The 280,629-nt window shown below is 46.4% G+C and overlaps 1 protein-coding gene, 3 long non-coding RNA genes and 1 pseudogene across 19 annotated transcripts, besides 39 other annotated features; 3 read left to right on the top strand and 2 right to left on the bottom strand.

The window, feature by feature from the left end:
* Nucleotides 1-11,636: 11,636 nt before the first annotated feature.
* LOC105373937 (uncharacterized) lies at nt 11,637-25,678 on the top strand. Its single transcript, XR_924000.3, has 4 exons — nt 11,637-11,737; nt 19,428-19,558; nt 24,641-24,725; nt 25,280-25,678. It is a non-coding gene; the product is annotated as an uncharacterized LOC105373937 (long non-coding RNA).
* Nucleotides 12,831-13,394: an enhancer, noted in NCBI's record as "H3K27ac-H3K4me1 hESC enhancer chr2:235810653-235811216 (GRCh37/hg19 assembly coordinates)". NCBI's record gives its function as "activates a minimal SCP1, AML or CMV promoter by ChIP-STARR-seq in primed H9 embryonic stem cells {active_cell/tissue: H9 hESC(primed)}" and the evidence as "EXISTENCE:reporter gene assay evidence [ECO:0000049][PMID:30033119]".
* Nucleotides 43,051-43,596: an enhancer, noted in NCBI's record as "NANOG-H3K27ac-H3K4me1 hESC enhancer chr2:235840873-235841418 (GRCh37/hg19 assembly coordinates)". NCBI's record gives its function as "activates a minimal SCP1, AML or CMV promoter by ChIP-STARR-seq in primed H9 embryonic stem cells {active_cell/tissue: H9 hESC(primed)}" and the evidence as "EXISTENCE:reporter gene assay evidence [ECO:0000049][PMID:30033119]".
* Nucleotides 43,511-62,621, top strand: LOC105373938 (uncharacterized). 5 transcript variants are annotated; one of them, XR_007088131.1, is made up of 7 exons: nt 43,511-43,700; nt 56,465-56,524; nt 59,686-59,945; nt 60,408-60,607; nt 60,689-60,792; nt 61,420-62,173; nt 62,261-62,621. It is a non-coding gene; the product is annotated as an uncharacterized LOC105373938 (long non-coding RNA). The 5 variants fall into 5 exon arrangements; XR_007088132.1 differs by having other exon boundaries at nt 60,689-60,757; XR_007088129.1 differs by having other exon boundaries at nt 60,689-61,757; nt 62,045-62,173; nt 62,261-62,402.
* Nucleotides 45,782-46,282: an enhancer, noted in NCBI's record as "H3K4me1 hESC enhancer chr2:235843604-235844104 (GRCh37/hg19 assembly coordinates)". NCBI's record gives its function as "activates a minimal SCP1, AML or CMV promoter by ChIP-STARR-seq in naive H9 embryonic stem cells {active_cell/tissue: H9 hESC(naive)}" and the evidence as "EXISTENCE:reporter gene assay evidence [ECO:0000049][PMID:30033119]".
* Nucleotides 62,839-166,536, top strand: SH3BP4 (SH3 domain binding protein 4). Of its 11 annotated transcripts, none has more exons than XM_047443849.1 (7): nt 62,839-62,992; nt 63,537-76,595; nt 106,125-106,198; nt 145,693-145,942; nt 151,710-154,069; nt 163,384-163,572; nt 164,414-166,536. In XM_047443849.1, the coding sequence occupies exons 4-7, from the start codon at nt 145,825-145,827 to the stop codon at nt 164,636-164,638; spliced, it is 2,892 nt and encodes a 963-aa protein (XP_047299805.1). In that variant the 5' UTR covers nt 62,839-62,992; nt 63,537-76,595; nt 106,125-106,198; nt 145,693-145,824; the 3' UTR covers nt 164,639-166,536. The 11 variants fall into 11 exon arrangements, with proteins under 11 accessions (XP_047299805.1, NP_055336.1, NP_001358231.1 ...); XM_047443851.1 differs by lacking the exons at nt 62,839-62,992; nt 63,537-76,595 and adding exons at nt 89,525-89,722; nt 90,284-92,549; NM_014521.3 differs by lacking the exon at nt 63,537-76,595.
* Nucleotides 63,292-63,941: an enhancer, noted in NCBI's record as "H3K27ac hESC enhancer chr2:235861114-235861763 (GRCh37/hg19 assembly coordinates)". NCBI's record gives its function as "activates a minimal SCP1, AML or CMV promoter by ChIP-STARR-seq in naive and primed H9 embryonic stem cells {active_cell/tissue: H9 hESC(naive and primed)}" and the evidence as "EXISTENCE:reporter gene assay evidence [ECO:0000049][PMID:30033119]".
* Nucleotides 75,637-76,199: an enhancer, noted in NCBI's record as "H3K4me1 hESC enhancer chr2:235873459-235874021 (GRCh37/hg19 assembly coordinates)". NCBI's record gives its function as "activates a minimal SCP1, AML or CMV promoter by ChIP-STARR-seq in naive H9 embryonic stem cells {active_cell/tissue: H9 hESC(naive)}" and the evidence as "EXISTENCE:reporter gene assay evidence [ECO:0000049][PMID:30033119]".
* Nucleotides 84,959-85,526: an enhancer, noted in NCBI's record as "H3K27ac-H3K4me1 hESC enhancer chr2:235882781-235883348 (GRCh37/hg19 assembly coordinates)". NCBI's record gives its function as "activates a minimal SCP1, AML or CMV promoter by ChIP-STARR-seq in primed H9 embryonic stem cells {active_cell/tissue: H9 hESC(primed)}" and the evidence as "EXISTENCE:reporter gene assay evidence [ECO:0000049][PMID:30033119]".
* Nucleotides 85,527-86,094: an enhancer, noted in NCBI's record as "H3K27ac-H3K4me1 hESC enhancer chr2:235883349-235883916 (GRCh37/hg19 assembly coordinates)". NCBI's record gives its function as "activates a minimal SCP1, AML or CMV promoter by ChIP-STARR-seq in naive and primed H9 embryonic stem cells {active_cell/tissue: H9 hESC(naive and primed)}" and the evidence as "EXISTENCE:reporter gene assay evidence [ECO:0000049][PMID:30033119]".
* Nucleotides 86,095-86,662: an enhancer, noted in NCBI's record as "H3K27ac-H3K4me1 hESC enhancer chr2:235883917-235884484 (GRCh37/hg19 assembly coordinates)". NCBI's record gives its function as "activates a minimal SCP1, AML or CMV promoter by ChIP-STARR-seq in naive H9 embryonic stem cells {active_cell/tissue: H9 hESC(naive)}" and the evidence as "EXISTENCE:reporter gene assay evidence [ECO:0000049][PMID:30033119]".
* Nucleotides 87,748-88,300: an enhancer, noted in NCBI's record as "H3K27ac-H3K4me1 hESC enhancer chr2:235885570-235886122 (GRCh37/hg19 assembly coordinates)". NCBI's record gives its function as "activates a minimal SCP1, AML or CMV promoter by ChIP-STARR-seq in primed H9 embryonic stem cells {active_cell/tissue: H9 hESC(primed)}" and the evidence as "EXISTENCE:reporter gene assay evidence [ECO:0000049][PMID:30033119]".
* Nucleotides 87,762-89,600, bottom strand: LOC105373939 (uncharacterized). Of its 2 annotated transcripts, none has more exons than XR_924008.1 (3): nt 89,509-89,600; nt 89,166-89,387; nt 87,762-88,312 (listed from the first exon to the last, which is right to left on the bottom strand). It is a non-coding gene; the product is annotated as an uncharacterized LOC105373939 (long non-coding RNA). The 2 variants fall into 2 exon arrangements; XR_924007.3 differs by lacking the exon at nt 89,509-89,600 and having other exon boundaries at nt 87,762-87,932; nt 88,117-88,312; nt 89,166-89,380.
* Nucleotides 91,160-91,897: an enhancer, noted in NCBI's record as "H3K27ac-H3K4me1 hESC enhancer chr2:235888982-235889719 (GRCh37/hg19 assembly coordinates)". NCBI's record gives its function as "activates a minimal SCP1, AML or CMV promoter by ChIP-STARR-seq in primed H9 embryonic stem cells {active_cell/tissue: H9 hESC(primed)}" and the evidence as "EXISTENCE:reporter gene assay evidence [ECO:0000049][PMID:30033119]".
* Nucleotides 94,282-94,996: an enhancer, noted in NCBI's record as "H3K27ac-H3K4me1 hESC enhancer chr2:235892104-235892818 (GRCh37/hg19 assembly coordinates)". NCBI's record gives its function as "activates a minimal SCP1, AML or CMV promoter by ChIP-STARR-seq in naive and primed H9 embryonic stem cells {active_cell/tissue: H9 hESC(naive and primed)}" and the evidence as "EXISTENCE:reporter gene assay evidence [ECO:0000049][PMID:30033119]".
* Nucleotides 94,282-95,710: a biological region, named in NCBI's record as "H3K27ac-H3K4me1 hESC enhancers GRCh37_chr2:235892104-235892818 and GRCh37_chr2:235892819-235893532".
* Nucleotides 94,727-95,021: an enhancer, noted in NCBI's record as "tiled region #10474; HepG2 Activating DNase matched - State 5:Enh". NCBI's record gives its function as "activates a minimal TATA promoter and a strong SV40 promoter by Sharpr-MPRA in HepG2 cells {active_cell/tissue: HepG2}" and the evidence as "EXISTENCE:reporter gene assay evidence [ECO:0000049][PMID:27701403]".
* Nucleotides 94,997-95,710: an enhancer, noted in NCBI's record as "H3K27ac-H3K4me1 hESC enhancer chr2:235892819-235893532 (GRCh37/hg19 assembly coordinates)". NCBI's record gives its function as "activates a minimal SCP1, AML or CMV promoter by ChIP-STARR-seq in naive H9 embryonic stem cells {active_cell/tissue: H9 hESC(naive)}" and the evidence as "EXISTENCE:reporter gene assay evidence [ECO:0000049][PMID:30033119]".
* Nucleotides 102,067-102,838: an enhancer, noted in NCBI's record as "H3K27ac-H3K4me1 hESC enhancer chr2:235899889-235900660 (GRCh37/hg19 assembly coordinates)". NCBI's record gives its function as "activates a minimal SCP1, AML or CMV promoter by ChIP-STARR-seq in primed H9 embryonic stem cells {active_cell/tissue: H9 hESC(primed)}" and the evidence as "EXISTENCE:reporter gene assay evidence [ECO:0000049][PMID:30033119]".
* Nucleotides 107,287-107,581: a silencer, noted in NCBI's record as "tiled region #6611; K562 Repressive non-DNase unmatched - State 22:ReprW". NCBI's record gives its function as "represses a minimal TATA promoter and a strong SV40 promoter by Sharpr-MPRA in K562 cells {active_cell/tissue: K562}" and the evidence as "EXISTENCE:reporter gene assay evidence [ECO:0000049][PMID:27701403]".
* Nucleotides 108,207-108,501: a silencer, noted in NCBI's record as "tiled region #6657; K562 Repressive non-DNase unmatched - State 21:Repr". NCBI's record gives its function as "represses a minimal TATA promoter and a strong SV40 promoter by Sharpr-MPRA in K562 cells {active_cell/tissue: K562}" and the evidence as "EXISTENCE:reporter gene assay evidence [ECO:0000049][PMID:27701403]".
* Nucleotides 109,601-110,230: an enhancer, noted in NCBI's record as "H3K27ac-H3K4me1 hESC enhancer chr2:235907423-235908052 (GRCh37/hg19 assembly coordinates)". NCBI's record gives its function as "activates a minimal SCP1, AML or CMV promoter by ChIP-STARR-seq in naive H9 embryonic stem cells {active_cell/tissue: H9 hESC(naive)}" and the evidence as "EXISTENCE:reporter gene assay evidence [ECO:0000049][PMID:30033119]".
* Nucleotides 110,346-111,022: an enhancer, noted in NCBI's record as "H3K4me1 hESC enhancer chr2:235908168-235908844 (GRCh37/hg19 assembly coordinates)". NCBI's record gives its function as "activates a minimal SCP1, AML or CMV promoter by ChIP-STARR-seq in naive H9 embryonic stem cells {active_cell/tissue: H9 hESC(naive)}" and the evidence as "EXISTENCE:reporter gene assay evidence [ECO:0000049][PMID:30033119]".
* Nucleotides 113,476-114,314: an enhancer, noted in NCBI's record as "H3K27ac-H3K4me1 hESC enhancer chr2:235911298-235912136 (GRCh37/hg19 assembly coordinates)". NCBI's record gives its function as "activates a minimal SCP1, AML or CMV promoter by ChIP-STARR-seq in naive H9 embryonic stem cells {active_cell/tissue: H9 hESC(naive)}" and the evidence as "EXISTENCE:reporter gene assay evidence [ECO:0000049][PMID:30033119]".
* Nucleotides 115,603-116,192: an enhancer, noted in NCBI's record as "H3K27ac-H3K4me1 hESC enhancer chr2:235913425-235914014 (GRCh37/hg19 assembly coordinates)". NCBI's record gives its function as "activates a minimal SCP1, AML or CMV promoter by ChIP-STARR-seq in primed H9 embryonic stem cells {active_cell/tissue: H9 hESC(primed)}" and the evidence as "EXISTENCE:reporter gene assay evidence [ECO:0000049][PMID:30033119]".
* Nucleotides 116,193-116,780: an enhancer, noted in NCBI's record as "H3K27ac-H3K4me1 hESC enhancer chr2:235914015-235914602 (GRCh37/hg19 assembly coordinates)". NCBI's record gives its function as "activates a minimal SCP1, AML or CMV promoter by ChIP-STARR-seq in primed H9 embryonic stem cells {active_cell/tissue: H9 hESC(primed)}" and the evidence as "EXISTENCE:reporter gene assay evidence [ECO:0000049][PMID:30033119]".
* Nucleotides 116,781-117,370: an enhancer, noted in NCBI's record as "H3K27ac-H3K4me1 hESC enhancer chr2:235914603-235915192 (GRCh37/hg19 assembly coordinates)". NCBI's record gives its function as "activates a minimal SCP1, AML or CMV promoter by ChIP-STARR-seq in naive H9 embryonic stem cells {active_cell/tissue: H9 hESC(naive)}" and the evidence as "EXISTENCE:reporter gene assay evidence [ECO:0000049][PMID:30033119]".
* Nucleotides 118,728-119,364: an enhancer, noted in NCBI's record as "H3K4me1 hESC enhancer chr2:235916550-235917186 (GRCh37/hg19 assembly coordinates)". NCBI's record gives its function as "activates a minimal SCP1, AML or CMV promoter by ChIP-STARR-seq in primed H9 embryonic stem cells {active_cell/tissue: H9 hESC(primed)}" and the evidence as "EXISTENCE:reporter gene assay evidence [ECO:0000049][PMID:30033119]".
* Nucleotides 122,324-122,900: an enhancer, noted in NCBI's record as "NANOG-H3K27ac-H3K4me1 hESC enhancer chr2:235920146-235920722 (GRCh37/hg19 assembly coordinates)". NCBI's record gives its function as "activates a minimal SCP1, AML or CMV promoter by ChIP-STARR-seq in primed H9 embryonic stem cells {active_cell/tissue: H9 hESC(primed)}" and the evidence as "EXISTENCE:reporter gene assay evidence [ECO:0000049][PMID:30033119]".
* Nucleotides 122,901-123,476: an enhancer, noted in NCBI's record as "H3K27ac-H3K4me1 hESC enhancer chr2:235920723-235921298 (GRCh37/hg19 assembly coordinates)". NCBI's record gives its function as "activates a minimal SCP1, AML or CMV promoter by ChIP-STARR-seq in naive and primed H9 embryonic stem cells {active_cell/tissue: H9 hESC(naive and primed)}" and the evidence as "EXISTENCE:reporter gene assay evidence [ECO:0000049][PMID:30033119]".
* Nucleotides 123,477-124,053: an enhancer, noted in NCBI's record as "H3K27ac-H3K4me1 hESC enhancer chr2:235921299-235921875 (GRCh37/hg19 assembly coordinates)". NCBI's record gives its function as "activates a minimal SCP1, AML or CMV promoter by ChIP-STARR-seq in naive H9 embryonic stem cells {active_cell/tissue: H9 hESC(naive)}" and the evidence as "EXISTENCE:reporter gene assay evidence [ECO:0000049][PMID:30033119]".
* Nucleotides 141,982-142,610: an enhancer, noted in NCBI's record as "H3K4me1 hESC enhancer chr2:235939804-235940432 (GRCh37/hg19 assembly coordinates)". NCBI's record gives its function as "activates a minimal SCP1, AML or CMV promoter by ChIP-STARR-seq in naive H9 embryonic stem cells {active_cell/tissue: H9 hESC(naive)}" and the evidence as "EXISTENCE:reporter gene assay evidence [ECO:0000049][PMID:30033119]".
* Nucleotides 154,285-154,786: an enhancer, noted in NCBI's record as "OCT4 hESC enhancer chr2:235952107-235952608 (GRCh37/hg19 assembly coordinates)". NCBI's record gives its function as "activates a minimal SCP1, AML or CMV promoter by ChIP-STARR-seq in primed H9 embryonic stem cells {active_cell/tissue: H9 hESC(primed)}" and the evidence as "EXISTENCE:reporter gene assay evidence [ECO:0000049][PMID:30033119]".
* Nucleotides 163,097-164,058: an enhancer, noted in NCBI's record as "H3K4me1 hESC enhancer chr2:235960919-235961880 (GRCh37/hg19 assembly coordinates)". NCBI's record gives its function as "activates a minimal SCP1, AML or CMV promoter by ChIP-STARR-seq in naive H9 embryonic stem cells {active_cell/tissue: H9 hESC(naive)}" and the evidence as "EXISTENCE:reporter gene assay evidence [ECO:0000049][PMID:30033119]".
* Nucleotides 166,687-166,981: a silencer, noted in NCBI's record as "tiled region #15714; K562 Repressive non-DNase unmatched - State 13:Ctcf". NCBI's record gives its function as "represses a minimal TATA promoter and a strong SV40 promoter by Sharpr-MPRA in K562 cells {active_cell/tissue: K562}" and the evidence as "EXISTENCE:reporter gene assay evidence [ECO:0000049][PMID:27701403]".
* Nucleotides 172,801-173,301: an enhancer, noted in NCBI's record as "H3K4me1 hESC enhancer chr2:235970623-235971123 (GRCh37/hg19 assembly coordinates)". NCBI's record gives its function as "activates a minimal SCP1, AML or CMV promoter by ChIP-STARR-seq in primed H9 embryonic stem cells {active_cell/tissue: H9 hESC(primed)}" and the evidence as "EXISTENCE:reporter gene assay evidence [ECO:0000049][PMID:30033119]".
* Nucleotides 181,147-181,441: a silencer, noted in NCBI's record as "tiled region #6954; K562 Repressive non-DNase unmatched - State 24:Quies". NCBI's record gives its function as "represses a minimal TATA promoter and a strong SV40 promoter by Sharpr-MPRA in K562 cells {active_cell/tissue: K562}" and the evidence as "EXISTENCE:reporter gene assay evidence [ECO:0000049][PMID:27701403]".
* Nucleotides 194,173-195,372: an enhancer, noted in NCBI's record as "BRD4-independent group 4 enhancer chr2:235991995-235993194 (GRCh37/hg19 assembly coordinates)". NCBI's record gives its function as "activates an origin of replication core promoter dependent on BRD2, P300/CBP, MED14 and CDK7 cofactors, and independent of BRD4, by STARR-seq in HCT116 cells {active_cell/tissue: HCT116}" and the evidence as "EXISTENCE:reporter gene assay evidence [ECO:0000049][PMID:35650434]".
* Nucleotides 198,278-198,778: an enhancer, noted in NCBI's record as "H3K4me1 hESC enhancer chr2:235996100-235996600 (GRCh37/hg19 assembly coordinates)". NCBI's record gives its function as "activates a minimal SCP1, AML or CMV promoter by ChIP-STARR-seq in naive H9 embryonic stem cells {active_cell/tissue: H9 hESC(naive)}" and the evidence as "EXISTENCE:reporter gene assay evidence [ECO:0000049][PMID:30033119]".
* Nucleotides 224,853-225,400: an enhancer, noted in NCBI's record as "H3K4me1 hESC enhancer chr2:236022675-236023222 (GRCh37/hg19 assembly coordinates)". NCBI's record gives its function as "activates a minimal SCP1, AML or CMV promoter by ChIP-STARR-seq in primed H9 embryonic stem cells {active_cell/tissue: H9 hESC(primed)}" and the evidence as "EXISTENCE:reporter gene assay evidence [ECO:0000049][PMID:30033119]".
* Nucleotides 237,489-238,084: an enhancer, noted in NCBI's record as "OCT4-NANOG hESC enhancer chr2:236035311-236035906 (GRCh37/hg19 assembly coordinates)". NCBI's record gives its function as "activates a minimal SCP1, AML or CMV promoter by ChIP-STARR-seq in naive H9 embryonic stem cells {active_cell/tissue: H9 hESC(naive)}" and the evidence as "EXISTENCE:reporter gene assay evidence [ECO:0000049][PMID:30033119]".
* Nucleotides 247,926-248,140: a silencer, noted in NCBI's record as "fragment chr2:236045748-236045962 (GRCh37/hg19 assembly coordinates)". NCBI's record gives its function as "represses an EF-1alpha promoter that drives an FKBP-Casp9 reporter gene in an ReSE screen in K562 erythroleukemia cells {active_cell/tissue: K562}" and the evidence as "EXISTENCE:reporter gene assay evidence [ECO:0000049][PMID:32094911]".
* CEP19P1 (CEP19 pseudogene 1) lies at nt 257,656-258,522 on the bottom strand (annotated as a pseudogene).
* Nucleotides 268,486-269,068: an enhancer, noted in NCBI's record as "OCT4-NANOG hESC enhancer chr2:236066308-236066890 (GRCh37/hg19 assembly coordinates)". NCBI's record gives its function as "activates a minimal SCP1, AML or CMV promoter by ChIP-STARR-seq in naive H9 embryonic stem cells {active_cell/tissue: H9 hESC(naive)}" and the evidence as "EXISTENCE:reporter gene assay evidence [ECO:0000049][PMID:30033119]".

Here is a 280,629-nt window from a genome sequence, read left to right on the forward strand (position 1 = left end):
GCAGCTGAGGGTCCTCTCTGTTAGAAGGAAAACTAACAAACAGAAAGGACATCCACACCAAAAACCCATCTGTACATCACCATCATCAAAGACCAAAAGTAGATAAAACCACAAAGATGGGGAAAAAACAGAACAGAAAAACTGGAAACTCTAAAAAGCAGAGCGCCTCTCCTCCTCCAAAGGAACACAATTCCTCACCAGCAACGGAACAAAGCTGGATGGAGAATGACTTTGACGAGCTGAGAGAAGAAGGCTTCAGATGATCAAATTACTCTGAGCTATGGGAGGACATTCAAACCAAAGGCAAAGAAGTTGAAAACTTTGAAAAAAATTTAGAAGAATGTATAACTAGAATAACCAATACAGAGAAGTGCTTAAAGGAGCTGATGGAGCTGAAAACCAAGGCTCGAGAACTACGTGAAGAATGCAGAAGCCTCAGGATCCGATGCGATCAACTGGAAGAAAGGGTATCAGCGATGGAAGATGAAATGAATGAAATGAAGCGAGAAGGGAAGTTTAGAGAAAAAAGAATAAAAAGAAATGAGCAAAGCCTCCAAGAAATATGGGACTATGTGAAAAGACCAAATCTACATCTGATTGGTGTACCTGAAAGTGATGGGGAGAATGGAACCAAGTTGGAAAACACTCTGCAGGATATTATCCAGGAGAACTTCCCCAATCTAGCAAGGCAGGCCAACGTTCAGATTCAGGAAATACAGAGAACGCCACGAAGATACTCCTCGAGAAGAGCAACTCCAAGACACATAATTGTCAGATTCACCAAAGTTGAAATGAAGGAAAAAATGTTAAGGGCAGCCAGAGAGAAAGGTCGGGTTACCCTCAAAGGAAAGCCCATCAGACTAACAGTGGATCTCTCGGCAGAAACCCTACAAGCCAGAAGAGAGTGGGGGCCAATATTCAACATTCTTAAAGAAAAGAATTTTCAACCCAGAATTTCATATCCAGCCAAACTAAGCTTCATAAGCGAAGGAGAAATAAAATCCTTTACAGACAAGCAAATGCTGAGAGATTTTGTCACCACCAGGCCTGCCCTAAAAGAGCTCCTGAAGGAAGCGCTAAACATGGAAAGGAACAACCGGTACCACCCACTGCAAAACCATGCCAAAATGTAAAGATCATCAAGACTAGGAAGAAACTGCATCAACTAACGAGCAAAATAACCAGCTAACATCATAATGACAGGATCAAATTCACACATAACAATATTAACTTTAAATGTAAATGGACTAAATGCTCCAATTAAAAGACACAGACTGGCAAATTGGATAAAGTGTCAAGACCCATCAGTGTGCTGTATTCAGGAAACCCATCTCACATGCAGAGACACACATAGGCTCAAAATAAAAGGATGGAGGAAGATCTACCAAGCAAATGGAAAACAAAAAAAGGCAGGGGTTGCAATCCTAGTCTCTGATAAAACAGACTTTAAACCAACAAAGATCAAAAGAGACAAGGCCATTACATAATGGTAAAGGGATCAATTCAACAAGAAGAGCTAACTATCCTAAATATATATGCACCCAATACAGGAGCACCCAGATTCATAAAGCAAGTCCTGAGTGACCTACAAAGAGACTTAGACTCCCACACATTAATAATGGGAGTCTTTAACACCCCACTGTCAACATTAGACAGATCAACGAGACAGAAAGTCAACAAGGATACCCAGGAATTGAACTCAGCTCTGCACCAAGCGGACCTAATAGACATCTACAGAACTCTCCACCCCAAATCAACAGAATATACATTTTTTTCAGCACCACACCACACCTATTCCAAAACTGACCACATACTGGGAAGTAAAGCTCTCCTCAGCAAACGTAAAAGAACAGAAATTATAACAAACTATCTCTCAGACCACAGTGCAATCAAACTAGAACTCAGGATTAAGAATCTCACTCAAAACCGCTCAACTACATGGAAACTGAACAACCTGCTCCTGAATGACTACTGGGTACATAACGAAATGAAGGCAGAAATAAAGATGTTCTTTGAAACCAACGAGAACAAAGACACAACATACCAGAATCTCTGGGACGCATTCAAAGCAGTGTGTAGAGGGAAATTTATAGCACTAAATGCCCACAAGAGAAAGCAGGAAAGATCCAAAATTGACACCCTAACATCACAATTAAAAGAACTAGAAAAGCAAGAGCAAACACATTCAAAAGCTAGCAGAAGGCAAGAAATAACTAAAATCAGGGCAGAACTGAAGGAAATAGAGACACAAAAAACCCTTCAAAAAATTAATGAATCCAGGAGCTGGTTTTTTGAAAGGATCAACAAAATTGATAGACTGCTAGCAAGACTAATAAAGAAAAAAAGAGAGAAGAATCTAATAGACGCAATAAAAAATGATAAAGGGGATATCACCACTGATCCCACAGAAATACAAACTACCATCAGAGAATACTACAAACACCTCTATGCAAATAAACTAGAAAATCTAGAAGAAATGGATAAATTCCTTGACACATACACTCTCCCAAGACTAAATCAGGAAGAAGTTGAATCTCTGAATAGACCAATAACAGGATCTGAAATTGTGGCAATAATCAATAGCTTACCAACCAAAAAGAGTCCAGGACCAGATGGATTCACAGCCGAATTCTACCAGAGGTACAAGGAGGAACTGGTACCATTCCTTCTGAAACTATTCCAATCAATAGAAAAAGAGGGAATCCTCCCTAACTCATTTTATGAGGCCAGCATCATTCTGATACCAAAGCCGGGCAGAGACACAACAAAAAAAGAGAATTTTAGACCAATATCCTTGATGAACATTGATGCAAAAATCCTCAATAAAATACTGGCAAAACGAATCCAGCAGCACATCAAAAAGCTTATCCACCATGATCAAGTGGGCTTCATCCCTGGGATGCAAGGCTGGTTCAATATACGCAAATCAATAAATGTAATCCAGCATATAAACAGAACCAAAGACAAAAACCACATGATTATCTCAATAGATGCAGAAAAAGCCTTTGACAAAATTCAACAACCCTACATGCTAAAAACTCTCAATAAATTAGGTATTGATGGGACGTATCTCAAAATAATAAGAGCTATCTATGACAAACCCACAGCCAATATCATACTGAATGGGCAAAAACTGGAAGCATTCCCTTTGAAAACTGGCACAAGACAGGGATGCCCTCTCTCACCACTCCTTTTCAACATAGTGTTGGAAGTTCTGGGCAGGGCAATCAGGCAGGAAAAGGAAATAAAGGGTATTCAATTAGGAAAAGAGGAAGTCAAATTGTACCTGTTTGCAGATGACATGATTGTATATCTAGAAAACCCCATTGTCTCAGCCCAAAATCTTCTTAAGCTGATAAGCAACTTCAGCAAAGTCTCAGGATACAAAATCAATGTACAAAAATCACAAGCATTCTTATACACCAGCAACAGACAAACAGAGAGCCAAATCATGAGTGAACTCCCATTCACAATTGCTCCAAAGAGAATAAAATACCTAGGAATCCAACTTACAAGGGATGTGAAGGACCTCTTCAAGGAGAACTACAAACCACTGCTCAACGAAATAAAAGAGGATACAAACAAATGGAAGAACATTCCATGCTCATGGGTAGGAAGAATCAATATCGTGAAAATGGCCATACTGCCCAAGGTAATTTACAGATTCAATGCCATCCCCATCAAGCTACCAATGCCTTTCTTCACAGAATTGGAAAAAAACTACTTTAAAGTTCATATGGAACCAAAAAAGAGCCCGCATCGCCAAGTCAATCCTAAGCCAAAAGAACAAAGCTGGAGGCATCACACTACCTGACTTCAAACTATACTACAAGGCTACAGTAACCAAAACAGCATGGTACTGGTACCAAAACAGAGATATAGATCAATGGAACAGAACAGAGCCCTCAGAAATAACGCCGCATATCTACAACTATCTGATCTTTGACAAACCTGAGAAAAACAAGCAATGGGGAAAGGATTCCCTATTTAATAAATGGTGCTGGGAAAACTGGCTAGCCATATGTAGAGAGCTGAAACTGGATCCCTTCCTTACACTTTATACAAAAATCAATTCAAGATGGATTAAAGACTTAAACATTAGACCTAAAACCATAAAAACCCTAGAAGAAAACCTAGGCATTACCATTCAGGACATAGGCATGGGCAAGGACTTCATGTCTAAAACACCAAAAGCAATGGCAACAAAAGCCAAAATTGACAAATGGGATCTAATTAAACTAAAGAGCTTCTGCACAGCAAAAGAAACTACCATCAGAGTGAACAGTCAACCTACAAAATGGGAGAAAATTTTCGCAACCTACTCATCTGACAAAAGGCTAATATCCAGAATCTACAATGAACTCAAACAAATTTACAAGAAAAAAACAAACAACCCCATCAAAAAGTGGGCGAAGGACATGAACAGACACTTCTCAAAAGAAGACATATATGCAGCCAAAAAACACATGAAAAAATGCTCATCATCACTGGCCATCAGAGAAATGCAAATCAAAACCACAATGAGATACCACCTCACACCAGTTAGAATGGCAATCATTAAAAAGTCAGGAAACAACAGGTGCTGAAGAGGATGTGGAGAAATAGGAACACTTTTACACTGTTGGTGGGACTGTAAACTGGTTCAACCATTGTGGAAGTCAGTGTGGCGATTCCTCAGGGATCTAGAACTGGAAATACCATTTGACCCAGCCATCCCATTACTGGGTATATACCCAAAGGACTATAAATCATGCTGCTATAAAGACACATGCACACGTATGTTTATTGCAGCATTATTCACAATAGCAAAGACTTGGAACCAACCCAAATGTCCAACAATGATAGACTGGATTAAGAAAATGTGGCACATATACACCATGGAATACTATGCAGCCATAAAAAATGATGAGTTCATGTCCTTTGTAGGGACATGGATGAAATTGGAAAACATCATTCTCAGTAAACTATTGCAAGAACAAAAAACCAAACACCGCATATTCTCACTCATAGGTGGGAATTGAACAATGAGATCACATGGACACAGGAAGGGGAATATCACACTCTGGGGACTGTTGTGGGGTGGGGGGAGGGGGGAGGGATAGCATTGGGAGATATACCTAATGCTAGATGACGAGTTAGTGGGTGCAGTGCACCAGCATGGCACATGTATACATATGTAACTAACCTGCACAATGTGCACATGTACCCTAAAACTTAAAGTATAATAAAAAAAATTAAAAAAAAAAGAACTGAAAAAAAATAAATAAATAAATAAAAATTTAAAAATAAATAAAAATAATTTAAAATAATAAAAATAAGTGAAAAATAATTTATTGTAACTGATTAGTTGATTCTCAAGTTCATACAGAAAAGAAAATATGCAAAAATAGCAATAAAATTTTAAAAACAAAAATAATGAGAAGGAAATTACCTTATCAAGTATCAAAACACAGTATAAAGTAATAATTAAAATACTGTAAAATTGGAACAAGAAAGGACATGTATTAATAGAACTAAATAGAGATTTCAGAGGTAGATAGATGTATATATGAAAATCTGGATTATATATACTATATAGAGAGAGCTAGCATTTCAAACCTTTCCCTTTCTGATTTGGGACAAGTTCAGTTTTCTATGTGGAAAAAATATACTTACATATATGTATTTTTATGTCAATATACTTATTTACCAATATATCTATGTTTGTATATCCTACTTCCATGTTTATATCGTTAGGCAAAATTACATGTTTATCTTAATATGCTTATATTTTCATACATTTTTATTTGAAAAATATGTAATTAATATTTGTTTATATATTCCATATAGATAAATCCTACCAGACTAAATAAGGTGAACAAAACAACATTTTCACCTGCCTGGAGCTCACAGTACATGTATATAAATGTAGACATATATACATGCATGCATATGTGTATATATTTGCTTACATATGTACGTAAATACACATTTTGTATGGATGTGTGCCATGATTCAGATGTATGTGTCCCTCCAAAATTCGTATGTTGGATCTTAAAGCGCAGGATGATGGTATTAAGAAGTGGGACCATTGGAAGATGATTAGTGTATTAGTCCATTCTCATGCTGCTATAAAGACATACCTGAGACTAGGTAATTTATAAAGGAAAGAGATTTAATGGACTCACAGTTCCACATGGCTGGGGAGGCCTTGCAATCATGGCAGAAGGTGAAGGAGGAGCAAAGACACATCTTACGTGGCAGCAGGCAAGAGAGCTGGTGCAGGGAACTGCCCTTTATAAAACCATCAAATCTCACGAGACTTATTCACTATCACAAGAACAGCACTGGAAAGACCTGTCCCCATGATTCAATGACCTCATACTGGGTTTCTCCCACAACACATGAGGATTATGGGAGCTACAATTCAAGATGAGATTTGGGTGGGGACACAGCCAAACCATACCAATTAGGCACTGCCTTCCTGGATGAGATTAGGGCCTTCTAAAAGGGCTCAAGGAGTGAGTTCATCTCTTCATCCTTTTTGCCTTTCCACTTTACACCATGTGAGGATGCAGCAATGAGGCGCCATCTTTGACGTAGAGAGCAGCCCTCACCAGACGTGGAACCTGCCAGTGCCCTGATCTTGGATTTCCCAGATTCCAGAACTGTGAGAAATAAATTTCTATTTCTTATAAGTTGCCCAACCTAATTGTTGTAACAGCCTGACCTGAGTCAACATGGGTATTTTAGCGAGGAAGGCATTTAGTTTTGAACTAAATATGCATGTATTTTTATGCATAATGGCAACTTGAACAGAGCCGTATAGATACAAGAAGGTGAGTAGGGCAGGCTGAGGAAGGTTTCACAGAGAAAGACATCTGACTCCAGCTGCCTCAGCAAGGGAAGGACAGTACAACCCAGGCAGAGCAGCCCTGGGAGAGAGGCACAGAGGCCTGAGGCCCCCCAGGGTTAACATGTGGTCACGGCATTCTGTGGCAGCACAAGGTGGCCCATGGTGGGAGAGGCCAGCAGTGAAGGTGGAAAGAAATGGCAGAGTTGAGTCATGAATGTCAGGTATGTCTCACCCTAAGCTTAATGGGGAGCCAGCAAGGTTGTAGAAAGTGGGATGGCAGGGGGACATGACTAGGTGGGTGCTAGAAGGACCTCTCCATGGGACATCTTGAAGACATGGTCACCAGAGACAAGAAGATGCATCTGGAAGCCAAAGGAGTGGGCCTGAAAGTCCAGGTGAGATGCCCGGCCTGCCACCTGGAAGGGTGGAATCTGCCAGTGCCTTGATCTTTGGACTTCCCAGCCTCCAGAACTGTGAGAAATTAATTTCTATTATTTATAAATTGCCCAGCCTAATTGTTGTAACAGCCTGAACTAAGATAACATATGTATATTAGCTAAGAATGCATTTAATTTTGAACTAAATATGCATGTATTTGTATGCATAATGGCAACCTGAAGAGAGCCAGGAATTGCCTATCCCCTGTCCAGGCCAGGATCACCTGGACGGGGGTTCACAACACTTTAACCCGTGAGAGCATCTTTATGGTGGTAGACACATTAGCCTGAAGACAGCTTTGCTTGCTCAGCCTTGGACATCCAGGCCTGGCCTATGAGGGGCTGAGGAGCCAATTGCCCACAGGTTCCATCTGATCAGGAGGTGGTGGCTGGGGAGGCTCTTGCAGGGTGTATGTATGATATTGGCCTTTCTGTTGTCCACCTCCACCAGACCACGAATGGATGGGAGGAGAATCTCCGTGACACGTGTCTCACCAGGGGAATAAAGAACACGCTTGTATTTCCTTAAAGCCAAGAAACAGCAATTGCACCTCACTTCTGTGGAGTGCTTCCTGTGTATCAGGCACAGAAGCCCGATGTATTCTCATTTCATCCTCACATCAGCCAATATGCAATAGGTTGATAGTCGTTACCTTTGTTTCTGAAGATGCAAAACAGGTTTGGTGCAGGAGTGTGACCTGCTAAGGGTCACTCAGCTGGGCAATGGGAATGCCAGGCTTTGACCAAGTCCTGTCTATCTCCAGAGCCCGTGACTTTGACTTTCACACCTGATTGCTTCTTTTCAAGGTGATTTCAACTAATCGTTTACCTAGAAACATTTCTAATTCTTTTATAACTAAAAGTGTTCTTAGGGAAATGCCATATCACTTAACCGTTCTTAGGCCAAAGTTTTCAAACCATTTCTTATCCCTGTGACTCCAAACGCCATTTGTGGACTTGACTCTTGGGGGCAGCCCCATGTGGGCATTCTTTGGGCATCCACACAGCATGGGCATTGACAGGCTCTGCAGCCAGCCCCAGCAATGAGATAGAGAAGGAGAGGGGAGCCGAAGGGGCCAGAGGTGATATGGAAAAGAGATGACAATGACTAGACAGTTATTGACTGAGGAAACGTTATTTCAAATATAATTATTTTCTGAATATCTTCTTCCTGTCTCCAGTGTGCAATAAGATGGACATCACCAGGTATCTTTGGAAATCATCTATGAGTTGGAAACATTTGGGTATTGGAGAAAATTAGATAAATTCACTGGGGGAAAAATTATCTTACTTTTATATATTTCCCAAAGAGGACAAGTACACTCAAAATAAATTTTCTTTCAGTGGCTGCCACAAGAAGCCATAAAAAATGTTGGCACCATCATAACAGAAATAAATTTACTTTTAAGGATAAAAAATATGAGTTAGAAGGAAAATCCTGATTGCTTAACAGATATGTCAATCTAAAATAACAGAGTGGCCCTCCAAAGAAATGAGTTTGTTCAGGATCAGACAGAAGGGTTATAATCCAGATGTGCATGCTATGACTACTCATAGGCATATCTGGAGAGGCTGAGGCAAAGGCAAACCTTTAAAGGCAAAAAGGAGAAGTATGTGCAGGTTTTGAAACAAAAGTTTATTGGTTACAGGGCTTATCACAGGTGGCAAAGTGTGCACTGGCCAGTACTAGGAGAGGGTCTTCACAGGAGCGGCACTGACTGCAAGCTTGCAGTTTCGTAAGGCTACTTGCAAGGTTGCAGTTAGAACTGGCTGTTATTGGAAAGCTGTCCTCATAGAAGTGGGCTTAACTTCAGGGTTGTGGCTTGGGAGAGTCTCTTGTGGTAGTTCTTCTCATAAGGCAAATATACATGAGGGCTTTCCCTTCACGGCCTCCTGACTTCATTTTATTAGGATTTGACATAAGTGACTCTATATTGATTCTGACAACTTTCACAGATCCACACCCAGCCCACCCCCAACTGACATCACCTAGGGGTCTTTGCGGCCTGTTATCCCCGAGGACTTTCCCTGGCCAGCCTGTAAAAGTGTGGTCAAGCCCAAGAGTGGTTTCCAGCGGGCAGATGGGCCGGGTGAGAGAAGGATTCAAAAGCAGGTGTAGTCACTCTCTCCCCAATTTGAGCAGGGGGTGTGGGAATGGAGGGAGAAGTGCACACAGGTTCATCATAAATTACTTCCGGACCTGCCTCTAGTTAGAGAACACACAGCTTTCCAAATGGTATAGGTGACTAAGACGTACAATAGATGCTGTAAATTTGTATAAACACCAGCTATTTTGCATTTCAAATATTCTAGCAGGACAAAAAGGGACAGCTTTCCTCTTTATTCATTCAAATGTATTCTAGTCCTTTTGTTTGATAATGAATTTCTTACTCCTTCTGTGCTGGCTCCCTCTGCCCCTGGAGTGTTCCTTACTTCTCCTTCTGAAAGGACCCAGTGAGAGCCTGAAATTGGAGATGGTGTGGAGGAGAAGGGACCAGAGAGATCAAAGAGGTCTAGAAGGGCTATGGATTCACAAGGTTCCATGGCCCAGAAATGTCAGAAATCCATCATTTCTCACCCTGTTCCCACTCTGTTCTCCCTCTCCCTTCTCTCAAAACCACAGCTCCCTCTAATTGCCTTCCCATGTCTGCCATTAACAAGAGTTCCTTCAGTCTCAACCACAAGCCAATGTCTTCTCTGCCATTAACAAGAGTTCCTTCAGTCTCAACCACAAGCCAATGTCTTCTCTGCCATTAACAAGAGTTCCTTCAGTCTCAACCACAAGCCAATGTACTTCTCTGCAAGTACTGTTGCACCAGTACACTGGGTCTCCAGCCACCCACAGGGCCTTTGTAACATGAGGTCCCACCCTCTGTCCTGCACCACACTTGTCCTTGAGCCACCTTTGGTACAGCATCTCTAATATTTGAAAGTTTGAGATGGTGAGATGAAGAATAATTAACCAAGACTAAATGTTTAGAGTTTCCCTAGTTGAAGCCACTCAGGTGGAACGTATCACAGTGGTCACAAGGAGACGGCCCCCACTGTGCAGGGAAGAGCTGTCATTCACACCAGGTGAGGTCAGGAATAGACTGGGGCTGCTATAAATAATCGGTATGTTTGACATCATTTTAACTGCTCCAGGTAGGAACGACCGATGTTTCAGTTGAGAACCTGTGATGTGTTGGTGAGAAGTCCATTAGAAAGTAATTATTGGCCAGGCGCAGTGGCTTACACCTGTAATCCCAACACTTTGGAGGCCAAGGCGGGTGGATCACAAGGTCAAGAGATGGAGACCATCCTGGCCAACATGGTGAAACCCACTGTCAACTAGAAATACAAAAATAAGCTGGGTGTGGTGGCGGGCACCTGTAGTCCCAGCTACTCGGGAGGCTGAGGCAGGAGAACTGCTTGAAACTGGGAGGTAGAGGTTGCAGTCAGCCGAGATCTCACCACTGCACTCCAGCCTGGTGACAGAGCAAGACTCTGTCTCAAAAAAAAAAAGATTATTTTTAATAAGGGGTATTATTAAAATAATAATATAATTATAATATTAATATTATATTAATAACTTTATATTATTATTAATTGTCCCCATAGCACAAATGAGAAAAAGAAGTGAGAAGGTTTGGAACTTTCTGGAAAGAAGTCACTTAGGTATGTGATATTGTGATATACTAAGAAACATATATTTGGTCTTTGTCCCCAGTTTCTGGTATGGAGCTCCTAAAACCGTCGGGAATTTCCCAAGTGATGGGGGTTAGAGGAGTATCTTTCGCTATCAGAATCAGCCCTTTCCGCTGGGTGCGGTGGCTCATGCCTGTAATCCCAGCACTTTGGGAGGCCAAGGCAGGTGGATCACTTGAGGTCAGGAATTCGAGACCAGCCTGGCCAGCATGGCGAAACTCCATCTCTACTAAAAATACAAAAATTAGCCAGGCATTGTGGTGGGAGCCTGTAATCCCAGCTACTAAGGAGGCTGAGACAAGAAGATCGCTTGAACCCAGGACGCAGAGGTTTCAGTGAGCTGGGATCGCGCCATTGCACTCCAGCCTGGGTGACAGAGCAAGACCCCATCTCAAAGGAAAAAAAAAAAATCAGCTCTTTCAACCTTACCTGGGTTTACGCTAATGAAATGACACTGATGCCCCCTAAATAGCTTCAAGACCGGAGGAACCACCCATGCAATGAGAAGCTAGGAACCTGGGGTCCCACTCCCCACCCTCCAGGGAGGGAAGAGAGGCTGGGGATTGAGCTAATCGCCAGTGGCCAATGATTTAATCAGTCATGAGTACATAATGGAACCTCCATAGAAACCCTAAACCCTGGGGTTCTGAGGGCTTCTGGGTTGTCGAATTGCTTCAGGGCTGGGACATAGAAGCTCCACGCCCCTGCCCACCCTCGCCCTGGGCAGCTCTTCCGTTGACCATTTATGAGCTGTATCCTCTATAATGAACCAGTAATGGTAAGGAAAGCACTTTCCAGAGTTCTATAAGCCCTTCTAACAAATTATCAAACTAAGGAGGGGGTCTTGGGAATCCCTGACTTAGAGCTGACGGGCCAGAAGTGCAAGAGGCTGAGATTTGTGACTGATTGGCGTCTGAGGTGAAGAGGGTGTGTTAACTTGTGCGAGCTGCGTGTTAGAATTGAAGCGAATTGAACTGAATTGAAGGGCACCGGCCAGTGTTGGAGAAGTGGTTGGTGTGGAAAAACGCCCCTCAACATTTGGTGTCAAAAGTGTTGTAGGAAATGGTTCAGAGGCCGGAAGAGCAGCAGCTGGAATGTGGACTCAGCCTCTCCCCGCACATTCACTGCCTCACCCAGCCCCTGCGGCTGGTGGGTGTTCACTACTTACATTAATCAATAATACTGAGAAAATTGCAATCGGTATTTTTTTTTAAGCACCTCACTTGGTCCCAGTGCTTGAGTCACTCCCAAGGAAACTAAAAGGTGAAAGGAATTCAGATCTTTTCTTCAGTGTCTCAAAAAATGCCACAGAGAAAATAGACAAGCACAGAGAAGCAAGCTTTAATAACCTTTTTCCCCTTCTCTTTCTTAGTATCTCCCTAAAACCAACCACTGCTTCTCACAACACCATTCTCCCCCCACCATATAAGCCCCTTAAAAAGAAACCTCATCAGGCCAGGGGCAGTGGCTCACACCTGTAATCCCAGCATTTAGGGAGGCTGAGCTGGGCGGATCACCTGAGCTCAGGAGTTTGAGACCATCCTGGCCAACATGGTGAAACCCTGTCTCAACTAAAAATACAAAAATTAACCAGGCACGGTGGTGGGCACCTGTAGGCCCAGCTACTCGGGAGGCTGAGGCAGGAGAATCACTTGAACCCGGGAGGCAGAGGTTGCAGTGAGCCAAGATGGTGCCATTGCACTCTAGCCTGGGTGACAGAGGAAGACTACATCTCCAAAAAAAAAAGAAAGAAAGAAGGAAAGAAGGAAAGCAAAAGAAAGAAAGAAAGAAAGAAAGAAAGAAAGAAAGAAAGAAAGAGAGAGAAAGAGAGAGAGAGAAAGAAAGAAAGAAAGAAAGAAAGAAAGAAAGAAAGAAAGAAAGAAAAGAAAGAGAAAGAAAGAAAAGAAGGAAGGAAGGAAGGAAGGAAGGAAAAAGAAAGAAAGACGGAAGGAAGGAAGGAAGGAAGGAAGGAAGGAAGGAAGGAAGGAAGGAAGGAAGGAAGGAAGGAAAGAAATTCCCCAGAAGAACTCCTGGCCTTCTCTTCTCCTTCCTGCAAGTCTAGCAGAACTGGTAAATCCTCTCCTGCAGAGCCAAGCAGGCATTCTCTTTCAGGGTACATCTTGACTACTTTGTATATGTGCCAGTTTGTGAAAACACATATATGCACCAGGCACGCATGCACACAGGAACACACACACACACACACACACACACACACACACACACACACACACACACACACTAGCCAAGTTGGAAGGAGAGAACCAGCAGAGTTGGCAAGAATTTCCCAGGCAGAATGATGGGGGACAGATTGTGGACGGTATGCCATCATGGGGCTTGATTATATTATTTTGTCCCTGGCACACAATCTAAAAAGAAACAAGGAGAGGGCCCCATGCCTGGCAGGTGATGGTGGACTGTCAGGTGTGTGCCGGTCAGTCTTGAGAAGTCAGCCTCTGACCTGGAGAGGGAGGAGGGAGGAGGCCCCAGGTGTCTAGGTTGACCCACCCCCTCTTGATTTTCTGCCCTGAGGATAAAACTCCCTGGGGTCTCAGCCCAAAGAAGCTGCCACACCGTGTCAAAGACACTCACTGTCTTAATCATTTGTTTGTATTGCTCTGGTTATATTTTCCATAAGGTTTTGGTTCTTGTTATTTTGTTCACGTAAAAGATTTGTTTAGTATCCTACTTTTTTTTTTTTTTTTTGAGAGGGAGTCTCACTCTGTCGCCCAGGCAGGAGTGCAGTGGCGCAATCTCGGCTCACTGCAAGCTCCGCCTCCCAGGCTCACGCCATTTTCCTGCCTCAGCCTCCCGAGTACCTAATTTTTAAAATTTCATAATTGCCTGTTATGGCGTAGTGATATTTATGGAATATAGCTCTCAGTGTTTTCTTCTAAATTATCTCTTTACTGTCCTGGTTTTATCTTTCTCTTGTTTATCATTGCTATAGATTGAATTGTGCCCTCCCAGCCAAATTTGTCTATTAAAGTCCTTATCCTCAATATCTCAGAATGTGGCCTGGTTTGAAAACAGGGTCGTTGCCAACACAATTCGTTAACATGAAGTCCTCCTGGAGTAGGGTGGGCACCCGATTCAATATGACTGATGTCCTTGTAAAAGGGAACATTCTGACACGGAGACACACAGGTAGAATGCCATGTGAACATGAAGGCTGAGGTTGGGGTGATGCTTCTACAAGTCAGAGAACCCTGAACATTGCAGGCAATCCACCAGAAGCTGGGAGGGAGCCCTCAGAACCCTGGGAAGAAACGAGCCCCCTGACACATTGATCTCGGACTTCCAGCTTCCAGAACTGTTAGAGAATAAGTTTCTGTGTTGAAGCCCCCAGCTTGTGGTACTTTATCAAGGGTGCCCTGGAAAACTGACACAATCATTTAAAAATCATTTATGTTGTTCTTTCACTTTTTACTTTCTTTTTCTCCTTATATTTCAGTCTTGTCATTCCTACTTCATTTCTGTTTTTTAAAGTCTGCTTTGGCCGGGCGCGGTGGCTCACGCCTGTAATCCCAGCACTTTGGGAGGCCGAGGCGGGTGGATCATGAGGTCAGGAGATCGAGACCATCCTGGCTAACAAGGTGAAACCCCGTCTCTACTAAAAATACAAAAAAAATTAGCCGGGCGCGGTGGCGGGTGCCTGTAGTCCCAGCTACTCGGGAGGCTGAGGCAGGAGAATGGCGTGAACCCGGGAAGCGGAGCTTGCAGTGAGCCGAGATTGCGCCACTGCACTCCAGCCTGGGCGACAGAGTGAGACTCCGTCTCAAAAAAAAAAAAAAAAAAAGTCTGCTTTATCTCTGTGAATATTTGAATCTTTTCTTTCATTATTTTCAAACTTTATTTCTCTTGCTCCCTTGATTTTATTTTATTCTTTGTACCATGTAGCATATTTTGCCTCTGGTCCTCTCAATAGTTTACCAGGTTGGTGCTACTAGTGTTTGTCAATATCATCGCCTCTCTCCTTGCTGGGGCTTGGGTTACAGGGAAGAAGTGGGCCGGGCACGGTGGCTCACGCCTATAATCCCAGCACTTTGGGAAGCTGAGGCGGGCGGATCATGAGGTCAGGAGTTCAAGACCAGCTTGGCCAACATGGTGAAACCCCATCTCTACTAAAAATACAAAAATTAGCTGGGCGTGGTGGTGCACGTCTGTAATCCCAGCTACTCAGGAGGCGGAGGCAGGAGAATTGCTTGAACCCGAGAGGCAAAGGTTGCAGTGAGCCAAGATCGTGCCACTGCACTCCAGCCTGGGCGACAAAGTAAGACTCTGTCTCAAAAAATAAAAATAAAAATAAATGAGGCTCTCGCAGTGTGCACCCCACAAGCACCCAGGGTATTCGGTCTCTTTTTCCTTTCTCTCCACCTCCAATTTCCTGCAGCGAATCTCCTGTCTCCCTCAATGCTGATCTCTAAAAATTCCCCACGTGTTTATCTTGAGACTCCCAATCCAAACAGTTTCTCCGAAGACCATTATGATTCTTCAGGTATGGGTTAAACGTTTGACTATTGGAACATCTATTTTGTACATCATACACCATTGGGTCACAGCTGCCTCATGAGCATGGGCTCAGACAGCTTGGGTCAGGTTTAATGTTCTGCCCTCACCGTCTCAAACTCCTTAACAGCTTCTGCACTAGGCCCTGCAAATTGGGTAACTGCTTCTGTTCAGCATTTTGAAAAATCCCTCCTCTCATGTCTTTAACCACCAGATGCTGAGAAGTCACACAAACTTTGTGCTGTACATGAGCAGGTCCACCAAGAAAGGACCATTGTGCAAGGCTCAGGCAGGATGTCCCTGAACTCCCGCCGGTCTCCATGGACAGAAGCTGAGGAGAGGCTCTGCAGCCAGGCTCTTGAAAGCCTTTCTAGCCAGCCTACCTCAAAAGTAGTATGTTTCCAGTAGGGCTGGAATGCATCAATTTGCAAAAATGTACTTTTATAATCTCCAATACCTAAAAGAGAAGGTTGGAAAAAGAAAATAATTCTGTGATAGGTTGATGGTTGTTGGATGACATTTCAGCTCTCACTGGGGACTCAGAGAGAGCCAATAGGGGCTGGACATAGTGGCTCACACCTGTAATCTCAGCACTTTGGGAGGCTGAGGCAGGAGAATCACTTGAGGTCAGGAGTTCAAGGCCAGCTGGGCAACATAGTGAGACCCCATCTCTACAAAAAATCAAAAATTAGCCAGGTGTGGCAGAGCATGCCTGTTGTACTAGCTACCAGGGAGGCTGAGGTGGGAGGATCACTTGAGACCAGGAGGTTGAGGCTACAGTGGGCTATGATTACACCATTGCACTCCAGCCTGGGTGACAGAGTGAGACCCTCTCAAAAGAAAAAAGAAAGGAAGAAAGGAAGGAAGAGGAAGAGAGAGAGAAAGGAAGGGGGGAAGGGAGGGAGGGAGGGAGGGAAGGAAGGAAGGAAGGACGGAAGGAAGGAAGGAAGGGAGGAAGAGAAAAGAAGAGAAAGAAGGGAGAGAAGGAGGGAGGAGGAAGGAAGGAAGGGAAAGGGAAGGAAGGAAGGGAGGGAGGGAAAGGGAAAAGAGAAAGGAAGAAGGGAGGAATGGAGGGAGGAAGCGAGAGAGAAAGAAAGAAAAATAAACAAAGGAAGGAAGGGAAAGGAAGAAGAAAGAAAGGTCTACAGGCCTTGGTAAGCCCCAAACTTGGGATCCCAGCACCTGCAGCAGCCCCGAGCTCCCTGTGTACCCCAGTTCTGCAGTGTTTTCCCCCCAGCTCCATCCATAGACCCCATCTTGGCCTCAATCACCAGTCTACAGTTCACTCTGGCTTCCTTCCCACCCGATCTCCCTCCCAGGACTGAGACCCACCTTGACCCTCCAGGTACGAGCCTGCTTCCCTCCCTAGCAGCAGCCATCCTCGGAAACACGGCATCATCGCATTCCCATTAGTGGTTTCCTCAAAGAATCTCTCCTTGCTCAGCTGGGCCTGGCACACTTCCCAGCACCCTTCTTGCCTGGATTTCTCCCCACTGAACCTCGGGCCTTCGAAGCCCAGCTGCATTGCTAAGGCCAGCCTCACTGCCTGATTAGAGTCCCTCAGCCTCGTTGGCAGGTCCAGATCCTGGACGTAGATTCCCAGCTTGCCTGAGCAGGTTCTCCTTAGAAAGCAAAGCAGAACAGAACTCATGAATATGCAAAAAAAAGTATTTTCATAATCTCCAAAGCCCAAAAGAAGACATTTTTTGAAAATGATGGTACACTAGGCAGGTGAGTTGTTGCATGGCATTCTCTTTTTTCTCCAAAGTTTCATAAACATTTTCTGCTCGTTTAACAAAGAAGAAAATTTTATTTACCTTGCCAAACATTCTAAAGTATATCTGGACAGTATATTCTCAAGAATACCTGATCAATTTTTTAAAAATAAAGATAATGAGGTAAGACATACCCTAAGGGTTATCATAAAGCAAAACAAAACAACGACTGAAAAAACAACAGCAATAAAAACAGTACAATTGGCCCTGAAACAAACAAAATTAAAACCACACAGACACACAATGTGATAAATAAATGTAACGTGTTATAAAGGCAAAATTACAAACTAGTTAGAAAATGAGAGATTTTCCAGCAAATCATGTTTGCATAATTGGCTGAGTTTCAGACACAGAGTTAAGTTTGTTTTTTTTTTTTATCTTGAATGAAAATGGGTTCCAGATGGATTAATGATTTTAATATATAAAACAAAGTCATGAAAATAATAGGAAAGAAAACAACAGAAAGATTTGTATTAAATCAAGGCCAAATAGGGACTTCTAAGTACAACACAAAAGACACGCATGTCAACAGGAGAGTTTTGACCAGGGCAGCCAGACAGGGACAAGGCCAGCAACCTAGGGTGGAAACGGTAGCTCATATAACACGTGTGTAAGGATCTGAAATTATAAATCAAGCTAACAGATTGTTAAATTAAAGATGTTTTATCCTTCTCTATACTGTCATAAAACAAAAACATGAAATTCATAGAAAGCTATGCTTTTTAAGATTGGAAGTTAGCAAAATATCAAAGACTGCATGTCATAATGATTGTGTTGTGTTTGGGTATTCTGTTGCTGAGCCATCAATATGTGGGCAAGTCGTAAAACAAGCATAAATAACAAATAAAATGTTATATTTCATTCATACAAATTACTTTCGGGTTGGGTGCGGTGGCTCATGCCTGTAATCCCAGCACTTTGGGAGGCTGAGGTGGATGGATCACGAGGTCAGGAGATGGAGACCATCCTGGTTAACATGGTGAAATCCCGCCTCTACTAAAAATACAAAAAATTAGCTGGGTGTAGTGGCGCTTACCTGTAGTCCCGGCTACTCGGGAGGCTGAGGCAGGAGAATCGTTTGAACCTGGGAGGTGGAGGTTGCAGTGAGCCGAGCTGGCGACATTGCACTCCAGCCTGGATGACAGAGCAAGACTCTGTTTCAAAAAAAAAAAAAAATTATTTTCTTGCCTTCACTTCAGTAAAAATCACTACATTATTTTAAATTTTTTAACATAATTTATATATTCCATTGACTCTAACAATCCAAAGGATTATAAAGCAAAACTTAATGGCATTTTAAGTGTACAAAATTTGAATTTTCTTCTTCAAAAATATACATTGAATGAATATTAAAATCTAAAATTATTGTAAGAGAATGGCGTGAACCCGGGAGGCAGAGCTTGCAGTGAGCCAAGATCATGCCACCGCACTCCAGCCTGGGCAACAGAGCAAGACTCTGTCAAAAAAAAAAAAAATCTAAAATTATTTTAATTAGTTTTTGAAAAATATTTTTCTTCTAAAATATCTGTGATAACTTATTACAATTAAAAGGCAAAGTTTTAATTAGTGGCTATCAGAATTTTCAATCAAAATTTTTTGTGCAAAGATAAAATTTTAAATTTATTTTTGTTAATTAAATCTTACTAAATAATAAAAATGATACTATTTCCAATCCTAGCAATCACAGTCCTTGTTGCCAATATGAAGAAAGGGAATCTCATGCTTCACACCTGTTGTGTTTAGATATATATGTGTACAAAATACTATATATATAGAAATGGTATTAATCTTTTTTTTTTTTTTAGATGTAATTTAGCTCTTGTCACCCAGGCTGCAGTGCAGTTGTGTGACCTTGGCTCACTGCAACCTCCACCTACCAGGTTCAAGCAATTCTTCCACCTTGGCCTGCCCAGTAGCTGGGATTACAAGCGTGTGCCACCATGCCGGGCTAATTTTTGTATTTTTAGTGGAGAAGGGGTTTCGCCATGTTTGCCAGGCTGGTCTCAAACTCCTGACCTCAGGTGATCCACCAGCCTTGGCCTCCCAAAGTTCTGGGATTACAGGCTTGACACCGCACCTGGCCATGGTATAAATCTTATAGAGAGAATAATGTATGTGTGTATATATAAAATATTGTTTGTACAGAAATTATTTTAATCCTTATAAATATTCCTATCTAAAAAGATCTCCGGATTCAAGAATTTGAATCCAGGCAAAGAAGCAAGAAAACAGACATGCAACCCAACCAAGAGATTGTGCTTGAGCATGCAAGAACTGATTGAACGCGTACCTGCCATGAGACAGGGATTGACCAGGTAATCAATGTCTTTCTTCTCATCGAAGCACCTCTGTCTCCCGGTTCTCCACCCCAGAGCCACGTACCCCTTTAGCCTCGGCCGCAGCACAGCATATACACTGCCCTAGTGTTGGGACATGATCACCTTTTGTTTTGAGGATGTCGAGCAAGAGGTGAGGATTTTTTTTCCAGGAAGCCAAATAGTTTCAGTCACAACAGTTGTTGTTTAGGATACAGATCCCACTGTACCAGGGCCAGGCACACCCAATCCCCAAGTGAGCATTGGCTTTGACAACATTCAAAAATCACTTATTTATAAAGCAAACAAAACAAAACAAAAATTCCATGAATAAAATTTAAAAGCAAAAATACATCTGCAACAGACATGACAAACCAAAGATTCAAACCATAGTGCCACTACTGTGTGAAAACAAAACAAAACAAAACAAAAACAAAAAAAAATAAGGTTTTTAGAATTATCCCTAAAGGAAAATTGAAAGATAATGACACCAAGCAACTGACAAAAGAAAAACGATAGATGGCCCCAAAAAAGTCATTCAAACTTATTAGTAGCACTTGGCTTCCAGGGAAAGGGCCTGGATGGATTTCCTGGCAGGTGGCAGGCCTAGTGTTTGCAAGTTTAGGAGAAACAGGAATGGGAGTCCATGAGGGAGGGGGATTGGGAGGAGAGCCAAGGCCCCGAAGATCCACTTTCAGGAAGCCATGTGGGGTCATCACCGTCGCTGTCACAGAGAGATCCAGGAGGTGATGGACTTGCAGATTCACCTTGGGAGTCAGGAGATGCAGGAAAAGAGAGGCTGTGCTTTGCTTTGGACGAGGGCATTTTGTTACGTGAGAGGAGGACAGAGGATAACTATTACCCCTGTTGCTCTGTGGGCCCATTTTGTGCCAACCTCTGTGCAGGGCACCTTCAGGGGCACTTGTCTGAAACCCGACAGTCTTTTTTCTCATTTGCCAGTGACCTCTGAAAGAGCTGACTCTGTAAAATGATGGCTTTGCCAAATGCAGATTCCATGATCATTCAATAATCAGGGATTTGAAGCTGTTTTAAGTAACCATTTCTTCTACTAGCACAAAAATTAAAATCACCAGCTTTTGCTTAGATGTATTAAACTGGATGTCTAAAACATCATTTCTTCTTTCATAAAATACATAGCTAAAAATTTTCTGTTACCATGATTAACAAACTAGCAGTAAGCATTTAACTAGAAGTTCAGGACCAATGGCCAGTGAGGCTAAAATTAACTTGTTTTTATTTGCCATTAACTGTGCGAAACATCTTTCTATTTAACAATAGACTTCATAAGTCATTATTGGGAGTAAATATGACAAGAGCCAAGCCTTGGAAGCCACCCAAGGCTGCGGTAGGCTTGCCACCATATTGTAGGTTTATGTATTAAATGATAGAAGCCCAGATACAAGTTATAACACTTCTCTAATCCATCCTTTCCATAGCCACGTTCTCATTAGAATACTATGCTAAAGTAAGTGGCACTAATTTTATTCTAGATTTAACTAAACTGAAATAATTGCAATGCTCCATTTTTTTTTTAATAAAGAGACTATTCTCCATCAATCCAGTGGATTCTTGCACTCTGCTACTCTCCTGGGTCTCCCACCCATGAATAACCATCTACTTCCTGGATGAGCTCACCCAAGGTGTTAACCACCAGCTGCCTTGAAGAGTTTCTCCAAAGCATAATTTCTGCATCTGAAAATGTATCTGATTTTGCTAAATAAGCACTATCTAAAAGCACCAGGAAGAGTGCAAATTTGTATCCTTCTTGAGTCTGGAATAGCAGCCCCTGGAGAGACTTGATTCTAAAATACCTCAGGGGACACCTAACTCCTGCCAAGGTCATTGTCCTCTGCCTCCTGTGAGCTTCACAGATAGAGTGTCAGCGTCCTTTGGCCGTTCTAAGACATGCAGACACTAAGGCCTTAGGAAAGCCAACTTTCATCTGTTTCTTGATCTTCTCTAACGACCCATCCCAAGGTTTTGTCGCTAATATCATTGTTGCCGTTTTGCACTGTGCTTTCTGCCACTGAACTAGAATGACCAAAGCATTTTCATGAAAAAGTTGACACAGTATACATAGCCAGACCACTAATACACCTGGATAAACCAATAACTTTAAATTTATAAATTTTATTAAAATTTTATTTGAAAACAACCAGGAGATGCTGCTTCACCTTGGGTCACCCTGCTGGTGCTCATGCATGGCTGTACTTACACAGTTAGTCTAAATTCACACCATACCTAACACTTCCATGTTCTAAGGGTTAAAGATAATAAACCTAAGCATGCTGGGACATAGTCGGTGCTTGCCAAGTGTCTGTTTAGTGTTAATTATTGTGTTCACCTAGACTATTTGGGGTTTTTCATTTGTTTGTTTGTTTTTTATTACCAAGTCTCGCTCTGTCGCCCAGGCTGGAGTGCAGTGGCACGATGTCGGCCTCCCTAGTAGCTGGGATTACAGGTGCGTGCCACCACCCCCAGCTAATTTGTGTATTTTTAGTAGAGATGGGGTTTCATCACATTGGCCAGGCTGGTCTTGAACTCCTGACAAGTGATCCACCTGCCTCAGCCTCCCTAAGTGCTGGGATTACAGGCGTGAGCCACTGTGCCTAGCCAACCACTTGGTTTTTATGATGCTGTCTGAAGCAGAATACATTTGTGAGCTCTTAAAATGCTAACTGATCTTCCACATTATCCCATGACTCACTCCCAGCCTCAGGCTTCTGGCAGGAAGGGCCGGTTTGGCTGGAGAGAGGACTTGGCTTTGGCACTAGACTCTGCACTGGGGCAAGGCAGATGCTGGGGGAACTTACAGAGATGCTGAGTCCAGTGGGAGCCCCCATGTTCAAGGGATGCACAAAAACACCCAGACATGGCTCAGGAATTCCAAGGCCAGATGGTGCAGGGGGCACTGATGTGGGACGGAAATGGTCAGACATCAGGCAGGAAGTTAACACTGGTCTGGGTGGAGGGAGGACAGCACAGAGATTTGTTAGATTTGGGTCCCTGGGATGGAGACACCAAGCCCCAGTGAGACAGGGCCACTGGACCCATTGCAGGGATGGAAACAAGGACAAAGGCCAAGGTCTAGGCAGAATTACCTGTACCTGCTCAAAGGCTCAGAAACAAGAGGAGATTTATTTCTAATGAACCACCTAGTCAGAGTTGGGCTGGTTGCAGAGGGGAAACCTTGCCAAGCCTTTCGGGGTTGGGCTGGTTTAAGCATTTGTCCAAGAAGGAAGGGGAGAAATAAATGTCCTTGTGGCCCCACCTAAAGGAAGAAGAGGGCCTTTAAGGCTGGGCTACATTTGAGGTGAGAACTGACATAGAGAATTACCATTAAGGCCAGGTGCAGTGACTTACCTCTGTAATCCTAGCACTCTGGGAGGCCGAGGTGGGCAGATCACGAGGTCAGGAGTTCGAGACCAGCCTGACTAACATGGTGAAACACTATCTCTACTAAAAATACAAAAATTAGCCAGACGTGGTGGTGCACGCCTGTAATCCCAGCTACTCAGGAGGCTAAGGCAGGAGAATTGCATGAACCAAAGAGGCAGAGGTTGCAGTGAGCCAAGATCACACCACTGCACTCCAGCCTGGGTGACAGAGAGAGACTCCATCTCAAAAAAAAAAAGAAAAAGAAAAAGAAAATTACGATTAATAGAAAGGCATTCCACCCAGGCTATAAAATCATTTAATTTGAACCAACGTGATTGTAAAAACCACTATTGTAAAAACTGGGATAAAGATGTAACATTAAACACTGGATTTCTCTCCAAACTGGATGGCTTTTGAAATCAGATTTCTAGACATGTGAATAAGTACATACAGCAAGAGAATATAACCACAAGGAGACTTTTGTTTAAAAAACTCTTACTTCAGATTCTCACTTCTTAAATCATGGCTAACAGTTCCTACTACTGTTAGAAAAAGCTGTAAGCCTTTGAAATTCGTCAAAATAGAAAACAAAGGATTACTGTGTGTTCTTTCTGGGGATGGCCATTAACAATCTCTGAGCTATTTTACAACTCTTTAATTAGAAAACGGATACAAATTAGTTTTGCCCAGATAGATGCAAATTTGTTGTATCTGGTGGAATGCAATTATTAGCCACCCATTTTGCATCTACAGTTCACTACTGAACAACCTGGGGTTAGGGACGCCGACCCTCTCCCCAGTTGAAAAATCCATGTATAACTTTTGACTCCCACAAAGCTTAACTACTAATAGTCTAACTGTTGACTGGAAGCCTTACCAAGAGCATAAACAGTTGATTAACACATATTTTGTATTTTACATGTATTATGTACTGGATTCTTCCAATAAGGTAAGCTGGAGAAAAGAAAAGGCATTATTAAGAAAATTGTATGGAAGAGAAAATACATTTACAGTGCCGTACTGTGTGTATTGATACCATAAGCTTCCTTTGTCTGTTTACAAGGTAAATCAGCTGTCTGAAACAGCAGGCAGCTGCAGCTGCAGACCTCAGTCTATGGTACATACCGAGCAATTCAACTTCTTCTTGTAAAGTCATGACTGATCTCTGCTTCTTGGGAGCACTTCCAGCATTCCTAGTGGCCCTTCATATGGGTCCCATGGTGTTATTCAAGGTTTATGGTATTGCACTAACCACAGTGTAAACTCCACGAGCACCACGAGAGATCGCTTTTTACTGTGATGTGCAATTTACTGCAGAAACGAACTGCTCACAGGGAGATAAGTGTCATATGGCATTTTAAGCAGATACTGGCAACACTTGAGCTCACCTCAATAGCAACAGGAGGTGGCTACAAGCCTGTCACAGTGGTACAGCAAGGGTTGCAGTTAATTTCATGCAGTTATGACTTCATGCTGCATCATTACATTTGTTCACCTTTTTCTCAACTGTGAATGGTGCCATATACAATCTGTGCTTGTGTGTATGTTTTGATAAATTTTAACTTTCTGTAAAGGATTTGTGTATACTTTATGGTAGTAAATGGTATAATAGACTAGTATCTACATATGCTTTATGTATTCATGACATACCTAACTTTTTCTTAATTTTTTCTATATTTGTAGGCTATGCCATTCATCTACAAGTTTTTCAAATTATCAAAAATCTCCAAAAAATGTTTCCAACATGTTTACTGGAAAAAAATTACGTGTAAGTGGACCTGTGCAGTTTAAATCCATGTCGTTCAAGGGTCAACTGTATCTGGAGAATCATCGCTTTTTTTTTTTTCTTTTTTTGAGACAGAGTCTCGCTCTGTCACCCAGGCTGGAGTGCAGTGGCATGATCTCGGCTCACTGCAACCTTTGACTCTCTAATCAAGTGATTCTCCTGCCTTAGCCTTTCAAGTAGCTGGGACTCCAGGCATGTGCCACCAGGCTTGGCTAATTTTTGTATTTTTAGAAGAGACGGGGTTTCACCGTATTGGCCAGGCTGGTCTCAAACTCCTGGCCTCAAGTGATCCTCCCACCTCAGCCTCCCAAAGTGCTGAGATTACAGGCGTGAGCCACGGCACCCAGCTGGAGAATCATTTCTGCATCTCTTTTCTGCCTTTATGCCTGTGGTACTTTGAATTCTCCTTGGAGCAAGTTGTGACATCTTACTGGTTCCCTTATTCGTTAATGGGTTAAAGAAAATCCTTGACATGTGTTTATTTTATATTAGCCTGAGAATTATGATTAAACTCTCTTTTAAATATTCTCTTTTAGCACAACAGAGCATTCAATCCATTGAAAAGATGCAAGGCACTGTGTATGTGTCCTAGAACATAAACAAAGTCAAAAGAGGCAGCCTTTGTGACAGAAGAACTGAACTGTTGATTGAAGACTGGGCTCCCGTCCCGGGGCTGGCAGTGGCCGTGCAGGCAGCCGTGGGCAAGTCTGCGCCCCTCTCTGACTCTGTTACCCCTCTGGGGGGATGAAGGTGAATTATTGTAGCCCTGATTCCTGTGGTTCCACACCATCAAATCCAACTAGATTTATCTTTGAATGTGTGGCTTACAATCTAATACAAATGTAACATCCTGTCTTATCCTAAAGGATGAATCCAAAACATCAAAATTGAGTTAAAATACAGTTTCCTAAATAAAGAGCAAAAATATCTGTTTACCCATGACTAAACATGAGTGCAGGGCACTCCCCAACAGCCAGATTCTGGTCTTGTCCCTCTTTGAGGGACAGCTACTCCAGCAGCTGAGGACTGCCAGGAACTTTAGTGGGACTTTGATCACTTATGAAGGGAATGTAAGGAGGAGAGGCATGGCTGCGGGACTGCACAGGCAGAGCCTGGCTGCAACTGAAGTCAGGTACAATGTAGTCCCCAGAGAGATTTTTATTTTGTTTATTTTTATTTTTTATTTTTGAGACGGAGTCTAGCTCTGTCGCCAGGCTGGAGTGCGATCTTGGCTCACTGCAACCTCCGCCTCCCAGGTTTAAGTGATTCTCCTGCCTCAGCCTCCCAAGTAGCTGGGATTACTGGCATGCGGCTCCATGCCCAGCTAATTTGTATTTTTAGTAGAGGTGGGATTTCACCATGTTGGCCAGGATGGTCTTGATCTCCTGACCTCGTGATCCGCCCATCTCAGCCTCCCAAACCCAAAGAGATTTTAATGAAATTATCCTACAGTAGAAAGAACAATCATCCCTACCCCAGAATTATCATTAGTCAATCAAATAATCAACAAATGTGACAGTTCTTGCAAATTTTAATTTGAAAAAAAGGAGAGATCACTAAATTGACAAGCTAAAGTCCATCAGTTTTGAATTTATGCATATGTATATATGAGTAGATAAACATATATTCAGATATATATATATATTTCTGTACTGCAGTGAAATGTTCTAAATGTCTATGAAATTTTAAAAAGTTATTCATTTGCAAATCTTTGTTGAGTATTTATAGGCCTAGATTTAACTGAGCAAGGAGGGGACTGGGTGAAAAAGCAAAGGACATGAACAGACACTTCTCTAAAGAAGACATACCATGTGGCCAACAAACAGATGAAAAAAAGCTCAACATCACTGATCTTTAGAGAAATGCAAACAAAACCACAGTGAGATACCACCTCACACCAGTCAGAATGACTATTATTAAAAAGTCAAAAAACAACAGATGCCGGTGAGGTTATATAATGGGGAAAAAATGAACGCTTTTACACTGTTGGTGGGAGAGTAAATTAGTTCAACCATCGTGGAAGACAGTGTGGTGATTCCTCAAGGAATCAGAAATATAATTTGACCCAGCAATCCCATTACTGGGTATATACTCAAAGGAATATAAATCATTCTATTATAAAGATATATGCACACATATATTCGTTGCAGCACTATTCACAATAGCAAAGACATGGAATCAACCTAAATGCCCATCAGTGATAGACTGGATAAAGAAAATGTGGTACATATACACCATGGAATACTATGCAGCCATAAAAAAGAACGAGATCATGTCCTTTGCAGGAACATGAATGGAGCTAGAAGCTGTTATCCTCAGCAAACTAACACAGGGACAGAAAACCAAACACCACATGTTCTTACTTATAAGTGGGTGCTGAACGACCAGAACACGGACACATGTGGGGAACAACACACTCTGGGGCCTGTCAGAGGTGGAGCAGTTTCAGGGAAGAGAGAGCATCAGGAAGAACAGCCAATGGATGCTGGCTTAATACCTGGGTGTTGGGTTGACCTGTGCAGCAAACCGCCATGGCACACATTTTCCTATGTAAGAAACATTCACATCCTGTACATGTACCCTGAACTTAAAATAAAAATTGAAGAAAAAAATAAATAAATAATATCCTTTAAAAAAAGTTATTCATGTGCAAATCTTTATTGAGTATTTATAGGCCTAGATTTAACTGGGCAAGGAGGAGAGTGGGTGAAAGAGCCATCATCGCGGCCCACAGCTTCAGAACAAGTTGACTGCTGTCTCTCAGACAGGTTTAGAGAGACTTAAAGAAGTATCTGCAAGTCCAACCGCCCTCCCCGAGAGTGGAATGGAGAAGAACGGATGTTCCAGCTTCCCTCCTCTGTTGGTCAAAGCTCACTCACCAGAGCCTTGATGCCCCAGAATTTTGGGACTGGGGATGCACGGCACTGGTGGGGTGTCACCACTAGGTGACAACAGGGAGGCCCAGAGGCAAGAGACAAGAAATATGAGGCATGAGTGTGAGATGGGGAGGGCATGTGAGGCAGGGCACTGCCAGGTCCTGTCCTGGAGCCACACGAAGGACTAAACAGTCACCACAGTGGGTCCCTGATAGCAAGGGGCACAGCAGCCACCTGGTCCCCTCATTGCCAGGGCCACAGTGCTCAGAAAGCCAGGCAAGCGCTCAGCTGTGGGAGGTGCATAAACCAGTCCCAAACACACAGTAAAGTGCCTGTGACCTTTACATATAATTCTATCTTGGCGTCATCATTTGCTATCTTCCTTTTTTCTCCAAGAGAAAAATGTCCAATCATTTGCATATTTATGGTTCAAATAAGATGATTAGATTTTTTTATTCCTCTCACTTTGCTTCATGAATCAACATGAAATACATTTTGAAACAGCTCTTTAAGGAAAGTCACACTTGCAGGAGATTAACTAAGTTAGGAAAAATCACTTTATCTTGGAAAGTTCACTGTCATAAGTTTCAATTGCCCCTAAGGCCATTAAAATCCTGGTCCTAGAACCTGTGTATTTTATGGCCTGCTTCCTGTTAATGGGTGCTAAGGCTTCCATAAAGAAGAAGTCTCTAACTAAAGGAATGCTAACCAGCAGATAAGGCTCATTTTAGTGTCTGGGGGAGCGCATATTTCCATTTCAATGGCTGTAAGATCCGGAGTTCTCTTTCCAAGTTATTTTTGACATGAATCTACAGCTGTAGCCAGGGGAAGTCTGGCCTTGACTTTGAAGACAGTCCCCTTTAGCAACATTTTCCCACTTCTTTTGATGCTGTTTTGGTCCTTTATTGCAGGTGTCATACTTAAAATTCTCTTCGTTGACTCCAAAATATGTTGAAGGGCAAACGTTAGGTTTCTGGCACATGTTCATTATTATTCCCATGACAAACAAAAAGTGCTTTGTACCCAGCAGTGCTCTGTTTGATAATTACCCAAAGGAAATGAAATCAGTATGTGTAAAGATGTCTGCACCCCCATGTGCATTGCAGCATTATTCACAATAGCCAAGACGTGGAAACCACGTAAGTGTCATCAACAGACAAATGGATAAAGAATAAAGAAATTGTTTTTTTGTTGTGGGTTTTTTTTTTTTTTTTTTTGAGATGGAACCTCGCTCTGTCGCCCAGGCTGGAGTGCAGTGGCACTATCTCTGCTCACTGCAACCTCTGCCTCCCAGATTCAACTGATTCTTCTGCCTCAGCCTCCCAAGTACCTGGGATTACAGGCATAAGCCACCACACCTGGCTAATTTTTTTGTTTTTTTAATAGAGTCGGGGTTTTGCTGGTCTTGAACTCCTGACCTCGTGATCAGTCTGCCTCAGTCTCCTAAAGTGCTGGGATTACAGGCATGAGCCACCATGCCCGGCCATGAAATTGTTATTCAGTGTTGCACTGCATAACGGTGTTTGGGTCAACAACAAACTACATATCCAACGGAGGTCCCTTAAGATTATAATACGGTATTTTTATTGTACCTTTTCTATGTTTAGTTGCATAAATACATAGGATTGTGTCACAATTGCCTACAGTATTGAGACAGTCACACACTGCACAGGTGTCTACCAGGTGTACACCAGTGTATACCATCTAGGTTTGCGTAAGGGCACCCTATGATGCTCCCACGACAAAATTTCCTAAGGATGCATTTCTCAGAACATATCCCATTTGTTAAGTGATGGATGAGTGTGCAATAGAATATTACTCAGCCCTTAAAAAGAAGATCCTTCTATTTTTGGCAATATGGATGAACCTGAAAGACATTATGCTAAGTGAAATAAATCAGAGAAAGAAAAATACTACATGATCTCACTTACATGTAAACTTTTTAAAAGTAGAATACATAGAGAATAAATCAGGTAGGAGGAAGAGAAAAGGAAATGAGGAGATGCAGGTCAAAGATTTTGAAGGTACAGATAGGTAGAATCAATTAGTCGAGAAAGCTAAGGTATAACATAAACACTATAGTTACGGTATTGTATTGTATACTGATGTTTACTTGAGGTGCTCTTATCACCCACACACACAAAAAAATGGGTAACTAGGAGGGATGATAGATACGTTAATTTGCTTGACTACAGTAATTATTTCACTATGTATATCAAAAATCTTGTTGTACACTCTCCCCTCCAATGCACACACACATATATATATATACACACACACACAACAAAAATGAAAATTTTAAAAGTACTTTGTTCATTTTTTTTTCAGACAGCTTCTCTCTGTCACCCAGGCTGGAGTGCAGTGGCACCATCATAGCTCACTGCAGCCTCAAACTCCTAAGCTCACGTGATCCTCCCACCTCAGCCTCCTGAGTAGTTAGGACTACCGGCACATGCCACAATGCCCGACTAGTGTTTTTTTTTGCAGAGATGTGGTCTTGCTATGTTGCCCAGGTTGATCTTGAATTATTAAAGAGCTATACAAGGTAAATGGTCTAAGGTAACACCACCCTGGAAGCAAAATTATGAGCACAGTAATGATCTTTTACAGAATTTTTCATTTTGTTTTGACCACCATTCGCTACATCAGCTGCCAAGGCTTCCTCCCACACACTTCATTCCCAGTCATTGCTGGGGTTCCCCAGGGAAGCCTCCTGGAGACCATGCTCAGATTCTAGTTTCCCATGGTGATTTGCAACTAAGTGTGCAGTGGGCAAATGATGCCTAGATTCAAGCTGAAGCTCCATGTTTCCATCCCCAAGTAAAACTACAGTCTTTGCACATTTTTCTTTCCTTGCCCTAAGATCCTTTTTTGCATGAAGGGGTGGGAAATGTACATCTTTACAATGGATTCTCAGCGGCTCTCCCGGCATTGGCTGCCAGGCTTGCTGACTCTTGACCAAGGTCTGGGTGGGTTGTGATTCCTTTGAGACATCCCAGCAGCTGGGGAGTCCCCTTGCATAGGCCACAGTCCAAACAGAAGGTAGGCTCCTTGTCACAGAGCTCAGCTCCACCCTATTGGAAAGGGACTCATGCTTGGAGTGGCCTGAGTCACACTGTTGTGGTCAACAGATCTGAGGCTCCCTGGGAGAGGACTGAGTCTCAGGAGAACAAGTAGGTTCAGCCCCCAGCCTTTGTCTGCACCTGGAGTGACCAACTCAGATATAGATGGCTTCATTGGAGTATTAGTTCATTTTCATGCTGTTGATAAAGACATACCCGTGACTGGGTGATTTATACATTAAAAGAGGTTTAATGAACTCACAGTTCCACGTGGCTGGGAAGGCCTCACAATTATGGTGGAAGGCAAAAGACACGTCTTACATGGCAGCAGACAAGAAAGAATGAGAATCAAGTGAAAGGGGTTTCCCCTCATAAAACCATCAGATCTCATGAGACTTATTCAGTACCTCAAGAACAGTATGGAGGAAACTGACCCCGTGATTCCGTTATCTCCCACTGAGTCCCTCCCACAACATGTGGGAATTATAAGAGCTACAATTCAGGATGAGATTTGGGTGGGGACACAGACAAATCATATTAATTGGTGACTGCTAGCGCAGCTTTAAGAAATAATATCAATTCTACACACTCTTTTGGAAAATAGAAAAAAAGGAAACATTCTCCAACTCATTTTATGAGGCCTGTATTACCAAAACCAGACAAATATATTATGAGAAATGGAAACTATAGACATATATCCTACATGAACATAGGCATAATTTTTTTAAGCAAATCATATCAAGGGATAAATAACCAGAAAACTACATAAGAAAACCCAATGATTGGGCTTATCCCAAAAATGCAAGGTTGGGTTAACATTTTAAAATCAATCAATATAACGTACCATTAACAGAATAAAGGAGCACAACCATATGACAATTTGAATAGATGCAAAAAGCACTTAATAAAATTCATAATTTTTTAAAAACCCTCTTTACAAATTAGGAATGGAAGAGTCCCTCTCCAAGCTGAAAAAAGGGCATCTATGAAAAAAATACAGCTAGTGTTATAATTCCTGCGAAAGACTGGATCTTTTCCCCTTACACAGTGGGATTGAGGCAAGAACTTTCCCTTCTGTCACTTCTGTTGAACATGGTACTAGAATTTCTAACCAATGCAATAATTTAAAAAAGGAAATAAAAGTATATGGCTTGGAAAGGAAGAAGTTAAACTTTTGTTTGCAGATCATGCATGGAGAAATTCCAAAGAATCAAATAACAAAGGTACTAGAATGACTAAGTGAATTTAGCAAGATCATTGGATAAAAGACCGCTATATGAAAATAAATTATATTTCTATATGCTAGTAAATAACTGGAAAATACATTTAAAACATTTTTTTTTCTCTTTTTTTAAAGACAGGTTCTCACTGTGTCACCCAGCCTAGAGCGCAGTGGCTTGATCTTGGCTCACTGCAACCTCCACCTTCCAGGCTCAAGCTATTCTCCTACCTCAGCCTTCTGAGTAGCTGGGACTACAGGCACGCATCACCATGCCTAGCTATGAAAAATAAAGTTTTAAACAAAAACAACACCATTACAGCACCAAAAAAAAAAAAACACGAAATATGTGGGATAAATTTAACAAACTGTAAGATTTTTCTAATGTTCTTTGTTGAAAATTACAAAATTTAAAATTTATAAAATGACAAAATGGGAGTAATTAAAAAAGACTTAAATAAATAGATATGTAAAGTTAATGGATTAGGTAATTTGATATGGGTAAAATGTCAATTTTTCCCAAATTAATCTATAGACTCAGTGCAATCCCAGTCAAAATTCTAACCGGCATTTTTATAGAAATGTACAAGCTGATTCTACAAAGTATTTGAAACTGCAAAGGGCGTAGAATGATACTGAAAAAGAGGAACACGGTGCAGGAAAACACTGACTGATTTCAACAGCTGTACTCATCAACGGTGTGGCATTGGCATAAGGTTAGACATATGGATAAACGGAATGGAATAGAGCTCCCAGATATAGACCAATACATATGTGGTGAATTGGTTTTCAACAAAGGTGCTGGGATAACCCAATGGGGGAAAGATAGTCTTTTCAACATATGGTACTTGAACAACTGTGTATTGATTTGGGGGGAGGAAAGTGGACCTCAACTCAGGCCACACGAACACTGGACCACAAAACATACAAACCATAAAAGAAAATGTTAATAAACTAGCCTCCATCAACATTAAAATTTTCTGCTCTGAGAAAAAGATACTTTTAAGAAAATTAAAAGGGAAACTGCAGAGTAAAAGAAAATAATTACTAAACATTTCTGACTAGAGATTTGTATTGAAAGATAAAGTCTTACAAATCAGTGATAAAATAAGACACCTATTTTTAATGGGAAAAATATCTGAATAGACTGGGACCTCAGAAAGAAAATATATGAATGGATTCAAAATTTATGAAGTTGCTTATTATCATTATTCACCAGGAAAATGTGAATTAAAACCACCATAAAATACCACTCCACATCCGCTGAAATACCTAAAAATTCAAAAGACTGGTAATACCAAATCTCGGAGAGGAAGTAGAGCACGGGTAGGGTTGTAAAATGACTAATCTCTTTGGAAAACTGTTCAGCAATTTCTTACGAAGTCAAACATATACCTACCTTATGCCCCCACAATTATACTCCTAGATATTTAACCAAGATAAATGAAAGCATATATTCCCAAAAAGACATATACAAGACTGTTTAGAGTACTGTTTGTTTGTTTGTTTGTTTTGAGACAGAGTCTAGTTCTGTTGCCCAGGCTGGAGTGCAGTGGTGCAATCTCGGCTCACTGCAACCTCTGCCTCCCAAGTTCAAGCTATTCTCGTGCCTCAGCCTCTTGAGTAGCTGGGATTACAGGCACACACCACCATGCCTGGCTAATTTTTTGTAATTTTAATAGAGATGGGGTTTCGCCATGTTGCCCAGGCTGGTCTCGAACTCCTAAGCTCAGGCAATCTGCCCTCCTTGGCCTCCCAAAGTGCTAGGATTAGAGGCGTGAGGCACCCAAACTTGGCCTGTTTATAGTACTTTTATTCATAATAGCCAAAACGGAAAAACAGAAAACAATCCAAATATCCATTACCAAGAGAACTGGGGGAAAAAAGGAGCTGTAATGCATTCATATGATGAACGCTACATAGCAATAAAGAAAGACAAACTGCCGATTCATGCAACAACATGGATAAATCTGAGAAACGTGTAGAACCCAGACACAAAAGGTACATATGGTATGATTCATTTACATGCAGTTGGAGAACTGACATCGCATCCAGTTACAGAAATCGGAGCCATAGTGACCTCAAACTGGTGGAGGATTGACCAGGAGGGAACAGGAGGAGACCTTCTGGGGTGACTAAAATATTTTACATCTTGATTTGGGTATTGGTTTTACATTTGTCCAAACTCATCAAACTGAACACATAGGATCTGAGCATTACGATACATGTAAATTTTTCCAGAAGATACTAAGCTATATTTTGGAGGATGCAAAAGTCAAAATGAGGAAAAGAATTCATCACAAAATGAGGGCAGTGGGTGTGCTGGAAAGGTGGTTGGAGCTGTGACCCAGAAAGGACACAGCTGGAGTCCCAGACCATTCTCATTCTCAATCTTGGACAGGATTGTTGGTTTCATAGTTATTAGTTAAAACATGTACTCATGCTTTATGCTGTTTTCTGTATGTGTGTTATATTTCATAATTTTAAAATAATTTTAAAAATATAACAGCAAGATTCTGGTTCTTAGAAGATTTCTTTCTATCCCGACAACTCAGACTGTAGCTAGATTGCTCTACATCCTTCATCTTTCCTTATTCCTTTCATCCATTCTCCTATACATTTCCTTTTTTTTATTTTTAACTTTTACTTTAGGTTCAGGTGTACACGTGAAGGTTTGTTACATAGGCAAATAAATGTCACTGGGGTTTTTTGTACAGATTGTTTCATCACCCAGGTATTAACTCCAATACCCAATAGTTACCTTTTTTGCTCCTCACCCTCCTCCCACCCTCCACCCTCAAGTAGACATTGGTGTCTGTTGTTCCCTTCTTTGTGTTCATTAGTTTTCATCATTTAGTTCCCACTTATAAGTGAGAACATGCAGTATTTGGTTTTCTGTTCCTGCGTTAGTTTGCTAAAGATAATGGCCTCCAAGCTCCATCCATGTTCCCACAAAAAGCATAATCTCATTCTTTTTTTATGGTTGCATAGTATTCCATGGTGTATATGTACTACATTTTCTTTATCCAATCTGTCATTGATGCGCATTTAGGTTGATTCTATGTCTTTGCTATTGTGAATACTGCTGCAACGAACATTCGTGTGCATGTGTCGTAATGGCAGAATGTTTATATTCCTCTGGGTATATACCCAGTAATGAGACCACTGGGTCGAATAGTAGTTTTAGCTCTTTGAGGAATCATCATACTGCTTTCCACAATGGTTGAATTAATTTACACTCCCACCAACAGTGTATAAGTGTTTCCTTTTCTCTGCAACCTCACCAACACCTGGTATTTGACTTTTTAGTACTAGCCATTCTGACTGGTGTGAGATGATATCTCATTGTGGTTTTGATTTGCATTTCTCCAAAGATCAGTGCTATTGAGCTTTTTTTCATATGCTTGTTGGCCGCATGTATGCCTTCTTAGGAAAAGTGTTTGTTCATGTCCTTTGCCCACTTTTTAATGGGGTTGCTTGTTTTTCTCTTGTAAATTTAAGTTCCTTTATAGATGCTGGATATTAGACCTTTGTGTCAGATGCAGTTTGCAAATATTTTCTCCTGTTATGTAGATTGTCTGTTTACTCTATTGATGGTGTCTTTTGCTGTCTAGAAGCTCTGAATTAGATCCTATTTGTCAGTTTTTGCATTTGTCGTGATTGCTTTTGGTGTCTTCGTCATGGGATCTTTGCCCATTTCTATGTCTAGGATGGTATTGCCTAGGTTGTCTTCCAGGGTTTTTATAGTTTTAGGTTTTACATTTAAGTCTTTAATCTATCTCGAGTTAATTGTTGTATATAATGTAAGACAAAGGTCCAGCTTCAATCTTCTGCATATTGCTAGCCGGTTATCCCAGCACTATTTAGTGAATAGGGAGTCTTTCCCCTTTGCTTGTTTTTGTCAGCTTTGCCAAAGATCAGATGGTCGTAGGTGTGCAGCCTTATTTCTGGGCTCTCTATTCTGCTCCATTGGTCTATGTGTTTGTTTTTGTACCAATACCATGCTGCTTTGGTTACTGTAGCCTTGTAGTATACTTTGAAGTCAGGTAATGTGATGCTTCTAGCTTTGTTCTTTCTCCTTAGGATTGCCTTGGCTATTCAGGCTCTTTATTTTGGTTCCATATGAGTTTTAAAATAGTTTTTTCTAGTTCTGTGAAGAATGTTAGTTTGATAGGAATAGCATTGAATCTGTAAATTGTTTGGGGCAATATGGCCATTTTAATGATATTGATTCTTTCTATCCATGAGCATGGGATGCTTTTCCATTTGTGTCTTCTCTGATTTCTTTGAGCAGTGTTTTGTAATTTTCATTGTAGAGATCCTTCTCCTCCCTGGTTAACTGTATTCCTAGGTATTTTCTTCTTTATGTGGCAATTGTGAATGGGACTGCCTTCCTGATTTGGGTCTCAGCTTGGCTGTTGTCAATGTATAGAAATGCTAGTGACTTTTGTACATTGATTTGTATCCTGAAACTGTGCTGAAGTTGTTTAACAGCTGAAGGAGCTTTTGGGCCCATCCTGTAGATTTCTTTACAATATGGCGGGTTAGCTCTTTTTGTATCTTACTATCCAACACCCTTAAGGTTTTAGATTTTCATCAAAGAGTTTATCACAGTATTTTTTCTTTTTCTTTTTCTTTTCTTTTTTCCAAGATGGAGTTTCGCTCTTGTTGCCCAGGCTGGAGTGCAATGGCATGATCTCAGCTCACCGCAACCTCTACCTCCAGGGTTCAAGTGATTCTCCTGCCTCAGGCTCACAAGTAACTGGGACTACAGGCATGTAGTGGCACCATGCCTGGCTAATTTTGTATTTTTTAGTAGAGACAAGGTTTCTCCATGTTGGTCAGACTGGTCTTGAACTCCTGACCTCAGGTGATCTGCCCACCTCTGCTTCCCAAAGTGCTGAGATTACAGGCGTGAGCCACTGTGCCCAGCCACAGTATTTTCTTAAACAAAGACAGATCCCTTCCTAAGAATAATTTTGGTACTAGTCATAAGCTAATAAAATTTACACCTCCTTATATACACAGAGGACGATAGATAGATAGACAGACAGACAGACAGACAGACAGACAGACAGACAGATAGATAGATAGATGATAGAGAGATACATTCCTTAAGCACATTGCATGTTCAGGATTTCAAAATAATAGGATCCTAATCATTTTACTTTCTGTGAGCCAGAAGCTTCCAGTTTCTGTGGGGATGTACAACCTTCAGCCATACCTGACTTGTTCTGAGATCCCTTATAACTGGACTATGACATTTGATTTCAAATCCCCCATACACAGCCAAGCGAATAGCCCATCATTTTGACAATGCATTTTCTGAGGAAACTCAAAGGGCTATGCATTTGGATTGCATATCAAACACATTCAAGGGATGTTAAATATTTAGAAAATGGGAGTGCAACTTAGCCTGCTTCAGAGCTCACTCAGGGTGGGTGCCGGCATCAGCAGCATTCATCTGAGTCCATTTAGAGGGCAGATGCCTGGAAATCCCAGAAGGACCCAGGTTTAAAACTCGCTTCTGAACATAATCCCACATCATAAAGCCTGTTACTGAAACAGCGAGACTCCAATATACTTAGTTTTATATTTAGCCTGTTTTAGGAAGCAAAGTATGAGGAATCATGAGCACCGGGTCTACTGAGGTGCCTTCCATTTCTGTAGAAAATGTGTTCATCTGTATGACTTTGTCACTGGGGGATTAAAACAAAGATAAGAGAAAGCACACAGCTCAGGTCTGAGGCACCTGCAGTAGGCATCTGCAAGGCCTCCCAAGGCTGTGCTGGACCTGCTGAGGAATGTGCGCAGGAGCTCCATGCCCGATTTCAGGAGTCATTCTGGCACAGAAGACCTTCCTGGTGTTAATCTGCCATTCCCTACAGACCTTTCTCTAAAGCTCAGGGAAGGGTGAAGCCCCATAAGGACCAACTCAGGAGAAATCAGTTTTGCCATCAGCGCACATGGCTGAAAGCTGTTGCAGTGGTTTGTCCTGTCCACGTGGGAACCCAGCTGGATACACAGCAGATTGAATGCCCGTCGTTTCAACAATGCATTTTACAATGGACCTCTGGGGCTTCCAGTTGTTCAGAGACACCAACAAAGAGAACGAACGGAGCTGCTCTGTCTCATCCTTAAGGATGGAGCCAACAAGGAACCAAGCTCTAGAACCACATCAAGGAGGGCATCGTGATGGTGTTCAATCTCCCGTTTATTTGTGAGACTCGAACCGTCAATGCACCTGGTTCTTTTGCAATATCCTCAACGTGGCCAAAGCTAAAAACAGTAATAATAACAGCAGCAACAACATACTTCCTTCAACCAGGCACAGTCCTCCATGACTGTCCCATCCCGCAGGTGAGAGGCGGCTTTCAAAAACCTAGTTCTGAGGGGTGAGTCCTGCCTATATAAAGAGCAATGCTGCTTCTGGCATGTCAGGCTCCATGCCATGCTCCTCACATGTATTATGACCTTTGCCATGGGCAGAATAGTTTCCCCTCAAAATTCCTAATCCCCAGGACCTCAGAATGCAGCTGTATTTGGAGACAGGTCCTTTAAAGAGGTAACCAAGTTAAAATGAGGTCATAGGGGTGGGCCCTAGTCCAATATGATTGGCGTACTTATAAAAAGAGAAGCTTAGGATGAAAAGACAGTGGGGGTTGTGTGAAGACATTGGAACAAGATGGCTATCTAGGCGGGGGGCAGTGGCTCATTCCTGTAATTCCAGCACTTTTGGAGGCTGAGGCAGGTGGATCACTTGCACCCATGAGCTCGAGACCAGCCTGGGCAACATAGTAAAACGCTGTCTCTATAAAAAAATACAAAAATTAGTTGAGCATGATGGCACCTCTGTAGTCCCAGCTACTTGGGAGGCTGAGGCAGGAGGATCAATTGAGCCTGCAAGGTGGAGGCTGTCATGAGCCGAGATCACATTACTGCACTCCAGCCTGGGGTGACAGAGTGAGATCCTGTCCCCTGCTAAAAAAAAATGAAGGCCATCTATAGTATAAGCCAAGGAGTGAAGCCTTAGAAGAAAGCAGCCTGCCAACACCTTGATCTCAGACTCCTAGTTATGAACTAGATTTTGTTATAAAATAAATTTCTGTTGTTTAGGCCACCTAGTCTGTAGTACTTTGTTACGGCAGCCCTAACAAACTAATACAATGTTTAATTATTTAATGAATGTATTTAATTATTGGATGGGAAATCCTATGAAGGTAGGATTACTATTATTATCCCATTTTCCCAAAGAGGATGTTAATACCCATAGCCACAGAGGTGGGGAATCAGGTGATGGGGAACCCCAAAGTCAGCCTCCACCCCAGAACTCTTAACCACCATGCCATACCGTGTACAATCAGACAAGGTTTTTGGCTGCCCGAAACAGACATGGACACTGGCTGATTTAAGCAGAAAAGCCATTTATAGAAGAGCACTGGGAAGTGCTGGGAGAGCTGGAGAGGAGCAGCTGGTGGGCAGACCTGCAACCGACAGCCAGAATCTTCCTGATAGGATGGGCCTGCCACCGCCACGGAGCCTAGGACCCTGAACATCATCAAGAGCGCCACCCTCACTGCCTGGGAAAAGCATCCACATGGTCCTTCTGCATCTCAACTCAAAGCCCAGCCTGGTCCTTCTGGTTGGAGGAGCCTTCATCACAACACCAAGTACTGGCTCCAAGGGGAAGAGAAAGCAGGCATGGGTTCGGGTGGTTGAAAGCCACCCCATTTGCTGGGGTTCAGCTTCTCTAGTGGGAGGTGGGTTTGTTCTCCCAAAAATACTCATAAGATGGGATATTCTGCAAATATAGGGTGGAGACTCCAATGCTGGAGAGTCAAAGGAAACCAGCCTTGGATACCTTCTGCATGCTGCAGCCATAGAGCGAGCTGATTCGGAACGACTTCAATCAGGACGGGCAAGGAAACTTAGTCTTTGGTAAGCCCAGGACAGACGGGAAATGGGGAGGCTATGAGGGCTCCCTTCCATCCTGAAATGGGCTCTCAGAAGAAGAAGGTCATGGTTGTGTATTCCCAGGAGCCAGACAGCCCTGATGCCGGAAGTCTCAGGAAGGCAGATTCCAGTCACACATGGCGACCGCTGCCTCTTACGTGCCCAGGCCGACAGCGATTGCGAGACCTCTTGCTTCTGCAGGGCTGAACGCAGAGGCTGGTCAGGAAGGTGGGAAAAGGGAATCAACATCAGATGGCGCTGGCCACAGGGGACCTCCAAGAATTCTACGAACATGTGATCTTAAAAGCTATCCTTTCTTTCTGAGAGAAGAGCAGGAAACTGAATTACAATGTGCTGGAACCCTACTCTGTGTAGACACCGTTTTGAGCAAAGTAAAGGGTTCCAGATAGTAAAAGGCATAGTCCCTATAATTGAAAAGATGACAAACACACATACCAAAAGTTGAATAATTAAAATTCTCAGGAACAGTTACAGGTAATAACTGGGTGCATGCCACAGAGCAGCTCAGGAATAGTTGCTAGGTAAGTCTTAAAGACAAAATTGCTATTTAAAGGATACTGAATTGTAGACAAACTCCCACAGACATCTTGAAAACATATTTTCCAGCATATGAGTAATTAGGACCAATTTGTAAGGTGGTGAGTTTTGCTAAATCTTGGTGACATCACTTGTTATTAATACCTTAATAAATTATTACATTTATGTTTACTTGGACCCAGTGTTGGGCTTGTTTGTTTATTTATTTTTTTTAAGACAGAGGCTCGCTCTGTCCCCAGGCTGGAGTGCAGTGGCACCATCTCAGTTCACTGCAACCTCTGCTTCCCGGGCTTAAGCGATTCTCCTGCCTCAGCCTCCCAAGTAGCTAGGACTACAGGTGTGCACCACCATGCCCAGCTAATGTTTTTGTATTTTTTGGTACAGATGGGGTTTCACCGTGTTGGCCAGGATGGTCTTGATCTCTTGACCTCGTGATCCATCCGCCTCGGCCTACCAAAGTGCTGTGATTACAGGTGTGATTCACTGCATCTGCCCTTTTTGTTTATTTTTAACCTACACTGCACAAAGGGCATATAGATTATCCAATTTGTGTATTGCAACAATAAAAACTAAGTTCTAGGTTTTCTTTTTAGCTTTTTAGGAGACATTTCCTGTGCTTAGCTGGTACTACTCACCACAGATGAGCATGCATGCACAGGGTAATATTGACCTAAGAAAATAGAATTGGGCAGCACGATTTGTTGGGAACACACAGAGACACAAGTCTAAAAATAAAGACCATTAGGTTGTGAGCTCATTTCGCATTATCTTCTCATTACTTTCTCTATCAGCACTAAATAATTTAGTTTTATAAAGTACATTGAAACTATTATACAAATATAAATCTTGTCATAAGCTACTTCCTTTATCTCTGCTTAAAGGTTTCCATTTCCAATCAGACCTCAAGTGCCTTTCCCAGAACTGCCTCTTTCACTTTATAGAGAAAGGAAAGAGCTAGAAGTGTTTTTAGAAAACAAGTGACATCATGCAGGAGCTCCCCTGAGTCACACGTGACCAGATGATGCACACAGGTGTGACACAGGCCCAAGGGGGCTGCCTGGGCACAGGAGAAAAAAGCCCCTGGCTGCTGGCTGTTGCTCTAACCCTTCTCCCCCATCCAATAAAGTCAAACGAATGCAAGTGAGCAAGGATTCCATCGAGGACATAGCAGCTTGAATCGTTTTAAGGTAAATTATTCACCAACTTTGGTGCTTCACGTTTTGCCAATAACAAATTACTTGGACTTGGAGTACTACACCAACCATGTAGAAAACACCGTGCATAGCAACACTCAACTGAGCAGAGCTGGCACAAACTGTACAATAAAATAACCCCATCGTTTTAAGTAACACAACTCCACCCACCCCCAAAAAAGATGTTGGCATTTATTTTGCACGCCGACGACATACCCAAAATTTAAGTCCCCCTCTCCTAGGAGATTTGTTGAGAAAACTCATTCTTTCTTACCAAGTAAAGTGCTGAAAAGCACTCAGTTGTGTTGGATCACGTTTTCCTAGCCAAAAACTGGGATTAATTTGCTACATGCAGTCAAAAACTGACTAAATATTTAAATTCAAGATGGTCCTGTAAATTTCAGGAGCTATAGCACAGAGGCCATGCTGCGCAGCCGAAGGCGGGGCCAAAGTGGACAATTAGGAAAGGGAAAAGTTCTGCAAAGGGGAAGAGGAACTCAAGGGGTCGTCCTATATGTGTGTTCGTATGCGTCTTGGTGCCTAGTGAGTCAGCCATTGGATGCATCCATCAGCCTTCACTTGCTATGAACTAATAACAGGCATCCCTCTCCTCATTCTCAGGTTTCACTCATCTATTTGGGTCTATTATAGCTAGATCCTCTCTTGCAGAAAATTCATATGCATCTATTCTTGGATACGTGTTTTAAACATTGGAACCACACAAAACACAACAGAACTGAACCTATTATTCTGTAGCAAAGCCAACAACCAAACAACCTTTCACCCAAGTTACCCTAGTCCTGCGAAGTAAGAGGGACTCTCACCACTTTCTCCTAGCAATTTATAAACAGAACTTTGCAAAAGCATTGCTAAGAAGTAAATATTTGGAAGGCATGTTTGGAGATAAAAATATTTCATTAATAAATATTTGGGGAATAGAAAGTGTTTCTGTAAATGATACCAAGATGAGCAATTTCTACATCAAGGGGAAAAACATTTTTAGTTAGTAATAAATGGCCACTCTATTTTAATTCTGTTTTTTTTTGTTTTGTTTTGTTTTCTTTTTTTTTTTTTTTTTGAAATCCAAACTTACTCAGCAAAGTTGAAGAAATTCCAAAATCTTAGGAAACTAAAATATCTTGCAAAAGTTGAACTTCTGTGAAGCAAAACAAGTGGATGCGGACAAATGAAAGACTGAGGAGAGTTCAAGAAGATGGAGGTATTTCTGAATGATCTCTGTAGAGAAGGTGGCCAAAGGAAACATCACACACGCACACACACACACACATACAAATGTGGTTATGTTTGTTTGTTTGTTTGTTTGTTAAGACGGGGTCTCGCTCTGTCACCCAGGCTGGAGTGCAGTGGCTCAATCTCAGCTCACCGCAACCTCCGCCTCCCAGATTCAAGGGATTCTGCTGCCTCAGCCTCCCGAGTAGCTGGGATTATAGGCTTGCGCCACCACACCTGGCTACTGGCTACTAATCGTTGCTTTGTTTGTTTGTTTGTTTGTTTTGGAGAGACGGGTTTTTTGCCATGTTGGCCAGGCTGGTCTCGAGCTCCTGACCTCAAGTGATCCACCTGCCTCGGCCTCCCAAAGTACTGGGATTACAGGCATGAGCCACCGTGCCTGATGCCCATGTTTTGTTTTATACTTTTAAAAAATGTGTTTAAATGTTTAAATGAGCAAATTATTTGGAAGTTGCCTTGTGCTTTCTGATGCTGCTTTGCGGCACATTAAGAGTCTTGACATTAGGCCATCATTCATTTCCTCTTTCATTCCGCCAACATTGATTCCGTGTCAGGCATGTGGGAGACGGCGCAGACACAAAGGCAAACAATCCCAAACACAGGCTTTGCCCTCCTTGTACGTTGAGACAAAGGAAGCAGAAATGAGCCTGGGATCACAGTCTGCGCTGAGCAGCATGGAGCAAACAGGGCGTCCCCTTCTCAGTGACAGAGGGACTTGGGCTGACCAACCGTCTTGGCTTCCCTGGGACTGTCCCAGCTCAGCACTGAAAATCTCATGCCGATGAAAACCCCCGCAGGCCTGGGCAGATGGGAACCTTGGTCACTCTTGCAGAAACTTGAGTCAGGTAAGGGTGGTAAACAGACAAATGGAAGTGGGGTATGGAGGTGGGTGACAGATTGGATCTGGGCCTGAGATGTGAATCAAGGATCATTAGCATATAGATGATCATTAACTGTGGGCGTGTGGATGAGGTCCCCTAGGGAGACAGTGTTGATTTCCTCCCTTATCATGCAGAGCAAGCAGACCTCCCCTTTCCCAGGGAGGATTTTCGCTTTGAATCCCGGCTGATGCTAATATATCCCCGCTCACTTCCTTTCTGGTTCTCATGTACCTGGTACTATATGTTTGCCTTTAATTCTTTCCCTCTGTCATCATGTCATGGGTCTGATTTGTAAGCAGCCTATTATTGGATTTTTGTTTTTAAATTCAATTTGCTTCCTTTTACTTATTGAATTAACCCATTTATACCCATCAACATTGTTTCTCTTCAGTTTTGCTTCTGTAATTGTTTCCTCTCTGCTGTGTTTGGTTTTGTTTGAGTGAGGTCTTTTTCTCCCCCTTTTATTTTCCTGTATAGACTTTCGTACTGATTTGTGAGGTAAATATTCTTTTAATCTAACAATTATTACACGAAAAAAATTGTTTTGAAACAGGGTCTGATTCTATTGCCCAGGCTGGAGTGCGGTGGCGTGATCTCAGCTCACTGCAGACTTGCCTCCCAGGCTCAGGCGATCCTCCCACCTCAGCCTTCTGAGTAGCTGGGACTGCAGGCACACATCGCCATGCCCACCTAATTTTTGTATTTTTTAGAGAGACAGGGTTTTGCTACGTTGCTCAAACTGGTCTCAAACTCCTGAGCTCAAGTGATCCTCTTGCCACGGCCACCCAAAGTGTGCTGGGATTACAGGCATGAGCCACTGTGCTTGGCCTACATGAAAATATTTTAAAATGTACTTTTTTTTTTTTTTTTTTGAGGAAGAGTCTCACTCTGTCACCCAGGCTGGAGTGCAGTGGCGTGACCTTGGCTCACTGCAGCCTCTGCCTCCTGGATTCAAGCAATTCTCCTGCCTCAGCCTCCCGAGTATCTGGGACTACAGGCACGTGCCACCATGCCTGGCTAATTTTTTGTATTTTTAGTAGAGACGGAGTTTCACCGTGTTAGCCAGGATGATCTCGATCTCCTGATCTCGTGATCCGCCCGCCTCGGCCTCCCTAAGTGTTGAGATCACAGGCGTGAGCCACCGCACCCAGCCTAAAAATGTATTCTTAAACTTAATGGAAACTAACTGTCAAAGTCAATAAGGAAAGGAGCCTTGTAATAACCTTATAAGGAAAACAGTAGATTTCGAAGTTTTCTTCCTTACCTCCCCACCCCTACCCAAATTAATCTGCATCTGTAAACATCATCATTTTCATATTTCTCTGCAAATCATTTCTTTCAACAATGACAACAAAGTACTTTTAAAAATCGTGTCTTAAAAGTTGCATGGCTTTATCTCCATATGTTCAACTCGGGTCACTGCCTGCCCTCTCCAGCCATGATTTCCTCATGTTGGAATTCTATTTTCGGTCTGATTTGTATTTCATTCTACAAATCTTTTTTTTTTTTTTTTTTTTTTTTTTTTTTTTTGAGATGGACTCTTGCTCTGTCGCACAGGCTGGAGTGCAATGGCATGATCTGGGTTCACTGCAGCCTCTGCCTCCCAGGTTCAAGCAGTTCTCCTGCCTCAGCCTCCCAAGGAGCTGGGATTACAGGCACCCGCCACCATGCCTGGCTAATTTTTGTATTTTTAGTAGAATTAGGGTTTCGTGATGTTGGCCAGGCTGGTCTCGAACTCCTGACCTGAAGTGATCCACCCGCCTCAGCCTCCCAAAGTGCTGGGATTACAGGCGTGAGCCACTGCGCCCGGCTCATTCTACAAATCTTTTGATTATTGGTTTTGCCCCGTCTCCATTCTGGACTCTCTGAAATGTTATCATCATATTTTTCAGAGCTGTCCTGGCGATAGTGTTGTCTCTCTGACCATCTACGTCTGGTTGTCCCTTTATAACACAACCATCTGTGGCCCTTCCATCTGCTCCCAAACCTCAGTTTTCCAGCCTGAGGACTGCATTCCCACTTCACTTCCTGGGCACACATCAACTTCCTGTTTCTGTGTTCTGCAGAGATGCTGAGAAAACTCGGGAGCATGGGAACCTCCTCCAAGGCTCCACCACTGCCTTGTCTGGAAGTCTCCTTCACAAATGGGAAGGGGTTGGATATCCTGGTCTTCTTCCTTCCAAACTGATTCTTTTTTTGTGTGTGTGTGACACGGAATCTCACTCTGTCACCAGGCTGTAGTGCAGTGGCCCGATCTCGGCTCACTGCAACCTCCGCCTCTTGAGTTCAAGTGATTCTCCTGCCTCAGCCTCCCAAGGAGCTGTGACTGACTACAGGTGTGCACCACCATGCCCGGCTAATTTTTTTGTATTTTTAGTAGAGACGAGGTTTCACCACGTTGGCCAGGATGGTCTCAATCTCTTGACCTTGTGATCCACCCACCTGAGCCTCCCAGAGTGCTGGGATTACAGGCGTAAGCCACTGTGCCTGGCCCCAAACTGACTCTTTACCTCCAGTGGCCGGGTTTGCCTGGAGAGCAGGTTTCCTGGTGGGGAACAGGAAGGGCTGCCTCTGTGTTGACAGCCTGACAAGTGGAGAGCAGAGGCAGCCGAGGGAAAGGCGAAGCCCAGGTCCACAGGCCAAGGTAGGGACTTCAGACAGCACAACACTGTAATAAGAGGCACCCCTGACTCTCACCAGCCTCAGTCACACTAGCAAGTGCAACATACAATGTGTGAAAATCCATACTTATGGAGGCCAGCTTTATCAGAGCCTACTTATGGGGAGAGGGGAGCAGTAGAGGGGCTGAGGCAGAGAGAGACTGACCCGGCGGTGCACCGCTGCCTCCACAGAGAGGGCACAGGCCCTGCCTGCTTCCTGCCCCCACTGCCACCTCTAGACTCTGGCGACCATCTCAGATGCTTCTGCCTCTGAAAAGGCACCTCCAGGTGCCCATTCAGACTGTGCCCTGTCATTTATCTGGCTGTTGCACCTCAAAACCAATAAACAATGATTTGGAGGGGGAAAAAAAGGAAAATATCTTGGTCTCCTTCTAGCTCCTCCCTTATCTTGATCCACTCATAGCCAGTTTCTTCTCTTTTTTAAAAATCTTAATAGCTTTGAGAGTACAAGTTGTTTCTGGTTACACGGATGAATTCTGTAGTGGTGAAGTCTGGGACTGAGAACACCCATCACTTGAGCGGTGTACACTGTACCCGATGTGTACTCTTTTGTCCCTCACCTGCCTCCCACCTGCCCCGGAGTCCACAAAGTCCATTAAATCACTCTGTATGTCTTTATGCATAACAAATTTCTTAAAAACATCCTGACCCCTAGTCACCCACTCTCACCTCCCAGTCTGCCCTCCGCCCTCTGCCCCTCTGTCATGGCTAAAGCAGCCCATGCTCTTCCTGTTGCCAAACCAACAGGGGTCCTTTGCTTTTCTCTTTTTTGCCATCCCACTCACATCTGACATGGCTGACCCATCTCTCCTACTTGAAATCTGTTCTCTCCTGGCCTTTGGAGGCTGGGCTACCTTGACTTCCCTTCTGTTTCCCCAAGGGTACCTTCTGAGTCTTCCCTTGACTCCCTCTGGACACTCACTCATTCCCTCCACAAATATTTCTGGGGCACCAACTTGTTCCCAGGGAGTGTTTAGGCCCAGTGGATATGGCAATCGCCTCTCCTCTGGAAGAACTTACATTTCAATGCAGAGCGAGGGCGGAGAGCAAGGAACAAGTGACAAATAAATGAATGCTTAAGTATGTACCACAAAGACAGGTGATGATAAACACTGGGCAGCAAAAGAAAAGGAGGCGAAGCTGATGGAGAGTAACAGTTAGGAGAGGGCTCTACCTGGATTAGGGTGATCAGAGAGGGAGGCTGCTGATCAGAGATGGAATGACACAGGAAGGTGGCCAACATGAAGTCCTGGGGAGCGTGCACTTGGCAAACAGAACAGCAAGTCCAGAGACCCTCAGGCAGGTCCCTGCTGCATGTGCTCGAGGAGCATCAGGGGAGATACAGTGAGAGAGGAACGAGTGGAGGGAGAGCATGCGCCAAGGTGTCCAGGAGTGAATGACAGTTTCCATCACTGTCCCGATGAATCTACAACGTCAGCCCACACCTCTTGGTTAAGAATCAGACCCCCATCATTAGGACATCTCTATTTGGATGTCCCAGAAATATCTCAGACTCAACATGTCCAAACCTAAGTTCTTCATTCCCCTCAGAACTGCTTCCTCTCTGGGATTCCCCATCCTGTGAAGGGAGACTTTGTCTGCTAAGTCAACTGGCCGAACGGAGGCATCGTGCTAGTCTTCTCCTTCGTTCCCTCCACACAGCCACAAACCAGACAGTGCCTGCCGTCCTCACATCGAGCATCTCTGCTTACCACACTGCCACTGCCCCCGTTCCAACCCTCATCACTTCTTGCCCCGGTTTCTGAAACAACCATTTAACTGTCCTTCATGACCCAAGTCTCATCCCCTTCTGGTCCACCTTCCACACTGCAGATAGGAGGAACTTCTGAGGAACAGATGTCCTCACGGCCCTCCTCTGCTTTTCAGTCTAGAGTATTCTGTTAACATCACTTGGAAAAGCGACCTGTCCTTCATCTGACTCTCAAGTCACATTCTCTCCAACACACACGCACAGACACATGTACTACAATCTCATCCTGGCCACCCATGCCCAGTTCTTGCAATGTCCCAGGCTATCTCACATCCCACATCTTCCCACCGACTTGCTCCTCTACCTGTGATGCCCAGAGCCCCCTCTCAGTTAGTGGATGCCCGTCATCCTTCAGAACCACCCCAACGTGGTGAATAAAGTCTGGCACAGCCATGCAATGAAACACTGTATGTCCATTAAAGAGAAGGAGGCAACACTCTGTCCTCTGCTTTGACACCATTTCCAGGATATTCTGTTTGGGCAGAAGGTAAGGTGCAGAATAGTGTTGGTGGGAGGCTAATATTTGTGTTTAAAAAAAATAGACTATTAGAAGTATAATGGCAAAGATTTTGGAATTCAGTAGAAAATTTGGAAAATAAAATGAAGCCAGTATCTAAAAAGAGCTGAGCAAATGGACACAGAGATAGGGAATACATGAGGAAAAAAATAAAGAACACAGGGTCAAACATCCAAAAAAATCAGAGTCCCAGAGAGAGAAAAAAATCAGAGTTCCAGAGACAGAAAATGGAGGGGCTCATTTTTTTTTTTTTTTTTTTTGAGACAGAGTCTCACTGTGTCACCTAGGCTGGAGTACAGTGGCGCAATCTCAGCTCACTGCAACCTCTGCCTCCTGGGTTCAAGTGATTCTTCAGCCTTAGCCTCCCAAGTAGCTGAGATTACAGGCATGCGCCACCACGCCTGGCTGATTTTTGTATTTTCAGTAGGGACAGGGTTTCACCATGTTGGCCAAGCTGGTCTCGAACTCCTGACCTCAAGTGATCCACCCCCGCTCAGCCTCCCAAAGAGCTGGGATTATAGGCATGAGCCACTGCGCCAGGCCGGGTTCAAATTATTAAAGAAAAAAATTCAGGAAAATCTCCCACAATTTAAACACAAGAAGCACGTGTGTTTCCAGATTGAAAGGCTGTTAAATTGTTCATCACAAATCACAATAGATGAAAATAGAACACAAAGTGACATCTCAAGAAATTTCACAACCCTGGGAACAGAAAGAAATTTGTAAGAACACCGAGGGAAGAAATACATATCCATCAGGTGCGCTGTGCGCATTAGAGGTGAAAAACTCTGGTCTCTCTGGATAAGTGATAAAATTATTGTTAGTGGATAATTAGTGTATTCATAACTTCCTGTGTGTTCCATTTTCTTTAGTTACCTGGGAGCTCGGTGTTAAATCTTATGCTCCGTTGCAGGCATACACCTCAGCCAAGTTTTGCTGGGATAAAAAAAAAACACAACTCCTTCCATCTTTAGTCCATATTACAAGGCTCCTAAACATTTCCTTTCTTTTTAATGGCTTTATGGACTTTGTATTATTTATCACGAACTGTCTAAATCCCCTTGGAGCACACAGGGGCATGAAAAATAAGCCTGAAGAAACAGTCTGCCTTTATCCCATTCCACCCCAGAGATGTCAGACTCTAGCCTGTGCTCGGGGCACACTGCAACCCTGGGAGCCTCTGTGTGTGGGAATAGCCCCCTCTCCTTCTGAACGGCCCTTTTTTCCCTTGGAGTTCTTGATGATCTTCCTTGGCAGTGATTCTCAAGTCTAGGGAAAGGAGAAAGGAAAACGCATCCCCTAGACTTTTTTATGTTGTCATTTATTGCCTGTTACCCCTACCTGATTTTAATTCTGTGACAGCATGTGCATTGCAATATTCCCTGTGACTCCAACAATGCCTGGCCCACAGTAGGCTCTTACACGTTTATTCAATGAACACATGGACCTGGCCTGTCAAGGGTTGAGGGGACTTCAGAGATGATCTAGTTCATCTGCTTATTTGATCCAACTGTAGAGAAGAAAAGTGACCTATTCAAGGTCACACAGGCAGCAATGGGCACACCTAGGACTGTACAGCCCTCACCTGTGGGGAAGCATCAGTAGGCACAAGAGTTGCAGGTGAAAAACATATGCTGTTAGGGAGACCTGGGTTCGAGCCTGTCATGTGCCACTTCCCAGCTATCTATCTGTGATCTTGGGCAAAGTATTTAATCACTGAGAATGAGTTTGTAAAAATGAAAATAATAGGAGGCAATGTGTGCAGCATAGTATCTGGCTCAGAAGAAGCACTCAAGAGCTATTAGTTCAATTTGACTCGGTGCTTATTGGGGAATTTGCTAACCTGGAAAGTATGCAGAGAGGTCTGAAGATGACAATCTATGCCTTTGCCTGACTCTTTCCACAGACTCGGTGCTTATTGGGGAACTTGCTAACCTGGAAAGTATGCAGAGAGATCTGAAGATGACAATCTATGCCTTTGCCTGACTCTTTCCACAGCTGCCTGAGACGCTAGACCCAAAGGCCAGGGCATCAGAGAGTACCCCAGCCCAGGCAGGGTGGTCCACCTGCAAGGTGCGGAGCAGAATAAATGTCAGGAAGAACTTCCCATGTAAACAACTGATAAAGAATTGGAATCCAAAGGTGGCATTTGGAACAACTGCATAAACAGAGACAATTGCCAGGCCTGGGAGTCCTCCCCTGAGAGATACGGGTGGCCGGTTCTTGTGAAGATGAAATAGATCAGGTTTATACAGGACTAAGAAGCAGCCCAGAAACCAGTGTCCCATTGCCTAGATTCCATACCCTGCCTCTATGAGGAGAAGGAACTAGAAATTGACATCAGAAACAGACGTAGGAGGGCTGGTGGGAGGGCGGTGGTGCTTTTAGCCTGCAGCATAGAATTAGACATTTTTAATATGTGACAGTTTTTGAGACCCAGTCCTTTAGTTGCTGTCTAAAAGAACTTCTCACATATTAGACTCCAGAAATAGACGAGTTCCTTCCTGCCCTCATCTATGATAATTTAGATTCGGATGCTCAGAGGAGAAAATCAGGAAGCCCCCTCCCTGTTCTTTCCAAGTGTGTGTAGACAGTGAGCCTGTGAGATTACTGCCCCCACAGTGGCCCTCTCTGACCATGCCCGTTACCTGGGGAGGGAGCAGAGCCACCTGCCCTCCACTCTCTGCCCTCCCAGAACCCCTAGGGAGACAGGCTGATACACAAAACTACCAGCTCAAGGGGAGGTCCTTAGGGAGAGATCACCCCAAAGCTGAGCCCGCAGCGGGCCCTCGCCCTACACAGCCTCTCTTCAGTGACAGCTCCAAGTGCTGCCCTGCTCTGCACTGACCAGAGGCGCAGGGCACCTGGCAGCCTCCAAATTCCTCTCCAGGGCCAGTACCTGCTTTCAGGCCAGCATGCCGCTGGGGAAGAATGAACTGTGAGGTCCAGGCTCAGATGTCTTAGAGTCCCAGCAAGCGTGAGCTCTCTTCATCACCTACTGGGCTGCAGAAATGGGGCCCCGCACAAAACAAGCACCCCACCAGGGCACTTCTTGTTTTCTTTTTTTCTTTTTCAAACTATCTCTCAAAAGCACCTGATGCACAAGCAAGCATAAAGAAGCAAATCATTTCCCTCCTCTGCCCTTTATAACCAAAACAAAATGGAAATAAGAAATGGACATGGCTTCTTTGCAGCTTCTCTCCCGCATGCTTCCAGCAAAAGCCCCGGGTTTCTGTCCCCTTGGCCTGACCTGGCTCAGGTGTCTGCCCCTGAGGTTTGGAGGTTCCGATTGGCTGGTCCTGGAGTCAGGAGCTGTGGGTGCCACCAGAAGCACACATCTGAGTGTGACTCCCTAAAGGAAGATGGGGGTACAGTTCATGAACAAGGTGGTAGAGTGGCAGGCAGGCAACCCAAAATGCACCAGAGGCCAGGAATACAAAGGTTTGCTATTGACTTTCCAGATGTTAAGAGCCACATGTTCACCAGACCTTTACCTCTCCCCAGTGAGAAATGTGCTATCTAAACAGCAATCTCAAATCTGTGCTTCTCTCTGGCCCTCAAAAGGTCAACGAGAACAGAAATGTGGCTAAGGTAGCTAAGCGGTAAAGCTCCTTATAATGCAGGAGAAAAGGGGGAAGGAAAGAAGAGAGGGAGGGAGAGGAGAGGAGGGTGGAGGAGAGAAAGAAAAAAGAAGAGGGAGAGTGGGAGACAGGGAGGAAGACGGAGGGAAGAAGAGAGAATGCCTTCTCTAACATCTTACACACAGAGAGAAAAGTCCACCCACCAGTAGACACAACAGCAAAAGAGAAGAAAAATTTGCAGGTTTTGCTATGGAATCTGTGTCCACATCCCCCTCACTTTCTTGAAAACAGCAATTTTTTTCTGATTATATCAAATTATCATTTTTATTATAAATTAACAAGCTATAGTTGTATATACTTATGGGATACAAAGTGATACTTTGATTCATGAATACAATGTGAAGTCATTAGATCAAGCCAACAAATACATCCATCACCTCAAATATTCATCAGTTTTTAGGGTGAGAACACTTAAAATTTACTCTATTAGCAATTTTGAAACATACAATACACTATTATTTACTATATTTACCATGCTATGCAACAGATTTCAAAGAAAAAAACTACTATTCCTCCTGTCTAACTGAGGCTTTGTACCCTTTGACTGTCATCTCCTCATGCTCCCAACCCCCAGCCTCTGTTACCGCCATTCTACTCTTCATTTCAATGAGTTTGACTGTTTTAGATTTCCCATATAAGTAAGAACATGTGGTATTTGTCTTTCTGTGCCTGGGCATAATGTTTTTCTCTTCCATCTACGTTACTGAAAATTACAAAATTTCTTTCTTTTTAAAGGCTGAATAGTATTCTACCGTGTATATATACAACATTATCTTTCTCCATTCATCTGTTGATGGACACTTAGGTTGATTTCATATTTTGGCTATTGTGGATAGTGCTGCAATGAACATGGAAGTGCAAATTTCTCTTCAACATACTTATTTCAAATCTTTTGGGTAAATACCCAGAAGTGGGATTGCTGGATCATACGGTAATTCTACTTTTAGTTTTTAGAGGAACTTCCATACTCTCTTCCATAATGGCTGTACTAATTGACATTCCCACCAACAGCCTACAAGGGTTCCCCTTTCTCCACACCCTCACCAACACTGCTACATTTTGTCATTTTGATAATAGCCATTCTGACAGGTGTGAGTTGATGTCTCATTGTGGTTTTAATTTGCACTTTCCTAATGATTAATGATGTTGAACATTTTTTCATATATCTGTGGGCCATTTATATGTCTTCTTTTGGGAAATATCTATTCAGGTCTCTTGCTATTTTAAAATCAGATTTTTTTTTTTCTCCTAATAGAGTTGTTTGAGTACCTTATATATTTTGGATATTAACCCCTTATTAGATATATGGCTTGCAAATATTTCCTCCCAATCTGTGGGATGCCTTTTCATTGTTAATTGTTTCCTTTATCGTACAGAAGCTTTTTTAGTTTGATGTAATCCCCTTCGTTTATTTGTGCTTTTCTTACCTGTACTTTTGGAATCAAATCTAAAAACATCATTATGTAGACTAATGTAATTTTTCCCCAATATTCTCCTTCAGTAGTTTTATAGTCTCAAGTCTTGAGACATGGCTATTTTTTTTAATATTTTATGTTTAAATATTTAATCCATTTTGAGTTGATTTTTGTATATGGGGTGAGATAAGGATCCAATTTTATTCTTCTGCATATGAATGTCCAATTTTCCCAGTACCATTTAGTGAACAGACTGTCCTTTTCCCATTGTCTATTCTTAGCACCTTTGTCAAAAACCTATTGACTGTACAGATGTGCATTCATTTTTGGGCTCTCTATTCTGTTCCATTGGTTAATGTGTCTATTTTTATGTCTGTGTCATGCTGTTTTAATTACTATCACTTTGTAGTATAGTTTGAATTCAAGTAGTGTCATGCCTCCAGCTTTGCTCTTTTTGTGTGTGATTTCCTTGGCTATTTGGATTTCTTTTGTGGTTTTGTATGAATTTTAGGATCATTGTTTCTATTTTATGTAAAATTACATTGGAGATTTTATAGAGATTTCATTAATTCTGTAGATTGTTTTGGGTAGCACAGATACTTTAACAATATTACTTCTTCCAATCTGTGAACATAGGATATCTTTCTGTTTATGTGTGTTTTCTTCAATTTCTTTCATCAACATTTTATGGTTTTCAGTATACAGGTTTTCACCTACTTGGCTACATTTATTCTTAAGTTGTTTTTGTTTTTGAAGCCATTGTAAATGAGATTGCTCTTTTAATTTGTTTTTTGGAAAGTCTGCAGTGTCAACAAATCAATGGAAACTACTGATTTTTATGTGTTGCTTTTGTAATCCTCAACTTTACGTATTAATTTCTAAGTCCTAACAGTTTTTTGGTGAAATCTTTAAGGTTTCCTCTGTATGGGATAACAGACAGCAACAATTTCACTTCTTCCTTTCCCATTTGGATGCTTTTTATTTCTTTCTCTTGCCTAATTGCAAGGACTTCCAACATGATGTTAAATAGAAGTGGTGAGAGTAGGTTTCCTTGTCTTGTTCTGAATTTTAGAGGAAAGGGTTTCAGTTTTTCACCATTGAGTACAAGGCTAACTGTGTGCTTACCATATATATATGTTCTTTATTGTGTTGAGGTACATTCCTTCTATACCTAATTTGTTGAGAGTTTTTATCATGAAAGGATGTCAAGTTTTGTCAAATGCTTTTTCTGTGTCTGATGAGATGATCACAGGGTTTTTGTCCCTCATTCTGTTAATGTGGTGTATTGCATTTGTAGATTTACATTTGTTGAACCATCCTCCTATCCTGTGATAAATCCCACTTAATCATGGTGAATGATCCTTTTAATGTGTTGCTGAATTCAGCTTGCTAGTATTTTTTTGAGGATTTTTGTATCTATGTTCAACAGGGATCCTGGCCTGTAGTTTTACTTACCTATTTATGTATTGATTTATTTTTTGTAGTGTCTTTTTCTGGTTTTGGTGTCAGAGTAATGCTGGCCTCATAAAAAGAGTTTGAAGTATTTCCTCCTCTTTAATTTTTGGAAGAGTTTGTGAAAGATTGGTATTAGTTATTCTTTAAATGTTTGGTAAAATTCAGCAGTGAAACCATGAGGTTTCTTAGGATCCTTTATATTTCTGTAGTATCACGTTGTATTATTTCCTCTTGTATTTCTGACTTTATTTATTTGTCCTCTCGTTTTTTCTTAGTTTAGCTAAAGGTCTGTCAGTTTTGTTTATCTTTTCTTTTTCTTTCTTTATTTTTTTTTTTATTTTTTGAGACAGAGTCGTGCTCTGTCACCCAAGCTGGAGAGCAGTGATGAGATCTTGGCTCACTGCAACCTCCACCTCCTAGGTTCAAGCAATTCTCATGCCTCAGCCTCCCGAGTATCTGGGACTACAGGTACACGCCACCACACCTGGCTAATTTTTGTATTTTCAGTAGAGACAGGGTTTTACTATGTTGGCCAGGCTGGTCTCGAACTCCTGGCCTCAAGTGATTCACCTCCCCTTGGCCTCCTTAAGTGCTAAGATTATAGGCATAAGCCACCATACCTGGCCATTTATCTTTTCAAAAAACCAACTCTTGGTTTTATTAATCTTTTGTATTTTTTTTTTAGTCTCTTTCATTTATTTCTCCTCTGATCTTTATTATTTTTTTCCTTCTACTAACAATGGGCTTAGTTTATTCTTCTTTCTGTATTTCCTTGAGGCATGATGTTAAGTTGTTTGAGATCTTTCTCCTTTTTTGATGTAAATGGAAAACACCAATTTAAATCCCTATTTAAATCCAATTGATATCCATGTTGACATGACTAGTAGTTACTGATTTTTTTTTATTTATTTATTTATTTATTTATTTATTTTTGACAGGGTCTTGCTCTGTTGCCCAGCCTGGAGTGTAGTGGTGCCGTCTCGGCTCACTGCAACCTCCGCCTCCAGGATTCAAGCAATTCTCCTGCCTCAGTCTCCCGAGTAGCTGGGATTACAGGCGCTCGCCACCACACCCATCTAATTTTTGCATTTTTTAGTAGAGACAGGGTTTCGCCATGTTGGCTAGGTCTGTCTCAAGCTCCTGACCTCATGTGATCCGCCCGCCTCGGCCTCCCAGAATGCTGGGATTACAGGCATGAGCCACCGCGCCCATCCCTGATTTTTTTTTTTTTTTTTTTTTTTTTTTAAGAAATAAAGCAACTTCTCCCAGGCCATGTGGAAAAGCCATGTGTGAACCAGAGGAACAAGTGTGAGTAAATCTCAGCCCTCTGGGCAGAATGTTCTGCTGTTCGTGCTATTTCTTAATCACAAGACTGGCTGTGGATTGCAAACCTGTCACCTCTTTTTTACATTCCCAAACTCACCAAAATGCCTTTGTTAAATTTTCATAGTTTGACATTGAAATATTAACGTGCAGACAACTGGCCTTGTACAGTTTTGATTCTATGCTTTGCAGGACTTTCTGGGATTTGAGGTAACCTGCATGTCTGGCCTGGTGTTCCTTGGCCTCGCAGAAATATCCCACTCTCCTTGCCAGACACAGAAAGCCCTTTGCTCCTTCCCTGGAACTTCCTCAAACCTCCAAACTTTGCACTTGCAGATTCTGCCTGGGATGTCTGTCCCCTAGTTCTGTTTCTCTTTTTTTTTTTCTGAGACGGAGTCTCGCTCTGTCGCCCAGGCTGGAGTACAGTGGTGCGATCTTGGTTCACTGCAACCTCTGCCTCCCCAGTTCAAGCAATTCTCCTGCCTCAGCCTCCCAAGTAGCTGGGATTACAGGCACACGCCACCACAGCCAGCTAATTTTTGTATTTTTAGTAGAGACAGGGCTTCACCATGTTGGCCAGGCTGGTCCCAAACTCCTGACCTCAAGTGATCTGCCCGCTCGGCCTCCCAAAGTGCTGGGATTACAGGCGTGAGCCACGGCGCCCGGCCCCCCAGCTCTGTTTCTAAGCCTACTAACAAATCGTATTCACCCTTCATCATCCATCCCTGAGGATACCCATGCCCACCTACATCCAGGATGGGTCCAGGTGGCCTTCCTCTGTGTACCCTGACACTTATCCAACTATCGTTCTATAGACTAACTATATAGAATGATAGCAACTGTGTACTCCTTAAGTAGAAGAATCTAGAACATACCTATCTTCCTATCCTCAGCTCCTAGCACACTGCCTGACACACAGTAAGCATTCCACACATATTTGTTGAATGGATAAGTGAGTAAATGAGCAAGGTAATGAATATTTGTTTAGAAGTATTTCTGGAAGTTTCCTTAAAGCCACAGAACTCTTTTCAGCAGATCATTTTGTCTCTGCATCCCTTCTGGATTCTGTATGCTCCTGGGATGCCTGGGTTATGTCCCACTGCATATGAATTTTTTTTTTCTTGAGACAGATTCTTGCTCTGTCGCCCAGGTTGGAGTGCAGTGGTTCGATCTCGGGTCACTGCAACCTCCGCCTCCTAGGTTCAAGCGATTCTTCTGCCTCAGCCTCCTGAGTAGCTATAACTACAGGCATGTGATACCACACCTGCTATTTTTTTTTTTTTTTTTTTAAGTAGAGATGAGGTTTCACTATGTTGGCCAGACTGGTCTCAAACTCCTGACCTCAGATGATCCACCCACATTGGCCTCCCAAAGTGCTGGGATTACAGGCGTGAGCCGCAGTGCCCAGGCCCAGTGCATATACATTTATTAAGGACAGTCAGCCATGTGGTGGGGCTCCCTGTCACAGCTTTTTAGAACTGGAAGGATAGAGGCTTCTCAGAATGGCAAACAGATCACCCAACATTTTCTGGCAAAACCGAAGTCTTGCTCTCTCTTATAGCTAGTGTCTCACTGAATTCTTGGCAAAGTAACGTTCTCCAAGCTGCTGGGGAAGTTACAGAGGATGGGCAGCATCTAGATGCCCCATGAGCCCCCATTTCCCAACACGGTCCCCTTGGAATCTCTCTCTTTCCCTCTTTCCATTCACTTCATTCTTTTCTCTCCAGCCTCACTGGTGTCATTTCAGTTCCCTGAGGGTGTGAAGCGCTTTCAAGCCTCAGGGTCTTTGCACATGCTGTTCCCTCTGCCCAGCACGCCCCTCTCCACTCCTTTCCCTTCGGGTCCAATGTCACCTCCCCTAGGGCCTTCTCCAGCCCTCCCACATAAAGCAGGTCTCACCTCATCCTAGTTCACAGCCCACTGTGCTTTCTTTTAGGATGCTTATCACCACCTGTAGGCTTTGTGGTTCCCCTTCTGCCTGGGTCCACTCTGGAATCTCAGCTGCCTCTGTCTCACCAGGGCTCTCACTCCCTGGGGCCACGCTCGGGGCTGGCATGCAGCAGATGTCCAATAAGTATTTCTTGAACAAATGAATGTCATTCTGTAGGCTTGTGAATCATGTAAGCAGCATTTTCTCCCTCAACTTAAATCCACTGTATTAGGCTGTTCTTGTGTTGCTATAAAGGAATACCTGAGACTGGGTAATTTATACAGAAAAGAGATATATTTGGCTCACAGTTCTGTGGGCTGTACAAGCATGGCTCTGGCATCTGCTCAGTTTCTGATGAGGCCTCAGGGAGCTTTTACTTATGGTGGAAAGCGAAGTGGGAGCAAGAGAAAGAGGGGGAGGTGCCACATACTTTCAAAGGCCAGATCTCCCCAGTACTCAGTCACTATTGGGGGGACAGCACCAAGCCATGAGGGGTCTGTCACCATGACCCAGACACCTCCCACCAGGTCCCACCTCCAACATTGGGAGTCATATTTCAACATGAGATTTTGAAGGAACAAATATCCAAATTTTATCACCAACAGAGGGTATGTATCTAGGCTTGCATTTTGATAACAGGTCCTCTCTCTGCATTCTGAGTCAGAGGCAACTAATTTAAAAATCCATTCACCCACATTGACGATTAAATTTCTACTCTTACAGATTCCATTTGAAAAATATCCTATGCCTTGTGCTCTTCTTTGCCCTTTAGCTGTGTTTTGTACATTTGTATTCTATTTTCCCTGTGACATGGGCATTTTGATCATTAATGATTTCACTTCACCAGAAGAACATTATTCTTTTTATTTCATTGCTGAGAATGTTTTTGTCCATAGAGAGATATTTTCATTATGGGCCACATGCAATTTCTGAGTAGTTATTTCCTAATATGAAGTGTATTTTATAGGTGGTCAGAATGTTATAACATATTAGAGAGCTTATGTAGAGTTTGGGATAGTGTATATTACTTGGGAGTTATTCTTGCCCGGGCTGCTTTTTCTGGGAGTGTTGTATCTATTCTGAGAAGTCCTTGGAATGAATTGGTGGTGCTTGGTGTGATTGAACTGTTGCTGGTGTTAGTAACAGATGCAGCACATTGACTGTCAAACCTACCCCAATCTTTCCCTGCTCATCTGTGTGCATCTTACTTTCCTAGACAACAGAGCCGCTGAGTACACCCCAACACAGAGGAGCCAGCGCTCACCGAGAGATTTGCCAAGTGGAGTCCTTTTGAGACATCCAAATTTCACTGTCTTCAACTTATTAATGTGAAACAAAGAATAACGTATATGTGTGTGTAAACACGAATAGTAACAGCTTATATTTGTAAACAATGTGCCGTGCGCCCAGCACTACATTAAGCAGTCTCCATGCAGCACCTCCATTAATCCTGGGGAGCACTGTACCCACTTCAAGGTGAGAACACTGGTACTGAGTGGCCCTGCTTTATGTCACCCAGCAGGTGAGTGGTGGGTCTGGCATTCAAAGCTGGGCAGCCTGATTTTAGAACCTACCACACTGTCTTTATACATAGATGCATGTCCACGTATATATACCCACACACATCACGCACATATGTATCATCTACACATGCACGCACCCAACGCGTGCAAACGCTTGGGGAAAACCTCTGGTAGAGTATAATTCACTGTGAACTATGGAATCTGGGAAAGGGTAGGAACTTAGGATCGATGCTTACTTTTTACTCTACACATTTCTCTAATCATTTTAATCCTTTGAAACAAATGTGTTATCTCTGTACTAAAAAAAAATAAAAACCCAAGTTATTGATTTTGCTGTATGTGTTCCCACTGGAAAGGCTTATTGAATAATTGAATGTTATGAATGAATAGCTCATTTTTTTTTCTTTTGATCCAGAGGCCTTTAGAAGAGCAAGTAACAAAAACTGGTGGAAAAAAAGCACACATTCAACAGGAAGCAACATCTAGAGACCTTTCTGCCTTCCAGGATACAAAAAGAAAACAGTTCATAAACAACTTACATCTAAACCAGTAATGTTGTCTCCCTGGCTCATAGGAGCTGAAGAAGAATTCCAGTTACTGTAGTAAGAATATAAGGTAATGTGTTCTTGTTTTTTTTTTCTTTTTTTTTTTAACCACTTTGTTTAAACATTCTGACCTCTGTTAATTCCTCTCTAGGATGTGGACTGGTTTGAGGATGCTTGAGGCATGACTATAGCAAGTACTGCGCATACATATGTGGACATCGTAAGACACACTCTCTGCTTCCCCAGGCGAAATCTGTAATGCTTTGTTTATTCATGTTCTATTCTGCGTTTCCATGGCACTTTGTTCTTTGTGGTTTTTAGGGTATCTTTCTCCCTCTCTGCTCAGTGAACTGAGCTGCCTGGACAGGCCTTGAGTTTTCTTATTCGATTGTTTTTTGTGTGTGTATGTTTTGCCTTAGCTCCCTCACTAGTATAGTCAAGGAGCTTTTCATGCTTTGAGCCATTTGTGGCATTTCAGGAATTACCTTCATAGCTTTTGTCCATTTTCTACTGGCTTGTCTTTTTCAATGTTTTTATAGGCATTTTTTAAAAAACACAGTGTGGATGTCATTTGGGATAGCAGTACTAATAGTAGCTAAAACTTACTGAAAGCTACTGTGTGCCAGGCAGTCTGCTGAGCACTTTACATGCTGCCTTTCATTTTTACACTCATTTAGGAAACTGAGTCACAGAGAGGCGAGATAACTTGCCAGAGATTCAAGCACACTCCAGACACATCCCTACACCAATCAGACCTCCTAGCCACCCAGAAACTCTCCTCTGCTCGGAGGCTTCTCTGCTTCCTCCACCTGCCCCTTCGCCTCACTGCCTCCTTTCAAAATCTGCGGCATGTATTTTAGGGATACTCGTATCCATTTTCAGGAATTCCATGATCTACACACAGATGACACCAAAATCGGAACAGCAATGTCCACCCTTCTCCCGAGCCCTAGGTCGGTGCCTCTGTCCACCTGTGTCTCCTGAAACTTCAACACAGACTTCAAATGGAGTGGCAGAAAACCAGATTCCTTAGGGAAAGGAAGGTCTCCCAGACGGCAGGAGCGGCAGGCCTTAGGGGCAGCCGCAGGGGCTCGGGAGTCTGAACATACCCGGTTTGAATTCAGACTCTGGCACGCCCCATGCGATCATAACATAGTGCTGCACGTCTCAAGCCACCTATAAAAACGGGGACAATAACAATATCTGCCTCGGGGTTAATGGTGAGGACTGACTGTGTGTGTCTCGCTCAGGACCAGGAGCAACAAATGTTGGCTTCTTCCCCGGCAAAGACCCGCGCTTTCTCCTGGGCTCCGGGTTCCCGGGGTGGGGGTGGGCGCAGTCCCGAGGGCCCCAGGCAGTGGCGCAGTGGTTAGACCCCAGCCTCTGGAGTCGGCCTCGGTTCAGATTCTGGTTCTACCCTTCTCCTCTGTGGCGAACCAACCCTCCGAGCTCTAGTTTACTCGTGTGAAATGGACTAGCCAAAATTGGGATTTTTTTTTTTTTTTAGGATTAGATGTGTCGGTCCATAGACGTTGCTGGCCACATAGTTAAGTGGTGCGTTCACTCACTGGGCATTGATGGAGCGCCTACTACGTGCCAGGCCTGTTTTACGCGCCGGGGGCCCAGAGGCGCCCAGGTCAGACAAAGTGTAAACGATTCCGACCAGAGCCCTTCAATCTGCATTCCGCTTCGCAGGAAACTCTCCTCCTTTTATGATTTTCAGCCGGACTGCCTTCCCTGTTGTTAGTTTGTAACTTTCGCTCCGGCCCCCGCAGCCTCGCGCCTGCCTTCCCTCCACTGTCCTCAGCCAAGGTGTAGTAAAGCGTCTCCGAACGCGGCGCGACCCTCGCCCACGCCCGCTCGCGGGGGGACCGCACCGCCCCAGGGGTCCTCGCTAGGGGTTCCCGGAGAAGGGGTGGGAGATGGGGGTGCGGGGGGGCACAGGAGCGCGGGCCAGCACCCAGACCTGCTCGGTACCGGGGACCCAGACCCGAGGATGCCGGGCGGCCAAGGCCCCGCTACCCTGGCCGGCTCCGGGCGGAGGAAGAAGAGGAGGCGCCCAGACTGGATACCCGCCTGGACCCGGAGCCGCGGCACCACCCCCAGCCCGCCCCACGCTCGCCAGCCTCAGACGGCCGCGCCCCGCCCCGCCCCTCTCCCGAAGCCCCGCCCCGGCGCGGGACCACCCCCTCCGCGGCCTCAGCTCCGGTCCTGGCCCCGCCCCCCGCGCCCCCGCCCCCGCCCCCGCCCCCGCCCCCGCCCAGGCGCGGGACCACCCTCCGCCCGCCGAGGCGGGGGCCCAGCGCGCCCGGCACTCTCGGCGGTCCGGGCCCCTCGCCACTACCGCCGCCGCCGCCGCCGTGAGTCCCGCGGAGCCGCGCGCGCCCCCGGCTGGGCCGAGCCGCTGGCCGACGAGCGGAGCCTCAGGAGCCGGCGGGGACGCCATGCGAGCCAGGTAGGCAGGCGGCGGCGGGGAGCGCCTCGGGCGGCAGGGCCCTGGGGGCCGGCGGGGGCGCGGGGTCGTGCTCGGGGGCTTTGCACTCCCTTGCGGGCGCAGATCGTGCCGCGGGCGCCGATCGTGCCACCGCCGCCTGAGTTCGGGGCTGCGCGGGTGCCTGGGCGTGGGGCGGCTTCGGGGAAGCCTCGCGCGCCCCTCGCCGCTCCCCCGGGCGCTCGGGTCTCCCTGGTGCTGGTGGGCAGGGACCCGGCCCGGGGTTCCGGGCGCCGAGCCGCAGCCCTCCGCGTGCGCTCGGGCCGCCCCCCAACCCCGGCTCTGGCCACTTCCCGGCGGGCGGCCCTGCGGGGTGGCCTCCCTGGGCAACCGGACGCGTCCTCGGGCGCAAATCGGGGGGCGCGCTCGGCTCACGGGGGCCGTGGGGGCCACGGGAGGGCGTGGAGGGGTCGGGGCGCCCCCCTCGAGCGGCGCTGGGGAGGAGGGAAGGACGCGCGGTCTCCGGTTAAACTTGTTGGTGACAATGCATATTTCAACTTCTTCGGAGATCCCTCCTGTGAGGATGAAATTGAAAACTCCGGTTTCTGGCTTGGCGATCGGGTGACCGAGCAGCCGCGAGGTGACAGCGCCGGCGGCCCGCGGGCGGGGACCGGCTGGGATAGAGGCGCGTTGTTCTCTGAGCGATGTTTACCGAGAAGCCCGCTCCGCGGCACGGGCGGGTGTCAGTTGGGACCCCAACCCTGGGTCCCGCGGCTCCTAGCCCGGGGCCTGCGGTGTAGACGGGGGTTGGGGACAGGCCCAGCTGGCCCTGACCGGGTGTCGGGCGCCCAGAGATGCCGCGCGGGAGGAGCCGCGGGAGAGCCGCCGGACTCAGCGAGCAGAGGGTCGTGGAGCCTGATGGATCGATGAGATCTGAAAAAGAACACTGTGCGAGATTGTATTCCTGCTTATTCTTTCCAAGTTAGTAGGCAGATTGGAACTATAGAATTTATCCGTGATAATAATAAAGTTCGCATAACTTTTGTTCTGATTACAGAAACAATGTATGCTCAGGACAGAAAGCTAGAGATAAAGAGAAATATAAACAGCAAACAGGAAACCATCCCCAATCCCACATTTTTTACCAGCCTTGTCACAGCCTGGCAGATTTGAACATTAAGTTAGAACTGGAGCCATTCTTGCCTAAACCAGAGAATCCCTGAATGCAGCCGCCCCTTCTCACCCTTGTGACCGTCTCTGAGCTCCAAAGTTTGGGTTTTTTCCTTGCTCCCTACCCGGGCAGAATCTCTGCTGGCCACGAGTCCCCTTCCCAGTGGGCTGGGGGCTTTCCTTGAGATCCGTGGCCCAGATGAAATGATGGGAGAGGCCTGGATCCTCACCGCCCTCTGTGGTTTTGGTTCCTTGCCTTGTAAAAATGAAGGTAATGATTCTCAATCTGCTTCTCAAGCCACCATAAAAATTAATGGGTGGTTTGCAGAGCGTTTTGACATCCGTGGATGGACAGCGGCTGTACTTTAAGGCGCTGGGGAACATTCTACTGTTCCTCATTGCAGTGGTCATGCAGTGTAATAGGCTGCCTCTCACCTGGCCGTCCTGCCCAGGAAACAGACTCCAGGAATGTCCAGTGGAGCCCTGAGGACAATATTCCTGGTTCCTTGCTCAGTGCCCTCGGGACTCGGCCAAATCCCTCAGAGTGGGAAGCTTGGGAAGAGGCAGCGCTCTCCAATCCCCCTCCTCCACCTCTGCTTTCTGCTTGTAGGCGGATTTCTTAAAGTAAGGGGGCAGTGATATTTAGGCGGGACCCCAGATTGCCCACTGCCTGATGTTTGTGGGTCTGTGGAATGCCCGGGCCGTGCTTATCCAAAAGAACAGTTAGTTCTGGGAGGACGCATAAACTGAACAAACCTGGCTTCCTAGAGATTTGTATGGCTCACTTGTTTACTAAATGAACAATGACCGGCTGCGGAGAAGCCCAGGACACTTCTGTGAGCTTTATTATTATTTTTTTCCTGTTGTCCCAAGACTACATTTTAGTGATCTTATAAAACAATAAATAAGAACCCATGCCATTTGTTAATTCTGGGTACCAAAGGCCCAGGTGGGGAGAGGTACTTCACAGCATGCCTTTTGTCCCCAAGCACCCATGCCACCCCCACAACAACAAAGTAATCAGGGTAGAAGATCCTCTTTCTGTAACCGTCTGTCGTTTGATAGTTTCATTTTTTAAATTGTCCTTTCCACCAGCACGTGGATCTGATCAGGGTCTGTCTAGTTGCAGATCACAGCTCAAGAGGGGGTTTTGGAAAGACCCAGAAAGTGGGCTGAAAAAAATGCTGATAAAGTATCCTTCACCGGGTGCCTTGTCTGTTCATGTATTGTGCTCTTACTTTTCTCTGTGGAGGGAGGACCTTCCTGGCTTTTCTCCCTTGCTCTTGTTTGCTAATCCGGCAGCCTGGAATTATTTCCCTCTGGGCTGCTTGAATAGACTTTCTTCTTATTCTAATGCTGGATTCTAGTCTGATCATAAGATATGCGAATGGTGAATGTGGTTTACGCCCTTGAATCCTGGGAGGTGTTCCTGGTTTTAAATCCTGGGATCCTGGCCAGTTAAGAGCCCCTGGCTCCCCTGAAATTGCGTGGGAGGTGTGTGTGCTTTCTTTTCCTGGGGAGCTTCTTACAGAGCCCTTGACCCAAACAAGGTTGAGAGCTCCAGAGTGCGGCCCTGGCAGACCTCGTCCCTGGACCCTGGCTCCAGGCAGACCTCCCAGTTCCAGCCTCGTTTCAGGTACCAGCCTTGTTTTGACCGAGTAGGAGCTGCTGTTTACAACTGGCCAGCCATGTGGATTTCCCTTAGCTTTATTATTTTCAAATTGCACACCTAAATTGGGCTGTGTTGTGATTTTTCTTCTGCAAATTGGACTCAGGCCCCTGGGACATTTCCCAAGGCCCTGGAGGTGGGCATCAGGTCTTCTCTGTTGCGAGGTAGCCGCCTGACAACCAGGAATCCGAAAAGGTCACCGATCACTAAATAGAGTTCTCAGAGCACTCTCAGTGCGCGGGTCAGCTTTGCTCCTGGCCAGGAGCGAGCCTCAGGCCAAGCAACGTTTACACTCAGCTTCTGGGGAGCTGGGCTAGGTCTCTGGGCTCCCCAGCTATTTGCACGAAAGAAGCCTCACATTCTGCCACCACCCTGTGGAGCAGTGACAGAAAAACAATTCATCTAGCCCCCAAATACCCAGGGAACAATCCAGCTACTTGATTCAGTATCCTCCAGGAAGCCGAAACCAGCTCCTCGGTGGGCCCTGAGGGCGTCCACGTGTTACATAACCCAGCACCTGATCCCACCGTGACCTCGCTAAAGGGAAAAAGTCTCAATAATCAGTCTTCAGAGGGCGAGGGAGTGCAGAATATGCTTTAGAAAGAGGCTGTGTGCCGTGTTTTAAGAAGGGTAAAATCCCATGTAGAACATCACAGCCTCCCATCTTCCAGGTGAACAGTGCCTCCTGAAGTCATCAGGAAGCATATGGATTTGAGGAAGTAGAATTGCTGTATGGAATTCCTCTAATTTAAGGTTTGGGGTATTTTGAGGGATGGAAATAGGTACCACTCGTTGAGGGCTTACCATATGCTAGGCTGCATGTGTGCCCTTTTGAATCCTCACGAAAACTACCAGGGGTTTCATTTTACAGGGAAGCTACGAGAATTTAAGAAACTCCTCCAACCTTAGACTTTAATGAGTGCTTGAGTTGGGATTTGAACCTGGATCTGTCCAAGTCCAGAGCTCGTCATCACATCTCCCGGGGTGCTGAAATTAAAGAAACAAACGGCTCTCAGTCACACATTGGAGCCTGAAGATACAGGCATGCAAATAGCGGAGTGCCAGCCTCCCTCACACAATTAGAAAATAGCTTGTACTCTGAAGGTGATGAAATCTTTAAAACATGTGACGCTTTCTCAGCCTAAATGGAAGGCAGCCATTTTGCACCTTTGTTCGTGAAACCCTCACCCCGTCACCAGGGCGAAGCAAGGTTTATTTGGAAGATTGTGACTTTGAAGTTGGGATAACCCAGGATTTGGTACGATGTCTTTCCTTGTCCCGTGAAAAGAGGGTGTTTGGGCACATGGGGTCACTAGAATGAGATTAAGATTATAGGAAGGCGGTTAAGTAAATGTACAATAAGGGTTCCACCTTCCTCTTTACAATCAAATAAATGACATACTAATGAGATTATTCTTATCTGCGCAATAAAAGCTTATCTCAGGGGAGCTCTCTTTGCTGAAGCCTGTTAGCCCAACTCTTCTGTAGAGATTGAGAAGAATACTTCCTTTGAAAGGATTTTATGGTTCCAAGTTTTTATTAAATCTGCATAACTGAGGACAACCCTGCCTCTTTTTTTTTTTTTTTTGAGTTGAGATTTCTCTGTTGCCCAGGCTGGAGTGCAGTGGCTCAATCATAGCTCACTGCAGCCTTCAACTCCTGGGCTCAAGCAATCCTTCTTCCTCAGCCTCCTGAGTAGCTGGAACTACAGGTGCACACCAGCACGCCCGGGTAGTTTTTTTTTTTAAATTCTTGTAGAAATGGGGTTTCGCTATGTTGTCCAGGCTGGTCTTGAACTCCTGGTTTCAAGTGATCCTCCAGCCTTGGTCTCCCAAAGCACTGGGCTTACAGGTGTGAGGTATGTTGCCCTGCCCTTGCCCCATTTTTATGAGCAGGCAGGAAGCTTTTCTAGCCCCTCCAATGTAGGAGGTCCCTGAGCTCATAGTGTGCCGGTAAACCTGCTCTCTGAGGAGAAAGCAGAGCTTCGATTGCAGTATCTGCCAATTTCTGTGACGTAAATATTCCCACCATGGCTAATTTCTTTTTCTTTTTTTTGAGTCTCACTCTGTCACCCAGGCTGGCTGGAGTGCAGTGGTGCAATCTCGGCTCACTGCAACCTCCACCTCCCAGATTCAAGCTGTTCTCCTACCTCAGCCTCCTGAGTAGCTGGGACAACAGGCATGTGCCACCACGCCCAGAAGTTTTTGTATTTTTAGTAGAGACCGGCTTCCCCATGTTGGCTAGGCTGGTCTTGAACTCCTGACCTCAGGTGAACGGCCCAGCTTGGCCTCCCAAAGTGCTGGGATTACAGATGCAAGCCACCATGCCCAGCCTGATTTCAAACTGCCAGTTTGGGCTGGGAACATTACTAAATAGTTAACAATCTGTGTGAGCCAAGAAGAGCTGGGTCCTGCTCACCATTCATTGCACTGAGCCCACCCACACGACACCCCTGCTTCCCCTTCCGTCACCCCCATCACTTTAATGGAAGAAATTGTGGCCTCACTTCTGCTTGGTCCATGTCTGCCTAGGAGCAGTACTGAAAAAGGATTTGGGTACTACTGAGTAACCGAATTTGGCCAGCAAGAGTAGAAGGCTTCAAAACTCAGGCTGCATTTTAAAATCACCCGGGAGCTTAAAAAAACAACAATCCATGTTCCAGGCCCATCCCCAGTTGAATCAGAATGTCTGGGTGTGGGTCCAGACCTCTGTAGATTTGGAAAGCTTCCCGGGTGACTGTAATGTATATCCACGTTGAACACCAGGGATGTGGTGATGAATTTGTTCAAGAAGAAAGCTGAGGGGGTGCAGTTTGGGGCAGGGCGTGGCAGACCCTGTGTATTTGAGCCCAAGGAGGTGAGATCTCCCTTGCAGAGCAGGGAATGTTTTTCCTTAAGGCCTCGTAGAGGGTGAGGAAGTGCTGGGCTAGGAGAGGCAGGCGGAGCCCATCTTCCCCCCAACAGGTCTGTCCTCCTCCAGGGGCACGTGTCCTACACTGATGAGGTCCACATACTTGTTTGGCTTTGGTTGCTTCTGCTGGTCTAGAAAGGAAAAGAGTCTTCCTTCCAGGAAGTCAGGGGGTCAGGATGAAGCCAGGCAGACCCCCTGGGTGGGTGTGATGAGCTGTTCTCAGATATTAAAGCAGAGGGGCTTACTGGGACCACCCAGATGAAGGAAAGAGAAACCCTACCGCCCAAGGACCATAGCTGAACACTTTGTAAGAGTCCTTGAGCTTGGGTGCGCACATAAGCTGATTATTTTTTCTCCATCATAATTACCAGTAAAATTATTTTAAAATGTGAGAGCTTTCCTTGGAGGCAGTAAGCATGTGGGAGGGAAAAGTCATTCAACTTCAGAGCCAGCCATGGTGAGCGGGGCTGGGACTGGGGAGAGGCACACGAGGCCCCTGGGGTGCAGGATTCAAGGAGGTGCTCGCCCTGGGGGGGTGTCTGGGGAAGGGTCTGTCCTGCTGGCCAGAGGAGGGCTGTTTGAGAGAGGGCGGTCCTGGGCTCACTTCCTTAGAGTTGGGCAGTGAGTGTGGAAGAGCTCATACATGGGAACCTAGAGTGAAGAGCAGGGGCCAGGATCACACTGCTGGATCACCCCCAGAAGGGGCAGGAAGGCTAAGGGGGAGCCAGTGGAGGAGCAGCTGGGATGGGAGAACAAGTGCCCTGCGGGGCCCTGAAGTCAAGGAGGAGAAAGATGGGGGTAGGGGGAGAGGGGGTTGAGAGCTCAAAGCAGACGGGACAGTTCTGAGTCTATCATGTGCGGAGGATTTATGAACGGGAGGACTGGAACCCTGTCACTGTGGTAGTGGAGAAACTCCTATAATAGAAGAAATAGCACAGAGTGGAGGCCACGCAGAAGAATGTTGGTGATAAAAGAAATTGGACCGTATTTGATGGTGTGGAGACAGGGCAGGAGGGAGCCAGGGTTGGGTCAGAGGGACTGGGATTCTAGCAGGGGCGGAAAATTCTCCTTGGGGTACCCGTGCGGTGGGGAGTGGCCGCAGATGCTGAGAGGGAAGCATTGGGTGTGAATAGCTGATCACCAGGAGCAGCTGGTTAAAAGACCTTCCCCAAATGCTTTCTCAGATCATAACATCTGCAACTTTTTCCCACTAGCCTTTGTGGAGGGCTGGCTGGGGGGCCCATTTGTCCTTAAGACTCAATTCAGCAGACTCACTTGCTCTTCCAGGCCCAGTTCACACTGCCTTCTCAGACACACCCGAGGAACCTGCACCTGGGTCTGCCTGTGTCCTAGCTTTCTTACCTGTCTGTTGTCCCCCTAGGCAGGGCGCTGCTTGGGGGCAGTTGCATTTTATTATCTCTGCATCCTCCATACACAGGAGCCCCTCAGACACCATGCCCAGTGCATGAAAGAGCTGGCAGAGAGAGAGAGAGAGCCTGGACAAGGTGAAAACTTAGGGTGGTGACTTCATACAGCCATGTAGTGACAACTCCAATATTCTCTTCTTGACATCTTGGCAGTAAAACTTACAATATATGATAGAAGTAATTCCTCCCTATGAATAATAAACGGCTTACTTATAAATACTGTCCAGTGGCCATCCCCGTAGTTCTGTGCAATTTAATTTTTAATTCAGGTAGGTTTACCTTGCCTTTGTTTACCCATTTTCCACTGTTGCCCTTTGTAAGAGGATTTGACTTTTTTTTTTTTTTTTTTGAGACGGAATCTCACTCTTGCCCACGCTGGAGTGCAATGGCACGATCTCGGCTGATTGCAACCTCCGCCTCCTGGGTTCAAGTGATTCTCCTGCCTCAGCCCCCCAAGTAGCTGGGATTACAGGCGCATGCCACCATGCCTGGCTAATTTTTGTGTTTTCAGTAGAGGTGGGGTTTTACCATGTTGGCCAGGCTGGTCTTGAACTCCTGACCTCAGTTTATCTGCCCACCTCGGCCTCCCAAAGTGCTGGGATTACAGGCATGAGCCACCTTGCCCGGCGAGGATTTGATTTTTTAAAAGCTTTAAGATTAAGAGATAAATGGAGTATTATTAAAATGCATGTACATTTAAGCATTTTTAAATCCTGCTAACAATCATAGTTGATGTACAAGTGCCGTCAAATATTTGTATGTGTCCTGTGCATAAATGGGAAATAAGGGTACGGTATTCAGATCTAACTGAAAATAATGATTGGAGCTGATGTAATACTTACACATAATTCATGTAGAATGCTAGGCCCAGGGCCTATGCCCCATTGCAAAGTGGTGAATACAGATATGGTTGTGGTTCTTCCTGCTGTGGTCTGGTCTCACGTTTCCTTACCCCTGTCCCAAATATCCCCTCTAGCAAGTTGGGTTTTTGTTTTTATCTTGTGGTTTGAGGAATCGATATTTCAAATGTTTGTAAGAGGAATGCTCTGTTCCGGTTCAGTACAGAGCAGCAGCCATTGGTTCTCTCCTTTACAGTGTGGGACTAGGACATCAACACAATTTTGAATTTTGGTCTCATTTCAGGCCTGTGTGAGGGGGTGCTGACTCTGGGTGACATCAGGAGATCAGGCACTGGCTAGTCATCACAAACAGAATCCCAAGAGTTCACTTAGTGCCCATTTTTGCTTATATGTGTATCTTATTGGAGCCACCTGTGATTTTCAGAACTGCTGAATTGGGGGAAAGCAGACGCAACTGTTTGGGGCCACGTGCGCACACACTTGAAATGCTCAGTTGCACTGTGTAATGTAGGATTTTTCCGTGGTTTTGGATTCTTCCCATTTTTGTTGGCCTTTTCCCTGTGTTACGCACTGAGACACTTCTGTACACAGCTGTTTCTTCGAAATCAATCAAATTTGAAACAGCCTGATTTGCAAAACTGAAAGTTGTTGTATGGAGGAAGATCCTTGGTAAGAATTACATGGCTCACGTATCATGTTCTTCTTACATTGTTTTTTGTTTCCCAGCCATTGTCAGGGAACAATAGCTGGAATGACGTTTTCACAGACTGCAATATGAGAAGTTCCTTTTTCCAGTGGCAGCTCCATGGCTCTTTGTTGGGACCTGGTTCATTGCGGGGACATCACAGTGGGAAAGAGCAGGGGGTGTCTGAGCCCCACACACCTGTCTGTGTCCGAATATTTGGCTTCTCTTCCTGTTATGACCTCGGTCACATTTTTGGACATCTTTGAGGCTCAGCCTTCTGATCTCTAAAATGATGACCATCGTACTTCGCTCCTGGAGTTGGGCAGTTTAAATGAGATCACACTCAATGCCACTGTACTGCTAGCTGTGGATTTGGCTCCATCATTGTCCCTGTGGTTTTTGTTTGTTTGTTGTTTGTTTTTGAGATGGAGTTTTGCTCTGTCGCCCAGGCTGGAGTGCAGTGGTGCGATCTTGGCTCACTGAAATCTCCACCCACTGAGTTGAAGTGATTCTCCTGCTTCAGCCTCCCAAGTAGCTGGGATTACAAGTGTGCGCCACCATGCCCAGCTAATTTTTGTATTTTTAGTAGAGACGGGGTTTTACCATGTTGGCCAGGCTGGTCTCGAACTCCCGACCTCAGGTGATCCACCTGCCTCAGCCTCCCCGGGTGCTGGGATTACAGGTGTGAGCCACTGCGCCCGGCCTCCATGTTGGTTTTGAGCCCCATGCTTGTCAGCGTGCAGTTCATCATGCCTTGCTTCTTTTGTCTTGTGTACATGTACCATAGTTTATTCTTAGATACTGAGTTAATAGAATTTCTGTGATGTTCCAGCATCTGAGTTGAACAGAGTGTAAGGGTTTGATATTCTTCTGATGCTCAACTTGACCTTTAAAAAGCTCGTAGGTGTGGACCAGGGGCTCGATGCAGTCCTAAGTGTCTAAATAAGGTTTAGGGCTCATCCATGCCAACTTTGCCCAGTTCCTGAAGTTCCTGGAGGAGGTGGGGTGGTGGGGGTGGGGGTGGGGGTGAGGAGGGGGATGTGTTTGATGAGGCTACAGGTCCCCAGACCTGGGGTGGAGTGTGGCTCTGGCAGGTAGCATAGAAGGACCAGCAGCAAGTGCCGGAGGCCCCTGTGCCTTTGTTTGCAAGAGGTCTTTACCTGCCCTGACTTCTTGGGTGGGGTGGGGAGGTGATAACATCTTTTGTTCACTGTAAGTACTTTGTAGACATATGAGTTGTTTTCAGAATTGTTCCTTGTGATTTTCTTTCAGCTTTTGGTTTTTTTGGAGACAGTGTCTCCCTCTCTCACCCAGACTGGAGTGCGGTGGCCCAATGTCAGCTCACCACAACCTCCGCCTCCCAGGTTCAAGTGATTCTTGTGCCTCAGCCTCCCTAGTAGCTGGGATTAGAGGTGCATGCCACCACGCTCGGGTAATTTTTGTATTTGTAGTAGAGATGGGGGTTTCACTGTGTTGGCCAGGCTGGTCTTGAACTCCTGACCTCAAGTGATCTGCCCGCCTTGGCCTCCCAAAGTGCTGGGATTACAGGTGTGAGCTACTGTGCCTGGCCTCTTCTTTTCCAAAAAAAATAATAATAAAAAAACCTTTTCTGCTTATGTATTTTAAATTACTGAATAAATTACATGTTTGTACATGTTTGTTTTAGAAACACTAGAAAATGTAAAAAGAAAAAAAATCACATCAGTGGAATTCTACCACCCATGATGACCACTCTGGACACTTTCATATGCGTCTTTCAGATATTTTCGCTTGAAGTATAGAGCTTCCAAACAAAAACAGGCTGAGACAGTGAGTGGTCTTGCCTTTGTACCTGGCACATAGCAATTTTTCAATAAGTATTTATTGAATGAATACTATGCTTTTTTTTTTTGAGACTTTTTAGGCTGGAGTGCAGTGATGTAATCTCAGTTGACTGCAACCTCCGCCTCCTAGGTTCAAGCGATTCTCCCGCCTCAGCCTCCCTAGTAGCTGGGATTACAGGCACTTGCCTGTAATTTTAATATTTTAGTAGAGACACAGTTTCTACTAATTTTAATATTTTAGTAGAGACACAGTTTCACCAGGCTGGCCAGGCTGTTCTCAAACTCCTGATCCCAAGCGATCCAACTGCCTCAGCCTCCCAAAGTGCTGGGATTACAGGCGTGAGCCACCACGCCCGGCAATGCTATGCTTTTAAAAATAGCTTTTTATCTAAAATTGTTGACATATTTTCAGATCAATAAATACAGATTTGCATCCTCATTTTTCATGTCAGGTTTGTATAGGTACAGGTACAGTACCCTGTTTGTTTAATAAGTGTTTGTGAATAGACACTTCCCAGTTATTTTGAAATTATAAACAACACTGCAATGAACATCTTTGATATATAGATTTTTCCATGCATGTTAAGTTTCTCATTTGAATGAATCTTTTACTTTTATTGTGCTTAAAATCTATGAAGAACTTATAATTATATTAATTGTTGGGTGACTGTATAATTACTATACAGAAAAGCACCTCAAAAGGGAGTGACGTTGGGAAGAGTTCCAGAATCTGTTGTATAAAACTTGGTGAACTTTAAGAGCGGCCGTACTTGTTCCCATCCTTTTTGGGGGAATGCTTTCTGTTTCTCCAGATCCTGACGTGCTTTGCGTTCTGCGCTTTTGGAGTGGGAGGGTGGGTCAACAGAGTAATGTTGATGCCTTAAACGCATACTTCAGTTTTAGGATGCACACATACATGCCAGCTTCAGAAGCATTAACATCTGGGAGTAACTGTATGTTCTAGAGTCCAGGAGGTGTTTCCGTTGGGAGGTCTTCAGGGCCCACTCCCTCCTAGAAGGGGATGAGTGATGGTTTTCATGCATTCAGCTTCGGAGCTGTTGTTGTAAGCTTCTCCAGGGTCATGTCGTCATGGGTGTCCAGAGTGATTTTGTGGCTGTGTCACTTGATCAGCTGTGACAAGATGGACTGCAGTTGGATCTGGCATCTGGTAAAAGCACAGACTTGGTTTTCAGGACCTCTGGGTTCACTAAGGGGAGAGTTTGTCATGGCTCCTGCTGATCGCAAGACTGTAATTTGGATCTTGACTGCGGTCTGGTGTCGCAAGCCTTCTTTCTGGCAAGAGAGGAAAACTAATTTATGGGCGGAATATTTTTTGGCCTGTCTCCTGTAGTTTTGCACAGGGGCCTGGCTGCCTCCTCAGGTCTTGGCACCGCAGTATTTGTGAGTCATCCACCTATAGGTAACATGAGGCAGCACTTTGGGGCTTCGTGAAACCCCAGCTATGGGGATAAGGGACTGGCCAGCATTCCCAGCACGCCCCAGGGGCTGCTTAGAAGCAGGAAACTGTCCATGAGTTCTGGTTTTTTGTTCTGAGTGTGGAGGACACCTTCAGGAGGCTGGGGAGGGGCCCTGACATCAAGCCTGAGAGCTGACCCCTTTTCTAACTCTCTGGGACATGGTCCTGGCTCTTTCCCTCTTCTTGTTCACGCTTTAATGCCTTTTAATTCCTTGACTCACTGCTGAGCCCCTCTGCATTCCGGGTGGGGGAGATAAATGGGGAGCCCACCAGATGCAGCGTCTGCCCACAGGGAGTTCACTGCCCAGCAGGGGAGAAGGGGCATTCAAGTGCACCAGGGGAAAGGTCAGGGTTCATGAGGTTGTAGTTGTACTGGGGGTCAGGACAGGATCCCTAAAGAAGCCCCACTAAGTAGGGGGACCTGAAGAATGAGCAGGCCAGGAAGTGCATGGTGATTTAGGGGGGCAGTGGACTGGTGGGTTCTGGGCAGGGTGGCTTGGTGAGTCCAAGGAACCAAAAGAGGGCCATAGTGAGACCCCCTTCCCAAGAGCACCTGGGAGGGATTCCGGGGCAGGTGGCTGGATCGGACAGGTCCTTCTGCACTTCCCTCGCTTTGAACTTGTATCTAAGGGCACCAAGAAGACGCGATTAGACGTGTAAGCGTGACTTGAAAGGGGCCGGGTGACCTGCCTGGGGTTCCCTGGCACAGGGGGTGACCCATCCATCATCGACGCCTGGCAGGGAGGCTACCCTGTGCACCACATCCTGTTCCAGACCCCCATCTTCACAGCCCTGGCACTACGTGTAGCAGAGTCGGTCTCCCAGCCCAGTGCTCCCGTGACCCACATGTGGTACTTCTCCCTCCCGGCCTGCTGTGAGATTCTTATAAAATTGTCTCTGATTAATCACCCTGTACAGCTTTTAAAAGTTACTTTTATTACCCAAAACAACACTTCAGAAACTAAGCTGACGGTTGAATCATTGAAGGAGTCACAGCATTCTTTCATCCCAGAGAGAAAAAAGGTAATGAAGAAGAGGAGACTGTCCAGTGAAAACCACATGAGAGGCACCCAGCATCAATGCACCTCTCTCTGGTCAGCTGAGTCCTTGAACTCCTCGGCAGTTCCCCCTCAGGGAAGGTCAGCGGACAGGCTGTGTCCTGGCTTTAATTGTCAGTTTCTGAAACTCACCAGGCTGGGTAGTCAGACTTCTGACAGCCACTGTCTCTGCACCCCCGTGAGCTGCTGAGTTTACTGGCCATCCAGAGAGACTTCTGTGTTGAACCCACATTAACCTGGCTAATCCCATCTCTTCTGTGAAAACTTGAATACAACCTTTTGCAATAGGAAAACCGGCTGTCCTCAACTGGCTCAGAGGAAAACCATTAGCTTTTCAAGGTGAAAAGGAAATAGTGAAAAGCTGGGAGATGATGTCATAAACACTGATTTTTTTGTCATTAGTCAAATTGTCTAGAAATTGGCTGCTTGCTAAATTGGGAGTGGGATCGTTATTCTGGGAAGATGGGGGTTTTTTTCATGCTCAAGAAGATGGGTAAAATGGCAGTGATTTCCACAGCGAACCTGTGTTGGAGGGCTGCGACTAACAGGTGAGTAACATTCGGGACAAAATTCTGATTTACTGCTCAGCCGATGATTGCCAACTAGGCATGATGGGAAAAACTTGCGCTTGTGTGACTTCGAATGTCAGGTTGTTTGTGGTTGTCCTCTTGTGCTACTAGGATTTGCAAATAGGCAATGCAGTAGAGCTCGCAAATGGGGTCTGGAAGGGAATGTACAAAAATAACAATTGTTGTTTGGGTTGAGATTTGGCCTGGCGAGGTTGAGGATGGTCATCTCCTGCTCACTACACCTGACCCCTCCCGTTGTCTTTAAGGAAACAAAGTAAACTTCGGGAGAAAGAGGAGAAAGAGGCTGGGCACGGTGGCTCACACCTGTAATCCCAACACTTTGGGAGGCCGAGGCAGGTGGATCACTTGAGGTCAAGAGTTCCAGACCAGCCTGGCCAACATGGTGAATCCCCATCTTTACTAAAAATACAAAATTAACCAGGCCTGGCCTGTAATCCCAGCTACTTGGGAGGCTAAGGCAGGAGAATCGCTTGAGCCCAGGAGGTCGAAGTTGCAGTGAGCCGAGATTGCGCCATTGCACTCCAGCCTGGGCAACCAGAGCGAAACTCGGTTTAAAAAAATGATAATTAAAAAAAGAGGAGGAAGGGAGGTGGTGGCTAAAATTTGTAGAGCAGCTACAGGCAGTCACTGTACTAGGTTATTTCACTTTCTTAATCCTCAGGAAAACTCAGTGGAGTAAATGGTTTTGTTTCCATTTTATGATGAAACTAAAGCCAAGAGGATAATTAATGTGTCCGTGAACATAGCAAGTATCTGAAATACCACGCAGTAAATCTTGTGTGTGGCACTTAGGTCTGGATATTAACCGAGGGGAATTGGAGACACAAGGCACCGGCATGTTGATTTTAATTTTCTGCAAACTCTATTTCACATTCTGCATTTGAGGATGCCTGTGACTTGGACATCATTTTGACTCTCTAATATTCCTTTGAATTATAAGGGTCTTTTGAAACTTTGGAAATAGTTATTTTCATTGGCGGCAAATGGACCTGGTGTCAAACTAATGTGAACGTTGCCTGTCTGGCAGAAAATGTAAAAAAAGCTTTGCTTAATTAAGGTAACATTATTCTTGATAGTAGAAATATTAAAAATACATAATCCTACTTCGCTAACTAATCACATTTATGTATTCCCTCTTTCTGATTCTTGTTTGGTGTTCATGCATAACACATATATTGTGCTTATAGTAATAATAGTAATAGAATAGGGCTGCATGCCATCCTGTGTTTTCAGCGCTTTACAACCTTACAACCATAGGAGGGGAGGGACTCTTACTGTCTCTGTTTAACAGATCGGGAAACTGAGGAACCATGGGGTTTAGGGACTTGTGTGAGCTGGGAAGTGCAGAAGCCAGGAGTTAAGTCCAGGCTGTCTCAACCATGATACTGTTCTCCCCTACACGGGGGGCCAGGTCTCAATTCCAGGGTGAACAAGGTGCTTAACCGGGACCAGACTGGGGAGCAGGATGGGGCTGTGTTGTGGGAGGTAGGGAACCTGAGGTCGCAGATGACGTGTGAGGGTGGGCGGGAGGTTGCCAGGTGGGTAATCAGGAGGATGAGTTCAGACCTACAGCAGGAGCACTCCTTGGAGGATGAGGGGAAGGCCCTAACACCAAGAGGGTGTGGAGCTGCGGTCTCACCACTACACCCTGACACGTGGGCTCTCCATCTTCCCTGCCTGCTTGGAGTCTCCTGCAGCAGTCCTCGACCTTCCAGCCCTGCAGCTTCTGCAGCAGCCTTGCACTTCCCTAAGTGGTATTGGAGCTGCGCTCATTGCAATAAGGAATTATTCTCATGGCTCCATATCCGCGTCAGGTTACCTCCTTCCCGTGCCTCCCTGGCTCCCTGGGTTCTTGGTTCTTGGTGCTCACCTCTGCACAGACAGGTGTCACTGAAGCCCCTCACCCAGTGACCCAGTGATGCTGAGTCCCGCTTTGGGAGGTGTGGCACAGGGGCAGCCACAGTGGACCCTTGGTGGAGAGGATCAGAGCCAGGATCCCTGCCACCCTGAGTGGCGGATGCTGCAGAGACAACTCTTTATACCTGAGAAGCTTGCCCTCAGGTATCTGTACTTTGTGGGGCTTCTCTGATTGGCCATTGTGTGTTCATCTAAGAGTTAGTGCAGGACCGGAAGCTCCCACCCAGATGGTGAAGGCACCTGCTGGGTTTCCTGCCACCTGTGGAGAAGCCCGCTCCTTCCCTTGCTCAGGTGAGGGCGACCACACCCAGGTCCACCTGGTTCCACCAACCAGTCCGTAGCTGATGGAATGAAGGGAGCAGCTGGGCTGTAGCCAGGTAGTTAGGGATCTGGTCAGCTCGGTGGTAGCAATGATAATAGATGGAGTGTTCTAGGTTTTCCCCTTTGGAAATCTGAACTCTATTCAGGGAATATTTGTTAGTAGCAACATCAGTAGACTTATGAGGTGGGGACTGGGGGCTTGTGTTTCCATGAGGGGTTGCAGAAACACGGCCACCTGATGCCCAGTGAGTTTGTAGAACCGGATGGACCTTGGGGTGTTCTCCGTGTACCTTCTAAGGAGTCTTTAACTCAACAGAGTTGTTCTTTTTTTTTTTTTTTTTTCAAGTTGTTTACTCTTATTTTCTAGTTACCCTCTAGAATTATTGCATTGGGGCCAGGTGGTGTCTAGTACAGTTTTTTACTTTGGAGAATTTATTGAAATTTTCTTTGGCTGAGAATGCCTTCAGTGTTTGTGGTTATTCCTTGGATACTTGCAAATCGATTGTATTTTCTCTGGGACACGGGGTTTCAGATAGATCAGTTAAATGAAGCTTGATTATATCGTATTTCACGTCGCATGCCATGTGTCTTGTCTGTTGGACTGTCAGGTCTCAAGAGACGGGCTTGGGTTTCCCTGTGTGGCTGCTGCCTTGCCCCTTCCCCGATCCACACTCACGGCTTTTACCATATGTTTTAGTCGTTCTTTCGGCATAATTGGATGTTTCCGTTGCTTTGCAATTTTACCAGTAGAGAAATCCTGTGTGTGTGTATTTCATACTTTTCCTGATACCCTTTTATTGCCTCCCTTTCTAGGTCATTTCATTGTGGTTTTATTTTATGCAAACAGTGTGCAAGTGATTCTTTCTGCCAGTTTTCATATTTGGTGTTGTAACTCACACAGTTGATCACTGCCCTCTTCTTTGAAGATGCTGTCTTCTAGAGCTCTTTCTTCCTTTATGATTTGGAAGCGAGACCAGCCACCCTGGTTCCAGGCGACTTTGCTGTTAGCTTTAGAAAGGAGAGCATTCAAGCTAGTCTCAGCCCAGGGCTACTTCCCCCAGGGCGCCTCTTCCCCGTAGCCACAGGGGAGCTTTCATTTGAGAGGTTCTAATTTTGTGTTGTTGAAGTTGCCAGTCTTGTTAGGCAGACTGACAGCTTAGGCTATCTCACTTATTGGCTTTTTGCAGAATTTTGTGGGTGGTTTTGGTTTTGTACGTTCGGTGCTCTGATCTGCGGGTGGCTTTGGGGAACGGTAGAGTCTGGGTCTATGCTCCTTCCTCATGGTCAAGTCCCCTCCCCTGAAGTTTGGAAGTTGCATGTCATCACGTGCAGCCCTGGGACGTCCCAGTGTGTGCTGGCTCTGAGTAGGTGGCTCTGTGACCCTGGCCTCTGACTGGGAGGCCACCCTTGTTCCTCCTGCCCATTCATTCGTTGATTCTCTCAGCAGACACGCACAGGCTGCCTTCAGCGCCAGTTGTCGCCTTCCAGCTATTCCAAGGACTGAAAACACAGATCTGATCGTGCCTCTTCCTGGCCTGCAGACTTCCAAGGGCTTCGTGGTTGTACAGAATAAGCCTCCGCTTTTCCACACAGCACACGGAGCCTGGCAGGCTGGACTTGGAGGGTTTTATCCCGAGCCTGCTCCTGCCCTGCCTCCTCTGGTGGGCCCCTAGGATGCCTGTGGGTCCTCTCAGGGAAGCATGTGTGTACCCCAGCCTTTCCCTTACTGCCTCTGCCCAGTGGGACCTTCCTTCTCAGCTTTCAGGCTGAGACGCGTGCTTGCGCGCACACACACACCCCCTCTTTCTCTGTCTCTCTCACACACTCTCGCTGTCTCTCACACACACACTTACACACACTCTGTCACACACACACATTTGCATACACACACACTCCCTGTCTCTCACACACACACACTCTCACACACACTCCCACATACACACACTCGCTGTCTCACACACACACACTGTCACACACTCACAAATACACTTACTCACACACACTCATACACACACTCACACTGTCACTCACACACACTCACAAATACACTCACTCACACACACTCTCACACTCTTACACACACACTCTCACACTCACTCACACTCCCCCTTTGTTTCTAGAGCGCTTCTGCTTTAGTTGTAGCCGTATTGGTCAGAACTCAAAACATTTGGGAACGCTGATGCCGAAGGACTGGCCGGATGGAATCTTAAATGTAGAGAAGCCTTAACCCCTCTGTAAACCTTGGCGGGACTTCTCCTTTGTGCATCAGAATCAACTGTGAAGGTTAAAGATACTGCTCAGGTCCTTCCCCTAGAGATTCCATTGGCCTGGAACTGGGACCTCTGGCTTTTTAATTTTAAAAGCATCCTAGGTGACTCGATAGGCCCAACTGGGATTGAAAATGAGCAGTTTAGACAGTTACCTCCTTTGGAATACGTGTCTTGAGTGGTATCATTTCTGAGATCATGGTTTTACAAAACTTCGGGTGTGCATAACTCTTTTTATTGTAGGAATAATAAAAGCCTTTGTAGTCATTCCAAACATTACAGACACATAGAAAGTGAACAGTGAGTCACCCTCCTTTCCTGGAGCGCCTTCCCTCGGGGCGCCCGCCTTGCATTCCGCCGCTAATTCCAGCTAATTGGGGTGCACTCTTCAGCTGACTTCTGTTGCGTAGGTTTCCATGTCTGTATTCCCAGATGGGATTTATGTGTCGTTTTCTTTTTTGTTTATTAGCGCTGGGGATCAGGATCACTTTTTGCCTCGTAAAAGCAATTGGAGAGAGGGTTGACTTTTTTTTTTTAACTGCGTTGGAATTGTTCTGTAGGTTATCACGCCCAGATTGAAAGAAGGTAGATGTGGGGATGGCTGCAGCGTGAGTTACCGGACACAAATTTCTTCAGAGACTACATGAAGACAACAAAATAGGCTACTCATTATGGCCTTCCCCCACTGCCTTTAAAAAAATTCTAAAATTGTGGTAAAAGACATAATATAAATGTTATCATCCTAACCATCTGGAGCATACAGTTCAGTTGCCTTAGTGTTGTACAGCAGAATCTTCACACCTTTTTCATCTTGCAGAATGAAAATTCTGTACCCGTTTCCTCCTCCCCCAGCTCTTGGCACCCACCATTCCACTTTCTGTTGCTATGAATTTGATTACTACAGGTACCTCACGTAGGTGGAATCATACAATATTTGTCTTTTTGTGATTGGCATATTTCACTTAGCATAGTGTCTTCAAGGTTCATCCATGCTGTGGCCTATCATGTTACAGTTGAAGGCTGCATAATATTCCATTATATGTATATGTTATATTTTATTTATCCATTCATCTGTCCATGGACATTTGAGTTGTACCTCGTGGCTATTGCGAATAATGCTGCTGTGAACCTGGGTGTGCAGATATCTCTTTGAGACCCTGCTCTCAGCTCTTTTGGGTATATTCCCAGAGGTGGAATTGCTGGATTATATGGTAATTCTATTTTTAATTTTTTGAGGCACTTCCATATTGTTTTCCTTAGCAGTCACTCCATTTGGCATTTCCGTCGACAGTGTACAAGGGTTCCGGTTCCTTCACATCCTCACCAGCGTTTGTTATTTTCTGGTTTTTTGACAGTAGCTGTCTCAGCAGGTGTGTGGTGGTCTCCCACAGTGTTTTTGATTTGCATCTCTCTGATGACTCATGATGTTGGCCAGCTTCCCTTCTTTAAACTGCATTTATTAACTTAAATTTTCTGTAAAGTTTTCCTTTTTCTTTTTTTCTTTTCTTTTTTTTTGAGACGGAGTCTTGCTCTGTCGCTAGGCTGGAGTGCAATGGCGTGATTTTGGCTCACTGCAACCTCTGCCTCCCAGGTTCAAGCGATTCTCCTGCCTCCGCCTCCAGAGTAGCTGAGACTACAGGCGTGTGCCACCATGCCCAGCTAATTTTTGTATTTTTAGTAGAGACGGGGTTTCACCATGTTGGCCAGGATGGTCTCCATCTCTTGACCTCATGATCCACCCGTCTCAGCCTCCCAAAGTGCTGGGATTACAGGTGTGAGCCACCGTGCCCGGCCTTTTTTTTTTTTGTTTTTTGTTTTTTTTTTGTTTTGAGACAGTGTCTCAATCTGTCGCCCAGGCTGGAGGGCAGTGGCGCCATCTTGGCTCACTGCAACCTCTGCCTCCTGGGTTCAAGTGATTCTCATGCCTCAGCCTCCTGAGTAGCTGGGATTATAGGCACGCACCACCATGCCCGGCTAATTTTTGTATTTTTTTAGTAGAGACAGGGCTTTACCATGTGGCCAGGTTGGTCTCGGACTCCTGACCTCAGGTAATCCACCTGCCTAGGCTTCCCAAAGTGCTGGGAAGCATGGTGGCTCATACCTGTAATCCCTTCAGTTTTTTTGTATTTTTTCTTTTTTTGGTAGAGATGGAGGAGGGAGGAGGGAAGCTGAGGCAGGAGGATCGCTTGAGCCCATCAGTCTGAGACCAGCATGGGCAACATAGTGAAACCCTGTCTCTACAAAAAAATACAAAAAATTAGCTGGGCATGGTGGCATGTACCTGTAGTCCCAGCTACTGGGAAGACTGAGGCAGGAGGATGGCTGAGCCCAGGAGGTCAAGCCTGCAGTGAGCTGTGATCATGCTGCTGCACTCCAGCCTGGGTACAGAGCAAGACCTTGTTAAAAAAAAATAAATAAAGCTCAAGTGAATTGTTTTAGATAGTGTGTGTTTTCTTTCATTGCACGTTTGCTTGGGGAGCTTATTTCTGAACAGACTGCAGAGAGAAGTTCCTTCCGTAAAAAGTGGGAACAAGCCTTTTTCCCGGCTTCACTCTTCCAAAGCCACCTTTACCTTTGCAGATTGTTGAGAGTGAATGTAGTTGAAGTAGGTTGTGTTGAAAAACACGTGCAGAACACAGACATCACCGCAGACCTGAGGGCTGAGACTCAAGCCTCCTGGTGACTCTAAAGTATGGCCAGCCATTGTCCTTTTGTCTGTTGGTGAGTTACATGTGTATCATAGAAGATGTAGAAAATAGAGCCTCGGAAAGAAATTAAAAATCACCCGACTTCCCTTAACTCCATTACTGTGAGCTAAATCACAGAGACATTCTTTTTAGATGGGGTCATTTGTGTTCATATCTGCACCCTGCTTCTTTCACTGGGTGGTTTCACTGGCAGTGCTGACGTCGCCCACACACCATCCACCTGTGAGCCATCCCTGGTGGGAGGTGGAAGGCCATCTTCCGGGGAAATTATTTTCAGTGCTGTTTCGTGACCCCTCGCTGATGGAACACAGTGGTTCACCTACCCCTGTGCCCTCCCGGTTTTAACATTTCCCTTCCAATCTTCCTTGCTAAGATTGGCATCTTTGCAGCATTTCTAAGCAGTATGTACAGCCTCACTTTGCAGAAGTCATTCCAGTGCTCTGTCCTGAAATCAAGTCATCGAGGATTTGTTGACCACCTCTTATGCAGGAGGCACCAGTCCCAAAGCAATTTGACTTTCTGAGGCAGTCGTATGCAATACGTACCCCCCTGAACAGACAGTACCTGCCCTTTCTCACTTAATTCAGCTGTAGGCTCCCAGAAGCCCTTCTGTGTAAAGCCTGGATTTTTTTTTTTTTTTAGGCACCGTCTTGCTCTGTTGCCCAGGCTGGAGTGGAGGGCACAAGGATGAGTGACTTCTGGGCTCAAGGGATCCTCCTGCCTCAGCCTCCTGAGTAGCTGGGCCCACAGGCGTGTGCTACCACACCCAGCTAAGTTTTACAACTGTTTTTGTAGAGAGTTTCCCTATGTTGCCCAGGCTAGTCTCAAACTCCTGGGGTCAAGGGATCCTCCTGCCTCAGCTTCCCAAAGTGCTGGGACTATAGATGTGAGCCACTGCACCTGGCCAAGCCTGGATTTTTGGGGGGCTGTGAGGCTGCACTGCCAACATGAGCCAGTCTCCAAGTGCTCCGGGTCTAGTAAGTCAACAGGGGAGGCTTTCAGAACTCAGCAGCTCCTCACTGGCTCTGGGAAAACTCATTTAGCGATTTGTGAAGGACCTGGCGCAGTGGCTCACCCCTGTAATCCCAGCACTTTGGGAGGCCGAGGCAGGTGGATCACCTGAGGTCAGGAGTTCGAGACCAGCCTGGCCAACGTGGTGAAGCCCCATCTCTAATAAAAATACAAAATTAGCCGGGCATGGTGGCGCACACCTGTAATCCCAACTACTCAGGAGGCTGAAGCAGGAGAATCACTTGAACCCGGGAGGCTGGGGTTGCAGTGAGCCAAGATCGCACTATTGCACTCCAGCCTGGGCAAAGAGCGAAACTCTGTCTAAAAAAAAATAAATAAATAAAAGAGAAAGAGAGATTTGTGAAGGTCATGAGTTCCAGCCCATTTCACTGCTCCATAAAATGCTACGTTGGTGAAATGGGCAGGATGAGTTGCTCTGTGGACAGGCAGCCCTGGAGCTAACAGGAGTATCCTGCATCCCACCACAGGATGTGCTGAGTCCACTTGGAAGCCCAGAAAAAGCTTCTGTGTTTAGCCCTTCAGTTTCTTGCCTTAGTGTTAGGCTGGCGCGGGCCTTCTGGTGCTCAGGGCCCCCGTTCCCTGGTCTCATTTTACACTAACAAGGGCTTCATGCAGCCCGCGGCCCAGGGCGTTCACAAGCTCTCTTAGTTCCGAAAAATCGAGGGGTTCCTTGCCAGCTTCTCTGGCTCCTGTCTGCCTCCTCTTTGTTCCCTGGCTGGTGTTGGGGTGCTTTCTGGACAAGGGTGAGGGGAGGGGAAGGAATCTGAGCCAGTCAGTGTGCCCACACTGGGGGTGCTGCAGGTCGCGTTTCACCCTGGCACGCCCTGCCTGCCCCGTTACGTGGCGATTTGTGATGGGGATCATAATAAAACTTAGCCTGATTAGAGGCATGTGGGAAGCATGCCCAGCACACGTCTCAGTCCCGTCCCTCGGAGCAGGCCAAGCTCGGGCGGCAGGCAGCTGCCTTGCAATTCTCGGAGTTTCAGGAACTGGACAGGGGAAGGTTGGCTTGCGATGTATTTCTCTGGGTTCGTTTGGTGCCGGGATTGAGTATTTCTGGTGAGACAGTTGTTGGAGAGCTCCTGGGGAGACAGGCATTTTGTGGTTGGTTGCATTGTTATCCCACAGGGAATTGGTTTCTTGCCTCCAGGAAATGGCAGTAACATCGGGGACAGCAGCAGTTGCAGGACGACAGACGTGTCACTGAGGGTGCAGGGTGCTATGGCTGGAGCTGCTGCTGTTCTCCCTATCACTCGTGGGGAAGCCAGGCCTGGCGAGGTGCAGGCACTTGCTGAGGTCACGGCGGCCAGACTGGAGCCCAGAACTCTGTCTGCACCTAAGCACAGTGTCCCTTACCTCCAGCATCTGAGTCCCATCGTCTAATGTGGCTTTAACCTCAGGATCGGGCCTAATTCTAGAATCCTACCTGCAAGACAAGCACTGTAAGTGGCTTCATTTCATATATGGGGAAACTGAGGCACCGAGCAGTTCGCTCAAGCTTTGAGGGTCAAAAATTGAATGAAAGTTGTTTGAGGCTGGGCGCCGTGGTTCATGTCTGTAATCCCAACACTTCAGGAGACTGAAACAGGAGGATTCCTTGAGTCCAGGAGTTCAAATCCAGCCTGAGCAACATGGTGAAACCCCATCTCTGCAAAAAACATGAAAATTAGCTGGGCATGGTGGTGCATGCCTGTAGACTCAGCTACCCGGGAGGCTGAGGTGTGAAGATCACCTGAGCCCAGGAGATTGAGGCTGCAGTGAGCTGCAGTCATGCCATTGTACTCCAGCCTGGGCAACAGAGCAAGACCCTCTCTCAAAAAAAATAAAAAATAAATAAAAGTAGTTTGACCAGGAACATTCAACCTTAGCTTCTCTCTAACCTCTAGTGGCTTCCCCACTTCTCTGCCTAAAAGAAGCTATTTCTTTTCTCCAGCCTCAGTTTCCTGTCTCGTCAGCCCCATAGAAACTGAGCTCTCCAAATTGAACGAGGACCCCAGAACACGGGAGTCTGTGCCGAGTTTGGCACCAGGGATGATGTGTGTGGTTGTATCTTCTAGGGACAGGGGCCCTGGCTTTCATCTAGTGACCCCTGTGGAGGACTCCTGCGGATTCCCCATCTACCCATGAAGAGCGGCTCCTGCGGGGTGGCCCGGGTTACCCCAGCAGCAGCCCACCTGGCCAGGTTTGAAGGGCTTGGGCAGGACAGGTGGTATCTGGGCCCTTCTCCTAAAAATTGCCTTTTTATAAATGCAGGCCAGGCTGTCACCTTTATTTATTTATTCATTCAGTCACTTAGATTTTAAACTTGTGTTGACCTTATAGTCAACTGATAGTTCTGAGTAGTTAAGTTAGATCCTTAGGGGGTGACAGGGCCGGTGTGTACCAGGTTAAGGTCTCTCTTGCATTTTGTGGGTGGCTGCCTGCAGTTAAGCAGGGCTACCGTCTCTCGGCCCGGGGCTTCTTGTTTCATGATAAATACAGAAGCCGATGTTTACCCGCCTCTGGTAGCGGACATAGGGGCATCTCTGAGCAGAGCAAGCAGGGGCCTGCGGAAGGGGTTAAGAGGGGCTGGGCAGGTGACCAAGGTCACCATGGCAGGGATAAGTCACGCTGATGGCATTGTGTGGCAAGAAGGACACCTGCCTCTGGTCTTCCTCTCAGTAACACACAACCCAGTCTAACTGGGAGAAAAACCCCCAGCCGAGGGGCGTCTTACAGAATACCTAACCAGGCCTCCTCTACTGTCAAGGTCACCCAAAACACACAATGTCTGGGGAGATGCCCTAGCCAAGAGGAGCTTAAAGAGACACGACACCTAATGTCATGTGGTGATCTGGATGGGATCCTGGAACAGAAAAAAAGGACCTCAGGGACAAACATAGGAGACCCGGATGAAGGACAGGCTTTATTGTTTGATGATAGTGCACCGACATCCATTGTGACAAAGGTGCCGTCCTCCTGTAAGACACTCACAGGGAAGCCGGGTGGCGGGAGGCCTGTGGGAATTCTCTGTATTATCTCCACGACTTTTCTATGAATTTAAATCTATCCTAAAAGAAAAAGCTTATTTAAGAAAATAGGTAAGAGTGGTTAGGAAGGCTGGTTGGAGGCTGGGGTTCCAGGCCTGACCCTCTGCACCCGTGTCTGCTTCAGGCAGGTGACACTGGGCACCTCCTGCCGGGGAGAAGCTCAGGGTCCCCATTTCCTGGCCGGGAACTTCCCTTTCCTACAGACCCTCGCTTGGTGCGCCATGGCAGCTGGGCCCAGGCCTCCCAGTTGGGCCGAGGCCCATCTCTTTTCCCAACAGCACATCCTTTGTTCTCTCCAGCCCAGACGTGTAGAGGTGAGCCACCCTCCTGGCCAGTGAGGAGCTTCTAAACACGGAGGCAGATCAGCTTTTTGCCGAGTGAACTTGAGAACCGGAGCAGAGCTGCAGGGACAATGGTGCATTATTAAACTGCTCTGAAACTCAGAGCCCAGAGCACCCAGCTCTGGGGCGACTGGCAGGTGTTGGACCTGTGGCCGTGGTGCCAGCCCCCACTAATCCCATTAGCGACTTAGGGGTGAGTGGATGGAAAACAGGATGAGAGTGTCTCTCCCCCAAAGAGGGCTGGTTCAAGTATGAATATTCACAGCCACACCGAGGCACCTGCTCCGTAGATGATTTTTTTTTGCTTATGCAGTTAGTGCACAGAGTGAGCCCTGCGCTGGGAAAGACACGCACACGCATATGCACACACATGGGCACACACACACATGCGTGCACACACACGCAGACCCTGAGACCCTGCACTTGAGTTTCTAGTCTTAAGCAAGAAGGGTGTCACCGAGGTTGTGTCCTGCAGCTGCTAGTGGCCAGTCTGTCCCACTTGGATGGTCTGTTTCTATTTTATTTTATTTTTTACTTTTTTTGAGACAGAGTTTGGCTCTTGTTGGCCAGGCTGGAGTGCAGTGGCGCCATCTCTGCTCACTGCAACCTCTGCCTCCTGGGTTTAAGCAATTCTCCTGCCTCAGCCTCCCGAGTAGCTGGGATTACAGGCATGCGCCACCATGCCGGCTAATTTTTGTATTTTTTAGTAGAGAAGGGGTTTCACCATGTTGGCCAGGCTGGAATCGAACTCCCGACCTCAGGTGATCCGCCTGCCTCAGCCTCCCAAAGTGCTGGGATTACAGGCGTGAGCCACCATGCTGGCAGTCTGTTTCTATTTTGGCATTTCCTCACTGCACCTGGAGAAGAGCTTCATTCATTAATTCATCCATTCATTCATTCATTCAACAAGTACCTGACAGCCTGTACAGCAGTGGTGCCAGGTGAGGAGGGTGGGTAAAAATGCAGGGTCCTCCTCACTGCAGTCACTGCGGGACCAGGTACTCTTTTCCTGCGCCCCACACTGCCCCAAGGCCCCACTGGTCATCCGTCCAGCACTCTGTGCTCGCTGACTGGTGCGGTGAACTCTCCGGCTGGGCTCCTTTCCTGCTGCAGGTGCCGCGTCTCTTTCTTAAGCCTGTGTAGAAAGTTCTTTTGTCCGGGTGACATTGGCATGATTGAATCAGTGCCAGAGCCAAACAGGATGTGGTTCTGGGCGACTCCCAACTTCCAGCAAATCCGTGGTTGTTTTCAGTTACCTTAAGAGGGACAACTGAAACAGAGACAAGCACCCCAACAGTAGGGTGCTTCGAGGTCCTGGAGGGGAGCCCTGGCCCTGTGGAGAGAGACCGAGTCGTGCAGCGTCCGTGGCCTGCATTTGAAACTGAAGGGCAAGAGGCTGGTGAGATCCGAGAGTCATGCCGCTGCGTGGAGGAACATGCTGAACCTCTGGAGGAACGGCTCTACCTCCAGGTCAGGCTGGAGGCTTTTGCATTTGGTTTGGCGAGGAGAGACAGCAGGATTTCTGGGTGCCGGACATGCTTCTCGGTCAGAGCTGGTGCGTTTCTTTGCAGGGCAAGGTGGAGGCGGGGATGCCAGGGAGGCATCTGCTGCATTTCTTGAGGTTTCACAGGGTGCAGAGCCCCTGTCCTCACTGTTCTGTGGGGTGCTAAGGGAGCAAGCCATGTGGTCCCTGAACTTTGAGTAGATACAGGTAATATTTGAAAATATTTGGGAATGTTTACACAATCACAAAAACAATGAACACTTGTGTAGCCACTACTCAGGCCAAGAAATGGAACTTAACTTTGAAATTCCCTTTGCCCCTCCCAATCCCAGCTTCCAGCTCCCGATCCTCTCCCCTTCCTGCAAAAATGTGTTTATCAGATAAACCTGAAGCATTTGAGGGAGTCCCTGTCCTGAATTTCGCAGTTGTCATTCTCTGCTGTTTTTTAGTTTTATCACATGGGGTTGTGTTTCTAAGCAACATCGTTTGTTTTTGTTTTTAACTTTTATGTACATGGAATCATGCAGTATCTTTTGTGGCTGGCAGACTCTGAGATGGCCTTCAGTGATCCACACCTCCTGGTGTTCACATCCTGTGAAGTCCCCTCCCTTTGGCGTGAGCCGAGCTAGCAACTTGCTTCTAACCAGTAGGATGCATCCAAGTTGATGCTGTGCCTTCCTCCCGTGATTACATTATGTGGGCTTAGAACTTCTTCCTTGACAACAGATGGTCTCCCCTGCTGGCTGTGGTGGAGCAGGCTGCCATATAGAGAGGCCATGTGGCAAGGAACTGAGGGTGGCCTCCCCCGGCAGCCAGCATGCAGTTGAAGCCTCAGTCCCATGGCCACAAGTAACTGGATGCTACAACAAGCAGATGACCCTGGAGGACCCCTCCCCCAGATGACCCTGGAGGACCCCTCCCCAGTCTAGCCTTGAGATGACACCCCAGCCTGGGCCAAGACTTTGATGGCAGCTCTGTGAGAGGCCCTGAAGAAGAGAGTCTCTTCTTTACCAGTTAAGCCACATCTGGATTCCTAACCTACAGAAACTGTGTGATAATAGAAGTCTGTTGTTTGGGGCGATTTGTTACACAGCATTAGGTAGCTAATACATAGTCTTGCAAGAGTTCGTTTTTTGGCTGAGCATTATGTTCTTGAGGTTCATCTGTGTTGATACCTGTAGTTGTAGTTCATCTGTTTTCATTACTATGTGCCTTTCCCCTGTAAGTAGTCCCCCCCTTATCTGCAGGGGATACAGGGCCCCCAGAAGGTGCCTGAAACTTCAGATAGTACCAAACCCTGTATGTACTATTTATTTTTTCCTATGTATACATGCCTATGAGAAAGTTTAGTTTGTAAATTAGGCACACTGAGAGATGAACAATAATGAATAATAAAATAGAACAATTATAGCACTATATTGTAATAAAAGTTGTGTGAATGTGTTTTCTCCCTGCCAGAATATCTTATTGTACTGTAGCACCTGTTTTGGGACCACAGTTGGCCAGGGGTAACTGAAACCATGGAAACTTGGGGTGAGGGGGGACTGCTGTATGTTAATGCCTTAGCTTAATTATTCTTTCTGCTCCTAAAGGACAATAGGTTGTTTACAGCCTTTGCTATCAAAAACCACACTTGCTGTGAAGGTCTTTGTACATGACTTCCAGCTCAGCGTGCAAATGTTTATCTAGGGAGTGCGGCTGGGCCTTGGCTGCCAGTCCAGCTCCACTTCCCACAGCAGCCTTCAGGTTCGCCCAGGCTCCTCCGCATGCTCCCCTCCCTCAATATTGTCCGCCTTTTTTTCACTTGGGGGGATGGTCTGATGGGTGTGAGATGGTATCTGAGTGTTTTTATGTTCTGCCAGAAGCTAATGTTCACTGACCATTCTGATTTCCTCCCATGCGGAAATCCTTTTTGTGGTTTTTGCCCGTTTTTCTTACTGAATTGTAGGAGTGCTTTTCGTTTTTGTTTTTTTGAGACAGGGTCTCACTGTGTCGCCCAGGCTGGAGTGCAGTGGCGCACAAGCTCTGCCCACTGCAACCTCCGCCTCCTGGGTAGCTGGGATTACAGCCTTGTGCCACCATGCCTGGCTAATTGTAGGAGTGCTTTGAATTTTCTGGAAAATAAGCCTCTCTTAGTTACGAGCATTGCAGACACTGCATCCCGGTTTGTCCCTTGCCCTCATGGGCTTTTAAAATCAAATCAGGCACAATTCTGAATTTTTCTGTCCCGGGAGGATAATTTGCAGAATTACACTTTTGCGGCATTCCTAGTCCTGGCCTGTGTGTCCTGGTCTTTGGGTCATGGACTGGTGCCTGTGGACTCGGCCCCTGTTTATCGCTCTTGCTTGATGCTGCCTTCCTGAGGTGGAGACTGCTGGGCTCTGTTCCCGTCTGTGGCTCCCCCTCTAGTCTGGGAGTGCTTTCCTGTTCAGATAGCTCATTCCAACCTCTTAGTCACTTTGGAGAGCCTCGTTCAGTGAGTCAGCACGGGACCTGGAGCTCGGGGACCCCTCACAGCCAGGCCAGTGCACACTTGGAATCTGCAGTTTGTCTTAGGCCCCTGAAGGTGATTGCTTGACCGCAGAGGAATGCACGGGTCTGGGGAGAATTTGCCCAGCGTGTTTAGAAGGAATGCATTCCTGGAGAAAGTTAAAATTAGAAAAAGCTGCTACATTTCCTGCCATTCAGTCGCAGTTGGCTGGTGTTTGTTTGCACAAGGATTCTTTGGTAACAATCTGCAGTCGGTTTCTGGCGGAATGTGAGGTGAAGTCACGACTGACTTTCGGGATGGAGGTGAGCGGTTTCCACAGGGATCTTTGTTGTGGGAGTGACTGCTTTGTTTTCCGAGTTGTTGCAGAATCATACCGGAGTGGAAAAATATTACCGAAACAATCCCTTGTTGATAGTTAGCAAGAAGATTATTTTATTTATTCTAGAAAACAGCTCTTTAGTGGGAAGCAAATATCGTGGAGCGCATCTCTTTGTAAGCTCGGCTGCCATTTTCCCGTCCCCGCCTCCTTCCTGGGTGGCCACCTCTGATGTCGCCTCCTGAGGCTGGGCTTTTTGGGAAACTCCCTCTGACTGGCACAGGCAGTGGGGTCCAGGTTGAGCAAATACAAATGCAGAATACCCGGGTCCATTTGAATATCCGGGGTAATGTACACTAAAACATTATTAGTTGTGCACCTGAAAATTCGATGTAACCGGCTGTTCTGGGTTTTGTCTAGAGACCTCTCCCGGCCCAGCTACACTTTGAAGCCCGCTCTGTCCTGGTCTCTGGTGGTGCCTGGGCCTCTCCCAGCTGAGCGGGGCATCGCTGGCACCAGGTGGGCTATTGGCACCAGTGGGCACACCTGTGGCTTTGCAGGGTTTTGTCCACTTCTGTGTTGGTGCCCTCCGCCTGCTGGTGCTGGGCTGGGGTCGTGTGCCCACTTTATGGAGGCGGAATGGAGAGGCCGGAGGGTTACCAGCCTGTCCAGTAGTGTGCAGCTCGTAAATGGAACTGTTAGTCTATAGGTCTCAAAGCCCAGCAGCTGGAGGGCACAGGAGAAATTAAACCATCTTCTTCCCTGGGGAGCAAAAAAAGATGGTCAGAAACTCACGCACAGGGAGGAAGTGCTGTGGGGCTGAGAGTCTGGGTGGCAGGTGGGCTATCCCCGAGACCTGGGAACACAGGCTGCGGGGAAGCCTCAGTGTGGGGCTTGAGGGAGAGGCAGTTTTTGCACAGGCAGGGAGGGGACCAAGGAGGCATTCCCTAGTCACAGGGGCAGTGGGCAAATGGGAGGAGGTGGGATATGTATAGGGGAGTTTGAGGGTGGGGCCGCTGACCTGGCTGGAGTGACCAGTGGATGCCATGGAGTCTGTCCACGTGGGGTAGGGCAAACTGCAGAGAACCCCGAAATGGGGCAGGGAAGCCTGGCTCCAAGGGAGGAAGAGGCAGGAAGGAGCAGGCACCCTGTGCTCTTGAGCCGGGGATAATACAATGATGATGAGGCAGTGGGGCTGTAAATTTGGTGGAGAGATGCAGCTGAGACCAGCGGGGAGGTGGTGGATCGGTGGACCTGAGACCAAACTGCCGATTACAGGTGCTTGGGAAGCTTCCTTTTCTGTTCAGGCAGCAGGTGCTATTGATGCAGCTGCTGCTGAGCACTAGTGCAGGCCTAGGGGCTGGGTGGGGATACAGAAGTGAGCAGGACAGGTGGGTTCCTGCCCGCAGGCCATACAGGCCAACTTGCGAAACACCCGGGTGCCAATTACCCAGGGCACTCCACACAGCCCGTTCAAGGTGCTTCTTGTTTTTGTCCCCAGATTTGTGCTTGAGAAGCTCTGAGTTCCCGTCTGTCCACCTGCATTGGCATATGGGTACTCTATAAATCATCCATCCATTCAAACATTGGCTGACTGCACCTGCTATGTTCCAGGTTGTTCCTGGTGAACAGGACAAAGTCCTTGCATTCATGGAGCCTGTTCTGGTGGGAGAAAAAGGAGAGAAGTAAATGACAGATACAAGAATGTCAAGAGCGGTGGACGAGACCAGGGGAGGGAGTGGGCAGCAATGGTGTGCTTGTGTTTTTGATACGGTGTGGTCGGCTGAGTAATCCCTTCCACAAAAAACATATTTCTATCCTAATGCTCAGAACCTGTAGGTGTTACCTTATTTGGCAAAAGGGACTTTGCAGGTGTGATTCATTGAAGGCTCTTGAGATGGTGAGATACCCTGGATTACCCAGATGGACCCTAAATGTTATCACGGGTCTTTTAAGAGGGAAATGGAGATCTTACCACAGCAGGAGGCCCTGGAATGGTGGGAGCAGAGACTGGAGTCCCGAGCTTTGAAGATGGTGGAGGGGCCCTGAGCCAGGAATCCAGGCAGCCACGGGATGCAGGAAAGGGCAGGGCCACAGAAGCAGCTCACCCCCTCGGAGCCTCCAGAAGGCACTGGCCCTGTCGTCAGCCCAGTGGGCCTGGTTTCAGATTTCCAGCCTCCAGAACTGTTGGAGAGTCAATGTGTGTTTTAAGCCACTAAGTTTGTGGTAGTTTGTTACAACATCGATAGGAAAGTCACGCAGGGTTCTGCGGCTTTGAGGGAGTTACGTTTGAGCAGAGCCATCTGAGGTTGGGGCTGGGCTTCCCTGCTGACACGTGGGCTGGGGCCACAGAGCCTGAACCAGGATCCAGGCCTAGCTAAGGGTCAGGAATCCCTGCTCTGGCAGTTGTCCTCAGCCTGGAAGTGACCCACAGGGCATATACACGTGTATGAGTTTTCGTTTGTTTGTTTGTTTGGTGCGGGGCAGGGTCTCATTCTGTCTCCAGGCTGGAGTGCAGTGGTGCAATCATGGCTCACTGCAACCTCGACCTCTGGGCTCAAGTGATCCTCCCACCCCAGCCTCCTGAGTAGCTGGGACTGCAGGCACACATCACCATGCCTGGCTAATTTTTTTTTTTTTAACTTTTTGTAGAGACGAAGTCTTGCTGTATTGCCCGGGCTGGTCTCAAACTCCTGGGCTCAAGCAATCCCCCTGCTTTGGCTGTCCAAGGTGTAGAAATTACAGGCATGAGCCACTAAGCCCTGTCCTTTTCAGTGTAAAAATGTCAGATGAGGAATCAATCCCCTTTGCTGAGTATAAGTGTATCTTATTAACAGAAGAAAATATTTGCTTGGCTTTCTAAATTGGGAATTTCTAACAATCCGTAACAGCCCACTGGCTTTGACCAGAACCGACTGAGTGCTCAGGACCAGAACCGACCGAGTCCTCAGTTACATCACTCAGCTGAGTGCCTGTGTCGTGGACAGAAAACCCAGTGGTCTAGCACCATTTACCATCTGTCCTGGTTTACAACCCCTGAAAGCAGAGCCTGAGACAAGGACTTGGGTGCTGATGTTTTCGGGGAGATGACTGGTCCCAGCAGTCCATCCAAATAGAAGAGGGTGAGAAGAGGGAAGAGGAAAAGCTAATCGGGGGTCAGCTACTGAGCTAGTGGCCACTGTTAACCAACTATTAGGGCTCCATCATGCTGGAGACGCATTTGAGGAGCCATGAGACTATGCCCTAGAATTGTCTTTCTGGAGGCCAGGAGGCGGGGGCGTCGACCCCAGGGCAGCCCTGGGGGCTATATGTCTGCAGCGCATCCTCCATCCTGCAGGCTGACCCGGGCTTGGGGCTGTGGTGTGCTGGGATAGCGGAGCACCTGCAGATCACACCCCCTATTTGGAGAATATCTTGACAGCGCAGCAACAGAGTAGTGAGTGTACAAAGATCTACTATAGCTGGCCTTCACTTCCACGAAGTCCTCACTTTGTGGCTGTCCCCTGGGAGTCATAAGAAAGGCACATAGTTTAGCTCCATCCACCAAGATTTGAGTCACCTGCCAACATCTGCCTTAATGACTTCACAGACAGTCATTGTGGCGGAAGCTGTTTAGAAGAATATGGGAGAAAGTCAAAAGTGTGCGTGAATGAAGGGGAATGAAGTGGGAAAACGCATCTCACCTGCATACACATTTTTGACTCTTGTGCACAAGCATTTTTGACCCTCTGTGCACAGCTGTTTTTGACACTTGTGCATAAGCATTTTAGACCCAATGCACACAGTCGTTTTTCACTCTCTGTGCACAGGTGTTTTTGACCTTCTGTGTGCAGGCATTTTGACTCTCCGCGCACAGGTATTTTTGACCCTCTGCGCACAGATATTTTTGACCCTCTGCGCACAGGTGTTTTGACTGTCTGTTTGTAGCATCCTCCCTTGATGTATGTTCGGGTGAAGCAGCCCTCGATGCACACCTATGAGCTCAGGGACTGTGCGCAGGTGAACCAGCCTGTGACACACGCCTACGAGCTCAAGGAGCACGGTGCAGGTGAACCAGCCTGTGACACACGCCTACGAGCTCAAGGAGCATGATGCAGGTGAACCAGCCCTGGATACACGCCTATGAGCTCAGGGTCCATGTGCAGGTGAACCAGCCCTCGACACACACCTACGAGAACAGGGACCATGTGCAGGTGAACCAGCCCTTGATATACATCTATGAGCGCAGAGACCACAGTGCAGGTGAACCAGCCTCTGACACTCATCTACGAGAATAGGGTCCACGTGCAGGTGTACCAGCCCTTGATATACACCTATGAGCTCAGGGTCCATGTGCAGGTGAACCAGCCCTTGACACAAACCTATGAGCTCAGGGTCCATGTGCAGGTGAACCAGCCCTCCACTCACACCTATGAGCACAGAGACCATGGTGCAGGCGTTATCTCTCTTATTCATGAGGAGGCCCAGTCATTCCCTCCCTACCCTGAGTTGAGGAGGAAGGATAAGACTTAACTGTGGTCCCAGCATTTAGTGGCAGAGCCAGGATTTGAGTCCATATTTAAATAAGGTCCAAGTCTTCAACATACTGATGTTTCCCAGATATTTTCAGCCTCCTAAAGGTTTATTAGGGGGACAAAACTCTTTCAAGACTCCGTCACAAACATTCGTAGTCTGATTCAGGCAGGAATGTTAACTTCTACTTTCAAAGACTTGTGATTTTATAACCTGCCATGGGAAAAGGAAATGCAGGATTGGAGCCTGGTCTGGAATCTTACACCCTCACTTGTCCACGTCCTGTCTTACTGCAGCCTGTGTGGTCTTGGGATTGTTCTGTTTGTGTTTGTCGTTACTCTGCATATCATGGCTGGTGGCTTTGGGTTAGGATCCCAGCTTTTCACTTCCTGATCTCGGGTGAGTCTTTGAAACCTGGTCAGCCTCAGTTCTCTTATCTGCTAAATGATGGCATGATGATACCTGTCTGGCCTACCTCATAGGGTTGTGAAAAGCGACCGAGAGGCCAGATGGGAAAGTATGTTATCAACTAGGATACATTATGCTAATGATTTTATTTTTTTTTTTTTTGATGAAGTTTCACTCTTGTTGTCCAGGCTGGAGTGCAATGGCTCAATCTTGGCTTGCTGCAACCTCAGCCCCCCAAGTAGCTGGGATTACAGGCATGTGCCTCCATGCCCGGCTAATTTTTTGTATTTAGTAGAGATGAGGTTTCACCATGTTGGTCAGGCTGGTCTCTAACTCCTGACCTCAAGGGATCCACCCGTCTTGGCCTCCCAAATTGCTTGGATTACAGGCATGAGCCACCCCGCCCGGCCTGCTAATGGTTTTCAGAGGCAGCATCAACATCAGCTGGGAGCATGTTAGAAATGCACATTCTCAGGCCCACCCCAGACCTACAGAATCAGAAACTGAGCGTTGTTGGGCCCAGCAACCTGTGTTGTAATCAGCCCTCCAGGTAATTCCAGTGAATGCTGGCGTTTGAGAACTACTGCCTTAGTCACAGAATTTCACGGGTGTTGTATGCAATTTCTACTATGTATTTGGCACTCAGTGTCTGGTATATTTCAAAGAAAAAAAAAAAAGACAGGGTCCCTGCCCTCAACATGGTCTACAGGCTGGAAGAAAAATTAAAGCAAGAGAAACCCACATGAACTTGATGTACGTTAGAGCCCCATGTTACAGTTGAGGAAAACGAGGCCCAGGAAAGATGAGTCATTTAGCAAAGGTCGTGGAGCTGGTGTGAGAAACGTGAACCCACATGTTTGACTTATGACAATCTCCAGACCCTTCATTCCCCAGGCCGCCTCCCCCCAACATGGGCGGCTCATGGTGTCCCCCCACTTATTCATGCGAGAGAGTTCCGAGGTCAGAATCAAAGCCTAGGACGCCTTCCTTGAGACACTCTCCTTGGCTTGCTTTTAGGTGGTGATTTTCGAAACCTTGGATTAAAACCTTCACCCCCCACAGCCACAGTAGAGTCCAGAATGATGAACTAGATCTTGTGAGGCTCCAGAAGTGATTGGGCAGTGAGTTGAAAAAGTCAAAGTCTAGAAGAATCATTAAAAATACAAGGAAAAGCCGAGTGTGCATGGGTCTTCCAGTCTTTCTGTTGGGTGCAGGTCTTTTCTGAGTGTGGGTTTGGCCATGGTGTCTCCTGTGTAACCCACATGCATGATGACATCATTGATTTCCAGTCCAAGATGGCGCCATGACACAGGGACACTGGTGAAGCCATCCATGCCCAGAGTTCTCCTAGAGTTGACTGCATTTTCCTCAGGTGTTTAATGTCATTTAGCTTGCCAGCCACATTTTTTTTTCTTTGAGTCAGAGTCTCACTCTGTCGCCCAGGCTGGAGTGCGGTGGTGTAATCCCGCCTCACTGCATCCTTCGCCTCCCGGGTTCAAGCAATTCTCCTGCCTCAGCCTCCCAAGTAGCTGGGACTATGGGCGCCCACCACCACGCCTGGCTAATTTTTTGTATTTTTAGTAGAGACAGGGTTTCACCGTGTTAGCCAGGATAGTCTTGATCTCCTGACCTCATGATCTGCCCACCTTGGCCTCCCAAAGTGCTGGGATTACAGGCGTGAGCCACCACACCCGGCCCGCCAGCCACGTTTTTAAGTGATTCACCTTTAGCGAGTCTTTCTGAAACATTTCACTTGAATTGCCAAGGGAGCTGCCCTTGTCTCACCCCTGGCCATCAGTTTATGTAGTAATTAAATATGTAAAATTTCCACAACAAGGACCCCAGCTCCAGCCAGGGGAGCAGAGCCCAAAGGGGAATGAGAAAGTAGTCTTCCGGCCACACAGGTGTAGTGGGCCCTGTGTCTCATTGTCCTCCCGTCTTCACACTCAAAGGCAGGGGGCCTCCGCCTCCTCCACCGCCCTGCCAGGGAGGGAGGGCGTTCAGAGAAGGCAGCCACTCGGTGCTGCGCGGGTGCCAGGAGGAGCTCACGGTGTGTAGGGGGGACGCATGAACAGGTGAACAAAGCCGTTGCGGGTGCTGGGTGGGTGGTTGTCTCAACGCCCCTCCTCCATTTTTATGCTTAGTATTCATTCTAGGTTTAACACAGGAGAGAGGAAGGTTATATCCCATTCCGTATCACATTCTCTGTAAAATTGGAAATTTTATGTAATTACAGGAAGGGTAAGTGAAGCAGTTCTGTGTTCTGCATAAGAAAATGTAACATCCATCAGGTGAGATTTCAGGCCCTCTCACTTGGCTGCTTCATCCATCTGTTGCCCAAATACGTTGTCAGTGTGTAAGTTTTAATAGTGTTGATTTTGATAGCATGAAGTAGAAAGGCTTTTGTCCATCTATCAGAGTGTCGCTTTCTCAGTTCTGTAAATTGGTTGTCTCGGAGTGGAATGATCTGCCCTCATAGAGAATGAAAAACCTGGGGTTGGGTCCATGGCCAGGCCATGAAGTCTCTGTGTAGTCTTGGACGTGCCGTGCATGAGGACTGATTGTGCGAACCCGAAGCTGTAGGAGGATGGCGTCACTGTGCTGCCAGAGCGGGGCCAGAGATGCCTCCCCTCTTTTTGAGGTTGGAGCCAGCTCTAGAAAGAAACCTTGAAATGGATGTTGGGCCCGTTCCCGTCTCCCTTTCTGACCACACCTACGTCTGCTTTTCTTTCCTTCCCTCTTGCCATCTCCTACCCTAGCTGGTCTCTTGGCAAACACTCCTGGCATGCAGCCATGTACCCGGGTGAATGCCCACTTCCGTTTGGCCTGAGCCTACATCCCGCCTGGCCCTTTGCCCACTGCGTAAGTAGGAAGGGTAGAGAACAGGGCTTGGCACACTTTTCTCTGTAAAAAGCCAGAGAGTAACTATTTTCCACCTTGTGGGCCATAAGGTCTGTGTCACAGCTCCACTGTTTTGGTTGCACAGAAGAGCTATTGATAAACTGGTGGGGCTGGGCTCTGTGCAACTTAGGTAAGGACACTGCGACTTAAATTTCTTATCATTTTCACGTCGTGAAATATTACTCTTTTTATTTTCCCCCCAACTGTTTAAAAATAGAAAGACGTTCTTTGTTCATGGGCCATACAAAGATAGGTGGCCAGGTTGGATTTGGCCCGCGGGCTGTAGTTTGCCTCTGGGTTGGACAAGAATTTTCAGGGTGAACACCCCTCATCCAAAAATTTGAAATCCAAAATGCTGCAAACTCTGAAACTTTTTCAGCACCAACGTGATGCCACAAGTGGAAAATTTCTCACCTAATCTCACATGACAGGTTGCAGTCAAAACTCCAGAACAAAATTATGTAAAATGTTGTATAAAATCACCTTTGGACTATGTGTATAAGGTACGGATGAAACATAAATGAATTTAGTGTTTAGACTGGGGTCCCATCTGCAAGATATCTCATTGTGTATGTGCAGATGTTCCAAAATCTGAAATCCAAAGCACTTCTCGTCCCAGGGATTTTGGATAAATGGTACTCAGCGTGTATTTAGTTCTACTTTGTAGTTTGGTTCTACTGACTGGCTCTGATGTATGGTGGTGGGTGAGGCTGGAGCGACCCCAGTCATCCAGCTGTCGGGGATGCAGGCTGTAGAGGCTCTTCTGGCCGATGGCTCCATTGATGTCCACTGTGGAGGCTTAAAAAATCTAAGAAATAGGCTTACACGTTTTCCAGTTTACTCAACACCAGCCTAACATTGCTTCACCTCAACCCTTCAAGAATGTGTCCCATAACTAAGTGGGTTGGACTTTTGGGCCCATACCTGAAGTTGTTGGAACAAAATTAGTTTTGTGTGTTCCTGCATATTCCCTGGGAACTCATGCGGGTCTGGCCCTGAAAGACTCAGCTCTGCAGCGTGGACCAGCTCTTGGTGTGGTCAGCACAGGCCAGCCTGTAGGTTGAGTTGGGTGAAGAGTTCACGGAGCATTTTCAGATCTGTCACTCCCTCAGCAACCTCTGAGATGGGCAGAGCCGTGAGAATTACTTTGACGGGGCTGTTGTCAATGAACCACAAACTGCTGGGTGGTTTGCACAGTGGAAAAGGATTGTCTTACAGGTCAGGAGGCTGGAAGTCCAAGATGAGTGTCAGCAGGGCTGGTTCCTTCTGAGGCTGAGGGAGAATCAGTTCCAGCCCTTTCTCCCTTAGCATCTGGGGGTTTGCAGGTAGCTGTTGGCTTGTAGAAGCCTCACCCCCCATCTTAGTCATCCTGTCACCTGTCCCTCTCTGTGTGCATGTCTGTTGAAACTCCCCCCTTTTATAAAGTCACTGGGTCATATTGGACTGGGGCCCACCCTGGTAATCTCACTTTAGCTTGATTGCACCTTGAACACTCTGTCTCCAAATAAGGTCACTTTCTGAGGTACTGGTGATGCATACAAATTTGGGGGGATGCAATTCCATCTATACCATTGGGAAATGGGGTGAATAGCTGTCTTGGTGACTGTCCTGGAATGAGGATTTAGGACACAGTGGTCATCTCTGTGTGTGAATATAGCTTCCTGTTTGGATGTGGTAGGGTGAGGACCATGAGCCTCATATCATTTATCCACTCACCCTCCCAGACCCTCTGAGGTGGGATCAACTCTCTGCAGATTTGTCATCAGCTGAGACTGTCAACCATTGTTAAAACAGCTACTCAGATGGACAGAGTGACATAACTGCCCTTCTCTCTGCACCGTGGGAGAAGACACTTGTGTTTTGAGCTGCTGAAGACAACAGAATCTTGTCTTCTTGGCATTGTGGTTTTTGGAGATTTGCCCCAAATCATGGTTAATGACAACACTGATGTTTCTTGAAACAACTGGAGAATAAGGCATCCTCTAGACTTTCTGCTAATTCCATCCACCCACGCTAAACCGTGTGGTTTTCTTGGGGCCCCTGAAGACTGACGGGTCCACACTGGTGTCTGGTGGTGCCCACAGGAGAACAGTGCTTGACTGAAAGATCGTACCCCCCTCTTCTCAGCAAGGCGGTCCTTGTCCAGAGGCCTTGGGCCTCTGGAGAGGTTGATCAGGAGTTGGGGAAGTGGAAAGGGGCCAGCGGTCTTGTCCACTGAATCCATCCACTGGGACCTCCCGGACATGACAAGCCAGATTCTCTCCTCCCTCCACTCCAGCACTGAGGGGCTAGTGGTGCCACATGTGCACCTGTCCCTGCCCAGGGTCCAGTTCTGGCGTCTCTGAGCCCCCTGTCAGGGCAGCTGGGTCCCCCCATACTTAGGCATGAGGTATGAGTTTACCCAATCATCCCCCTGTCCAGGGAGCCTGCCGGGCTCAGCTTCAGGACCACAAGGCTGTTAAGTAAAGACGCTGCCTAAAGAACCTGCCAGAAGGAAAGCTCCAGAGGGCTTGCAGGGCCCTTATCCAAAAATGTGAAAATAATCAGTGCTGAAAGCCACAGTGACGGAGGGTGTTGTCAGCGCAGCCTCTCTTTAAATAGAGAAAGGAGCACAGCAGCTTTTTGGAGTTGGGGCGAGGTGGCATCTGGAGTTTCCAGCGAAGATTTATTTTGTGCCTTGGGGGGCAGGAGCTGGGCAGCCTGGGGAGGGCTGGGCAGCAGCGAGGATGGCGAGGCTGAGGCCCTGGACCACATGCAGGTCGTTTTCTTCGGGGTGGCTGGAGGGCGGCTCTCCAGGCAGCTCCATGGCCTCAGTAGCCCCCATGACCAAGTGGAGTGAAGTGAGCTGGGGGAGGAGTGTCACAAGGAGGAAGGCATTGTGGGCCCCTGGAGATGGATGCGTTCCTGCCATGTAGCTCTGGGTCTGGAGCCCCTGGAGATGGATGCATTCCTGCTGTGTGGCTCTAGGTCTGGAGCCCCTGGAGATGGACACGTTCCTGCTGCGTGTCTCTGGGTCTGGGCAGCACCTGGAGATGGACGCATTCCTGCCGTGTGGCTCTGGGTCTGGAGCCCCTGGAGATGGACGCATTCCTGCTGCGTGGCTCTGGGTCTGGAGACCCTGGAGATGGACGCATTCCTGCTGCGTGGCTCTGGGTCTGGGCAGCACCTGGAGATGGATGCATTCCTGCCATGTGGCTCTGGGTCTGGGCAGCACCTGGAGATGGACACATTCCTGCCGTGTGGCTCTGCATCAGGAGCCCCTAGAGATGGACACGTTCCTGCCGTGTGGCTCTGGGTCTGGGCAGCACCAGGAGATGGACGCGTTCCTGCCACGTGGCTCTGGGTCTGGAGCCCCTGGAGATGGACACATTCCTGCCATGTGGCTCTGGGTCTGGGCAGCACCTGGAGATGGATGTGTTCCTGCCATGTGGGCTCTGGGTCTGGGCAGCACCTGGCAGGCTTTGGAGTAGGCCTTGCCCACAGCCTGGGAGGCTGGGGAGTTCCTGTGAAGGGAGCTGGGTCCTTCTGGGGAGCGCCCGGTGGGGCTTGTTGTCCCTGCCTTGGGCTTGTCTCAGGAAGTGCCCCCGGCAGAGTGAGGAGGCTGAGATGAGCCCCGGGGGTCGGTTTCTCGAAGCCCCCGTCAGAGCTGATGTTCGGGCCACACGTTCTCTTGGGGTGATCCGTTCTGTGTCACTGGACTCGCCCCCCGCCTCATTTCCTCACTGGCCCAGTAGTAACTGCAGCCACTGGAGGCGGATACCCACTGAGGCTGTTCCCATCTGTCCTTTATGACGGCTTGCGATGGACCCGCCTGATGAAGGGGCCCAGCAGTGCCGGTGCCTGCCTAGAATTCAGGATGGAGATTCTGAGAACCCTGACCACGGCATAGGGGCTTGGGGTACAAAGGAAAGAAGAGGCACTAGGTTCTCAGAGATGCTGGTGCAGTGGCTTTTAGAATCAGAAAGAAAAAATGGGAAATGCACGCTCACGGTAGAGGAAATGGGAGAAGTTGCGGAAGTCTGAAAAAGGCAGGGACATATACCATGAAGCCAGCCTCATTCGTAGTTTCACTTCCCCCAGGTTTTTTTCAGTGCCCTTTTATGTCTTTTAAGATGATGAGATTTTCAACTGTTCTGTCTTGACATGACTCTTTGGAGAACGAGTACTTTGAGAGACATTCTGAAGAGCTCTGAGCAACATGGTAGACCCATTTCAAAGGAGAGGGATGGACGGATGGCGGCGTCCTGCCTTCTCTGCCGAGAATGGGGCCGCCTTGTGATTCCTGTCCAGAAAATCAGCTTGGGTGCAGGTGGCTGTGTTGGAGCTGTGGTGGCACCTGCAGTCCCGCCTGTCTCTTCCCACCCTTTGTTTTTGTCTTCTCTGGTTTCAGATCTTTTGTGTTTGTGCATATATTTTGTCACATTGTTGCGGCCTTTTTCGTAGCGTTCATTGATTCTTTTCATTTTGCCTGTGTGATTTTGCACATCGCTTGTACCCTTAGAAGGTCCGTGTCTACGTAGAGATCAACTATACAACCAGATTTTCTATTACCTATTGGGCGGTTTCCTTTCCTCCCTCCCTCTTCCCCTCCACACCCTTCTATTGATCTGGAATTCATTTTGTCTTTGGGTGTGAGTTGAAGCCCTGAGAGGGGGGATCTGTGCTCTGAACACCAGCCAGTTGTCCTAGCATCACAGGGAATGATTCTTTCCTTCTTGGGTGATTGTGACGCTCCTTTTAATTGCATGTTAAATATTTACATGGATGGAGGTCTGTTCTGGGCTGTCTGGTTCCTGCAGAGGATGAGTGGCCATGATTGAGGGAAGGTGTCCAGAAGGAAGTTCCCACTCCTTCTTTCACAGTCTGATGAGGTCCTGGATTCCTCTGAAGGCCCCGGGGCCCACTCTGTTATTCCTGTGGAGGAAGTCAGCCTGAGGGGGAGGGCGTCGTGGTGGCACCTGCAGTTCCGTCTGTCGCATTGATGTTGGCTGGTTCTGCTCTCAAAGGCGCCGGCTCTGTAGTGATGTCAGCGCCGTGTGACTTGAGGAGGAGACCCCACTGCTGCGGTGTGTCTGGGGTTCATCTTCAGGGCGCAGCTGATAAGATGCTTCTGTTGCGCTCACAATGCCAGTCATTGCAGCAGAAGTAATGGCAGGTGATGGGAGACTCATTGTTGGGGTGAGAAAAGGCACAATAAGCTATTGTCACAGGCAGGGCTCCCTGTGAAGCGGAACGTGATGCAGAGGCCACTGGGCAGGACGTTTAGGTTTGCTGGGGAGCACAGCAGCAGGGGAAGAGGACAGTGAGGCTGGGATGCAGCCTCCATGCAGCCTGTCGCTTTCTCCACAGGAGCTCTGGCCTGGGCCAGACTGCCGAGTCACCCTGATTCAGGAGTAGGGTGAGGGGCAGGCTTTGTTACCCCGCGCTAGTCACTGGCCTGGTCATTGGGTGCAGGCTGGCCCAGGAAGGGGGCTGATGTGGCCTCAAAAGGGCTCTTTCCAGTGAGACAGTTCTGGGTGGCCCCCGGTGAAGGTCCTTCCGCTGGCCACTCTCCAGAGTTGGCTTCAGAAGGGGACCTGGGGGCCGCGTGGCAGCGTCCACCACCATCCTCACCTGCTGTGGAAATGCACTGCAGAGCCCGTCTGTCCTCCAGGATGTGAAGGGGCCCTGGCGGGAAGCAGGCCTGAGTTCTGCGCTGGACAGGACTGAAGCTCACTCGTGTTTCCTTCTTGTCTTGCAGCGTCTCCCTTCTCTCCTGGACAGAAGGCCGTGTCCTGGGACTTCTCTGATGGCGAGAGGCTGCGGCTGTACCAGGTAGGCAGTGCAGGCATGGTGTGAGTGGGTTGCCATACCTGGACCCGCTTTACCATGTCATGACCAAGGTGCCGGACTCATGGGGACACAGGCCCCAAACGTGTGCAGAGCAGCTGCAGGAGGGAGAATGCTTCTGGAAGCTTCTGGTGACACTTGACCTTTCTCAGGCACTGCAGGCCTGTCCCTCATGGCGCTCTCCTCCTGTCCTCGAAGCCCACAGTGTTGTCCCCAGTGTGGGAAGGTCATTTGTCATCCTGGCATCCAGAAGCCCGGCCCCGGCGCATTCCCAGAACAGCCCCGTGTTTCTCTTTTCAGCGAATCCACTTTCTGTTGCCACCCGTGGAACGTTCTCACTCTTCCAAGAAGCCAGGCTAGCAGCTCCCCCACCCCAGCAGCCGCGGGACAGAGCCCAGGTTGGGTGGTGTGTACACAAAGGAGGGATTGTTCTCACGTCGCCCTGCGACGAGATGGGGATGGACCCGCGGTTAGAGGTCACCCTCCCTGGGGCGTCAGGGGAGCATTTGTCCTTGAAACACGCTGGCAAAAAATGTTCCAAGGAAGCCTCAGCTGGTGTTTGTGAGGAAGAGCTGGATTAAATGGTGTTCTGGTAAAATGTTCCTGGAGGTTTTCTTGGCTGTTCTTGGCTTTTATACTCCTGGTTGGCAATAGAAGGAACACCCTCCTTTGTAAAGTCGGTTGGATAGGATCACCTACCTCATAGGGCGGGCACAGCCTCCAGTTTTTTAGAAAAGCAACATACAAGTCTTTCCCCACCAAGTAGAAAGGATTGGATCTAAGTAAACGCTACGTTTGGATGCTCAAGGCCAAAGGGGGAGTTGAGAAGCCGCAGCTCACAGTGGGATTCCTTTCTGGGCCACGTTGGAATTTTAAAAGCCCTTCTAAATAAAGCAGGCAGCTACTTGCACTGTTTCAGGTTTTTCTTTAAATCCTGTAAACTGAGGGTAGCTGATTGGATTTTATTTCAACTTCTCCCCCCACCCTTTCTGTCCTGTCTCTTTGTTTTCCAGTATCTGCCTGTGCCTTAGGATGGAGAGAAGGTTTGAGATGTTCAGGAGGAGGCTCAGGGCTTTTCATAGTGACGTGAGGAATTCAGGAGTTCTCTGGTCCCAGGGTCAGTCCTCCGCCCACTGGGGCCTCAGCGACTTGAAACACTTCAGCCCAGGCAGAGGCCACCAGCAGGCCTTTCCTTATAAGTGCAGCCCCTGGCCCTGGAGGCTGTGGTCTCTTTGGGCTGCGGTGAACCCTCCTGAAAGGCATCCACATTCCTGGCATTCTTTCTGCCTGGCATTGGTCAGAAAGCGGGGGTTTCTAAAATCAAAGGCGAGCACTGCAGCTTGGTTCTTGTCTGTAGATAAACTGGAGAGACACCAGGGGGTTGTGCGGCATGGTTCTCTTTGGGCCCCCACATGGACTGGCCTCGCTGGACTTTGCATTTGGGGCATCGCCAGAGCAGGCCCCATCCTGAGCAAAGCAGGAGGAGGTTAATGGGGGTCCCTCTCGGGCTCCAGCAGTTCCTTGGGCGGCACGCATGTGGTTTGCTTTTTCTGACCCTGTGCCAGAGTTACTGGGGCAGCAAGACATCTGGGAAGAGGAACGGGAGGGTGGGACGGGTGCCGCCATCCCACAGCGGTGCCCGCTTGTCTCCGTGGCGGGCACACAGGCTTCCGGGAGCCCGGTGAGGGAGGTGCACCCAGACTTGCCCTGGATACAGCGGGCAGAGCGTTGCATGTGCCTCTGGGTGGGGTGTAGGGGTGCTTGGGGGCGTGGGTCCCCACAGCAGTTAGAGACCATCCACAGGCCACCACACTTTAAGCTGATTTTCGTTTTGCCTTGTTTTCCCAGAGGCATACATGTAGTGTTTTCTTGGTGCCTCTGAATAGTCACAGTCTGATTTGCCTGGGGGTCAGTGAGAGACACGGCTACCCAGGGTTTCCATTTCCAGGCCCCGAGTTTTGTCCGTGGCAAATTTCGTGATTTGCACATAGTTCCCACCTCATGGGTTCAAGTTGTTAACCTGATCCTGCTCCCACTGTCATCACCATCAGAGGTAGTTTATCCTGGTGCCTGGTGTCCTTCAGGATGAAGGAGGCAGCAGAAATGCTCCCTGACTCAGTTCCTGAGACCAGAATGACTGAGGAAACAGGAGGCCTGCAGCAGAGCACGGCCGATTGCTCCTCCGGGGAGTGTCAGCTAGGGGACGGAGCCGGTGCGGAGATCGAGGCCCCACAAGGCCTGCCCCTGTGGTTGTTCCCACTGTCCCACTGATGGCTGGGAAGGGTGAGCTCCAGCCCCCGGTGGCTTGAACACCCTCTGTAGTTGTGTCTGCTCAAGGCCTGGGAACACCCTGCCTGTTTCACAGATGAGAAACTCATCTCAGAGTACTCAGAAACCCAGAATACTTCATTCAAGTTCAAGTTCAGAGGGTGATTAAGAAGAATCAGAAGACTGGGTGCGGTGGCTCATGCCTGTAATCCCAGCACTTTGGGAGGCCGAGGTGGGCGGATCACGAGATCAGGAGATCAAGACCATCCTGTCTAACACGGTGAAACCCTGTCTCTACTAAAAATACAAAAAAATTAGCCGGGCGTGGTGGTGGGCGCCTATAGTCCCAGCTACTTGGGAGGCTGAGGCAGGAGAATCACCTGAACCCAGGAGGCGGAGATTGCAGTGAGCTGAGATTGCACCACTGCACTCCAGCCTGGGCGACAGAGCGAGACTCCATCTCCAAAAAAAAATAAAAAATAAAAAAGTCTCGGAGCCCAGCCTGCAGACCGGCTGCATTTGTGTGTCCCCTAAACCACTCCTCTGTTCCTTTAGCTTAGCTGGGTGCCTGGGGGGGCACGTGAACCACGTGGGCTGGTACCACACCCCCTCTAGACTGGCCAATGGGAATAAATCATGAGCCACAAACAGGAGACGTAAAAATGAACAGGTAAACATAATTTTTTTTCTTGGGATTGTAAATTCACACGACAGTTGAAGGTGCAGTGAAGAAATGGGTGGTAGCGGAGTCACCCACTCTTCGCAGGGCGACTGGCCACGCAGGCTCTGCCTGCACACCTCCTGCCTGGACCATGTGGAAAGTCTTCAGGGGTCACGTCAGACTGAGGTTCTCCAAAGTTCCTATCCCTTTGTGTGTTTGGTGAGCTTTTTGTTTGTTGGTTTTGGTTTCGAGGTGAAAGTCACATAACCTCCAGCTGACCGCTGCAGTGGGCATTGAGTACATTCTTGGTCCTGTGTCACCACCGCCTCTCTCTCGTTTCAAAACTTCGTCATCACCCTGGAAGAGCACCCTGTACTCACTACATGACCACACCCGTTGCCCCTGCCCCCGCCTCTGGCTACCACTAATTGGTTTACTTTTGAGGTTTGCATTGGGCTATGTCCCCATGGCCTTCGATCTGTGACAGAGATCCTGGCTTTCATACATCCTTGGGACAGAGAAACTAAGGCCAGCGTCCTTAATAGCATGACCAGGTCTGCTTGGACTGTCCTTTGAGGTGTCCTGCAGGCACTGATTCTGCACCTGCCAAGGCCTGACCTCCCCGTAATCAGCAGATAATCCAATAGAGGAGAAGGGCACTTGAGGCCATGCAGCGGCTGAACGGGAAGCTGTGCTCAGCGTCTCTCCAAGCCTCTGCATTCCAGTGACAACGTCCGCAGGGCCTCAGTGAATAAACCGCTGCAAATGCACGTTGGTGAGGCCATCAGCTGCCGAAGGGAAGCTGGGGAATCTGGACGGAGGAGAAAGAAACGTGAGCTGCACTCCCGGCGACACATTGGACTAAGAACGGCGCCTGCCTTCTTGAGAGGCTTGTTTTGTGGTGTCATAACTAGCCTGCCTTACACCTTTCTTAAAGCAAGCATGTTGTGAGTTCACAGGAGGGATTTTTAACATACTTGAGGCTTTGGGGACAAAAGACATCAGTCAAAGAAAGATTCCGCTATTATTTATTTCAAGAGCCTTTGAATCTCTTGCTGAAATCTGCTCCCATTTTGAAGAAGCTTCCCATCAAATCAGAAAAGCCCTGATTTTCCTGTCTCTGTGTTTGGAATTGTCCCCCACCCTGTTGTTAGTTCATTCCTTAAAGTTGTCTGGGCAGACTGCAATTTCGGAAGGGCACCTGGATGCGTTTCATTCTTGGGTCAGAAAAATACCTATGCAAAGAGCTTCTGACCAAGCATAGACAGATTTCAATTATTGGCACAATAGCATGTTACATAAATCAATTTCCTTGGGCCTCAGTTTTCTCCTTGGTAAAGATGGAACCTGGGTCTCTGAAGGTTCTCAAAGACTAAAAAGGAATCTAAGACACCCTCAGACTTGCTCAAGAAGAAAACAGGGCAGGATTATTGGAATGATCCAGAAAGAGAGCACAGTGAATCTTCTCAAACTTTGAGAAATGAATTGGTCATCAAAAATTAGACTTTCCTCTCACCTGTGCAGCTGGCTCTGTCACGCGGCCTCTGCTGCTCACCACCAGCACATACCTGGCCCAGGAGTGGCTGCCAGTCAATGCGCAGCAGCCCTTTGCAGGACCTGCCCTTGGGCTGCTTTTGAGTTTCTGAGCATCCAAGTCTCAGAAGCAGCTGGTTGGGCCAGCTCAAGCTCTGGGTCCGCTGTGGATTGATTCACCTGTACCTGGTCTCCACCACTGATCCATCTGGAGAGGGGTGAGGCCACAGGGGTTTCCAGGCTGGGGGTGTGCCTGGGCCAGGCAGCGACAGCCACTGGGAACCCCAGGCAATAGGGGAAGTGGCACTCACTTATCCTCGGCTGGGCTTCTCTGCAGGCTCCCTCCCTCCTTCCCTTCTTCCTTCCTTTCGGAACTCCCTACAACCCTATCACGTTAAGCAAGTCCTGTAGCCTCTCTGGGCCTCACTTCTCCTACCTGCTTATGGAGGGCCCCCGAGCCTGGGCTGTGTGGCTTCACTGTTAACATGTTATTGATGTGACTGGGGGGTTGCCCCTGTGCCTGACGTTTCATTCATGCCGTTCTCCCATGCAGGTTGCTCTCCTGATCTGGGCCCCGCCCTTTGGTTCCAGGGGATATGAAGGTCAGAGGAGGGATTAGCATGATCCACTGGCCAGAGTCAATAACACGGGGCCCCTCCTTCCAAGAGGGGCTTAGCCAGAAGGGGAAGCCTGGATCTTGGGCTCGGGCTCTGATGCTTTGTCTCTGAGCCGCTGACATGGAGGACGTCAAGCCGCGATGTTCATGTCCCCATTGCGTAGAGGTGGGTCCTGTAGTCCCACATGTGGTGTGCTCTGAATCTCCTTTCCACTCTGTTGGAGGGTCAGAGGGACTTGAAAGATCACAGAGCCCAGCCTCGCATTTGGCAGAAGAGAAAGCAGAGACATAAAGGCCAGGGACTTGTGCCGGGTCCTACCCGCTATCTGGTGCCCCACACACTGGGGCCTGTCCCCACTGCCAGCAGCCTCTGTGTGGGTTCTGCCTTTTTCTGCACTGGTGGTGTCTCCCCATCGCCCCAGCTGCTTGTGGGCAGGCGTCACCTTGTTCTGACCTCTTTCCTTCCCCCAGGCAGCTCTGGACTTTGCTCTCAGTAAACACAACTTGATTCTTTTCCTTCTTACCTTATCATTGCCCATAAATCCCGTTTACACGGTGCCCACTTTTGTGTCTGAGCTGGGACGTACAACCTCGTCTCTGCCTCCAGTTTTTGAGAAATTAATTATAAACAGTGTTGACAGAGGCTCTGGCTTGACTTGGGGCATCTGCTGCTCTTCCCGGCCTTGGTCTTCTGAAGGTAGCTGTTATCAGTAACAGAACAGATGTGTTTATCCTGGGCTCCCGGGCCCTTGGCGTGGCCCTTTGAGGGGGTCTGTGAAACCCCTGAAACTGCATGCTAAACTTTACGGGTGGAGGTAGTTTTCTAAAGAGAGGGTCCAGAGACTTTGTCAGATTCCTTAGAGGATTTGCACCCTCAAAAAACGTTAACAACCTCTGAGCTGGAGGAAGGCCTAAGACAAGCCTATCGCACTTGGAGATAAGATAAGCCGAGGCGGGACCTAATGGGGCCTCAATGTCTTGGCCAGAGTGCACAGCTGAAACGGAGATGACACTTGACAGAAACCAGTGTAAAACTCTCCTTCCCTTTATTTAGCTTTTATTTCTTGTGCTTTTCATTAAGTACAGATACTCTTTGCTTGCTTACAGAACAGGGAAGACCTGGCTTCTGAAAATTATCTTTAGGTTTTTCATTGAATTTGGTCTTATTCTGAACAATGCCTGAACGTCGAAGGTGCTCCCCTAGATAGGTTAATAGAAACCCACAGTCCAGGGCAAGAGGCCGCATCCGGGAAGCCTGTGTACAGGTGACTGGAGAGATGAGTTCTCACGGACCGTTCGGGCAACTTGGTGTTCCGGCCTGGACATTTCAGTGCTGCATTTGAAGAGGAATTATGAATTGGCTCTCAAAGGAGGGTGAGGTGTTTTGTTTTTTGTTTTTTATTTTTTTTGACATGGAGTCTTACTCTGTTGTCCAGGCTGGAGTGCGGTGGCGCAATCTCACCTCACTGCAACCTCCGCCTCCCGGGTTCAAGTGATTCTCCTGCCTCAGACTCCAGAGTAGCTGGGATTACAGGTGTGCGCCACCACACCTGGCTAATTTTTGTATTTTTAGCAGAGACAGCGTTTCACCACGTTGGCCAGGCTGATCTCAAACTCCTGACCTCAGGCGACCCGCCCGCCTCGGCCTCCCCAGAGTGCTGGGATTACAGGTGTGAGCCACCATGCTGGGCTGGAGGGTACATTTTTAAACGATGCAATTCTGGGGCCATCGTCAGATTTGGCGAAGAGGAAGCTGCGGGAGAGAACTGTTACTATACAGGATTTGAAGAACTCTCCTGCAGGCTTATTTTATATTTAAATTGTGCACAGTGGTTTATAGTTTGCCAAGCTGTCTTGGGTTTGTTATGTTGCGTAATCTTCTGAAGGACAGGTGGGTTGAGCCAAATATTCATTAGCAGCCTCGTTTTACAGATGAGGAAACTTGTGCCTCAGAGAAGCTGAAGTCATCAAACCAAGGTCAAGCTGGATGCGGTGGCTCATGACTGTAATCCAAGGGAGGCTGAAGCGGGCGGATCACTTGAGTCCAGGAGTTCAAGTCCAGCCTGGGCAACATAGCAAAACCTGGTCTCTATAAAAAATACAAAAAATTAGCCAGTCGTGCTGGTGACACTTGTATCCCCAACTACTCAGGAGGCTGAGGTGGGAGGATTGATTGAGCCCAGCAGGTCAAGGCTGCAGTGAGCTGTGATCACGCCACTGCACTGCAGCCTGCATGACAGAGCGAGACCCTGTCTCAAAAACAAAACAAGTAAAACAAAAAGGGTCAGGCATTTGGCAGGGATGGACCCCAGTAGAATCTTCTGATCCCAGTGCCGTGACATAGGGTCCCCAGAGCAGATGGGCTGGGTTCAGATAACGGAAGGCCACACAAGATTCTAGAATTGTCAGCAGAGGGAGGAGTTGCCTGACAGCAGCAGATTCCAGGGAGGGCCCGGATGAACCTCCAACAGGAATGCTGATTCCGTTCTGCCTTTGATCTCCTGATTTCAAAAGAACTTGAAGTAACTTGAACCTGGCTGCCATCTGCCCAGGCATAGATGTGTGCCAGGAGGCAGGTCTGCCTCTTAGTTGCTATGAAATAGTTTGCCCAACTTGGATGCTACGTTTCTTTAGAAAATCTTCAAGCTATCACACGTGAATAGGCTTCTGATCGAATAAGCCCAGGGCTTCGGTGGATGGGGCATGGCTGGCAGCAGGGCCAGCGTGGCCCTGTCCTTTTGGTCCTCTGTGGCAGGGACCCAGGAAGCAGTACCCAAGGGCTGGAACCAGCGTGACCGAGGAGAACTCTCCCCTGGCCAGGGCCTAGCTCTCAAACACCAGATTCTGGGGTGGACTTAGATCCTACAAACGCAGGCCACTGAGGCCAGGGTACCAATGTATTCATTTGACAGGAAAAAAGGGGATACTTTGGAGGTGCAGATAATGCATCCTCACTGTACAGGTCGGGGCATGAGAGCAGAATGAGGGTCATTCGAAGGATAGAGTGTCTGTTTACTGTTTTATCTGCTGAGAAGCAGATTCCCATTTTGCCAGCACCTGTGTGTAGCCTGGACTCTGGAACTAAACTCTCTGGTCTGAGGGGTGGAGGGGGTCAAATCTTGGTGAGGAACAGTTGCATGGCTCTGCTCACTGACCTCTGTTGGGCCTTAGTTTGCTCATCTGTAAAACGGGAGTGAGAAGTTGCAGTTATGGGCGTGTGACACCTTCCCAGTCACGCTCCTATGCAGGGAGATGTGGCTCTGGCATACAGAAGCTGAACTCACAGTGATGGTGACAGAGGCTGGAGGCTGGGGGGCTTGCAGTGTCTGTATCCAGTTGGCTCCAGGGATGGCCCCACCCCTGTCCTCACCTCGGTGTGATTTTAGGGGCCACAGTCTGTTCCTGTTTTTTCTTAGCTGGTTTGAGTTGGGTTTTGAGAGTCCTAAAACCCACCCAAGATGGCCCTAGGTACCTGCCCTCTGTGGGGTACATTGCTCCAGTGGGACTGCAGGCTTTGGGGCTCCCCGTTAGCACCCCAACTGCTCCCGGCTCCTGGCTGTCACTCGGTGAAGTTTGCCACGGCTTCCCCTGTTGGTGGCGTTTTTCCTGTGCCTGACTGACTAGGTACCCTCCTAACTCCTAACTAAACATAGGTTTTCTTTTTCTATGCTTTAGTAGTTATTTCTCATAACAAAAATATGCTCTCAGTGTCACAGTTATTTTTAATAAATGTATCTTTCCAGACTGTTCTCTGTGCATGTGCATAATATTTTAGCCTCAGATGGGTTCCTCATGGGCACCTTCTTAAGGTGTCATTGCCTGTAGTCGCCTCGGTGGCACTGGACCTCTTTAGAGTGGCTTTGCTTCTTTACAGGGTTTCATTATTTTTTTTAAAAAGTTTTATTGAAATGAAGTTCACATAACATATAATTTACCATTTTGAAATGTCACAATTCTGTGCTGTATAGAATATTCACAAAGTTGTGCAACCACCACCTCTTATCACATCTCCAGAACATTTTTTCAACCCTAAAGGGCACCCATTAGCAGTCGCTGCCCCTCCTTCCCGCCCCTGACAACCACTGCTCTGCTTTCGGTTTCTATGGATTCCTATGGATTTGTGTATCCTGGACATGACTTATAAATGGAACCATACAATAGGTGGCCTTTGGTGACTGTCTTGTTTTCACTGCAGACTGTTTCCAGGGTTCATCCACGTGGCAGCATGTGTCAAAATCCCATTCCTTTTTATGGCTGCATAATATTCCATTGTATGGCTATGTTACATTTTGTTTACACTTTCATTCGTTGATGGACATTTGGGTCGTTGCCACCTTCTGGCTGTTGTGACTGGTGCTACTAGGATTCATGTATTTGATGGTCTAATTCTGTTCTAAGAGCTGTCTTCTCTCATTTCCAAGTTCTTGGAGAGATCCCTGGCTTTTGATTCCTTCTCCTCCACCCCATGCCTATCCCCAGGATTTTATGAATCTCCCAGGAGGTAGGGCTTGGTATGTTGTTGAACTCACTGTTGGCATGGACCAGCAAGGGTCGCTGTCACATAAAGGCCTGTGTTAGGTGCCATCCGCCTGCAGATCCCCCTGGGTGTTAACACAGGACTGCGAGGAAGCACTGCTTGTGGAGAGCAGGATAGTCAACAACAGACCTAGGCCAGGTGTTTGCCCAGGTGTCACACAGGAGGCTTGCTGTGGAAAGGCAGCTTCCTGGGCATGCCCTGTGCTGGCCATGTCTGTCTGTCTGTCTGTCTGTCCCTCCCAGCCCTGCTGTGCTGTTGGCCCAGGGAGTGGTCTGAATTGGCTGTACCCCAGGGGGCTCCCCTGACTTCTGGCTTGCGGTGGAGAGGGAGGTGTCAGGGGAGCCCCTCGCCTGGGGCTCACTCCGGCTCCCCTGACTGGGGGTCCCTGTCTCCCCCAGGTTCCAGTGGAGGCTTCCCCCTTCCCCACTTCCCTGGCGTCACTTCCCCCAGGGGTCCCTTCACTGTTGTAAATTGTCCCTTTCCTGTTGGGGCCTTGAGTGATGTCTCAGCCCTACTGAGTGAAGATCTCCAAGGCAGGCCCAGAACCTGCATTTTAACAAATCTTCCCCTGACACCTTGAGCCCCTCAGAGCTGCTGAACCCCCGCCTCCGCCACCCTGCTTAGTTGTTGATCTTGGCTTCCTCGTGTCCAGGCTACAGGCTGACCTCTCTTGTGCTTCTGCCTTTCAGAGCTTCAAAGGAAGCACATGTTTGCTGAACCCTCCCAGGGATCCAGGCTTTGCAGGTTTCACACACATCTTACAAAATGCAGTGGGGGCAGAACGAGAGGAGAGCCAGAGCATGCTGGCTTTGGGAGGGGTGGCCCATTGTAAACAAGCCAGCCCTGGCCGTCCCAGGGTCCCAGGCAGGCTGGCTTGGTTGGGTCTACACACAGCCAAGCACTCTTAGCTCCTGCAATTGGAATCCCGCTCTTGCGTGCCCGCCTGTGTTCCTGGCTGTGGGAGGCGCCAGAGGGAGGTTTTGATCCCTGGGGGAGTAGGAAGCCGGCCCAGCCCCTGCAGCTGTCTGGCCCCAGCCACTAATCCTGGGCAGGAGCCGCCTGTCCTGGCATGGTGCTGGGCTGGCTGGAGTGGAGTGACCTGAGAATGGGGCCTGCTTTGTACCCAGAGCACACGCCGGCCACGGCTTTTACGACCTAGCGAGCAGGACGGGAAAAGGCCAGCAGGTGGGAGATGGGAGTCAGCCTTGGTCTCCTTTGTCTTTGCGGGCTTTGTTCCGCGAGGATTTTTTCTTTCCTGCCCTTTTCCTTTGGGCTGAGCGTGAGTGTGTTCAGAAAATCTCAGAGCGGCCACTTGCTGCCCCAGGGGGTATCATACGCATCATGGGTTTGGTCAAGAGTGGATCCATCAAAAATCTGTGGGGTAGCATTTTTTAGGAAACGAAGCATAGTGCCTTTTATTCCTAATGGATTTTTAGCTGTGATATAAAAGCACTCCCGGAAAGAAGCCAGCGGATGAAGGTCCCGATGGTGCTGGGCTGGCTGCAGGCGGGACCACAGGACTCTCAGAAGCAGAGGGCCTGTGCTCCCAAGGGCCTGTGCTCTCAGGGGCCTGTGCTCTCAGGAGTCTGTGGACTCAGGGGCCCCCCTCGCTCTGCTTTGCCAGGGGCCACCCAGCCTAGATTTCTGCTGGGCCAGCACCCCTTGGGCTCTCCGATGAGACTGGCAAGGCCAAGCATGTGAGGCCTGTTCCCAAATGGAAGCGTCCGTCTGTACTACTGCACGGCTGCCAAGACCCTCCAGCTCTGACCCTCCATCTGGGTTTTGCCTGGGGATTCAAAGAGGGGCTGGGTTAGGGGAGATAAAGGGAGGGGGACTAGGGCAGGACCTCCGTGACAGCAGCAACATGGCTGATGCACCTGGTGTTTAGTGAAGAAGATTGGGGGTGCCACGCCGCATCTGTGTGTCCTTAGACAAGTTCATTCCCCAAATCCATTCCATTTCCTCTACTCATCGGATCTGCTTCAGAGACTTAAACGAGCTGACGGAACATTTAGCACAGGGCCTGGCCACGGGTAAAGGATGTCATCTTCCCCCGGTCAGAATGGAAATGAATTCCATTTCCTAGGGTCGGGTGAGCCCACACCTGTGAAATCAAGTAGAGGGGAGGGAGGGGAGGGAGTGGAGGCAGTTGAGTGGGAGAGTCCAGGTGAGACAGGTGAGTCCCTGCAGGAAGGCAGGAGCAGGAGGCACAGAGGGGAGCTGGTCAGAGATGTCAGAGATGGAGAGATGGCAGGTGGGGTCCAGAGCAGCTCCTCCCTGCTTCCTCCAGGTTGCAGTGGAGACCAAATGGCCTGAAAAGCCCCAGATACTGACTCTCTGATCCTTTACCACAGAGCTTCTCACCTGGGGCGACCTTGCCTCTCCCAGCCCCCCAGGGACACTTGGCAATGTCTGGAGATTTGTGATTGTCACCACGCAGGGAGGAGGGAGGAGGTTCCAACCGGCATGGAGTGGGTAGAGCCTGAGGACGCTGCTGCAGATCGTGCAGTGCCCAGGACAGCCCACACAAAGATGGATCCGGCCCCAAATGTCAGCAGTGATAAGGTGGAGAAATGGTTTTCCAGAGAGTTTGCTGTTTCACCTAGAGAATTGATTGACTGGTTTTGGAGGAAGGAGGAATTTAGGATGAGGGATTTCTGGGCGCTGCCAGTTGCTAAGTGGGGAAGAAGAGACCAGGCGTGCAGTGCTTGAGAGGCTGCGGCCATCCTGAGCCCGGGCTGCGGCCATCCTGAGCCCGTGGGGGCAGTTATGGGTAGTGCTGAGGAGGCAGGGTAGAGACACGGTTTGGCCATCAGCAGAGATGCCCCTAGCCATGCCCAGGGTGGACTCAGGCACCCGAGGAGAATGCGCCAGCGAGGAGACCAGCAGAGCAGGGATGGGCACCGGAGAGGTTGGACGTCAAGGGCAGTCAGGGGAGGAGACCCTCTGAAGGAGGCCAAGAAGGACCAGCCGTTGGGGGTGGAGGATGCCGCGTGAGCTGCACCCCTGTGGGAAAGGGAGAGTCGCAGCTGGGTGGCTTGGAGGTTTCAGAGCTGTCAGGAAAGCTGCCCTGGGACTTGGCCCTCTGTGTGGCCTTCCTCTCCAGACTGGGTGGGAACAGTGTCGTGAGCCATTAGGTGGGATCTGGTGCCCGGAGAGGTGTGGCACAGCTTGAGGGGCCACCGCAGGATGTGTATAAGCTGAAAGGAAGGAGGCCTGTTTGCCACCCTGACCTCCCAGCTCAGCCAGCCTGAAGCCCTGGGTTGGGACAGCCCCTTGGTGGGAGGGAGGCCCTTTGATGCAGCTGGGGCTCTGTGGTCGCCTGGCATGAGCTCTGGGCTGCAGCCTCCCTGCAGGGCCCAGGAGGGCCAGAGAGAAAACGCCAGGAAGAACCAGCCGAGGCCTACTCAGGAACCATGGCGAAATAAAGCAGGAGGCGGAGAACGCTTGAGGTGCTACCTCTTGTACCGCTTCTCCTTGTAGGTGGTTATTTTCTCCTCATTCTCTTTTTGGTACCCTTTGTGTAGAATAATGCTCCTTAGGTACTTTCTAGTTGGAGACAAGAAAGAAGCTTCTCCAAGCTCCCCTTGGTTCTGGCAGTGTCCTCTGGCTCTGGATCACTCTTGGTGCCCTTTCCAAGCACCTCTCCCTACTCGCTGTAAAAACTCCAAGGCAAACAAGCTGTGAATTATCAAAAGGCCACCGGCCTCTGGTGAACTCATTCTCCCGCTAGGAAACCTGTTGGGTAGGTTTTGTTCTATTTTATCTCCACCTGGTATGGGCTTGTAGCAGAGGCCCTACTGAAAAACGGGGTGATTCACACACTTTGCTCATTTATGCTTTGCTTTAAAAAAGAAAGCAATGGGAGCAGCTGGCTGCTGCCTGCCTGTTTTTGTCTGACTGTCCTGTAAGCTCTACCACACCAGCACAACACCGGGGTTCCAGCTGGCTTACAGGGGCTGGGCTGACATTTGCCCAAGGGACAGGTGGACGGACAGCTTGTGTTCTCTGGGATTGTCTAGAAATCAGCTGATTTGCATAAGAATGTTTCCCCATAGCTGAGAGCTTAATGTTCATCACTGACCCATTGGTGAGTTTGTTGAAATAGAGATGGTTCCGGGTAGAATATACTTGCCTCCTAGCACCTGAAGGACTATTACTTGGGATAACCAGGCTTCCCAGAGTGCTCTCTGGGCCCTCCTGCTGCCCAGCTCCCCTCTGAGCTCTGCAGGTGCCATCCGGCCTGCAGTGTGTGTCTGTCTGCCGTGGGCCTCCACTCTGCAAAGGCAGTTGTCCCCTCCACTTCCAAGGAACAAAACTCAGAGGCTCGCTCCAGTATGGTGGGATGGTTGAAAGGACCAAAGTGTCACTGAATGAGCCAGAGATAAGAGGATCTTAAAGGAGAGTTTGGGAGAGGGGCCGTGGTGTGGTGTGCCTGGGACCCTGGAGGACGGAGCTCCTAGGTCATTGTGTCTAAGAGTGCTTTGGGGATTCAGCTCCTTCCGTTGGCCTCCATTATTTCTTGGCTTCTCTGTTGTGTCTCTTCTCTCTCTCCTTGGCCTCTTTCTGCATCTGTGTCTGCTCTTTGCTAGCCGGCCTGCCTTTGGTGGTAACTGTTCTCTGGGGTCTTGCCCTTGACTCTTGCCTCCTTCCCATATCCTTGATCTGGATCTCTCTATGGATCTCTCCCCAAATGTCTATTCCAGATCTAATCAAGATTTACCTCTCACTGCCAGAGCCATGTGTTTGCTCCTCACGTGGGTACCCTATGTTGGCATGTCCAGGAGAAAACCCTCTACCTTCCTTTTTCTCCATGCTGCCCACATTCAGCCTATTTTGGAGATCCCAGCTAAGAGCGTCTTTGTGGTTTCCGCTCGCCACCTCCATGTCACCCCCAGGACCTTCCTCTTGCTCCTGGGAAAGTGTGTTAGTCTCTCCTCTCCTCAAACCTTCCCTGCCGTGGTATAGATGCTCAGTCACCTCCTTCTGGTGAGTGCTGGAGCTTCCTGGAGGGTCTTTTTTCAGGGTTACCTCCTGCTTGTCTACCCTTCGTCCCATCCCCGGGATCCCCCAAACTACTGAGGGTGTATCATCCCCTCCTTGGCAGCCTGACTTGCAGATTAGAGACCCCTCCCCATGGTGCACACGGCCCCTATGGCTCCCACCCCAGGTTTTCTCCATAAACCTTGAGCCAGTATACCTTCATGCACCAGAAATGATGGGTGTTTCTGTGAGCCCCCTTTGCTCTGTCCCTGGGCCCACCCCACTTCATCTCCAGTTGCCTGTCTGAGTCCTGTGGCACTGACCTCCCGTGCTGGGCCCAGCCTGCTTCATGGGGAGGCCCGCAGGGCAAGATGCACACAGTAGGCCCCAGAACTACTCGGTCCAGCTGTTTGGTGGCTGGAAAACCTTGGACAAGAGGCTTGGCTTCTCTGCATCTCGGTTTCCTCATTTGTGAAATAGAGGTCATAATCCTTATCTGTCTCATAGGGCACTTGTGATACACAAATGAATTAACACATTGAAAGCTTTTAGAATGGTGCCTGACACACACCCAGCAGCCAATGAATGTTGCAGGGCATACTGGTTCCCTAGGGCTGCTGTAACACAGTGCCAAGGACTGCGTGCCTTAAAGCAGAAACACATTCTCACAGTCTGGAGGCTGGAGCCTGAAAGCAAGATGTTGGCAGTACTGTGTCTCTCCAAAGACTCTAGGAGAACCCTTCCCCGCTCTCCAAGGACAACCCTTCCTCCCTCTCCTAGGAGAACCCTTCCTCCCTCTCCTAGGAGAAACCTTCCTCCCTCTTCTAGAACCCTTCCTCCCTCTCCTAGGAGAACCCTTCCTCCCTCTCCTAGGAGAAACCTTCCTCCCTCTTCTAGAACCCTTCCTCCCTCTCCTAGGAGAGCCCTTCCTCCCTCTTCTAGGAGAACCCTTTCTCTCTCTCCTAGAACCCTTCTTCCCTCTTCTAGGAGAACCCTTCCTGTCTCTCCTAGAACCCTTCCTCCCTCTCCTGAAACCCTTCCTCCCTCTTCTAGGAGAAACCTTCCTCCCTCTCCTAGGAGAACCCTTCCTCCCTCTTCTAGAACCCTTCCTTACTCTCCTAGGAGAACCCTTCCTCCCTCTCCTAGGAGAACCCTTCCTCCCTCTCCTAGGAGAACCCTTCCTCCCTCTCCTAGGAGAACCCTTCCTCCCTCTCCTAGAACCCTTCCTCTCTCTCCTAGGAGAACCCTTCCTCTCTCTCCTAGCTTCTGGTGGTTTTTGGCAGTCTTCGTTAGCTTAAAGCCACGTTCCTTCAAAAAATATCTGCCTTCATTGTTATGTGGCCCTCTTCTGTCTGTGTCTCTGTACTGGATTTAAATTTCCCTCTTATAAGGACACCAGTGATTGGAGTTAGAGCCCATCCTAATTCCGTATGACCTCATCTTAACTTCGTCACATCTGCAAAGACTGTATTTCCAAATATGGTAAAATGTACAGGTACCAGGAGTTAGGACTTGAACACATCTTTTGGGGTGACTCAGTTCCACCCATAACAGTGGCTCTCGCTGTCTTCCCTGGATCGTAGTCTCTATGATAGCTCTCATCTGTGTCTTTGTCATTTCCGTAAACCTGCTGAGAACAGCGACAGTCTTGCTTTTCTTTGTATTCCTGGCAAAGGCTCAGTACCTGTGTATTTAGTGAATGTCCTTCCTCTCGACTTACATTAAGGAAGACTCCAGTTCTGATAACTCTCTGTTTGTCAGAACATATGCCTGTACCAGCTGGAAATGAGAAGGATATGAGCATAAGAAGTCTTGCTTTTGGGAAGCAGCCCCATTCATATACAAGGAGATGGATGGGAGCCACCCTGAAGCCCTCCTTGCAGTTGATTAGTGTCCGTTGAGCGGTTGCTGCTGCATTCCAGGCTCTGGGTGGGGGATGGGATTCTGAGAGACAGGCATAGCCCTTGCTGACCCGGAGCACACAGCTTGGCTGGAGAGACACACAATTCAATAAGCTGTTACAATAAAGTGATTAGGTCCTATTATAGGGAAAGCATGGGGCTGGTGCCCGCACACTCAGTGTGGATGCAGGGAGCAGCTTATTGGTTTAAACACTCTGGCATCTTCCCTCCAGCTGCTCATGAATGTTACGGGGCGCTGACAGTGGCTCAGGGTACTGGCAGGGACAGCCAGCCCAGAGGAGACACAAGAACGGCAACTGGGATGGGAAGCGCCCTGACCTCGGCAGACCATCCCTGGGGTCCCTGCTGCACACAGCACAGTTCAGTGATTGACAGCCACAGCCAGTGACCCAGCGTCTTCACCCCACAGACAGGTCATTGCTGACCAGGCTCCACTTACACAGGTTGAGAAGGGTGGTGGCTACAAATGTGTCCTGTAACGTTCTATAAATGGGAGCCGAGGGGACGCCTGAGTTGTCTGCCAAGTTTTCTTCCTGGTTGTCATGTTTGGATCATTGTACATCCCACCTAAAGAAAGCACACCCTGTGTCTGAGTGGGGACAATAACCAGCCGCACCGCAAGGGAGGGCTCTTCCTTTTACTGCCGGGTGACCTGTGTGCCTGCAGGCCTGGCCTGACCCCAAGCCTCGCTCATAGTTCCCTCCTTTCACCTGCCTGGCCGGCTGGGCTGCAGTGCCTGCAGGGTGCAACAGCTCTTGCTATCACCCACCTTACTCCTCGGAGTGCATTACGCACATCTAACCCTAAAATGCGTTTCCATCTCGGAGTGCATTACGCACTTCTAACCCCAACATGCATTTCCAACTCATGCCGTGCCATTGTCCCAACTTAGTCCCCACTGTGGTCCAAGGAGCAGGAGGAAGGAGACAGGGATGAGTTTTTAATATTTTACCAAGGATCAGGTGAGAAAGCCAAGGACCACACCAGATGAGTGCACAGGCCTCCAGGAGCAGGGCTGGCCTTTCTGCGCCTAGGCTGTGGGGCTGGAGGCCGGACGCCGAATGTGCACGCTCCCTAAATGCAGATGGTGACACAGCTTTTCTCCCAGGCTGTGGAAATTTCAGCCCACTCACAATAAAAAGAAATGTTTCCAAAACAGCCTTTCTGTTCCCTGGTCTTTTCCCAGAATGAATCTTGCATCAGCAGAGGTGAGATTCAGTTGTGAGAGAAGACACATTAAAACCCTAAGTGCTGACTCGCAAGGCACATCTGGCCAGCGTGGGAAGGGAGGAGGTCTTCAGGCCTCCGCTGTCCGAGTGGCTTTCTCCCTGGCCTGTGTGGTTCGCTGCCAGCCCTTCCTCCCTTCTGTGCAGAAGGTCCAGCCCGTGTTCCCCACAATCACGCAGGAACCTTGTGTATGGAGCTGTTCCCCCTTCTCCAGTTGTCTCCGGTGTCTGGGCAGTCCATGTGCTTCCCAGCACTCCTGCAGGCTGGGGTCTCCCGCCCTTGGCTGGTTTTCACTCAGCTCCTACCAGCTGCTGGAAATTTCTCCTTGGAGTTTGATCTTAGAGCTGTGACTAGGGATGGGCACTCATTTGCATTAGTAATTATTTTGTTAGTTGGTGCATATACCGCTGCAGACGAGTTGGGCCCCACCAGGAGGAACTTGATTTTCTGGGGAGATCAACACTGCCTCAAGAGCTCCCAATGTAACTGTTGGACTGAGGGTAAGGGGGTTTTGCCTGCAGTCGCTTCCAGGGTCTCCGTTCTGCTCTGTCCTTTTATTCCCAAGCCTCTCCCCCCATTTTCTAATGGTTTGAGCGCATTCCTAGTTAATTGCAATGTTCAGATAGTTCCAGTATCTTAGTGAAAGTTAGTGTGAAAGCCCCAGTGATTTGGTTGCCATCAAGAAATGCCTTTGCCCAGGGTCACCTGGTGAGTAAGCGGAGTGTGAAGATTAACCTCTTTGTGCCTCAGTTTCCTCAGCTATAAAACAGAATGATAATATTAACCCCCTCCTAGGATTGATTTCAGATGCAAATGATTACTACTATCTACCATATATAAACAATGTACTTATAGAATATATGTGTATTATGTACTATTGTTTTCTATAAAATTGTTATTTACTAAAAGGTTTATCATAATATTATTAGCTATTAAAGTATATGTTAATCAACTTAAAAAAAAAAGAAATGCCTTTGCGTGGCTCTTACGGTGACATAGCAGGATTTTATAAATTGCACGGTGGATATAGAGGTGTAATTACCCGTTGCCTGCCGACATCAGCCTGATCCTTCAGGAATGTTTGGCGAGCAGGATCGGGCGATGCCGGATACTTTGGGCTCTTAGGAAAGTCCACTCAGCGAGCGTGGAGGCTGGCCGAGTTTTGTGGTGGAGGCCTCGTCCCTCTTTTTGGGGAGCTTACCCTCTGTGTGCTCTTGGAGTCTGCATTGTGTTAGATGTTGGAGGCGCTGGGGAAGAAGTGCCCACATGGCATTGGGGGAAATGAGTTCTGAGAATAGGGGTGTGTCCCAGCCTTCTCAGTTTTAGCCTTTAGGGAAATGTTTGTTTCCTGGGGCCACCATAACAAAGCACCACCAGCCAGGTGTCTTCCCCGTGGACATCTATTCTCAGTTCGGGAAGCCTGATGTCCACAATCAAGTGTCAGCAGAGCTGTTCCTCCCGAGGCTGTGAGGGAGAATCTGTCCCATTCTCCGCTCCTGGCTTCCACTCCTTGGCATCCCTTCTTGGCTTGCGGTTGGTCACCTTCTCACCGGGTCTTCACATCACCTTTCCTTGTTTGCATCTCTCTGTGTCCACATTTCCTCTTTGTATAAATGAGGATGCCAGTCCTATTGGATTAGGGCCCCCCAGTCACTTCATCTTAACTTGATCATCTGCAAAGACCTTCTTTCCAAAGACAGTCACATTTACAGCTACTGGGGATGAGGACTTCAGCATCTTTAGAAGGGACAAAGTGTAATAAAACAATGGGAACATAGTGACTTCTCAGTATTATCCTCTCCCTGACCTGGTGGCATTTAGGTTTTAGCCAAAAGGTGCTTGCTCACAAGCATTTCTGTGTTATCCTTTAACCCCTTGTTTGGGCCTTAAATGGCTCAAACAAATGCAAATAAGGTGCAGTGAATATTGCTAAACCTTCACTATGCGCAGCCCATAGTTGCCACAGCTGTCAGTGGAGGTAAAATTTAGTAATTGATCAGTAGTTAATAAAGAAATCATACTACCCAATTTAATGAAGCACCTGTTAACCCAATCTGGTGTAATTCTTTGCATTCCAGACCACAGTGGAACACTTGGGAAGCAGCAAGGCTGAGTAAAAATAAGAGTATGTCAAACAAACTTTCACAGACTTTGAGCTATTATTGAGGAAAAATGTAGGGCCTGGGTGTGAGCTGGGTCACGATGAACCTCTGCAGAAGGCTCAACTTCTAACCTCTGCAGAGCATGCCCCAGGCCTGTGCCACATTATCTCACATGGGAGCCCTCGCTGCTGTTGTCCCTCCCTATGGTCGATGGGGACAGTGAGGCACAGAGGTCAGCGACTTCCCCAGATCATGTGACTGATAACTGCAGTGCTTAGGCATGACTGCAGGGCTCTGTGGGGAATGCAAGGATGGTTTGAGTCCAGTGTTAGCCTGAAGGACCAGCAGTGAGAGGGTTTCAGTGACTGTGATGGGTACAGCTCACTCTGGTGAGCCAGCGTTTCCCAGGCGGGTAGAGGAAGGTTGGGAAGAAAGAGGCTGTGGGCAGGTTCTTGAAGATCTGAGTGGTGGGGTTGGCCAGAGGATGGGGCTGGCTGAGAACAGATAAAGGTGTGAACCATCTGGGAGGCTGGTTATTTAATGTGGTGCCCAGCCTGTCTCAAGAGTAACACGTCATCCAGGGAAGCTCCCTCTCAGGTGTCCTCCTGCATGGTATTGCCAGAAAGAGACCACAGCCATGGGCGCCTTGCTAGTTGATCTTGAGAGTGGCTGAGCTGGGTCAGTATGAGAAAGGTGCAAACGATGGGCCTCGTGGGGTCCCCTGTGCTCATCAGCATCAGTCACATGGGGGTACGTGGCAGAGATTTGGGGGACACACATTTGGCTGGGATTAAGAAGCTCAGATTAAAGCGATAGTTCTGGGAGAGTTGCTTCCCCACCCAGGGATATTAAATAATGTCTGGAGACATCTTTAGATGTCACAGCAAGGGGTGGGGGGTGGGGGGAGGAGAAGTGAGGGGAGAGGGGTAGTTAAGGTGGCCACTGCACTGGGCCCAGGGGAGCTTGCTGTGATGGACGTAACCACATGGACAGAGACCTGGGCCAAAAACACGAGGCACATCTGAGGAATGAAAGTAAGAGGTGCTTTGTTTTCTGCTGCTTCTGTGTAAGAAGGGATTTGGAAGGCCAGGCAATTTTCCTGTAAGTCACCTGAGCATGTGTTGTACTGGGTGTGCTGCGGTGTTGTACTTAGAAAGGGAACACTTTCCTCTGTGACTGGAAGTGTCTGGTGATGCTGAATGCTAAGCTGGGCCTGGGGAGTTGACCGCCCTCAGCACCACCGCCCATTCACTCGTCCTTTCTTTTCTTTTCTTTTTTTTCTTTTTGAGACAGAGTCTCACTCTGTCACCAGGCTGGAGTACAGTGGCGTAATCTCGGCTCACTGCAACCTCTGCCCTCGTGAGTTCAAGCGATTCTCCTGCCTCAGCCTCCCAAGTAGCTGGGACTACAGGCGCACACCACCATGCTCAGCTAATTTTTTTGTATTTTTATTAGAGATGGGGTTTCACCATGTTGGCCAGGATGGTCTCGATCTTCTGACTTCATGATCCACCCACCTCGGCCTCCCGAAGTGCTGGGATAACAGGTGTGAGCCACCTCAACTCATCTTTTCATTCACCCTTCTATCTGTCTGTGCATCCAACCATCCATCCATCCATCCATCCCTTCCGAGCTAATGCAGAGATGCGGGTTTCTGTCTATGGGGGATGGGGATGCCACTTGACACTTCCCTTGAGAGCAAAACACGTTGACTTCAGAAGATACAGGGAACACAGAGAAAATTACAAGCAACAACATAAATCACCCAGATCTCACTTTCGGCAGCGAGTTTCTGTTTGCCTTTCTTTTTTTTTTTTTTTTTTTTTTTTGGTATATAGCCTTCTCATGTACCCAAAGAAAATTGAGACTATGCTATACTATTGTTTGGTAAAATACTTTAAGACTTAATATATTCACATTTCTCGTATTTTAAAATCCTCTCCTGGCTGGGTGAGATCCAGCACTTTAGGAGGCCAAGGTGGGTGGATCACGAGGTCAGGAGTTCAAGACCAGCCTGGCCAAGATGGTGAAACCTGTCTCTACTAAAAATACAAAAATTAGCCAAGTGTGGTGGTGGGCACCTGTAATCCCAGCTACTTGGGAGGCTGAGCCAGAGAATTGCTTGAACCCAAGAGGCAGAGGTTGCAGTGAGCTGAGATCGTGCCACTGCACTCCAACCTGGGCAACAGAGCGAGACTCAGTCTCAAAAAAAAAAAAAAAAAAGAAATCCTTTCCTAAGCCATATTAATGGCTGCTTGGCATTCTGTCATCCATAGATCAGACTTTAATTAATCAGTTTCACCGTCATCTGTGGGGTTATCTTGAGCTTTTGTGTCTGGCTTCCCATCTGTCTTCTCAGGATGAGTGACTGGGCATAAGTTGCTTTATCGACATGAGTGAGCATTGATATTTCTGCACACGTGCTTATCTCTCCTGCCCTCCAGGGGCCCAGTGTCATTCACTGGGTGCCGTGTGTCAGGCCCCCTCCCCTGCTTTTTCATATGGGTGTAGTGTTATCAGCATTAAAATCCCTCTCAGGAAATTAGAGGCAGTGCCACATTAAATCTGTAATGAATTATTTTAGAATGTTGGTTTTAGGTTGAACGACATCAAATGGTTGATATTCAACCAGTTTTTTTGGTTCTTCCTGAAACGCAGCAAGACTCTTGGTGGGTCCACTGGAGCAGAAAGCACTGTAGGTACCTAGTGTCTTGGGTCCTATCAACACCACCTACATAAACATTCTGTACGGAAGTGAGACACAGGCCCTAATTCTGGGGCCCTGGCAGATCTCCATGGCCCAGGGTGAGCGGGGGCAGACGAGAGCTTACAGGGTCTTGGATTACCTGTGTTCAAGGGTCTAAGTGGCTTATGGTGTAGCCAAACCCTTGGTGTGGGGCAGGGAGGTTGCAGGAGGAAGAAAGTTGGATGAGGTGATTGTTTCCATGTAACTTGTATCAGACCATGGCCCTGAGTTCATTCTACAGAGTCTGGGTGCTTGCTGGGAGTGAGGTGCAGTTCCAGAAGCCAGGGGATTGGGCAGGGGGCTTGGTAGAGCAATAAATCAAACAAAACAGCAGTCCCTGTGCCTATTTTAGTCTCGTGGGGTACGGGTACAGGCTGTCCCTCCCAGGCCAGTGTGCAATAGCCAGGTTCAGGCCTCTGGGCAGGTGAATAGGAAAAGCTGCCACTTCCCTCTTAAACACCAATGTTAGTTACCACAGCATCTAGCATGCTTCTGGCATAAGCTTGCCTTCAGGGAGGCTTTATTGAATAGGTAAATCATTCTTCCACCCCTCCATGATCTTTGCAAGCAAACATTCCTGAAAGTTTTGAGCAAAAAAGATAGGTATTATTACGAGTAATTTAGATGACTGTTGTTTCCACAGTGAAGTACTTCTGGGAGAAAGGGAGGCAGGACTGGGGTGCTCTGGGGGTCCCCTTTGGTGTGCAATGCTGCCTTTGGGTTCCAGTTACTTTTTTAAACCCATTTTCCTGAGTGACTGAGTCATACCTGGTGTTGTTCTGGGAATCGGGGCACATCTGGGAACGGAGTTTGTTCACGGAGCTTACCTTCCAGAGGGAGCCAGGAAATAGACAAGACCTAAAGACAAAGCTGATTGAGGTAAGTCATGTGCCCTCAAGAAAACAGCAAAACCCGCTGAGCAGGGCTGCAGTGGCGAGTGGTCAGATAGACCTTTCTGGAGCAGTGACACTGGCCTGAGATCTGGGTGGCAAAAGTTATCAGCCAAGTGACGTTCTGGAGCAGTGCTTGCCTGCCAGAGGGAACAGCTAGTGCAAGGGTCCTGGGGCAGGAACAGTTCCGTTGTGCACCAGGAAGGAGCAAAGTCAGGCAGGGCCTCGGGGCCTAGTCAAGAGGTGAAATTTTGTTCTGAATGCAGCGAGATGCCCTTGGAGAGACTTAATTTGCAGGGTGCCCTAAGGAGAATGGTTTTGTTGGTGGGTGGGTGGAGGGAGTGGAACCAGGGAGCCCAGGAGGGCGCTGCAGGGCACTCAGGTGAGTGATGGTGCACACAGCCGGGAGCAGGTAATAGAGAGAGGAGATCAGACTGGAATACACTGGCGATCACACTGACTGGACACAGTGGGCTGGATTGGGGGCAGAAGAAAGGGAGAGATGCAGGGAAAGCCTCTTGTGTGAGGATGATGGGCTTGACGGTGGGAAGGGCGAATTTTTTTTTTTTTTTTTTTTGAGATGGAGTTTCGATTTTGTTGCCCAGGCTAGAGTGCAATGGCGCGATCTCAGCTCACTGCCACCTCCGCCTCCTATGTTCAAGCGATTCTCCTGCCTCAGCCTCCTGAGTAGCTGGGATTACAGGCATGCACCACCACACCTGGCTAATTTTTTACTTTTAGTGGAGATGGGGTTTCACCATGTTGGTCAGTCTGGTCTCGAACTCCTGACCTCAGGTGATCTGCCCGCCTCAGCCTCTTAAAGTGCTGGCATTACAGGTGTGAGCCACCACGCCTGGCCAGGGAAGGGTGAGTTCTATTGTCACCACTGTTTCTGCTGCTGCTACCTTCTCAATCTAGAAGGTGGTCCATTCCATTCCTCCTTTTCCAGATGAGAGATCTGAGGCCAGAGTTCCCAAACTATACTCTAAAGATTCTTAAAAAAAAAAAAAAAAAAAAAAATCTTTAAAAGAGACAAAAGCAAGTTACATGTTCTATATGGAAATGTTTTTGTAAATGATATTTGAATTGATTATTGATCAGATTATGAGAAAGAAACTCAAGCTGGAGCTTGTGGACCCCCCGAGGGAGAGCCACCGAATCTAGGAAGATTCTTCTTTGCGACATAAGAGAAAGAACGGGAAAGGCAGTGAAACAGACACCACTGAGCTGGGCAGACTCTGGCTTGCCCTGAAGCAGGTTTGTAGGAATGGGTGTCTTTAAAACAAGATTTTAGTTACTGAATTGAAAATGCCTAGATATAGAAATAAGTGACTTCTTGACCAGGTTCAGTAACTCATGCCTATAATCCCAGCACTTTGGGAGGCCAAGGCAGCAGATCACTTGAGGTCAGGAGTTCAGGATCAGCCTGGACAGCATGGTGAAACCCTGTCTCTGCCAAAAAATACAAAAATTAGCCAGGCGTGGTGGCGCGTGCCTGTAATCCCATCTACTCAGGAGACAGGGGCAGGAGAATTGCTTGAACCCAGGAAGCAGAGGTTGCAGTGAGCCGAAATTGTACCACTGCACTCTAGCCTGGGTGACAGAGCAAGACCCTGTCTGGAAAAAAAAGAGCAGAAAAAATAAGTGACTTCTCTTTTGCAGCAATAATCTCCTGAAAATATAATCGGAAAAGGAGACGGCATTCATGGCGATGACAACATCCAAACCCAAATTTAAAATATCATAATGTATTAAAAATGTTTTCTGCAAAGAAAACATTTTGAGTCCTCTTCCGACTACTGCTGTTACTACTACAGCTAGTAGTTGTTGGTGGTAGTGCTGGTGTTACCCAACAGTTATAACATCAACCCTAGAAGAAGTGCTTTTTGTGTACCTATTATCTCATTGTGTTTTCATTGTTTCCATTTTGCAGCTAAGGAGTCCTTTCAAGGGCAAGTGATTTTTGTCCTGAGCCTCCCAGCTGGTGATTGGTAGTGCCAAGGCCCCAAGTCCATCAGCCAGACTCTAGGCAGAGTGTCCCACCCTCATAATCTTGACACCAGGGAGGGGCAAACTGTAGTCTGCCTCCTATTTTTTATAAATACATTTTTGTTGGAACATGATCCTACTCATTTATTTGTATCATCTACAGCTTTTTTTGGACCACAAGGGCAGAGCTGAGTCTTTGTGACAGAGAATATATGGCCCCACAAAGCTTAATTTACTCTCTGTCCCTTTACAGGAAAAGTTTGGCCGTCTCTGCCCTACACTGCTCTGGGACTCATATCTAAATCAATGGGGACCCAACCACATTTGTGGAAGAAAAGATGGAATAGTATAAAGATGTCACTTCTTGTAAAGCAGTACCCAGGAAATCCCAGTGGGAATATGTTTTTGCACAAATGAGATGGTGGGAGACATTTTATTAAATTATTCTAAAGTTTATTTGGAAGAGGGCCGGGTGTAGTGGCTCACTCCTGTAATCCCAGCATTTTGGGAGGCTGAGGCATGTGGATCACTTGAGGTCAGGAGTTTGAGACCAGCCTGGCCAGCATGGTGAAACCCTGTCTCTACTAAAAAAAAAAATACAAAAAATATTAGCCAGATATGGTGGCACATGCCTGTAATCCCAGTTAGGAGGCTGAGGCAGGAGAATCCCTTGAACTTAGGAGGCAGAGGTTGCAGTGAGCCAAGATCATGCCACTGTGCTCTAGCCTGGGTGAAAGAGTGAGACTTTGTCTCCAAAAAAAAAAAAAAAAATGATAATAATAAAGTTTATTTGGAAGAAAAAAAAGGTAAAAATAACTGATGGGACTTTGAAATAGAATAGTGCATAGAAGCCAGACCTTCCATGTAGTCCAACACAGCAGAACTATCATGGTTAAATAAAGGTTGATATTGTGGTAAATATAGGCAAACTAATGACACAGAACAGCCCCGATTCAGACCCTAGTGTCTGTACACATTTAAAAATGCATTAAGATGACATCACATGAGTCAGAAGGGGACAAATTGTTCAGGAATTCATGCAGGAGTAATTGCTCATCTGTTTGCTAGTTAATTTTGTAACATCCCTCCCCGAGAAGCAAAATAAATTCTTTGTACATTAATGTCAGTCCACAAACCTTTTATTTTTAAGTAAAGGAAAATAGATGTGAATGTTTATTGAATTTGTCATCAAGGGAGGCCTTTCTGTGCATCAAGGGGAAATGACAAAGGAAAGATTGATATGATTAAATAATTGAGACTTTATCAAATTACCAAATGGATTAGTGCAAGCAAGCACAGAGTGGGGGAGATATTTGCAGCCGACCTGCTGAGATTTTAGGATGTAATTGAGCAGAAGGTGCAAAATGATAATCCACAAGGTAGGACATAAGAAGTAGTTGCTACTTGGCCGGGTGTGGTGGCTCACACTTGTGATCCCAGCAGTTTCGGAGGCCGAGGCGGGCAGATCACTTGAGGTCAGGGGTTTGAGACCAGCCTGGCCAACATGGTGAAAACCCGTCTCTAATAAAATACAAAAATTAGCCAGGTGTGGTGGCGCACACCTGTGGTCCCAGCTACTAGGGAGGTGGAGGCGGCAGTGAGCCAAGATCGTGCCACTGCATTCCAGCCTGGGCGACAGAGCGAGACTCTGTCTCCAAAAAAAAAAAGTAGTAGTTGATACTTGAACTATTTCTGACTAATGGTCAAAGGAGGGTGGATTGAAATGTTGAAAGCGGGTGAATCGAGACATTGACGGCCCATCCCCTCGTTGTCAGATAAGCAAGGCTTTTCTTGACCTGCTAGTTAGGGGTGAGAACTGGACACCCGCCGCTGTTGAGAGGATGGATTGTCACAGTCTTCCAGGACTGCTTTTGGCAACCCTTCCTACTCTACTTGAAAGCAGTCCTAAGAAAATAACCCAAAATATGGAGTATGATTAGATACAAAGATGATCACTGCTGTGCCACTTACACTAGCAAAAATGTGGCAGTCTTGCTGGGAGGAGCAGGGTCAGGGTGGTGCTCCCTCTGCAGAGTTGCAGTTGGGGCCTGATGGGTCTGGTTGGGCCCCACTCCTTGACCTTGTCCCTCCTCACATCTTTCTAGCCAGTAGCCCATGTCTCCTACTTAGTGGAGTAATAAGGCCAGGAGAAATAGGTGTACCTTTATTTTCATGTAACGGCAAAATGACTTTCCCCAAATCACAGAGCTGGAGTTGGGAATCCTGGAGTTAGATCCACCAGGATTAGTACACAATTAGAGGTGCTCAGTCAAGTATCTGAGAGCGTCCAGAATCAGCTCAGCTGGCCTCCTTTTCACTTGCTCGTAGCATGGCCTTACAAAGTTGCAAAGACCTGCTGGAATCAAGGCCTCATATTTCAGAATAATAATGGGAATTCAGGCTGGGCACGGTGGCTCACACCTATACTCTCAGCACTTTGAGAGGCTGAGGCGGGTGGATCACCTGAGGTCAGGAGTTCAAGACCAGCCTGGCCAACATAGTGAAACCCTGTCTGTATTTAAAATACAAAAAAATAACTGGACATGGTGGTGGAGACCTGTAATCCCAGCTACTTGGGAGGCTGAGGCAGGAAATTGCCTGAACCCGGGTGGTGGGGGTTGCAGTGAGCCGAGATCGCATCACTGCACTCCAGCCTGGGTGACACAGTGAGACTCCATCTCGGGCGGTGGGGTGGGGGGTGAGAAGAATGGAAATTCATTTTATAAAAAGCGTTTTTGATTGTAGAAAAATCTTAGGAAAATTAAGAAAATTTTGAAGAGGAAAAGAGCTCTCCATACACTTGCTACCTAGAGATAAAGTTAGCATTCAGTGTGGAATTTACTCTTCTTTTTCTATAAAAGGTATTTTTTTGAAAACAAAGTAGAAGATTTTATTATACAATCTGTGGATTTAAATTTTTAAATATTATGTTGTATGGATTTTCCATTCTATTAAATAGCCTAAGAAGAATTGTAATGGCTGCACAGCTGTTTCTGGAGATTCGGTGCCCTCAAGCTCTGTGTGAGGAACTAGGTTGCTCCCATCTCCATGTCACCAAGCACTTTATCTACGTCTTTGATTTCCTAAAGACGGGTATATTGAGGGACAGTGGGAGGGGAGGAGGGACAGGAATTCTGTCCCCTCTCATTTTCTTAATAAATATTGGTCAAGGATGGATTTTTCATTGCTTTTTTGCTCTAGATATCTCGATTAGTAATTGATGGACATGTGAGCTCTTCAGTAAGGAAATTCATTCATTCATTCACAAATTGTACTCATTGCTTAGAGGCCAGATTCTTGATAAACTGGTGGTTAAAACTGCAGTTGCTCCCTTTCTTTGTGGCTGAAGGTCTGGCTGAGAGGCAGAGGCTAAAACAATAAACTAACGAGTGACACCTTGCAAAGTCATCTCTCCTAAGCGACGCCCTGAGGGCCCATCCACAGTTTGCATGCATGGGGTTGGCAGGTCAGGCATCCTGGGGTGTGTTGGCGCTTTTTCAGCAGATCCACTGGGTGGGCTTTGCTTTCTGCTTGTGGCTTTTTGCAACGACTGTGGCATCCTCATGGCTGCTTTGGCTTCAGGGCTCCACTCACGTCCTCACAGTATGAAATTCCTTGAGCCTCAGACATGGCATGTGTGTGTCACTAATGAGAACTGTTGGTAGAATCAGGAACAGTATTAAACCCTAGAAGCCGCCTCCCCCTCTCCAGCCTCTTCAGATCCAGCATTTTCATCAGGGAAAGCCCCTTTCAATAAAAGTGAGGCCTCAGTTTTCTCATCTGTAAGATGTATGTGTGGGGCTGGCTAGCTCTGCGGTTTTCAGAATGGCACCTAAGATGCACTTTAAAACATTCCTTTGAGTTAATGTGTACTAGAAAAGATCTATCAAGTTGTAAAAAGCGGGTTGATTGATAAAGAAGTATTAATAACAGTTGATTTTTTTTTAAAGAAGATGGTAAGTCAGTGAGTAGTGTTTGGAGGGCACAAATCCTTCCAGTGCCGAAGCTTTGCGGTCTTAAGTGGCAGGTGGGAGCCGGGAGTCTGAGTACAACCCTCTGGCCAGCCCCAGTCAAATGAATGGGCCTCTCTGCTTGCTGCTCTTAAAACGTCTTCAGAGATAGTTGCACTTTTTATTTCTGGTCACTGGCTGGGGACCAGAGCTTGGAAGTATTTCTGGTCTGGGCTGATCACAGGGTCCTGCTTCACAGCCTGTTTGCTGTCAGCCATCTGACACGGGCGGGCCAGCCTTCCCATGTGATTCAAGGGGGCTGACAGCAGCCCATTGCCACAAATGTCTGCCTAAACCCCAGGCTTGATGAGCACTTGACAGGTACACACTGGTGTGTCTGTGAGCTCTTCATGATTCTCAGCGGCAGGGTGAGGGCGGGGAAGGAAGATGTAGGTGAAGAGCTTTGACCCAGGAGCGCACTAGGGAAGCGAGCCAAGGTGTCTGCGGACTTCCAGTCCCATCCACACCCAGAAGACATGGTGGGGGCCCCCACCCCTCTCCTGTGGCATTGGTTTCATGTGTGTGTCTTTCCAGCTTAATGATAAGCAGCCGAGGGAAGGTCCGGGTCCTGCTTTCCCTTGTGTATTTACTGGTCCTGAATGCACGTGATGCTGAATTAATGTCTGAGCGCAACAGTCATCCGTGCCACAGATGGCACCAAGCACCAAGCTTCGGAGGCCCCCGCAGTCTGTGGGAGACAATCCAAGCTTGGGCTGGGCACTGCGCTCAATGCTGGAAAATTATAAAGACAGAGCAGCCAAGTCACCAGCTTTCAAGGAAACGAGTGTAGTTAGGGAACTAAGAAAAAATAACAAGCACGATGAACAGTGCGATGCCTGGGATAAAAGCAGTAAATGCCTAGAGATGATGACGGGTGTCCAGGAGAGCTAGGAAAAGAGGTGGACTTCCATTTGCAAAGGCAAAGGCACTGTTTCAGGGGGTCATTCTCCAATCGGTAGGTTTTGATGTTATAGAAATGGGGAGCCCTGTTGGGTCTTCAAGAAAGTGGGTGGGAAGAAAGGCACAAGGTCTGGAGATGTTTTGGAAGAAACAGTAGCTGTGTTTGGTGAGTGCATGGGATGTACGGAGGAAGGTGTGAAGAATCTGGAAAGCTTAGAATGTCTCCCACAGACTGTGGGGGCCTCTGAAGAGTCTGAAGTAATGGTTGCTTTGAATGCAAGGAGATTCTGGGATCTGTGCAGTGTGCTGAGAACAACCCTACAGAGGGGATGGGGGAGGGATGGGGCCAGGAATAGAGGAAGCAGAGGAGAGGGGAGGCAGGAAAGGGAGGAGGCCAGGTAAGAAGCTCAGGCCTTGAAGAGGGATTCACACGCCCTCCCCTCCTCTTCCTGACCTGTCGGGGGATCCCCAGCCTCAGATGTTCTCAGTCTGGCCAGTGAAAACATCTGGAATCATGACTCCAGCCGCGCTAGCCATCTCACTTTTTACAATAAAAACTGAGCAAGCAAGGAACACCTAGTGACGACTCATGGCCCTTGTTTTCCCCGCATCTCTGGAGTCTGAGTCACCAGCTTGGCACCCACAGTTAAGCCTTGAATGTGTGCAAGTTATAACCCGGTGTCTGGCACAGAGAACCTTAGCGCTCCTTCCCCTCCAGGTCTTCCATTCTTTTGTTGATTTGTCTCCAATACGGGTTCCCTCAAAACCAACTCTCTTCCATTTATTTCTGTCCCTAGTTTTGAGCACAGAGCCTCGTTGCTAGAGCCTGGCACTCCGTAGATGTTCACTAAGGTGACCTCTGTGCGTAGTCCCAGGTAGATGTGGCACCCAGGATATGCCCACCTTTCTCAAACTCAGACTGGAACGTGTGGTCCTGCCCTCGTTCCTCATTTTTTCACCCTGTGGCGTGGTCTTGGCTCTGAATAACCGCTGCTACCTCCTAAATTGAACTCAGTTGTTTAGGGAAATGCACCCAGAGGGGCACTGTGAGTGAGTCTGATCGGCTGGCGTGCCTGTCGGTGGCTGCCCATGCCTTCCGATGGGCCTTGCTGTTTTCTCCCCCAGGAAGAGGCAGCCCGCCCGAGCCCCAGGCAGCATGTTCCTCCTGTGCCCTGGGTGCATTAGGCGAGATCAGGCACGTTCAGGGTGATATGACGATAGACAGTGCTCCAGGAGCATTAGGAAAGGTTCTGCTGATCAGGCTTCTGTAACAGGCGGGGCATCTGCTAAGGTGGCGGGAAAGGTTTGGATTTCACTGCACCTGGGCTGGTCCTCGCCCTGAGTCGTAGCCTTGCATTCCCTGCCAAGCCACGCCCAGAAGCATCCTGGGAGGGACACCAGTCGGGTGTTGACTCTACTTGGGCTGTTGCCCAGACCAGTCGGATCAGGACTAGGAGGCAGATTTCCGTGATTTTGCCTTTGGAGTGAGAGAGGAGGCTGGGGTGTTAACCCCGTGGTCTCCTCGTGGTCCCATCAAGTGACTCTGTGAAAGCCAGGAGTCCCTCCCACCCACCCCAGGCCCCGAAGGCTTCTCCACTATAGCAACGGGGTCCAAAGCTCGGGGTGCTGGGTGTCAGGCCGTCAGTAACAGGAGGACCGACCTGCTGGGGCGGAATGTCTGTGGGTTTTAGGGTCCTCCGGAATGCACTCTTGCTCGCGGAGGGAGATGAGCAGATGTGATGAGTTTCCATCGACAGAGCTGGTGACAGAAATTACAGAGAGCAGGTGGAATCTCCCGCTTTTTGTTTTCTAACCCGGAGGAAATCTGATGAAATCAACATGATACTCCAGAAATTATCATCAAACATGGAGAATGAGTCATTCTAAACAGGGCACACAGGGAATTGGCAGGGGAGGAGCAAGGGCAGCATTTATGCCTCGATCCCCTCCAGGCCAGCTGCTTTCCTTCTGCAGCGTTCAGGTTCGTGGCCGCAGGAGAACGGAGGAGAACGTGAACAGTCTGTGCGCTCAGCCTGAGGTTTCCCTAAGACCTTCTCCGCCCCAGACATGCTCTCGTTAGGTTGGTTTTTCTGGATTGGTTTGTTCTCTAATTGTTCCTTGGGGTAGATCATTGGCAGAGGCCACAGGGAGAATATTCTGTGATCTGGAGTCTATGCGTGGCGTGACAGCAGCCGTAGCGGAGGGGGTGTGTGCGGCTTCTTGAGTTTGCCGCCGGAATCTGTCAGTGATTCCTTCTGTATGCAGTGATGTTGTCTGTTCAGACGCTGCCCTCTTGGTTCCTGGGGAGGAGCCAAGAGCAGCCTCTTTTGTCTCTGGATGAATCAGCCTTTGCACAGAAAAAGGAAAAACTTATCAGTTATGAGCTCAAATGCGCCTTCCTGTCTTCCTAGACCTGACCCCGGCTGGGAGGTGAAGAGGTGAGATGGAGCCTGCTCTTCTAGGGGGTCTTGAGATCCAGTGGTGGCTGTCCTGCCCAGGGTGGGCCCTGCAACTGCAGGCTGTCCTGGAGAAGTGACCACTGGGACCTGCTGAGTAGACGGTGGTCAAGCTTGTTGGGCTGTCCAGGTAAACCCGAGGTGCCCACCAAGGGAACCTGTTGGTGTTTTGAGAATGTGTGGCTTAGGTTTCAGGAACAGAGTAGAATTCCTAAATTCAGTCTCCTGAGTATAATCCTATCACATCAGCCATTTGGCTCCCTTAAAGATTATCCCAGAGATACCTACCGAGTTACCTCTGAAACAGTCATCTTTGTTGAAACCGAATTCGTTCATTCATTCGGGTTTGAGAGCCAACCATGCACATGACAGGAGCAGAAAAAGACAAACAGATGGTCTTATGTCCTGGGAATGCTCAGATTCTCATGGAGAAATTGGGCCAGGGACAAGTCTGTGCATGGTGTGTCTAGCGGTGGTAAAGGGCAGAGAAAGAGGATGGGGTGAGGGCCGGTTGTGTTGACATTTGAGCAAAGACCTGAATGAAGTGAGGGGATGAGAGCATCTCGTGTCTAGGCTGGGGCCTTCTGGGCTGAGAGCACTGCATGTGCAAAGGCCCCGTGGTGGGAGGGGCTTGGTACCTGGGGAACTTCATGGAGACCAGAAGAGTCAAGTGGAGGAAGGCAGAGAACAGCAGGAAATGGGACAGGGGCTGATGATGTTGGGCTTCTAGGGCACTGGAAGCTGCTGATGAGAGCCCAGGAGCCTTTGGAGGGTTTCAAACAGAGTCTGGAGGGTGTCTGACTGACTTTTCAAAATGTTCCGGCTGCTAATTGAGGGGTGGACTCCAGGCCGCAGGCAGGCCTGCTGGAGAGGAGCTGATGACTGTAATTGCATCGAGAGATGACGGTGGTGTGGATGTGCTGGGGAGAGGTCAGCCAGAGGTTGTGTTCTGCAGGTGGAGCCACCAGGAGTGCATGAGAGAGGGACGGGGCAGGGAAGACGGAGAGGGATGCTGGGCTTCTTGGATGGCTGGATGGAGCTGCCGTGCATGGCTGAGATGGGTGAGGCCAGGGGCAGGGGTTTGGGGCAAGCTCCAGAGTTGGCTTTGGATCCAGGAAATTCAAGATGCACCTTAGGTACTGAAGGGAGCGCTTGGTGGGCAGGTGGGTGTCTGAGTCTGAGGTTCAGGAACCACTTGTTAAAAGAATGGGAATGCAGCCATGTCCACCTGTGCTTTGAGGGGGCTCAGGCTGCCTGGGCATTTGAGTTGGTGGCTCCTTAGCAGTTTTCCTAGCCAAGGGGAGATAGCCACACCCACAAACACACCATTCTCTCTCATGGCACGTGCCTGGGAAGGTAGCTAATGTATGTTTCCTAATATTTTCTAATCTTAAAAATGTTTTATTGTGCACATTTTCATACAAGTACATAATTTTAGGAAAGATAGCATAATGAACCTTCGGGAGCTCATTATAAAGTCAATCACAGCATTGTGCCTTTTACTCCTTTTCTAATAAAGCAAGGACCAGTTCACGGGTGCGGCACTCGGGATGGGCGAGTCGGATCTGAGGCTCTGGGCCGTGGGCTCTGGGCTACCTGTGCTCCACAGTCCATGCACTGATGGGTCACTCTAGGACCTCACAGGGCTGGGAATCAGCGGAGCTAAGAGATGAGGAGAGAGAAGATGGGCTTCCTGGAAGCTTGGGTGAGGTTGAAGGAACAATGCAGAGGTGGACGGTGTTGGGCCAGCTGGAGACACAGCAAGTTCCAGCGAATGTGGCCAGTGATTGATTGAAGGGTTGAGATCGGCAATATGTAACCCTGGAGGTACAGGTGGAGACTGAGTAGTGGGGGTCTTTTCATCTCAGGCCAGGGGAGAGCAGACTGATTTTTTTAAAAGCGGTGAGCACTGTCCAGAAGTGTTGTAGCAGGGCAGCAGCATGGCTTTGAGAAAATCAAGGGCTCACCAGAGGTGGATGGTGAGGAGCTTGAGGAGCTCCAGGGGCCCAGCAGCCACTGGCAGCGAAGGCCTGAGCAACTCTGGGCGTGGGAAGAAATAGTTAGCAAGACTGGGAGCAGAGAGTGTTTTGTCAGGCTCACATCTTGGCTGCGTTACCCTGGGCAAGTTGCTTTAGTGATCTCTCCAAGCCCGTTTTCATGGAATCTGTAAAGTGCAGCCAAGTCTGGTACCTGCTGCCTAGGGCCCTTGAGGACGCAGTGGGATGGTGCCTGGTGGAGCTATGAGCGCAGCCTGTGCTGTAAGGGGAGGACACATAACCGTCAGCGTCCACGTCTGTTGTTAGATGCCGTTAGAATCCATCGGGGGAAGTGGGTGATCCAGGGGAGATTGAGAGGTTATCACCCAGAGGTGGCCAGTGAGCGTGGCCACACCAGGCTGAGCTGGGAGGAGGAGGAGGGGTGGGAGGGGAGAGGATTCTGCTGTAGGAAAGAGGACAGAGCTGACATCCCAGTGAGGAGCACACAGGGCAGCCCTGGGATGCTGGCTGCATTCTCCATCCCGTGCCAGCCCCCTGTAGATGCAGTGGTGTCTGGAGGAGCAGAGCTTCCCTTTCAGCCCTCGGTGTGACTCCACCTGCTCAGGAAGGTTTTGGGAGTGGAGAGCCCTCTGCACTCAGTCCACACCAGGGCTGGCTGCCCTCTTTCTGTACTGTAAAAACGGCCCCAAGGGTGCGGACAGGGGGCACCTCTGTTACTCACCCCTGAATGTCTGGATGGGTGTTACAGCTACACTCAAGGATGGCCTCCCTCTGGCCCTGGGGAGGAAGCTGTCAGTCTGGGGATTTACAGAGCATTGAGGACCACAGGACACACGTCTCCCACCTGCTATGTGGAGGGGAGGGCTGCCTGTGAGTGAGCTCAGTGGTGCCCGTGGGAACATGATGGCTTCTGGGCCCTGGGAGTGGGACTTCCCTGCTTGGCTTCTCTCGGCCTGAAAAGGGGAGAGGGTGGCAGAGTCCACAGTTGTTGACTCGTCTTCCTTGAATGGTTTCCTCTATGGGGAGAGGACTGCAGATCTCTTTCTAGAACTGCAAACACTTTAGCTTTTTGTCTCATCACTGGTTCAGGGGAGTGGCCATACCCCATCATCAATAATAAACACACACACTGGTGCATCTCCAGAAAGCACGTGTGCAGTTCTGTGACTTCTTTCTTCTGCTCCCAGGGCGCTGGAGGCCATATGTCAGTAGTTTTCAAAGAAAACGACATTGCTGCTTCCATCTTGCCCTTTTCTACAGCCAGAGTTCTCCTCCTCAATCGGAAAGCTGCAGTGGCTTCCCAGGGTCTCCTGGACAAGACTGACCCTTCACCACCGCGTTCCGCCAGCTTACCTGGCCTCCCGCCTTTGCTGTGGGCTCCACCACAGCCCCTCCATCCCTCTAGCCCCTCCACACTTGCAGGGCCAGGTCTTCACTGTGCCCACCTGTTCTTAGGCCTTCCACAGGCCTCTGGGCCTCCTCCTTCTCACTGAACACTCACTGGCATCTCACCCTCTATGGGCAGCTCTCTGGGCCCCACTAGGTGGCCAGTCGTGCTCTCCAGGTAACAGTTCCTGTTACCGCCCTAGGCCCCACCAGGGCTGGCGATGCCCTGAGCAGCCTGCGTGGAGCCCCAGATGCCTGATGCCCATCTCTGCTGACAGCTTTGCAGAGCCAGGACATGCCTGGAAGCTTTTGGGAATGCCTCCCTCTTGTGCCCAGATGGACTTTTTGTTAACCCTCCATGAAATAATTCCTCCTGGCATGAATGTGAAACCAGGCAATGCTATAGTCATGAGGCGGCGCGGTGGCCGAGGTGGCCGAGGCAACCCTTTCCCTTCTGCAGGAGAGTTGTGGGCCCAGTGGGAAGAGCACACATTGGTGATTAACAGGAGTCTTCGTTTGGCCACTGTGACCCAGAGCCTCACCCGGCGCAGTCCTCGGAGTAGCTCTGGACTGGTGGGGGTGGGAGCACCCCAGTCCCTGACAGGATGGGCAGGTGGGCTCCAGTTGCCCTCACAGCTGACACCCCCTGATTTTTCCTCCTCCTCGGGTGCAGTCAGATGGAGACTCTCAGGCAGGAACTGTCACCGTCACACGTGAAAGGCCACATGGCAAGTACCAGTTGTGGGCTGGAGATTGTCCTGAAGCTCCTCCCCTCACCCACTCATGGGTCTCTTCATTTTCTTTCTGCATCGATTCTCTTCAGTAAATGATCCCGCATTTTTGTATGGGAAGGATTTTTACTCCTCACTCAGCCTATTGAAGTCAGGCTGCTCTGGAGGTGGCCATCACTGGGGTCTCCACAGTGGCCTCCAAGCAGCCCGGGGGCTTGCACACGTGGCCCTTGCATTTCGGGGCTGCCGGGCTGCCTGGCTGTGGTAGGGTGGTCTCTCACGTGGCGGCAAGACCCCTTCATCCAGCTCTACACGCAGGCTGTGCATTCAGAGCTACTTGGTCACTGCTTCTGGTAGGGGGCGAGGGTGCTGTGCCGTCAGCGCTGAGCCTCAGCGTGCCAGACCCCAGCAGAGGGGTGGAGTGTGGGGTGGAAGGAGGCCTCCTCCTGGCATGAGCACCGTCACTGCCAGCCAGGGAGTCTCGGTCCAGGGCGTCCGGGGTTCTCCCCAAGGCGTAGTTCTCAGGGGCCGGGAATAGGGAATAAGCACACAGACCTGACCGTCGTAACTTCATGGGGAAAGATGGAAACATCTGTGACCACCCAGTTTGGGGAGAACAGCTTCATTCCTTCCTGTGAATAACTGGCCTGGGTGAGTGCTGGCCTCCACTCTGCCCCTCCTTACACTGCTGGGTAGGAGAGACGGCGGGGCTGGGCTCAGGTAGGTGTTTTTTAAGGGAAGGGCCCCCAGCAGGGCAGCTCTGCCGCTCCCCAGAGAGGTGGCCACCATGCCCTCCTCTCCTGCCGCCTGCTGCATTCAAGCACCACAGCCCCGGTGGCCCAGCAAGGGAGGCTCATCTCTCACGGTTCCAGAGGCCGGAAGTCAAAAGTCAAGGCTCTGGCCAACTCTGTTCCTAGGAGGGCCCTCTTCCTGGCTTCATGTGTCCTCACGTGGTAGAGGGAGAGAGAACGGAAGCTCTCTGGTGTCTCAAATAAAGGCGCTGATCTGATCATGAGGACCCCACCTTCATGATCTCTTCTAACTCTAACTACTCCCCACTGCCCCACCTGCCAGTGCCATCACATTAGGGGACAGACCTTCAACATAGGAGTTTCGGGAAACACAGTTCAGTCCGTAACACATGCCTTCTCTCCAGACAGCGTTCAGGTGCAGAATGCAGCCTTCTGAGGCCTTGAGATGGAAAGGACGCCTCCCTTGAGCCACTATCCGCCGGTCACTGGGAGCTGGGATTGCAGCTTCTGATGCAGTGGTGACAGTGGCTGAGACTTGGCAGGGTTAAATATTGAACACAAGATGGTCCCTATAGCAGCATGTGGACACACGCCTTGCTCTGCTCACTGCACAGGGGCTCTCCAAGCCATGCTCACTGCACATGGAGCCTGGGGGAAGAGTGGGGATGGTCAGGGCTCCCACCCGGCTGCTGCAGAAACGTTGCAAAGGGTGGTGTCAGGGCCTCCGGGTCTCTGCATGGTAAAGGCAGCACACTGGGTCAGAAGCTACATTCTCAGCTGTCCCTGGATAGAGGAATTGAGGAAAAAGGGACCTCAGACCATTGTATATGTGCCCAGTTATATAGGGGTGAGATTTGCCTGCTCAGAGCTCTAAGTACTGTGGCCAGCTGTGAAAGTGTCTGCCAGTTTCTCTTGGAGAGCACATGAAATTCACTGCTTTGAAATCGGCTCGCTGCTGTTCCTGTCCCTTCTCCCTGGACCCTGCTGAAGGGCCTGCTCAGAGCCAGTCACCTCATTCATATCCAGAACCCCCCACATGCTTCAGTCCTGTCTGTGCGCCCTTCCAGAAAAAAAAAGCAGAGGCCTTAGGGGTGATTCTTGTGGTCTCTTCCACGGAAAGATCTTTCCTGCTTAGTAACAGTGGTTCAGTAAATATGCCCTGGTTTCATCTGCATACGTTGCATTGAGAATACCTTATGGCCGCTCTGTGTTGTGTTTAGAATTGTTTATTTGGGGTGCAGGGGGATTTCAGGAGCGGATTGGGTAGGGAGCATCACCCTTGGGGCCTCTGCTGGGCTGTGTTCATTGATGGCTGCTTCCCGGGGCCGAGTCACCATGATGACTGCCCCTGCGCTGGGATCAGCCACTCTGAACAAGCAGAGGCCGATTTTTCCTTTTCCGAGCCCTGCAGCTAGCAGCATGAACTGTACAGTCCTGCGCTGTCCTCCTCTTTGACTGTAATGAATGGACTGGCCAGGTGCTGGAGCACATTTCGCAAACACCCTTACGCCCCTAAGAAGAGCAGGTGCAAACAGCCGGCCAGAAAACACTGCTTGGGCTGTGTGTGCCCAGTGTGCCAATGAGACAAGCACAAAGTGGGCACAGAGGCCAAGGAGCAAGCGCTGCTCTGCTCTGTTGGGCCAGGAAAGATGAAATGGGTCTGTCCTCATTAGAACAGCCTGGAAGAAAGAGGATTCCCACTTCCCATAAAATTACCATTGAACCCATGTTTCGCTTGCTTAAGGGACTTTTTTGTTCCTCCTCTACTTTCAGGAAGAAACATATTGCCGAGTGGATGCCGCCGCGCAGCGTGTTTGCTTGAGGCAGAAGCTTCAGCATCTGCTGGGATAACTGGAGGAAGAAATATGAAGCCTTAGCGGCTTTACCCGGGAAGCGAGTTTCGAGATGGCGGCTCAGCGGATCCGAGCGGCCAACTCCAATGGCCTCCCTCGCTGCAAGTCAGAGGGGACCCTGATTGACCTGAGCGAAGGGTTTTCAGAGACGAGCTTTAATGACATCAAAGGTGAGCTTCTGGGGAACAGGACTGTGGCTAAGGGAGAACGTTGGGATTTTCAAGTTGGGATCCAAGAACTTTTCTGCTTTAAAGATTGCCAGTTTAGCATTCAGATAGTTAAAGTTTAGTTCTTTAAACTTCATCATGGTAATAGATTTAGCCCTGGAATCATAGTCACTTGTCTTATTTTTTGGTTCCCCCTTATTAGTGAAACCCCTTCTTAATACAGGGTATGTTTCTTTTTACTTGATAAAATTCGGTGACAGTGTGGTAGGGAGCTTGGTGGTACAGAAACCCAGGGGAACAGAGAGTGTGGCAAGTAGATGAAATATTGAGAACCACTAGAGAAGAAAAAAGGTAGCTTCGGGGAGAGGTCAGCAAACCTTTTCTCCAAACAGTCTGATGGGAAATATTTGAAGCTTTGCAGGCCGTATACCATCTCTGTCACAACTATTCATTGCTGCCTCGTTGCATGAAAGCATCCATGAAGTTAAGTCATTAAATAGCCAGAGTCGTGTTTCCAAGACAACTTTTTTTTTGCAGACAGCCCCATTTGGCCCCAGGGCCGTGCTTTACCAACCCCTGATCTAGAAGGTGGTTCTAAAGTTTAATAACCCTGGGTCTCTGGGTTTCTCCAGTGGCCTCGTAAAATTGAGTTCATGAGAAAACCTATCTTTTGGACACCAAGGTGAATACTAGCAGGTCATTTTCTTCCTGCACATCTGCCCTAACCTAGGCCACGTTCAGTCTCTCTCACATGCTCCTTTGGGGCTTGGCAGTTGCGGTGACAGCACCATCATCATCAATATCATCATCCCTTGGCTTTCTCTTAGCTGTTGAAACTGTCTTGCCTGGAGCACAGCTGAAAAGTAGGAACTTGACTTTGACCATTTGTATCCTCGGCCCCAGCCTAAAGTCAGTGCTAAGTAAATGTTTCTTGAACTAAACTGCTATCCCCCAGATAAAGTTGTAATCCTCTACCCTGATGTACAAAAATTATATGCACTGTGTTTATGTCTGTCTAATTGAGTAGCTTCTCCTTCCCCTTTATCCCAAACATCTTCTCCCTGCCTCTGATTGATGCTGGCATCCCTGGGCATTGCTGTAAATGTTCTTTAAAAGAAACGTCTAGCCCGTGTGAGATTTTATTTGTAAGAGAGCAACAGTGATTGGGTGTTGCCATAAATAACTGAAGCATTTATTTTTCAGATTCTGTTAATGGACATTTTGTTTTTTACTTTATAGCCCAACTCATCAGAGTCAAAGCTGGAACTTGTGAGCATAAATTGTGTGATTTGGGCAGAGTGTTAAAGTGAGGAGGGCAGAGTCTTAAAGTGAGGTGAATTTTTAAAAATGTCAGTGGGCTGGGCGCGGTGGCTCACGCCTGTAATCCCAGCACTTTAGGAGGCCGAGGCAGGCGGATCACGAGGTCAGGAGTTCGAGACCAGCCTGGCCAACATGGTGAAACCCCGTCTCTACTAAAAATACAAAAAATTAGCCAGGCATGGTGGAGCGTGCCTGTAATCCCAGCTACTCAGGAGGCTGAGGCAGGAGAATCACTTGAACCCAGGAGGCAGAGGTTGCAGTGAGCCGAGATCACACCACTGCACTCTGAGACTCTATATAAAAAATAATAATAATAATAATGACAGTGCTCTGGAGGAAATATTGGCTGTTATCCCTAAAAGAATCCCTAATTTAGAGGAGGAAGACAAACAAGACAGCCTTGAACGTGAGGAGGAGGACAGCCTCAAACATGAAGGGGAGGGTGTTTTGAGAATCTGAGGTGGACAGAACCATGGGATCTCTGGCCTTGCCCAGAGATTCTGGGGAATCTACCTCCGAGGCGCCACATGTGACCCAGGCAGTTTGCTAGCCAGAAGCTTCACGCACATCCCAGTGATAGACAGACTTCAAGGTGGGAATTTATTTCAGCCAAAGTATCTGCCATGAAACCTTCTACTCTGATGAATGTTTTGCCTGCAGAAGAACGTAGGCAGACGGATAGGAAATGTATTATTCAGTACATTGAACTTCCTAACACCCAGGGAGATTTTTGTATTAAAATCAAGGTGGCTGTGAATCTGGGTAACACTCCTCAGAATTCATTAAGATAGAATTCGTTAGGGATTCTCTGGCATTTGATGGGATGGAAGCCCTTCCCCAGTGTCCCCAGCTGCTTGGTGGCAGTTGACTGATGGAGGGCCTCATCTAGAAGGGGGAATCACACAACAGTCCACCTCCCTAGGGTTCTGGAAAGGAAGAGTGGGGTGATTTCCCTTGGCTAAGCCTGATCCCTTGAGTGAGATCTGTGACCATTTCTCTTCCAAGGAGAGTGCTGGGAATTTTAAGTAAAACCATTCTTATTCTTCAGTTGGATAAAACTGAATGATAATTCTCATTGATACATTCTAGGCTATGCACAAAGCATTCTTGATTGCTTTGGTTTCTTAATTTTGAAACTACTGTAAGGGAATTATTCTGAGGGAGCATAATAAGGACATAACCTTTGAGGGATTCTAGCAAGATTTTGATGGCCGGCAAGCTCTATTTAATTTTCATTTAGTTTTCATCTTTATGTGACATTTCCAGTAGATTGTGTCAAGGAGATAAAATGGTTTATATTCCTGGAGATCATGACTAGCAAAACAGAAATGAGAGAGAAGAGCTTCTGTATCCTCTGGCCTCAGCCTGACCCACATCAATTCTTCCCACCTCTCCATGAAAGCCATTTTCTTTCACAGGTTTTGGTTCACTCCCATCTCATATTAAATAATTTGTTGGTTTTATGATTTTTTTAGAGCACAAGGGCACAGCCAGGGGGAATTCAGACACTGCTTTCACCAACACCAGGATCCAATAGCATAGATTATGGCTTCTCTGTGTCGTTTACGCATGCACGATGATCATTCATTCCACAAATACTCATTGAGTCCCCGCTACGCGCCAGGCCTTGTACGAGGCCCAGGGATACAACAGCAAACAAAACAGGCTCTAATGGTGCTGATACCCTAATGGGGAGATGGAGGCTCCTCCTGCAAAAGAAACACACATACACACACACATACACATATTTCATATATATATACACATATATATAATATATATATAAAGGATATATGTATTTTATATATATATTATATATAATATATATTATATATAATATATATTATATATAATATATATATTATATATATATATTATATATTATATATATATTATATATAGTATATATATTTTATATATATATATATAATATATATACATATATATATATATATATATATATATATATATATATATATGAGGTATGTAGAGAAGGAAAAATTCTTAGTTCTTGGCTTGGGCCCCTATAACAAAAGACATTAATAAGAGAAAAGCATGCAAACTTACTTAATATATGTTATATGTATATTACAGATATATAATTTCTTCATAAGGAAATGAAGACTTAAAGAAGTAATTAAACCTGAGGGATTTGATGAGGTGTGGAGAGTCCTGGAAAAATGAGATGGGACAAGAAAAAGCATAAGCAAGTGTCATGAGCTGGAGGACAGCAAGGCCTGGGCATTGCAGATTCCCTGTGTCCTTGGAGATAGGATGCTCTGTCCCCCACATATAGGGAGGGCCCCTCCCACTTGAGGGTCTATGACCTGCTTCAGGGGGCAGGCAGGGAGTCCTGCCTGCACCTGCGGTTTCTCAAATTCCTCCAGCTTAAAATATGTGTGGTGCTATATTTTGGGGTAGCATGTTCTGAACCTCATCAGGTACATGATGTAGTGGTTGGTGGTAAGAGCTATGGAAAAAGATAACATTGGGGCCAGGAGATGTCTATTTCACATAACATCCTGTGTGTCCTCAAGTTGGGTCAAGCAATATTATGACAAGTGCCTTATCTACGTCTTTGCATTTTGTCCTCTCCAAAGCTCATTGAGGAAATACACTTTTTGTCCACCATGAGTGGAGTCTTAGGCTCTGGAGATCACACAGTTTCTAAGGGCTCCACTCGAGTCTGGGTTTAGTGATCCCAGAGCCGGGTTCTCTGAGACACCCAGATAGACGGGCCTGCTGTAATTTCACAGGAGGAGGTAGGTGGGGCTTCAAGGCCCAGGGATGCTCCCAGCTAAGCGCATCTCTGTAACCCAGTTAATGTAAATGAATAGAAACTGTCTACCTGATTTCCTAACACTTTCCCAAGGAAGTGTGATTATTTCCTTTCAAAGGAAAAGGAAACTGGCAGGTGATTTTCTGGGGTCGGGGGGGCAATTTGATAGAATACGATGACTGTGGACTTCATCACATTAGAAAAGATGTAGGTTTAGTTTAACTAAAAACGGATTCCTTTCTTTGGTCATTTGCTTTGGCAACTTAAAAAAAAAAAAGAAAGAAAGAAAGAAAGAAACGTTTCCTTTCTTTCTTTCAATTGTTTATTACGGGAAGCCAGAATGTCAGCAGACTCCGTAAGTGAGGCAGTTTGGGAGGTGGGGGAGGGGAGTCCTGGGGAGAAGTATATGTGCTTATTTTCTTCAGAAAGAGTGTTCTTCATCTTCTGAATATATCTTCTCATTTAATCATATCCATTATTTTTCAAAACACACCACTTGTTTGGCTGACTTATTTTTGCTGTTTCATTTGCCGTCTACATTGGTAACATACAGAGTTCAATGGCAGGAGCCATGAATTAACTTGATTCACTTTTTGAAGGGTTGGAATTTTTCAGACTGCTTCAACACTTGTTCAATGATAGTATGAGCTATGACTAGGCATAATCTCTCATTTTCAAGGTATGTAGACAGTCTGTTTTCATGTTGTGATTTTGAATGATAATTTAAAAGAGGTTGGGCCAGGCGCAGTGGCTCACACCAGTAATCCCATCATTTTGGGAGGCTGAGGCGGGAGGATCACTTGAGGTCAGGAGTTTGAGACCAGCCTGGTCAACATGATGAAACCCCATTTCTACTAAAAATACAAAAATTAGCCAGGCATGGTGGCACACACCTGTAATCTCAGCTACTTTGGAGGCTGAGGCAGGAGAATCACTTGAATCTGAGCGGCTGAGGTTGCAGTGAGCTGAGATCATGTCAATACATGCCAGCCTGGGTGGCGGAGTGAGACACTGTCTCATAAATAAATAAATAAATAAGTAAAATAAGAATAAAAGAGGTTGGAAGGAACTGACTTCAGAATTCTTACTTTATCTGAGGAAACAGTTTGGTGAGGAACAGGTTGAGTTTGGAAATTTAAGAAGCAGGTTGAGGGAAGCTTTCCATCCAGAGGCAGAGCTTGGAATCAGCTCATACATGTCATTGCGGGAGTTTTTGGAATCTGTTCATTTCCAGTCCCTGATCACATGCAGTGGTCACCTAACTCACCGTGTCACCGTGTTTTCTAAGTTAATCACATTCAGTTTCTCTTTGTATCTAGTAGCAGTTCTTTTAAGAAGAATTTTAACGTTGCCCAAAATGAGATGTTTAGGGCGTAGGGCATGTTAAATATTCCATTGCACTGATTTGCCTTTCTGTGAGTGATGGAGAGGCTCCTCTGTGGTCTTTCTGCCGGACATAGGCTGTCGATTTTGAAGGTGACCAAGTAGCAGGAACCAGTTCGTTGGCCAGGTAAATTACCTACTGAATTTCACTTTGGTTTGTTTCTGTTGGTGACTTGCCTGGGTTATTGTGCACCTGTCTGTTTACCACCGTCCTCTCTCCTTTGGGAAGCTCTCCGGACACCCCGCCGGCCTTGCCCTCACCATCTGTTTTCTTTGTGTTTTGCACAGTGCCTTCTCCCAGTGCCTTGCTCGTAGACAACCCCACACCTTTCGGAAATGCAAAGGAAGTGATTGCGATCAAGGACTATTGCCCCACCAACTTCACCACACTGAAGTTCTCCAAGGGCGACCATCTCTACGTCTTGGACACATCTGGCGGTGAGTGGTGGTACGCACACAACACCACCGAAATGGGCTACATCCCCTCCTCCTATGTGCAGCCCTTGAACTACCGGAACTCAACACTGAGTGACAGCGGTATGATTGATAATCTTCCAGACAGCCCAGACGAGGTAGCCAAGGAGCTGGAGCTGCTCGGGGGATGGACAGATGACAAAAAAGTACCAGGCAGAATGTACAGTAATAACCCTTTCTGGAATGGGGTCCAGACCAATCCATTTCTGAATGGGAACGTGCCCGTCATGCCCAGCCTGGATGAGCTGAATCCCAAAAGTACTGTGGATTTGCTCCTTTTTGACGCAGGTACATCCTCCTTCACCGAATCCAGCTCAGCCACCACGAATAGCACTGGCAACATCTTCGATGAGCTTCCAGTCACAAACGGACTCCACGCAGAGCCGCCGGTCAGGCGGGACAACCCCTTCTTCAGAAGCAAGCGCTCCTACAGTCTCTCGGAACTCTCCGTCCTCCAAGCCAAGTCCGATGCTCCCACATCGTCGAGTTTCTTCACCGGCTTGAAATCACCTGCCCCCGAGCAATTTCAGAGCCGGGAGGATTTTCGAACTGCCTGGCTAAACCACAGGAAGCTGGCCCGGTCTTGCCACGACCTGGACTTGCTTGGCCAAAGCCCTGGTTGGGGCCAGACCCAAGCCGTGGAGACAAACATCGTGTGCAAGCTGGATAGCTCCGGGGGTGCTGTCCAGCTTCCTGACACCAGCATCAGCATCCACGTGCCCGAGGGCCACGTCGCCCCTGGGGAGACCCAGCAGATCTCCATGAAAGCCCTGCTGGACCCCCCGCTGGAGCTCAACAGTGACAGGTCCTGCAGCATCAGCCCTGTGCTGGAGGTCAAGCTGAGCAACCTGGAGGTGAAAACCTCTATCATCTTGGAGATGAAAGTGTCAGCCGAGATAAAAAATGACCTTTTTAGCAAAAGCACAGTGGGCCTCCAGTGCCTGAGGAGCGACTCGAAGGAAGGGCCATATGTCTCCGTCCCGCTCAACTGCAGCTGTGGGGACACGGTCCAGGCACAGCTGCACAACCTGGAGCCCTGTATGTACGTGGCTGTCGTGGCCCATGGCCCAAGCATCCTCTACCCTTCCACCGTGTGGGACTTCATCAATAAAAAAGTCACAGTGGGTCTCTACGGCCCTAAACACATCCACCCATCCTTCAAGACGGTAGTGACCATTTTTGGGCATGACTGTGCCCCAAAGACGCTCCTGGTCAGCGAGGTCACACGCCAGGCACCCAACCCTGCCCCGGTGGCCCTGCAGCTGTGGGGGAAGCACCAGTTCGTTTTGTCCAGGCCCCAGGATCTCAAGGTCTGTATGTTTTCCAATATGACGAATTACGAGGTCAAAGCCAGCGAGCAGGCCAAAGTGGTGCGAGGATTCCAGCTGAAGCTGGGCAAGGTGAGCCGCCTGATCTTCCCCATCACCTCCCAGAACCCCAACGAGCTCTCTGACTTCACGCTGCGGGTTCAGGTGAAGGACGACCAGGAGGCCATCCTCACCCAGTTTTGTGTCCAGACTCCTCAGCCACCCCCTAAAAGTGCCATCAAGCCTTCCGGGCAAAGGAGGTTTCTCAAGAAGAACGAAGTCGGGAAAATCATCCTGTCCCCGTTTGCCACCACTACAAAGTACCCGACTTTCCAGGACCGCCCGGTGTCCAGCCTCAAGTTTGGTAAGTTGCTCAAGACTGTGGTGCGGCAGAACAAGAACCACTACCTGCTGGAGTACAAGAAGGGCGACGGGATCGCCCTGCTCAGCGAGGAGCGGGTCAGGCTCCGGGGCCAGCTGTGGACCAAGGAGTGGTACATCGGCTACTACCAGGGCAGGGTGGGCCTCGTGCACACCAAGAACGTGCTGGTGGTCGGCAGGGCCCGGCCCAGCCTGTGCTCGGGCCCCGAGCTGAGCACCTCGGTGCTGCTGGAGCAGATCCTGCGGCCCTGCAAATTCCTCACGTACATCTATGCCTCCGTGAGGACCCTGCTCATGGAGAACATCAGCAGCTGGCGCTCCTTCGCTGACGCCCTGGGCTACGTGAACCTGCCGCTCACCTTTTTCTGCCGGGCAGAGCTGGATAGTGAGCCCGAGCGGGTGGCGTCCGTCCTAGAAAAGCTGAAGGAGGACTGTAACAACACTGAGAACAAAGAACGGAAGTCCTTCCAGAAGGAGCTTGTGATGGTGAGTGCTCAGCAGGTGCCTGGGCGTTCAGGGGTGCTGCTCAGCAAAGCCTTTCCGCCTTCCCAGTGCACATGGGCGTGGGCCGTGGTGTCGTAAGTCACCAGGACAGTGTCTGTGGCTGATGTCCCGCTGCCTGAGATAGGTGCGGCTCAGCACAGCCTTTCGCCTTCCCAATATGCGTGGGCGTGGGCCGTGGTGTTGTAAGTCACCAGGACAGTGTCTGTGGCTGATGTCCCGCTGCCTGAGATAGGTGCGGCTCAGCACAGCCTTTCGCCTTCCCAATATGCGTGGGCGTGGGCCGTGGTGTTGTAAGTCACCAGGACAGTGTCTGTGGCTGATGTCCCGCTGCCTGAGATAGGTGCGGCTCAGCACAGCCTTTCGCCTTCCCAATATGCGTGGGCGTGGGCCGTGGTGTTGTAAGTCACCAGGACAGTGTCTGTGGCTGATGTCCCGCTGCCTGAGATAGGTGCGGCTCAGCACAGCCTTTCGCCTTCCCAATATGCGTGGGCGTGGGCCGTGGTGTTGTAAGTCACCAGGACAGTGTCTGTGGCTGATGTCCCGCTGCCTGGGATATACGTGTGGGGCTTGAAGTGTGCTTGAAGTGGAGATGGGGTTTACGGGGGATCCTGGGGGGCCCCAGACAACCCAAGGACCCTGCAAAGAAGAGCATTCCAGTTACTTTTCCCACCGAATCTGTGAGCTCCAAGAGGGTCCCAGAATGGACCAGATGCGGGTGGGGGCAGAAGGCGGCCTGTGCTCTCGCCATTCAGTTTAGATCTCTTGGGAGCAGATGTGGTTCGTTAGATTCCCAACAGGGTCTCTGACTCCAGAGTCCCACGAACCGCTGCCCCAAAGCCTGTGTTCATTGTAATGTGAGTTTTTCTTGCCTTTGCTTCCTTGAAGCTTCTAACATCTCTGTATTGTTTCCACTTCCCCCTCTGTGTTGGTTTGAGTTGGGGCGAGGACAGCATTTGTTTTGCCAGCACAACCGTGAACTGGAATCCAAAGAAATAAAAGGGGGAAGTAAGCATCAGACTGTGGGTTACGCCCTGGCCCACGAGCCAACCGGGGAGCATTTGCTCAACGCTTTCTTAGCACTGCTCCCCGCAGGCAGCCCCACCGTCAGCAGAGCTGGGTCCTGGCGGTTACCTTGGCTAGGCTTAGCCATATCCGTGTCCTGGCATCCCCAGGGGTGTTTGTGGTGGAGAGTCCCTGTGGACTTCTCCCTGTGATAGAACGGAGTCCACCCCTATCCTCCGGAGAGGGGCGCATTGCTGGTGTTCATTCCTGTGGGAAAACCCTGTGACCTTGGCGTGTGCCGCTCTTCCTCGTTCCTCTGAGCCCGCAGGCTTTCTTGCATCCTAGCTTCTGAGAGGCGTGCTTCTTGGTGCCCGGCCTTTCTGCCACCTCCCCGGCTCCCCTGGATTGAGCCCTGTTTGTCTGGGAGAGCCCAGAGTGTCCTGTAGACACAGGTGTGCAGGCAAGGGTCACATGTGGCACATACCCGGCTCGGCTGCCCATGTTGAGCCAGGAGACAGAAGGGACGCAGCCCGGCAGGAGTGGGGCAGGAGTCGGGTGAGACCCTCTCTGGGTGGCCTGCAGTCGTGTGCAGTGCCAGAAGCATGGAGCCACGAGATTGCCCAGGGGAGGGAGATGGAACTGGAAGCGGCCGTCAGGGGGGCCACCTTGGCAACCAGGAAATCACTGCACTTGGGTGGGGAGGAAGCGAACAAACGCAGCAGGGAAGCCTCCGGGCCCCCATGTGGGGTCACCTGCAGGGAGGGGATGGCCTGCGTCCCTCCCATCAGCCATCACCCATGTGTGATTCAGAGCACACCTCCTGGCTCTCCAGAACCTGGTGCCGGGCCGTGGCCTGGTCTCCTCACGGGTGCACCCAGCACAGTGGCAGACAAAGCGCCTCCATCCCGTGAGAGCCTCTGTGCGGGCGGCCCCGAGACCACAGCCGTGGCTGTGCATGCTGTCGTGGAACCTGACAGCATTGCTGAGCCCAGGACACTCACCTCGACGTTGCACCAGAGGTGGAAAAATGACACAACCAGGAGTACCACACCAGCTGTGGAAAATAACCGCCGAGTAGGTGGCTTTTACACTCATTTTCCTGCTTTTTTATCTTTTTCCAAAAGACATAAATGATCAAACTCTCTCAATTCGATTGGTGAGCATCTCTGGGAGGGGATTTTTTGGTGGGCCTCCCTGTCCGCTCCAGGGAGGGGTGTGTCCTCTGTGCCCGAGTCCTTCCGCTACCCAGAAAGGAGGAAGTGAAACTTGCCCTTGGCCAGGTCGGCTCCCTGAGGCAAGGTTAGATTTTGTGGTGATAAAGTGAAACTGGTTTTGCAGTGTCCCCACCCGCCCCCCACACCTGTGTCAGTCATCATCTTGGCCAAACTTATAGAAACCACAGACGGATTTCTCCCAGGTCGTTTATTAGGAGACCCTGAAAACTGGCTGTTCTATTCCGCTTGTCATCACAGGGCTGCCACGATTTCTGCGGCCTCTGCCACCGCTTTACCTGCCCCTCCCAGAGAGTCACAGCCAGGCCACCCCCTGCCTCTCATTTTTAGCATAGCTTTCGGTGTCCTTGTTCTGATGCCTTGGGTTGGAAACAGTGTTTAAATGATGGGGAAAATGTGAGAGTTTGAGACAGTCAGTGTGCAGGGAGATGGGAAGGAAAAAGGAGTCAAATGAGACCTGGGTTGTTCCTCTCTCCACTGCCTTTAGAACGGGGTCAGCCTTTGCCCCTGCCCCACAAAGTCGTGTAAGATCTGGCCCTACCCATCCCAACCCTGGGGGCCACTGTGCTCTGTGCACCCCTGCCCTGAACACACCCAGCTCGCCCGGCCTCCAGCTCCTGCAGATGCTATGCTGTTCCTCTTCCTGGAGCTCCCTTTCCCAGACCTCCTCATCTCCCTCAGCTGCCAGCTCAAATGCCGTCTCTCCAGGACGTCCTTCTCTGCAGCCCCGCGCACTCCATCATCCTCTGTCTCCATGGTGTTTCTTGAATCAGAAGCGGTTTGTTTTGGCCAGGCATGGAGGTTCACACCTGTAATACCAGCACTTTGGGAGGCTGAGACAGGAGAATCGCTTGAGCCCGGGAATTCAAGACCAGCCTGAGCAACATAGTGAGGCTTCATCTCTCCAATTTTTTTTTTTTAAATCAGCCAGGTGTGTTGGTGTGCACCTGTAGTCCCAGCTACTTGGGAGGCTGAGGTGGGAGGATCACTTGAGCCCAGGAGGTCGAGGCTACACTGAGCTATGATCGCAGCACTGCACTCCAGCCTGGACAACAGAGTGAAACCCTGTCTTGAAAATAAAGGAAGAGAAGAAAAGAAACAAGTTTGTTTATGTTCTTGTGCACTTGTTTCTCATTATTACTCTAACTGAACATAGGTCCCATGAGAGGAAGGGCCCCGGCACATAAGAATCACTGAGGTACTAGATGGATAAGTGATTGAATGAATGAATGATGGATGAATGAATGAATGATGAATGAATGAATGAATGAATGCAGGCCTTGGGCTGGGCTAAGAATCCAAGCGGGAGGCATTCTCACGTGGCCATACCATGCTTCTGTTCTGTGGTTCCATTTCCTCTTTCCATTCTTTTTGTGCCTGTTTTTGATAGAGTCCGTGTGTGAGGCATCCCCGTACCTCTGCCTGCCCCTTCCCAGCAGCATGGCTGTGGCTGCACTCAGAGCACCCCTCTGTCCTGGCCACTTCTCTCCCACCAGAGCCTCTGTCCGTGATGGTGTCAGCTGAAGAATGACAAGGTTTGTTCATTTGGAAAGGAGAGCCTCATTCCTCATAAAGGGTTGCAGCCTGTGGGTGGCTATTCTGACAGGTTGGGAAGCAGAGCCTCCTGCCAGAAGCCAAAAACAGACACTTCAAGGGAGGGGCAAAGGCAACAAGAATTTATGGATATTGGTGGCCAAATATACATATTCAATAAGCCGTAGGGGGAGTCATGAGTATTTATGAAAGGAGAAATGTGCACATTCACATTTAAGCCTTGTGCTCCTTCAGGGGTCCCATGTACAAAAAATGGTGGCAGTGGCATGATTCAAGGGTAGGGTTTTCTTTCAGCCCCCTGATGCGTCAGAGGCGAAGCAGGGGACATGAAACCCTCGCTGTGCATCCTCTGTAGACTGGCCAGAAACACTGCGTGGTCGGTGGGCTCCCGTCAGGCAAAGAGGAGGGGCAGCGTCTGGCAGTGGTAGAGGCCTTTGAAAGGGAACCCAGCTTTTTAAGAATCAGAAAAGTCATTCAGCAGCGCCCTTTTGATGCAAGAGACTATTCCCAATTCTCGGGATACTGTCAGCACTCGGCACATGGTCTCTGTTATGGTGGGGAAGGAAGGGGAGTCAGCTGGAGATAGCCGTGGGCAGTGGCCATCAGCCATGGGAGCAGAAGCAGCCCACGGTGGCCTCAGGCCCAGGGAGAACTTCCTAAGGGGCCAGAGTGAGCTGTCACAACTGGTCCTGGATCCACCATAAGAACGAAGCCGTGGGGTGTGGTGACCTGGAGCCGTCGGTGATGGCTGTAGCAGGGGCGTTTTGGTCAAGTTGCGGGAGGTAGGGAAATAGGCGTGTCGGGCTCTGTAGAGAAGTTTCTATGAGAAAGGGAAGGAGTTGCTGTGGGATGCAAAGCAAGGGAGGGTGGTTGTTTTGGGAGTGGAGTGGGGGCCGGAATAAACCCAAAGAGACTTGAAAACTAACAGAAATAAGGAAGCTAGCAAGTGCATGGGGCGCATTGGGGCGGGAAAGACTGGTGTGGTGTGAAGGGACTCTCTGTGGATTGGGAGAAGACCCACTTTAACCTCCAGAAGAGGAGGAGTTGATGGACAGTGTGCATTGGATGGGGTCCTGAGGGATTCCTCCCAGGCAGCCCCAAAGCCAGAGCCTGTGGCTGTTAATGTGGGAGAGGGAAGGAGGATGGGCCCATTGTCCAGATGCCATGTGCAGAAGGCTTCCCCTCGAGTTTTGGGGCATGTTGGGAAGGAAGCAGGATGGAATAAACATGCAGCAAAAAAGCCTAAATTGTATTTCTTTGTACTTTATAAGAGTATTTTCCCCCGCCCCTTTTTTGAGAAAAGGTCTCGCTCTGTCTCCTAGGCGGGAGTGCAGTGGTGTGATCACAGCTCACTGCAGCCTCGAACTCCTGGGCTCAAGCAGTCCTCCCACCTCAGCCTCCCAAGTAGCTGGGACTACAAGCAGGTGCCACCACACCCAGCTAATTTTTTTTTTTTTTTGTCTGTAGTAGAGACAAGGTTTGATTGTGTTGCCCAGGCCGGTGTGGAACTCATTGAGCTCAAGCTATCCTCCCACCTCAGCCTACCAAAATGCTGGTATTATAGGGGTGAGCCACCATGGCTGGACAAGAATATCTCTTGAAGCAAGTTCCCAGACTCTGGCCGCCAGGCCCGCTATTCCTGTCAATGGCGTTTTGTTGGAACTCAGCCACACCCATTCCCATCTGCATCGTCTGTGGCTTTCAGGCTTCGTGTGTCCCACAAAGGCAAAAGTACTATCTGTCCCTTTATAAAGTTCAGTCACCCTGACTGAAATCATGGTGTACTCACTGTAACAAAATTCCAGTTGAAACCAGGGTAGTGCAGCAGTCCATCGAGTGTTTCCTGGTGTACCTGTGTGCCCATAAAAAGAGGAAGCTGCAAGGATCAAGTTCATAGAGCTAGAGCCTCCTGCTGTGAAATTTTTCTATTGCTAAGAATTGGTTGGCACCCAAAATTTGTCCTTTAAAAATATGCATCAGTTATGCCTTGTTGATGGTGTGGGTGGTTTGTAACAAACTAAACCAGGGCTGGGCTCAGTAAAAGTTGTGTAAGTGAGTGAGGGAGAGATGCCTTCATTCTTGGTGTTGGAAGTGCCGACCTCTCCTTTCATCTGGGATCCATGGAAATGGGACCTTGGCTGCCCCTGGATGGAGTCCAGGCGCTCTCCTTCCCAGGGGCCAGAGAACACCTGTGTTTCCCAGGACCTTGGGGACCTGTGCCCAGTTCCCCTGGGGAGAGAGCGGTTTTGATCACTCGCACCAGGAATGACTCGAGTCAGAAGCAGGTGACTTTGACCTGTTCTGTTACCTAGAAAATGAGGCCACTTTGGAGCCAGGCAGCTGTGCACACAGCCAGATTAGCTTGGTGTGTGCTGAGTAGCCACGAAAGAGCTGAGTTGGGGACATTGAGTGACTTCGTGTCAAACCCTGTGGTGGTCCAGCACACCTTCCCAGGACCACAGACGAGGCTGCCACCACAGCAAGAAAATTAGGATCTGACAGCCTACCAGCTAACTACACACCCTCCTGACACGTGAATACACACGTGTATGCTTTTATCTTCTGAAACAAATCTAGTCAACATTTAATTTTTTAAAACAATTTGTTTTGAATATATCCAAATTCAAATAGAAACAGACCTTCTTCTGAAATATATAAATAGTTGATATGAAGCATAATCCAGACCGGTATTACATTTGGTTCAATTCCCAATTCCATGTGGGGCTCATGGAATTGGGAAGGCCGCTGGCCGAGTGCTGAGAAGTTTGCATATTTGCCTCCACGCCTGTCACTTCCAGCTGTGGGACCCGGGACAAGCCTGGGGTCTGCAGGCTTCCTGTGCTTATCTGTAGAACAGATGCCTTGCGGCCCACACAGCAGGGAGGACCTGGGGTTGGGTGCCCAGAGGCAGCTCTGGCTCTGGCATTTCTCGGTGTGAAACCCACTTCCCCTCTCTCAGCTTCTTCTGTAAAGTGGGTTGAACTCAGCCTCTGCTTCATGGGGGGCTCTGGGGAGCGGAGGAGCTGAGTGTCTGGCTCACAGCAAGCCCTGGGTTTCTTTTTTTTTCTTTTCTTTTTTTTGAGACGGAGTCTCGCTCTGTCCCCTAGGCTGGAGTGCAGTGGCGCGATCTCAGCTCACTACAAGCTCCGCCTCCCGGGTTCACGCCATTCTCCTGCCTCAGCCTCCTGAGTAGCTGGGACTACAGGTGCCCGCCACCACACCCGGCTAATTTTTTTTGTACTTTTAGTAGAGACAGGGTTTCACTGTGTTAGCCAGGATGGTCTCGATCTCCTGACCTCGTGATCCACCTGCCTCAGCCTCCCAAAGTGCTGGGATTACAGGCGTGAGCCACCGCTCCTGGCCTAGCCCTGGGTTTCTAGTAGCTTCTACAAAAACAAACGGCCACCAGGTCCTCAAACCCCCTTCTGGCCAGCCTCGTTGGTAGCCAGCTGTCAGCCTCTCATATCTAGGGAGGCATCAGAATGATCTGTCGCTCCTGGTTCTTTTTAAATTCCATGGATTGAGATGCTGGGGGCCCACCTAGAAGGATCGTGAGTCACCTACTCTGGCTAATGCATGCCACAAGTCGCCAAAAAGGTCACCTTTTTGTATTGTTAGACTCCCCCCAGGTAAACATAAAGTGTACATTAGAATGCTCAGTCTAAAACAGCTGGGCTCGCTTTGAAGTAAGCAGCCCAGCCGACCGCATGAGCACTAGCAAGACGACCCTGCTATCGGCACAAAATAGTTGGCCAAAGAGCGCCGGTACCAGCGGTGTGGTTGGCGGGGGTGGGGGGTTGTTTGTTTTTTAGCACACTTTGGAGTCCTAAAATGACAACCTCAGGTGCTGAAACAGAGCGTAGAGAGAAAGAACGCCAGGACTGGTGACTTTCCTCTTCTCTTAGCAACTCGCCTGTCCAGGGGCTCACGGGAGCCTCAGAAACCGTCTCTGGGCTGCCTCAGGCCACTGTGCCCTGGAAGCCAAGCCTTTCCCATTGTTGGATGAGAGAAAGCTTTAAGGGTGGGGGTGAGCTGTGCCTTCTATGGCAGAGGAGACTCAGACAAGAATCAGACCCAGCATGCGGCTCTCCTGCCTTCCTGGTGACGTCATCCTGACTGGCTCAGAGCCACACGCTAACCATGTGTGGCCTCATTTATAATTAGGATGGCGCCAGAGTCGCTTGCATGACACCCAGTGGCAGTCATGTGACTTGGCACAGTGTACAGGACTAGCAGGCCTGCTGTCTTGTGCTAGCCAATTTGATTTGTTTCTTTAAACCAGAAGTGTGAGTTTGACCCCAGCCTGGGGTCCCCCAGATATATTAGCCATATGTTCAATGCCTGTCCCATCCAGCCCCCGTTTTTAGGAGGGAATTGAGTCCCAAGGCGGCCACGTGGTTGTTCCAGCCTCAGCTGGGACTTCACTGTCCCAGCAGGGCTGTCTGTCCTATTACCTCCCCTCTGACTTCCTCTGTGGTTAGTAATCCCTGTCCTAAAGACACAGTAGAAAGTTCTTGCAGCTTTGACGTGGGAGCAGTCCCACCAATTGTGGAAACCGTTTTCTCATGTTGCACAGTCCTGGGGGAGGTCTGTGCATCTCCTGGTCACCGTGGTTCTTGGTGGTACACCCTGTCTCTGACCAGGGCCTCTTCTGTTCTCTGTCTTCTTCTCCCTGGGTGGTCCCTGCCTGAGTCCCCCAGCCTTCTACCCGCGGTGCTCTCTAACTGGCCAATGTCAGCACCGCACACTCAGCAGGTCCAGCTCGCCCTCCATCCGTCTCGGCCTCAGGCTATGGTGTCTATTTGGTGAAATGCATTCGTTTCTCTCTGGTGTCCCCAGAGAGTGGGAGTGGTGACAACTCTAATCCATATTCACCCTGTCTGTTAGCTTCCTGGGGCTGCCAAGACAAATGACCACAAACCAAGGGACATCAAACAACAGACACCTGTCCTGTCACCATTCAGGAGGCCACAGGTCTCAGTCAGGGGTCCCAGGGTGGCCTCCGTCTGGAAGCAGTGGGGGAGAAGGGGTTGCAGGCCTGCCTCTCCTAAGCCCCACTGGCTCAACCCTCCTTCTTTTCCTTGGCTTGTTGCCGCATCTGTCCCGTCTCTGCCTCCGTCTTCACACGGCCTTCTTCTCTCTGCCTCTCTGTCTGCTTTCTCTTCTTATGAAGACGCCAGTCCTTGGTGACTTCCTCTAATCCAGAGGGACCTCATCTTAATTCTATCTGCAAAGACCCCATTTTCAAGTAAGGTCACGTTCTGAGGTTCTGGGTGGATGTGGGCTTTGGAGGGAGACACTGGTGAACCTGGCACGCTCTGCACATCATCTCTTTTCTCCCGTGAATCCTGGCAGTGATCGATTTCAGGGGACATTTGGTAGTAGGCCAGGGAACATGGAGAATAGAGAGCCCATGGCCATTCCTGCGCCGTCTGCTGGAATTCTGCGGGGAGCAGAGCCTGCCCCACTCCCTACACTGTCTCACGCTGTGTGCCTCTTCCTCTGCAGGCCCTACTGAAGATGGACTGCCAGGGCCTGGTGGTCAGACTCATCCAGGACTTTGTGCTCCTGACCACGGCTGTAGAGGTGGCCCAGCGCTGGCGGGAGCTGGCTGAGAAGCTGGCCAAGGTCTCCAAGCAGCAGATGGACGCCTACGAGTCTCCCCACCGGGACAGGAACGGGGTTGTGGACAGCGAGGTGAGCAGCGGCTGAGCTTCGAGCTCACCGAGCCCCTCTGTCCCTGGGTTCCGTGGACCCATGCAGTGCAGCCATAAAAAGTCTTGCCTCGCGGCATTTCTGTGAGGGTGCAACAGGTGGAAATGTGCACGCATGTGCCCAGCACTGGGTGTGCCTCACTGAGTGGGAGCCATCCTCCGGATTGGTTGTCGTGAGCCCTGGCTTTAGGATGTCAAGGCTGTTCCACACGACATGGGAAGGACAAACAGAACTGCCTGTCCCTTGTTCATTTTGATCTTAAATTACCATCCGTAGGGTTGAATAATGCAATAACACATACACAGAGGACTTTGTGAGCCGCTCTGGACTGGAGTGATACCTGGTATGTTACATAACTTGGGCCAAAGCCGGTGTGGCCGGGCTCTTGCTCAGAGGTCCTTTGTGTTCTCGCATGTTTGTGGAGGGCACCCTAGTAAGCTTCCTGGAAGACGGTTCAGGCTTGCAAGATCCAGGAAGCAGGAAGTCCCAAGGACAAAGCTGTCTTTTATGAATGGGATGAATTTCCAAACAAATGGCACAGAGAGAAAGTGCCATAAAGATTGTAAGGAAAGAGAAGTCCTTTCTGTTTATTCATTTGTTGCGCACCTACTCTTGCACAAAGCCCTGCTTTTCCCTCTGGAATGTGCTGACCCTGGCCCCGAGATGGTTCCACTGTTTCTTCTGTGGGCTTGTCTCACTCGTGAAAGAGTGTCCCAAATAGTGACTACTGAAGCTGCACCAAGTAATAGGAACAAATCTCGTTCTGTCTCCTAATCTTTCTTCCTCTCTCCCTCCTTTTGTTTTTTACAACTCCACCTCCCAGGCCATGTGGAAGCCTGCGTATGACTTCTTACTCACCTGGAGCCATCAGATCGGGGACAGCTACCGGGATGTCATCCAGGAGCTGCACCTGGGCCTGGACAAGATGAAAAACCCCATCACCAAGCGCTGGAAGCACCTCACTGGGACTCTGATCTTGGTGAACTCCCTGGACGTTCTGAGAGCAGCCGCCTTCAGCCCTGCGGACCAGGACGACTTCGTGATTTGAATGGGTCCCCTCCCCTCCTGCTGCTCTGGAGTGCAAGCCCTCTTCTGCCCTGCGTGCCCTGCTGTCACCGCGGAGCTGAAGAGGGAGGAAGGGGCGGCTGCTCAGACAGATTTAGGGCCCGCCAGCTAGGCTACACCCATCATGCGCCGCCCTCCTCCATCGAGGGAGAGGCCTGAAGGGACTGCCTACTGCAGCTCGTTGCCAATCACATAGCTTTCTATTTGTTAAGTATAAATTTAAATTTAAAATCACTTTTTTAACGAATGGGGGGAAGGGATCTATGAGAAAGGTGGTATCTAATTTTTTTATGGACCATAAAGGTTTAAAAGAAAATAGGGGCACAGGCTGTTGAGGTTTTTATGTTGTTATAGACCTTTTTAAATTATGTTAGAGATGTATATAGGTATTTAAAGGTCACTGGGAGCGTTTCTGATTCCCGGCCACACTTTGCATTTCAACACTCAGCCCGGAAAGATGCTCGTTCGGTTGTTGGACCTCTTTCACTCCCTGCGTGTAAGAAGGTGAATCACGTGGGAAAAAGTGGCTTTTCAGTAAACGGGTACAGCTCATTCTTTCTGAGAAGGCCCCAGGTCCTGCTCCCTCCTCGGATTTGATTGTCTTCCGTGCTTTGCCTCACTCGTAGTAAATGACCATCCATAGAATATGTGAATCTTTGGTGAGCTTCAGTGGGCAGAGTGAAGTCCCGCATTAGCATTTAGGTGCCCTGAGCTGTTTCTGCCAATAGATTAGAAAGCAGCCATGAGTTGACAGTCTTTAGGGCCCCTGCCAGTGTGCAATTAGTCATTGACAAGAACAATGCCATTTGAGAGTGAGGTGGTCCCTGCTGCTACGAGGCCATTGTACTGTTTTTTCCTTGAGGTCAAAGCAGTGCTTCCCATAGAGTTTGCTGCCTCTTCTGTGGACAGGAAGAAAACTTCATGACCGAATCAGAGCCTTGGTGGCCACTGACTCTCGTGCTTATTGCAGATGCTGTGGTTGGCCTCACAAGCAACGCCTTATGCTGATGTGCAGAGGTGCCAGCTGCCATTTGCCAAACTCTGCATTTCATTTCATCTAAGGCTTAACCCCTCTTCCTTCCTGGTGTACCTGTGTCTCCTCGGAAGGAAGTCATAGTTTAGATGAAACCATTTTTTGTACAATGTAAAGATCATCTGAGCAAGATGAGCATTTTGTAAAAATGAAAATGTGACTCACATAAAATCAGGAACTTGACACAGTGTTGCATTAATAACTTTAGGGTGCAGACATGCTGTGTGAATCTCACAATGCGTCGTAGATGTCGCGTGTTGGAAGGGAGCAGGAGGAAGGACTGATACTGGCAAATCAGTAGAGTGAGGTGATCCTTAGCAACGTGCCAGGACACTTCCTGTGTGCCTGCAGTTGTCAGGGACCATTTGGGATCCCGAATCTCATTCTCTAAAACTGCTTTCTTGAAACATGTTACTTCCTTAGTATAATCAATGTATACTCCCTTACTGGCCTGAAACGTTGTATAGCTACTTATTCAGATACTGAAGACCAACGGACTGAAAAAAAGAACAAACATTAGCTATTTTATGCTGCAAGAACCAGGACACACAATTCGCCAATCATCCCACCATATAACCTTCGATTGTGCTTCTCAACTCCACCCCATAATTTCTCCCAGAGACCATCTATCACCTTTTCCCCAAAGAAGAAACAAAACCAGTTGCACCTTAAACCATGGATATTTTTTCCTCAGGGGCTTTAAATAGTTTCCTATGCAACGTGTCTTGTAGCACAAATAAAATTCTACAAAAGTTGCAGTAAATTTTATTTGGATATTTTAACCTGTTAAGTGTGTGTGTGTTTTCTGTACCCAACCAGACTTTAAATAAAACAAACATGAAACCTAATGTACGTATTTATACATACACCAATGGCTGCCTCCCCAAAATAGTCACCCCTAGATGACAGTAGGACAGCTGGTGTGGCAGGTGTCTATTTTCTTGCTATTCATTTAATTTGCTCTTGAAACACGAGTCACTCAGTCACCACTAACCAAATGGGAATTGGTGTTATACCAGGCACCCAAAGGAAAGCACATCGATGACTTGCTGTTTTCTGGGTCCCATGAATTGGCAACCCCAGTCCCGAAATAGAAAGTTTAGGATGGAGTCATTTCTGTGTGTCAGGTGTCAGCCTTGAAGTGCTGATTGTGGCAAACAAGGGCAGACCGTGCTTTAGGAAGACCGTGTTGTGGGGGAGAAAGGAGTGAAGGACTCCTAATGGAGACCAGCTCCACCTGGAGGTAGGGGGAGGAATGGGGCTAATGGAAATCTTTCTTGGGAACATGACTTTGATGAAAGGCTTGAAGGCTGAGTGGGAGCCAGCTAGACCACCAACAGACCAGCCCTGGGGACCAGTGTGTCGGCAGCATCGACGACACGGTACGTGGGGCAAGGAGAGGCTAAACCCTCCACGTGGCTGGGACTTGTGGAGTGAGCACAAGCCCTCTGTTACCTGGATGCTTTCCACCGCTTGTACCTGTGTTAATTCCACCATGCATCACCTACCAGCTGGGTCCTCATACCCATTTTGCAGTTAAGGACAGGGCTCAATGTGGTCCCATAATTTACACAGCCAATAAGAGAGGCAGGGACCTTAACTCAGGACTGCCGTAACAAAGTGCCCTGCATGGCTAAGGACAACAGAAATGTGTGCTGTCACCGTTTTTGAGGCCAGATGTCTGAAATCAAGGTATCACATGGTCGCTTGTTCTCCATGTCTGTGACTAAATCTCTCTCTAAGGACACCAGTCATAGGATTTAGAGCCCACCCTAATCCATCAAGACCTCATCTTAACTTGATCACACCTATGATGACCCTGTTTCTAAGTAGGGTCACATTCACAGCGGGGTTTAGGACTTGGACACGTCTTTTTGAGAGGCACAATTCACTCACCACCCTGCTCCATGCCTGGCCCTTTGGGCGTAGCCTGCTTGGGAAGAACAGTGCACGAATCAGGTTTAATCTATCTTGGTGCCCTCCGCCCAACACAAAGCAAAGCCAGGGTGGAGGAAGGCAATTCTTAAAAGGAGAAAGCTCTTCTGATGGACTGCCATGTTCCCCCAAGACCCATCCTCTTCCTGAGCCAGCGACTGGGCTGTCTTTCCCCATCTCCCTTGCAGTCAGGTGCGGTCCAGCTAGGAGATGGGAACCAGAATGCTATGGGCCGCCTGCTGTTGAGTCTGGCTCACAGGAACCTTCCAGAAATCCTCCCTTCTTCCAACTGATCAGGAGGAACTCCAAGTCCCTAAAGGTGAGGCAGGGGCAGATAGAAGGACCCCAGATCCCTTAGGGACCCCCAGTAAGCTCTGTTCAGCAAAGTGTCTGTCACACGGTATCTAGAGAGATAAAACTATGATTGGCCACCGAGAAGGTGAGTTAGCTGTTACAGTGGCTGGTGTTGCTTTTAGACCCAGATGATCACTGTAATCCACAAGCTGGCGGGGAATGCAGCTTGTTCTTAACTGGGAAACATCCCTACCACAGCTGGATTATTATTTTTTTAAAATATTATTATTAATTTTATTATTATTCCTATTTTCAGAGAAGGAAACTGAAGCTTAGAACCGTGTTATTCATTGTCGATGGTGCAACCAAGTTAAAGATGCTGTCTTGTTTTTTTTTTTGTTTTTGTTTTTATACTTTAAGTTCTAGGGTACATGTGCACAACGTGCAGGTTTGTTACATATGTATACATGTGCCATGTTGGTGTGCTGCACCCATTAACTTGTCATTTACATTAGGTATATCTCCTAATGCTATCCCTCCCCCCTCCCCCCACTCCACAACAGGCCCCAGTGTGTGATGTTCCCCTTCCTGTGTCCATGTGTTCTCATTGTTCAATTCCCACCTATGAGTGAGAACATGCGATGTTTGGTTTTTTGTCCTTGCAACAGTTTGCTGAGAATGATAGTTTCCAGCTTCATCCATGTCCCTACAAAGGACATGAACTCATCATTTTTTACGGCTGCATAGTATTCCATGGTGTATATGTGCCACATTTTCTTAATCCAGTCTATCATTGTTGGACATTTGGGTTGGTTCCAAGTCTTTGCTATTGTGAATAGTGCTGCAATAAACATACGTGTTCATGTGTCTTTATAGCAGCATGATTTATAATCCTTTGGGTATATACCCAGTAATGGGATGGCTGGGTCAAATGGTATTTCTAGTTCTAGATCCCTGAGGAATCGCCACACTGTCTTCCACAATGCTTGAACTAGTTTACAGTTCCACCAACGGTGTAAAAGTGTTCCTATTTCTCCACATCCTCTCCAGCACCTGTTGTTTCCTGACTTTTTAATGATCACCATTCTAACTGGTGTGAGATGGTCACAGCCAGATTATTTCCAGCAACAAGAACACCCCTTCCACACTATTTTTTCTTGGCCTAAATGTGTTCACAATTGGTCAGTACCAGTCTGAATATAAATGGCTTTTCTCCCTAATACTCCGAGGCCAGGCCAAGCAGTTCAGTTAAACCTCCAGTTTTTCATTGATACTGATTTTGACATTGATGTTGTTGAGAATGATAATTAACATAACATTATGGTATTTGTAGATGTTCTTTAGGACCTCATTCAGGAGAAAAGATTTAGTTAGAAAAGAGTTAGGCTCTGACTTCTCGACGAAAGGAAAATTTTGTCCCTGATTAATTCTTGCCTTGATCTGCACCTGGCCATCTTTCTGTCAAGTCACTTGGGGCATGTGTCAAGTCAGTTATTTTGTAATCCTCCAGCCCCCAGCCCCTCTGAGTATCCATCACCCCACAGTAGTGCCCAAGCTCAGACTCGGTCCTGGGACCTTTCCCCATCAGTGGTCCAGATTCCAGCAACTCATAGGTTTCACAACCATTCCTACTGCCATGACCAGAATTAAGACTTTTTTTTCCTGGATGCTCATCCTCTTTCTTTTTGACCAAGCTACTCCAACACCCTCCCCCTGGTCCTCCCTCCAATTCTGTCCTCCCCTATCCATAGGACAAAGGACTCCTTTCACAGGAGCCCTTCCTGCATCCTTCTGTGTGGTCAACTCTGGGCTCACCCCCTTTGCTATGTCCTCGCACACACGGACTTCCTCCAGCACTCCCTTGACCATCTTTTTGTAAACCTCCCTGTGTTGGTCTAAGCTGTGTCCAGGCTGTGGCACCTTTCCTTCCCCACCTGGCAGAGTCACACACTGAGCTCCTTGAGGACAGTGACCTTGTCTTGGCTCATCTCTGAATCCCAAGAGCCTAGCACAGTCAATACTGGTTTCTTGAAGGAATTGTTCCTATCTCTGCAATAGAAATGCATCTCCAAATAAGATGGCTTTGGCTATTGGACTGAATAGAATGGGCTTCATGCTATGTTTACAACCAATGTAAGAGATGTGCGAAAAGTTGTCCACCAATGAATGCATCAAAACCAGCTTGGATTTTAAGAGGTCAAAGAGGAAGCTTGCAGGGATGGAGCTCAATGAAGTGTATACCAAGAACCATTATATTCCTTAATGAATCATTTTCTGGCATGAGGGAAACATTGTCAGTTTGGTCCATGATTTATGCTGCAATAAAATTTGGCTTTATGTAAAATAGATTGAAATGAGCAACTTAGCTCTTTCTGTGCCATAGGTCAACACCTCTGGCAGTTTGAGAAAGGCTATAAACTCCTCAGTATTATGGAAATACACATAAAAACCCTGAGATCACAGATGAAAGCAATTATGTTTACATACAATTACCAACAATTTTTAGAAATTGTGGTGTAATATATATACTTCTTTATGCATTAAATAACACAATCTAGTAGTTAATCTTACATCCCCCGGAAACTCAAAATAGTGATGAGCATTTAGATACCTGCAAAAGCATTGATGGAAATAAAAATATCAGAGATTTCTATGTTTGGCACATTACGGGAACTCCTAATATTAGAGAGGTTCCTTGCCTAGGTGCATTCTTGAAGGAAGCGCCAATGTTCAGGTTAATGAAAATAAAGATGTAATGTTTTCCCTTTATTAAAGAAAAAAGAGCTTGTCCTAAGGAAACTGAAGTCACCCAGATTTGCTGTACACATTTTTTAAGTGCTTGTATTAGTATTTTCTGCTCCAGGCTAGCAAGAATTGTATTTTTAAAGCTTTGCTTCTCTGATAGAGTTTTCTGCTTCATGAGGGAGAAGGAAAATGTGAAGAAATTAATGGGCTGTGCTTGTGACTTTTTAAGTATCTAGAGTCATCTTTCTTAATTTTCCATTTCAATTGGCTTTTTAAAAAATCTGTGTGCTTATATCATATATATATATATATATATATATTACAACTTTCGATGTAATTTTCATTTTGGGAGGGTGCAGCATACATATTAGTGAGCTACGGGCAGCTTGATGGAGGGTCGACTCACTGCTCGTCAGAGACAGGTCGGCCCATGTCAGTCCTGGGCACACAGAGGGTCCAAGGAACAGCAAGGGAGAAAGAGATGGTTCCTGGGCCTCCAGGAGTTTGTATCCAATGAGGAAGATCAACACACACAAGCAGGCCAGGAGCACTGGGTTCATGCCTGTAATCCCAGCACTTTGGGAGGCAGAGGCAGGCAGACCACTTGAGGTCAGGAGTTCGAGACCAGCCTAGCCAACATGGTGAAACCCCGTCTCTACTAAATACACAAAAACTAGCCAGGCGTGGTGGTGAGTGCCTGTAATCCCAGCTACTCAGGAGGCTGAGACACGAGAATCGCTTGAACCATGGAGGTGGAGGTTGCCACCGTGAGCTGAGATTGCACCACTGTACTCCAGCCTGGGTGACAGAGCAAAAACCCCGTCTCAAAAAAAAAAAAAAAAAAAGAAAGAAAGAAAGAAAAAAAAAAAGACCCAGGAACAAACACCTGAAATTCAAGGGAGATGGCAGCATTGTCATCAGTGGACAGAGAAAGTGCTTGAGGAAGAGGAGAGCGCCTGCTGCTTGATGGAACTTTGGATGCTACTGCGGCTGGGTATGCCAAGGCTGTGAGAAGAGCCTCCCAAGGCAGGTTGGGGTCCTGAGAAGATACAGAAAGGGCAGGGAGAGGTGTTTATTAATTGATAGACACTGATTTTCTATTTGCCAGGCATTGTTCTAGGCCCGGGGTTAGGGTCCCTGTCCCCATGGAGCCCACATGCTAGTGGGGAAATAGGAACAAACTAAATTCATATGATCAGGGAGAGGGAGGTGCTAGGAAGAAAAATCAGTGATGCACTGGCCGGGGCGAGGCTGGAGCAGGGTAGCCTGGAAGGCCTCCCCAGTGAGGTGAAGTCTGGGGAAGAGTGAGCAGCTCAGAGAAGCTGGAGTGTAAGTTGCTTTTAAAAGGGCAAGGGGGGATTAGAGTGGGATGAGCTATGGTTGGATGTGTCTAGAAACACCAGGTGTTAAAAAGTAACGCCCAGTGCAGTGGGATGGAGAGGTGGGTCTTTAAACAGTGATGAGATCAGGAAGGCTGCTGCCTTCGAGAATGCGATTACGGCCCTTAAAAAAAAGACGCTTTGGCCAGGCACGGTGGCTCACACCTATAATCTCAACACTTTGGGAGGCCGAGGCAGGCTGATCATCTGAGGTCAGAAGTTCAAGACCAGCCTGGCCAACATGGTGAAACCCCATCTCTGCTAAAAATACAAAAAATTAGCCAGGCATGGTGGAGCGTGCCTGTAATCCCAGCTACTCCGGAGGCTGCAGCAGGAGAATTGCTTGAACCTGGGAGGCGGAGGTTGCGGTGAGCCAAGATCGTGCCATTGCACTCCAGCCTAGGTGACAAGAGCGAAGCTCCGTCTCAAAAAACAAACAAACAAAAAAACAGGTTTCAAGTAGCGTTTGGCACCCTTGCCCCTCTGCCCTGCCCGTGAGGACACAGCATTGCTCCCCTTTGATGGTAGCAAGGCTCCGTCTTGGAAGCAGAGAGCAGCCCTCACCAGCCCACGAACCTGCCCAAGCTGTGATCTTGGCCTCCCAGCCTCCAAACTAAGAAATACATTTCTGTTGTCTTGACACCACTCAGCGCTGGGCATTCGTTAGAGCAGTGCAAATGGACTAAGAGAGATGAGAAGACGGGCCAGTGGCGAGCAGCCTGGAATGGCAGACAGGGAGGCAGAGGCCGTGGGACCTTCAGGCAGTGCCTGGCTGGGCCCGAAGAGTCCCAGGAATGGGAAGGCAGACAGAGATGGAGGAGGGAGGGTCAACTCAGTCTGCCGTTTGGCTGGACAGGAGCGGGTTGGGCCAAGAGGCACTGGTGTCCTGAGAGAATGTGGCCTAAGCTGTGTTGAACGGCTTTGCTGTACGTGGGGAGAGGAGGGGTGGAGGCTGTGGTGTGGGGAGAAGCTGAGTAAGACACAGATGGGGGAGCAGGAGGGGAAGCAGATCTAGGACTCGGCTCTGAATGGGAGGATGTAAGGTGTAGCTGGAAGATCATGGACCTGAGGTTAAAGGCCTTTGAGAGACGGCCAGTGAGAAGAAAAGGTGAAAATACGTAGAAACCTGGTCAGCAGCCCCTCATGCATCCACCCATTGAGTTGGTCATTAGGCGTCTGATTCAACTGCCTTCCATCGCTTTTCTTCCCTCGCCACAGCTACTGCTGTACTTCTGTGCACTGTCACCTCTCCCTGTAACTGCAATTCCAGCCTTATCCCATCAGCTGATCCTCCATGGCCCCCAGAAGGGTCCTTCTAAAATGGATTCAGGCCAGGCACGGTGGCTCACACCTGTAATCCCAAGCACTTTGGGAGGCCAAGGTGAGCGGGGCACACAAGGTCAGGAGTTTGAGAGTAGTCTAACTAATATGGTGAAACCCTGTCTCCACTAAAAATATAAAATTAGCTGGGTGTGGTGGTGTGTGCCTATAATCCCAGCTACTTGGGAGGCTGAGGCAGGAGAATCACTTGAACTTGAGAGGCGGAGGTTGCAGTGAGCAGAGATCATGCCACTGCACTCCAGCCTGGGCGACAAGAGCAAGACTCCGTCTTAAAATAAAATAAAATACAAAATAAGTTAAAAATTGGATTCAGGCCAGGTGCAGTGGCTCACACCTATGATCCCAGCACTTTGGGAGGCTGAGGTGGGTGGATCACTTGAGGTCAGGAATTCAAGACCAACCTAGCCAACATGGTGAAACCTCATCTCTACTAAAAGCACAAAAAGTTAGATGGGTGTGATAGCACACTCCTGTAATCCCAGCTACTAGGGAGGCTGAAGTGGGAGGATCGCTTGAACCCAGGAGGCAGAGGCTGCAGGGAGTCGAGACTGTGCCACTGCACTCCAGCCTAGGCAACAGAACAAGACTCTGTCTCAAAAAAAAAAAAAAAAAAAGGATTCATACCCCTCTCCTGCTTAGCCTCTGCCATCAGCAGTCCCCTGGTTTCAGCCGATGAATGGAGGCTCCCAAATGCCAGCTTGGAGGTCATTGTGGGTCCCGATGAAGCTTTCACTGGTACCTGAAAAATGAGAGAAGAAAAGACAGCGCACAGAGGATTTTCATGAGGCCACATTGATGCACATCAAATAACTGTCTCTGATCCTGAGATTAAGCCCTTCACTCCTTTCTCGTGTTAAAATGTCCTATATCCTGGTGACTGAAGGTGACAGGGGATTGTAGTGGCAGGAGTTGTTTTGGTGTTTTAATGCCTCGCTTGGTAAGGTGAAAGGCTGGCCGATAATACATCACACATTGTTCCGGACTTGTGTTGTTGAACACAGGGAGGGAGAAACGGGACGCCTGCCTGCAGCATTTCCATGGCTGTCTGCCCTTGTGGCTATTTCTGCCCTCACTGGGAGGGTGGCCTTTGTCATATCGTCTGTGTGCTCAGCACCTTGGAAACTCTCTCGCTATATTTGGGACCCTTAAAACATAAACTCACAGCTTCCCTAGCAGCTAAATATAAGCGTATGACCAGAGTCCACCACGTGGAGCTTGGACTCTGAGGCTCCGATTCATGCAGAAGGAGGGAAGAGAGCCGGCGGGAGCGTCAGGGCAGCAGTGGTCACGGGGGTGAGCTCCTGACCCGGCCGAGGGTCTGTGGGGGACACACAGCCATGGCAGTTTGCTCTAGTGCCAGGCACGCCCACTGCAGCCACACTTTTGTCACCAGGCCAGTTCTGGACAGGGTTCCTGGAAGCTTAGCACTGAGTGTGGGGCTCAGCTCTCCCAGCCCTACTGTGAATCGCCCAGGTCCCCTTTAATAAGCCCCTTTGGTGAAGAATCAACACTTGGCAATTTTGTTGCCTTCAGATGAACACCTTGACTTCCTGCTCTGTTTACTCCTTCAGGATTCAGCTCTGCAAATCACGCTCCTAGGTGAGTCTTCTCAGATGCTCCCTCTGCGAAAGGTCCTTCCTTTGTTTTCCCATAGCTCTCTGACCTCACCACAAATAGAACTTGAATCTCTCTGTATCACAGCTGAGTCTTTGCCTGGTGTACCCCACAGACTGTGAACTGGACAAGGAGGATGTCACAGCGCTGGACTCACACTCAATAAATTCAACCTCACACTCAATACATTCTTGGATGAATGAAATCTTCAGAGAAATTTCCTCAGGGGCATGGAGGCCAGGTCCCAGTGCCTGAATAGCTTTGTGAGTACCTTGTGGTGCTCCTTTCTTTTTTTTATTGAGATGGATTCTCGCACTGTCGCCTGGGCTGGAGTGCAGTGGCACAATCTCGGCTCACTGCAACTTCTGCCTCCTGGGTCCAAGCGATTCTTCTGCCTCAGCCTCCGGAGTAGCTGGGATTACAGGTGCCCACCACCACGCCTGGCTAATTTTTTGTACTTTTAGTAGAGACGGGGTTTTACTAGGTTGGCCAGGCTGGTCTCGAACTCCTGACCTTGTGATCTCCCCGCCTCGACCTCCCAAAGTGCTGGGATTACAGGCGTGAGCCACCACCCCCAGCCGACTCCTTCTTTCTTAATCTAACAAATACATGTTTTGTGGGTGAATCCAGACCGTGTTCTAGAAAGTTTCATCTCTACTCGTTTTTAGTTTGTTGGTCTTCCCGCTATAATGTTACGTATGTTTAACTCAGCTGAAGCTCACACTTTGGAATAACAAGTGCTTGCTTTATTTTTCACACACCCACATATTTTTCTGCACTCGAAGTGCAAAATCAGTTCACACCCAGGGTGTAGACGATCCCACGTAGGAGAGAATAGCAAGTGTGGGTACGCTTGGTGGACATCTGTAGCCTCAGGTGAGCTTTCTGGGGGTTGAAAGTTCTCTCTGAACAGTCCCCTGACACCTGAGCCAGCCCAAGGCAGGCAGAGGGGGGATAGGGAGGTTGCCTGGCAACTCCAGGAGGCTCAGAGCCATCCTTTTTGTCTAGGAGAGAAAAGATCCAGAGAACTGAGTCACTTACATTTTTTATCCCGAGCCTGGTTAGAACCAACATACACAGAATGAGGAATTTACAGCAAAATTCACACCGACAGATCAGCATAACAACCTGTAACACTGACAGGTACAAACGCAATTCTGTGCCTGTTTATGGGAGTGCTGGACAGCGTGGATTCTTTGCACAGCCAGTGAATTCATAAGTATATTATTATGCATTAAAAATATCTTTAGAAAGTCAGATTCCAGTTCTTCCAGGAGCTTTGTACAACACCTTTACATATTCCTCATTATCACATTTTCCATGGATAGATGAGCTGAGAAATTAAAGACAGGAAAGGGGATGTGTGTTGAGGGACTCAGGGCACTCGACCTACTTAAAAATAATTCACACGGACCCTGGAGATTTACGGATTTTTTCCCAGGACCTGGGAGATAGCTATCATTTTTCAAATATTAGGTTTATACAGAATAAACCATAAATATTAGGTTTATACAGAATATTAGGTTTATACAGAGATATACCAAAGGTTGATGTCACTATGCCAGGCACAAGAATATCAGAACAAGGATAATTTTTTTGCATTCAGAAATTCATATCCAAGCAAAAACAACTCCATTTTCTGTTTGTGACGTGCATGTAACAATATTCCAAAATCCTACTTCAAATATTATTAAAGTACTTTGCTGTAGTCAGGCAGCTTTCTCTCCTTCAATGAAAGAGCTTTGTATGGTTACTCACACTTCACTTCAAACAAAGCAGTTTCTTAGTGTCATTACTAGTATCACTATTTTCAAAATGTCCTAAAAATACGTTTTCTAAGCCAGGCACAGTGGTTCATGCCTGTAATCCCAACACTTTGGGAGGCTGAGATGGGAGCATTGCTTGAGGCCAGGAGTTCGAGGCCAGTCTGGGCAACATAACGAGACCCCATCTTAAAATAAATAAATAAATAAATACATTTTTTAAAAAAATATGTTTTCCTTACATTATTGAATTTTTTTTTTTTTGGCAGTCTCTTTCTTGTTACCCATGCTGGAGTGCAGTGGTACCATCACAGCTCACTGCAGCCTCAACCTCCTGGGCTCAAGTGATCCTCCCACTGCAGCCTCCCAAGTAGCTGGGACCACAGCTGTGTGCCACCACCATGCTCGGCTATTTTTTTTTCTTTTTTAACTTTTAGTGGAGATGAGATCTTGCCATGTTGCCTAGGCTGGTCTCGAACTACTGGCCTCAAGCCATGCTCCTACCTCGAACCCCCTAAGTTCTGGGATTACAAGCATGAGCCATGGCACCCAGCCACATTATTGAAATTTTTATAAAAGTATCTTATTTGGGCATTTTGCAAGTCAGCCAGATCACAACAGAGCTCTGGTTGAAATATAATTATTATCTTGGATTTCCATGTATTTTCTTTCATTCACAGCTCTGAGAGGAGGCCGACTGGCTACCAGCCTAGTAATCTGGAGAAAATGAAAGAATTCCACTATTTAATATCATTCTGAAAACATAGTTGCTGTGACCACTCGTCTGTGTCTTTAAGTGTAGCCCATGGAGCTCCTGAAGAAAACTCAGCAGGAGAAAGCCTGCTAAAAATGCAGCTTCCAAGACCTTCCCAGGCCTCCTGAATCTGATGCCTGTGGAGGCCCAGGAATCTGCAATTTAGCAAGCTTTCCATCGGATTCTTCCGTGTCCTAAAGTGTGAGGACAAGCTCCATTTTTGATTTTTTTGGTAAAATTCTAGACAGAAAAGAAACAAATGACTTCCGTGTCTGGAGAGGAGGGGAGGAGGGGGGATTCTGTTTGTGATTTCTAAATATTTCAGCAGCCACAGCTCCAGCCTCTTCCCTCTGCACCTCCTGGCTTCCAATCATTGTTGGACTTGCAGTCACCTCCTGCTGAACTTTAATTAAAATCCAGGCAGTCGTGTTCAGGGAGCCTGCTTGATGCAGACCACGTGACTGGGACCTGTTGGGCTGCCCCTGCTGAGAGGGATAAAGAAGCCAGCCAGGGCTTAGCAATGGACCCCTCTCTCTACCCAGTGTCTGTCTCAGGCTTTCTGTGCATCACAGAGTGATTTTTTTTTTTTTTTCTGAGACGGAGTTTCGCTCTTGTTGCCCAGGCTGGAGTGTAATGGCGCGATCTCGGCTCACCGCAACCTCCGCCTCCCGGGTTCAAGCAATTCTCCTGCCTCAGCCTCCTGAGTAGCTGGGATTACAGGCATGTGCCACCACACCCAGCTAATTTTTTGTATTTTTAGTAGATATGGAGTTTCTCCATGTTGATCAGGCTGGTCTTGAACCCCCGACCTCCTGTGATCCGCCCGTCTCGGCCTCCCAAAGTGCTGGGTTTACAGGCATAAGCCACCGCGCCTGGCCTGAGAGAGTGATTTTTATCCCCTTGCTGGAAACTCCGAAACAGGACAGCATGTGCCCCTGGCCAGGCTAAGGCCTGGGGCTGACCTGAGGCTATGTGTTCAGGGACTAAGGGCCATGGCTGTTTGGATGGACAGAGGCTCCCTGTCTCTGTGGAAGGTACCACACGGGCAGATCCACAGTCCTCACATCTGGCTGATGCCAATCTTCAGACAGGACTTTGCTCAGGTCCCTTTTGCACACTGGTACCTGTGTAGTAGGCCTCTGTAAGTCCCTGGGAGGTATGCAGGTGAGGTATTCGTGTGTGTGTGTGTGTGTGTGTGTGTGTGTGTCTGTGTGTGTGTCTCCACCAGGTTCAAGGAGGGTTCTGAGACAAGCCCAGTTCCTGGCATTCCTTACCCTGGGCAACACCATGACTACAGAAGCAAAAGCGGCTCCAGTTTTATTCCTAGGCCACCCGGACTAATAACAGCCAAGGCTCACTTAGCACTTACCCTGTGCCCATCACAGTCCTAAGCACTTTAGAGATTTTTAGCTCATTTGACTCTGGCAATAGCCTGTAAAGTAGACAGAATTAACAAAACTGTACGTTCTGCACATGTACCCCAGAACTTAAAGTATAGTTTAAAAAAAAATGAGGCACAGGGGGGTTAAGTAACTTTCCCAAGGTCACACAGCTAGGAAGTGTGGAGCTGAAATCTAAATGCAGCTCCAAGGCTCTAATGTGCGTGCAGTATCCTGCTGCCATCATGCTCAGGTGATAGTTTTCTGAGTCAAAAACCCCAGCAAGAGAAATAAATAGTGACTTAATTCAAAGTGGTAAATAGCAAAAATTGTAATTTCTCACTCCTGACATGAAGAGGACAGTAAGAAGTGGAGAAAGATTTGCCATCGGCTTGATGCTTTTTGTTTTTAATTTCCTTTGGCCAAGCAGATATAATTAGTTTGTATTCTCTCTGCACACTTGGACGGCTGGCATGGAGACAGCCCACAGACCTCCTGAACCAAGAGTGATTTTAAAATTTGCTGCAATGTAAATGTCTATCAATAATGGAGTAGTTAGATAGCTTGCACTACATTTATACAATGGCATCCTGTTCCACCATTAAAAGGGAAAAGGCAACTCTATCATTATTGGTGTGAAAGGCTTTCCAAGATACAATAAGGGGAAAAAAGAGAGCAGTGAGTATAAAATATCTCATTTATAGTGAAAGAAAAAAAATAGAGCTGTACGTGAAGTATTTCTAAAATGACACTCAAGAAACTTAGTGATGGGTTTGCTGGGACCCGCAGATCAACATTTGGAAAAGGACCCAGTTTCCACTGTGTATCCTTTTATGTTGTTTAGCATCTTTCTCAGTGCCAATGTAATTTTCATAATTCTACAGACTTTTTTGTGACAGATAATTTATGAAATGAGAGCAATTTAGAATTGGCTGTAAGTACCGAAGGAATAGAGCAAATATCCCAATTTGCAAAATTAAAAATCAAACAAGTACCTAATTAACATGTTGTTAATCAACAAAGTGGGAATATACAGACAGATAATCAAAACTAATTGTGTATGCCTACAAGACTTTTGCAGCCAGGATCCATGGATGGGCTTTAGGGGGTGTATTAGTCCGTTTTCATGCTGCTGATAAAGACACACCTGAGACTGGGTAATTTATAAATAAAAAGAGATTTAATGGACTCACAGTTCCACATGGCTGGGGAGGCCTCACAGCCATGGTGGAAGGTGAAAGGCACATCTTACATGGCAACAGACAAGAGAAAAAAAGAGAACCAAGCTAAAGGGGTTTCCCCTCTAAAACCATCAGATCTTATAAGACTTATTCACCACCATGAGAACAGTATGGGGGAAACCACTCCCATGATTCAATTATCTCCCGCCAGGTCCCTCCCATGACACATGGGAATTATGGGAGCTATAATTCAAGGTGAGATTTGGGTGGGGACACAGACAAACCATATCAGGGGGTCTATGAAACCCTCAGAATGATGCACAAGTGTTTTGTTAATTTTGGCCTGTGCATCTTCTGAGGAGGTTATCCAGAGTTTTTTATAGATTCTCACACAGGTTTGTGATCCACAAGAGTTTTTAATAGAGTCTCACAGAGGCTCGTGATCCATAAAAGCTTAATAACTATTAGCCTGGAGGTAGGCAAAGGAGGATGTCAGTATATTGTTCAAAGGTTAGTGAGTATTGGTGAGGGACTGTCTCGTACAAAGCTAAACAAAATGAAGGTGTGAGGCCATTAGTCTCCAGAGACCTACTTACTGGCTGTGATGCCCAGGCACACCTTGCCCAGATGTTCTCAGCAAATACACATCAGGCAAAGCACACCCACAACAGGCACCTGCACCTCTACCAGTCTGCAGGATTGCATTCCACAGGCTGCAGCAGGAACCCAACCAAGAGCAGATGTGGCAAAGAAAAGGTTTCATTTTCTCACCTAATGTGTTGTCCAGGGTGGGTGAGCGTCCCTTACTCAGAATGCATAGCCACCCTTAGAGTGTAGCTTTGTCCCACAGTCAAGACAGTTGCTGTACCTCTGGGTGTCAGGTCCATTTTTCAGGCAGGAGGAAGGGGAGGGGGCTCTGCCAGCTCAGTCTCTCTCTTTGTGAAAGGGAAACAAAGACTTTGCAGGTGACTGCATTCAGTGGAATTCTGTTGCATTGCATTAGCAGAGCTGTGCCCCATGGCTGCCCCTGGTTATAGGGAGCCTGGGGTGAGGTGGGGAGGATTGTGTTCACTCATTGGTTACAGTCTAACCATGTACCCCTAGGGGTGCTGCTTGTTGGGAAGAATAGAAGTAGAGAGAAATTATTCAGGCCCCAAGTGGAGTCTGCCATGTATGGCTTTGTTTGCCCTGTGAGCTGGCAAGCACAGATTCCTGGATCAACTGGGGCTAAAAACTGGCCTAATACCCCATTGTGAAGGTGCAGCCAGGGGATATGACTCACAATCTGCATTCACTAGTGCCACTGGAATCTAAGATGAATGTACTGGCATGATTTTTAACTACTCAAGTTTTATTTTGATAAAACTACATGACACAGGTGGAGCAGAGAATGAGTCTGGTGGATTGATGGAGAAAGTGGGAGCTGAATTGACAAGAAATGATCTTGAACCAAATGACCAAATAAGTCTTTAAGAGTGCAGAGAGTGACTGCATGTGGGGCATAAGACTTCCATCTACACAGAGTTCAAGTCGAATGAAGTAAGATCAACTTTATTCCTGTGAGTTTCCTTGAATTTTAACTGAAAGCCTTTTCTATGCAGGATAACTGCATGGATCAACCCCTTTTACAATAGCTGCAAAAAAATAAAATACTTAGGAATATACCTAACCAAGGAGGTGAAAGAGCTCTGCAAGGAATAGTACAAAACACTGCTGAAGGAAATCATAGATGACACAAACAAATGGAAACACATCACATGCTCATGGATGGGTAGAATCAATATTGTGAAAATGACCATACTGACAAAAGCAATTTACAAATTCAACACAATTCCCATCAAAATACCACCATCATTCTTCACAGAATTAGAAGAAAACAATCCTAAAATTCATATGGAACCAAAAAAGAGCCCACAAAGCCAAAGGAAGAATAAGCAAAAAGAATACATCTGGAGGCATCATGTTATCTGATTTCAAACTATACTATAAGGCCATAGTCACCAAAACAGCATGGTACTGGTATAAAAATAGGCACATAGACCTATGGAACAGAATACAGAATCCACAAATAAACCCAAATACTTACAGCCAACTGATCTTCAACAAAGCAAACAAAACAGAAAGTGGGGAAAGGACACCTTTTTCAACAAATGGTGCTGGGATAATTGGCAAGCCACATGTAGGAGAATGAAACTGGATCCTCATCTCTCACCTTATTTAAAAATCAACTCAAGATGGATCAAGGACTTAAATCTAAGGCCTGAAACTATAAAAATTCTGGAAGATAACATTGGAAAACCCCTTCTAGACATTGGCTTAGGCAAGGATTTCATGACCAAGAACCCAAAAGCAAATGCAATAAAAACAATGATAAATAGCTGGGAATTAATTAAACTAAAGAGCTTTTGCACAGCAAAAGGAACAGTCAGCAGAGTAAACAGACAGCCCACATAGTGGGAGAAAATCTTCACAATCTATACATCTGACAAAGGACTAATATCCAGAATCTACAACAAACAAATTAGCAAGAAAAAATAAATCCATCAAAATGTGGGCTAAGGACATGAATAGACAATTCTCAAAAGAAGATATACAAATGAATATCAAACATATGAAGAAATGCTCAACATCACTAATGATCAGGGAAATGCAAATCAAAACGGCAATGCAATACCACCTCACTCCTGCAAGAGTGGCCACAATCAAAAAATAATAGGTATTGGCATGAATGTGATGTACAGGGAACATTTCTACACTGCTGGTGGGAATATAAACTAGTACAGCCACTATGGAAAACAGTGTGGAGATTCCTTAAAGAACTAAAGGGAGAACTACCATTTGATCCTGCAATCCCACTACTGGGTATCTACCCAGAGGAAAAGAAGTCAGTATACGAAAAAGATACTTGCACACACATGTTTATAGCAACACAATTCACAATTGCAAAAACATGGAACTAACCCAAAATGCCCATCAATCAACGAGTGGAAAAAGAAACTGTGAGATACATACATGTATCTCATATATATACATATACTACTCAGCCACAAAAAGGAATGAATGAATGGCATTCGCAGTGATATGGAAAGATTGGAGATTGTTATTCTGAGGGAAGTAACTCAGGAATGGAAAACCTTATACATCATATGTTCTCACTCAAAAGGGGGAGCTAAACTATGAGAATGCTAAGGTATAAGAATAACACAATGGACTCTGGGGACTCAGGGGGAAAGGGTGGGAAGGGGATGAGGGATAAAAGATCACAAACTGGCCGGGCGCGGTGGCTCACGCCTGTAATCCCACCACTTTGGGAGGCCGAGGCAGGTGGATCATGAGGTCAGGAGATCGAGACCATCTTGGCTAACACGGTGAAACCCCATCTCTACTAGATATACAAAAAATTAGCCTGGCTTAGTGGCGGGGGCCTGTATTCCCAGCTACTCGGGAGGCTGAGGCAGGACAATGGCCTGAACCCGGGAGGAGGAGCTTGCAGTAAGCCGAGATTGCGCCACTGCACTCCAGCCTGGGTAACACGGCGAGACTCTGTCTCAAAAAAAAAAAAAAAAAAAAAAAAAAGACCACAAATTGTGTGCAGTGTATACTGCTCAGGTGATGATGGGTGCACCAAAATCACACAAATCACCACTAAAGAACTTATTTATGTAACCAAACACCACCTCTTCCCCAATAACCTATGGAAATAAAAAAAAAACTTAATTAAAAAAAGCAGCCAGTCATGGTGGCTAACACCTGTAGTTCCAGCTAGTGGGGAGGCTGAGAGGTGAAGATCCCCTGAACCCAGGAGTTCAAGGCTGCAGTGAGCTATGATAGCGCCACTGCATTCCAGCTTGGGTGACAGAATAAGACCCCATCTCAAAAAGAAAAAAAAAAAGAAAGCAAGAATGGAATATTTGCAGTGTGATACTTCTCCAAAGGACAATAACTTACTAATTTATAGTAACATTTCACCAGAAACTATTATGAATATAAACTTAAAAGCATTCTCTTCCTTGGAAATTTTCCATGTTCTTTACATTAATTCCAAAATTTTAACTTGAGACCTTTGTATTTTAAACAGATGTTACTGGATAGTATAGTCTCCAAATTTTCCCTCTTGTTTATTGCAATAAAATGATTGTCCTGAATGCGGTGTAAATTGCAGGAATCAGAAAATTTATATGACTTAATACATAAGGAAAAATAATTGAGTATATCTTTGCAAAAACCCACAGTCTAAGAAAAAAAGGAAGGTTTTTTTTTTTTTTTTTTTTAGTTTCCAACAGAGAAAATCCAAAATACACAGATACTTGTTCAGCCTTTTATGAGAAATTACTGGAGAATGATTTTGGATCATAGCTTCTCTTTCATTGTTACACAAGATGGTATTTTAAAAAATCATGTGAAGTACCTTTGATTTACGTTTTCTATACACCCAAAGAAATAGCCACAAGGCAATTCAAAAGCTGTAATTTGGGAAAATATTAGTCCTTCCATTAAGGTTCTGAGGATAAATTGAAAGCCATGTTTCTTTAACATATGCTTTGTTTATCACAGCTCTCTCTACAATATTTTAAAACAGGTATACTTCACGTAGTCTGATGCTTTCGAGTATCTTGAGGCATCCTGCGAACAGCTTGTAAAGCTTTAAAGTGTCCTTGTGGGAGCTGCATAAAAAATTAAAGAGATATGCAATCAAAAATGCAAGTGCCATTGTTAAAGTCAGCCTACATTTACTGGGTGACTGGCTGGCCCGGTCACTCTGATTAGAGGCAGCCAGAATCTCTTATCTGGATGGACTGCAGAGGACTCAAAATAACATCTTGTCAAGCTGGATGTCACTTCCTTAGCAGAGGCCTCTGTGAGTACAAGATGAATGGAAGGGTCACATTTCACACATGAAAAAGCACATCTGGGAGGTGCTCTTGGTTCTCTGGCTGTCGGTGGGGTCCCCTCCCCGGAGATGACTCTCTCCATCACACCCCTTCCTCCTGCTCCCCTGGGTCACTCCCTCTAACACTTCCCTAGGGATGCCCTCTGAACCCCTGGAGGCTTCTTTGTTAAAGTGTCACAGGCCCCATAACCCTTTACTCTGGACAACTTACCTTGTTTTATAATTACGTCGTCTTTCTTTTCTCTTCTTTTGAGACAGTGTCTCTCTCTGTCACCCAGGCTGGAGTGCAGTGGCACCGTCATAGCTCACTGCAGCCATAGTCTCCTGGTCTCAAGATATCCTCCCATTGCTCAGCCTCCTGAGTAGCTGGGACTACAGGCATGCACCATCATGCCCAGCTAATTTTTAAAATATTTTGTAGAGATACGGTCTCACTATGCTGACCAGGCTGATCTCAAACTTCTGGCCTCAAGCCTTCCTCTTGCCTTGGCCTCCCAAAGTGCTGGGATTACAGGCATGAGCCACCACACCCAGCCTACACCATCTTTAATATAACTATTTCCTTAATGCTACCTCCCCACAAGATTCTGGGTGGTGTCCCACCTGGCTGCGCTCACCACTGCATCCCTGGCAGGCAGTATAGGGGTTGGTGCGCTGAACATCGAGTAGGAAAGAAGGAATGGAAGAGAAGGCAAGGAAAGAGGGAAGGAAGGATCCCATTGCTGGGCCATCCAAATTCTCATTTGGACAGTCTGATTTGACAACCCCGCGGAGCTCAAAATTGGAGCTGGACACAGTGTTTATTTGGCTGATTACATCCAAATGCAAACAGCCAGCCATTGTCGGTGCTAGAGTGAGGTCTTCCCCCATTTGGAGAAGTCAGCCAGCTCTTGGGGCTCATTCACCTTTCTTAATGTCACTTTTAAGCAGCATCCTCTACTGGTGCTTAGAGTCGCTTAAAGGAACAAAACTACTATCATATTTGATAAAACAATTTCATACCCAGAGTCCTGGAGGTATGGTGGGTTCCTGAAAATGCCTGCAGGTGCCTGGTTCTAATATTATTACCTGTGGCTTAATAGCCCAACTTTGTCAAAATGAAAGGCCGCCATAAGCCCCCAAGAGCTCGGCTGAAGTTCCTGTTAGTCTCCTGGGAAAACTCACGGCCTTAAACTGCACTTGATACAGTTTGCTCTGCAGCAGATACCATCCATCGGTGCTTTTTCTGCCTGAGTTACATATACATATCCAGAGTCGAATGAAGAAAGACAAAACGTTATCTAGCCTTGGAGAAGTCAACCCGAACCTTACATAAGGAGAAATGATTTGACTCTTGGTGTTTCGAGTGGAAATCAGCAAGGAGGCAGGCCTGGCATGTTGGAGGTATGGCTGCATTCATGACAGCAACTGGCTACAGCTGGCTGGCATCCCCCGGCCTGACCTTCACTTCAGGCCATGCCGTTGTCCACCCTGGAAGATCCGATGTGATCTCAGCCAGGCCAACAACTCACCCAGCACCTAGGGAAGCCTGCCTGGCTCTGGACCTGAGGGCCTGAGAGAGAGAGGGCAGTTTCCTAAAAGAAAAATGTCTGGGGATTTTCCTCCCCCTCCTCTCCATCACCGTCCACTGCTCTTGAACAGGCTCATTTATCTTGCATTCCCACTCTTAATAAAAGTGGTGTTATGCCAATACCTACCCACTCAAGTGCTGTTGGTGAAAATTCAAAGCCCTCCAGACATGGCATGAGACGATGCACGTTTACAAGGTATTGAATCCCGACGTGATTACAAGTGGGTAACAGACCACGTCCTCTGGACCTACTGTTGGCAGGGGCTGGGGAGGAAGGATGCATCAGCTTTTCACAAGTTAACTTGCTCACTGTTCATTCTAAGGAATTCATTTTCTTCAAAAGTCTTTCAGGCCTATAGGAACCTGTTTCCTTTCCTATTGTTGTTTATTGTTTTATATATCTTTTTTTATTTTTCCATTTTTTTTTCCTGCAAAGATAACTGCTGAAGAAATAAGAGCATGTTGTGAGTAATAGTCGCCTCTTCCCTTAGATATTCCTCACACTGGCTGAAAACCAGCCTCTTCCCTTAGATATTCCTCATACTGGCTGAAAACCACTGACCCTATTTTTGTCAAGACTTCATTTCTGCCTTGTTCATTTAGTAGAAACTTCTAGACTGGCAAATGATTTTTTTTTTTTTTGAGGCAGAGTCTCCCTCTGTCGCCCAGGCTGGAGTGCAGTGGCACGATCTCGGCTCACTGCAACCTCTGCCTCCCGAGTTCACGCCGTTCTCCTGCCTCAGCCTCCCGAGTAGCTGGGACTACAGGCACGTGCCACCATGCCCGGCTAATTTTTTGTATTTTTTAGTAGAGATGGGGTTTCACCGTGTTAGCCAGGATGGTCTCTATCTCCTGACCTCGTGATCCACCCGCCTTGGCCTCCCAAAGTGCTGGGATTACAGGCATGAGCCACCGCGCCTGGCCATGATTTTTTTTTAAGACATGGTAAAAGTTGGATCCTTGCTTCCAGCCATGAGGAATAATAATTTTATCACCCCTGGAAGGTTCCTCCTGGCCCCTGCAATTAATCTTATTCCCCGACTCCAGCCCTGGGCAACCACCAATCAGTTTCTTGTAATATAGCTAAGTATTATCATTCTAAAAGTTCTTGTAAACGAAATCATTATTTTTCTCAGAAGCAAGTTTTAAAGTTTTATCCACATTGTCCATGTGTCAGTAGTTTATTACTTTCTGTTGTGGTAGGGTGTCTTTCTGCATGAATATACTACAATTTATCTGTTTCTCTGCTGATTACATTTGCCATTTGGAGTGTCCCTGTGTCCAGGCTATCATGAGTAACACTGCTGTGAACATTCATGGACAAGTCTTTGTATGGACAAATGCTTCCATCTTCCTAGGGTAAATAACTAGGAACAGAATTGCTGGGTGATGCGGGTTCTGTTCTCTGCCCTTGTCATTCTCACCCTATTCTCCCGATTGTTCTACATGTGGCTTATGGACCAAATACGGTCTTCTTAAAATGTGTTAGTCACACAATTAGCCTCTCAGTCTCAATCATGAATCACTTGGTGAGAGGATAGAGGAAAAAACAGACTCCATTTCCCCTACTCTCTACTCACCACAGCACAGTCAGCACAGAATACTTCTGTGACTCTTGTTCATCAAAATGTGTGGGAATTTCTTTCCACCAGCAACCGATTCTGCAGTGGATGCCAGCTGGGTGTCCCTAATGCAATTAAATTCTAACACTCTCTACTGGGAGGTAGCGTCAGATCTCACAGGTTGAAGGCTCAGTCCCACAAGGCTTCTCCCCCATGCCACCTCAGATGCCAGCTGCAAGCACAGGTTGTGTCTGTGCTTCTGACCTACTGACTATAAATTGAGGTTCCCATGATTCCCTCTTCTGGTTCAATTAATTTGCTATAGCAGCTCACAGAACTCAGGGAGACACATGTACTGGTACACAGTCATGCGTTGATTAACAACAGCAATACATTCTGAGACATGTGTCATTAGGTAATTTTGTCATTGTGCAAACATTATAGAGTGTACTCACACAAACAGATTGTGTAGCCTACTACACACCTAGGCTATATGGTATAACCCGTTGCTCCGAGGCTACAAGCCTGTACAGCATGTTAGTGTACTGAACACTGTAGGCAACTATAACACAATGGTGAGTGTATGCGTATCTAAACATATCAAAACACAGAAAAGGTACAGTAAAAACACAGTATGATAATCTTAGGGCACCACTCTTCTACATGTGGTCTATCATTATGTGGCACATGACTGTATTATAAAGGATATTACAAAGAATACCAACGAACAGATGCATAGGGCAAGGGGTTGGGGAACGGGTGCCGAGCTTCCAGGCCCTCCACAGGCGCACCACCTTTCAGGAACCTCCACGTGCTCAGTTATCGGGAAGTTCCTGAACCCAGTCCTTCTGGGTTTTAATGGAGGCTTCATTGCATAGACATGATTGATGAATCATTGGCCATTGGTGATCAACTCGACCTTCAGCCTTTCTCCCCTCCCTGGAGGTTGCAGGCTGAGGTTGAAAGTCCCAACCTTCAATCACACCTTGGTCTTTCCTGTGACCAGCTCCCATCCTGAAGCCATCTAGGGACTGCCAGCCGCTGGTCATCTCATTAGCATACAAAAGACACTCTTATCGCTCTGGAGATTCCAAGGATTTTAGGAGCTGTGTGTTACGAAACAGTGAGGAAGACTAAATGTATATTTCACAACATCACACTTGGTTTCTAGAAAGAAGCCCATTCAACCAGGTGAGTCAAGAGAGCCTTACAGTGTAGACAAAGGTACCTTATGCAGCCTAAAGGTAAGAAACATGGTCAGGACTCAGGAACCACTAAACAGGGAAAGCTGTCAGGAACAAAGGCAGCGGTGACATCACGTTGTGTCTGGTCAATTCCCTTCATCACCATCTCTGTCATTGTTCCCTGCTACCAACCAGCCCACACATTTGCACGTGGTCCTGGGTGGCTAGCCTCAAATGGGTGGCCCAGCCTTCAAGTCAACAGGATATTCCTGCTCTGTCCCTGGTAGGTTAGTTTTAGTGTCCACAAATTTAAAGATCCCCGGAAAGAGAATCTGATGGGTCAGCTTGTGGCAACTGTCATCCCCTAGTTCAGTTAGCTTGTAAGTGTGTGTGAGTGTGTGTATGCATGCGAATGTGTGTATGTGAGTGTATATGCATGAGTATGTGCATTTGTGTGTGTGTACATATGTGTTGTGTATGTGTGTGTATGTATGTGTGAATGTGAGTGTGTCGTGTGTGTGTGTATGTGAATGTGTGTGTATGAGTATGTGTATGTGTGTGGTGTGTGTATGTGAATGTGTGTATAAATGTGTACGTGTGTATGTGTGAATGTGTGTGCATGTGTGTGTGAACGTGTATGACAGTGTGCATGTATGTGTGATGTGTGTTTATGTGCAAGTGTGTGTATGTGAGTGTGTATATGTGAGAGTGTGTGTGGTGTGTGTATGTGAATGTGTGTGTATGTGTGTGGTGTGTGTATGAGTGTACGAGTGTGTATGTGTGTATGCTGTGTGTATGTGAGAGTGTGTGTGTGATGTGTGTGTGCATGTGCGAGTGTGTGTATGTGAGTGTGTGTATATGTGAGAGGGTGTGTGTGTGAGTGTGTCTGCATGCATGTGTGTGTGTCAGGCATTCGTGGATTGATGTAGCACAGTGGATTATCCAAATGGACTGAGAACAAGGCAGTTTCTCTGTGCACACGTGTGGTTGGCGCAACCTAGAGCAATGCCTTATGATGAGCATTTCTCGTTGAACCCCTTCTGCCTGTAGAACGGCTCTGGCAGCTGGCAGCCTCTGGTAGGCAGCTGACTGCCACCATGTCCATGCCAGCAGTTTGGGTCTTTACTAATGCAATTGATTCTGTGCATAATTAATCATTGAAAAAGTGAGCAACTCAAATTTAATTTCACTAAAAGTGCATCACAAAGCATGGGTATTAGGACCCCTGTCTCCAAAGAGATAGGTACGAATGAAATCTTCACATGTCTTTGACTGATATTTGAGTCACACTCACTTCAGTCCTGAATTTGCATCACTTTCTGAAAGACTTATAGTTTTATATGTTTCATTTTGTATATTTTTAATAGTTTATTGTTGACATATCACACAATTTATCCATTAAAAGTATACGATTGAATGATTTTTAGTATATCCACAAATATATGCAAGTACCATTACAATTTTAGAACATTTTCATCACCTCCAGAAGAAACCCCATAAGCTTTAGCTATCGAACTCTGCTCTCCCAGCTCCCTCCCCCGGCCCTAGGCAAACACTAATCTGCTTTCTGCCTCTGTAGAAATGTTCTGGACATTTCATATAAATGGAATCATATAATATGTGGTCTTTTGGGACTAGCATCTTTCACTTAGCATAACGTTTAATGTTTTTGAGATTCATCCATGCAGTAGCATGTGTTAATGCTTCCTTCTTTTCTAAACCTGAGTAACTTTGCACTGTATGTATTAATATATTCTGCATTTGTTTATCCATTCATCTGTTGACAGATACTTGGGTTACTTCTGCCTTTTGGCTATTGTGAGTAATGCTGCTATGAACTTGGGTGTGCAACTATCTCTCAGAGACTCTGCATTCTTTTCTTTTGAATATATACCCAGAAATGGAGTAGTTGAATCATATACTAATTCGATCTTTGTATTTTGGTGAAACTGCCACATTGTTTTCCATAGTGGCTGCACTGTTTTCTGTTTCCACCAACAGTGCACATGGGTTCAATTTCTCCACATTTTTGTCAGCACTTGTTATTATCTCACTTTGGTTCTAGCCATCCTAGTGGGTGTGAAGTGGCATCTCTTTGTAGTTTTGAAGACTCACCGGCATTTTCAACTAGCTACGTCCAAACAGAACTATCTTTTATCTCTCAAAATCTGCTTCTCTCCTTATGAGTCCCATTTACATCAAAGGCATTGGGATTCACCCACAAACCAGTGTGTGTTTCCAGCACCTTCTTTCTAATGTAGCACCCATGTCCATGCTTGACATTGTCACCCTGAGCCAGCCGTACTCTCAGCATGCTGGGTGTTGCATTAAGTTTTAAAAATCTATATTATGTATCTTTCATCATTTTTCTTCAATTACAATATACGCTCATTATTGAGAATCTGCAAAAGTATAAAGATGAAAATTTAAAATACCTCCCTCACCTAGGGAAAACAACGGACCAGTGAATTGACTTCCTAGTGTGGTTGCCATGTGTAAACACTCCACATGTATAACTTAAGAATAAACACTCTTTACCCCTGACTGAGGCAACTCTAAAGTATGAGCTCCCCTTCCTCTGGAGTTCTCCTGTGGGGTGGAGCCAAAGTTTGTATTAGCCCGTTTTCACTCTGCCATAAAGATACAATTCAAGATGAGATTTGGGAGGGGACATAGCCAAACCATATCATTTACCCTCCAGGGGATTTTGTTGGATATTGCTCCCCCCTACCTCCCATCCCTGGTGCCACTTCCCTTCCCCCACTAGTCTTTTCTGAGGCATGACTTGTTCCATCACCCTCATATGATCTGCTTCTCAACATCTGCTATAGGAAAGCCTGACACATCCTGATATGGTTTGGCTCTGTGTCTCCACCCAAATCTCATCTTAAATTGTAGCTCCCATAATTCCTATGTGTTGTGGGAGGGACCTGGTGGGAGATAATTGAATCATGGGGGCGATTTCCCCCATATTGTTCTCATGGTAGTGAATAATTCTCACAAGATCTGATGTTTTTATAAGGGGAAACCCCTTTCGCTTGGCTCTCATTCTCTTCTCTTGTCTGCCGCCATATGAGATGTGCCTTTCACCTTCTGCCATGATTGTGAGGCCTCCCCAGCCACGTGGAACTGTGAGTCCATTAAACCTCTTTGTTTTGTAAATTGCCCAGTCTTGAGTGTGTCTTTATCAGCAGCGTGAAAACGGACTAATACAGGTCTTTCCACATCTTTGCTAATCCAGGGTGACATTTAAAAACAATCTTTTAATATAAAACAATTTCAAGGTCGGGCGCGGTGGCTCACGCCTGTAATCTCAGCACTTTGGGAGGCTGAGGTAGGCAGATCACCTAAGGTCAGGAGTTCAAGACCAGCTTGTCCAACATGGGAAAACCCAATCACTACTAAAAATACAAAAATTAGTTGGGCATGGTGGCATGAGCCTATTAATTCCAGCTACTCTGTAGCCTGAGGCACAAGAATCGCTTGAACCCAGGAGGCGGTGGTTGCAGTGAGCTGAGATGGCACCACTGCCCTCCAGCCTGGGCAACAGAGAGAGACTCCATCTCAAAAAAAAAACAAAAACAAAAAACAAAACAATTTGAAGCATACACAAAAGTATAGAGAATAGTATAATGAACCCCTAGTGCCCATCACTCGTTCCAACAATTACCCACATTCTGTCCTTTGTGTTGCATCTGTCCTCCCAAAACTGTTTTGGCTTTTCTTCTGGCGCATGTACAACAAATTCCAGATGCCATATCATTCACTGAAAAATACTCCAGTGCTTCTCTCTAACAAAGAAATGATGAGTGCTTACATGCACACACACAGCACCATTCTTATATCCAAAAGATTCGTAATCATTCCTTAATATTATCTAATAACCAGTCTATCTTCAGTTTTCCTGATTGTTGTCTCGAAAGTGTCTTTTTCCGGTTCATTTGCGCTATTTATTGCTCTTAGCTGATATGTCTCTTAATTCTCCTGTGATCTTAACAGTTTCAACTCTTCTTCTGGTTTCTCCATGCCAGCTATGTGTTGGAAACAATCAGCTCATTTTCCAGGTCATTTATCTTACAGAATGTCTCGCTTTTGGATTGGGCTGGTTGAATCGTTGAGGAATCATTTAAGGCTGTCTTCCAACCCTCATATTTCCTGTGGATGGATAGTTAGATTTAGAGGCTCAATTTGGCTCAGGTTCTTCAATTTACAGACAATAAAACATTACAGGTGACACTAGAAACTTATTGCCGAGAGTCAAGAGGCACAGGATGTCTGGGGTCCCACCTTTGGTGACGTTAAGATAAATGAGAGGAATCAGGTATTGTCAGCCTGATCCATCCATTATAAAGTTTCCCATCAACTTTTCACCTCATGGTTTTAGCTCTCCCTTGGGATTATAAATTTAAAATATCTTTGTGAACTTGATAGCTGATAAAATAGACTTGTGTGTGTTAGTCGGTAAATTGATTGCTCATTTGGCAGCTCTGGGGATTCTTTGTGATTTAGTGCCCTGACTCCTGGTCAGGCCTCCCCATCGGGTCTTGATCTGGTCTGGTCTGGTCCTGGCCTTGCCGTTCCCATCAAGCCCTTTGGACTGTTTGATGCAGAAATCATCCCATACACTACTCCTGGGGATTGTCCCCACATTCCAGGCTACAGGGAGGTGTGAGATCCAGGTGCTACCTGGATTCCGGCTCCATGCTGAGGTGTCTGCTGCCACATCAAGATCAACATCTTTGAAGCCACCAGCGCTGCAAGAGAGCTGCAGCAGTCACCATGAAACCTCCACGAAACCACCTGCAGGGCCACCAGTTCAACATGCTTTCCCTCCCACAGTCAACATTGCAGAATGAGAGTTGAGTGAAACAGTTAATCTGTTCATTCTTACTCACTTTTTTTCACTTGTTTATTTCAGAACCCTCTTCCTAAGGCACAGACATGAGTCTGTGTGGGCTGGGCCACAGAGCAGTTAGTGGGATAGATGCTGTCCAGAACCAAAATGAGCCCTTGATCCTCACCTGGCTCACTCACTAGGTACCCTTGTGTGCTCTTCAACCCTCCTTCCTCTTAGGATGAGTTTCTTCCCAGGGAGCTCCAAAGTCTCTCAGCAAATATGTCTTTGATAGGGTCAGTCCATAGGCCACATAGACAAGACATACAGACCTGTCAGACCCATCTGAATCATGGTATGAGGACAGGGAACCCCACCCACTGGAGCTCTGCTCCTGCCTAAACAGCAGCAGAAAGCAGAGGGATTGGAACTTTCAGAAGGGTACAAACCATGGGCTACCAAAGGGGTGTTCTTCCAAAAGGCCTTTTAAAAATATGAAAAATCATTTTAGTAATCCAAGTATCTCTCTTTGTGGAATATGTTTAGGAATTGGGTAGGAAACAAAGACTTGAACAGCTGCCCAGGGACTGGGGAGGGCTCCCAATTGGCATTATTTCTGTTTTCCTCTCAGAGAAACTCCCTTGAGTCTCAGGTCTTGATCAAGGATGCATGTAGGACTCTGGTGAATTTTTTAACTGGTTCTTGTCCTTCACTGATCTGAGGGGAATTCCAACACTAGTCACCCACTATCTTCTGATGAGTGGCCAGGGACAGGCCCAAGCTAGATCTGTGACCATCGCAGCAATAATGTTCAACCATTCTGGGAACCCCCCTGGGGATCACGATGACACTGGAATACTGTTAAGGTGGAATTTTGCCCCCAGTACCAGCCCGGGATCCCAGACACCTCTCAGAAAGGTCCCCAAGGGAGAAATATACACACCTTGAAAACAAGCAGCCCAAAGATTGTGTTCTCTTACTAAGCATTCACATCATGTTTTTATTTTATTTTTGGCGTAGCATTGTAGTGGCACCTGTTCCTGTTTTCACAATTAGGAAACCATCATTCCTACTCAGCTCCTGAGCCCACAGCTGTATTGGAGTTCTCTGGACACCACTCCCTTCCTCTGACTTCCCCTCTGCCAGCTTCCCATGTGGTTTTCTTCTCTCCAACCAAGAGTCAGTGGATCCCAAGCACTATTTTATCAGAGTTAAAGACTGTCTTCTTTCTCATTAGAATAGATTCCAAGTGAATTCCAACCCATTTGATCTTAAGGAGGAGCTGCCAAGTCCCAGTGACAGTTAGTGATGACATTAGAAGAAAATGAACCGCTCAGCAATTTTGCATCTCAATAGTCGGCCCTTCTCTACACACGGCTGAGTTAGAGGTGCTGGATCCAGCTCTCGTGCCCCGCAAGAACATGACCAGTGGGATCAAGTCTTTAGAGTTCTTCAGGCCAAATGTGATGCTGTGTGGCTTCTGAAGCCAGGGCTAAAAGGCCATGTGGTTTCTGCCTTGTTCACTGGAGCATTTGCTCTTGAAGTCCTGACTGCCTGGTAAAAAGACCAATGCCTCTGAAGCTGCCATGCTCTGAGGAAGCCCAAGCCACGTGGGGAGGCTGTGTGGAAACACTCTGATCAGCAGTCCCAGCCGAGCTCAGGCACCAGAGATGTGAGTGAAGAAACTTCTAGAAGATTGCAGTCATTCAAGTCTTTTACATTGTGGAACAGAGAACAGAGACAAGCCAACTCTACAGTGCCCTGCCCAAATTCCCAACCCACAAAATCCATGATAATAATAAAATGTTGGTTGTTTTCCTCCTGTAAGTTTTGGGGAATTTTGTTCCTTAGCAACTAATAGCTGAAACACTGAGAACTCTGCTCCTTGCGTCCATGCAAGATTAGAAAATCTTTATTTTGTATCTTTTCTTTTATGTTGTTTTCCTTCTGTTTCACTTGACATCTATTATTGTGGGAGAAATCCTGAACTCTTCCAATTCCTTCTAGAAAAGCCAAAGAAGCATCTTTCGATGATAATCAGCAATAAATAGTCAATTATTTGCAGATCTACACAAATACGCCAAACAGAGAACCCATAGCGGCATGTTATGGTTTGGCTCTGTGTCCCCACCCAAATCTCACCTTGAATTATAATCCCGAGAATCCCCAAACGTCAAGGGTGAGATCAGGTGGAGGTAATTTGAGTCATAGGGGCAGTTTCCTCCATGCTGTTCTCATGATAGTGAGTGAGTCTCATGAGATCTGTTGGTTTTATAAGTGTCTGGCATTTCCCCTGCTTGCACTCACTCTGTCCTGCCGCTCTGTGAAGAAGGTGCCTTGCTTCCCCTTGGCAGTCTGCCATGATTGTAAGTTTCCTAAGGCCTCCTCAGGAATGCAGAACTGTGGATCAATTAAACCTTGTAAATACTCCAGTCTTGGGTATTTCTTCATAGCAGTGTGAGAATGGATGAATACAAGGCACATGCAGTGAAGGTGGCTGAAAGATTTCCATTTGGCCACTGACTTCACTTACTCTACTTTTCAGTGATCTGTGATGACACAGGAAGAAAGGCAAAACAAATCTGAAGACAAAGGAAGTCACATAATCAGGACACTCATGGTGGAATCATTGCATCGGCCATAAGCCCTGCAGTAGGGAGGCCACCAGGTCAATGGCTACATGTATGATGGAGCATGTGACCACTTACAGTGATGGCAGAGAGCACAGGAGAGATGGGGGAAATGCTGAGATACACTTGTTGTGGAAAACAACAGCCATGTGTGCACTGAAAGCAGCTCTGGATAAAGTAATTTTAAAAGAAGAGAGAAAAACCCAGGAGATAACAGTCACATACAACTGGAAACATGTACAAGGATGTTCATTGCAGCCCTGCTGGTTTTAGCAAAAACATGGAAACAACCTCATGCCTCAGTCAAAAGATAAGTGGGCAGATGAAGTCTTCATTGGCATAAATACAAGCAATAAAACTGTATGAAAAAGAAAGCAGGCCAGTGAAAGCCAGGACTCAGGCGATGATTAGCCTCAGGTAGAGAAATGCAGGAGGGTCAAAGGAGAACCATCTGGATACGGGAAGGTAGTTGTCAAAGTTAGAGGTTTTGTTTTGGGTGGTGAATTTTCTGGTGCTTAAAAATAACTAGATAAGTAAAAATCCAAATGTGCACCATCCATGGGTCAGCGATGAGGGCGTGTCAGGGAGCAAGGACTGTGGTTAATCCAGCCTGGTACAGGAGGCCCAGCCGAGCAAAGAAAGGGAGACTATGACACGGGAGGAGGACAGGTGCAGGAGCAGGCAGAGGCGGCTCCTCCAAGCAGCTGAGCTGCAGAGGGGGAAGAAAGTGAAGGCAGCAGCAGAGGGGCGTGAACAGGGCCAGGATGTTGTTTTGTGTGTTTGTTTGTTTTTAGTGCATTTGCTAATGGAAACAATCCAGGAGGAACTGATGATGCAGAAGCGAGGGAGAATCCTGGGTCTGGCACTGTGAGGAAGCAGGAGGGAATGTGAAGTGGTATCAAACGAGTTTTTCTCTGTGGAACAGAATGTCCTGTCCTTGTAGAAGGGGCAGCTGCCTGCTTGCCTGGCAAGGCGTCATCTCAAATAAAAGGAATGTGGGTGCCAAGTGTAACCTAAGACATCCACCTTGCACCCACACCTTGCATCCACCTCGCACCCACACGCTGTGCGTCCCACAGACCCGCCTACCTTCCCACAGAGGCATCTTCTTATTTGCAGAAAGCCATGGACCCAAACAATCCCCCTCCACCTGCCTGCCTTTCCTCAAAATCCTGCCTTTATCTCCATTCTCTGGGAGAAGGAAGATACTGCACGTTTTCCAAGGGAGGCACATTTCGCAGCTGTCATGCCCCTGCCTGGTTTCTGTGCTCCCCTGCCTGGTTTCTGGGCTCCCCTGCCTATCAACAGTGACTGCAGGCTCTTTAAAACTGCTCGGGCCCACCCCGTGGCTTCCACCTTCACAGACCCTGAGCTGCAGACACCTGGGCATTCAACTTCCCCCACCATGCTGTTCCTGGCGGGGGTCTTTCTTCCTTCTCATTTGTAAGAAACAGTCGATACGATTTCAGGCGTAGTTTAATGCTGCTTCCCACATGATACAGCCCCACCTGCAGTGGATGTGCTCCCCTTCACACCCCTGCCTCGTGTCATCTGGACATTTCTGATGGGCCCTGCCCACCCGCCCCCTCCACACCTGCTCCGGGCTGGGCTCTCCCCGGGACCCAGCCATGTCCTGGTCATCATTATGTGCCCCACAGCAGGCAGGCTCCCAAAGGCCTCTTTTACCCTCTCAGGCAGTGAGAGTCCTGATGCTGCCCCCAAATCTTTGTCCCTTCTAAGAGAAGAGTTGGGGGAACCAAGCATTATGCCTGATGCCAAATCCAACTCGGGCCAATGGAGCTGAGTTATACACAGTTTTACTTTCCTGAAAATCTTGGTGCTTTCTCTCAAAAGTGGAGTCATGCATTTTGTAAGGAGCCTTCTCTCCCTGAGCTATAGAGTGAGACCTCTGACTCCTGGACCTTCTTCCTGGGCTCATCCCGGGAGCACCCTCCTCTGCACCTGCCCCTCCTCCCCACGGGTCCTCCCGCCAGCACGGGTGAACGCTGCTAACTCAGAAGTCCCACCCCTGCCTTGGACAAGTGCCCACTCCTGCGCGTACATGGCCAGCTGGGTCTCCGCATAGCTCTCTCCACCTCGCCTCTCCCACTCCCTGTTCCCGTTCCCATCTCTGTCCTCCTCCTGCCGGTCCCCGCCGGTGGGGCAGCCTTTCAGTGGTCCTGGCCCTGCCCAGTTCCTAGGGCCCCTGCTGTACCATCTGACCAGATGCTGACCTTAGCTGCTACATTCACTTCTGTTGCCTGGGGACTTGGAGGAGCTGACCCCTGGCTGGAGGGGATGGGAGAGGCTTTAATTTAGTTCTTTCTTTTGAGGCTTTCCCTCTCCCAACCGGCTTTCATTTCCTCCCTGTGGCATTAGCCGTTCCTTGTCTCCACCCCTGGCCTTTTCCCACAAGCAGGAAGGTGGGCTGGGGCAGGAGAGGGTGGGGCCGGGTTTTGCAGGCTTGGTTTCCATTAATTATTGGGATAACAATAAGAAACTGAGAAGAGAGAGAGAGAGACAGAGACGCAGAGACTCACAGTGCCACACTGCATTGCAACTACCCCACACTGCGCTGCCTGTACATTTTCCGAAAGTTTCCATCTCCAGCTGGGCTGGAGGAGGCTGTGAGTGAGGGCTGGGCCTCCAGGGGAGAGAACTCGTAGCCCCCTCATCCGGCGGCGTGAGGAATCCTAACAAGAGGGCAGGGGACAAAATCCAGTGGGTGGAGGATGGAAGCACCTGAAGATCCTCCTATTCAGGGCAGGTCTTGTCTTCAAAAATTTCTAGATATGGTTTTGTTCCTGGCATAGGAATCTTCACTCCCGGAACCAAAATTTGAGAGACAGGTTTCCTCGGCAACCGAGGAAACATCTCTAGAGAAGGGTTATATTGTTTTGAAGTGTTTTGAAATCTTATCAATGGTTTCCAGGGAAACACGAGATGATGAATAGAGGCCTTGCTAGGTGAATTTAAGAAGAAACACAGGGGAACATATTTGGATTCACAGTGTGCAAGTATTCAGCTGTGTATCAAGGCAGAAAAGTATATTTCACTCTCATCTGACATTTTAATTTTATTACTAGTTCAGCTTCATGTACAGTAACTCCTCAGGGAGGTCAGCATTATTTGAATCCCAATTAAAGAAATTACACAAAGTTTTTAAATTATGAAATTTGTGAATCCCACGGGAATCAACATTTTAATTAACATTATGTATTATACGTAGGGAAAATAAAGATTTAAAGTAGCAACTGAGCAGCCAAACTGTGGTCAGAACAGTTTGCGAATTAAACGGCAGTGGAGTCTCCAGCAGAAACGGCAGAACGGCAAATGAGCTCAGGGAGAAATGGCCAGAACTGTGACTCCAGCTCACCTGTCACTCCTACTCTGTTTGCCGGTGAAAAACGCCTGGCAAGTCTGACTGTCCAGTGGTGTGGAGTTTTAATCTTTTCTTGTTTTGTTAAGCTACTGAAATCACCAGGTGCCTTTGTGTTCTTTCAGCAGGTAATATTTTGTCTTGGTTGATCCATGATTACATCTCAGGGTTCATCTTTGCCCTTATTGATTGTGTGACTATTTTTTGTTTGTTTGTTTGTTTGTTTTTGAGACAGAGTCTTGCTCTGTCATCCAGGTTGGAGTGCAGTGGCACGATCATGGCTCACTGCAGCCTCAACTTCCCGGGCTCAAGCGATCCTCCCACGTCAGCCTCCCGAGTAGCTGGGACCACAGGTGTGTGACCACACTCAGCTAATTTTTAAAATTGTTTTTGTAGAGATGGGGTCTCACTATGTTGCCCAAACTGCTGTTGAATTCCTGCGCCCAAGCAATCCACCCGCCACAGCCTCCCAAAGTGCTAGGATTACAGGCATAAACCACCGCACCTGGCCCTATTTAAGTCTTCCTAGCTCTCTGAGGATTGCCCAAGAAAACAATGAAGGAAAAATCAAAGTACCAATGTCCTCTAAGTCCAGATAATTTCATATCACTACATCTCTTGAGAAACATCTTCCCTTTAATTGAAATTGAAATTTGCACTTTATTATCTTGAGTAATATTTTCCATTGTCATGGTGCTCTATACATGCTTTATATAAGGTGACACTCTTCTATTTTTCCTTGGCTTTTGTTATTGGAATCAAATGCAATTGATTACAAGCAAAAACAGATGAGCCAAGCGGGCTCGGTGGCTCATGCCTGTAATCCCAGCACTTTGGGAGGTCTAGGCGGGTAGGTCACCTGAGGTCAGGAGTTCAAAACCAGCCTGGTCAACATGGTGAAACTCCGTCTCTACTGAAAAATGCTAAATTACCTGGGCGTGGTGGCAGGCACCTGTCATCCCAGCTACTCAGGAGTCTGAGGCAGGGAGAATTACTTGAACCCAGGAGGTGGAGATTGCAGTGAGCCGAGATCAAGCGCTGCACTCCAGCCTGGGTGACAGAGCGAGACTCCATCTCAATAATAATAATAATAAAAACAAAAAACCCAGATGAGCCTAACTATATGCCAAATTGATATTCTAACCACACAGGAAAAGAACAATTAATTCAGGTAACTTTTGAAAAGTGTACTTTGATTGTGCACCTTCCAGTGGGATAGATTTTAAGGACAAAAGAGCTTCAAAGACATGTTGACATTTACTTAATAGGTTTGCTTTCAGCAGTGACATTGGTGTAGTAATTACAAAACTATTTTGTGGGTTTGTAGGACTGGGCAAATGAAGAAATATGTAGTTATTGGAAACCCAGGTCCTCACAGTGCGAGAGATAAACATATATGAGGTGCGGGAATGTGAAGAAGAACCTATTGGTGTGGGATTGGAGGTGGGAGGTAAAGGCATCATCACATGAACTCATGATTTTAATTTAAAAAAAACTATGTTTCGTATCTCTGCCTATTGAAAGGGAGAAACAGTGACACAATAGCAGCAAAGAGCACACTTGCCACCTAGACTTTGGTTGGTTTTCTTCCTTCCTTCTTTCTTTCTTTCTTTCTTTCTTTCTTTCTTTCTTTCTTTCTTTCTTTCTTTCTTTCTTTCTTTCTCTCCTTCCTTCCTTTCTTTCTCTCCTTCCTTCCTTCCTTCCTTCCTTTCTTTCTCTCTCTCTCTTTCTTTCTTTCTTTCTCTTTCTTTCTTTCTTCTTTCTCTTTCCTCTTTCTTTCTTTCTCTCCCTTCCTTCTTTCCTTCCCTCCCCCTCCCTCCCCCATCCATCCATCCATCTTTCCTTCCTTCCTTCCTTCTTGTCTGCCTTTCTGTCTTTCTTTTTTTTTTCTTTTTCTTCTTTTTTTAAGACAGAGTCTCACTCTGCTGGATTGCAGGGGCGCGCACAATCATAGCTCACTGCAGCTTTGAAGCTTTGAATTCCTGGGCTTAAGTGATCCTCCCGCCTCAGCCTCCCAACTACAGGTGCCCACCACCACCACACCTGGCTAATTTTTTTTTTTTATTTTCGTAGAGACAGGGGTCTCACTGTGTTGCCCAGGCTGGTCTTGAACTCATGGGCTCAAGCGATCCTCCTGCCTCGGACTCCCAAAGTGTTGGGATCACAGGTGTGAGCCACTGTGCCCAGTCTCATTGGTGGAGAATGGTGTTTAGAAACCAGGCCTTGGTTTGGTTTCTCCACCAAAGGGGAAAAGGGTGATTCCAGGCCTGGAGCACGGAAAGTATGAGGTCAGCCTGAAATGTCTTCTAGTGTCAGAAGGAAGGGTGTACCCAAAGACTAGGCAAAGAATGTGAAATTAGCAGACTTAAAGGGCCTCCAACTGGCGGCATTTGGGATGGTTTGAGTGTTTTCTAAAAATGGATTACAACACATTGCATTTTTAAAAAAGCATTCACAAATCCAAAATAATTCCAAAAAGTGATGTTGGGGGCAGATCTTCTTTACAGAACAATTCAGGTAATAAATAGATAAGAAACAATAGAATTAGAAAAAAGTTACCATTTTGTAGCCACCAATGTCATAGTATATTCAGATAAGAATATATTCAGGGCGTGGCTGGAGGAGAGAGGCAGTGGCGTGGGGCAGGAGGCTGGCAGAGTGGATGCCCCTCATCAAAAGAACAAGCTCCACCTTCCCCAACCTGAGAGTCTCTGAAAACAGGACCTGGCCCTAACATTTCACGTGTCCAGCGTGTAACCCTGGCAGCCACATTGTGGTATGGATGTTTTTCAAAATCCTTTCCTAACACCCACGTTTGACTGCAGGGAAGTTCAGTGACCAGGCTGCCAGGTCACTGTTAAACAATGGCTTTGGGAACACAGTCCCCATCAGCCGGCATTTGCCTAGAAGGTGGCACCGGGACAGAGGGCAGCCTTCAGCCCACAGCCATCCCAGGAAGACTCCTGCCCAGCCAGTGGGTCTGCTGGGGGCAGCTCCTCAGCTCCAAAAACCTAAAATCGCTCAGAGGCGAGTGAGAGTGACAGAGTGACCACAGAGTTCCCGCCAGGTGCCAAGAACGTGAGGAGGTGGAGGCCCCTCTCCTGGAAGCCTTGCAGGCGTCCTCCAGGCCCATTTGGAATCCCCACCCCACGTTCAGTTCTCTTAGGACTCTGTTAGCAGAAGAGAGGCATATTTGTTGAAGGCCATGCCAATTCCACAAGTTCAATAATTTTGCAAAGGCTTGGACTTTTCATGCTGTTCACGAGCTCAATGCTTCCTCCTCCTCCCCACAAGCACCAGGGCATCCTCACAGATGCAGCAAATCCTGTTTGCTCTTTTGCCGTGTGCATCAAGGTCAGGCACACCAAGGGCGCGCTGGCCTTGGAGACAGGTCCGGTCCCGGTCTCAGTTCCAGAGTGACCTTGGGCAGCCTTTTATTTCATCACTGGTGGCTTCGTCTCTCATGTGGGACGGATTATCTGCCCCATGGGGTGCTTATGAGCACTAAATGAAATTAGAAGCTTGTGAGAGTTTGAAACTGCTTTCTTCCGAATGCGGTTTCGTGCCTTCCATGCAGCTGAATGCCTGCCCTCGGCAGCAGTGATAGTTAATCAGATGTGGGTTTCCTTGCACTTTGAAGCCTTGGAAGAACCCATTGGGATTTGGAGATAATTGCAGGTATTCTTCAGCTCATCAGGACCAGAGTGATCCAATATAAACAAGGAAGAGTGTGCTCTGGGTAACCTGCTGGCTTCTGCCGGTACAGGCGGGCAGGCCTCACTGTCTGTGCCTGAGTCCCTGCGCTGCTCTGCAGCCATCTACCTCGTCTTGCTGATGAGCAGCTGCTGCAGAATGAGGGATTGGGAGGAATTACTAGAGGTCCACCCATGGCAATGTAAAACCAAACCAAACCAAAACAAAAAAACAACAAACAAACAAAAACACAACAAAGTACTGCTATTATTATTTTTTAAAACAGCTTTCTTTCCCCCAAATCTCCATTTTTCATTTCAGAGAGCCTATGCCAGCATCTATAGAAACCCAATATGTGCATCGATAACCAGAACCTGGGGCAGCACTGATGGGGATTTCCAAGCATCTGGAGTAGTGCTGGTAAAATCCACACCCTGGACTTCATTCACCACTGAGGCAGCAAACTTAGGGGATTTTCCAGAAGATGAGGATGAAGAGTTTGGGAGCACATCAGATGCCAGCTGGCAGTGAGGTTGAGGAAGCGAGGTAGAACGGGATCTTAAATGAATCAAAAGAAACCCAGTCATCTGAACTGGGTCATGCTGGAGTTGAAAGGGTGTTGGGCAGGTGTGGAAACCTAGACACAAGCATTGGCAGGACCCTTCTAGCTCCCTGGGGCTGAATGAAGCTTGCCTCAGGGGGTTTGTGCAGTCAAGTATCCTTGGCACATACCCCCTAGGATGAGAGGAACATCCCAAGGTCAACCTTCTTCCAATTCTTTGTGCATCAAGCAGTGTCATCATTCCAGCTGCCCTGGCAAACAGCCTACAGAAGAAAGTGTTCCCTGAGCCATGTCACACGGACACCATTCTGTCCCATCAACAATCACCTCTCTTCTTATTGATGGATAAATTAGCCTCAGGGTTTACACATCAGTTTTTATGAGTCTAGTTAACTTGTGTCTGTCCTTGAGAAAGATAGGCATTGTCAGTGTAATAACAAAATCGGGTTTCTGGAAACCAGAGCTGGGGTGCAAAGAATTCACCCAGGTCAAGGCCCTTCCCCCCAAGAGGTGCCTGCTTGTGTGGCCAGCCCAGCTGCACTTGAGGCTGACTTGCATTGAGGCTCAGTGTATGTAGTCACATGAGAATCATTGTTAAAGAATGACAGATCATGGCCGAGCGTGATGGCTCATGCCTGTAATCCCAGCATTTTGGGCCGAGTCAGGTAGATCACAAGGTCAGGAGTTCAAGACTAGCCTGGCCAAAATGGTGAAATCCCGTCTCTACTAATAATACAAAAATTAGCCAGGCATGGTGGCAGTTGCCTGTAATCCCAACTACTTGGGACGCTGAGGCAGAGAGTTGCTTGAACCTGGGAAGCGGAGGTTGCAGTGAGCCGAGATCACACCACTGCACTGCAGCCTGGGTGACAGAGTGAGACTCTGTCTCGAAAAAAAAAAAAAAAAAAGAATGACAGATCACATTTCCAATTCTTTAGGTTAACATATATGCTTTTATGTTACTCTCTGTGTCTAGTCTCCCTTTTATTGTCACTGTAAATGCTAATAAAATGTTCAATAAATGCTGATTTATTTAATAAATGGATTGATTTATTTAATAAAAGGACTGATTTATTTAATAAAATATTGAGCCTATATTTATTAAATATATTTATTAAATTTATTAACTGTATTTCATGTATTTATTAAATTTATTAGATATATTTAATAAATATAGGCTCAATATTTTTGACTGAAAATGACTAAATACCAGTGAGGGCAAAAGGCAGACTGTATGTGAAAGCACTTTAAGATAAATATGCTTTATAAATACAAGTGATTGTAAATTACCCAGCGGGATTTCATTCTAACACTGGCCACACATGGGACAGGACTTACATCCAAACCATGACCCAAGTCTGCTTTATGGGTTTCATGGTTGTAAGCAGTTTCTCACTCACGCCTTCACTTTATCCTCATAGCGCTGTAGGTAGGGCAAGGTGGGAACTAAGGTTTGAATGTTGTGTTGTGTTATTTGTATTTGATTCAAGAATGCCTTAACCTTGATTTGCCAATCTCCTCTTTTTTCCCTTCTTCTCCCCTCACTCTTTAGCATGGGACTCCTGTGGGAGCAAAATACAAAAACAAAATAAAAATACAATTACCAACTGACAGGAATCAATTATTTAAAATTAGCACACGCCTACTGTCTATGGACATCCATCGTCCAAAAACAAACAAACAAAAATGAACCTTGACCTAAACCTCACACCATATACAATTATCTCAGAATGGATCATGGACTTAAACATAAAACATAGAACTATAAACTTTTGAAAAAAACCCAAGGAGAGAATCTTTGAAATCCGGGGCTAGTCAGAGTTCTTTGACTTGACACCAAATCACCATCCACAATAGAGGAAATTGATCAATTGGGCCTCGTGATAGTTAAAGATGTTTGCTCTCTGACAGACCACATTAAGAGACTGAAGAAACAAGCTGTAGACTGGGAAAGAATATTTGCAAAGCACGTATCTGACAAAGGACTTGCCTCTAGAATACATGAAGAACTCTTACAGTGATGATATGCAGATGGCAAATAAGCGCATGAAAGGCTGAACAACATGATCAGCCAGAAAAATGTAAAATAAAACCAGAATAGGATGGGAGACACACCTGCCAGAGTAGCTAACATAAAAATAACGACCATGCCAAATGTTGACAAGGATGAGAAGAAGCTGGGTCACTCATATGTGACTGGTGGGAATGTGAAATGGTACAGATCCTCTGGAAAAGAGGATGAGTCATTTCTTACAAAACCAAGCATGAACTTGCCATATGGCCCAGCAGTTGTACCCTTGGGTATTTAACCCTAAGAAATGAGAACTTTTATTCACACAAAAACTTGTTCATCAGTGTTCATTATAGACTTGTTTGTGATAGCCAAAAACTGGAAACAGTCAAAGTAATCCATCATGGGTGTATGGTTAAAAAACTGTGGTAAGGCCGGGCATAGTGGCTCACACTGGTAATCCCAGCACTTTGGGAGGCCGAGATGGGAAGATCACTTGAAGCCAGGATCACTTGAGCTCAGGAGTTCAAGACCAGCCTGGGCAACATGGCAAAACCCTGTCTCTACAGAAAATACAGAAATTAGCCAGGCGTGGTGGCACATGCCTGTGGTCCCAGCTACTCAGGAGGCTGAGGTGGGAGGATGGCTTGAGCCCAGGAGATAGAGGTTGCAATAAGCCAAGGTCGCCCCACCGCACTTCAGCCTGGGTGACAGAGTAATGCCCTGTCTCAAAAACAAACAAAAAATCTGTGGTGCATCCATACCATGGCGTACTACTCAGCAATTAAAAAAACTCAAACTATTAATGCATACAACAAACCACTTGGAAGGATCTCAAGGGAATTATGCTGAGTGGGGAAAGCCAACCCTGAAAGGTCACACATTGTCTCATTTCATTTCTATGGCACTCTTGAAGGGAGGAAATCACAGAAGTGGAGTACAGATTACTGATTGTCAGAGACTATCTTCCAAGGTAGCACAAGGGATCATTGAAATGAAATTTTTCTGTATCTTGACTATAGGGGTGCTCACATGTATCTACATATGTGATAAATTTACATCTGACTAAACACACACACACACGCAAACGCATTTCACAATGAATGAAATCTGGAAAAGGTTAGTATTAGTTTGCCAAGGCTACTGTAAAGAATTATCCCAACTGGGTGGCTTAAAACAGCAAAAGTTTATTCTATTGTGGTGTTTTGAGGCAAAAGTCTGAAATAAAGGTGTCGGCAGGGCTGGCTCCTTCCGAAAGCTCTAGGGAAGAAGCCCAGACTTTTTAAGCTTCTGGAAGCTCTGGGTTCCCTGACTGATGGCAGCACCCCTCCAATCTCTGCCTCTGCCTTCACAGGGCTGTCTTCCCCGTGTCTCTCTGTGTATCAGCGTCATTTTTCTGGTGGTGTGATATTGCCTTATACTATAGTTATGCTACCCTTGGGGAAGTTGGACGAAAGTTATATGAGATCTCTCTGCAGTATTTCTTACAACTGCATATGAATGTGCAAGCATCCAAACTAAAAAGGTATTGTTGTTTTTTTAAGTTGGCATATGGAGAGGCTGAGCAGGGAGGGATGCACAGGTCCTGGCGTCTGCTTGGCTGCAGGGCAGAGGGAGACATGGAAAGTAGCATCCAAGTTTCATGCCTGGATGATGGGAGATGGGCTGTACAAGGACACCACAGAGGACAGGGAAGGAGGACCACACCAGAGCCAGACCAGAGGACCAGTGGTCGGCATGATGGCTTCAGGAACTACAAGCGTGAATTTCTTTGGGATGCAAGTAACACCAGCCAGCTTAAGCAGAAATGGGGAGTTTCCTATAAGATCACAGAGAGGAACCATTGAAGCTAATGGCAGAAATGCAACTGGACCTCAGGAAAGGCCAGTGCCGGGCACGGGAGGCCAGTGGGCACCTAGGGAGAACATGCTGGCTTTCTATTTGATTTCAATCCAGTTCCTTGACAGGACAGCCATCTCTATCCCTTAGTCCAACTGCTGTCGAGAAAATGGCTGTCCCGAGCTCTGAAGTTCACATGTTATCATTTCAGCCACTGGAAGAAACTGCCCTTTTATTATTAGTCCTAGTCTCAAATTCCCAGATAAAAGGTTCTGACTGGCTCTCTTGGGGCCAGGTGCCATCTCCACTGTGGCCAGAAGACAGGATTATTTTACACACACATGGTCAGAGCTCTCCAGAGAGCAACAGCTTAGGGAGGTCATTTTGAGCGGAACAGATATCCCCAAATGTATTCTCTGTCTACCACAAAAGTCTTTAAAGCACCTTATACTCAGTTCCATACACTTATTAGAGAAATAGAATTAGCCAGATTTTTTTTTCAATAAAGGCATCTCTATATATTTTTTTCAACCATCACATTTTAGACGGACTTTCAACAACAGTAACTGAAACAAACATTTAGATTGGCTTTTATGTAACCATAAATTAAATTAACCAAAGAATCAACTCCCCAAACATTCTTAGAGTCAGAGTTTTATTTTATTATAAATCTAGATCTATGAAAGCAGAAACCATACTCTTCTAGATTGATAACAATTACTCACAATCCCTTAAGCTTTCTAAAATCATTTATTACTCTGATAAAAATAATTCAACTGGAGATGAACACGGTAGAACAACCTCTTAGTGCAAAGCCATTTTTTAAAATAGAGCAATACTGTTTCCTCTTAGAGACAAACACAATAGTAAATGCAAACATTAGCAGATTGTGGTAATTTATAACCTGAGTTATTGTCTGGGAGATTTGCTGTAACAAGTGGGTGACCCGCTAGAGGTCAGATGACAGTAACTTGAGCAGAGAGAAAACTGTGAGATTCAGAGCCAGGTATTAAGCATCAAAGGAAAGCTAAGAAACCAGGAACAGGAAAGGAGCCTCTTCTTCCCTTCTTTTGTACAAAAAACCCTCAGAGGAGGATTTTCCTTCTTGTAAGAGCATTTATGGAGCTGAGTCACAAATGCCACGCAGGTACATGCTGAATAAATAAATAGGTCCTCGAAGCATCTGCTTCCTAGATTTGGGATTTGTTGATTTAGTCCCACAGTTGTGCCTCCTGGTGATTTTTCATTAATCGAGAGCTCCAGAACCAAACGAACTTTGTATTCTTTTCAAAATATCAAAGTGGAAAGCGGGGTTTCTGGAAGCTCTTTGATTCTAAACCCATCTTCCTTCCCTTTCGGGGCATCCACTATTGAAGGAGGCAGACGGTCAGCCCAGGGAGGACAGGGCTGAAAAGCAAGGAGGAAGAGTCTCGAAGTTGCAGGCACCGTGTCACTAGCACATGTGGTGGAAGATGGTTTTGGGAAATAAGAGCTTTGGGCAACCTCAAGAGTGAACTCTGCCAGTGTTTTGGCAGTTAGGGATGTGGATGATATAAAATGAAATCACATTCCAAGCATACCATTTCTGGTGGAGAGTAAATATACTCAGTAAAGCCAGGTTCAAAGAGGAATCTGTATAATGTCCGAATGAAATATGAAGTAGTGGTGAAATATTTAAAGGTCAACTTGTGTGCACAACAAAATTTGTGTGAAGTTTTTCTCAGAAATCATGTAAGAAGTGAACTAAAAAGAATTCCAGTGAGATGCTGGAATTCCAATGAAAATGAATGGTGTGGGAGGCAGAATTCTAAGGTGGCCCAGGAGATGTCTGCCCCCAGGCGCACATATCGTGTGCAATCCCCCTGCATTTCACCTCGGAATTGAGGAACAGACACTCCTTAGGCTAGGCTTTGTTATACAACAAAGGTTAGTCATTCCTGTGATTATGTTTTGTCATATAAGACTCCAAGACCAGCCAGTTGGCCTTGAAGACCAACCAAACAGCTGTGCAGTGAGCTACCATGTCCTAAAAGGGCCATTTGGCTGGGACTTCAGGAACGCTCTAGGAGTTGAGAGTGACCCCCAGTTGACAGCCAGCAAGAAAACAGGGACTTCAGTGCTGCAGCCTCGTGGTACTGGATTCTGCCAACAACTACATGAGCTTTGAGGACCCAGAGGCTTACAAAAGAACCACAGCCCCTACAGTGACACCTTGAGTTCAGTCTGGTGACCCCCTGGACAGAGGACCCAGTTAACCTGTCTGGAGACTCCTGACTTACAGAAACTGTGAGATAATACATTTGTGCCGTTGCTGTATATTCTCATGTAGTAAAATAAAGACATAAATAAATTTATGTTGCTTTAAGCCACTGAGTTTGTGCCAATTTGTTATACAAGCATAGAAAACGAATGCAGATCATATCAGAATAGAAATCAGTATAGCTGACCTCAGTAAGAGTTTTAAAAAGAATTTTATGCATCTGTCATAGAATAAAGGATTGCTGGTATTGGGTTAAAAACTTGAGAACCCTGAATGCATCATTTAAAAGAACTAGCACTGTGCTGGGGGTCAAAGAACATGGCCGTGCCAGGCTAACGGAGACAAGTCACTTCATTGCTAAGCATGTTAGTGTTAGGCCCTGTTCAATGAGGAGATGCAGCAAAATTGCTCCTTAAGTTTCCTGTTAGTTTCAAAACACGATGCCAATAATTTCCAAGTTTGTCTCTTTCAATTACAAAAGCGATGAATATTAACGTTCATTTTCCCGTGTAAACCCTTGCAGTAGTCAGCCTCCTTGGTTTATTTTTTAAAAGGCCAAATTATGTGGTCTTGTCAGCGTCTCCACCTTGTCTTTTATCCCTCCATTCTCACTTACTCCAGCTAAGCCGACAGCTTTGCAGGGTTCTTTTTCTTGTGTAGGTGTGTGCACCTTTATGCACCTGTGTATCCACCAAGGGGCCCTGGCACATCACAAGTTAGTGGTCTGGGAAAAGTTCCCTAACCTCTTTGTGTCTCCCCTTTCTGGTGTATAAAATGGAGGTAATAATACCTTCCTGTCTTCTGTATAGGATCGTTCGTTCATTCAGCACACATTTTTTAAGGACCTACACTGCTGTCACCTACTCTTTAGGTGCTGGAGATGCAGCAACGAACATACTACACAAAATCACCTGCCCTGTGGAGCTCATATTCTATAGCAGATGGTCCATGAAGTCCTCTTTGAGGAGATGAAATGTGCGGCAAGATCTGAATGTAGGCAGGTAGGGGCCACACAGACCCCTGGGGTGACGACATCCAGGACAGGGACAGCACAAGCTTAGGCCAAGGCATGCTATAATCAGTGCCTCCAGCTTGCTGTGCAGCTCAGAGAAAGTCACTCTGCCCCTCTGAGCCACCTTTCTCTCATTTGTATGAGACAGTCAGTGATTTTCACCCTGGAGATTTGGACCTCTAGAAGGCCCGTCAAGAAAGTAATGCAGGCTGGGTGTGGTGCCTCACACCTGTAATTCTGGCATTTTGGGAGGCCAAGGTGGGAGGAAGGCTTTAGGTCAGGAATTCAAGACCAGTCTGGACAACATAGGGCGATCCCATCTCTACAAAAAAGAAAAAAAAATTAGCTAGGCATGTTGGCTTACCAGTAGTCCCAGCTACTCAGGAGGCCAAGGTGGGAGGATTGCTTTGCACCCAGGAGTTCGGGGTTGCAATGAGTTATGATCATGCCACTGCACTCTACCCTGGACGACAGAGCAAGGCCTTGTCTCACAAAAATAAACAGAGAGAGAGAGAGAGAAAGAGATGAAGGAAGGAAGGGAGTGGGGAGGGAAGGAAGGGAGTGAGGAGGGAAGGAAGGAAAGAAGCAAGATCAAGAAGGAAGTCTCGTTATACAAATAAAGACAGCCCAGTTTCAACATTTTAAATGTGACTTTTTTGTTGTTTTTGGATGGAATCATATCAACTCTCTAACACCAGTTATAATATAATGATCTTCAGCCATGCAGCTGAGGAATTAAAAATGGAGAAGTAATTATTTCAGAATAAGAACACATTTTAAATGGAGGCTCTTTTTTTCCTTTCCTATTTGTTTTTAAATTTCTATAGGTTTTAGGGGAACAGGTGATGTTTGGTTACATGAATAAGTTCTATAGCAGTGATTTCGGAGATTTTGGTGTGCCCATCACCCAAGCAGTGTATACTGTACTCCCTCACTCCCCCGACCCTTTCCCCCAAGTCCCCAAAGTCCGTTGTGTCATTCTTATGCCTTTGCATCCTCATAGCTTAGCTCCCACTTGTGAGTGTGAACATACAATGTTTGGTTTTCCATTCCTGAGTTACTTCACTTAGAATAATAGTCTCCAAATCCATCCAGGTAACTTCAAATGCCATTATTTTATTCCTTTTTATAACTGAGTAGTATTCTGTTATATATATATAATTTACAAAGCCAGAGAGCAGTTTCTTCTGCTCGCTGGTAGCTCCTGCCCTGTGTCTTTTGGTCACATTCCTCTTTAGGGTAGGTGGGTGTTTCTTGGTCTGGGAACTAAGTGCCTTCAGACAAAAGTGGTACCTTTGGCCCCATCAATTGCATTTGTAGATGAAGGGCCTCAGTTAAAGATGTGTTTTCAGGATATGGTGCTCTGCAGTGAGAGAGCAAAAGTTTTTCCTGAGGTTGGAAAATGATGACCCGCTGGAGCTGGGATATTATATATACATAATATATATATACCACAATTTCTTTATTCACTTGTTGGTTGATGGGCATTTGGGCTGGTAAGTGGAGGCTCTTTTTAAGTGGAGGCTCACATGCACAGGCTCCGTGGGAAAGAGAACTTGGGGACCATAGGGCCAAGGAGGTTTGGAGGCCTCCCAGCTCCAGCTGGTCATCATTTTTCAACCTCAGGAAAAACTTTTGCTCTCTCACTGCAGAACACCATATCCTGAAAACACGTCTTTAACCGAGGCCCTCCATCTACAAATGCAATTGATGGGGCCAAAGGTACCACTTTTGTCTGAAGGCGCTTAGTTCCCAGACCAAGAAACACCCATCTACCCTAAAGAGGAATGCCAACAAAAGACACAGGGCAGGAGCTATCAGCAAGCAGAAGAAACTGCTCCCTGGCTTTGTAAATTCTGATTTCTGCAGCTACTGGAGTCTGGGAAATAGCTTCTAAACGTCCTCCTACTCTGCCTCCCCCCTCTCTCGATGAAAGAGACTGAGGGTCCAACAAAGAAATGCCAGCATCATTCAAGGGAGTTGAAGCCCCCGTTAGCAAGGCAGTCTGCTCGGACTGGGAGCAGTGGCACACATTCTGTTCTCAGGGACGTTGCTGCCTGAATTCACGTTTCCTGGAGGATGCTACGGGCTGAGTCCTCTAGCCAGGAACGGGATGCTTCATCTGGAAGTTTTTAGGAGCCCTTCCTCTCAATAGGATGTTATTGTACCAGAGAATTGCCTCAAGCCAGTGCTCTCTCTTGGAACTGTTTTCTATTTTTTTCAACTTTGTTTTACACTGGACTGGCACACAGGGAGGCAAAGATCTCATCAAGGCACTTCCAGTGACTTTAAACAGCCACACAATATGGGCCCCAGTTTCAGCTGCTGCTTTGGCCCTTGGCGACGGAGGATAACGTTTAAGCCAATATACGCTGAAGTTTGGGCTTTGCTCATAAGTGTTTCTATTTAAGGGAAGGGGATGTGGATGATGCCAACAGTTACGGATGGAAAAGGAAGATTATACACCAGGAAAACTCATTTCCAAGGAAGCAGCCTGTGCACGTGGCTTCCCGGGCTGCGGCTGGGTTCTGAGTGCGGGCAGCAGCTGGGGAGGGCACACCACTGACCTGCCAACCCCAGGGACAAATGTGCTCCTGCCCAGAGCAAATCTGTAGCTCCTTCGATTTCTTTACTTGGATTATCGGAATCAAATGCACTTGCTTTTCTTTCTCCCTCTCCTTCTTTCTTAAAATGCTTTTCCAAAGACATTTGTCTTCCACGAACCACTGTCTGCTATTTGTACCACTGGACTTTTTAGTCTCTTGCTAATTTTTTCTTTCTTTAACATCCTATGAATGATTCATGTCTTGGGTGCCCAGTCCTCCCAAACAGCACACATTGGTATAAATGAAATGTGAGAGTAACAGCCAAGTACTCATGCGCTCCTGGTTCTGAGGCCCTGTACTTTGCAGCTAGAGTCCCTTTCCCCGTGTACAAGCAGGTATTTTAACCCCAGTATTTCTGCTAAGTCAACCGGCCTCCAGAGATATTAGGACATTAAGACTTTGTCTAGTCCCACAGCTAGTTGGAAATACGGGGTGAAATCTTCTTCCAAGCAACATTTCTAAAGGGGTGCTCCATAGACCACCTGCATCGGAATTCTCAGGGGTCCTAATGAAGCCCGGGAATTTGCATTTTCAATAAATTTGCTAGATGATTTAAAAACAAAGTTTGAGTCCCTGTCTGTATCAGTCTGTTCTCACATTGCTATAAAGACATACTTGCCACTGGGTAATTTATATAAAAGAGTTTTAATTGGCTCATCGTTCTGCAGGCTGTACAGGCTTCTGCTTCTGGGGAGGCCTCAGGAAACTTACAATCATGGCGGAAGGCGAAGGTGAAGGAAGCATGCCTTACATGGCAGGAGCAAGAGGAAGAGAGAGCAAAGGGGAAGGTGCTACACACTTTCAAACAGACAGACCTCGTGAGAACTCTATTGCGAGGCAGCACTGGGGGGATGGTGCTGCAACATGAGAAACCATCCCCATGATCCAATCACCTCCCACCAGGCCCCACCTGCAACACTCAGGATCACAATTCAACATGAGATTTGGGTGGGGACACAGAGCCAAACCATACCCGCATCCTAATGTCTATGAAACAATTAAACAACACACACACACACCAGAAGCTGTAATTTTTGTGTAAGTGAACAGCTTCCAACTCAAAATAGCAGTCAGAGTGGGTGGGTAGGTGGTCATTGATATGAGAAATGGATAATTGCCATGCAGTAAAAGGCATTTAAAAAACAAAATTTTTTGTAAAAGGCAAAACATGCTCATGGAGTAAGTATCAGGATACAAAAGAGAAAACAGTGACAAGCAGTCTGCCTGCCCCACTCTTGCCTAGGGACCCTTCCTCCCTCCCCAGAGGCCACTACAACTGATAGACTCTGTTTAGGAGAAAAGACTTGAAAATTGGGGAAAACCTTACAGGCCGAGTTCAACTTGGAAGTGGTATTTTTATCATGTAAAGACAATGAGGTCCATAAAATCTTCCCCCAGCCCACTTGCAGGCAGACTCACACCCCTCCCCCATCAACAAGATGTTCTCACCCTCACCCTTATACCTAGGACCTGTGAATGGGTACCATTCTGTGGCAAAAGGGAATGTGCAAATGAGGTTAAGATTATGGATTTGTGGCCTGGCGCCAGTGGCTCCTGCTTGTAATCCCAACACTTTGGGAGGCCAAGGCGGGAGAGTCATTTGGGGTCAGGAGTTTGAGACCAGCCTGATCAACATGAAGAAACCCCGTCTCTATTAAAATACAAAAAAAATTAGCCAGGCACAGTGGCTGGCACCTGTAGTCCCAGCTACTCAGGAGGCTGAGGCAGGAGAATCGCTTGAACCTGGAAGGCAGAGGTTGCAGTGAACTGAGATTGCGGCACTACACTCCAGCCTGGGAGACAGAGCAAGACTCCGTCTCAAAAGAAAATATATGTGATTTTAAAATAGAGAGATCTTCCTGGCTTATACGGGTGAGCCCAATCTAATCACATGAGCCCTTGTAGGAGACAAAACATAATTTCTTTTCTATCCTTTCCCTTTTTCTGGGTTCTTAGTTGAGACACTCTCCTGAAAACAAAAGTCAAATTAACTAAAGAAAAACAAGCAGACGTTTATTAACACCTGCTGTACCCATCACATGAGAGAGGTCTCAGTTCAAAAGTATTTCTCTCTGAAGGCAGTGGCTTAGAGGCCTTGCGTAAACAGTATTCTAATGAAGAGCCATAAATTCTATACAGTGACAAGATGAAGGTGAGAGCAGCTCTCATCTTTTAAAAGGTGGGAAACTAGAGGAAGATGGTAAAATGCATTCCCAGACTCTTCTGGTGTCTGCTGCTGCCTTCTCTGGGTGGATGACAAGCACTGTCTCCAGGAAGGAGGGACTGAAGTCCTGCCATCAGGTAAGCGGAGGCCAAGGCAGTGTTTCCCTGCGTTTTCAGTGTCTTGAACTAACAGTTCTCAATATTTTGAGGAGAAATATTTTGATTTCCTTTACTCTGAAGAGCACAGAACTTTGTCCAGCTGCAGCCCAAAGCTGTTGCCACAGAGAGAGTTGTAGGATCTGGAGTGTGGGAGGGACGGAGTGGCTGTGGCTGGAGGAGAAGCCACGTGGAAAGTGGAAAGAATACAGGTCACCTCGAGGAGCAAAGACTGGCTCCCAGTGGAGGCCACAGGGAAATGAGACCTCCCTCCACAACTGCGGGGAACCAGACTTGCCCACCAATGAGTCATCCTCAGAGCTGCAGAAAGCAGTGCGGCCCAGCTGACGCCTTGCTTTCGGCCTTGTGACTCCACCCAGATGTCGTCGGACTTCTGACCTGTAGAACCATGAGCTAATAAACAGGTGTTGTGTTAAGCCCTTGACTTTGTGATGATTTGTTGAGCTTGCTGGACGTGCGCTGTGGGGATGCGTGGGTGCACGTCGTCATCCATGGAGGTGTGTGTCGGTGTTGACATCTGCATTGGGTACGCGGAAGAGGGTTCATTTGATTGTGAGTTGTCCCACGGTTAGCCTGTCACTCCAGGAGCGGCTGCAGCCCTGCCTCGCTGGACAGTGGGGATGACAGAGTTTCTGTGACGTTCCTGGGAAGGGGTGAGGACTGGAGGAGTGGGGATTGGTTGGAAGGGTTGGGAGGGTCACCTGCTTGAAGCTGGGTTTGTGGCAAGTGTTGTTTCCAGTGGTTGCTCTTCAGGCTGGAGCTGATTTGGGGAGGGGAAGCTGCGGGAGAGTGAGCGTGGCTCGCTCCCCAGCCAGCCTGGTACCCACGCAAACTGCCGTCCTGCCTGTCCCTGTGGGTTTGCTGCTGCTGTTGCTCTTGTTCTTTTCATGGTTGGCCCCACGTGTGTTCAGCCCTTAACCTGTTAAGGGGATGAGCTTTGGAACTGACACCCCTGGGCCATTTCTCCAAGTCTTTATGCCTTGCTGACCTCATGTGTATAATGGTGTGATAATAATAGGATGTCTTTTATAGGGCTCTGTAAGGACCCAAAAGGCACCTGTTTGTAAAGCACAGAATGTGGAGTGTGTGAGCCCATGCCCTATAAAACGCATTCTTGTCTTGCGCTTCTGTTGGCGGGTGGTCCTCACTGGACCCCCAGAAGCTTTCACATGGTGTGAGGGCCCCATTTGCCTGGCGCTTCCTTGGATCATATGCCCCAAAATAGACACACTTTTGGTCTTCCATGGAACCAAATCCAGCCCTCGCCCTAAAAGCAGCCCCGTCTTCCAATTAAAATGAAGAGTTTTTTTTAAAGTTCTGCCATCAGCATCTCTTCTGAGGAACTCCAGGAGATGGCCTGCACTGGGCCCTGGGATCACATTGCTCGTCTCCAGCCCGACCCCCATCTGTGGGGCTGCCTGAAAGTGGCGTGTCTCTCTTGCAAACTGCTGCTGGACATTTCACGGGGGTGGTGGGCAGCCTCTTAATGGCGAAATCCAGCAGGATTTAAACAAGTTAATGATTTGGATAGTGATCCTCTGCCTTGCCCCACCCTCCCCTGAGAATGCTGCATCTCCCTTTTTCATTTCCGGACTGGGATGGGAAAGTGACCCTGGACCCACGGCTGTCAGGAGCAAAGTCAGAGCCTTTGATTGGAGTCAGAGCCTTTGATTGGAAACCAGGCGCCACCTGCTGACTCCCAAAGCTCACTTCTTTGGTCAGTTTCTGTGCCTGGGACAAGGAGTCTAAGAGCTCCCATCCATCTAGTTCTCAGGCAAAGTTGCACATTGACTCTGCCTTTGACATTGGCAAGAGGAGCCCCTTCCTTTGGCCCCAAGCATTAGAGGGTCAAAATGACTTATTCAAACAGCATGGCCTGTCTACAGGACATTCAGGCATACACAATAGTGGCTAAATTCAGACATCTTTGATATTTTACCAACTTTCTGTCATTTAAAACAACAGCTTTACATATATTGCTCAGGGTCTGAAATTTGTCTCTGGCAAAAGTGACCCTAAACTCTAAATATCTGCTCTGGTCAATAATACTGTGTAGGCCCCAGGGAAATGCTTCTCTGTAGGTCTGTGTCTCGAGACCAAAGGTGACTTTATCCAAAAGCTGTGAGGTTTGTAGATTGCACAACTGCAGCTATCAGAGATGGTCACTGAACTGCGACCATTTTGAAAAAGAAGATACAAACTAATTGACTTGTCAAATTCTTCCTTGCAGAGAGCATGGATGCAACCGATTCTTGCATAACCAAATCCTTTCCCAGGAGTGCTGAAAATCCATTTTCTGTTAGTGATTTCAGAAATATTCATAGATAAATAGAGTACTCGAAGCCCTTGCACCTGGTGTCTCAGGAAGTTTTTTCTTTTTCTTTTTTCTTTTTTTTTTTTTTTGGAGACAAAATCTTGCTCCCTTGCTCAGGCTGGAGTGCAGTGGCATGATCTTGGTGCACTACAACCTCCACTTCCCCGGTTCAAGCGATTCTCCTGCCTGAGCCTCCCAAGTAGCTGAGATTACAGGCACCCACCACCACACCCAGCTAATTTTTGTATTTATAGAAGAAAAATTGCTACTAAATTTTGCCATGTTGGGTCTTGCCATGTTGACCAGGCTGGTCTTGAACTCCCGACCTCAGGTGATCCTCCCACCTCGGCCTCCCAAGGTGCTGGGATTACAGGTGTGAGCCACTGCGCCCAACCAACATTTTTCAATATTAAACAATTTGTGTCACTTATTACATTTTATATGTATAGATCTAGATACAACATATGTGATGCTAAAGCTGATTCTTTTTATTTATCTATGAATCTTGATATTGCTTTAAGGGATGGGAAAAATCATACGAGTGGTAATAATTTAAATGATAAAATTAAAACATTTTGTATTTTATGCCACAATGACAATCTCTTTTGTGCAGCCCTATTACAATGTTTGAATAAGTTATGTAAATTCCTGGTACGTTTCTGCATCACAGTACTTTCCTAAAACTTATCGACAATTCCAATAGCTATAGCTTTAGCGGGTCAAAGTTTCCTCAAAATAAAACTAATAAAAAATGATCTGAGAACCTTAATGATTTCAGAAAGTTTGCTTAATTTGTCATTACTATCAATGGAATGCAAATTATATGAAAATATTGATTCTAACAACGTAATTAGTGTTCTTTGCTAAAATTAAGAAAAGACAAAAATTTATGGATAATATATAACTTATCAATTATGTATGTTGTTACTTACTTATTCAAACAGTGTAGCCTATCCACGGGATATTTAGGCATACACAATGATTATTAAATTCAGATGTCTTGGATTTTTACCAACTTTCTGTCATTTAAAACAACAGCTTTACATATATCGCTCCATTTTTGTTCTTATGAAGGTATGCTTTTCAAGATAGAATGATGAAACATACTTATTCATTCGTTTTATTTGTACCTTTTAAATATCTCTCTACTATATCTGTATCCTATACCTCCCGATACACACACGCGTGCACACACATGCGTGCACACACACATGCACACACACACGTGCACACACATGCACACTACCTGGGTCTCCTTTTGTACCCTTGCCCTAGACACCACAGATGCTAGGAGAAACCTGCTGTTATTGATTTCTTCCAAAGTAAAACTTGCTCAGGTTGGTTCTAACATATGACATTCTGGTTTATAAAAAGTATTGGGGTAAGCATTTAGGCTTATTAAAATGTTACGTTAGGGGCACTGTCTCTAAAAGGGATTGCCTGACTTGGGGACAAGGAGGTTAAAGAAGGCCAGCAAGACACTTTAAAGCTACCAATGTCAAAATAAAGGGGGTTCTGGCCAGGCGCGGTGGCTCACACCTGTAATCCCAGCACTTTGGGAGGCTGAGGCAGGTGAATCACCGGAGGTTAGGAGTTCAAGACCAGCCTGGCCAACATGGTGAAACCCCATCTCTACTGAAAACACAAAAATTAGCCGGGCGTGGTGGCACATGCCTGTAATCCCAGTTACTCGGGAGGCTGAGGCAGAAGAATCACTTGAACCCGAGAGGCAGAGGTTGCAGTGGGCAGAGATCGCACCATTGACTCCAGCCTGGGCAATAAGAGTGAGACTCTGTTTCAAAACAAAAATAAATAAATAAATAAATAAATAAATAAATAAATAGGGGGGTTCAATCAGGGAGGTGTCCTGGAGAGGAGGTCTTGTCTGGGAAGCTGTGAAAAGGGGACATGAGCTTTGTTACAGGAGCCGTTATTGAGTTCAGGAATTCTCAGGTCTGCTTCTGGAAGCTTGCTCCTCTTTTCTGAGCAGTAATGCGGAAATCATAGTTGATTCTGATGCCTGTAGTGCTTCCCACTCCAAGAATACAAAAGAGAGGACTTGGTTCCTGCCCCCAAAGGGCTCTTAGGGGCTGCCTTTGTAGAGAAGCATCACTTCATGAAACAATTTTATTTCAAAATCACTTGTTGCTAACTAGTGTGGTCGTTCCTCAAAAAATTAAAAGCAGAATCACCATAGGATCCAACAATTCTACTTCCGGGCAAAAACATAAAAGAATTAAATGCAAGGTCTTGAACACGTATCTGCAAACTCATGTTCCTAGCAGCATTATTCACAAAAGCCAAACAACGGAGGTTGCAACTGAAGTGTTCATCACTGGATGAATGGATAAACGAACTGTGGTGTATACACACAAGGGAATCATACTCCGTTTTAAAAGGAAGGAAATTCTGACACACACTACAACATGGATGATTGCTGAGGACATTATGCTAAGTGAAATAAGTCAGTCGCAAGAGGACAAACACTGCACAGTTTCTTTTACCGGAGGCACCTTGTGAGATAGTTAATTTTCTGTGTCAATTTAACCGGGCTAAAGGGTGCCCAGATAGCTGGTAAAACATTATTTTGGATGTGTCTCTGAGAGTGTTTCTGGAAGAGGTTAGCACTTGAATCTGTAGACCAATTAAAAAAGAACTGTGCTCACAGGTGTGCGCAGCCATCACCCAAACTGTTGAAGGCCCAAAGAGAACAAAAAGGAGGAAGGATGAGTCTGTTCTCTCTGCTTGAGCTGAAACATCCATCTTTTCCTGCCCTGAGATATTGGAGCTCCTGGTTTTCAGGTTTTCAGACTCAGACTAGGACTTATACAATTGATTCTCCTGGTTCTTAGGTTTTCGGACTCAGACTAGGACTTATACAATTGATTCTCCTGGTTCTGAGGCCTTTGGACTCAGGCTCTATCACACTATAGGCTTTCCTGGTTCTCCAGGTTGCAGACAGCAGACTGTGAGACTTCTTGGCCTCCATAAGCATGTGAGCCAATTCCCATAATAAATTCCTATCTATCTATCTATCTATCTATCTATCTATCTATCTATCTATCTATCATCTATCTATCGTCTACCCTATCCGTTCTGTTTCTTTGGAGACCCTAGCTAATACCTCTAGAATAGTCGAATTCATAGAGAGAGAAAGAATGGTGGTTGTCAGTGGCTGGGAGGAGGAAGGAATAGGGAGTTGTTCGATGGGTGCAGAGTTTCAGTTTTATAAGACGAAGAGCTCTGGGACTGGATGGTGGTAATGGTTGCTCAACAATGAGAACGTACTTAATGCTACTAAACTCTGTGCTTAAAAATGGTTAAAATGGTCCATTTTAATCTTACATGTATTCTACCACAATTTAAAAAACTATTTGCTACTAATTCACACGTTGCTTCCCTCTTTCATGAATCACAAGATGTTTTCTAAGAGGCCTACAGTGATTTCAGGGGCAGAGGGGTGAACAAGAAGAGCCCCCATTCTCTGCCCCAGCAGGCTGTGACCTGGTGAAGAAGACAAGCCCAAACAAGTAATAAGGGGCCCAGGTCTGAAGGTTCAGAATGAAATGACTTTTCTCCAGCATCTAGAAGTCACCTTCAGGAAAGCCCATTTTGAGATTTTGGACTGGTATAATTTATAATCACTGGATCATGGAATATGAGGCTGCTAAGGGTCTTCAGATATTCAGATATCGCCAGGACGACAGCCACCTCCTATTGATGAGAACACTGGGATACAGGGTTTTCTGTGAGCAGCTCAAAGCCCCATGGCCAGGGAATCCTTGCACATAATCCCACCCAGCCTCTGGTTTTTATATTTGTCCACAGAGCTTTCCTTTTCACAGCCAATATTCATAAGGAAGGAGTCAGTGTCACCCATGGTCTGTCCAGTGGAGTAAGGTCCTCAGATTTCCAGGGGAGAAGTCCAACCTGCAGGGGCAAGACACACATGAAATGATAACTCAGGCCTTGCAGAGCACGTGTTTCTTAGATACCCTTGTATCTAAGGGTATCTAAGGGTATCTAAGTACCCCAAAGCGAGTCCTCAGATGCTGAAATGCTTTGTGTTAATCTCAGGCAGCCTCATCCCTGAAGTCATGTTCTCAGCTTCCTAACAGAACAACAGCATTTCAGGGTGAAGCTGGCATTTCAGCCCAGGCCACCAGCATAGGTTTGTGATCTTAATAAAACCAACATTGGCCTTTTATTTCCTGGAGGTGGCAGAGTTTTCACGGTGTGTAGGATAAAAACACCAATGGATCCTTTACGCTCTCTTGAAATAGAAATCTGAGAAACGTATTCAGGAGGCCACCGCTGGGAACTAGCTCATGTGAAGCACATCAACTCTCCTGGCGCTTTTCAAAATCCTTACTTATTTCCCTCAAAGTTTGAAGATGTGAAAATTCAGACTAAGGATATAAGATGTATTAAATTGAAAAGTATCAAAAAGGGACTTGCTTTGTGTGATGGTTAATTGTATGCGTCAACTTGGCTGGGCCATGGTGCCTGGTTGTTTGGTCAAACACCAGTCTCCATGTCGCGGTGAAGGCGATTTTTAGATGTGGTTAACATTTAAATCAGCTGTCTTTGAATAAAGCCTAGAATCCTTCATAATGTGGGTGGGCCTCATCCAATCAGTTGAAGGCCATAAAAGAAAAGACAGAAGTTCCCTGAAGAGGAAGAAATTTTGCCTCCAGACAACCTTTGGATTCAAGACTGCAACATCAACTCTTACTGGAATTTCCAACCTGACAGTCTGCCCTGCAGATTTCATACTTGCCAGCTCCTATAATTGTGTGAGCTAATTCCTGCTCTCTCTCTCCCTGCCCCCTCTCTCTTTTCGTGTGTGTGTGTATGTGTGTGTGTGTGTACATTATATACAGTTGACCTTTGAACAACACAGATTCAAACTGCATGGGTCCACTTATACATGGATTTTCTTCCACCTCTACCACTCCTGAGAGAAAAAGACCAACCCCTCCTCTTCCTCTTCCATCTACTCAACATGAAGATGACCAGGATGAAGAGCTTTATGATTATACACTTCCACTTAATAAATAGTAAACATATTTTCTCTTCCTTATGATTTTCTTAGTGACATTTTCTTTTCTCTAGCATACTTTATTGCAATAATACAGTATATAATGCATATAACATACAAAATATGTGTTAATCAACTGTTGATGTTATGGGTAAGACTTCAGATGAACTGTAGGCTATTAGTAGTTAAGTTTTGGGGGAGTCAAAAATTATATGCAGATTTTGAACCGCACAGGGAGTTGAAACCCTCAACCCACTTGTTGTTCAAGGGTCAAGTGAATATACATATATCCATTATATATACATATATATATATATATATATATATATATATATATATATATATATATAGTGTGTGTATATGTGTCTGTGTGTGTGTATCTCATATTGGTTCTATTTTTCTGCAGAACCTTGACTAATAGATTTAGAAATCAATCATTGGTACTCATGAAAATATGAGTCAAGCTTTTAGGTGAAAATACTGAACTTTATTTACTGGTTTCTTATTTGTTCTTTGGCATTTTCTTTGATAAAACACACTTAATATAAGGGTAAATTTGTACTTTCTTCAGAGCTATTCCAGGACTCTAGAATTTTCTCTAGTCCTTACTCTGTCCTTTCTTTAATCTCTTCCAGAGCCAGAGTCTTCCCCTCTCTGCAGCCCCATCTCGAGGTGTCCTCTCTCCTCCTCTTCTCACCTCCTTCTTTGAGCTCCATGCCTTTCCTTGCCTTGCAGCTCAGACCTTGTTGCTCCCTGTTCTTTGCTTCCCCGAAGAAGAAAGTCTCTCAGCCCCCACACTCCTCATAGAGGTGTCTATGGCCCCGGTGGGGGCTGTCCGGTGAAGTCAGAGCGCGACGGAGCCTGCCTGTGCGTGATTCGTGGCTGCTGAGACTTGATACCAGCAGAGGGGCTTTGCCCTGCCATGTGTTCACTAGCCGCTCAGCCTATTCCCAGGCCCCTCATCTCCAAGACCAGCAGCCCCGCTTCTGTGTGGGTGGTAGTGATCCAGGTGGTGTGAAGTGCAGGCAGCTCCACCAGAGGTCAGCCCTTAAGCCCTGCAACAGCCTGCGGCAGAGCCAGGAGGACTCTTGCAGGCAGGGAGCTGATGGAGGGATGGGCCCAGCGCCTTCTGGGTCCGTGCAGGGGGCGGGGCAGGGAGAGGATGGTGGCAGGACCAGGACCTGCCCCGGCACTCCCAGTGCTCTCTGCTGGGCCCTTCTGCCCGTTGCCTTCCTCCCACCCTAGGCAGAGCCCGAACCTCCACCCAGCCCCACCTGCTTTGGGTCCTTCTTGGGATCTGATTCCAGACTCTTTTGGGCTTTATCCAGCACACTTTCACTCACTTCCACCACCTCCTCTATGCCGCAAAGGAAACGCCACCTTCGATGTGTTTGAGTTATGTAAATTAAAATAGTGTGATATAGGAAAGATTTTAAAAACCTCACTCTAAATGAGATGGATCTTCTCCAAACTAAGAAAAACAGTCACTGAGAATTGCATTCTATAATTTCAAAGCTTGCAAGCACAGCCAATTCTGACTCGTCTTCGTGCTGTCGTCATATGCTAGGGATACTTCCACTGAAAAGAAATTCCTACCCAGCTTTTAAAAGAATAATATGAAGCACGTGGCTGTTCGTTTGCATCTGAACTTCTGTGAGCAACCATTGTCGTGCAATTTTAACATCGTTATTATCTCCTATGGGAACGTCATCTAAGCCATCGAGAAGTGGTGGTACCGTTGCTGTGTGACAATCTGTGTCCTTAAATCAGAAGTCAGTGGTGACAGGCCGGGCACGGTGGCTCAGACCTATAATCCCAGCACTTTGGGAGGCCGAGGCAGGCAGATCACCTGAGGTCAAGAGTTCGACACCAGCCTGGCCAACACGGTGAAACCCCATCTCTACTAAAAATACAAAAGTTAGTCAGGCATGGTGGCGGGCGCCTATAATCCCAGCTACTTGGGAGGCCGAGGCAGGAGAATCGCTTGAACCTGGGAGGCAGAGATTGTGGTGGGCCAAGATTGTGCCATTGCACTCCAGCCTGGGTGACAAGAGTGAAACTCCATCTCAAAAAACAAACAAAAAACCAAAAAAACACAAAAAAGTCAATGGTGAGGAGGCCAAAGAAGCACTATTATACTACTTGCTATTTTAGAAGAGGCCACTGAAAAACATTAAGAATGATGCGGAGGAAAAAAATCAAAGTAGTATGGAGGTAGTTGAAGCCTTATGTTAAAATATTATATAACAAAGCAAGGGTAATAAAAAATAAAAGTGTTGGCTACATGGTGAAGACACCCTTTCCTGAGTCAGATCTGAGATCTCACTGGTTATGGAGAATCTGCTCACGGTTGTAGAGGAAAGAAACCTAAAAGAAAGTAGAAAGGCTAAGCTGACTTAGAACGCAGAAAAAGCAAAGCAGAGAAGAAACAGAAAAAGCAAATGGGTAGGCTTCAGAAAAGTTTAGGGGCTTGTAGAGAGGGAGAAAAAAGAAAAGAAGAAAAGGAATTTTAAAAGGATTACTGTCGTGTGTGAAATATATGTCATTTAACTTTCTTAGAGACATGACTGTGATTGGCATTACAGTTACTTCGCATGCTTTGGATGACACCATGGTGAGAATGGGCCACGTGGACCATTGAGATATATTTGGATTTCACATGGCAGAGAAAATCAGCTGAATGATAATTAATGACGCATCTGTTTTTGAAAGTCTATTGTTTTATATTGAGCTATGTAAATTTGATATAGGAAAGATTCATGAAATCTCACTCCAAATGACATGGATTCTCTCCAAACTAAGAAAAAAAATCACCAAGAATAGCATACTGTAATTTCAAAGCTTGCAAGCGGCTTTGAAATTTTAAAATATTCATATAATTTTTTAAAGGATGGGTAGGAATTTCTGTACACAGTGGAACTATTCCTGCCATATGACAATAGCATAAAGACAAGCTAGAATGGACTCTGCTTGCAAGCTTTGAAATTACAGTATGCAATTCTCAGTGATTCTTCTTCCTAGTTTGGAGAAGATCCATCTCATTTGGAGTGAGATTTTATTAATCTTTCCTATATCACACTATTTTTAATTTACATAACTCAAACAAAGAAGGGTACCGTGTGGGTGGCATTTCGTTTGCAGCATAGAGGAGGTGGTGGAAGTGAGTCCTTCTGTGACTTGACCAGAGATGTGAGCATGAGAAAGTATTGGCTGAGCCTGGTTCTCTGGTCTGAGACTCAGGGACATTCAGCTCAGTCCCCTTCCACCCGCACACCCCCACCTGATGCTGCTGTCATCGTGCCTCATCTGGCCACATCTCTCATCTTTGGCTCTGCACTCAAGGTCATCCATAATGCGAAGCCACCTCTCCAGCCATGCCTTAGCTCCCACTTTTCCTGAAAGTGAAGCTCTGCCTCTCTCACCCCGTGGTCCTTCCCGATGCTCCCATCCTGCAGGCCAAGCCATCCTCTCCCCCACGACTTGCCCCTGCTCCTCTGCTTCCAGCCCCTGCAGTTTTTGTGTTCACTGCAGACTCTGGGGCCTCCAAGAGTTTGTTTCAAACACCTTCTTTTTTTTCCTTTCATTCCTTGGATCTGCTTACCACGATCTCAGCCTTTAATTGTTGGTGCCTCCTGGGCAGCAGCCCTTAGTTGTGTGTTGTTTATATCCTTCCCTCATCGACCAGTGCTTGATACATTCTAAATTATTTCAAATTAATTTGTAAAACCCACAATTATTATCATTTCACTCATATTCCAGGTCAATTTTGACAAAGGTTTCATAGATTTTCATTGAAAATGACATATATCTTAGGAAGAGTTAATACAAAGGTGAAGTTTATGTCAATATATATTTTATTTTTTTCAAAATTATAGTATGAAGTTTTTTCTGGAGAAGGACAAATTTTATTGAATTCCTACACAGGAGTTTCTCTTCTCCTTATCAAATGGTACAGGAATTAAGCATGAAAGGTTAATTCACACAGTCTTAGAACTCTCTCTTCCCTACCTTCTTTCTGCAAAACCAGAAAAAAAAAGCCTGTTTTCAGTCAATAGCTATTTTATTACTCTGTTTGTTAAATAATTTAACTTTATTTGCAATACTATACCTCCCCCTGGTGGAAATAAACAGGCTGTAACAATTACAATCTTTCTTTTTCTGAATCCATTGCAGCGGATTGTGAAAAGACGAGGAAGGAAACAGTAGCTTGTTTATTTCCAGTCCGTTCATCCCAAACTAGTAATTCCATCTCCATTGGTTCTGTATCTGAAATTTCTTTTTATTCTTTATTTTCCTCCCTAACTTATGATGTTGTATATGGTCTTGCAACTTAAATTCTTTTGTAATGTTATTCAAATGAAAATTCATAGATTTTCCAAAGTACTTTATTTCCTAAGCTTTCATGTATTAATTAATAATGCTTTTACCTTTATGGGCCAATTTTAGACATATAGCCCATCAGTCTGAGCTGATAAGCATAATTGAATAGTGCCTTTGCCTGAAGTAATTTCAGAGAAAGCTAAGAAGCCTGCTGCTTTAGAAATATTTGGGGTGTTTTTATTAAGAAAATAAGCAAAAAAGCCTAGTGGAATACTATCTTTTAAACCTTTATACTTGTAGAGAACAAATCATTTTGTTTAATTGATTTGTTCTAGAGGTGACAAAACTGAGGACCTTACCTGAGATGACAAAGATAGTTAAGTGGTGGGACTGTGATCAAAATGTATTAATGGATTGAAAGTCAGGAAGCTGTCTCCTCGCTTGAAACTTAGTGGGCAACCACTAACGACTAAGGAATAGATTGAATGCCTGGGGATCAGTTTTACATGGGGAAGTGAATCACAGTTTCCTAGAGTAAATGGAATAACAAAAAAGAAATATCAAGGTGACTGAAAAAAAAAGCATAAAATCTGACACGTAATAAGTGCTATTTATTAAAAGGCAAAGGCTTCCATCTTCTATTAGAATACAAAACCACAATAGACTGCTGATTAAAAGAGAAGTTACAATTAAATAACATTAAAAGTTTATTCTATATGGAAAGCATGACAGGCAACGGTGAACAAAACAGATAAATGTTTGGATGGTTTGGCAAAGACGATAAGAAACAAAGTGGTAAGGTGGTAACTCTCCCTGCTATTATGGTCTCTGGAGTTTCTCCACTCCTATTTTTTCCAGGCTACCAAACTACTAGCGAGAGAAAGAAATTTTATGACAGCAATGGCTAGAAAAAATACTTGAGACAAAATTGGACATTTAAATTTATAGAAAGTGCCATCTACAGCTTTAAAAATACATAAAGCAAAAACTGAAATACAAGGAGTAATTAACAGAAGCATGAAAGCAGTAGAAGTATGTGTATATACAAATACACACGCACATACTCACAACGCCAACATTCTATATTCCAATCAGGCATGTAAAAAGTGAGGCCATAAAAGCTTTGTAAAATATCTCTAATTGAGACAAATCAAGTGTCTGCTTTCAGACATAATGGAGTGACTTAAATTGGACTAACTTTCATGCCAAGAAAAAATCCTATAAAAGCTGAATAAAATGTACAAAATGACTGTGTGAAGCAGTGGGCAGCAACTAATGTAGACAGTACTGAAAGGCACAATTGTGAGAGTGAGAGAAGGGAAGCACACAAGATAATTTCTTTTTTTTCTTTTCTGGTATTCTTTTTTTTTCTCTCTTTTTTTTATTATACTTTAAGTTCTAGGGTACATGTGCACAACGTGCAGGTTTGTTACATATGTATACATGTGCCATGTTGGTGTGCTGCACCCATTAACTTGTCATTTACATTAGGTATATCTCCTAATGCTATCCCTCCCCCCTCCCCCCACTCCACAACAGGCCCCGGTGTGTGATGTTCCCCTTCCTGTGTCCATGTGTTCTCATTGTTCAATTCCCACCTATGAGTGAGAACATGCGATGTTTGGTTTTTTGTCCTTGCAATAGTTTGCTGATAATGATAGTTTCCAGCTTCATCCATGTCCCTACAAAGGACATGAACTCATCATTTTTTATGGCTGCATAGTATTCCATGGTGTGTATGTGCCACACTTTCTTAATCCAGTCTATCATTGTTGGACATTTGGGTTGGTTCCAGGTCTTTGCTATTGCGAATAGTGCTCACACAAGATAATGTCTACATTAACCCTGGTTGTTTTCCCTGTGGGAATTTTTTTAAATCGTTGCATGAGGAATAGAGACCACCTCTAACAAAGCTGAAAATCAAGCCTCCATGGGACCCAAGGTGATTCACTGATAGAGAACTGCCTGACAGGAAGAAAAAAACTTTCTTTGAAGAAAAACATCATTATCGGAGCCTCTACAATTTTTATCTACAATGAGCAAAATAAAATATAAAAATTAAAGGTTATGGTAAAAAAGACAGGACCAAGAGAAACAAACGTTAAGAAAAATGTAAACATTATATATAGTCTCACAGGTGATTTAGATATTGGAGTTATCAAAGAGAAATTTTAAAAATTGATTAGCCATTCAAGAAAATAAAGGATGGCATGGAAAAACAAGAGAAAATATAGAGAATTTCAACATAATTGAATATATATGAACAAAGCAACTGGGCGGTCTAGAACTGAAAAATACAATATTTGAAATGAAGAATTCATTAGATGAATTTAACAGTACACTGGACATAACAGAAGATGGGGAGGAATAGAATTTATTCAAACTGAAGCAAAGAGAGAAAAATAATGGAATGAACAGTACAGAATATTGTGTACATATACAGAATATTGTGTCCCCAAAGGAGAAGAGGGAAAAGAGCATAAATAATATTTGAAGACAGAATGGCTAAGTATATGTTTTAAAATATAATGAAAGACAACAACCCACAGGTTCAAGAGTCTATGCAAACCCCAAGATAACTAGAATAGGCACATCTTAGTCAAGCTGCTGAAAACCAAAGACAAAATGAAAATCTTAAAAGCAGGCGGGAATAGTGGGAATACTTTACTTTCAAAGGATCAAGAATAAAGCTTACAGCTGACTGTACAACATACTCATGGGAGCAAGTGGAATGACATCTTTAAAGGGCTAGGTATCAGCCAAACTAAAATTTTATAAACATTGAAAATATTAATGAAAATAAAGCAAAATAAGGAATTTTTGACAAATGAAAGCTGAGAAAATTTGTATCCAGTAGACTTGCACTAAAAGAAATACTAAAGATGGAGAATATCTTCATGACTTTGATGTAAGAACCGATTTCTGAAATAGATTTTTAAAAAGACACTAAACCTAATGAACATAATTGATAAATTAAACATAAATTGATGATTGACATTAAGCATTTCTGTTTACCAAAATAGACCTTTAAAAGAATAAAAATGCAATACCAACAAATATAAATGTTTATATTTGTGAACCATGTACTTGACCAAAGGCTTATATTCAAGATCAATGAAAAGGAAAATGTGTAAAAAATTTGATCAGGAACTTTCCAAAAGAATCTAAGAAGAACTTCGACTTCATTAGCTACCAGAGAAATACAAATTTAAAACACAGTAAGAGACTACCATTTTATTAGCTAAATTCTTAAATACATTCTAGATGAGCTGAAATTAAAAGACTGACTTCATTAAGTGTTGATGAGGATGTGGAGTAATTCATGTGCACTATTAGTGGCAGTGTAAGTAAATTGATATAAGCACTTTGGAAATCTATTTAGTATTATTTATTAAAATTGAATATACACATATTTTATGGCCCATGCACAAATATACCAAAATATATGCGCAAAAGCATTCATAGCAACATTAAATGTAAAGCTAAAAATGCAAAACAATGCAAATATCCTTGAATAGTAGAATGAATATATAAATTATGGTATTGTCATACAGTGAAACACAATTATTCTCTTAATAAATTTAATCAAGTAGATAAAAGGAACAAATGAAATAAGAGATTTCGGAGGGGGGGCCAGATCCATTCTTGATAAAAACAAAGATTTTGTAAGCTAAGAACATACAGATACTTTTCTGTTTTACTTTTCTTTTTGGCACTTCAGTTGCAGAGATTTAAATTAGTTATTCTCTTCAGTTCAAGGTACAACATCACCATGATTTGTACAAGACTCCCTCTTGGCTTTTAATACATTCATTTTTTTCCCGCCTCCACATTCTCCAATTCTCTCCTCCTTAGTTCTTTCTTCAGATGGAGCTGCCCTAGAGGGTTTGATATGTGTCTTTGGAAAATAAGTTTGTGAATGTGTGTGTGTTGGCAGGGGGCGGGGTGGGGAGTGGTGGTGAAGTTAATTCACATAAAGTGTAAACGACATAGTTCCTTGCTTTACATTAAATGGTTCCTTATCTTTTCATTATATCTCTTAAGATCTCCCTATGTTACTGTTGCAATATCTGGTGTATTGTCACAAAGCCTGGCAGCTATTTCTTCACCTGCCTCAACTTCATTTTCTTATCTATTCCCCTAGCGATGAACACCTAGGTTGCCTCCAACTATCCCCAAATTACTGCGAAGGACATCCTTCTACTTGTCTCCACACGGACCTGTGTGAGAATCACTTTGGGATACGTATTTGCCAGTGTGATTGTGAAGTAACAGTGTGTGTGTGTGTGTGTGTGTGTGCGCGCGCGCGCGTGCAATTTCGCAAATCCTGGAAGATTGCTCTTCAGAATGGCTGCAACAATCTCTTTTATGAGGAGTCCTCCCATGCTTCTCTTTTTTCTGGCAAATATAGATATTATTCTACTTTGTCATAGTGATGAGATTAAAGTGATATCTTAATTTCCCTGGGTAGTACAATCTTGAACATCATTTTCATATTCTTGCTAGCTATTAGCATTTCCTCTCTATGTATTATTTGTTCATATTTGCCTGTTTTTCTATAGGGCTTCTGGTCTTCTTGTTTATTTACAGAAGAAACAAGATTGTAATTTCATGGCATTGATTCATTGTTAGTCATAGATGTTGCAAATATCGTTAACCAATCACTCATCTGTCTGTTGTTATTATCTATGTGGTACTTTACAGAACAGAAATCTTTAATTTTGATATAATCAAATAATAATTTCCCCCCTTATAATTGTACTACTTTGACTTTTTAAAGAACCGCTTACTTGCCTGGGTCCAAAGGGATTCCCCGCCTTGTTTTCTTCTTTTTTTAAGTAGGTTTATTGAGATATAATTGATATACAATAAATTACATCTATTTAATATACAATTTGATAAGTTTTAAAATACATATACACCCACAAAAGATCACCACAGTGAAGATAATGAACCTATCCATCACTCCCCAAAATTTACTCAAGACCCTATAATCCATCTCTTTCTCTCACTCATTTCCAGTCCCAGAAATTACGCATTTTTTTGTCTCTATAAATTAGTTTGAATTTTCTGGAATTGTATATAAGTGGAAGCACAAGAATATATTGTTTTTGGTCTGGCTTCTTTCCTTCAGCATAATTATTTTGAATTTTATCCATGTTGTGTGTTAACTCATTCTTTTGTGTTATTGAGTGGTGTTGCCTTGCGTACATAGGCCACGATTTTATCCATTTACTTCTTTTTGTTGGACATTTGGGTTATTTCAAGTTTTGGATTAGTATAAACAATAATAATTTATAACATATTTATAATTTTAAATTTATAACAGTATAAGTAATAATACTTGTACTTTGTGCATAAGTCTTTGTATGGATGTGTTTCCAGTTTTCATGGATAAAAGCCATGTATGGTAAAAGTCAGTATGGTAAGTGGATAGTTAATATTTAAGAAATTGCTATACTGTTTCGACGTGGTTGAGCCACTTTACATTCCCATCAATAGTGCATGAAAGTTCCAGTTACTTTGCATCTTTACCAACACTTGGTATTGTCATTTATCTATCATCTATCTATCTATCTATCTATCTATATCTATCTATCTATATCGATGACATTCTAATACTTGTGTCGTGGTACCTTGTGGTTTTAATTTTCATTTCCTTAATGATTCATGAGTAACTTTGTGTATGCTTATTTGCCATCTGTATATGCTCTTTGGTGAAGTGTCTGGTCAATTTTGTATCATGTTGTTTTTCTTTTTCAATTGTATTTTTGAGTCTTTCTGTACTCTCCATACACAAGTCCTTTGTGTATGACTTCGATTACGTCCATGATTTACAGATGTTTTCTTCCAGTCTGTGGCTTGTCTTTTCATTTTTGTAACACTGTCTTTTGAAGAGCAAAGTTTTTCATTTTGATGAGGTCCAGTTGGCTGATTCTTTTCTTTTGGAATTAGTAGTTTTTATTTTTAAATCCTACTTTTTAAATCCTTGGGAAACCCAACATTGCTAAGATTTTCTCTTATGCTTTCTTCTGAAAGTCTTTATGTTTTGACTCTTAGATTAAGGTCTATAATCTATTTTGAGTTAACTTTTGTGTATTATGTGAGGAAAAGATAATTCTTATGTATGTGGCTGTCCAATTGTTCTAGCACCTTTTGTTGAAAACATTGTTATTGCCCCTCTAAATTATCTCTGCACCTTTGTCAAAAATCAACTGACCATGTAATATGGGTCTATATCTAGACTCTATTTTCTTCCATTGATTTATATGTCTACCTCTATTCTTTTTTTCCTTTGAGACAGGGTTGCACTCTGTCACCCAGGCTGGGATGCAGTCGAAAAATCACAGCTCCCTCAGCCTCCTTGGGCTCAGGTCATCCTCCCACCTCAGCTTCACAAGTAGCTGGGACCACAGGGGCATGCCACTATGCCCAGCTAATTTCTGTATTTTTTTGGAGAGATGAGGTCTCCCTATGTTGCCCAGACTGGTCTCAAACTCCTGGGCTAAGGGATCCATCCACTTTGGCCTCCCAAAGGGCTGGTATTACAGGCATGAGCCACTGCACCTGATCCATTTTTATTCTAATACCACACTGCTTTGATTACTGTAGTTCATAGTGTCTTGAAATCAAGTAGTTTAAGTTTTCTAATGTTGTTTTTCTTTTTCAAAATTGTTGTGACTATTCTAGTTTCTTTATATTTCCATAAAAATTTTAGAACCAGTTTGTCAATCCCCCCACCCCCAACTCCAAGAAAAAAAATCTGGAATTTTTATTTGTCGGGGATTGCACTGAATGTATAAATCAAAGTTGGGAAGAACTGACATGCTAACAATATTGAGTCTTTTAGACAATGAACTCTCTATTTAGGGCTATTTATTTAGGTCTTCGTTAAATTTTCTCAGCAATGTTTTGTAGTTTTCAGCATACAAATCTTACACATCTTTTGCCAACTTCACACATAAGTACTTAAAATTTTTTGATGCTATTGTAAACTGTATTAATTATTCAATTCCAATTTCCGACTTTGCCAGTATATAGAAATATAACTGGTTTTTACATAGTGTCCTTATATCCTGCAATTTTGCTAAACACACTTATTACTTCTAGTAAATTTTCTGTAGATGCCACGGGATTTCACGATTATGTCATAAGGGAATGAAGACTAGTTTACTTCTTCATTTCCAATCTGGGTGCCTTTTAATTATTTTTATTGCCTTATTGCCCTAGCTAGGACCTCCAGTACAACATTTAATAGAAGTGGTAAGAGCAGACATCTATGCGTTGTTCTGGATCTTATAAGAAAGCATTAATCTTTGATTAATCTTTGACCATTATCTATGACACTGAATGGAGTTTTTTCATAGATGTCGTTGAGTAGGTTGAAGATGTTCCCTTCTATTTATAGTTTTGTGGGAGTTTTTTTTATGAGTGGATATTGTATTTTGCCAAAGGCTTTTACTGCCTCTATTCAAGTGATCATGTGGCTTTTCTTCTTTAGTCTGACAAGTGAGTGATTTCCAATGTTAGACTAGCTTTGCCCTCCTGGGATCACCACACTTTGGTCATAATATATTATTCTTCTTAGATATTGTTGAATGTGATTTGCTAAAACTTAGTTATGAATTTTTATGTCTACTTTCACGATAGATGTTGATCTCTTATTTTCTTCTTACAATGTCTGTGTTTGGCTTTGTTGCCAAAGTAGTGCTGGCTTTATAGAATGGATTGGGAAGCATTCCTCCCCATCTATTTTCTGGAAGAGTTTAGATAGAATTGCCATTATTTCCTCCTTAAATGTTTGATAAAATTTACCGGGGAAACCATCTAGGACCAGAATTTTCTTTGTGGAAATGTTTTAAACTACGAATTAAATTTCTTTTAATAAGTATATGCCAAATACACATATGTTAGATGATTTGAAGCCATCTCACAGTTCATTGATTTTTTTTTCAGGTTTTTTCTCTGCATGCTTTATTTAGTTTCCATTGCTTTGTCTTCAAGTTTACTTTCTTCTGTAGTGTCTAATATGTATTATTCCAATCCATTGCATTTTTCATTTCAGATCTTGTATTTGCTTTTATCTCTAGAAGTTTGATTTGGGTCTTTTTTTTCCCCTGTCCCTTCTGAGTATGCTCATGCTTTCCTCTCCCCTCTTGAAAATATGAAGTCTATTTGTAATAGCTATTTGAATGTTCTTATAGATGCTATTATCTCTGTCAGTTCTGGTTTGGTTTCTATTGATTAGTTTTTTCTCCTAATTAAGGTTCATATTTTCTTGCTTCTTTGCACACCTGGTCATGTTTTATTGGATATTAGACATTATAAATTTTACGTTTTGGGGGACTGGATGATTTTCTATTCCTTAGCATTATTTTAGGTTTTGTCCTGGGACATGGCTAAGTTACTTGAAAACAGGCTAATCCTTTGGGGCTTGCTTTTAGACTTTGTTAGGCAGGACCAGAAGAGCCTCTAGTCATTGACTAATTTGGGCCACTGCTGAGACAGTGCTCACTTGAGTGCTCCTTTTTCATTTAGGTTTTCAATCCATCTAGTATAGTGTGCTTTTATTGAGTCTATGATGTAAGATCCAGTGTTGTTTTCTCTGTACAATGAGCCAGCTCTCCCAATAATATCTACAAAACAGTCTTTCTTCATTGATGCTGTCTTTACTATACATCAAGTTCTTAATTTTCAAGGAACTTTAAGATCTGTGCTCTGTTTCATTTGCCTTTATCTGACCTTTACCTGCACCATACCATACTGTTGGAATAACTTCTGTGTCTGTGTTAATTTAGTAGGTCAAGTCTGTCTTTTTGATCTTCTTTTGTCAAGGTTCACTTACCTATTGGGAATTTTATTCTTCCATACAAATCAATTAGATGCTTAAAATTTTCAAAAAAAAACTATCTGAACATTTTAATATAATTGCTTGAAATTTATAGATGATCTTTTGGGAAAATTGACATCTTTAAAAGGTAATTCGCCTCATCCATAGCATACTTTTACATTTTTGTTTTTAGTTTTCTTATTTATTCTCTCATAGCACTTTTTTTCATAATGTTCACATGCATAAGGAGATTCTTTGATATTGCATAGTTTTGTTACTGCTGTGAATTGCATATTATTTTTTATTATATTTTCTAGTTGTAGTTACCTATGCAGAAAATGCTGTTGTGTTTTTGTGATTTGATCTGGTATCTAGTTGACTTTTCTAAACTCTCTCATTGTTTCTAAATAGTCAATTATGTTTATTTTTTAAGTGTAGTGTTGGAGAGAAATTTTTTCCCAGAGTTTTGTTTAAAATGACAACACAGATCTTATTCAGACTATTGCAGTAGGAGGGAGAGAGTTCAGTACAGAACTGAGCTGAACTCTGATCTGTGCAGAGATGACTGGGTGTTTTAAAGAGAGAATGAGAGAGTAAGAAGGGGAAATAAACAGGGATTCCAGCAAAGTCAGGAAAGTAGACAATTGCAGAAGACGATGGTGGGTGGGTCAATGTTAGGCCATCTGTGTCTGCCAACTAGTGTTTATCCAACTTAGGTTCCTAACTTTCCACACAGATGGGGAGGCAAAGGCCCTATATTTATTGATGATTACATGTCAACAAGGACCTGGCTGGCTCCCAGGTCCTTAAGAAAGACATTCCTGTGTTGTAGAAGATGCATCTCAAAGGAACAGAGACCGGATTTACAAATGCAAGTTTCTAAAGTAAATGCTCTAAGAAAAGGGAGGTCAGGGGCCTTTAGTCAGGATTTGGCTGGAACAAACAGTAAATTCTTTTGGCGTGTTGAGCTTTCTCAGACAGGAACTTAAGGAGACTGGGGCTGTCATCCTAGGGACATGGGCTTGAGCTAAAAGAAACTATGCAAGTGTATGTTCAAGTCTCTTAGTGTGGCGGGTGGACAAAAATCATTTGTGATGAAAGTTTGCAGTTCTCACAGGCCAAGCTCAAGGCCTAGTGGAGTAGAGGGCTCAGTTTGGTCGTGGAGAGAGTCTTAGTCAATAGGATCATATCATTTGCAAAATGTAGTTTTAAATCATTTCTTCCAAACACTATTAACACTTTTCTTTTATAACTGTCTTATATGTCATTACCACCAGTATTTCTTCAGATACTAGTAGCTGAAATCTTTTCATTAAATAATAGCTGGGCTCATGCTTGTAATCCCAGCACTTTGGGAGGCCAAGGCAGGTGGATCACTTGAGATCAGGAGTTCAAGACCAGCCTGGCCAACATGACAAAACCCCATCTCTACTAGAAAAACACAAAAATTAGCTGAGTGTGGTGGCGCATACCTTGAGCCTGGGAGGTGGAGGTTGCAGTGAGCTGAGATCACACCACTGCACTCCAGCCTGGGAGACAGAGTGAGACTCCATCTCAAAAAAAAAAAAATTTAAATTAAATAATAAATAAAATAAGATGTTTGCTGTAGGTTGTGAAGTTCTCCATATTTCCTAGTTTGCTAAGAAGATTAAATAATATAAATAATTATTGAACTTTATTAAATAGTATTTTCTGACTCTATTGAGATAATCTTAAGGCTTTTAAAATTTAACTAATGTGTTAGTCCATTCTCACACTGCTAATAAAGACATACCCGAGACTGGGTAATTTATAAAGAAAAGGAAGTTTAATGGACTCACGGTTCCACATGGCTGGGGAGGCCTCACAATCATGGTGGAATGTGAAGGAGGAGCAAAGGCATGTCTTACATGGTGCCAGACAAGAGAGCGTATGCAGAGGAACTGCCCTTTATAAACCATCAGATCTTGTGAAACTTACTCACTATCACGAGAACAGCTGGGAATAACCCACCCTCATGATTCAATTACCTCCCACCAGGTCCCTCCCACTACAAGTGGAGATTATGGGAGCTACAGAGCAAGATGTAATTTGGGTGGGGACACAGACAAACCATTTAAACTAACAATGTGGTAAATACATTCTTAGATTCTTCAGCTATTGAGCCATCTTTACAATACTCAGATAAACCTCATTTGATTAAGATGTAATTTTTAAAATATCTTCTTAGATTAGGTTCACTAGTATTTTGTTAGGGTTGTTACATGACTGTTCAGAAATGAAATGGAACTATATATATTTTTCTTGTACTACCTTACCCAATTTTGCAAAGTTACACATGCATCAAAAAATTAATTTGGAAGCTTCCCATTTTCTAGAATAATTTATGTAAGATGGAAATTATCTCTTCCATCTAAGTTTGATTACCTGTCAAACTGAACCTAGGGGTTATTTTCAGGAGAGGATGGTCTTTAATTTTCATTTAAGCTTTTACATTTTTGTGGTTTTGTTCAAGTTTTCTATTTTTTTCTGTGCCTATTTTCGCATTCTCTATTTTTTCTAGAAATTTATTTATTTTCTCCAGCTTTTATAATTTATCAGAGCATAGTTGTTCATGATATTCTCTTTTTTAAAAATCTGTAGCTTCCCATCTATTTATTCTTTTTTTTTTTTTTTTTTTTTTTTTTTTTTGAGATAGTCTCACTCTGTCACCCAGGATGGAGTGCAGTGGTGCAATCTCAACTCACTGCAACCTCAGCCTCCCAGGTTCAAGTGATACTCCTGTCTCAGCCTCCTGAGTAGCTGGGACTACAGGCACACACCATCATGCGGGGCTAATTTTTTTATTTGTAGTAGAGATAGGGTTTCACCATGTTGGCCAGGTTGGTCTCAAACTCCTGGCTTCAGGTGATCCACCCGTCTCGGCCTCCCAGAGTGCTGGGATTACAGGCATGAGCCACTGCACCTGGCCTATTCATTCTCTGTATTGTTTATTTGCATTTTCTATCTTTGATTCTTAATTTATCTTCCTAGGTTTTATCTAATTTTCTTTTTATAAAACCAACTTTTTGTATTGTTAATCTTTTCTATTTTTATTCTCTATTTTGTTGATTTCTGACATTATTTTTATTATTTCACTCCTTTTTTATTAATATCTGAGCAATTGTTCTTTTTACAACTTTCTAGACAAAAATATTTAACTTGTTTGTTTGCAATCTTTCCTGCTTCCTAGTAAGTATATTTATACATTTTTCTCTATATACTGACTTTTCTGGTTTTCAAAATGTTGACCCGCAGGATTTTAATATTATTCAGTTATAAATATTTTACCATTTTTAGGATGTCTACTCCTAAATTCAATCTTTATTTAGAAATATAATATTTAGTTTTCAGTCATATGGTACTTTTTAGGTTTTGTTTCTTAATTCAAAATTTATTCCATTACGGCATTTATTGTAGCTTCTTTTTGTCTAAAACATCGTCAATGTTTTCATGGATACTTTTATGGCTATTTGAAAATAATGTATTTTCACTAGAGTTGGGGACAGCTTTCAAGTTTAACAGTTGTGTTGTTCAGCTCTTCTGATTAATTTTGACTAATGCATTTCATTTGTTTCCAAATCAGTTTTGGTTTATTGTACTTGTTATTATAATTAAGCAATGTATATATACAATAAACAAATGAAATATAACTATCAACATAGTTTTTCTATGAAATTGAAGATAAATCCTGTAGAAATACAAACAAAAGTGATTTGCTTAAAAATATATATGAAACTCAGTGATGAGATTTTAGTAAGATAATTGTAAAGGCTGGGGAAAAAAGTATAAAATCTGGAAAGATTCTGCATTTAGATTTCTTTTGCATGTCCTTAAGGACTTACTTGGCTTTACAGAATACAAAATAATACATCATAAAGAATGCATTCTGGGTGCGGTTTACGTAAGAAAAATGACTCAGAATTCCAGGCAGAGTCAAAGCGTTGCATTAAGATACTGTCTGTTTTAATTTATTACAGGTTTTAAATTCAAATAAAACATTTAATGTATTTATGTATTTTTTATGATTCTCTACTATCGGTTTTTTGATTAACCAACCAAGTAATCATTCTCGCTGTTCAGCTAAGAGGGCATCTACTGCATATGTGTGAATATCAGTCCATCTATAGAAAAGATTGATGGGATGTATTCCAAAATGCTACCATACTTCTAGCTCTATGAAAGAATTGTAAATAGTTATAATATCTTCTTGTAGCTTTTGTCTATTTGACACATTTTTATGGTAAATTTGTATTATTCTTGTGATCGGAGGGGTAATTATTTATTTATTTATTTGTTTATTTATTTTATTTTATTTTTTTTTTTTTGAGACAGAGTTTTACTCCTATCGCCTAAGCTGGAGCACAATGGTGCCATCTCAGCTCACTGCAACCTCTGGCTCCTGGGCTTAAATGATCCTCCCACCTCAGCCTCCTGGGTAGCTGGAACTACAGGTGCTCACACCACCGTACCTAGCTAATTTTTGTATTTTTTGTAGAGGCGGGGTTTCTTCAGGTTGCCCAGGCTGGTCTCAAACTCCCAAGCTCAAGTGATCCTCCCACCTTGGCCTCCCAAAGTGCTGGAATTACAGGCATGAGCCCTGCCAGAGGGGCAATTTTTAAAATAGAAGAAAAAAAGAAATACCAATAGAATTAGAAGGAAGAACTGATAGATAAAAGCAGTAACAATGCACAGCACTTAATAGATCTTTAAAGTACTTTTATTTGATAGTCACCAAAGCCTCTAGTATAGGTCAGTCCTGAAAATCATTCTCTCTCTCTCTCTCTTTAACAGATGCAAAAATAAAATCTGAAAAGTTGAGGAACCAGACCAAGGTCCTCAAGCCGTGTTTTAGTTATCTCTTACCCCATAGCAAACCACCTCAAAACTTAGTGGCTTAAAACAACAATTGATTATTACTTCTCAGGGTTCTGTGGATTGACTGGGCTCAGCTGCACCCACTTGGGTCTCTCATGAAGCTGCAGCCACTTGTTGGCTGGGGCTGGGCCACCTGAAGGCCCACTGGGCTGGCCTTCAAGATGGTGCACTCACGAGTCTAGTGTTACCAGGGCAGCCCTAGAGAAAGAGCTGAAAAAGCTCATTATTTTCATATCCAGTCTTTTTCTAGTCTCTTTATCTATAGGTGCTCCTGCTTAAAGATCTCCAGCTGGCCTAGAACACTGCAGGAACTTCGTAGTCTTTTGCCAAATACCAGAGGAAGAAAAGGCCTGCAAGAAGCCGGTGCAAATCAGAACCGACAACCCCTTATTACCTTTAGATCATTAATATATGATGATGAGGCTAGGATCCCCAACCCTAAAAGGAAATCACTGCCATTTTCTGTTTGCGTGACATATGAAGGCGCGTGTTTATGACCTGCGCCTGCGCGATGGAGTTCCTCCCTGCACGTGTTTGCCTACCTCCCTGCCCCACATCGAATGCCTTAAATTTCCCCAGCTTCCTACAGCCTGGGCAGAAGGAGCTCTCCTTCTCCTTTCCTGGCCACTGAATAAACTCTGCTTGCCTTTTTTTACAATTGGGTGTTCTTTCTTTGTAACCAATACAAAGTAGGGAAAGAACTGTTTCCTGGTGACACTGGCAGTTGATGCTGGCTGTGTCCTGGGAGCTCGGCTTGGGCCCCGGAGCAGAGTGCTTGCACGAGGTTCCCTCTTGGCATGGAGGCTCGGTTCTTAAGAGGATACTACCAAGAGTGAGCCTTCCGAGAGCCATGGGCAAAAGCTATGAGTCTTCTGAACTGTTCTCCCAACTTCCAGAGCATCCTTTCCACCACGTTCTACTGGCCAAGCAGTCACTAAGACCAGCCTGGATTCAAGGGAAGGGGACTTAAGCCCTCCTGTTGACGGGGTATGTCAACATCACAACACAGAAGAGCCTGTGGAATGAGATTTTGCTGGGGCCGTCTTTGGACAAAAGAATCTGCCCCAGTCGCATAGCTAAAGATTGCAGGGAATAGGATGACGCTGGTGTTCTTTTTACTGGAAAATGCCACCTCTTAATGAGGTTTACAGATACAAATTGTATCACAGTGTCTGAAATGATATGTATCTGGTAATAATGTCATTAAAAATGAAGAATATGTGAAGGCAGTTGCATTTTCTAATGTGGCATCAAGACTGGTATTTTGAAAGTTCTAAAGCCAGGCTGGGTGCAGTGGCTCATGCCTGTATCCCAGCACTTTGGGAAGCTGAGGTGGGTGGATCACCTGAGGTCAGGAGTTCGAGACAAGCCTGGCCAACATGGTGAAATCCCATCTCTACTAAAAATACAAAAATTAGCCAGGCAGGGTGACGCATGCCTGTAATCCCAGCTACTTGGGAGGCTGAGGCACGAAAATCACTTGAATCCGAGAGGCAGAGGATGCAGTGAGCAGAGATCGCACCACTGAACTCCAGCCTGCATGACAGAACAAGAGTCTGTCTCAAAAATAATAATAATAAATTTAAAAAAATAAAATAAAAGTTCTAAAGCCAGTTGGAGTTTACTAACTGCTTCAAATATGCCTGTTATTTCTTCTCTTCCTATGGAGGGCGCAGGGGGGAAAAAGAACAAAATACGCATGTTACTTAACAAGGGCTCAGATGGGACTATTAATTCACAGTTCAATGCTCTTCTTAGAGTGGAAGTTGATATGTTTTTGTTGCTCATTGGTTATTGGATAAAGCTATTTTCCCAGGCATAAAAAGAAGACTTAGTAACAGCTTTCTTTATTAAAATTGTGAATTGCTCAAAGCAGCTTCCTGTCCTCCAGGAAATCTAAAACAAAACACTGAGAGATTTTATAGCCTCCTTCCTTTCCCCTAGAGTCCACAAGAACTATTTTCTTCCCTTCTATCTCTTTTATTTTCCCAGACTGTAATTTCTGTGGAGAGAGCCCAGTTCATTGGAAGTTTCTGGAAGGCGGAGATGCCAGAGTGTGGCAACATCATTCCAAGGGCCATCACTGGTGCTCAAGAAGTCATGGGCCTCGGGCCACTGAGTACCTTTGACTTTAAAGAGACGTGGTTTCTGGGCACGGTGGCTCACACCTGTAATCTCAGAACTTTGGGAGGCCAAGGCAGGTGGATCACTTGAGCCCAGGGGTATGAGACCAGCCTAGGCATCATGGTAAAACCTTGTCTATACAAAAAAATTCAAACATTAGCCAGGTATGGTGGTGTGCACGTTTAGTCCCAGCTACTCAGGAGGCTGAGGCAGGAGGATCAAATGAGCCTGGGAGGTCAAGGCTGCAGTGAGCTGTGATGGCACCACTGCACTCCAGCCAGGGTGACAGAGGGAGTCCTGGTCACACACACACACACACACACACACAAAGACATGATCTATTTGATTTTGTTCCTTCTGAGTCTTAACTCAATGAAAGGCCATTTTAAGTGAGCAAAATGAGAATCTTTTTATAGATGATGCCAGTAATAAACATTACTAGTTATTTGTCATATTTGAAATGATGCTCAGTTCATTTTACTCATTACTGTTCATGGCGATTACTGAATACTAGCTTTGCTAATTACTTTTATTAATTGTCATTAGAATTAGAATTTCACTGTGGCTTAAATTCAAACCATGCTTGACAAATAGTTTGACAAATAGTTGCTTGACAAATAGTTGGAAGACTTCCTCTCCCCCAACGATGGCTTTGCCAGAGCTGCAATCATGGTGTCCTCAGCTGGCCTGCCAAGGGCAGCCTCTGTCCTTCCCCCTAACCAGCTCTGTCCTTCTGCACATCATGAATCCATGGAAAGCTCAGAGATGTGTAGGAATGAGCAGGAAGTGTCAGGAAGCAGGGTGGCCCTAACTGCTAGGAAATGGGGCTTAACAGGAGGAAGCGGTTGGCCTGAGCAGGTTTCCTTTTTAGGTGGGGGAGGGAGGGAAGGATAAGAAACTGAGATCACAGCGGGAGCTGTGGGGAGCCAGAAGGGTCCTAGAGGGAGGGCAGAGACTATTGGTGGGAAATGATGATGATACAGACTGGGCTTCCTGGGGCTCCAGGAGTGCAGCTATGCCTCCAGCACTGTCCTAGCAGTGTGGGGAGCTCAGAGTCAAGCCCAAGCTGTGGTTTGGGAGCTCCTTTCAGCAGCAGCTCTCTCTCACTAATGTCCCTGTGGTCTGCAACTGCTTTTCCTGGCTTGCTTTGATTGATTTTTTTAGCGTGTTCCTTCCCTGATGCTTGTATACCTCTTTTTGGTCTCTTTTCCCTCTTGTACCTCCTTTGTTTCTGAGCTCTCAAAAAAACTGCCATTAAAGATGACTTTCTGCTGACATTTTTCTGGATGCAGTATATACCTATAGAGCAAAAAAGATTGCAGCTCTTTTGAAAAAAGCAAGCATGTTTCTTGCTTAAATAGCCAGTGCCTGGACACATAACAATTTCTCTAGAAGTAGATTGCAAATGACTGAATTGATTAGTTCCTATAAGCCGCTTAGCCCTGTGGTGCATAATGTTACTGGGATCTTATTGCTTTAGGGGGTTGACTTTGTAATTTGTGACTTGTTCTTTGCTGCAGGCTTTGCTGCTGGAATACAAATGAGGCCATATTGACATTTATGCCCAGACTCAAAGGCCCCCACCGGCTCTTCTGAAATGGATCCAAACTTTTTCTGAATACTTTTTTGCTCAGGCATTCCTAAATAAGCCTAGAGGTGCTTGTACACGTTCACGAATCAGTCCAGCATCTGAGCTGTCTGATAGGTGCCTGTTCCCTTCACTGGTAGAATAGACCATCCCCTTTGTATCTAGACTATGATGATTCCTCAAGAGAAGGAGGATATGGAATCAGGAGTATCCCACAGAAAAGCTGCCTGGACCCCAAGTGTAACATCTTACAACTCACCCTTGGATAAGCCCCTTCCAATTCACCCCTGGACAAGCCCCTTCCAATTCACACTTGGGTGAGCCTCTTCCAATTCACCCTTGGACAAGCCCCTTCCAGTTCACCCTCGGACAGGCCCCTTCCAGTTCACCCTCGGACAGGCCCCTTCCAGTTCACCCTCAGACAGGCCCCTTCCAATTCACCCTTGGACAGGCCCCTTCCAGTTCACCCTCGGACAAGCCTCCTTTCAATTAACACTTGGATGAGCCTCTTTCAATTCACACTTGGACAAGCTCCTTCCAATTCACCCTTGGACAAGGTCATTCCAATCCACTCCTGGAGAAGCCTCCTTCCAATTCACACTTGAGTGAGCCTCTTTCAATTCACCCTTGGACAAGTCCTTTCCAGTTCACACTTGGACAAGCATCTTTCCAGTTCACACTTGGGTGAGCCTCTTCCAATTCACCCTTGGACAAGCCCATTCCAATTCACCCTTGGACACACACCCTTCCAATTCACACCTGGGTGAGCTCTTTCAATCCTTGGACAAGCCCCTTCCAATTCATTCATGGGGAGCCTCTTCCAATTCACTCTTGGATAAACCTTTTCCAATTCACCCTTGGACAGCCCTCCTCCAATTCACTCTTGAAGATATTCTTTCAGTTTACACTCGGGGAGGCCTCTTTCACCAGACACAAATGGTACCAGGGTTGCTGCATCCAAATGGTGTCCCTTATCACCACTCAGCTGACCCGGAGCCAGCCTTTAGACGGTGGTGTGAACCTTCAGTGCTCATGGTTCCAGTCTCCCCCATTTCTTGAGGTGGATTTCCTCTCAGGATTCCAGGGTCCTTCCTTTCAATTCATCACATTAGAGATACCCCAACCCCTCAGGCATAGTTTCATATTTCTGAGCCTGAGGTAAAGGGAGGCAGGGTCTTTGTCCCCTTTCTTTCTGAGGGTAATCTATCCCTCTCTATATAAAAATAATTGGAGCAACTCTGCAGCATCTGAGCCCCAAAACCGGATCGTGGAGGGAGACACAGCGTCGGACTCCACAAGGCAGTAGGCGAACACCGCACCTCGAGTCCATCTGCGTTGCTGCTTGAGGGTATGGACGATGTGCGGGATGGAGGCCCAGAGCTGTTCATCCCTGCAACCAATGTTCACGCAACCACCAGGGGGCGAAAGGACTCTAACCCCACACGTAGTGAGTGGTTCCCACGCCACGTTCCAGTAGGAGAAATGAAGTTCCCGGGGACGGAAGAAGATGGCAGTCACCTGGTGTGCCCAGCATGTTTGACCCCCCGAGCAGCTTATGTTTCAACACCTCTCTCTATATAAGATAGGATTACTTGCTATGGTGATTATAAAATGAAACAAATAATAGTGATGGCCAGAAAGGAAACATTACCAGTGAAAATTTTTCTTTTATTGAATTTCATAAATATAATTAAAAAAACAAATGAATAAAAATAAAGCAAACATCATAATACAAAAAAGGAAATAAGGCCTGGTTTTTTTCCCAAGAGTCTAAAAATCTACATCTTGGTTTCAACTTTGACGCCTTGGTAACAGTTTGGTGTAATATTTTGTGCAAATAATTGTCCAGTAACCAATAAGTAGATGTTAATCAAACTGAATCATCTACAGAAGATACGGTTTAGGCAACTACTAAATCATTTCATTTTTGTAAATTTTATTTGCTCGATTTACTTTTGTTTTAAAACAATTGACAATGACTACAGAATACACTTCATTTTCAAGATATTATTTAAATTCCACCAATAGTTGACATATGAAGTAAACCAAATAAAAATATTACACCTCCAAAGTGTCACTGTCTCACCGCTCTAAATTGTAAACAAAAGTTAAAACTTCAGCTGGGCACACAACGTGAAAGAGGGGGTCTGTTGTTGTTGCTGCTTTTGTTTTTAAACACAGGGTCTTGCTCTGTCGCTCAGGCTGAAGTGCAGTGGCATGATCTTAGCTCAGTGCAGCCTCAAACTCCTGGACTCAAGTGAGTCTTCCCCTTCAGCCTCCTGAATAACTAGGATTACAGACGCATGCCACCACACCTGGTCAATTTTTAGAAATTTTTTTGGTAGAGATTGGGGTCTCAATATATTGCTGAGGCTGGTCATGAACTCCTGGCTGGTCATGTACTCCTGGTCTCAAGCAATCCTCCTGTCTTGGCCTCCCAAAGTGCTGGAATTACAGGCATGAGCCACCAGCATTCTGGTTCTTGGTCTTTGCTTCTCCATGCTGCCACAACTGGTTGCAAATCCCCTGTTAGAGGGGTTATGCATAGACTGGAGTGGGAGATCCAAACTGCACCCCACAGCCTTATCAAACCCCATCCACATAACAGGGAGTTCTCTGAATTACCTTCCATGCAGAATACAATGTTTAGTAAAGTGAGTAGTAACAAAGGTGCTCTGCTGAAGCTTACATATATATCATTAAAACAGTGACTACAGCAGTTGTTTTTGACTGAGACCAAAAATAAATAAATAAACAAATAGAAAACAAGATTCTTTTTCACGTGGGAGTATTTTTTATTATTGACATTGTTTAGGATTGCTGGCATATGATGATAATAAAAAGCAGTTGGATTTTAGTTGTTTTTATTTTTCTTGTTCAACATACTTCAGACAATGCCAACACCCCCACTGTCATCTGCACCCGGGCAAACCCACCCACTGCCTTGAGAATCTGGCTGCCTGCTTTGTAGAAACAAATAAATAAGTCAACAACATGAGCCCTGCCTGCAGGATCTGGTTATGAAGAAGGGTTCCTTCTTAGTATCCTGCCTCAAGGAGGCCTGTTTTTTTTCCTAAATATTGGGGTCTGAAAATCTCTGAACCTTCCAGGGATAATACCACAGGCCATTGGCCCCAAAGTGGTTGCCATGGCTCCTGAAATCAACCCAGTCATTCCTGTGACAGGTCATCAGAACAGGCTTCAGGATGGCTAGCTTGTGAGCTTTCTGCAGTTGCTGAAAGGCCTCATGTGACTAAACTGAACTATTCACCCCTCTCTGTCTCCCCAGGCCAGGTATCCACAGCTACCAGAAGCCTAGCTCTCATCCACACCTCCATGGTCTTTCCAACACCCTGAAATCGTACATGAAAATCAGCCTAAATACAAGTAATCATTCATGGCATATTGAATTTTTGGGGGACTGAAATTAACTATAAACTGGATTACATTGTTCTAATTTGGGAGATAGAAATAAACACTTAAGATGGAGCTTTCGAATCAAAGTTATTATTTTTCAAAAATGGCCCTAGAGTCCTATGGTAAACAGAATAATAGCCCCCACCTGCAAAGACATCCGCATCCTAATCCCCGGAACTTGTGAATATGGTACAGTGCCGAGCTGGATTTGGGGGGAAAAGTCCAGCACCAGTAGCTGAGACCCATCAGCAATGGGCAGGGATGAGGAGGCCCCAGGAGCAGGGAGCCCAGACCCCAGAAACAGCTACATCCCTAGGGCCTTAACTGTGATTGGTGTCACCAGGGGCTCTGGGTCCTTCCGAAGTCACAGCATAGTGGGTGAGCTGGGTGGGAGGATCTCTCATCTAAGCCACCGACTCGTCACTGTGACTGACCAGCGCCCGGGCAATGGAATTTTCTCATCCGCTGGCAGTCTGCAGAGTCCCCAGTGGCAGGGACGGAGAGGAAACTTGATCTACATGAAGTGTGAGTCCACGGTCGGTTCAGAGATTCTTTTGACTTTCCAGGATAATATTTTATACTAAGGGTTGGACTTGCATCTGCTGCTCATTGCTGCTGTCACAAACTACCAAAAACCTAATGGCTTACAACAGTGGAAACTTATCTCATGCTGAAGTCAGAAGCCTGACACGGGTCTTACAGGCTAGAATCAAAGTGTCGGCAGAGCTGCGTTCCTTCCCAGGGCTCCAGGGACAATTCGTTCTTGCATCTTCTGGCATCTAGAAGGCACCTGCATTCTTTGGCTCATGGTCCCTTTCTCCATTTCAAAGTGTGTCCTCGCATTGCCCTCTCTGACTCTGACCTGCCTCTCTCTTATAAAAACCCCGTGATGGGCCTGGCGCGGTGGCTCACACCTATAATCCCAGCACTTTGGGAGGTCAAGGAGGGTGGATCACGAGGTCAGGAGATCGAGACCATCCTGGCCAATGTGGTGAAACCTCGTTTCTACTAAAATATAAAAAATTAGTTGGGTGTGGGGACGCACGCCTGTAGTCCCAGCTACTCGGGAGGCTGAGGCAGGAGAATTGCTTTAACCAGGGAAGCAGAGGGTGCAGTGAGCCAGGGTCAGGCCACTGCACTCCAGCCTGGGTGACAGAGCAAGACTCTGTCTCAAATAAATAAATAAACAAATAAATAAATAAAACCCTGTGATAACGTTGGGCTCGCTCACCTATTCCAGGGTCACCTCCTCTTCTCAAGATCCTTAGCTGAATTACATCTGCAAAATGCAAAATGTAAAGTCAGATGTTCAGAGATTAGATGTCAGGGATTAGGATGTGAACATTTGGGGGGTGGGTGTGGTTATTCTGCCTATCGCTGGACTCTCCTGCCATTTTTGAAAAATACTTTTAAAATATTAGATTTGACCTGTTCATTTCTCTGTCTTCTAAATTAGAACAATTTGTTCCAGTTTATGTTTGGCTTAAGTCCCAAAGAAATTCAATATGAAACCAATAATTGCTGGTTATTAGCCTAATTTATCATTTGGGACTTGGCTGTACTTATTCATCAAACTAAAAGATGGTGGTGAATTCATTAATAATTTTTACTTAGAGTGTGTGTAGGTCTTTAAAAATGATTTGAGGTTGTTTACAAACTTAAAATAGAATGAATACAATCAAAACCCAAAATGACTCGAAGAGACAAGCAGATTTTACCAGGTACCTCATCTACAGACTGGGAACATCACCTCAAGGCAGTTTGGTTGGTTGGTTGTTGCAGTTTCTGTTCAAAGATGAACCCACTGTGCTTCCTGGTCATGTTGTCTGACAAGCAAAAGTACACACGGGGTTGGAAAGAAAACCGATGCCCAGACCTGGAGTTCGGGGAGGCATCTGTATGCGGAGACCTGAGTTGGGGGAGGCACCTGTATGTGGAGGCCAGGGTTGGGGGAAGTATCTGTGTGCACAGGCCTGGGTTGGGGGAGGTATCTGTATGTGAGGGCACCGAGACCCAGGTTCTCTGCTAATGTGCTGTCAGCTTCTAGTCCTGAGCCTGACTATATGAGGCCAGGCCTATCGGCAGATAAGCCAACCTTGTCTTATCTCGTCTTCCTCCCCGCTGCTCCCAACTCTAACCCCCTATCTTCCTCTCAGCTCCCTTCTGAAGGCTGTCTCAGATCCCTCCTGGTAACACAGTCTCCGTCGACCCCCCTGAACCCACTCTTTTCTAATGTGACAAACCAATGTGCCACGTGATCCTGCCCGCCTCGCCAGGACTGAAGCTCCTAAACACCTCCAGCACCTGCTCCACTCTCTCTATTAGAGGATTTTGTTCTGCCAGAGCTCCTGCCTGGGGTTGCAGACGGGGTGCGAGAGATCAGCCTGCTCCTGGCTTAATGCACATTCCAGATTCCTCCCCTTTGAGCCCCATGCTGCCAGCCACCATCCAACACCCATGGGCAGCTCACACTGAAGCACAGAGTGGGAGCCTCATGCCATAGGCCCTACCCTTCTGCCTCCCTCTGCCCATGCTGCTCGGTCCCAGCGTTGGCCCCAGCCCTGTTCCTGCTCCCCGTCCTGCCAGCCCAGCTCCTCACCCTTTGCTCGACTGCAGAGATTCCTGGCCCCACATCCTCCCTGTCTTTGGACGCCCAGCAGCTCGCATCACATCTCCCACACTGATGCTGAATGGGGCTGCAGGAACTCAGCCCAGCACCACAGACCCCTGGTCTCCAACTCCATATGTGGCTCAGGCCTCTCAGCAGCTTACACACCAGTGTCCACCCCTCCCCAAGTAGCTCCCATGGTTCCAGACCTCCCCTTCTCTCCCCATGCGCCAACCCCGCGTCCCCTTCCCAGCTCTCCCTGAAGACCCCAATCCAACTTCACAGAGCAAAGCAAGATGACAGAGGATCCTCTCCTTCCATCCTAAGAGGCCTTTGCATCTGGCCAAAAAGCTCAGCCTTCTCCTCTTCACAATTAGGAGTTACCCAGGACATTGCCCATTGCCCGGAGTGGGTAGAGAGGCCTGGGGATGCTGGAATGGGCAGAGCCTGCTGACATCTTACACACAGGGGACTTTGAGAGGTCTCCAGGCCTGGAAATTACTCTGAGCAGCGAAATTCGGGGGAATTAATTAACACTAGGATCAGGAGGAACTGGACGAAGAGCCTAAGTCACCCTTTATAGGGTTTTTTTTTTAAATTTTATTATTATTTTTTTCATTTAGTTGTTCTATTCTCAACATTTCACATGCCCAGAGATTGAAAGGGGGAATTGTTCTGCAAAGTTCATTCTAGACAATGGTGATCCTCTTCACCGCCATTTCCTATTTCCCGGGGCCAGCTGCCTTCACCAACAGCTGCAGATTCTCTTGGTATCTACCTGCAAGTCTGAGATCACACCGCAGCGCTGGATGTAGCAATCCTGGTCCTTATCTAGCGATGCAGCCACAGTGCCTGAGGACATGGCTCTGTTTTACTCCTTTGACTCCACAACGCACCTGAGCTGTGTCCTGCCCTCCACCTCCCGATTAGGTGATATAGTAACTTCAGTGAGATCAACAGTCAGTGCTTACATTCATCTAAACTCGTAAATGCGATGCCCAGCTGTGATGGTTAGTTTTACGTGTCCATGTGGCTAGGCTCTAGTGCCCAGCTATTAATTCAGATGCCAACCTGGGGGTTGCTGTGAAGGTGTTTTGTACAAACGGCTAATGTCTACAATCATTGACTTTAATCAAAGGAGAGGATCCTAAGCCTTGTGGGTGGGCCCCACCCAATCAGTTGAAAGACCTTACGTACAAAACTGAGGTTTCCTTGAGGAGGAAGAAATTCTGCCTCCACATGTCAGTGTCAGCTCTTGGCTGAGAGTTTCCAGCCTGCCAGCTGCCCTACAGATTTTGGACTTGCTAACCCCACAATTACATCAGCCCATTCCTTGAAATAACTCTTTTTATGTTATGTATGCATACATACATATGTGTGTGTATGTATGTGTGCATGTGTATATATATATGTGTGTGTGTGTGTGTGTGTGTGTGTGTGTGTGTGTGTATGGCTAACATGTTCCACAGGTTTGGTTTCTCTGGAGAGCCTTGATTAATATATCAGCTAAGCCTGGAATATATAAGCTTTCTACATCCTTCTGTTTTTCTAGGAGTTAATGATGGTCTTGGTTTTTATTTGCCTAGTTTCCAACGTAGTTAACAGTGATTTATCCCCAAATGTCCCATCCAGTGCTCTCTACATGTAAGTCTCTTTCTGGGGTGCTATGGAAGCCTCTTGCCTTGCAGGAAAGTCTGGGCCCTGCAGGGTTGGCCTCCCAGGACCCTGGAGGATTCGCTGGGTCTCACTGCCTTGTGGGACCACCCTCCGCACTCCTGGATTCCTGGATTCTGTGCCCTCTCTTGCCTGCTTTATTCCCTCAATTCAGTGAAGCACATCTTCATTGGTGTTCAGAGGCAATTGGAAATGTATTTCTCTCTCTTCAGACTGAGGGCTATAGAATTCTAGGCTGGAAATCACCTTTCCTCAGAGTCTCGAAGACACTGTTTTATTGTCCCAGCATTGCTCTTGCCAAGTCCAAAGTGCACACTGATTCTGGATCCTTTGTCTGACGCTATCCCCGCCCTTTCTGAAAGCTGGAAGGTGTTATTTTTGCCCACAGTGTTGGGAAATTTCAAGGCAACGTGTCCTGGGAAGACTATTTGCATCTGCTGTGCTGTGCACTGGCTGGTCCCTGCCCTTTGGGAACCCACATACTTCAGTTCTGGACTTTCCTTCTGCCTTCCTCTGTCTTCTCCTTTTGTTTTTTATTCTTGTTTTTTTTTTTAAATTGACACATAGTAATTGCACATATGTATGGGGTACATGTGATATTTTGATACATGCCTACAATGTGTAATGATCAAATCAAGTTAGCTGGAATATCCATTGCCTCAAACATTCATCCTTTCTTTGTGCTGGGACCTTTTCAAATCTTCTTTTCCAGCTACTTTGAAACTTATAATAAGATATTGTTAACTATTGACACCCTCCTGTACTATGGAGTGCTAGAGCTGATTCTTTCTCTCTAACTGCTACCATTTTCTTCTTCTTTTTTTTTTTTAAATTTCAGAAGCCTTGTTATTCCCTTACATTACTTTTTTAAAAGCATTATATTTTTGCTCTTTAGTCCTTGCTGGGATTTTGATAGTTTTTTTTTTTTTTTAAGTTTTTGTCTCCTTGTATGTTCTAAAAAGCCGGTGGGAAGCTCCATATAGGAAGATGGGTCTTGATAAAAGCGCACTTGCTCACGCCTGTAATCCCAGCACTTTGGGAGGCTGGGGAGGGCAGATCACTTGAGGTCAGGAGTTCGAGGCCAGCCTGGCCAACATGGTGAAATCCCGTCTCTACTAAAAGTACAAAAATTAGCCGGGCATGGTGGCGGGTGCCTGTAATCCCAGCTACTTGGGAGGCTGAGGCAGGACAATTGCTTGAACCCAGGAGGTGGAGGTTGCAGTGAGCCCAGATCACACCACTGCACTCTAGCCTGGGTGACAAGGGTGAGACTCCATCTCAAAAAAAAAAAAAGAAGCGCATTTGCTCTAGGTGTTCTGCATGAACTGTTCAATTTGGGGAATTGCTTTCTTATGTTGATTCAGATTCCTGGACTCCAGCAAACTCATTCTTAGAAGCTCAAAGGCTGAGGTTCTGGGAGCCCCCTGGTAGAAGCAGGGTGGATGTCTTTTTTTTCCCCTAGTGCCTTCAGAACAGTGTTTCTGGCCCAGAGGTGCTGTTTCCTCCACACAAGACCCTGTCTGTTCTCCCCTCCGGGAGCTCCTCTAGTCTCTGCTAGGATGGAGGTGAGGTCATCTGGTTGGTGGGCAGGGTAAGGAGATCTGGGAGTCTCTGTACTTTTAATCGACTTTCAACTCTTCCTGCAGTGCTTAGCCCACCCTCATCCCCTTCCAGAGTGCTGGATGCCACCAATCCCTGAGCTTCCTGGCTCTCTAGGGTTCAAATTCAGCTGCTAAGTTAGGATTCTCCTGTTTTTTGGATGGTTCAGTTGCAATTGGTCCTGCCGCTCTTTGGCTTGCAAATCCTTTTTGCTATTGTCTTGTCTTCTCTTCTATTTGCCCTTGGAAATGTATGACTAAAGAATAAAACAAATGACACAAGTGAAAACCTTTGCTGTATTTTAGTGGGGTCTCAGGAGGAAACGGGGTGAATGCGTGTGTGCAGTGCTTTGAAATTTACAGGCAGCTTCCCTCACCTGCCCTCCATGCATTCAGCAGCCACTGTTTCTGAAGCTTAGACCTGGAGGGTGGCTTTCATAAGGACTCTCTTCCTGGCAGGGGAGGTCTCCAGATTGGGAGTCATTCCGGATGTGAGGAATTCTCATTCCACTTTTGGATCCTAACAGCTGGTGACTAGGAGTAAGAGCTGCTTCATGTGATAAGTAATGACCCTGAGGTTCTGAATTGGGGCTGGTAGAGAGCCCCTCGTGAGTCCTGGGAGTGTTTGGGTCTCCTGCAATCTTATCAGCTAATATCCAATGCTTTTGTCGCACCCTTCACTAAGAATGTGCCTCTCCAGGAGTCTAATGGACTCAGTCTCGTCCCTCAAAGTGTGGTTCTTCATATTAATGAAAATTGATCCCTTTCTGACTTCACGATGCTGGGCGCTGTGAGCATTCAAAGCACAGCAGATTAACTTCTACGTGGCTGTGCTCAGGGGTGATCTGGGCTTAGGCTGGCTGGCTCCATCCCTGCTTCCTGGTCCAGCCTGGGAGTGATGGAGTCCCCCAGGGCACTTGCCTCTGTCCCTGGTGTTGCATCTACACTGAGCCTGAAGCGTTCCGTTGAGAGATGGCAAAGGCGGCTCATGAGACGATCTTGTCTGGCCTCGGCTTGACTTCATTGCGATGGATGCAATTACAGCTCCAAGGGGACATGCTGTTTCTTGGAAAATCATTTGTTTTCTTTCAAATCATGGACCTGATGGATCTAGGAGAACTTACTTTCACTGACTGGCTAGCTGATGCTACCTACAACTTGGCTTTTAGTGTTTTCTGTGGTCATCTATGTAGGTAAAGAGAGATGTAAAGAATGAAGCCTGAAGGAAATTAATTTCCTAATTTTTATTTTAAAAGCTATATAGAGTCTTTAAAAGCTCAGTTATGGAAGTATAATTTAAATGGAATAAAATTCACCAACTTTTTAAAATTTTTTTACTGTTTTATTTAATGAATATTAATTTTTTTATAGAAAACATAGAATTTCTAGCAATTAATATTGTAGTAAGAATAGATGTATGAAGTCACAGATAATCTTGCTAAACAAAGATCTTCTCTTGTAGATCCAAAGTCATGAGTAGGCCTAAACTGGCAGTACCTATTGTTCATTTATTGTAGGAGGATTTCCCATTTTATAAACAAACATGTTATTTATGGGAGGAGGTTCAGGGCTTCAGAATGTCTTCAGTGTATATTTCCTGATACTCAAGGGGTGGAATTCCCCTTCTGTCCATCAGGTGACAGCTACTTGCAGCTGAGGGCATTTTGCAGAGGCTTCTCCAGAGTTAAACACATAAAAAGATAATTCCCTGGTAACCAAATATGGCCGCTGTATTAGCCCATTCTCACGCTGCTGTGAAGACATACCTGAGACTGTGTAATTTATGAAGGAAAGAGGTTTAGTTGACTCACAGTTCCACATGGCTGGGGAGGCCTCAGGAAACTTACAATCATGGCAGAAGGGGAAGAAAACATGTCCTTCTTCACATGGCAGCAGCTAGGAGAAGTGCCGAGCAAAGGTGGAAAAAACCCCTTATAAAACCATCAGATCTTGTGAGAACTCACTCACTATCATGAGAATAGCATAAGGGTAACACCCCCATGATTTAATTACCTCCCACCAGGTCCCTCCCACGACTTGTGAGGATTATGGGAACTACAATTCAAAATGAGATTGGGTGGGGACACAGCCAAACCAGATCACTTCCCACCCCAATCTTACCAAACTATAAATTACTTACTGTTATATATGTGTATATATATATAATTTCTTATCTCTTTACTATCTCCCCTCCCCTTCTTTTCAGTTGCTCCTCTCTAGAATCCTACACAAGCTTTTACCCAAATACTACCATTTCAAGGGCCAGCAAAGTCCTTCACTAAAGGACAAAGTCTTCCTTTGCTATTCTACTCTACAGTCATCTAGGCTCTGACCTTTAGCCATTATCAAGCATCTGGCTTTAATCTTTTGGTTGCCTAATACTGCTAATTAGCTTTTCACAAGTTTTGACATCTTCCAATTAGATTATAGGCTCCTTAAAGGCAGATTCCTGCCAGGTGCAGTGGCTCATGCCTGTAATCTTAGCACTTTGGAAGCCCGAGGTGGACAGATAGCTTGAGTCCAGAAGTTTGAGACAAGCCTGGGTAACAAGGCAAAACCCCATCTCTACAAAAAAACAAAGAAACAAAAAACAACAAAAAAATTAGCCGGGCATGGTGGTGCACGCCTGTCATCCCAGCTACTTGGGGGACTGAAGTGGGAGGATTGCTTGGGCCCAGGAAGTGGGGGTTGCAGTGAGCTGAGATCTCACCACTGCATTCTAACCTGACCAACAGAGAAAGATCCTGTCTCAAAAGAGCAAAAAATAAGGCAGATTCCTTTATTCCATTTTTTCTATTTTCCTCATGCACCTACATAGTAGATGCTCTAAATGTCCTGGTTTTGAAAAGTAATATAGTCAATCCCCCGTGACTCAACATATACATTTTAGTGTTCTCTAAAGATTTTTCTAGAACCAATCTATGTTATTTATATAAACATGAATATTCTGCTAGCCCAATAAATCTTTTGAGTGTTTCGTATCAGAACTTATGAGCTGACTGTGTCCCAGCCACAGGACTGCAGCTGTTCATCCTGTGGGATTTTGACCTCAATGTTGTAAACAAAATTTGGATCATTCTTCTGATTTTTCTCAAAAAGTTCATCCATGATGCTCTTCCTTTTGGCAAGCTCCTTGTCATCCAGTGTGTTCAGGTCTTTTCCAGGATCAATGGTTGTTTCCGGTCCAATTTGTCCCATTGTTTCTGCCCAACTCTGCCTCCACAGGTAACCTTGTAAAAAACCGGATAGCTTCTCTAGCTGCCTCGGGAATCCTTGTTACGGGTAACTCTCGTGTCGTAGGTTATTCTTTAGCTGTTCAGCCGCTTGCGTGCAACCTGAAAACTTTGAAAAATTTTGAACTGGCAGAATGCGCGAGCGAATTCTCCCCTTGAATTTCATTCTCGTAGATTAAGATGCTAGCTGGAGGCTAAAATCAGATGCCACACTTCTTGGCAGCGCACATCATTCCCACACACACTTCAGAGGATATCGGAGGAAATCTGATGAAAATGTGTAAGTTGCATAATGACTTCCTGCCTTGGAAAAATACAGAAAGGGCATCTTCTTCTGCAGGCCAACATCTATACTGCTTGGAAGGGGTTGCTCCCACCCAACAGCAATGCAAAGAGGAGCACCTAAGTAGACTTTGAGGCTGGGCAGAGCCTGGTACTGCAGGAAGAGACAACGGCCTCAGTCCTACTGATGTGGCTGGATGAACTCCCTGGAAGTAGAGGTGGGGCCGGCACAGGGCACCATATGCTGGCTCCCATGATGGCATGCATGGCTTCAGAGTCCTGAGGGGCACTGGTTAAGCTGTTTCCACAGCAACACCCAGGGCTCACCAAAATTCACCCATTCTAAGTGTACAGCTCAATGAGTTTTTTGACAGTATACAGTATATAGTCACGCAACCACCACTTTCTATATTCAAGAAATAGAATGTGTCCGTTCTTGGGAAAAGCCCCTTGTGCCTCTTGGTGGTCCTCCCTTCCCCTCTGCTCCCAGGCAACCACCGCTCTGCTTTCTGTCTCCGTAGTTTTGCCTTCCCTAGAGAAGTGAAATCACACAATTAGACACTCTTTCACTTAACAAAGTGTTGCTGTGTATCAGAAGTGTGTTTCTGTTCACCTTTGGGTAATATTCCATTACATGTTGATACCATCATTTGTTTTTCTGCTCCTCAGTTGATAGATATTTGTGTGGTTTCCTATCTTCGGCTATTATAAAGGAAGCTGCTACAAACATTTTGCGTATGACTCTCTGTGTGTTCGTTTGCTTTAATTTCTCTTGGATAAATACCTAGGAATAGACTTGCTAGGTCATGTGTCAGTGTATGTTAAACTTTATAAGCAAGTGCATAACTGTAAAAGTTATATAGATGACACATGGCTACTCACATTTAAATTAAATAAAATAAAAATTTAAAGTCACTTCCTCAGTTGCAATTGCCACAGGTCAGGTGCTTCTCACTAGCCACATGCAAATATGTATGGGATAGCACAGCATGGAATATTTACATCATACAGGAAACTTCCATTGGACAGCACTGGTACAGAATTTAATATATTGGGTTTCAGAACAGAAATACTTGTATTGATTTGGGCAAAGGATATTTTACAAAGCCATGGATAGCCTTTCTCACTATTGTTTATATGAACAATAAGACGCTTGCCAAGTCTAGGCAAAGAGGAAGCATCCCATCTTGTGTTAGCTTTGTGGAAAAAAATATTAGGAGCAGCCCAAGGACCAAAGCATCTGACAGCCTGAAGAAGTGATTGTTCATCCCGTCACAGCTGGCTGTCCATGTGGGGATACCACCCACAGGGACCCAATTTCCTCCAGACCTTGGCAAACTCCTGTCGACAGCTCCAAGACCCAAGGACTCCATAGAATGGAGAGGGGGCTCTGCTCACGGCTGGGAAAATGCCAGGGGCCCCATGACAGGTGACATAATGAACTGATTGGAATCATTATCTCAGAAATAAGCTTTCTCCATTGCTTCTCAGATGGTGTCTTCATTCATCACTGATAAGAAAGGACATGGAGCCCAGCTGAGAGAGTACAAGTCACCCATCCACCTTCACACCTTCAAGGCTTCCAGTTCCAGCATCCTTGACTCTGTTTATGGATGAAGACCTTAGGATTTGGCAAATAGAATTTTTTTTCTGACCATGGTCCAGATGGGCTTGTTTTACCTTGGCTTTTTTACATGCGGTTCCAATTTCCTGGCAGCTGGGGCTACTGGTGAGGAATCAGGACCCAGGACAATCAGGGGCATTGACTGTGGGCATGGTTCAGTTTCTTGTGTGTGGTCTCGCTCAAGAAGGGAGGGCACATCACTACAGAAGGGTTTTTTGTTACCTCTGGGGCAATGTTGTGTTTTGTGAAAGAAAGTATTTTAACCACACATTTGAACAAAGCTGGCAAAACAATAGTTCCTCTTGTGGTCTTCCATTAATCTTCTTTTATGTAAGGAGAAAATCGGATGCCTTAATGATGTCATCATTTGGCCTGGAAAAGAACCAATGGAGTTAAAGGGCCCCATTGTTTCCCTGACACAGTGGTGGAAGAGGAAGAGGCATTTGCTTTTACTGTTCCAGAGAGAAGAGGGCACGTCTGCAGCCCACCACCCATAAACACGCTGGAATCTTAACACTGGGAGGATTCGCCAGGAGGGCTTTGTGGACATAGTCTTCATTTCCACAGAGGCTCCTCCATCTGTCATCTGCTTTCTTGTCACCCCCCAAATAAAAAGAGCTCAAATTTGTTTATGGTAAGTCTACTGGAAAGTCCCTTCCCATAACCCTTCACTCTATGGTTCCTTTCTCTCTTCACCTTTGGTGGAAAAGTGAATTAGGGCAATAAAGCAATAAAGCCATCTTCTGAGAGGTGTCAGTCAGCCAGGGAAAATGTGGGTGTGTTGTAGATACTTTGCAGGAAGAAGCTGGATGGTGTGACAAGCCCATTTTGGGGGAAGAGTATCAGGGTTAACTGCTGCCCTTCCGGGGCAATTCTGCAAAACTAAAATCTCCATGGACTTTCTGAGCAAGGGTTCCTGGGGCAAGGGATGAGAAAGAGAAGACAGATGTGGCAGAAAAAGAGAGGGACACCAAATCATGTAGACAGGAGACTCCCAGGCACCCATCCAGATTTAACTCTGTGTGCACAAAAAGCTGCCTTGATGGCAAAGTGGCAGCTCACAAATGGCCCCACAGTGTGACTATTTACGTCCAGTCTCTACATGCCCTTGCAGAGACGATGTAACCAGCAGGGTTACATAATTGACTTTCAGTAGAGGATGCAAAAGTGATCCCAATGTTTTGCCCTTTCCTCCACTCATGCCTTTTGCAATGTGACTTTGCACTCTTTCCCTCAAGAGTTGGAGTTCATTTCTATGTTCCTTGAATCGAACTGGTCTTTTGGCTTGCTTTAGCCAACAGAGTGGGGTGGAAGCGACTGAGTTCTGAGTCTAGGCCTCAAGATGTTTTGTACAATTCTGCTGTCTCACTTGGACCCTTGCCTCTACCGTGAAAACAAGCCCAGGCTAAGTGGTTAGAAGGAGAGAGACTAAATGTATGTATGGAACAGAGAGAGGTGAATCTTCCTAGCTGAGACCAGGCTAGACCAGCTATCATCCAGCCTGCTTACAGATGTACCAACAAGTCCAGTGGAACCTGCCCAGGCAAACTCTAGGCTTGTAAGGAATCATGCATGATTGTTTCTTTAAGCCGCTAAGTTTTGGGGAGGTTTGTTACACAGCAGCAACTAACTGATAACTCTTTATAAGAGATATTGAGGGTAAAGAGATTATAGATGAGATAAAATCATGATAAAAGCCAAACGACAACAGCACTGGCTTGTGCATAAGCTGTGGATACCATGAAGCAGAGCCCTGGGGTGTGTCCTCCCAGGCTTGGGAACCAGTAGTTAGTGAGGTTGATTATGGCCCCCACCAGGATGGAAGAGGAGTGGGCTTTGGCCCTGGAATCTGACAGGAGCAGCAGGGAGGTCAAACTGCAAGGCACTCGAGCCTCTCCATCCAGCTTGGAAAAGAGCACTTTCTTTAGATCCTTGACTCAATCAACTCCCATCTCTAAAGCCAGCACTCAGACTGCTGTGAAAGTGAGCATTCTCTGGCTTCCCTACATTATGCAGCCAATCTGTAAACTAGATCATCAGCACTGGGCAATTTAAAGTTTACTATAAGAATAACAAGCATTTATTGAAACAGATGCAGACTATTAAACCACACCACTTAGAGAAAAGAGCTGTTTAACATTTTGGTGAGCTTCCTTCACACATCTCACAGTGTACAAACATACACATAGAGTTTTAATAAATGCAATCCTAAGATTCAAATTTATGTTTATTTTCCTAAAATTGCAAAATTGGGTGGGACTGGTGGCTCATGCCTGTAATCCCAGCAATTCCAGAGGCTGAGGTGAAACGATCACTTTAGCCCAGGAGTTGGAGACCAGCAACATAGCAAGACCTCGTCTCTACAAATAATGTAAAAAGTTAGCCAGGACCTCGTCGCTATAGATAATTTTTAAAATTAGCCAGGAATGGTGGCAGGTGCCTGTAGTCCCAGGTACTCAGGAGGCTGAGATGGGAGGATTGCTTGAGCCCAGGAGATTGAGGCTGCAGTGAGCTGTGATTGCACCACTACACTCCAGCCTAGTGACAGAGGGAGACCCCATCTCAAAAATAATACTAATAAAAATAAATAAAATGAAGTTGCAAAATATCCCATGCTTAATGTAGACAATTCAACGAACAAGAAATGTCTGAAGTTAAATATGAAAGTTCTCCTCCTCTCTAAGTGTGAATTTCTTTCAGTGTATTCATTAAAACATTGTTTCCTTTGTAATTTTGCTGTATGTTCTGTGTTCTAAAACACTCACTTGTTTTTCAGCTACATCCATTTAACTACCAGTTAGTCCACCAAGTTCTTGTTTAGATTGTTATTATTGTTTTATTGTCTTTAATTTCTAAAACATGTTGACTATCTTCTCTTTGATCATTTTCTTAGCAGTCTGTTCTTCTTTCATGAATGGAGTATGGATTCTTAAAGTTTTCTACAGATATTCATTAGGCTTATAAAAATGTCTTTTTCTTTCTTGTGTGGACCACGTTTCCTTGAAAACCATTTGCTTTGCTTGCCACTTTAAGCCAGTTGATTTCCCTCAAATGACTCATGATTCCTGTTGTGGGCTTTTATCTGTCAATGAAGATCTCAATTTAATCAGTATTGGTAACTGTTGTGAGCATCTTTTGAAAATATGAAAGCCACTGCTTTGATTCTCTAGTTAGGTAGATCCCTGGTGTGCAAGGCTTGGCTGTGTGTTTGGGGGTGGGCTTACCCATGGCTGCAAGAAGGTGAATATTTGCCAGTAGACACTTCTCTTTGGTTTGTGTGGATAGAGAAGTAGTTCCTGGACTGGAGGTTCTCTTTTGTGAAGGAAGAAAGGTAGAAGGTATCTTGGGAGTGGAGTAGGTTAGTAAGTTTGGGGATCGTTTGGAGGGTGTGTTAACAGGCCCCTCGCTGGGCACCACCTGCCGAGTTTCTGATTCGGGGGGTCTGGGGTGGTAGGTCCTGAGAATGTGTCTTTCTTTCTTTCTTTTTCTTTCTGTCTTTCTTTCTCTTTCTTTCTTTCTTTCTTTCTTTCTTTCTTTCTTTCTTTCTTTCTTTCTTTCTTGTCTTTTTCCTTCTTTCCTTCTTTCCTCCTTTTCTTTCTGCCTTTCTTTCTTTCCTTCCTTCTTTCTTTCTTTCTTTTTCTTTCTTTCTTTCTTCTTTCTTTGTCTTTTTCCTTCCTTCCTTCCTTATTTCCTTCTTTCCTCCTTTTCTTTCTTTGTTTCTTTCTTCCTTTCTTTCTTTCCTTCCTTCCTTCTTTCCTTACTTCTTTCTTTCCTTCTTTTCTTTCTTTCTTTCCTTCTTTCTCTCTTTCTCTCTTTCTCTCTTTCTTTCTTTCTTTCTTTCTTTCTTCTCTTTCTTTCTTCTCTTTCTTTCTTTTTTTGACAGAGTTTCTCTCTTGTTGCCCAGGCTAGAGTGCAATGGCACAATCTTGGCTCACCGCAACCTCCGTCTCCTGGGTTCAAGTGGTTCTCCTGCCTCAGCCTCCCAAGTAGCTGGGATTACAGGCATGCACCACCACACCTGGCTAATTTTGTATTTTAAGTAGAGACGGGGTTTCTCCATGTTGGTCAGGCTGGTCTCAAACTCCTGACCTCAGGTGATCTACCTGCCTCAGCCTCCCAAAGTGCTGGGATTACAGGCGTGAGCCACCGCGCCCAGCCCATCTTTCTAACACACAGTAGGTGCTGACGCTGGTGGTCCCAGAATGACCATCTAGAAACACTGATTAGGGGACTTCACTGCTATGCTGAAAGCTTTTTGCTTTTTACCTCTCCGTGCTGAAGTGGTAGCAGGAAGCTGCCCAGGGACAGGGCCAGCCTCCTGCATGGCCCTGATGCTCTCACACAGTCCATAGACCTGCAGCACAGTCCTAGACCCTCCTAGAATCTGGCTGCCGACTCGCAGCCCCAGCCTGCTCCCTGCATTTGAGTTTGAGGCATTTCCCAGGCTGTGTAGGAAAAAGTGGTCCACTCACTTTTCCTGCAGCCTCTGATGGCTGTGATTTGTTTCAGCTCTGACTAAATTTCATCACTGCCATCCTTTCTGCTTTGCATCATTCATAGATTTTGAACAATTTTCTCGAGTTACTGGTGGCCTAGCCTATCTTCTGGCATTGTGATGAGCTCCTTCTCCTTCTTACCTTTTCAAATGATAATTTCTAAATACACAAAAAGTAGAGAAAATAATATAATAAACTCCTGTGTACCTGCCACTGAATTTTACAGGCTTTTGCTTTTTAAATATTTCTTTTGTCATTTAAATAAGATTTGGAGAGGAAGGCTAGTAAACCAAGAGTTCAATCTGCCATCTGGACCTGGTATCCCCCACCCCTTATCATTTTAAATTATTATCATCCAAGATTGTTTATAAGTTTCCATTATCAACATACTCACCAACCCAGTTATTCCAGCTGTGCTGTGTTTCTAGAAAATACTGCCCATGTGACACATGCAATTGCATTTCATGAATAGCTACAGATAAGCCCAACATCTACAGCAATGGAGACCGCATGGATATGACTGAGCAGTCTCCACTGTAGACCCTGTGAGACTTTAAGCCTTGAGGACACACGTGAGCCTCATCATGGATATTAGCACCTGCATTGTGGGAGGACAGTTTTTTTTTTTTTTCCATTTATAGATTAAACTTCCTCTTGTATTTAGTCCATGCCTCCAGTTCTCAGATTCTTGCTACTTTTCTCCCAGCTGCATATCCTTGCACCTGTCTCCAAATGGCAAGCCTCGGCTACACTTGGATAAACTTTCAGGTTGTGTTTGGATAAACTTTTAGGCACAAGGTGGAGATCAACGATGTTGACTTTCTTGAGAGTTAATGATATAGTTTGGCTGTGTCCCCACCCAAATCTCATCTTGAATTGTAGCTCCCATAATTCCACATGTCATGGGAGGGACCTGGTGGGAGGTAACTGAATCACGGGAACGGGTTTCTCCTGTGCTGTTCTCGTGATAGTGACTAAGTCTCATGAGATCTGATGGTTTTATAAAGGGGAGTTCCCCTGCACATGTCCTCTTGTCTGCTGCCACATAAGACGTGCCTTTGCTCCTCCTTTGCCTTCCGCCATGATTGTGAAGCTCCCCAGCCATGTGGAACTGTGAGTCTATTAAACCTCTTTTCCTTAAATATTACCCAGTCTCAGGTATGTCTTCATTAGCAGCATGAAAACAGACTAATAGAGTTAATATACTTTTTGTTTTGTTTTGTTTTGTTTGAGACAGAGTCTTACTCTGTCACCCAGGCTGGAGTGCAGTGGCTCGATCACAGCTCACTGCAGCCTCCACCTCCTGGGTTCAAGCAATTCTCCTACCTCAGCCTCCCAAGTAGCTGGGATTACAGGTGCCCACCACTGTGCCCAGCTAATTTTTGTATTTTTAGTAGAGGCGGGGTTCCACCATGTTGGCCAGGCTGGTCTAAAATTCCTGACCTCAGGTGATCCACCAGCCTTGGCCTCCCAAAGTGCTGGGATTACAGGAGTGAGCCACTGCACCAGACCCAATATTCTTCTATATATATGAGAAACATACAGTTGGCAATAAACAATGGGAATTTAGAACGAAGGTTTCCCTACCTACTACTGCGTGTTCTTGGGCACAGTACTTAACTTCCCCAATTCTTGTTTCTCTCATCTGTTAAAAGAGAAAGTGTCCACCTCATGGAATTATTGGGAGGATCATATAGGATGATGTCATAAAATCTCATGGGGTTCGACCTGGCACACAGTGGGAGCTCAACTCCTGTCAGCCTGGGCTTCCCACTGTGCAGTCACTGCTTTGCTGTGCTGGGTGGGAGCGGCAGAGCCCAGGTAGGAATTGGAATTGTTAGGAAATTCTTCGTGAAGCAGTTGACCAAGGAAAAGGAAGACTTTGAAAAGTTTTTTCTGCATATACTGGTCAGGATTCTTTCAATTATAAATAACAGAGACCCACCTCATACTGGCTGAAGCCAACAAAAAGAACTGTGGCTCTGGTGCCTGTACTATCCGGAGGGACGGCTGGGGCCTGGGCTTCCTGGGCGTCAGCCCGGGTCTCTTTCTCTCTCCATTTCTCAGGGCTGCTCTTCCTCCATTTTCAAGTAGGAGCTCGGAGCTCACACGGTGTTGGGTTTATTTTCGGGCACAATCGATCCCACTGTCTGTGCTCCCTGAGGAGCCCAAGTTTCCATCAGAATCACAGCCAGCAATTCCAGAGGACACCCGGCTGCTTTTCCCAATAGTTCCAGCAACACCCTGGAGCTGGATCGCATCCCCCACACTTGGGCCATGTGCCTGTCTGTGGCAAGAGGAATGGATGCACTTATTGGTCAGGCCTGAGGCACACACCCCCATCCTAGAACTGACCCACTCAAACCATAGAGACTGAGAGTGAGGGAGGGGGACTTCCTAAATGAAAATTGACATGCTCCAGTCAGTAAAAAAAGGAACGGACATAAGGTAGGCAAAACCAGCAGATAAATGCCACACTAAAGAAATGTGTTTTCCTTGGCATGGATATACCTGGCCCTAATTGAGGGTCATTTCGGTGGTAACCATTTCTCACCAGGCAAATATCTGTGTGAGTGGAGCTGTGCATATATCTGCGAGGGGAGCTGCCAGGTCAAAGTACATCTGAATTTTAGATTAGACAGATATTGCCAAATTACTCCCAACTCCTGCTCTTTTGAGTCTTAGCACTTTAGGTCTCTCCCTTCCTGACTGTGTTCTGTAGTCACCTTGCCAGCCCTAGTGGGGATCGCTCCAAAAGAGTGCCCGCTGGTACCTCCACCTGGATTCTGTTTCAGGGCTCTGCTCTCCCCTGTTCCTTAAAGGTCAGAATTTGAAGCAGATTCCTATTGAGCTCAAAGCCCTGTCCCACTTCATGCCAAAGGATTGCTTCTCGCGCTGCTTTCTGCTCCAACTGATGTATCACATTAGCAGCTAACAGTGGTCATCAGCATGTGGGCTGGTCCCCATACTCCGGGGCCCCACCTGGAAAGCCTTCCCTGGGTGCAGATGGGCAGGGCACACCTGCTCCTGCTGTGGCTCACACTTCCCCTCTTTGGCCCCTGTTCCCACTATCCTAGGTCCGCACTGCCTGGTGGAGTGTCTGCCAGGTTGTGCATGGAAGTCTGGGAATTTGGAGGAGAAAGAACCTTCTGTGATGGCTACTTCCTGGGAGGCCATCAGCTGTCTCTATGCCTCTCCTCCCCCTGTGGCCAGGAAGAACAGAGTAGCCCAGAGGCAACTCAGTGTGCATGTGTGATCCAAGAAATGAGAGAGCACCCAGTGCCAGCCAGCCATTTCAAAGGGCTTCCCCAGCCAGCGATGGGAGTGGGGCATATGTGTGAGTGTGTGTGTGTGTGTGTGTGTGTGTTTGTCTTTTCTCATGCATAAACTTCTCCTGTTTTTGTCTTCTGCATCTTCCCTTCACTCGTCCCCACCTCACTCTCCCAGGCTGCCAGGACCATATCATTCTGTCCATGTGCTCTTTCCTCTCTGTGTTATAAAAAGTGTGCGTGTGCAGTCAAAAGCAGTGGTTTGCTGGTGCATGTTAACCAACAAGCTTCTTGAAGAGAGAAAAAGCTCTGATCAGCATTTGCCTATTTCTGTGGCCAGTTTCAAGCTACAAACATGACATCAGTCAATGCAACGTTGGGAAGAAGTGCACACTAGTTGCCGGGGATTAGGATTTCCACCACACAGGCACACAGATGGAAATAGTCTCACGGCCACTGATAATGTAAAATAAGCAAGAAGTGTTGTGTTTTGAGTTTTATTACTTTGTTTTAAATATAATTTTATTTCCAAGTTTGTATACTTTAATTTTTAATATTGGTTGTGTTTAACAATTGCTTTGCAAAATTCCCAAAAAAGTCACATTAGCTCCTGTGAGCCGGTAAAGCCAGTACATGAATGCCTCCTGGAGGGAAGCAAAGGCCTGAGATTCATGAATTTTCTGACAAGTTTGTGCTCAACAGCTCCTCTTTTTCCTGTACAGCCCTTTGGGGCTGAGTGGCGAGGCCTTGGCTGTGACATCCCACACCCCTATCTCAACTCTGCACTGTTGCCAGGAGGTGTCCTGATTTTGGGTCATGGAGCCTTCTGAAGCGCCCTAAAATGAACGCCTGTGAGAATTGTTTTGAGTTTTTCCCCCAGAGCGAAACTGGGCCTTGATTCTAACATACAGATCTCTGCATGTTGTTATTACATCTCTGGAGTGCCTGGGTCAAGAGCTATCTGTGTGCACTTTTACAAAAGAAAGCAAGAGCTGGCCTCCCTGGCTGCTGGGAATGGACTTACCTGAGACTAGCATAGAAGCTCCTCAGCAGGAGAGTAATTGGTGAAAAGATTCCAAGTGAGTCTCTGGAAGGTCTTATTGTCTTACATAAACTCTCTATTTTAAACTTTCAAGTAAAGAGCTAGAAGACCTCTTTCCACTGATTAGAGAAAACCTAGTTTTGGGGTTAAATCCAGCCAACAAATTTAAGTCTCCAAATTGGTTCAATTTGTAAATTCCTCAACAGTGGCCAAAATGAAAGTCAACAGTTGTGCGTGTAACACAACCCACTGCATCCCTGTAGGGGGGCCTGCGGGTGTCAGGTGGTGAGAACTGACTTCCCCACAGTCCCATCTCTGTCTCTTGCTTCAGGACGTGTGGTCCGCCTGCTGCTCCTCATCCCTGCCAGTTCCGTGCCTTCCCCTCTGATGCTTTTCAACACAGCACTCCAAGAAGCAGCTATCTACCAGGAGACACGTAAGGGAAGAAACAAATGTGTTACCTCACCAACACTAACACACACACACACACACACACACACACAAATACACAATTCAGAGTCTGTATTTTAGGAAACCTTTTGACCACCCCATTTCTTGCCTTTCTGCCACCTATTCATATGGTTCCTTCACTGGCTGGCTTAGCCAGCAGGGGCATCCCTGCAGCAAGCTGCCCCTTGCATGTGAAGATGGTTATGCATCCCACATGGCATCTGGATTTGGGTGTGCATCAGTCTGAGCAAAATCAATGGACAGTGCTTGGATTCTGACTTCATTTGACCTATTAAATAATTGCACCCCTTGGCACAAGGGTTATGCATGTTAATATACAATGATGTGTTTGCACCACCTTCTGAGGAGCAGAGGAGCTGTTTCATGGGGAAACAATGGCAGGACAGGCCCCCCTCCCCACAGTGGGATTTTGCTAAGACCCCCAGGCTTTAGCACAGGATGAGTTCCCTGGGAAGGCAGGAGGGGATAGATGCAAAGCCTTGGTGGAGGATGAGTCTTGAGCAGGTAATGAGCCTGAGAGTGTTTTGTTCTCCAGTATTATCCCAGGGGCACTTGGGCAGGCAGGCCACCCTTGAGCAGGGCAGGGTCAGCTCTTACAGTGGACCAGGAGGCATTGAAGGCAGTACCACACTCCCAAGGTGTACCAGCCAGTGATTTGCAACGGGCTCTCCTGAAGAGAAAAACACCATGACTTGTGGTGTCTGCCAATTTCCCTTGTGTAAACACTCCCACCACGACTGATTTCAAGCTACCCGTAGACATTCCCTGAATGGCAGAGCTGGGAAGAAAAGTGCATGACCAGTTCTTCCAAGTGAGCTGCACAACACTATCATTAACACTCTCTGGAGGGCTGTGCCCAGCCACATGGTCATCCAGTTTTGGAAATGGTTGGAATGTGAGGACACCAAAGGCCCAAGTGGAGAGTGGAGGGCAGGCAGTGAGGGGAATTAAGTCAGCCAGATGGCAAGAGGCCCCATGGTGCATTACGTGAACAGTCCCGTAATTCCTGTGTCTTTAGTGATGTCACCACATTTACAATGTGCTGAGGTGGCTGCATTATCACAGAAAATAAAGGTAATATAGAAAATAGAGGTGAAAGTGGCATATGCCTGCAGGCTGGTGTTGAGTCCAAGTTTAAGTGTGGATGCAACCAGGAGAAGAAAAGAGAGTGTGGCAGAACAAAAGGTGTCATCGAGGCACAGCCGAATCAGCTACACACCTGTTGTTTCACAGGCCTCTTGGAAGCATAGTAAGCTTGTTAAATTTTACAAAGACAAGTAACTAAATTCTTTTCTAAAAAGCCCAGATATAAATAACTGGAAATGCATGGATTGCCATTTCTTTATGGACTGATATTTTCCAATGATTTTAAAATAAAACCTCTCATAGAAATGCTTCACATTTCTAGAAAGGTAGCTTCTCACGGCCTTTGTCGTGTATCCCCCAATTCACCGTCTTCGTTGAGCTACAAACATCTTCATGGGATTTATGATTCAAGATGACATTTGTTGAGCACCTGCTATCTATCAGGGGCACTGCACATGTTGATCCATTTAATACCACCACCCTTCAAAGTTGGTACTATTCTCATTTTGAAACCTCAGAGGCTTGGGCAGACAAACAGATCCTCTCTCTGCTCTGAGCCCCAGGAGGCTGCCTGCACAACTGCAGCAACCTGGCCCTTGAGCTTGGAGATTTGGCCAAGGGGATTGCCCAGCATGAGAGTAGGGGAGGCTGGGGTCTCTATCTCCTTGGCATCCTTCCTGCCGGTCCCCGTAGAAGCTATGGCCCTTCACTGAAGGCTGCTGCTCTTCTCGCCCTCCTCATCTGCCTTCTGTTTTTCCAGGTTTTGGTAGCTGCCCCCTCCCCTCATCCCACAGTGACCAGCAATGCTGTGAGCAGTCCCAGGGTACTGCTGTGAATCTTGTCTTTTCCCTACACTCTGCCCAAACCTTTGTAAGTAGGTCCTCCGATGCATATGTTTCCTATTAGGGCTCCAAATTTAGTACTTTAAAAACAATGTATTATTTTACAGTTCTGGAGGTCAGAAGTCCAAAATCAGTGTCACTGGGCTGCACCCAAGGTGTGGGCAGGGCTGCTCTCCCTCCGGAGGCTCTTGGGAAGAATCTGTCTCTCACCTCCTCCAGTGTCTGGATGCCATTCCTTGGCTCACGGCCACGTCACTCCAGTCTCCTCCAGGATCACATCACCCCCCCTTCTGTCTGCGGTCAAATCTCCTGCCTCCCTCCTCCTATAAGGACACTTGTGATTGCATTTAGAACCCACCAGGATAATCTACGGTAATCTCCCCATCTCAAAATCCTTAATTGCATTGGCCGTCTTTGCCATATAAAGGAACATTTACAGATACCAGGGATTAAGACCTGATATGTTTGGAGGTCATTATTCAGTCGGCCACATTTATTATTTTAATTTAATTTAATTTAATTTAAGCGTGCGATTTGCCTCCTGCTGGGACTTGACTGATGCAGCCTGGGTTACTACATATGAAAGAGCAGGAATTCAAACCATGCAAATAAGTTAATTTTGAGAACTTGCACTTGGTGTTGTATGTTAATGACTTCCGAATTTATACCTCTGGTCCATTCCTTTTCTCTGAGTTCCAAGATCATATATCCAATTGACTATTTGATATTCCACTTGGATGTTTCATAGGCACCTCGAGCTTGGGATGGCAAAACCAACAGTTCTCTTTCCTATATCCCACCCTGCTCCTCAGGAAATTGCACCATCCCACAATTGTTTGCTCAAGCTGGGAACCTGGACATCAACCCAGTGACCTCCAAGGCTCGGGGACCTCCCCACCACACCCATGGAACCACCCAGTGCTGCTTCCCTGTGGGTTCTTGTTCACTTCATCACCCTGTCCCTGGAGGCCCTCCCTCCACAACAGATGTGGTATCTCTCCGTTCTCCCCATCTCTGCTGACACCAGTCTATTCCAAGGCACCACTCGCTCACCCGGACTGTAGGAATGGCCTCCTCAGTGTGGGCTTCCACTCCAGTCTCCTCTCTGGCACACTTGGTGCAGGAGTCACAGGGGCAAATACAACCCAGGCTGACTCACATCACCCCCACATACAACCCTTCAATATGCTTCAGTTGCATTCTTGCTTTTCCCACTGCATCTTTTGCTAAGTTCCTTCTCACTTCTGCCCTCTCACTGATGTCTCCTATGCCTGGAATGCTCCTTCCTCCAACTCTTCTCCTATCTGGCTTGGTTATGATGTCTATATCCCGTGCTTGGCACAGCTCTGAACGTAGCAGAAAGCTACTGACTCTACCTCTTGATGTGCTGAACTATGACGTCACCTTGCAAAGGTGAGAACGCCAGGTGACATGAAGGAATGTGGCCGAGGGGAGAATCTACCACGTGGTGGACAATGGTGGAAACCAGACTGACCCGGGAAAAGGGGCCCATGATCTCCTTAGCAGTGTCAGAACCAACATACCCACCACGTCCTGAGTTCATTCTGAGCTGGCTGCCTACCCAGCCTGGGTCCCCATGAGAAGTTGTTACTGGTGGAGAGTAGTCTAGGTTCTTGGCATTTTGAACAAATAATTGGACAAAATGCACAAACAAAGCAAAGCAGGAAAAGCAGAGATTTATTTTAAATGAAAGTACACTCCACACGGTTGGAATGGGCTGGAGCAAGTAGCTCAAGCGCCTCAGTTACAGAATTTTCTGGGGTTTAAGTACCCTCTAGGGGTTTCCCATTGGTTCACTTTATGCAAATGAAGTAGGGCCCATGACCAGTCTGACTGGTTGCAGGAGGGTACCAATCAGAATGAAGAGTAGGCCCACAACCAGTCTGATTGGTTGCAGGAGGTGACCAATTAGAGGTACTTTCATTTTTCAACTGCCAGGCAGAAAAAGGAGGGATTGAAAAGGGAGTAGCCTCTGATTTCCACTCAGCATGAATAGGCCTTAGGTTTCCTGCCTCCAGACCCTATTCTCCTGCCCCAAAATGATGGGGCTGCTCCTTCTGGGATTGGAGGAGCCTGGCCCACCAGGGAAGAGTCTGTGTCATTTCCAGTGTTCCCCTACTCGAGTCATTGGAGGAGTGTTTTAATAAGGGGTGATGTCACCATCGTTTGGTTAAGAAATTGGGACTGCTTGTCCCAGCATTCTTCCCTTGATGTTGAGATCCCGGCATCCTCTCTAGCGACAGTGATGGACAGCGGGGAGAAGTAGTACAGATTCCCAATGATGTCAGAAAAAAAGGTCAAACTTGGAATGAGTCACAAAATAAAGATATATGCTGGATGATGCAAAGGTTACCATCACGAGCTTAACAAGTGTAGGGGAGGCTTCGAGATTGTGACTGTGATATGAAGCCACAGCCTGAAACAGTGGCTGAGCACATGTTAGAAGGTCCAGCGTGCCTCCTTAACACTCACAGGGCCAGGTCCCCAGGCAGGTCTGGGGCTGGGGAAATACAGGGGCTGCTCATGGCTGGTGAGGCCCGATGCTCCCAGCTGGAGGACATGTCCACTACTTTCTTTTTCCTTTTGTTTCTTCAGATGGAGTCTCATTGTTGCCCAGGCTGGAGTGCAGAGGGAAAGATGATGGCGGGGGTGCTGGTGGCGGGGGGCAGGGGTGGAGACAGAGACAGAGACAGAGACAGATACCAAAAGCACTTTGCACTGCATGAGAGACAACCCTGTGTTGCGTCTGAGCCCAAAATCCAGACACTACTCCAGAATGAGGTTTTTCCCCTCCAGATGCTCATTATCTTAATTAAGATGTTCTTTGTTAGTAAATTCAACCATATCTGCACAAATCCTCATAAAGAGGGGAGCCTAGGAGACCCTGCATTCACCCACAGGTGGATTTTCCACGGACAAGGGAACACCACGAACAGAAGCCCTCAGGTATTGAACCCTTAACAAGGGGAGAGGAAGGCAGGGAGGGGGCGTGGAGGCACAGGCTGGAGACTCCGGCACTGGTCTCTCCACGTTCTCTCTTCTGCTTCTTCCACTTTCTCTCTACACCTCTTTACGGAAAGGAGAGAGATTCTACCTCAAGATGTGGAAATGCGAGAGAAAATGGGAGAATGGAAAGCTAAGTGTTTTGATGCTCCACGCCACAGTCTTGGGAATTTGATTTAAGCATTGACCAGCTAAGGAACTGCAAGCCAGGCCAGTTGGGAAGGCTTGGACATGAATTCCAGTGCCCTGCAGACACCGCAGCCTTCAGCAGAGTGACCCAGTGGAGGAGGAACCTCAGCCCCTGCCCATCTCTGCTCTCCCTTTCCTTTCTCCTTTCTCTCCCATCTTCCGAGGTGCCAAGGTCCTGGAATTGCCCTCTGACTTTCCAAAAATGTCCATTCCACACAGCTCTTCCTTCCTGCCTCCATCAGAGCTGGTTCCCTGAGCCCCACTGATCTTTGGATATTTGAAAAAAGTAACTCACAAGAGCCTAGAGGAGTAACTCAACCAGGGTACTCATGTTTGAAAGGGTAGCTTCTTGTCCAAATGCATCTCCAATTGCTAGACAGCATGCAAATGAGAGAGCAGGAAGTTGCCAGACCGGACACCAACCAGTGCTGTCGAAACCAGGCACCCTCACTCCAGCATGGCCTTGGGCAGGGTCCAGTGCAGCAGGGTGGGCCAGATCAGGGAGGTTGGCCACGATCCCCAGCCTCGAATATGGGAGATGATGGAAGCGCCCAGAGAGGTTGGTATTTCCTGGATGGTTCTCAAGGGGGAAGGTGGGGGGGCACCAAAGAAACTGTACTCCTGAGAGATCAGAAGAAGTTACAAAAAGACAAGAGACATGGTCTGCTCAAAGCAAAGGTCCAGACTGTTCAGCCATCCGGGGGTGCAGTGAGTTGATCAAATGAATGCCATACAGGAGCGATGGGCAGTGGATCCATGAGAGACAGGAGGGGTTTCTCAGGAGGGGCACCACACATGGGCTCCTCCCAGCAAGACGGGGCCCAGGAGCAGCCCAGCAAGCCCCTGAGAGCAGGCATCCAGGGTGAGCTCCCCAATGTTGGGGACCTGACACCTCTTTTTGTCTAGCTGTATTTTTATTCTTCTACAAGAAACATTTGTTATTCATCTTATTTAACAAATGCAAAAAGCATTACTTGGGCATGCTTTGCACATAGCAGCATGCTGCTTGCCATCCTATTTCAGGGATCTGCTTTATCACATGCTTTCATTATTACTAAATCCATATGAAGTACATTAAGTCAAGTGATCTATATTGGCTGTTGTTAAGACAGCATGTTTTAGGCTTTCTCTCAAAAACATGTATACAGGCATGAGAACATAGTGTGCACACAGGAGAGGCCTGCAGGCTGGCCTTAAGGCCTGGCTCGTCATCTGCCACATTTCAGGGGCCCCAGGAAAGAGTCAAACCTGAGAGGTGGCTCCCACCGTGGGCTTCAGCTCTGTTGCCTCCCTGGCCTTGTAGGAGCCTTCTTTCCATGGCATGGCTGGCTGCTGCTGCCCAAGGCTCTCCACTCCTGCACACAGAGCAGGGACGGCGGTGCCTGGTGACATGCGGCACATGTTCACCCACATTTGCCATGAAGAGGGAATGCATCTTTGGATACTTGGCCCCAACTTCACCCATGCTAAAGCAACACGTGCAAATCAGGGAAAGATCCCGCTTTGGGGTTATTGGCAAGTGTCAATGCACTTGGCAATGCCTGCCTGGAAATATTAGTTTTCAAGCTTGTTTTGGAATGTTCCAGGTTGCTCTCAAGGCCTGTATGGGGGCCACTCCCCCGAGCATGGCGGCTGGGCAGGATGTGCTGGCACAGTGTCTACCTGCGGAGAGACCTTCTTTCCACCACTCCCACTGTGGGCTGCTCCTTGCTACCCTGTCAGCACCCGATGCTTGGCACCCTGCCCGCTGTAGACGTGGTGACTGACCAGGTGACCCAGGGTCTCTTGCTCAAATGCTCCTGCTGTGCTTTCCCGACTCCACACCAGTGGTTCTAGTGTGGTCTGTGGATCCACCACGCCAGCACCAAGAGCTTGTCAGACATGCAATCTCAGGCCCCACCCCAGACCCTCGGAGTCTGAACCTGCATCTTAACATCACCCTGTGAGGAACACCAGGGACACCCGAGGCCAGCACACTGTAGCCACCTATTTTCATGTGGCCCACAAGTAAAGAATGATCTTTACATTTTTTTAATGATTGGGGAAAAAAGGAAGAAGAATATTTTGTGTTATGTGAGAATTATACAAAATGTGAACTGCAATGTCCATAACTAAAGTTCGATTGGAATACAGCCACACTCATGCCTTTACTTGTCTCTTGGCTGCTTGCACGCTCCAACAACAGAGCTGAGTAGCTGCAACAGACACCATAGGCAGCCACACAGCTGGAGAGACTTACTATTGGGTCCTTTACAGGAGAAGTTTCCCAACCCCTGACCAATAGGCTTAGATCCCACAAACTGACCTCACCTCACTTCCCATGATATCCCAACACTTGTTCTGGGGAAAATTAAAAACAGAGCCTCACTCTTTGGCTGGGCGTGGTGGCTCATGCCTATAATCTCAACACTTTGGGAGGTCGAGGCAGGCAGATCACCTGAGGTCAGGAGTTTGAGACCAGCCTGACCAACATGGTGAAACCCCGTCTCTACTAAAAATACAAAAATTACCCCGGCATGGTAGCTCCTGTAGTCTCAGCTACTCAGGAGGCTGAGGCCAGAGAATCACTTGAACCTGGGAGGTGGAGATTGCAGTGAGCCGAGTACTCCACCGTACTCCAGCCTGGGCGACAAGAGTGAAACTCCATCTCAAAATAAATAAATAAATAAAGCCTCGCTCTTTGACCTCCTCCCCACATCTGGCAACTTGTGTGACTTCCAACCATTTTCTTTGCTCTAACCCTGCACCCTCTCCCTGGACAGTGCAGAACCAGAACTGAAGCCCGTACCAGTTTCTCCCACCTGCCTCAATTTCTTTTCTATGCTCTGTTTGCAGCCTGGCCATCAGGACCACACAGTTCAGCGTGCCACTGGACTCTGTTCCAGTTGTGTTCTTTTTTGTTTGTTTGTTTGTTTTTTGAGACAGAGTCTTGCTCTGTCACCCAGGCTGGCGTGCAGTGGTGCAATCTCGGTTCACTGGAATCTCTGCCTCCTGGGTTCAAGCGATTCTCCTGCCTCAGCCTCCTAAGAAGCTGGGATTACAGGCATGTGCCACCACACCCAGCTAATTTTTGTATTTTTAGTAAAGATGGGGTTTCGCCATGTGGGCCAGGCTGGTCTCGAACACCTGACCTCAAGTGATCCTCCTGTCTCGGCCTCCCAAAGTGCTGGGATTACAGGCATGAGCCACTGTGCCCGGCCTCTGTTCCGGTTTTATCTGTTCTTCAGGATTGCTAATCCGAGTGTCTGGACTAGGCCGTCTTTGTAACCCCTGGCAGGTAAAGGAGCCCAACACAGAGAAGGCACTCAATAACTTGTTTACTGAGTAAACGACAGAGTTAATGGGCCATGTGTTGCCTGTTTCTGGGTGATCTTCCATGGGGCCCTGCACTGCCCAATGGAATGATTCACTGATGCATTGATTTTCCTTCAGAGATCCAAAATGCCTTGTCTATCTCATTTACCCATTTATTCTCCACAAATATATTAAGCATTGATGCTGTGCTGGTTTCTAGGGTTATGAAGATGAATTAAGATAGAAACCACCCCTTTATCATCCTGCAAATCCGTAGGAGAGGGAGGCATGTTGTAAATAGCCCTGATGCTGGCTCCTTTCTGCCTCTGCAAAGATCTCTCCCCCTGCCAAGAATCTCTGGGAGTCCACGTGAGGTTCCTAACACATCCACTTCCAAGCTAAGGGATGGGGCAGGTGTGGTCCTGTTGTCACTCTGCTAGGCTTGTGTTCCTGGCACCAAGGTCCCTGCTATGGCTCAGGGCCAGTAAGAGCCATTTTGCAGGGCACAGCAGGGGCCTTGCCAGTCCTCGTGATTCAGCGGCTTTCTCCTGGAGGCTACTTGTGCCTGGGCTGCCTGATGGCCTGGAGTGGTGTGTTAGCCGGATGTGGTGGTGCCTGTATACACCCCATCATAGTACACCGCATTGGAGAAGCGCTGTTGGGGTCCCAGTATGTCACAGAGTTCAGTGATTGTTATGGGCTGAATTATGCTGCCTTAAAATTCATATGTGGCAGTCCTAGCCCCCAGGACCTCAGAATGTGACCGTATTTCGTTAGAGGGTCATTGCAGTTACAATCATCTCAGCTAGGAAGAAGTCATCCCAGAGTAGGGTGGGCCCAAATCCAATATGACTAGGGTCCTATCCCCATCTGTCTCTGTGTCTAGAAATTTGGATACAGAGACACACCGGGATAGAAGAAAGCGGATGTAAAGAGACCCAGGGAGAAGACAGTTGTCACATGCCAAGGAAAGCCCTGGAACAGACCCTCCCTCACAGCCTCAGAAGGAACCAACCCTGGAGACACCTTAAAGTTGGACTTGAGTCTCCAGAACTGCGAGATAATGAATGGATGTTGTTCAAGTCACCCAGTTTGCAGTACTCTGTGGCAGCCTCAGCAGACTAATCCAACCACACCGCTCACTCGGTTGCACATGTGGTCCTCTTCCTCCAGGATACTGGTTCAGGAGGAGCCCTTGAGGGCTCAGTTAACTTCCAGGATGCTGTTTTCAGAATCTCTCCTTCCTATTGACAACCAAAATGCTGTCAGTGGGTCCAGGTCATCCTGCCTGGCTCCTTTCCCCTTAAAGGAAATTCTCTTCCTATAGGCTCTTTGGCCTCTCCTCCACCCAAAGGCAGCTATAGGAAGTCCACCCATTTTCCCTGTCAGTGGAGGTTAGGCTCATCCCCAGCAGAGGAAACAGCATGAGCCTTATCCCAGGGTGGCCCTTAGCACCCGAGGCAGAGACAGCCCCGCCCTTTCCCAAGACTGCTCCTTCATGTCAGGTCCTGGAAAACAGTCAGCTGAGGGGACAGCTCAGGCTGACAGCCCTGCTGCAGCACACAAAGGACAAGCACAGTCAGAATGGAAGCATTCTCAGGGTGCAGCAGGGCACCGAGGAGGACTTGACAGCAAAGCCTCATGGAGGAGGTGGCAGACAAGCAGGAAGGGATTTGCAAGGCATTTAGGAGGAGGCAAGAGCTGAGGCATAATGTGCAGGAAAACAGCCCTTGTGGGTTTAAGAGCAGCTCAAGGAGCAGTGAGAGGCGTTACAGAGGCTTTAAAGAAGGGGGTTGGGGAAGACTGAATGGGGCCAGGAAGGCAGCAGGGCCAGATGGGGAAGGGCCGCTGGGGCCATGCTAAGCAGAGTCTACTCTGCCTTCTCTGGGAACAGAGACCATGACAGGGCTTGAAGAGGATGCCACATGACCCGAGAGGACTTCAGAAGGAGTGGCCAGGCAGAAACAGCAGTTATCTGAAAGTGCACAGTATTGGCTTATGTTGCCAACCTCTTCCCTTTGCTTGGAATGTGTTTCTCCTCCTCAAACACCTGCTTGAGCACACAGGCCACACACACGCGTGCTGTCTCTCTCTCTCCTCACTGTTAGCCTGACAAACACTTTCTAGCATGAGGGCAAGAGCCACACCCTGGGAAAACCTCTTTGAGGTCTAGATTGAGCAGGGAAGTAGCTTCGTCTCTCTGAGTTTTAGCCTTCCCTCCTGTCAAATGGCATAATTGTCCCTGCTGTCTTGCCTACAGCATGTTGTAAAGATAAAATCAGGTCAGAATACCAGATAACACCTTCTAAACTGCATTGAATGTAAGGAGGGTTAGTGACCATGGTGATGATGATAATGGTGAAGACGATGGTGAGTTGATGGTAATGGTGGTGGTGATGATGGTGGTGATGGTGATGATGGTGAATGGTGATGATGGTGATGGTTGTGCTGATCATGATGGTGATGGTGGTCATGGTCATGGTAGTGGTGATGATGGTGATGGTGGCAATGGTGAGGTGATTATGTGAAGGAGTGTCTTTTCCTTCATGCAAGGTGGTTTAGAAACCCTATGGTTTCTATCCTCTTTCATCTCTTGGAGGAGCCACTTAATTTGTCATCAAAAGTGGGACAGTTTGTGAGTGCTATTAACATTTACACCAGGACAATGATGCATGAAAGGCCCTCAATTGCATTTTAGACTTCACCACTATTGCAACAAACTGGTTGAAGTAGACCTTCAAAAAGTCTACAGACATCAGGTACAGTTCGGCTGAGTGATCAAAATTTTGGCCTGGTTTTAAATTTGGGTTTAAATTGCTGAGAAAGGACTTGGCCAGGGACTTGGGAAGTCAGTGTACCCTACCTTCCAGGCTATTAGAACTTTTGGCTGAACAACGATCATTTGCTGTCCTTAATACTAC

This window comes from Homo sapiens, chromosome 2, assembly GCF_000001405.40.
Source record: "Homo sapiens chromosome 2, GRCh38.p14 Primary Assembly".
In the NCBI taxonomy this organism is placed as follows: Eukaryota; Metazoa; Chordata; class Mammalia; order Primates; family Hominidae; genus Homo; species Homo sapiens.

Bases quoted from the DNA above. Each gene is read 5' to 3' on its own strand.
- SH3BP4 (XM_047443849.1), top strand. From the start codon at position 145,825: ATGGCGGCTCAGCGGATCCGAGCGGCCAACTCCAATGGCCTCCCTCGC. The intron at 145,943-151,709 runs GTGAGCTTCTGG...TGTTTTGCACAG, and splicing joins GAGCTTTAATGACATCAAAG to TGCCTTCTCCCAGTGCCTTG. The intron at 154,070-163,383 runs GTGAGTGCTCAG...CTTCCTCTGCAG, and splicing joins TCCAGAAGGAGCTTGTGATG to GCCCTACTGAAGATGGACTG.